At 38.1% G+C, this 288358-nt stretch overlaps 1 protein-coding gene and 1 long non-coding RNA gene across 10 annotated transcripts; both read right to left on the bottom strand.

The window, feature by feature from the left end:
* Positions 1 to 19173: 19173 nt before the first annotated feature.
* Positions 19174 to 241641, bottom strand: kirrel3b (kirre like nephrin family adhesion molecule 3b). Of its 9 annotated transcripts, none has more exons than XM_058751310.1 (17): positions 240864 to 241641; positions 108807 to 108956; positions 96627 to 96776; positions 83157 to 83314; positions 71226 to 71376; positions 56214 to 56319; positions 46307 to 46455; positions 45815 to 45942; positions 44958 to 45084; positions 35539 to 35639; positions 33905 to 34103; positions 31560 to 31667; positions 30506 to 30529; positions 30337 to 30420; positions 28998 to 29107; positions 28259 to 28345; positions 19174 to 24404 (listed from the first exon to the last, which is right to left on the bottom strand). In XM_058751310.1, the coding sequence occupies exons 1-17, from the start codon at positions 240904 to 240906 to the stop codon at positions 23937 to 23939; spliced, it is 2343 nt and encodes a 780-aa protein (XP_058607293.1). In that variant the 5' UTR covers positions 240907 to 241641; the 3' UTR covers positions 19174 to 23936. The 9 variants fall into 9 exon arrangements, with proteins under 9 accessions (XP_058607293.1, XP_058607292.1, XP_058607291.1 ...); XM_058751309.1 differs by having other exon boundaries at positions 30337 to 30417; positions 33893 to 34103; XM_058751308.1 differs by having other exon boundaries at positions 33893 to 34103.
* LOC131524307 (uncharacterized) lies at positions 89753 to 92073 on the bottom strand. The gene is made up of 5 exons (XR_009266966.1): positions 91385 to 92073; positions 91252 to 91302; positions 90877 to 90962; positions 90720 to 90775; positions 89753 to 90516 (listed from the first exon to the last, which is right to left on the bottom strand). It is a non-coding gene; the product is annotated as an uncharacterized LOC131524307 (long non-coding RNA).
* Positions 241642 to 288358: the final 46717 nt, after the last annotated feature.

The raw sequence follows: 288358 nt of genomic DNA on the forward strand, positions 1-288358 counted from the left end.
CGGGGTGAGCAGAGCTCATTAGCATTTAAAGCAACATGGACTAGAATGGCTTGATGAAAACAGAGCTGATTTTGACATGGTAAAAAGGTATTTTTTACACTACGATTGAGAAATTTTAAACAAAGTATGTTATAGACTTTTCATTAAGACCCTAAAGAATCTTATCAACCTGTGGAAAATGGGCATCTGATGACCCCTTTAAATAATAAGAAAATAAACATTAATATTTCACTGTAAAAATGTGTATTTAAGAAAATTATAATTATATAATAAAAATAATAGCCATTTTATTTTACAGTACTACTGTAACATTACAATGCTAGTATTCCCGGCTATCTTAATTTCCTCATTTTCAAACATTAAACCATCAAGATTTTAGGTTTTCAAGCTAATGCTCATATGTGACCCTGGAACAAAAAAGCAGTCTTAAGTCGCTGGGGTATATTTGTAGCAATTGCCAAATATACACTGTATGGGTCACAATTATAGATTTTTCTTTTATGCCAAAAATCATTAGTATATTAAGTAAATATCATATTCTATGAACATATTTTGTAAATTTACTACTGTAAATATATCAAAACTTCATTTTTGATTAGTAATATGTATTGCTAAGAATTCAGTTGGACAACTTTAAAGGCGATTTTCTCAATATTTTGATTTTTTTGCACCCTCAGATTCCAGATTTTCAAATAGTTGTATCTCGGCCAAATGTTGTCCGATCCTAACAAACCATACATCAATGGAAAGCTTATTTATTCAGCTTTCAGTTGATGTATAAATTTCAATTTTGAAAAATTGATACTTAAGACTGGTTTTGTGTTCCAGGGTCACATATTATTATTATTAGTAGTAGTAGTAGTAGTAGTATTAATTATTAGTATTAGTATTACTACTTTACAACAGTATTTCTTGAGCTTGCTCATGTTCTTTATTTTTAAATGTTAAATTAAAAAAAAAAAAAAAAAAAGTTAAATTAAGATTACCTTTGCTGTCATGTAAAATCTTTAAAAACAGTAAAAAAAAAAAAAGATACTCTTTTTAATGATACTTCAGTTCACTTTTAGCAAAACAATATGCAATTGTAACAATGACTGCGTTTACATGCGCACGAATATTGCGATTATTTCCAATAATCAGAGTAAGGACTTAATCGCATTTTGATGTTTACATGTCAAGAGCAAAGCTCTTACTCCCGTTTACATGCAATTTCCATTATTCGTATTATTCGCTAAGAATTGTGGTAATTTTTTTTACTGCCATTATTCACATACCCCACTGGACAGCACAAATGATGGACTCAGAAAGAGCAGTGTTACTGGTCGCTGTTTTAATCTATTTACGTCTAATGCATAATGATTTTGTATCGCTGTATTCCACGCTTTTTCGGCGCCATGATAGAAATATGATGGAATTTGTTTGCCTATACGCTGCCGTCGCGTTCTGTTCGTCCTTTCTGGATGAGGGTAAGGTACAGAGCAACCTGATCTCACAGAATTCCGTGTAATGTTCACGGACTTAACCTCCGAATCTGTGGTGGCATCACGGAATCGCCGAAAATTCCGTGATGGGCTCACAGAAGGCATCAGCCGTGGTCCATGCACGGATTCACTGGTTTCCGTGCGTGGAGCACGGCTGATGCCTGTCACTGACTTACATTGGTATCACTTCTGTGAGCCCATCACGGAATTTTCGGCGATTCCGTGATGCCACCACAGATTCGGAGGTTAATTAAATCCGTGAACATTACACGGAATTCTGTGAGATCAGGTTGCATAGAGACTGCTGGCAGCTTGTTGTGTTTTCCTCAGAATGCGATGCTTTCTTCCCCTCCATCGTTTCTAATCTCCGTATTACAGCCAGGTGCGTGTCACGTTATTCATATCACAAGCGCATGCGCACTTTGGTCAGAGCGGCAATACTGCGATTAAGGTGTTTACATGCCTGTATATTCCGATTAAAATCGGTGTACGCCACCTATGTTAATACGATTATGCTTGCTGCGATTATGAGCTTAATCGTATTATTTAGATCGAAGTATTGCGTTTACATGAGGTAAAGATTAATCGCAATATCGCCAAAATCTCATTATAATCGCATTAAGAGGGTCCATGTAAACGCACTCGTGCTTTTACTGCGTTTACATGAGGTAAAGCGTTTACATGAGGTAAAGCATAATCGCAATATCGCCAAAATCTCATTATAATCGCATTAAGAGGGTCCATGTAAGTGCGTTTACATGGACCCTCTTAATGCGATTATAATGAGATTTTGGCGATATTGCGATTATGCTTTACCTCATGTAAACGCAATACTTCGATCTAAATAATACGATTAAGCTCATAATCGCAGCAAGCATAATCGTATTAACATAGGTGGCGTACACCGATTTTAATCGGAATATACAGGCATGTAAACACCTTAATCGCATTATTGCCGCTCTGACCAAAGTGCGCATGCGCTTGTGACATATATGAATAACGTGACACGCACCTGTAATAATACGGAGATTAGAAACGATGGAGGGGAAGAAAGCATCGCATTCTGAGGAAAACACAACAAGCTGCCAGCAGTCTCTGTGCAACATGATCTCACAGAATTCCGTGTAATGTTCACGGACTTAATTAACCCCGAATCTGTGGTGGCATCACGGAATCGCCGAAAATTCCGTGATGGACTCACAGAAAAAATTCCGTGATGGGCTCACAGAAGTGATACCAATGTAAGTCAGTGACAGGCATCAGCCGTGCTCCACGCACGGAAACCAGTGAATCCGTGCATGGACCACGGCTGATGCCTTCTGTGAGCCCATCATGGAATTTTCGGCGATTCCGTGATGCCACCACAGATTCGGGGTTAATTAAGTCCGTGAACATTACACGGAATTCTGTGAGATCAGGTTGCTCTGTACCTTACCCTCATTCAGTAAGGACAAACAGAACGCGACGGCAGCGTATAGGCAAACAAATTCCATCATATTTCTATCATGGCGCCGAAAAAGCGTGGAATACAGCGATACAAAATCATTATGCATTAGACGTAAATAGATTAAAACAGCGACCAGTAATACTGCTCTTTCTGAGTCCATCATTTGTGCTGTCCAGTGGGTTATGTGAATAATGGCAGTGAAAAAATTAACCACAATTCTTAGCGAATAATAAGAATAATGGAAATTGCATGTAAACGGGAGTAAGAGCTTTGCTCTTGACATGTAAACATCAAAATGCGATTAAGTCCTTACTCTGATTATTGGAAATAATTGCAATATTCGTGCGCATGTAAACGCAGTCAATGACTATTTATTTGTTATTGCCACAACGTAAAAATAATTACTGACTTATTGTGTCCCAGTGTATTTGTATTTTTGGGTCAACATTCTGGTTTGCACTAGCATCGGCGGCAATCGTGTGACAACCAGCCCAATGCAAAAGTGAATTTGTCTTCAGCTTTTTTCACAGAGTACACAAAAAAAACAACAAAAGTAATAAAATCCCTGTGCTTATCTGCTGTAGAAAACACAAACCTGAAATAAATCCCATCCCAGTCCCTCTGGGATCAGCTGTTTGTGTCCCACAGCATTAGCATTTGATGCTGTGCTGTTGATATCTTTGTTTGAGCGTCTACACATGCTGATGGTGAGCAGGTTCACAGTTAAAGGTTATTCTGTTTGTCAGCTTTGACTCATGCATTCCGGACTCGTGCTGTCTTGTCCACTGACTCAGCCACACCTCTCCAGCCTCAATGTCGATAAGTCGATAGCATCGGGCCGTGGTGCAATTAGGACATTATTAAACTGTTCATCGGCCCCTTCTGAACTCCAAACTCACCCGCGGCCTCCCAGCGGTCTTTCCTCAGTGAAATCCCCAGTCTGTCTGTGAATGCTTGGCTGTGCTCCATGCATCTGCGACCCTCTGTAACCCTACGCGTCTCCTCTCATCAGGCTGTGCCCGTCGGGTGTGGAAGTGCCAGGGTAAGTGAATGAGGATCTGACAGCTGTAGAAGAGTAGTCATGTGGGCAGGCAGACCTCATCTGCCACCACTGAGGGGTGAAAATGTGGCCTGGTGAACCCTTGAGTTTATCTAGAGCGCTCAGCCAATCGCTCGCTCCTGAGAAAAGGGCTTTGGGCGCATGCCTAGGCTCATTACTACTGATTATGGTGATTTTAATGATCTTAAATATCACTTGCCTCTTTGTAAGGAAATGGACATTGGGCATGTGGTGTCATCTGCTATCTTTGGACAATGACCTCTCTATACATTTCTTTTTTCTATTTGTATTTTTTAATTTCAGTTTATAATCATGTTTATAAGTTATTGTTTTATCTCTTTAGATTTTATTTATTTATTTTATAGTTATTTTAGTAAATCAAGTTAAACTACATTAAAATGAGAAATACTGCTTCGGCAGCTCACTGAAATCACATATGCTTGATTTAATTTAATAATTTAATTTAATTCAATTTCATATTTATTCAAATTTCTGTTTTAGTTAACTATAATAATCCTGCTCTATCCTGCCACAAAACATTCTCATTATTTAATAACTAGGCAGACAGAACAAACTTAGGGGCTGTTGACATGTAACACATTTTCTATTCCATTTTTCCATTTTTTTGTAAACACATGCTAGATGTACATGTTTTAACCATTGCACTCCTATCTTGCGTCTTTTGCAGCATCTCACACCCATGACAGTGTTCAAAAACACTCAAGTTAAAACAAGTTCAACTTTTCTTTTTTTTTAACCAAAAAAGCATTCTTTGTGAACGACCCCTTAATCGTCATCATTCTTAATCATGCTATTCCTGAAAGCAATATGGCAGTGCAACATTACTTTTTTCAAGTAATTAATTAATAACTTATAACAGAGCACAACAAATTGTTATTTCTGTCCAGATAAACTAGTTGTTCTGAAAAGTTCATGTTGGCAGATAAAACTGTCAACCACTTAAAAACGGGGATCCTTTTCACCAATTCTGATCTGAGCCACTGATCCAAGTTTTTAAGCTCTTCAAATGAGACAATATAAACCCTGATGATCTTTTTTTTTCTTAATTCAAAGTTGTGACATATATGTTTTTGTTTTTAATAAAAAAAAAAAAAAAGGTTTCTCTTTATTTTGATGGTCCCTTTAACACATTCTATTGACTATAAGTAATGCTGCACCTACATTTCTACTGACTCTCATTAGAGTGTTAGTAGTGTATTAGTTGACTGGTAGGGTTAGGGTTAGATTAAGTTGACACGTTCTTGCAAAGTTACTTATAATCAGTAGAATATCTGTTGGGAGACCAACACAATAAGAAGTTAGTAGATATGAAGCAGACAGTCTACTAATACTCTTATGAGAGTTTGTTGACATGTAGTTGCAACATTACTTAGAATGTTCAAAAGGGACCATCAAAATAAAGTGTTACATTTGGGTATGTGTTACATTGTTTATTTCCCTACCTGATCTCATGACGAAAACATACTTGTGGGAACTTTTTACAAGATGTGAAATATTGGTACGCAAAGTACCAATAAGTACGTATCACTGCAGTTTCCAACAGAAATTAACACTAGAGGCAGTAAAACAGCGAGCACTTGTAAACGTCTTCGTACATAGTTATGATTTTATGATTTCTCCTTTTTTTTTTTTTTTCGGATGTAACAAGCTTTCTCGGTAGCTCAGCCAGCATGGAATTAGACTTAGGGTGCGGAATCCTGTTGGACAAATATGACCCACGATGAAAAAGCTGAAAGACCAGAGATCGAAAAACAAGCTAAAACGGTATGCTTGCAATTGAATTTTTATGTCCCATTCGCTTTTGTTAATACTATCGGTTAGGTTTAGGTGTAGTGCGGATAGTATGTTTTTTTTAAAACGTCACAGAGCATTAGACTTATAACACCACTCAATGGACATTTCAAGTCGGGACGTGGTGACCTACAAAACCAGCATCACATAAACATACCATATATACATTCATCTGTTCCGGGGAAAAACTGAACACACTTTTAGTATGTGAAAGTATACACGTATTTCGCATCTTGCGAAAAAGTTCCCACAGGTACATTTTCGTCATGAGATCTGGTTGTTATTTCCACTAAAAAGTGATGATGTAATGTAAGCAGTTAGTTTTGTAGTCAGTGCCTATACTCAAAAAACATTTGGCAATACAAAAGCAAAACAAATATGAGATATGAATTGAAACAGTGTGTAAATCACTCATTTGTTCTGACTCACGGGAAAAAAAAAATGTTTCAGGGGAGGCAGTGTCTTTTGCTGCCTTTGAGCTCATTGCATTTTCATGGTTTTGGTCACGTCCGAATCGAAATGAACAGCAATTTTATGAGCGAGCCATTTTTATGGATGGATTATAGTCACAACTAAGTGTTAGTTGTGTTCCACATAAGCTGGAAACCATGCAAACGTCAAATGAAACTGCGTTATGAGTTTACATTGGACTTTGAAAAAAAAAAAAAAAAACATGGCACTGTTTTCTCTGTATCTGTGCACATTCTTACTTATTTACTCATACGCTCACAGAAAAACTCTTCCAGCAACCAATATAAACTTCAATCAAGGCACCATGGAGCTGTTGTGTGAATGTCATGCTGTGATAAACACATCTACGCTACAATAACTTTTTATTTGTTTTCTTGCAGCATCTCAGACAAGAGACTTTCAATCATGGTGGTGTTCAGAGAAGGTGATTATGATAAAGGGAGGTAGGATTTCTTCCACATCACAAAGGTACTAAAAGGAGGGGTAATTTAAGAGTAATTTAGCCTTTGTCTTAGATGTGATGTGTTCAAAAACATCAGAAGACTTTACAGCTCGGATCCAAAACTATGTTATTATTGATTTCACTCAGAACTTGTTGATTCCCACTTCGGTGTTGAAGTTGAGAGAATCTAAAGGCCTGTTTTGATCACCTCTGATGTGACAATTCCATCCTGCTGGTCTTATCATCAGTATTTTCTTTGTTGTTTGTCATAATCATTGAGCCAAAGCATTCCTGAAGCATGTCACTTCTAGACTTACACAAATCACGGCGTTCATGAAAGGATCCCCTGCCTCTGAAATTTAATTTCACTCTTCAAGTAAAAAAAAAGCAATTTAGAGAAGCCAACCTTTTGAAAGAAGCTTTCTTAGTTGAAGTGCAAACGCAACCTTAATTAGCAAATGGTAATTGTATGCGGCACACTTTCTTTTGCAATCTGAGGCACGGCGCTGGAACTCTTCCTCATGGAAATTGCAAACGTCCTCCTCAACCCACTCGCCACCGACATTTACAAAATGTCAATACATTCACAAACGCCAAATTACAAGCAAGTCCAGTTGAAGAGCTGCTTGTTACGTCAATAGTTGCAGTTCATTAACAGGACAATATTTCTGTGTCCAGAGTGCTCTTAATGTACTGTGCCTCAATAATAATGTTAAAATCTCCTCCTTTATAAGGTTTCACGTATGTGGACCTACTTTTTCTCAAAACCATCACATTTCTATTCTCTGTCTCCCTCTTTTGCTTCAGTTGCAACCTCTGTACTTTTCTAGTTTGCTTTTAAATTGGTATTGCTTTGCTGTGAATTTAGTTGACTCTTGATGAATTGCTTGTGATGTTTCTCATCTAAGTCAGTTGGGATAAAATTGCCTGCCAAATGATTGCATGTAAATACTTATGAAAACATTTAAAAATCAAGAAATATTAAAGTCATCTTTCATATTTTTATGATGCCAGCAATGTTATACAGGCTGCACTGCAAAAATGATTTTGATTATTGGAGTATGTTTTCCAAGAAAGCACTATTTTAGTCTTTCTACTTCAAAATTGCTCTTGTATTTCAATGTAATTCATTTGAGAAATTTATAAGCAATTTTAGTTTGTTTTAGTTGGATTTGTTCTAATATTTCCTGTCACACATCAACTGCATCACAATTTTATTGATTTATTTTTAATGTATTTTAAATTATTGTAATCATATTACATTCAGTCCTATTATAAGTTATTAACAATAATGTTCTCTCAATTCACTCTTAATCATATCTAGCATTAATAAATAAAGTAATTGTTAAGAGACATTTATTTTTAAATATTTGACAGTACAGTTGTTTTATTTGTTTGAAGATGTTACAGATGTCTAGCAGTTATAGAGGAATAAACAAAGAACATATTTAACCAGTTAATCCAAAATAATTAATTTGTGCAGAAATTCTTAGTTATTCAGTTCTTCACACGATTGAAAATTTATTTTTTCTGCGCTAAAAATGGCTTTTTGTTTACCTTCAAAAAAAGTATTGATTTAATTTAGAGTTCTAATTTCAGATGTCAAGGACAATGTTTTATTATGTTCTTTGAAAATGTCTCGTGAATCAATTTGGCAATGAATCACTGGCAGAATGGGATCAGCTCAATACGGTCCCCTCCAAACTCAGCAAAACAATTACGATCATGATGTTTCATAACATCATAATGCTTGTCTGTGTTTCCAGGGCCAGTGGAGGATTATTGCAGAAGGACTTGAGGTTCACGAGAGTTTGCATCGCTCTTTTCCTGCGTCACCTGTCTAAATTAGACAAGCATGGGCAGGTTATTAACAGTCTAATGTTGGAAGCTAATGTTTGATCAATCACACTGTCTATAGTGTGAGTTGAGTCAACATTACCGAAGCAAACAAGAGAAAACCTTAAACTAAGGAAAGGTCATCAGATCAATAATCCATTTAAGATGCTCTGTTGGATTCCGACGGCCGACCGCTAGCAATCAAGAGGGAGGGATTTATCTGTGCCCAACATTTAATCCTCAGTCCTGAGGACGCTAGCGACTAAGACATTCGATTTTCACTGCCCCCTTAAAACCAAGACCCATTGTGGAAAGAAAAGTGATTTAGAAATCATGTTCCGTTTCATACCATGCTGTTGCCTGTTTTAACTCTGAACTGGATGGAGTTGCGATGGAAGACAACCGTCGCATTTTTAAATGCTGGAAAAACTGCTGATTCTTTTCCAAGCGGCTGACAATGGAGACACTAAATTACCTCTATTGTGTGCAGTTTTTCAGGAGGAGTCCTAATCTAAAATTCACATATTACCAAGACAGATGTTTAGCATCTTCAAGCTTTTGCTGGAACAGCTGTGTTTGAATAAATGACAGTGAATGAGAGTGTTTAATGGCTGTTTGTTTCAGAAACATGATCTTAGTGAAACATCGTTAAAGATGGTGCACATCTTGTTTTCTTTCACTTCTTTCAGCTTAATGTGAATAGACAACTAAAATGTTTATTGGTTGATATAATGTGGCCCTATAGTGGTATTATGCAACACTGACTCAAACATTAGTGTGAGTTTGGGGCAGGACTTTCTTTTTTACCAACCAATGGTAGACCGACAATTTGGGAAACCTGTTTGAAAACAGTACTTTTCCAGTTCCATTTGTGGTGCCAGTTCACTGAAAAGTAAAATACTTAACTTCAAACACTGATTTTTCATTGCTTGTGGAATTTCAGACCAGGTTCTGTAGTTTTATTGTGACTGAAAAATGTTAACGAACAAAGACAGCTTTGGCAGAAATTCAAATCAGTAAAAAAAATGCACTAGTTTATTATTAGCCAAGAAAAAGTGATAAAACGTGTAACCCTGTATAATTTAGAAAATGAATTATAAAAAGAAAATAGTTAAAGAGTCTGTTAAAACAGTAAACTAACCAGAAATTAGTAAAATAATATAAGAAAAATGGTATAATTAAGTGAAAAGCATTTCAGTGTAATGATTGACATTTTAATGATTGTCCAATTACATGAAGTCTAAATTGAAGTCCCGCCCCACCACGCTAGTCGCTGGATGGGAGTAGCCATTTTCTTTTCTCTTCGAGGCTTGTGAGAGACAAGCAGCAGCGTAACTTTGGAAAAGTTAAAATAACGTCAGAGGATTAAAACAGAGGTCTTCATATGTTTTATTTTCTTTGGATTTGGTGAGTACGCATTTTGCAATGTGTAAATTGCTATAAATGTGATAAAATATGTACGGATGTATTCAATTGAGAGAGAGTGAAAACGTATATTTCTTTGTTGGAGTGAAAAACTGATGAGTTCTGATATTTTACAATACAAAAGGGATGTAATGGTTAAAAATGATTGTATGTAGGAGTTTCTAATGAGATATTTTGTTGATGATAACGAATGAACATTTTTTTTGTGTGTGTTTAAATAGTATGACGTTATATAAACCAAGTACAACGGAAATATAACTGCTAAATTTTAAAAAGGGAAATACGTGTTAGTATGTATTGATGTGTAACTGAAAACTGAATTTAATCTGTGTTGTGAACTAAAAACTGCCTGTTACATATGCAGGTCAGGTTTTTTTGTCCTACGTTGGAACTACGTTTAATTCAGCTTGATGTAAGATGGCGAGCCTTCCCAGCGAGATGAACACTGATTGTTGTGAGAGTTAAGTTCCAAGCATCACCCGAGGAAACGAGTAGGAAAGTTCTGATTGCCTACTAGGTTTCATAAACCGAACTGAGCTGTGTTTTGAGAGACTTTTCAAGAGCATTTTCGTTTCTGCTCTGACGGATCTGTTTTTGTTGTTTGGAGCGATTGAGTGGAGTCATTTCTCCACGATTCTATCAATTCTATTATTTTTTGGACTCCTGAACTGAATCTTTTGGATCAAATCTTTTGAGTCTAATCTTTTTGAACTGAACTTTTCAACAAACTTATTGAACTGAATCTTTTTGAACTGAACTTTCCAAACAAATCTTTTGGACTGAGTTTGAGCTGTTTTCTTCTGAACTGTTGTTTGGCCTTGTGTTTCACATCAAGGAGTTATTTTTTTATTATTATTTTATTTTGAGTGAACTGTCAAAAAATTATTAATTGTGAATATTGTAAGTGTTTATGGTGATCTCAGAAGTGCTGTATTCTAGGAAATTTGCATAGCCTAGAGGGTGCACCCTACTGAACAAATAGAAGACCAGAGAGTCAGGTGAAATTGCTCAATTAATTTCATTGCAGTTGAAAATTCATGCAATTGTGATCTTATATTGAACAAAGAAAATTGTGACAATTGTTGATTATCATTTTATTTTATTTTCCTTTTAAACAAAAACCACAGTAATCAGTACAACAGTTGTTTTCAATACAAAGATTTATTTTGACTCAATTGTTGTTGTTTCATTTACATCTCCATAGTCGAACCTACTGGCCTAAGGTTAATATTAGTATCAAGTGCATATTATTTGACACGTGTGCTACACATGCAGCAACTTCTTATATTTTGATGTGAACATGAACAAACCTCTCATATTCTGGGCCTTGAGGGAAACGGCCTGCAGATAATTCTCCAATAGTGTGTTATAGAGACAGACTTCTGCAGCTAATGTGTGCCTTTTGTCAAATTAAATTTGAAATCCAATTATGAGGAAACACAATTTTCAATAGAGCTGTGGAAGAAAGAAACAAAGGCATCCTCTTGTATTTGCTCATTTGGATAACTGAAGGATTTCACACTTCAGTCCTCTTTAAAAAAAAAAAAAAAATATATATATATATATATATATATATAAAGAAGACAATGAAAAGTGAAACATAGTCTATTTTTTATAAAAGTGTGCTCAGATTTCATTTTTATCAATTTTAGTCTAGTAGTTTTAGTATTAGTAACAATGTCACAGTCCACATTCATTCCATTGTTTCTTGGTACTTGGACTATTGCAATACGGTGTATGTATTTGTTTGTTTAGAAATGATAAATACTGTTTAATGAATATAATTCATATAATATAAATGTTTATTTTAAATGTATCTATAAACTGAATTTAAGAAAATTTAGTAAGTTAAACGTAACGCTGTGAGTCTGACTCCTTTTAAAACCATTTTTCAGATTGAGTAGTTTCTAGTGTCAATTCCAATTACTGCATTTTGCCTTTGCAGACAAGTTTTATCAGTGTCTGATTTTTATTTTAAAGCCTTAGCTGGCAACTTCTGAATGTGGTTTCTGTGATCTTATCACAATGCATCTTGGGTGCATTTACACATGGCTTTTAATGTAGTCATCTGCTATCTGATTGTGAGGTGTAAAGAGATCCTGCATGTTTATATGTTGTTTTTTCCAAACACAAGAACAGAAAATAAATTGAATACATCTATAAAAAACATAGATATGTGGGTTACATTTGTACTAGGAAACCAATATCTAAGATTAAGTTCTCTTGGTGTTTCCAAAATTACTTATTTTACATCATGTCTATGCTTCAAAGGAAGGTATATCGGCTTACTAAAGGGCTCATGCACTTTCAGGCTCACATAAATGCAAACAGAGGTATTTGTAAATGTATTACAAGCAAAAGTCAGAATAAATCAGTAACTGTAATCTGATTACAAGAATTTCAGAACATTCACAATCATTAACTGTAACATCTCCATCCCCGAAATCTTATCAGGTCAAATAACTGTTTTCTGGAAAGAAATGAATAAATAAATGGCTCTAAATCAAAACCATTTCATATGAAATCATTAAGATCTACTTCAAGTACTTTTCTCATCTGTATTATGCTAATGAACTGTCTTCTGAAAGCATTTTAAACCCATAACCGCTGGTTGCATTACTCGGCCAAGCCCGTATTAACCATCACCCCAGTCAACAGGATCAGCAGAGAGTAAAACTACAGCAGATTAATGTGTCCATCTGTCCAAATACTAACCAGGCTACACAACAAAATCAGAATCACTGCCAAAATCTGGACATTGATGTTGACAGTGATGCAGAGAGATTTTGGAAGCATTGCAGTGCATGAACCATTTAAAAGAATAGTTCATAAAAAACAAAAAAATAAATAATAAAAAAAGACAATTGACTGAGAATTCACTCTCAGTCCATCTGAGATGTAAATTATTTTATTTCTTCATGGGAAGGGATTTGGAGAAAGGTTGCATTTAATGGGTGCCATCAAAGTGAAAGTCCAAACAGCTGATAAAAACAAGTAATCCACACCACTCCCATCCAACAATTAATGTCTTGTGAAGTGAAAAGATGTGCGTTTGTAAGAAACAAATAAATATTAAGGCGTGTTTAGCGCAACACTGTTGCTTCTGGCTAAACTACTAAAAGTCATATATTATTTGTCCAGCGAAAAATGTCATCTCATCTGAATCAGGAGAGAAATCTGCACAGATCAAGCAAGCCAAAAAAGTCCAAAACAGTTCAAAACAAATATATTATTGTATTTTGATGTAAGAGGACAGCAGCTGATGGACTTTCTCACTGTTGGAAGCGTTATTACCATAGATTACACTTAAAATTAAAAAGGCTTACTTATGAATTTGTTTCTTACAAACTACGTAACTTTTTACTTCACAAGACATTAATTAATGGACTGGAGTGGTGTGGATAACTTGTGGACTATTGAATGTTCATCAGCTGTTTGGACTCTCATTCTGACGGCACCCATTCACTGCAGAGGATCCATTGCTGAGTAAATGATGGAATGCTACACTCTGGGTTATTTTTTAACCCAAAATGCTGGGTTCAGGCTGTTGGGTCATTTTATTGGGTTGTTTGTAAAATGTTATTTTTACCCAGGTGCTGGGTAGTTTTTCTGTAACTACAATTCCGAATTCCGGAAATGTTTTTTTTTTTTATTTGAATAAAATGAAAACTAAAAGACTTTCAAATCACATGAGCCAATATTTTATTCACAATAGAACATAACGCATGTTTAAACTGAGAAATATTACACTTGTATCCACTAAATGAGCTCATTTCAAATTTGATGCCAGCTACAGGTCTCAAAAAAGTTTGCACGGGGACAACAAAGGGCTGAAAAAACAAGATATTTTGAAAATATTAAACTGGGAGAACATCTAGCAACTAATTAAGTTAATTGACATCAGGTCTATAACATGATTAGCTATAAAAGGGATGTCTTAGAGAGGCAGAGTCTCTCAGAAATAAAGATGGGCAGAGGCTCTCCAATCTGTGAAAGAGTGTGTAAAAAGTTTGTGGAATTCTTTAAAAACAACGTTCCTCAACTTCAAATTGCAAAGGCTTTGCCAATCTCATCATCTACAGTGCATAACATCATCAAAAGATTCAGAGAAACTGGAGAAATCTCTGTGCGTAAGGGACAAGTCTGAATACCTCTGTTGGATGCCAGTGGTCTTCTGGCCCTCAGATGACACTGCATCACTCATCAGCATGATTCTGCCATTGACATTACTAAATGGGCCCAGGAATACTTCCAGAAACCACTGTCGGTAAAAACAATCTGCCGTGCCATCATGCAAAAAGGAAGCCATGTGAACATGATCCAGAAGCACCGTTGTGTCCTGTGGGCCAAGGCTCATTTAACCCCCTGGGGTCGAAGCCCACACCAGTACGGTCTGTCTAAAAATATTCCATGAGTTTTGATCATACACATGACCGTAAGAATAAGATATAGTTTGAAACTGCAAAGGGTCTACTTTTATTTGTGTATAGTCATAATAACAACAAAACAATGTGCTTTTAAAAAATAAAGAAAATAAACAGGGTGCGTTCTCTGTCTCTGTCACCTCTCTTCACAGACACGTACTCGCCTCAAATACATGAGAAATGTATGTATAGAAATCTTGAAATGTCTACTTTTAAATGAAGTAAGTCACGTGAAAAACAAATATTCTCTGTTAAAGTAATCCATATGAAGCCAACACGATGTCCAGTTTTCCCGTCTCAAATCATTATATCTAATGCGGTCACGGGCCGATCAAGCTTTTCAAATTCAAACATCCACGTTAGACGGGCGTGAATGTAAATGCCCACATCGCCTCCACGTAAACAAACAAGTTCATCCCAGCTACTTTCTGTTTTTGGAAGAAGATCTGCTGAGAGAAATAACCCAGAATTTCCAAATAAATGTGTGTATATATATATATATATATATATATATATATATATATATATATATATATATATATATATATATATTTTATTTTTTTTTTTTTTTTATTTCCTTCAGAGCATATAAACAATATACACTATGGAAACGCCAGGTATGTGATGTTCATTTCTATATTTAAACATGACACACTACCAGTCAAAAGTTTTTGAACAGTAATATTTTTTATGTTTTTGTAAATAATTCTCTTCTGCTTACCAAGCCTGCATTTATTTGATCCAAAATATATAAAGTTGTATTTGCTAAAGCAGTAATATTGTGAAATATTTTTACTATTTAAAATAACTGCTTTCTATTTGAATATACTTTATTCCTGTGATCAAAGCTAAATTTGCAGCATCATTACTCTGGTCTTACTCCAAGTGTAACAATATACACTATACCATCCAAAAGCTTGGATTCAGTATATATAGAAATTAAAACTTTTATTCAGCACACAAGTGATGATAAAGACATTTATCATGTTACAAACAATGCTGTTCTTCTGAACTTTCTATTCATAAAAAAAAAACAAAAAAAAAACAAACAAAACAAAGCTCTCAGCTCTTTTCAACATACTACTACTACTACTACTACTACTACTACTAATAATAATAATGTTTTCTGAAGGATCATGTGACTGGAGTAAAAGTCAGCTTTGATTGTTCCTAATAAACAAAATAAATATATTCTAAATAAACTACAAACGAAAAAATATATACATTTATTTTGTCCTCACATTATTTCTTGTAACTCTTCTCTCTTAGTCACATGGCTCATTATGCATCTCATTATGTGGGCCTTTGTCTTCTCAGGTGTGAATCAAAGCATTATCCAGGATAGTTCACGCCCTCTTGCATTGACCCTTTCTACTCAAAAAGTGACTTAGACAATTTAAATCAATATATTGTTTTCTGTGAGCAAGTAAACAAGATGATTTTTACGTAATTTTGAAGCAAAAACTCTAGACTACAAGGTACAGTTCTCAAAAGTATTGTTAACAAATGTTCTGTATGTTTTTTATGGCCTTATTTCAGTGACTTCAAAATTTTAGTTTTTCATTAACCACACATAAACATTGCTTTCTCAAAAACACAATCATGTACATAAATGCTGCTAACACATTATTGTAGCCCAGTTTGTGCTGATTACAGTGTTATTAGACTTTAGCCATTTATATGTTTATAAGCAACTGAAAAAAGCACAAATGTCAAAACTTCCCCAAGCCCCCAAAACACCCTCAGACCCCAGAGGGTTAAAATGTACTGTTTCAAAGTGGAAAAGTGTTCTATGGTTAGATGAGTCCAAATTTGACATTCCTGTTGGAAATCACGGACGCCGTGTCCTCCAGGCTAAAGAGGAGGGAGACCTTCCAGCGTGTTATCAGCATTCAGTTCAAAAGCCAGCATCTCTGATGGTATGGGGGTGCATAAGTGCATACAGTATGGGCAGCTTGCATGTTTTGGAAGGCACTATGAATGCTGAAAGGTATATAAAGGTTTTAGAGCAACATATGCTCCCCTCCAGATGACATCTATTTCAGGGAAGGCCTTGTGTATTTCAGCAGGACAATGCAAAACCACATACTGCAGCTATTACAGCAGCATGGCTTTCATAGTCATTCATAGTCCGGGTGCTGAATTGGCCTGCCTGCAGTCCAGATCTTTCACCTAAAGAGAACATTTGGCGCATCATTAAACAAAAAATACGTCAAAGAAGAACATGAACTCTTCAGCAGCTGGAAACCTATATCAGGCAAGAATGGGACCAAATTCCAACTCCAGAAACTCATAAGCTCGATGCCCAGACGTCTTCAAACTGTTTTGAAAAGAAGAGGAGATGCTACACCATAGTAAACCCCCGTCCCAACTATTTTGAGACCTGTAGCAAGCATCAAATTTGAAATGAGCTCATTTTGTGCATAAAATTGTAAAATTTCTCAGTTTAAACATTTGTTATGTTCTCTATGTGCTATTGTGAATGAAACATTGGCTCCTGTGATTTGAAATTCTTTTAGTTTTCACTTTATTCAAATTTAAAAAACGTCCCAACATTTCCGGAATTCGGGTTGTAAGCTGCTGGGTCATTTTTAATGCTGGGTTATTTTTGTCTACCCAACCGCTGGGTTGAGCTTGGCTCCGATGAAACAGCCCAGCTGCTGAGTTACAGTCAGATCACAGCTTTTTGAGTCCTCTACAGGAGAGTGGTTCTCAGAGCCGCCGATGTGGTGCACTTCTTCAGTGAAATAAAGGTTTGTATACATTTTATTTCATTAATAAAGACTTTACTGTGCTGTAAATTTTATTATTTTACACAGCACAACATAAGGAAGAGATGTCAGTCAGCTGCGCCTTTTGCCATACATAACATAATAAATGCCTTTTGCCTTGCATAACATAAATGGATTGTATTCATTATAATACTGAGTTTAATTAAATTTTACGTTAAAATATGTTCTCTAATCTCAGTACTATTAGGTTATGGGCAGGTTTTGCAGTCAGTCACATCTTTCAGCTACGAGTAAAACGCGAGGCTGCGGTCTGAAGTTCGCAGTTCCCCTGCGAACAGCAGGCCTTCACTGTCTCAGAATTTGGCGACACAGCATCACGCGAATTAGCACTATTTTGGTAAAAAGCAATTACAGAGAACAGTTGAATACACTTAAATTAAAATGCTTCTTTTAAATGTAAAATTTTTTATGTCAAAAATGTTAAACGAGTTAAAATGTATGTAATACTGTAAACTACACTCTAAAAAAATGCTGGGTCCAGTCCGTTGGTTCATTTTATTGGGTTATTTTTAATATTTTTAAAATAGAGTTACAGTCAGAGCACAGACTTTTTGGCGTCCTACAGGAGAGAGCGGTTCTCAGCACCGCTGCCGCCGATTTGAGATGGTCCTCACTGCAGAACACAAGATCCAGGGGGTGGAGTTGGATCTAGATCCAACTCCTCCCACCTTACATAGACCTAAACCTACCCGTCTCCACCCCCTGATCCATAAACCCACCCATCCCCACCCCTAAACCTACCCATCTCCACCCCTAAACCTACCAGTCTCCACCCCCTGGATGTGGATCCAACTCCGCCCCCTGGATCTTTTGTTCTGCATTGAGGGGCTACTGGCCAATTTGGTGCACTCTTTCCGGGAAACAAAGGTTTGTATACATTTTATTTCATTTATTAAGTCTTTACTGTGGTGTAAATTATATTATTTTATGCAACACAAAATAAGGACGAGATGTCAGCAGTGGTCGTTTCGCACAATGGAAACACCTTTTGCCTTGCATAACATAAATTAATTTTATTCGTTATAATACAGAATTGAATTTAATTTGATGTTAAAATATGTTCTCTAATCTCAGTCCTCCACGAACAGCAACCATTCACCGGCTCAGATTTCAGCGATACACCGGCACAAGAATTAGCACTATTTCGGTAAAAATGTTATTACAGAGAATGGTTGAATACACTTAAATTAAAATGCTACTTTTAAATGTGCTTTTTTTTTTTTTTTTTTTAAACATGTTTAAATGTATGCAACATTGTAAACTATGCTGTATTCACCCAAACAAATAAAAGCTGTCTTGTATTTTGTCCATGAGTGTTCTTCCTTAATAATAAATGTTAATCTTTTGATTATTGCTGTTGTAATTCTGTGTGTATTTTTTTTAATTTATTTCCAGCCCATTTTATGCCAGCAGTATACTATTTTTTTTAAACCATAGATGACTTAAATAAAACAACCCAGCATGGTGGCTAAAAATATTTAACCTAACCATCTGGGTTGCCAAATAAGTTGGGTTGTTTTTAACCCAGCGTTTTTTAGAGTGTACTGTATTCTCCCAAATTAATTCAATTTGTCATGTATTTTGCCCATGTGTTCTTGCTTAATAATGAATGTTCATCTTTTGATTGTTGTTGCTTCTAGTAATTCTGTGTGGGATTTTTAAATTCCGGCCCATTTTAAGGCAGCAATATGACATTGTTTAAACAATAGTTAATCCAGCTGGGTCAAAATAACCCAGCATGTGTTCTGTCCAATATTTACCCAGCCCTGGGTTGCCAAATAACCCAAGTTAGGTTGTTTTTAACCCAGCATTTTTAGAGTGTACAATTCTCCAAATCTGTTCTGATGAAGAAACAAACTCATCTACACCATGGTTGGCCTGACGGAGAGTACATTTAATTTCTGAGTTCACAGTTCCTTTAGGAAGATATAAAATATATCCCTTTAAAATAAACTCAAAATAACTTGTGTGACATAATTTCCAGCAATGAAATGCACTTAGAAACTAAAATGGCATGGAAAGTTTTACTTGTTAAATATAGATTTGCTTTTTCATTTATATAGACGTTATGAGGTATTTTGATAGCCTCACATGCACACGCACACACAAACACATTGGTTTAAATAAAGACATCAAGCAAAACTCTTTTTGCAATGATTTTCAATTTTCTTTCAGAAATATACAGAGCCAAAGCATCATAAGATCACGGACCATTACAGGTAAAGTACATCTTTTTAATGCTTTTACTGATAGAGAGAGTCACTGCAAGAAAATAGTGGTTAACCTTCTTCCATAACCCCAGTACATTACAGTATAATAACTTCAGAACTGCTGGATTGATTTTCACGACCTCTGTGCACACACCATTTTTGTTACGGCAGTAGCATGTCACTTGAAAACTAACAAGATATTGTCTTGTGGAAACAAATTATAAATAAAAATCTGTTGAAGAAAGTGTTCGGGACAGTTAGAAAAGACACAATTGACACAAACCATTCAGAAAGAGCTGCCCATCATTGTACATAATGATATATTCCAATCTCTTATGTTCTGAACGTTTTACAGAGCACAAATCACCAATGCAATGCATACAGAAATGATGTACAATAATATGCCTATGCAGCCTCGAATGTAACCATCCTCAAACAAAACTTGCTCAGGGATCATCATAATGGAGAGGCCTATATAAAACAGCATCGCCGAGAGAGGGGAATTCATAACATTTCATCAGCCAGTAGCCCGCCTGGCTGTGCTGAAATGTCAGGGGAGAAATGTAAAAGCCATAAATGTGGTCTGCTGTCTGCGGCTGGCAGTGACCCTGTCCTATCATCCAGAGTGGTATTTGTTCATCTGTTTGGTTTGGTTGTAAGTGCATGACCATCCGGTGCCTGAAGCGGGCAAGACTTGCGGTCCAGTGGGAGAAAGGATTGAAACTCACCAGGGCCGGGCGATAAGAAAAGTACACAGGCTACAAAAGAGTACGGAGAGCTACTCAAACAGAACAACAGCCCTAATCCAATATTTGCTTACAGACGCCATGTTCATTCTAGCACATAGCGGCTTCTGTACATGAATGGTGAACTGTTTTTGGGGATTTTTCAGCCTTTTTCCATTTTTTAAGACTGTATCGACAAGTCCATATGGTATAGTTTATCGCATATGTTCATGTCAAATAAAAAAATATCCATATGGCTGTATTAGCATTGTAAAGTAGAAGTTAATGCAGCGGCAGAGGGAATGGTACAGTAGCTGCCCTTGATTCGAATTATGTCAGGAGTAATGGGTAAATATTTTTCATCATTTTCCAGCAATAATTCATTTAAAATGATTAACATTAAATGCAATTTAAAGCTGAAGTGTGTAATTTCCGTGCAACCAGCATCAGAATTGCAAAAATGATGACTCTTTTCAAACAGGTTTTCTTCTTTCGCCGTCCTCTATTATTATGCAAACTAATGCCATTGTTTGAGCCACTGTTGCTATGTGTGGCTGGCCAGGATTCTCAAACAAAAAGAGAAATGTTTTTTTTTTTTTTTTTTACACTGTTTACAAATGGCTTACTTAGAGTTGTCTCTGCTTATTAAACTGCAGTACAGGATAAAGCATTGGAGAAATTCATACTTCGGCTCCTGCATTTAAAACTGATAATACTATGAATTGAGAATTATGTTTTGGCATTTTCCATATTTACAGTGCACCCACAAATATCTTCAGTATTGAGCCTATTTCTTGTTATGCTCAGCTTTAAGGTATTTCATCTCCCTCGCAAACAGCCATTTCTGGTCAATCTCAATAAAATGATTTCTCCAGTAATCACAAAATGGTCAAAAGGTGTAGAAACCCTGGATCTAAATTCAGTGCACGCTGCGAGCTGGACTGTTGTGTGTTGGAAGATTTCTATAGGTCTGTATATTTTCATTTCACCTTGCAGGAAACGGTTATCAATACAGAAAGACAGACCAAGGTAAGTAACATATGGACATTTAATTTGAAACACTTCTCTGCCTATGGCTATAGCATTGGCTTTGCTGAGAGAGAGGAAAAATAATAAATAAAAAGTGATCGTTTGTACAATATCAATGGTGTGATTTGCTTTCTGCACTTTATGAATCAAATTGACTAAAGAACAAAGCAAAATAACTGCAAATTTACACACAGAGAGCATGAGGGATTTATATACAGTATAGTGAGGACTGAGCTGCATTATCAGCACTGAAACAGGCCTTTTCGTGTTTAAGCCCCACAATGGGCACCAATCCATTTGTAAAATTAGACTCATCCAACAGCACTCATGTATGAAACCCATTGAAATGCCACAAATATAATCATACGTAAAGTGCTTACAGTGCCGACTGACTCCGCGGCGTCACGCCTTGCAGTGTTTCTTGTATTCGGGTTGAAGGGAGGGATTGTCAGGTCGGTACAAATCACAACTCTTCCTCTGGGCCAAAACCAAGATCTTTGCAGTTCAAGTGCGAGACGCCACAGTTCCTCCTCCTTGTTTATATGAGGGATCGCCTCTGGTCATATTTATCTTTATGAGCGAGGAGGAATGGGAGATAACTTGAAGAGGAGATAAAAGAGGAGTGAAGTGTTGGAAGCTTCGATAAGTAAAACACACTGATAGCTTTCACGCCCAATCTGTTTGCGCAGTCACAGGGCAGGACTGGAGGGGTTAGTCAACTAAATGATTCAGAGCGGCATATAACCCGGGAAAACTTTGGCAGTGAAAAAGGTGTCGGTATCACCGGATGTAAGCACAGTTGGTATTCATACTGGGATGAGCCTGAACCTTGTTATAGGAGGTCAGTGGCAATTTCATACAATTATGCCACTTAATGTAACACCACATAGATAATGGCTGTACTCTAGTCTAGCACTAGAAACATGCTGCCATAATTTTGACTTTTTTTGGCAGTCTGAATATTTCTCCCCAGGATAGCAATAACCAAAGCGCAGAATGAATTGGGAAATAGAGCAGATGATCTAATCAATCAAATGCACCCATTTCTTTTGGCAAAGCAAGTGGGTCAGCATCATTGGAACTGTGGCTTAAGCTAAAGTCTCTTGCGAAGAGCCCTGGAAGAGTTATACTTTCAGAACAGCTGGAAATATGTCTGTCTGGAGCTACTCTTGCCAAGGATTTTGTCACTATAATTGGCCTATGTCTCTAGTTTCTAGCTTTTCATATACGACGGCATTGGCTTTTGGGTAGTTTGTCTTTCTGCACGTCATACGTATCTTGCTGTTAGCTTGATTTCAGTACGCTGATTCGGGTCGAAGAGTGGTTCTACTTTACAAGTGTCGAGTATAGAAGTGCTTGAGTTATCAGTAGTGCCGTAAGTTGCAATTTCAGTTCTGTAGACTAAAACATTGGATGAAAGAAAAATAAAACAACATATATTTACATTAAGTATGAATGCCCACACTCCATTCAAAAAACGTACACAAATTGCTCACTTATAACAGTGAGAGTACTCAATGCAGTACAGTCCAATGGCAGCCACATGAACAGTAGACAGGTTCAATCCGGAGCAAAAAGTGAACTAATCAGATCTCTCTTTACTGTGTTTTCAATGTAAACTAAATTTATGTTCCGCAAGAAACAAGCAGTTTGCAAAGATATCTAGCACATGTGTAACAAGCTCAGGTGATTTTTTATGAATCGAAAGGAAGATTTTAAGCGTCATAATTCGACTTCACACAACAGGACGAGTGTCTTTTTAAAATCCAAACATCATTGTTCCCACCATCGGTGCATTATTCACACAAACCCAAATCAACCCTTTTTGGAAATAAGAATATTTAAAAAAAGTGAAAAACCCTCTTCTTATAACCACAAATGTCGACACACCTTAAATAGTCTTACTCAAAGCAAGCAGACGAGATTACATCATCCTCCTAGTTCCCAGTGCGAGTCCAATTAATTTTTTAAAACCATGTTGTTAAAACACTGAAAATAAAGAATTTTCAGAAAGAAAGAACAACAAAGTACACAAATATATCTTATCTCCGCATGGTAAACCGACAGCTCAGAGCCACATCTCACATTTGTATGTCAGACAAACCTTTGTCAGAAGGGCCAGAATCCAAAGATTCTGACAGACATTAGTTGTTAATTCAGTTTGCACATTTTTTGTCCATATAATCAATCATTTGTTTAGCTAGCTGTGGTAGAGGCATTGAGAAGTCTTACATACAACTTTGACAGTTGTGCTTTAATGTACAGGAGCAACAGAGCATTGTTCTCTAGTGGTGCAGAGTAGTGAATGGACTACAGAGGTATGAAGTGTAGCCTTCATCAACTGTCTTCAAAGAGCTCATTTGAGCAACGTTGCTATGCTTTCTTCGAAGAGGTCATTCCGAGCTGTTTCCAAGTAACTACAGCAAGGGCACTAGTTCTGTTCAGGGTTTTTATGTCTTTCTACGTTGGCAAGTAACGTCACTGTGGCACACTTTTGTTTAGAGGAGGTTTTTGGCCCAGACATTTGAGGGCATTCGGAAGGGCCAAGACAAGGTTCTGAAACCAGTAAGGCTTTTTAGAGCTGTGAATAAGATCTGGACAAATGAGGAAATCCACATATATCAAAGAAACATTCAAAGTAAAAGAAGTGGAGGATAAAATGAAACTGGCGTGCTAGATGTGCTTGAACTGGTTCCTTATTCTCATCTGGGGGGGGGGGGATTCAATCCCCATTGGCCAATCCCAGCGCTGGATTCCTCTGTCTTCTGTCCATCTCCTGCAGTCAGACGTGGGTCTGCATGCGTTTCTGCAGTGGCCGCGTGAGGTCTGAGTTCTGGGAAGATGACTGAGAGTAATGGGACGAGGAGGAGGCCGAGGCCTTGCTGTCCTTGTCGAACTGCACGTAGCCATCCTGCTTGCTGTAACTGCTGACGCTGCTGTCGCACTGTGTGTCCAGGAAAGAGCTGGAATCGCTCAACGATCCTCGCTGGAATTCTCGCTCGCAAAGCTCGATGGAACTGCTGCCCATGCCCAGCACGAACCGCTGGCTGTAGTCGTACAGGCGGTTAGGTCCGGCACCCAAGGTAGAGTAGATGTTGGTGAAAGACATTCCAGTGGGAACCCGCTGCTTGCCGGTGGTGGCTGTAGCAGGGTCTCTGCGAAGCTCTGTGGTCTGGTTTCCGGCCAGCGTGGTTGGGGTGCCATGATGCTCCTTAAAGGTGTTCACGCTGTAGTATCCATTAGTGGGGTCCTTTGAGAAACAATGCATTAACAAACAATGGCAATGAGCGTAAAGAGTTCAACAACATAACACTAATATCATGACAAAAAATGGTGGTAAAAGGGCTTTCACGTTGACAGCGAAGCAATTGATACCAGGATGCAGTTGCATAAACTTAGCCTTCGTGTTAAAACCGTGCCTTAAGAACTAGTTTGACTACTTAACAGTTAACCAAATGGTAATCAGTCTTACTTAATGTCAAGTTCTGTCATGAAACTCTAGATGGCACAGGCTGGTGGGTCGTTATGGTTGAATACGTGGTCAATGAGCTTTCTGCTTTACATTTAAATTGTTGATTAGCATTCACTAAAGCTTTTTGCCGTGCACTTTCAGAGTTACTCTGAAACCTTACACCTTCCCCAGCTCCACCTGTATAGATCTGCTGTGGGTTATTATATATGCTATTTGTGTAATTGGCCACTGAAGCAATTAATTTGAAAGAGTTACCAATATCTGAACCATTGGCCATGAGCTCAACGTTAGGCAAATAAGCATCAAAGCAACACAGCGCCTTCCAATTGGAGTAAATGGATCTGCTGCCATGCAGTTGAATGGGAATGACTACTAAAAAACAAATGCACAAAGAGTTGGTAACCTCCAGCAATTCAATCACTGTCAGTGTGAATTCCCCTTTAGTCTGTTATTATGCATTTTGAAGCTTTTAAACTCAAACACGCATCATCTGAAACTTTTGAAGACTCCACAGTACGTCAGCTTTTGGAAATTCAATCTCAATCGTACTTGTTTTGTTGTCAAACAATAAAAGTCTTAATACAATTACACTCTGCCCTACTAAGACAGGACTAGATGACCATGAGGAGGTTAGCTTAATTTGTATTTCAAAGACATATTTTGTGATTTTATTTAATTCTAATTGAATACTTCTGTGTTATTCACATGCAACCTTGGCTAAAACTATTGCAAATGATCTGTTATTTTTGACTAACTATCTGATGTCCTTTGAAAAATGTAAACCTGTATAGATAGTAATGTTTTGATTGCAGTATTATTATTTCAATTTTTTCCCCTTCCTAATTTATTTTGACCTTCATATAACACAATGAACTACAGCTCTTTTTTTGAGAAAAGCTTATGCATTGTAATCTATTCCTTTTCTTTTGCCATCACTTCTGTTTTGAAGCATTAATAAAGGCAAGAAACATGCAAACGCAAAACAGAGGTAAGAAAAGGAGTCAAAGACGATCTTTAGCAGTAACCTCAAAATATCATTATAGGATAATTAAGCAGAACCTTGATACACAATCTGGTTGTTAGTCTGTACTTTTCAGCTTTAATTGGACTTCAGAATCAAGGCTTTTTAAATCTGTCACAGAAAGAAATAATCAAAGCGAAGGAACTCGATACCATGGCTGCTGTTGTTGTTGTGGGGCTATATCAGCACGGTTGCTAAGAAGCAAAAAAGGTGACACAATGTGGACGTGGATGCCATTTTGAGCGGGTGCGCAGGCCATATCCCGTGGGGGAGAGACGATAATCACCATTAGGTGACTTCTCTATGACAACGCGAGAAAGGCGTTGTCAGGCACGGTTTTATCAGGCGACAGGGATTGTGTGCACTCCGTATCTGTACGGAGCTGTCTCTGTTCACACTGCTCATTTTACACACTCATCTACATGTAGGGAGGGAAACAGTCCCGCAGGGAGCAGGTAGAGCAGGCCGTGAAACAGCCTTTAAGAACACACTGAGATAAACACAAAAGAGAGAATAAAAGCTATGCTGCTTCTGTTAAGAACTGCAACTGCTGTCTGATTAACCATGGGATCATAGGTTAATCGAACTATAATTACGATAGTTATTCTTTAAGCTCACACTAAAATTTGCTAAATTAGTATCTGCACATTAAAAATACTCAATGATCAGTGCAAATGCGTAAAGGCTAATTCTAATTACTAATAAGGCTTTAATTAATTTTGTTAAAATAAAAAGGATTTGGCTGGACAAAAAATTAAATATCCATCTTCTAAGCAACTTCCTGCCATAAGCTACAAACACTCATTATAAAATCTTAACGGAACATGTATTCGCTAATGCATAAGTGCTGGAAATTAAAACAAATGCTATTTCAATTTAAAAACCTTATTTTTGTAAATTCCTTATTACACTGTAGTTAAAGAAAAATGCGAATGCACATTGCATGGACAAGCCAGTTCATTCCAATATATTTCATCTGTCATAATCAATTAGGTATGTGTAATAGTGTTGTTTAACACTTAGCACATTCCTTCAGTTTCACATTAAAACTGCTTAATTTTGTGACATGTGATTTTTAAAGTGTTAGTGTCTCTGCAAAGGCAGCAGTTCACACACACACATATCAGACCCCTAACAGAGCTCTTGTTTGAATAAATGACTGAGAAACACTTTTTTTTAATTTATAAGTCAATCCCAGATTGGGTGTTTAACAAAGGTAAAATATAATCAGCAAATGTGTCGATAAATTTAATTATCATTGCAGCTCTACGGGTATGAAATATTAATTATGAGAGACGAATGCTATTTGCACATGAGCAAGATCATCTGATTTATTTGATCTATCTATTTATACACATAAATTATTACTGTAGCTAAAAATAAAAGTTCAAAGAACTAGTGAACAATTCTTAAAAGAACCATTTTTTCTTAGTGTGAAGAATGTTTTGAGAATCTGAAGAACCACTATTAAGAACTTTTTGTGTAACGGAAAGGTTCCAATGGATGTTAAAGTGTTCATCCATACCTCATGATTTAATAACCCTCAAGCCATCCTAGGTGTATATGACTTTCTTCTTTCAGACAATACAATAGGAGTTATATATATAAAAAATTTTTTTTTTAAAAGTCCTGGCACTTCCAAGATTTATAATGGCAGTGCATGGGGGTTAAGATTTTGAAGTCAAATAAAGTTCATCCAGCCATCATTAAAAATGCTCCACATGTCTTCGGGAGGTTAATAATGGCCTTCTGAAGCGAATCAATGTGTATGTTTAGGAAAAAATATCCATATTTAAAACTTACCTGACTAAAACTGTAATACGCTGGTTCAGGAGAGAGTGGCGTTCCAGCAGATGACATAGGCGTAGCGTACGCTCTGGTGAGAATATGCTAGTCTCGCAAGAACCAAGTTTTGTTTACAGCAAGTCTCCTCTTGGCTTGTATCGAAACCCTCTGACATTTTTCTTTACAAATCCTCCTTTTGTACTTCTAATTTGTGAATTTTAATTTTGTTTTTCTCTCTCCTCTGCACTTACGCATTCGTCACTTCTCACGGGAGCTTACGCTACGCTTACGTCCTAGATCATCAGCTGGAACGCCACTCTCTCATGAACACGAGTACAACAGTTAGCGGAAGCAAGAGATTACGGTTTATAGCGTTTTAAATATGGATATTTGTCTTACACAAACGCATTGATTTGCTTCAGAAGGCCTTTATTAACCCCCAGAGCCATGTGGAGTACCTTTTATGATGGATGGATGCACTTTATTTTGCTTTAAAATCTCGACCACCGTTCACTGCCATTACAAAGCTTGGAAGAGCCAGGGCATTTTTTAATATAACTCTGATTGTATTCGCCTGAAAGAAGAAAGTCATATACACCTAGGGTGGCTTGAGGGTGAGTACATAATGGGGTGATTTTCATTTTTGAAACTATCCTTTTAATTTGACATGTACTTATATCAGTTAAAAATGACACAAATCACTATTAGATTTAATTGATTGACAGCTCTATAAAAATATAAATTGAAGATGTTTTAGTGGGGTGTCAAATATCAAACAACCTCTCTCTTTCTTATATCACTTCCTTCAAATCCCATGGAGACATACCTTGATGTGCTGATACTCTTTCTCCTCTTCCTGAAGTACCTCAAGTTGCTTCAGAACGGACTCCTGCTGAAACTCTCCCCGTTCGATCTGTGGCAAACAACAGACCCATTCACACATTAGAATCTGGGTTACTCTCACTGTGTGAGTTTTGGTGCTCCGAAACGCTTAAAGATATTCCAGAAGGAAAGCTACTTCAACTGGGGCAATCTCCTGTGAATATTCTTCACATCATTAGCAAAAAATTTGCAATGCAATGACATCTTCATGAGGTGTCCTCTCATTTTTTTTCAAGTCTTGTTATACATCTTGAGCCCAAACAGAACTCTGATTCTAGGCCCCGGAGGCTTGTGTGACAATGAGTGAAATTTCCAGAGACGGTGGCAGCATGTGTTTTGACAGAAGTTCACAGAGGGCTCCAGGAGAAAAGGACCACTTGATCACTGGCATCACTATGGTTACATCTATGCCCATGTCCTCCCAGGAAATACAGGCTGGGGGCTAAATATAGGCATGCAGGCCAGCAGGGTTCTCACACTTATGCTGCATTATTCATGGGTTTGACGTTAGAAGTGGCGAGGGAGATGGGCACTATTAGCGTTGGGGTGGGGATGATTAGCATTCATTAGCTACGGATGTGACAGGGACTAGCATAATGAGCTAGCTTGTTGATTTGGGGGTGCTGATGGGGTAATGGCGAGCGGGATGTTTACTGTTTTCTTCCTTCAGAAACGTGACTCACCATGAGCTGTTTCATGCCGGAGTGATCCTCGTTTTCTCGGGCTGCGTTGTGATCTTTGTGTACGATTTCCACTCGAATGTCGTTCTTGGCTGATACCACGCCTTTGAGGTCTGAGGGGAAAGTGACAAGTGTTACTCCAGTGTCATTAGATGTAATGTACTTGATGTGAAATATAAAAAAAAAAATGCTATTTACTCCATGCCACTTCACATTGATTTAATCCATGAAAAAGAATACTGCCTTCAAGTCATGTTGAAATTAGCGTATTTATGAGATCAGCACACATGAATGAGTCCCAACTTTTCTGTCAGTAACAGTATATAATGATCCATACATTTATAATTGTAAGAATTAGGCTATAATATCCCTACTGCACTTTATAAGGTCTCTAAGTTATCAACAAGTTCAAAACTTAATTTACCTTTTGCCCTCTGATTGATATTTTTGCTGTAAAATATTTAATAATAATAACTGTTACATAATTAGTAATATTTCAAGATGAACGGATGGACGGATGCACATTAGGTTTACTGTATTACCCATACATGTTTTTTTTTTTTTTGTTAGATTTTTTCTTTAGAAAAGTCATGCTAATATGTGACTATCAAATATTATCCATCAAGTTTTTGAGGAATGTTAATTTGGTCATCTCATTTAAATATCATCTTACTGAGATGTTATCGGGAGACATAGAGTGACAATTGATATTTATATGTATTATATACAAGTAATCTGTTATACTGCTATAAAGATCTCATTGGTTTCCTTTTCAAGCTATCAGAATTGTATCTTACTTTTTAGCCATATACTGTAAATATCAGCATCTGCAGCAAAATGCATATTTTTAGAAAGTTTGGGCTTGTGAATAAAATTGAGGTGTTTTCTTCCTCTCAAGTATGAACTCCATATACTCACTATATCATAATGTATGAACCATAAAAACACATATGAAAAAAAAATAAAAATAATAATAATAATAATCACACACACACACACACTGTATATATATATATATATATATATATATATATATATATATATACATACAACTTTTTTTTCAAAAATAGCTTCCTAACTTTGTCAGAAAGTAAATTAAATAGAGAGATATATGAAATTGTCCATTTTATTCCAACTAAAATCATGTTCTGTTGTAATTACAACATCCAAACATCCACAACTTTGAGTAGGAACTTCCTATGAGGACTTGAAGGCAGCATAACACCACAGAACTAAGATAAGAGGAACCCTAGAGGAACCACAGAGAATCACACAGCTCATGTTGACGCATTAAAGAACAATGTTTACAGATAATTGGTGACGGTCAGGTAACAGGTCTTACTTTCTGTCTTAATTTTGGTTGCAAGTTCTCTCTGCTGAGCACAGATGGAGGTGGGCAGTGTAGGCATAACCAGGTGAGCGTCTTCTGTGGCATACAACAACAACATGCTCAACCCAATGCCACCAACAATCGGAAACTGCAAGCTCATTGTTCACTGTCTGACGCTAACCTGTACATGGATGAGCTGTTTTCTCTTTTGATCATGACAGAGGATGGTCGCGGTAAAAGGAAAACAAATAAGAAACACAGAGATAAGGGTTGGCGGCATGACAAAAGCTTTATATCATAGTAGCATTAGTAAAACAAATGTATTGTTTTTAAAGCACACAAGTTAAAAAAAGAATCAGAATTTTACTGGGAAAAAAAAGAGAATAAAAACCAAACAATTCATGAATGTATTGGTAATGTTTAAAGAATAAAGTCAAACTTATGAGAATAGTCATGTAAAATTTTTAATGTTTCATTCATGCAATATTATGCCTCCTAATTAGTTTTTTTGTTTTTTAGGTAGTACTAAATGCACTAAAATGCAGCTGTAAATAACAAAAGACTCAGAACAGTTATACATATAAAGTACAACTGAATATGCTAAGCTATTTTAAAATAGCTGTTCAGTTAATTACTGCAATTAGTGAAACAATTTGCAACATTTCTACTGTAGATTACTGTAAACAATTAGCTTAGGGTGACCATGCCTAAATTGCCTGAAATGTCTGGGTTTTTGCTTTGTTTTCCTTTTGACTTTCTCATACATCATATGTACTTGCATACTTGCACATTATGTACAATGCCTACACGCTATTGGTCAAGTTACTTTTCAGTCATTACCTTCAGCAAGTATGAAAGCAATAGGAAAACAAAGCCAAAACCTAGACATTTTAGGCAATTTAGAAATCCCAGTCATAACTAGTCTGAGAAAAAGAGGATGTATGGTCATCCTAAATTAGCTTAGTTATAAATACACAGCACACCAAAGCAAATGGAAAACAGCTAGAGTTTCCACTGTAGGATTTTCAGCAGCATTGCAGACAGATGATGCATTTCTGCTCTAAACCATCATGCCGCCCAACCCTACACAAACACTCAATGAAAAGGAAGATATAGAAATAAAGGCTCGGTTTCTGTGAAGTGACATGAACACCCTGCTCTTTGTCTGACTGAGGAGCACTTAGCATTTTCTGGTGATGGACATGCAGGATCGCGATGGGCTGAGAGGTACATACTTCTCTGAGAGCGCGTACAGCAGAACGCGCCGATGGTTCCCATGAGGACGATGAAAGCAACGAAAGCGCCAACTGCCACGCCGATGATCACGGCAACAGGGAGGGATTCTGTTGGAAAACAAAGCAGAGCCTTCTACAATAACACAGCATGGATAGGACGGGTAAATCCAGTAAATAAGCACTCAAACACAGACACCGCCGTTCACTCCCGAACATATTTCCAGACTCGCACTTGTATGGAACAAATGAGAATGTCAAATGCCGTGTCAAGGAGACATTCTCACCTTCAAGGCGTCTACTCAAAAGAACCTTTGATTAGCACAGTCAATTAACACCACCACGTTCTAGCAAAAACTCAGGTACCTTCACTTTAATCTGACAATCTGCAGCTATGCCAATTATCACATATACGTTTTAGCACATGACACGCACATAACATGCATCGGCTGTTATCGTTCACCTCGATCATTTAGGGACTCTGATAGGACGTGGGTGTAATGTGGATTCCAACAATCCCAGGAATGTTTCGAGAAGCTGTGGCTTTAGGTTAATTAGAGCCAACTCAACTGTTTTATTTGTGCTCTTGTTGGTATATTTAAACCAAAAGATGGAGGCCAGATTTTACGGCCAAATGATAATGAGAGGCTGAGTCAGACAATAAGCTGTACCTATACACAAAGTTAATTACTGGCTCCCAATACAAACTAAGCATTGTGACCTCTGCGTACTCACAGTTTATGCCTGTTTAATGTCTGAATTATTGTATGCAGTTCTTATAAACCCAGAAATATATATTGTTTTAATTAAAGGAATAGTTTTCCCAAAAATGTTTGTCACACAAAGACATTGTGCGTCTATAGAAGTCTTCAGAAAAGTCTAGGGTAACCATATGGCCTTTTTTTTTTTCCCAGCTGGGATTTCTAAATTTGGCGAAAATGTACAGATTTTGGCTTTGTTTTATTATTGATGTGCTCTTTACAGTACTTGTACATTATATGTACAGTACTTGCGTATTTACGTTGCTTTGACCATTCTCTGTAGATCCCGCCTTTTTACATGCCACGATTGCTCGATTATGTACAAAGCTTGAATGCTATTGGTCAAACTACTTTTCAGTCTTTTCCTAAGCAAGACAATTTAGGAAAACAAAGCCAAAACTCTTATATTTTAAGCAATTTAGAAATCAGCCAGGACATGTCAGGGGAAAAAGGGGTGTAGAGTCACACTAGAAGAGTTGTATTTATAATATACAGTATATTTGTGCATTTGCATCTTTTTTTTTTTTTAAATCTTAAACACTTTAGTAATTCATTGTAATTTCATGGAACAGAACGACCAGCACACTCTGTAAAGTTTCTAATCATTAGGGTTTGAAATGAGTAAAAATTATGAAAAACATTAAATTTTTGGGGAAGCTAATCCATTAAAGTCACTCAAAACAGGACTAAAAGGTATTGCATGTAAACAAATACAAACTATGAAAGCACTGGGGAGATAGATTGTAAAAAATGCACAAGAGAGGAATTAATCACTGTAACAAGGCTGCAAATTAAATTGTGCTAAGTGTCGTTAATACATTTATTTGATTTATTGAAGTTGCAGTTAAATGTGCAATTGCTATTGATGTTGCTCTGAAATAATCATTTGGCTAGAGCTGAAATTTGTAATCTAAAATTGGTATAAATACATTAAAAGACATTAATATGATTTAAATGTGACTTGCTAATCTTATGTAAAGTGATTCATAATGTACTGTATAAAGTAATAAATGGAAAGTAATGAAGAAACTATTATTTCCCCCCTCAGATTCTGCTTTATTCCAGTGCTTTCAAAAACCACGGTTATGAAACACCGCAGTGCTACTCTATCACAGGCATGCATTAAAGAAAAGAAGATGAAAGCTGATTATTTCCAGTGAACCTGATGAATTGGTTCACAAACCTCACTGAGTGTTTCATCAGTGAATCAGACTGCTCTTAAGTCAACAACTCACTGATTCAATGATTCACTTAAAATCTGCCACGCCTCATGGTGTGAAAATATACTAATGCAGAAGTTTATAACTGATTATTATAAATGAAAGTCATATTTACAGTAGGTCGTGACTGTCAGTTATTTCATTTGTGAATTAAATCTGGTATAAAAAATTAAAAGATATTAATATGATTCAGATGTGACTTGGTAATGTGATAAATGGAATGTAATGGAGAGAAAAAAGAAAAAAAAAAGATTCTAAACTATTCCAGTGTTTTCAGAAACCATGGTTATAAAACACTGCACCACTACTCTACCACAGTCATGTTTTAAAGAAAAGAAGGTGAAACCTGGCGAACCTTGGCTCCCACCTTGTTCCTTGAGGCGAATGATCTCTGTATCGGAGCCAAAGCTGTTCCAGGCGGTGCAATTGTAGATGGTCTGGAAGTCGGCGGGTACGATGTTACTCATGGTGAGGGTGGACAGCACTCCGTCCTCTGTGCTTACTGTCTCCACCGTATAGCGACCTGATGTCCCCGACTCCAGGACGGTCTCCTTCCAGGACCAGGCCTGATGAAGAACAAAAGAAATCACACTGAAAATAGCAGCATGTGTTGTTTTGATGCTGGTCTGTTGCATCACTGCAAAAATTATTTTCTTTTTTTTTGGCCAGGGTTATTATAGTTAACTAAAATTAAAACAAAAAACAAATGCATAAAAAAAAAAAAAAAACAGTTTACTTGAAATTAAATAGACTTGTTAAATGTTAATTGTTAATGTAAAAAAAAAAAAAAAATATATATATACAATTATTATTATTTTTATTAGAGCTAATAGCCAAGGCTCATTGTCATTCAGTTTTATTTGGTGATAAAAACTAAAACCAAACCAGATAGATAGATAGATACATACATACATAAAAAGTAAAAAAAAATAAAAATAACTAGATAGCTAAAATTAAAATGAGAACAGAAAGTATTAAAAGCGAATAAAATAGTAATACAAAACTATAATATATTTAAAATGTACTTCCTGTAAAGCTGCTTTACAACAATTTGTATCGTAAAATGCGCTATACAAATAAACTTGAATTGAACGGGGAAAAAAAAAAAAAAACTTGAATAATACCATTACAGTGTTACTAAAACAATTTGCTAGAAATCTCAACAAATTTTACATATAGGTATTTGTTTTAATATGAACAATGGGGCAGATGGGGTACACAAATTTCAAAGGCATTTTCTATAAAAATAAATGAATAAAAACTTAATAAAAGTACTTTTTAACACCAGGCTGGTTTAACCAGCAAAACCTCCTTTCCAGCTTTACAACCAGCAATTTTTGCTGTTAAACAGCATGTCTCTACCATTCTAGAGCAATACTAACCAACATAAACTATTCTGAATCAGCTTGCTGGTGCAAGCTGGTCTTTTCAGAAGGTAAGAGAGACCTGTGTTTGTTTTCACCTGCTTTACGGGCGTTATTACACTTCTAAAGTTATTACTGGTTGTTCCGGACCACAGGAGCAGTCTTTCCCATTCAACTGACATTTAGAAATAGCACGGCAATAAAAGCAAAGCCACACGGGTAAACATCGCACAGAGATTACCTATGCACTTCCATGCGCACAGCCACAAACACACACATACACGCACAGTGTGAGTAATGAATCAAAAATTGGCCCGGAGAGGAGACAGTTCATCTAAGAGTGGTAAATCCTAATTGGATCTGTGGTAACAGGGCATAAGCATGCATTAAATGAGAAATTAGGTCTGTAAGCCTGCCATGTCTAATACCCGTTCACTCATATAGAGGAAACAAATGATTTGAGATGCAATTTCATTTATTAAACAGATCGTAACTCATGAGTGCGTTATGCATTATTGGACTGTGTTTACTGAGTCTAATGGAGTCACACGAGCCATGTGACAACAGCAACCACCCACTCAACAGCTGCAATCCTGTCTGAGCTGAGTCACTGGAAGGAGAGAGCTGAGTAACTCACAATGCGGTCTGGGGGTGGTGTGCTGCGGATGAAACATTTGATCTGTCCCTTCTCCCCATGTGGAGCCTGATGGGTCTGTGTGCTGGAGATGGTTGGAGGTCCTGAGGAGAGAACAGATGCACACAGTCACTCGTCACATACGCAAAACTGTGAATTGACACTGTGTCTTCCCTGTTTGCCAGAGAGAGTCATAGGAATCTCTTCGAAACTAGAAAAGATCAAGTATTGCTTTGTTACAATAGGCAGTTTAGCCAGTATTAACATCAGAATGTTTACTAATATTTTATGGCAGTGTTCTATTCCATCTAATGATTCATATCACATATCCATTTATAATCTCTTCATTGCCCTGCAGTTCCTGAAGTACAAACATAGCACTGTAGAGGTAGAGACATGAGACTTTTGTGAAGTTGCACTGAATGGAACTGACCCTCTAACAGCATTGTTTATTTGCAGAATAAATTATGCAAATTTGCATATATGCATTTGACAGACTTACATTGCATTCAAAGTACATATGTTTATCACTTCACAAATTCCCTGGGATTTGAACCCACAACCTTGCCGTTGCTAATGCCATGCTCTACTGCTTGGAACACTATGGGCCTGTTCCAATACCCACATTCGGTCTTGGCCACTTGAGAGACTATGTACAAGACAGGAATAAGTGCGCAACACTGTCCCAGATTTAATAAATGCCAAAGCTCAGTGCCCTTAACACACACAATAATGTCAGAGTGGTATTTCAGAGTTTGTTTATGTGACAATGATATACTAAAAATGGAAAAGTTTGCGTTTAAAAAAAAAAAAACATTTGCACACAGATCTGTGAAAACGACTAAAAACACTGCATTATACATGCCAGGCCAGTAGGTGGCGATGTCACTATGTAAAGAAATGCTATGCGTCTGCGCACATACCTATAGTGTGAACACATAATACACATGATGTTACAGCTTTCACAAATTTGTGTTTTTGTAGTTTAAACAGGATAATAACAGTACTGTCTTCAAAAACTTGCGCTTTGAAACCTGTTTTCAAAAGTTTGAATTTTCAGCCCCAAAACACCTTTGTCACATAAATTACACAACAGACAATATGCAGGAAAAGTTTTCCATTTTTAGTTGAAAACGGTGTAAACACTCTATGAGGCTAAGCGTTCATCATGCTCAGGAACGTGAATGCCCCATAATCATGAGATTTTTAAGAAACTTTCTAGTGCAAGTTAAAGTAATTAGATATTATAAGGCAGTAAAGCATAAAGTGTTGCACATTTATTGGTGCAGAGATGAATATGTATGCAATTCCCAATCTTTGGTCTTTGTTGTGGAAGATTTGGCAGACTACAGCAATCCGGTATGTTTTAGTGAGACTGCATCACTCCAGACACTTGAATTGGTTCTTTAAAATGCTAAACGTGCACTTGACTATACTACTAGTCTGGATGTGTGCCAGGCTATGATAAAACTCTTCTTCATCATTTGATCTTCATTCACTAGAAAATGTACACAAACATCATTTTTAAAACATCACTTACTATTTACCACCCACTTTCTGTGCACAGAAAGTCAGTTGCGTCAGGTCAAGCAGCCTTGACATTTATGAATCCGGTGCACTGTATAATGACCCTCATTTGGACAGCTGGACTGTTGGTATGTGAATAAGATGCAGAGTTTTTGTGTGACTGTTAAATTTCAACCTGTAGAGCTACAGAAGCACGTACCAAGGCTGACATACACATTACCAGTTCCAAGATCGGCAAATCCTGCTGGCCCACGCTTGAGAGTGGAGTAAAATTTTAACCGAGCAGGCTAAAGATCTCATCTGTAGGATCTGCCAATCAAGTGTGCAGTACTAAGGCCTTGCGGTGGAATGTTAGAAATTTGGCTTTAAAAGGAAAGAGCAGTATTGTATTCGCTTTGAATGGGCAGACTCTTAAAGGAGTCTCCTGTGGGCTGGTCTATTTAAGAGTTGTGTTAAGGGTGAGGGAGTGAGGGTCTGGTCTTCATTTTCAATCTTGAAAAGAACTGATTTATGGCAGGCCTCATGTCTCCCGAGGAGATAAGACTCGGCGTGCCAACTGCAAGTCTATTTCTATAGGCTGCAATCTGTAGAGTGCCAATGGCGGAGAAATGTTATTTTGAAAAGATAAGGGCCCCCGGAGCGTCTCTGAGTGTGCAATTTTAACAGTGGAGCCTTGAACTTTGACTTATGCTACGACTCACCCTATTTTTCCACAATTGCACAAAACAAGGCACTGCACTGCTGTAAAGGAAAACAACGTTTCTCTAGGATAGATTCAGAGTAACTTCCCTACTTAATGGGTTATCAACCCCAACGCTGTCAAAAGCCGCACTTAGATGCGTACACACACACACACATATTCAACCCAATCCACCAATCATGCATCTGCCAATCATATGCGGCGGTGTCTCTCGACTGATTCGTAATTGCAGTTTATTAACTGGCTCTTATTAGAATAAATTAGCATCTAGATGAGCATGAGGCAGATGGAGTGCTGTAGTGAGGAGAATTTCAGGCTGGTGGAGAGGAATGTTACACTTCGCACCCCTTCATTAGATGCTAGTGCTGCAGCGATACCTAATGTGTGCGTGTTATGTGCATGCTACCCTACGACTACAAAATCATAATCCATGCGATAGCATGTGATAAAGGCTGGAGTGTGTGTGTGTGTGTGTGTGTGTGTAGTTGCAGGCGTAAGGTAAATACATTCAGATCATTCCCCGCTGGTGGAGGTAAGGCCAGTGCTTGGTGGCTCAGAAGAATCAGCCCATGGATCAGGCTGTAAATGAGGAATATAATTAGATAGCTTATCACTTATCCTCAGAATGCTGGGTTTAAGGAACTCCGTGGGGAGTGGGAAGGCTGGAGGCTGGGTGAGAAAGAGAGAGAAAGAGAGATACAGATAGAGCGCACAGCAGGGCACAGGTTTGTGACAATAGGGGGCGTACAAGAGTCATGATGAATGGATCAGCATGGGGCAATGTTGTGGTATCACCTCGCAGAATCCTGTCCCAAAATGATTCCATGGGCTGAGACACATTTTTATTGGTATTTTATATAGTGCATAAAATAATCATGAAAATATATAAAAAATAATGTCTTGAGTTGCAATTTGTATATCATGTTATATAGGCACTGCAGTGAAGATGTATTTTGCAGGCCAACCTGAAAGTTCGCATCACCTGTTTCCCTCAACAACAACAACAACAAAAAAAAAAAAAAAAAACAATAGGATTTTTACATTGGTGTATGGATTATTGCAGAAAATAAACTCTGTGAGCTACATGTTTTGATCATGATAATCTTCACAAATGAATGCAATGTTTATGCATATAGAAGCTGATCAGAATAATGTTTAATGTCCCCAACAAACTTTGTAGTCCCATTTAGCCACTTGTTATCAATAGCTTTTTCAAGACAAGTAAAAGCTTTAAAAAATTAAAAGGGGTAACTGATGTGTTTTTATTGGTGAAAAATAAAACATGAAAATATCTAGAGATTGTGCTAACCGCAGACATTATTTCAGGCATTTAACCAACAACCCGTTCAAAAAAACAATTGACTTTGGGAAGTGCTAAAATCCGAACTCATTTCCAGCATTTTATTACTGAAGCTAAAATGAATAAATTAAACATTTGTCTTCTTTTTATTTCCAGATGGCCTGCAGTTTAGCCTACTAGCTTAGCATATCACATCTGGCAGTTCATGTTGCAATAATTATTTTAAATATTCACAAACTGCCTAGCACAACATGCTAAGCATCTCCACTAAAAATATTCAAGTTAATGCAAACATATCCAAGCAAAGCTACAGTAATATATATATATATATATATATATATATATATATATATATATATATATAATAACCCTGCAGAGGGAGGGACACACACACACACACACACACACACAGAGAATAGAAAGCATCACATCATTTCTAATGGTTTCATTTCTAATGGCATTACAACTGTTAATCATTCCAGTTTAAATATTGCCAAATTTGTGGTTTTCCTGTGAAACTGGGCTTCTTCTAAACTATTGCCGCAGACTGATTTTTTTTTTTTTTTTCCTCTCATGGTTTAAAGCTTTGACATATTGCATGAATTGAAATGGTCTGAAATGCGTGTCTTGAAATATTTTACATTCCACCAATGATAAAACTATGCTAAATTATACGTTTTATGAGTGAGGAAGGGCCTTTGAGCTGCTTTATGAACACAGACTATTTATGATTTCTGCTGGTGATTTTCAAGTTGAAATAGTAACTGTAAAGTATGTATGTTATGTTATGAGAGTGAAATATGTTGAGTTTTGATATTTTGATAGAAAACTATTATGAAGAAAAGCTTGATTTAGTGTGTTGCGTTCATATTCTGGCCTTATCTTTCCTGTATATGCATCATTAATATGGTGTGTACTGAATTTGATCTTTTAACATCTTTAGTACATTAGGGCACGTTAAGTGTTTTTCACTTTAAGCGTCTAAAAATGTCCTGCCATTTTTAATGATTTAAATACTGCAGCAGGTGCTGTATATGGATTGCAAGCGCCCAAAACTTGCAGTTTGTTCACATTTCTTTGTTTTTGTTCTTACGAGATGTGATTTAAATATTTGTGGCTTGAAAGAGATGGGAAATCGACAGGCCTGTGGGCTGTTCTATGGATGTTTTGCCTGCAGGTCTCCATGTTAGTCACATGACTGATGAATAAGATGAGGCACTGAAATTACCTGATTGGCTGTTTTAACTGAAAGGTGCTACTTTAATTTCCGTATTGAGTGTTTTCATACTTTCACCATCTGCGCTTTATTCAGAAGTAGTGAGCAACCTAATCCGATCTGATGCACATTCCTTTATTAACCATTTAGCCATTCACTATTTATGACAACCTGATCTCACAGAATTCGTGTAATGTTCACGGACTTAATTAACCCCGAATCTGTGGTGGCATCACGGAATCGCCGAAAATTCCGTGATGGGCTCACAGAAGGCATCAGCCGTGGTCCATGCACGAATTCACTGGTTCAACACCAGCGCTGCATCGGACCACGTAAAAAGAGTGACTCCGATGCAGTTATACTTTCACTGGAGTACCTGACCCCACCCCTACCCTAAACCTACCCAGTTCTGAACAATAATGATGACGATAAATTCCCCAGTATCGCGTCGGCATATTGATGCTAAGGGTTTCTGTGCGTGGAGCACGGCTGATGCCTGTCACTGACTTACATTGGTATCACTTCTGTGAGCCCATCACGGAATTTTTTCTGTGAGCCCATCACGGAATTTTCGGCGATTCCGTGATGCCACCACAGATTCGGAGGTTAATTAAGTCCGTGAACATTACACAGAATTCTGTGAGATCATGTTGATTTATGAAGAAAATTCAGCTCATGACAAAAAAAGTTTACACCATTGCACTGTGTGATTAAGCTTTACTCTGAAAATACGGTTTTAGCATACTTACATTATTAACCTTGCGCTAAGCACCACAAATTTCTCTCTGCACCACTGTCACCATTTATTTCACTAGCTTTCATTTGCCAAATCATTAATCTGTAGCGATTTCTCTCTTCTCCTCTATATCTGCAAGTTTGCATGAAAGTGGAATACTAATTTTCTTGGGGTATGAATGTCTAGAGGAAAAAAAAGAAGTAAAAAAAAAAAAAAAATGTAAAAACTATATTCAAACGGAGGGACACTAAAATGGGCCCTATTTCAGTAGGAGCTTTCATTTTCTCAGTTTTATTTAATTTAATTTTTTTTAGCTTTTATACAAACATTTTTCTCAGTGTGTTAAAATATGGTTGACAAATGTGCACCAGTGCAGTCATGCACACAAACCAAAAGTAGCAACCTTCCACAGAGATGCATATGTCCCATTTCTATGCTGGGTTAATGTACTTTTTTTCCCAGAGATATAGTGTACTCTTCCTGACATACATACATGAACGCTTTCATGCACAAATATGTTCCATTAACCCAATAATGCGTTCACATGGCATTGAAAATGACACACGTAAACAATGTGATTGAGAAACATCATCCCAGCAATTATCGGATTGCATTAAACCGCAACTGCATGCTGAAGCAGTGAGAGGCGATCCGCAGATTGTAGCATGTGAAAGGTTGAGCCTGGTTTGTTTTTCCTCATTTCCGCTACCATATATTTCCATTACAGCACTCCAAGAGGATAGAACCCAGTTCCATGAATAGCGCATGCTCCGTATGTCCTCTTGCCCGCAGATCCTGCAATTAAATGCAGGCCATGGACTCCTTCTACCTGCACACTTACCTTGGGCACACTACGCCCTATTTTTAAACGTCTTCCCTGAACTCTCAGCAGTGCCTAGAAATGACTTCCTCCTTATTCCTTCCAACCCCATTTTTGTGATAGCATAGAATGTTCCCCTCGGCAATTCACCTCCACTCCATTGTGTCTTCATCCCTATTGCAAAGTGCAAATTTTCAACCATCCATCTATTAAGCAGCTTTCAAGCTGACAGTGATTTGCAGCAACGAGCAACCGAACATGGTTCATATTCAATGGGAGTAGGTGACACGATATGAGTAAATCAGTGGAGCCAAAATGGAGGAAAAGTTAATGCTATTGTGAGGGATCTCACTCTGCTATATGATTTGTATCTGCTCACATACAGCAATATGATTAAAAAACGGGGAGGGGAAACTGTCAGGAATGTTGTATGAGTGAGTGTGATTCATGCATTAATACTGCTGCAGTTTACAAACATTTTAACCTACAAGATGATAACTTAAAGTAGATGTCTTGTCAAATCAAAAACAAATGTCGGTCACACTTTATATTAGGTGGCCTTAACTAATATGTACTTACATAAAAAAAATATAAGTACAATGTACTTATTGTGTTCATACTGTATTGCAAAACACTATTGCTGCTATTGAGGTGGGATATGGGTAAGGTTAGGGAAAGGTTTGGTGGTATGGGTAGGTTTAAGGGTGGGTTAAGGTGTAAAGGATGGGTCGACAGCATAATTATAAATGTAATTACAGAAATTAATTACAGATGTAATTACATATAGGTATTTAAAAAAAAATATATATATATATAAGTACAATGTAAACACATCTATGTACACAATAAGTGCATTGTACCAAATGAGTAATTTAAATGTAAGTACATAGTAGTTAAGGCCACCTAATATAAAGTGGGACCCGAATGTCTTATTCTTACTTGAATCACATTTCCTGTGGTAGCAAAGCTGAATTTTCAGCAGAACAGCATATAACAAAACAAACAAATTGAATTCACATGCCACAACACAAATAAATGAACATAAGGACACATTTAGATATTAAATCCCATTAAGGCTCAAAATACTCATGGAGAAATGAGATCCCTGTCTGAGGAACTAGGGAACAAAAAGCAGAAAGCAATGTGTATCCATTAGCGTATTTTCGGCAAACGGTGTCCCCTGCTAGCTATTTGATTATAATTAAATTACATTGGGCCTGAGAGAACGTTGGGACTCTCTTGTCTATATTCTGAATCTCAGTAGGAGATCTGGGTTCTAGTGACATGCAACTGGGAGGAAACAGATATTGACAAATTCCAAACGCGTGCATTTAATTGTTAGCATAAATTAGTTTTATATGACTCAGTGAGGATCAGCGAACATAGGTGAATTATCGATTCTTTTTTTGAGCTCTAGTTCATCCTTCTCACTCGCTTTCACTCTTTTCCTCTTACTGATCAAGCCTTTGAAACACATAGCTCTGGTCATCAGTCATTCTTCACGTCAATGCTTGTGAATTTCAGTCGCTCGTCAGGAGCGCACGTTGATGAGCAAGATGTGAAATGATCGGCTTCATCTCCCAAATGCACCAGAACTTGAAACAATCAGCCCCGTGCTACAAGAGAGCCTGCACCACATGTTGCCACATCAAAGGCTACGCTAGGTGCTTGAATCTAACACGCCGCACTCTTGTGTTCACTTCCAGAAATGAGTTAGAACACAGCTTGCTGTCCTCTTGTGGCTTTTAGAGCAAAAGGGCTCACTTATTGAAAAGAATCAAAAGAGTCTTACTCTTTGATACCTAAAAGACAGATTCAGGTCAAGCAGTTTTAAAAGGATACAATAACAATAAACTATGTACAGGAATAATTTAGATGCTCAGAATACACTGTTAATAAACCCAATGTGTAACCCCATTTGCAACTATTGTAATGTGATGTGATGTGAGAAAACAAGGGGAATTATTTTGATTGTAAAAAGTGACATTATATGCTAGAATGGTGCCAGATTTAGGGTGTGAATTTTCAAGTTCACCTGTTTTTGCTACATTTATAGGTTTCTTATATCCTTTTCACAGTAAACACCCAGAACTGTGTGAATTAAACACTATAATGAGACATATTATCCAGTATATCATCACAAACTCTGCCAAAGGTTTTCTACTTATGTACCTGTTGTTTTAGGACACTATAGTTACCCAGAACATATTTACAGATGGTAAAACCATAGCAGAGCCTTCGACAACTTTAGTTGCCTGTGGCCTTAAAGGGGTTAATACTGAGAGACATGATGGTCCACTGTTGGATCTTTTCATAAACTCTACTTCTACTACCAGAAAACAAACAACAAGACTGTATTTATTCGGGATTCCAGGCAATCCTGGACTCTCCATGAGTCAAAAATGAATGCAAAGCAGAGATACGCTTTACTGTCCTCGTTTAGAACAGAATGTACTTGATGAAAGTGGTTGTCATCTGTAATTTCTGTAATTCCTGAGTTCTCTCTAAACCTCGAATGAATGTCTGGCTTTGCATATTAATGCTATCAGTCATAACAGTTCTTTATTGATTTTCTTTCATTTCCCAGCACCAAACAGCATTAGTGAATCTAAACTTGCAGAGGAATCATTCAATGCAAACACAATTGTCACTTTGGCTGAACTTCTCTTATTTTCCACTCACGTCAAAGCCGTGGCCCATGGCAAATAGCTTCGGAGAGAAAGGAGCTTTTAAAAGACGTGTTGGATTTTGCGAATGAAAGCTGTCGTGTGGCTAATGCATGCCGCCTGAATATCAAGCGGCCATAATGAAGTCATTTATCTGAGAGTAGCCAGTCTCCCGCTATTCTCCTGTGTTCATTAGCCTGTCACAGCCTAAGAAACAGCTCCTCGTGCAATTCTTACTGAATATAATCAGCATTAGCCCAGAGAAATAGCAGAATGAAGAGTAAACATCAAACTTCTGTCTCAGAGTCAACATGAATGCCAAAATAGGTCTAATTCTGTCACCTGGATTTCCAATTACATTCACCTTTTTTATTTACACATGTTCCAAACGAGCATGTTTGCACTCGTCAAACACACCTCTTTAGCCATGAACCTTGTACAAAAGCATCAAACGTACCATTTACGGTGAGAGAGACTTCCTTCTCGGCCGCTCCAACACGAGGCACCACCGCACGGCACACATACTTCCCAGCATCCTCTTGCCTGACAGATTTCAGAGTCAAGATGTTTTCATTGCTTAGCACCTGTAGCCAGAGGTCAAAGATCAAAACATTAAAAAGGAGTGCAAAGGGAGCTGGTCAGAGTCAAAACGAATCAGGACTCATGGATGGGCAGCTAAGCTTGGAAAAGGACCTTCTTCTCAATTATTAAAATCCAATTTGGGTCAGATGAGGAGGACCGTGTGAACATTGGAGATGGTAGGTGACAGTCAACCGGGAGAGAAATGAGACCGGTTGGTTTCAGTGGGGCACAATTTCCCCCATTTCTGTGCCAGAATACAGACATACCCCAAACTGAGCCACTATCCATCTGCGTGTAATAGAATCGCATGGAATCTGAAAAACCCTGATGTTTGCCATCGGGGCACAGCACTGAATATAATACTATGTGCCATCCTGTCCTTGAAATAAGAATATGGCTTTTTAGAAATGTTCTGATTCTGTTTCCGAGCTGTTCAGAAATAGAAGGCAATGTATTAATAGATCAAAGGTTTTATACAGAGAATATTATATTGAAGTTTAAAATGAATGGATGAAAAGCCAAAATCAAATGAAATGGATTTTTTATTTTTTTTCCCCATGTTTGCTTGATCTCTTCTTTACAAAGACAAGATGTCTGAACATCAATGCACTATTAATGTAGCTAGAATGAAAAATGGGATGATAGGTGAAAGAGAACTATGGGTTTACTTCAAAGATTAAACGTGGAGCAGGGTTATATGGCAATGTGCAATAACCATGTCTGGCAACTTACCACCCCAGAGCCCCTTTTCATCCATACAATAGTTAAAGAGGGGTTTCCGGTCCAGGCGCAGTTAAACACAGCATCGGATCCTAGGTCAACTTGTAAAGACTGGGGCTCTGCAGCCATCCGAGGTCCAACTGGAGAAAATAAACCAGGTTATAAGATCTATTCAGAGAGGTCACGTTTTAAACATAATTCTTGTAAGTTTGTTTTAATGTGAAACTGGTGGCAGCTGATTTTTATGTCTCTCTCCTGACATTTGTGGAGATACCTTCAAAAATTATGAACCAGAGGTGTCCAATTCTTCTCACAGTGGGTCATATTCTTGCAGAGCTTTGCTCGACTATAATTTAACACACCTGAACCAGCTAATCAAGGTCTTTAGGACTGCTAGAAGTGTGCAGGTGTTTTGAAGCAGGTTGAAGCTCTGTAGGAACATGGTACCCCATGAAGTTTTGGACAACTCTGATGTGGAAAAAAAAAAACCCTGAAAGAACTCACAGTAGACGTCCACGTTCCGACTGATGTTGGTGCTCCCAAGCGGGTTGGTGACCTCACAGGAAACTGGCTCTGTGAAGAACGAGTGATCCACTATGACCTCATAAGTGTCTCCAGACACTTCCTTTATCACACTTCCTCCTTTCGCCCACCTATAAACAGTAGATAGAGATGATATAGAGTTTTGAAGCCCACTCCAAGCAGTTTAAGACCATACGTTACTGAACAATTATTACTACTAAACACAAGTCAGTGACAAACCACACAAAAGCCAGCAAACTTCATATCCCTGTTGGAAAAAACAACAACAAAAAACAGCATATGCTGGTTAGGTATGTTTTGAAGCATGGCAGCAGGTTTGAGATGGTTTAAGCTGGTCCTGAGCTGATTATAAACTGGTTATGAGCTGGTTTAAGCTGGTGATGTGCTGATCCTCAGCTGGTCCTAAGCAACTAGCTCTTGCTCAGGACCAGCTTAAACCAGCTCATGACCAACTAAGAACTAGCTTAAACCATCTCAATCCAGCTGTCATGCTTCAAAACATACCTAACCAGCATATGCTGTTTTTTTCCAACATGGATAACATTGACAAAACATATTGCAGGATGTTATAATTCCTGTACAATCTCAAAAACATGCAACAATTGTATCTTTAGGGGTACGTCAAGTTGTCACTTGGGAAGTACCCTCAAATTTGTGTCTTATGTACCCCTAAAAGGTTCAAAGTAGTACCTTAAAGGGAACAAATTACTACTAAAATGCACTTTTTATAGTTAGAAAAGGTACAAAGTTGTCCTTTTAAGAGGACTCTGCCAGTGGCAAGCTGTTACACATAAAAAGGTACCGTCTTTGCACATTTTTCTGACAGTGTAGGTAGTTAGGAAGTAATTGGTAAGTGTTCTTTGGTGAACATCCTTATTCAAGAGTGTCCAATCCTGCAGAGTTTAGCTCCAGTCCTACATAAAAAAAACACCTGAACCAGGCAATCAAGCTCTCAGGATGACTAGAATCTTCTAGGCAAGTGTTTTGGGGCAGGTTGCAGATAAACTCTGTAGGAAAGTGGACCTCCAGGAGCACTTCAGTCCTTGTTGGTCCTGGAACAAATACTTCCTGTGAACTAGTCAGATTTAATGATTAAGTTTAGAGTTGGGAAATTGGGATTGGTGCAACATCCTTATCAATCTTTAATTTCCCCGCAGTCATATAGGTAGTTACAGGTTAAGAGTGGAATGCACTTTTGCCCCAATTTTCCCCCACAATCAGAGCCAGTCTACAGATTTGAGTTGGCAGATTTTGTTTAAAAAAGTTGCATAGTGTATAATCACAGACTCAGATTTTTAGCTTCAGACCATCCATTCCATCCAGTTGGAGGATATCAAACACTTTTGATATTTTAAGCCGATTTTAGAACGCACATTGTTTTCAATTGTTACATGTTTCTGCATGAGTTTGTTGTGATCGGAACAACTTTAAAATATGGTAGTGTATGGTTCTCAGTCGTTTAGTGAATGATGGATTTGACTATTACAACAAGGGTAAGTGTATGATGCCTACTGTTTTAAAATCTGTTCAGAAATCAGTTGTGTAGTGTATTCCAGCCAGGTTAGGACTGTTTATCAGAACGTTGGTCTAGGACCAGCAAAATATATTTACCTTTGAATAAAAGTCACAACATCAGACTTCCCTGTCTTAACTTCCCTTAGACTTCATAAATTCAAAGCCTTGCTATCAGTCTAAGATCTAGTTTTCACCTTGAGCGGGTCACATCAGTACTCTCTAAGATAATGTGATACATATCCTTAAGCTCATTTGTAAAAGTGGTATCAGATCCACAAGTCGAGAAATACATTAACCCTTTTTAAGTCTAACTTTTTCAGTAATGGAACAAAAAGCCATCATTATGAGTCCCTGCCAGACGTATGCTATCACAGGAAAGTGGAACCCAATTTAGAGGTTACCATGGCAATTAGAGGAAGACCTGGTGTCTAATCCATCTGCTTCTATCATAGTCATCAATGAGGAATGATAGCTGCCTGTCTGTAGGTGGTTAGAGACCCAACGAAAGAAAGACAGCCATCTTCTAAGGGAGCCAGTGTCTTCAAGGCCGCGTTGTTTGAGGAAATTACAACACTGTTATAGGACAAATCAGTGAAGTGAGATATCTCTGCTTGCTTCAGCATGTTTCTTGCCTGGATACCAAGTTAACAACCCTGAATGGAGCCAGACTGGTAAAACAGATTCTGAATTGACAAATAGGCACCAGCTCCTTTCCACATGGCCAAATAACACAAACCCCATATTTAATACTGTACCAAAGACATTAGATGTTAATAAATTGTCAGCACTTCCCACAAGGAACCATTCATTTCTGTAAGAAGAAGGCACCCCCTCAATACTGACAATGTAATGCATCTATGTCACTTTCTTGGTCTACTTGGTTCTCGGTTGGCGTCTATGACGGGACACATTTGTACAAGCTAAAGCCAATGGAGAACGGGTGTCACAGCCTGACACTGGGGTAAATATTTCAATAAACGAATATATTCAATGCCAGTTAACTGCTCGCTGTCAAGAAGCATAGTTTTGCACTCAAAGCAGCCGGCACTGGTAAAACGCTGCCAAAACTTCACTATTCACCTGCTCTGTGGGAGTGAGTGCACAATTCATTACCTCTGCAACTAACTCATACCATCTGCGGGTCCCGATAGAGAGTCATTTAAACGATAACAGTCTCCCTCTTGACTAAATTAAAATAAGGAGGGAGAGCAGTTGTAATTGGCCTAGCTAGTGTGCTTGAGAAGCACTGTTTCATGTTGTTAACATAAGCAGCTTAGAACGCAGTCTGCTAAATCTGCGCAGGCACACCTGTGCTTCCAAAAATATTCAAATCAGGGCAGACGGCTGCGCGTGTCGCCTCCGTCCTCGACATAATTGCTCTGAGGGAAGTGAATATGCGGTGCTTTGAAACTTTATATTTATGGGCAATTACTGCAGCAGTCGCATGCTATACGTCTACCCGAGTTTTCCTTTCTTGTGTTAACATAAATTACACATAGAGCTTTTGAAGCAGCTGCTTTGTAATCAGATCACAAGATTGACTACGCCATAATTTCATTCTGCCTTAAATAACCTGTTTATTACAAGAGCCTAGGAGGATGATTATCTTGTTCTTTTAAGTAACTAGCGTATATTTGTAGGTTAGCTATGTGCGTATTTCATTATAAACTTGTATTCATACATTTTGTGTTATGATCAATCTCGGCTGTGGTCCCTTATGACAAGCATCACATCTTTGCTATTAATTTGAATCCCATTTCCTCAAGTCAATACAGGGGAAAGTAACTACTACGACACAATATTTATGGAGCTCCAACCTTACAAGCCTCTTAAATCTTCCTCAGGCTTTACCAGAGATTTACATTCAAGCTTGTGTGTGTAATGTTTTTGACTGGCTGTCACGTTAGTTAATGATTCATTTTACAAACAAGCCAGTAAACAAACAAATCAATCAATCAATACACAAATAAATAAAATAATTTCTAATTCTAATAATTTCTATAATTGAAACATTTCAAGCTTAAAGTATCATTTCCATGTTTTTGTAACTCTCAGGCTAGAACAGAATGATAATAAAAACGATATTTAAATAAAAGTGGATAATATATAAAATATTATCGAAATAAAAGGCTAATTAAGTGAACTCAAAGAGAAAACACTTTCAGGTTTTCATAACACAATTTTAACACTTTTAAAAGGTTCACTTAGTAATAATGTTGAATTAAACATTTTACTTTAAAGCACATTTTAAATCATTATATATTAATCATCTTCATGCTTTAACACAATTATTTTGATGTGTTGACTAACTTACTATAAAGCACATGTATAATTTTCATTGTAGTGTTATTTGATGTTACATTTAAAGTTGATATAATTTAAATGTACGAAATTAAACACTTTTACCATATTTCAAGTATAGCATATACTTAAATCCTTCTTGGGTGTTTCAAAAACTCACTCCTAATTAAACACATTTTGTGCATACATTTAAACTATAATACATTTTTAAATTTAATTGTAAATAGTATGAAATTAAGTGTTTTCCGAAACATTTAGTTTGCACTTAAGTATAGTTCTTTTAAAGTATATTATTTCTGTAAAAGCATACTAAAGTGTGTGTTTTGTAAAATAGCTAGACCCAGAGTAAATTCTAAAGCTAGTTTTTGTAATATGTATTCAAAGATTTATCCCTCTTCCCCAATAATGTAATGTCTTTAAATCACCCGGGAGCTTTTTCTGAAATTACAGATATATTCAATTTAATGTGATTAATAAAATTTGCAATAAACAGTGTATCATTTTTATCAACCGAGAGCTCTACTTCTAATTCCAACTAGTATTCTGACAGCACAAAACTATGGCAATACAGAGCAAAGCAGGACTGTGTGTTGGTTTTAAGCCCATGGGGTGGCAGACTGGGAGGTTTGGCCGGCAGGAAAGACCCAAATGGTGGGTTAGCTTTGCCAGAGCTGAAGGATTCAGCACTGCACATCCAAAGAGCCAAAACATCCGTGAGCACAGTGGCTCCGCTGGGCTTCAGCCAGGGTCTTCTAAACAGAACAAACATGACCCCTCAACGAAACCCAGCAGAGTGTCTGTGTAAACTTTTGTGAACTTTTGGACTGCTTTATTATTCTGGAGTAGAAGGGTACAGTATCAGGAGGAATTGAATGTTTGGCTTTTCTGTAAGGCAATGCACAGGCAAAGCTTTGGGTCTAGTCGTAGTTTTTTTTTTTTGCTCTTCTTTCTTTCTTTTTTCCCCCCCAATAACAATAACAACAACAACAAAACAATGATTTAGGTACTTCTTTAAAAAGAAGTATTTTAAATAAAACAGTTTAATTATATATTATTTTTAGCATGCTAACTGATATTAAATTAAAATGCATTATAGTTCACATTTATATTAAATCCTTAAATAAATTAATTAATAGTGCTAAATGCAATTTAATAGTGCTTAATTTAGATTAAAGAGCTAAAGATTTAAATTAGGAGCGAAAACCTTCTTTATATGTAATTTCATCAATACTTATGTTGTCTTTGAAATATACCAAATGTACTGATAATCATTTATGGTTAACTAGAATATACTTTAATGTCATTCTATTGAATCGTGTAATATATTTAAAAATGCATGTACTGTATGTGTAATGATGAAGTTGTAATTTATTATATTTAAAATATATTAATTTTAAATGTAATATCAAATAACACAATACCGTTCAAATACTTTACATGTGATTTAGTATGTTAGTCAACGTATCAAAATAAGTGTAAATCAATAAAGCATGACATAAGATTCTAAACACATTATTTAAAATGTTGTTTAGACTTGATTTAACATTATTTCAAAGTCCACTTTTTAAAGTACTTGAGCAGTGTCTCTCTTTAAGTGCACTAACACGACTTTTATTTCATTAATATTGTATAATCTGCAATATATATATATGTAAAACAGCTTTTTTTTTTTTTTTTTTTTTACACACAGTGTACCTGCCTGATCAGCAGCAACAAAGACTGGATTTTGATAGATTTATTATTTCAGTTTTTGCAGCAGGGCAGATGACATTTTAATATTCATCTGGATGTCGTGGGACATGTGTTGGAGATGATGAGGCCGTCTTCTCCATCCGTCTCTCCCAGTCTGGGATGATGCCACACACACTTTCTAGGTTACAATAAAGCTGCTGTTCGCTCCATTATAATAGCATCACAATATAGACTGATATTGGCCAATCTAGCAGCCAGCAGGACAGATGCCCGGAGTTTAATTTTCTGTTTTGAGATATCGGCTACATCTGTTGCTGTTGGTTAGTTTTCCATGTGCTGTTCCCTGGTTGATGAATCATGTCTGGCTGCTTCTCAGAGTCGCTGGGGAACGCGGTCATGGAAAACAAACAGCGGCAGCGCCCGTATCTGTGTGTGCACATCAAACGCTTGATGAGCGAAGCGAGCAGCCCACCATGAAAACCTCTTCATCAGCTGTGTCAAAGACATCACTGCAGAGACGCACAACACGGCTTAACTATCCCCAAAACAGCCACAACTAACAAGCACAACGCCTCAAACATAATTGTTATTGTGATAATTTGGGAGTAAATCTGCTTGTTTGTTAGATGAATCAAAGGATTCTTGTTTTTGATTTTTTTTTTTTCCTCAAACATATTGCATACAAGGAATAGTAAAGTAAAATCTAAAAAAAAATAATAAATAAATGTCTTTGCACACACACACACACACACACACTTGTATTTGTGTACAGTATGTACTGTATAAGCACAAATACAACTGAAAATTAAATAAATAATTTATTTAAATAAATAAATACTAAAAATAAATACATGAAATCAATAAAAAAATAAAAGAAAAAGAAAAAAAAAGAAAGAAAAAGTATTACATTTCAAAAAAGGTTGATGAAAAAATGCAATGCAAATTAATTAAATAAATTATAAATAAAAATAATATGAATCAGACCAGTAATAATCAGGCAGGGATTTGTCTCAATATCTCTGATTGATTGATTGATTGATGAAATGTAAAAATTATATTATTAAATATGAAACTATAATAATAATAATAATAACAAAACATTAATATTACAAAAATAACATGAAGTAACAATATAAGCCATTATATATTTCCACATGGTTTTAGTATATTATAGAAGTAGCATATTCCCCTAGCACGTCCACTCTTAAGACACTATTTTGGGAGCAATTGAAGTCCACATCTTTCCTGACTCCCATTTCATAAAACGAACCGACCGGTAATAATCTGTCTAAATGCACATGAATCTGGTTACTTACCACTCCTCGACACATCACATTACGCCGACACCACAATAATCGAATTTCTACTTTTTAGTCCCTCAATCAATGGGTGACAAAATTACCCCATGTTAATGTCAGGGACATTTCAATGGTCCATGAATCCTCTTTGGAAGGCTATCATTAATTCAAACTCTGCTCTGATATTTTTATTGCTCTCCCATGGAGAAAGTCATCAAGGCAAGTGTCAATCAACACATTTATTAAATTCACAAGAGAGATGCCACTGATTTCCCTCAGATCAATGGCAGCGGTTGCTAAAGGGACCTTAGATATGGAAGAGAAAGAGGAACTCAGTGCACTGTCCTGAGACAGATAGCATTTAGGAATGCATATTCTTTCTAATAACATTTCACAAATTCTGATTGCTAATAGTCTAATGCGGTGAATTCATGGGCCGTTAACGTGTTATGCTCTTGACGGAGTGAGAGAAAACACTGACGCTTCAGGCAAAAACATGCAACTTCATTCATCTCTCTGCTCTCACACTATTTATTGCAAATACTGCACATATGAAGAATATTTACATGCACTGTCAGTGATGTTTCAGCATCTGATTCACTAAATTGTGCAAATTCAGTAAAATGTATTTCCTGTAAAAAAAAAAAAAATCTGTGCTAATCGTACTTTGCACAATGCAGCGACCCAGCTTGCCGGCCAGTTCTAACAGCAATATATTTAAATACATGACATATAAGTTTTAATAGACATAGTACATTTTAGTTGATCATTAATGCATGCTAGTGCATTCAGCTGTAACTTTAACCATATATAAGTAATTATGGAATTATAATATGTACTCAAGCCCTGGTTAAGTGGGTCAAAAAACACTCTTATATTCAACTAATTGCATTTAGTATTTATTTAAACTATAAACAGTATAATTTTCACATTCATCCACTGTCATTTAACTGTAAATGACATGTAATTAAGTGCCTGAAAACATATTCAATTTGCACATATATATTATTTTCGGATAGAGCGGAATCAGAACCAATCTTCAACTTCATCACTCTGCACAGCTCACACACTCTAAATATCTGAAAATATTACACATATGAAGAATATTTTCTTGCACTTTCATGTTGTTTCAGTACCCAATTAACTAATTTAATTGTTCAAAATTGATGCAATTTGCATTATGCAGCATCCTAGCTCGCTGGCCAGTTCTGAATGCTAGGTTATGGAAGATGCAGAAGACTATTTCAAACCAGCATTGTTTGGTTTCACTTAATTTCAAGGTGTCATTGTTATGGTGTAATTACACATTTAGGTACTGAGTAATATTAAGTATTTACTATATGGTTAGGGTTAGGATAAGGGTTTGGCTTAGGGTTACTTGCATGTAATTATGAATATTTATTATTATTATTATAGTAAGTACATGTAACTTATGTAACAAGGACACCTTCAAATAAAGTGATGGAAGTTTGTTTCCACAACTGGAACAGAGAAGAATAAAAAAAAAAAAAAATAAAAAAAACTTTTTGACTAACAATTCAGAATTTTTCCCTCACAATTCTGAGTTTCTATCTCACATTTTGGAGAAGACATGTGATATAAAAGTCTCCTTTTTATTATTTTCTTTTATTCTTTCTAAGTAAGTGAATAATTAATGAATGAATTAATTGACCGATCGATCGATCGTTCGATTGATTGAATAAATAAATGGATGGGTGGATAGACAGACAGACAGATAAGTAAAGTATCTAAATAAAATAACGTTCTCCGCCTGATGGGGTTTTTACAGCTCCGCGGCTGATCTCCTTCCCGCTCTCCCTCACACGCTCACTTCTTTTGTTTCTTCTAGCTGAAGTCAGGATGAATATTACTTCTACAAATATTGCATAGCAACATTCAATGCCACATACCTCACAGGAATAAAGGAACAAAAAAATCTGATAAAGGACATAGTTTCAAAAAATACAAAATGTCCACGGACAACTGCATAACGAGAAATAGTTGCACACTGACTACTAAAGCGAGCTATAATAGGTTCTGGAAAACATTTTAAGTACTTGAAAAAGCAGAGAACAATAAAGTGTATAATAAATAAAGTACAGCTACAGCTTAAGTGCATATTATTGGTCCTGTCCATCACAATAAAGAGACTCTGGATCAGTAAGTCCTGTTGCATATCCTTTAAGAGACAATAATGTGTAGGTGGAAAGAACAAGACACCGTGGCAAGGTAACTTGACGTCTTGAAGTCAACACAGTCTGTAACTATTTCTTGCTTGCCTGTATTGTTAAACTCGTCTTGCTAGTTAATTAACTAGTCACCTCACTCTTCATATCTGATGCTCAGGTGTAAAAAACTGACAAATAGAAAAAAAACAAAAAACAAAAAAACAATGTTTCTTCATTCAGCTAAGGTCTGATGGCAATCAAACACAGGCTTATCTGATTCTGGTATCTGCCATTTCAAAAGCTAGAAACAACTCGGTTTGCCCACCTACAACTGTATCACGGATCCGTTCCATTCCTCAGTACATCAAGATCCACCGCTGTGCAATTCCCTTCACTATTGATTTTACTGCTTTTATTTTTCACCTAGTTTTAAAACCCACACCGAAAAGCATGTTCTAACAAATCGCCTCACTATTGGCCCTCTGCAAGGCCGAGGCTACATCTCACAGAAATAAATAACTTGTATTTCAACCTCATTCTCATCTGTTTGGAGAGGACGGGAAACATTATTCTTGGATATTGGATCAGTGTGTCAGATAGTCACATCCCTGCTTTGATTTGAATGCCCGATGTGGCACCCCAATCCTAGTCTTGGCTTAGATATAGCAAACCGATGCCAGCCAGGATAGTGGATTTCAGCTTTGAGACGGCTCTAAAAATATTTGCAACTAAATTCCAGAGCGTTTCTGCAACACAGTGATGTGCCAGTCAGATGAACAGCGTGAATTAGAGTTAGTTCCATCTAATCATCCTCAGAAAGGATGCAGCATTATAAAAAGACCTCTAGTATTGGATCACTGGGCATTTTTCTTTCGGTTGTGTTTGGTGTCTTACTTGTATTGGGTGACTGGTGGATTAGCTTTGGCTGAGCAATGAAACTTCACCAGGTTTCCCTCCAGGACTGGCTGAGGCTCCACCGAGAGATTCACCAACGGCAAGTCTGCAAGAAGACAAAAGAAACTAATAAGAAAACATTCCCTTTTTTAGCATAAATGCACAGTAATTGCAACATATAGGCGGAAATTTGCTATCATCTTAGGATTTGTTCAGGCAGGAAATAATTGTGAACGTATTAACTCTGCATCATCAAAGGATGTTAATTTGTGAAAAGCACTAACTAAAGAACTGTATGTCAACTAACGCGAGGTATACCTTTTTATCTTTGCAAATGAGAACTTATTAGAACAACGGTTTAATCACAAAACATTCTATTACAATTAAAACCAAAAAAGAACACAATATAATGGCATTTAAACTGAGAAAATAAGAGGAAACACACAAATTATGCAACCAACACCATAATACCCTTTTATTTTAATTAACTCATTGTCTACTTCAAATGTTCTTTTACTAAAGTACATCATATTAATGTGTAAAAGTCAAATAATACCGCTTAGAGACAAAATGATTCATATCACTCTTTAAAATAATTCTACAAAACTTCATCTAGGTATTATAGAGTAATTAAAACTGATGTGAAGTTTTGGATTTCCATGACTTAAATAAGTCTGCAGCTATAAATTATTTTATAAGAAAGTAAACACAAATTAATAAATGACAAAACATTCAAGCAGGCTAAATCATTTGCACTGCAGAGCTGGTAGCATTTTAGATTAGGGAACATATTCACTATCAACTAGTTGCTTATTAGCATGCATATTACTAGCATATTGGCTGTTTATTAGCACGTATAAAGCACATATTAATGCATTGTTCTGCATGACCAGTGTTGGGAAGGTTACTTTGGAAATGTAATGGGTTAAATATTACAAATTACCCTATTTATTAGTGTTTCAATTACTTTAACGTAATGTAAACATTTGATTACTTTTCTAAATGTCTATATATATATATATATATATTTTTTTTTTTTTTCTAAATGTTTCTAAACTGTTAATCATTTGCAAACATTTAAAGCAGATGGGGTTAACTTTACAGTTGTACTCAACACTGGTTACTGTCAGACTTTCAAAATCCTTCATCACTTAATTTAATATTATAATAATTGAATTCTAAAGCACAGCAACCACAAATTCAGATTTACTTTAAGATCATTCTCAGGTTAAATACAGATTTAAGATCATAACATGAAATAGTTGAATAACTATTATACAGTTTTTGAAATCAAATCTTTGCTATGACAGGAAACACTGGCATCTAACAATGCCTTGGACAAAAAAAAAAAAAAAAAAGTTATTTTAAAGCATATGCACAATCCCAAATAGGAAATACAACTGTTATCAAATAAGCATTTATGTCTTATTCTGCGTCCTAAACTCCTCAAACATCGGTGTCTCATATTTTAGAGCAGTCAGTGCAATTTTGGAAAGAAATCAATCAAATCTGTATGTGGGTGTCTGTGAAAATATTCAGATGTGACCCCCTTTGTAATCGTTTACATTTTCATATATAACTGTAATCTAATTACAGTAACAGATTAGTTACATTTATTATATGTTATTCTGTTACATGTAACTAATTACTTCCAAACACTGTGCATGACCATATTCTAGATCCCTTAACCCTGCCCCATACCAATACATAACCATTTACTCACTATCAGTATGCAGCAAATTAAGAAAACACTTGGTTAATAATAAATGTGTTCCCTAATCTAAAGTGTTACTGAAAATTTTTGTTTAGCATATTTAAATGTGGAATAGTATTTTTAGATGTAGTAGATGTCCCTCATATGCCTCTCATGCCAGGCCTAATTTTGCATTGCCCAGAGAGAACAACGACAATGTACAACAAAAACAGCTTTACGGGTCTCTGGGGAGGCTAAAAAAAGGAAAAGAGACCTAATTGTTGTGCTTTTACCAAGACCGGACAGCGGCAAGCGCAGAAGCTATGCAGCACACATCAGCAATTCCCCGTCCACAGGGAGCAGATAAAGAGATAGAAAGAAAAAGCCAGTGCCAGTCATGCGTTTGAGAGCCAGCTATTCTACATACAGTGAGGAAAATAAGTATTTGAACACCCTGCTATTTTGCAAGTTCTCCCACTTAGAAATCATGGAGGGGTCTGAAATTGTCATCGTAGGTGCATGTCCACTGTGAGAGACATAATCTAAAAAAAAATCCAGAAATCACAATGTATGATTTTTAACTATTTATTTGTATGATACAGCTGCAAATAAGTATTTGAACACCTGTCTATCAGCTAGAATTCTGACCCTCAAAGACCTGTTAGTCTGCTTTTAAAATGTCCATCTCCACTACATTTATTATCCTAAATTAGATGCACCTGTTTGAGGTCGTTAGCTGCATAAAGACACCTGTCCACCCCATACAATCAGTAAGAATCCAACTACTAACATGGCCAAGACCAAAGAGCTGTCCAAAGACACTAGAGACAAAATTGTACACCTCCACAAGGCTGGAAAGGGCTACGGGAAATTGCCAAGCAGCTTGGTGAAAAAGGTCCACTGTTGGAGCAATCATTAGAAAATGGAAGAAGCTAAACATGACTGTCAATCTCCCTCGGACTGGGGCTCCATGCAAGATCTCACCTTGTGGGGTCTCAATGATCCTAAGAAAGGTGAGAAATCAGCCCAGAACTACACGGGAGGAGCTGGTCAATGACCTGAAAAGAGCTGGGACCACCGTTTCCAAGATTACTGTTGGTAATACACTAAGACGTCATGGTTTGAAATCATGCATGGCACGGAAGGTTCCCCTGCTTAAACCAGCACATGTCCAGGCCCGACTTAAGTTTGCCAATGACCATTTGGATGATCCAGAGGAGTCATGGGAGAAAGTCATGTGGTCAGATGAGACCAAAATAGAACTGTTTGGTCATAATTCCACTAAACGTGTTTGGAGGAAGAAGAATGATGAGTACCATCCCAAGAACACCATCCCTACTGTGAAGCATGGGGGTGGTAGCATCATGCTTTGGGGGTGTTTTTCTGCACATGGGACAGGGCGACTGCACTGTATTAAGGAGAGGATGACCGGGGCCATGTATTGCGAGATTTTGGGGAACAACCTCCTTCCCTCAGTTAGAGCATTGAAGATGGGTCGAGGCTGGGTCTTCCAACATGACAATGACCAAGCACACAGCCAGGATAACCAAGGAGTGGCTCTGTAAGAAGCATATCAAGGTTCTGGTGTGGCCTAGCCAGTCTCCAGACCTAAACCCAATAGAGAATCTTTGAGGGAGCTCAAACTCCGTGTTTCTCAGCGACAGGCCAGAAACCTGACTGATCTAGAGAAGATCTGTGTGGAGGTGGGCCAAAATCCCTCCTGCAGTGTATGCAAACCTGGTGAAAAACTACAGGAAACGTTTGACCTCTGTAATTGCAAACAAAGGCTACTGTACCAAATATTAACATTGATTTTCTCAGGTGTTCAAATACTTATTTGCAGCTGTATCATACAAATAAATAGTTAAAAAATCATACATTGTGATTTCTGGATTACTAGATTATGTCTCTCACAGTGGACATGCACCTACGATGACAATTTCAGACCCCTCCATGATTTCTAAGTGGGAGATCTTGCAAAATAGCAGGGTGTTCAAATACTTATTTTCCTCACTGTATATGTTTCTATGTCCTACTAAACTCAAGTAACACTAATTTAGTCTGTGCTGGTGTGGCTGTATTCAACAGCACAGATCAGCGGACCAGAAGAACACAGGCCTGACTCAGCTGGAGTGTCACCGGGGCGCTGCTGTTGTGTGTGGGCGCACGTCTGCTCTGAAGTGCAGTATGTGGCCCGCAGGAGCACAGCTGGGCAGAGCGGCATCCCAGCGGTGGGTGCAGGTGCTGCCCTTTCCCCCATCTGCCTTTTCGACCACACACACCTGTGCCAGGTTGTTCTCTGGCTGAACAACACCAGCCGTCATTCCTGAGCCCGCGGGACACACCGGCACAACCACGGACACACTGATTAGTGCTGTGTGCCGCCCGGTTACCAGCAGGATACGTGTAAAGCATTTACTCTGGCTAATTGGGCATGCAGGTAGGAGGATATCAGGTGGGTTTATTGTCTGATGCATCTTATAAAACAGATAGTTAACCGCAGATTGCATATTGTAAACGTCTAGTTGAGATGAACAGCCTACAGCTGGGTTAATGGTCTATACTGGCAGAAACATCATATATTAAGATATCGGCAATCAATATTAACCCCACTGCATTATCAACATGATCAAAACTAAGTTTTTTTTTGCTGCTTATTAATTGTTAGTAAGATAGTTGTCAAGTTTAGGTATTGGGTCAGGTTAAGGGATCTAGAACATGGTCATGCACGATAACTCTTTAACATGTGCTTAATAAACAGCCAACATGCTAGAAACATGCATTTTAATAAACAAATAGTGAGAATTGGACATTAATATATATATATATATATATATATATATATATATATATATATATATATATATATATATATATTAGAAATATTTTGAGATGAAATTCTACTGGACTGAAGCAACTGACAGTAAGTGTATACATCATTTGTTTTAGAAAAATCACATGATCACAAATCTAGTATCAGATATGATCATCAGGCTTTTGAGGACAGTTTATTTGTTAATCTCTCATTCATCATTGCATTACATTGCATTATATGTTTAACACACTAAACATTACAAGGCTTTGATCTAAGACATTATTGGATGATACAGAGTGACTGATATTCATGTCACTTTATATAAGAAGTCTGTTATAAATATCTCATTGAGTGACATTATGAATATCATATATTTACATTATCAGACTTTAATCTTACGTTTTAGCCATATAAATATAAGCAATTTCACCAAACTCTTTTTTGGGCCTCTCCTTAAATAAGAGCTTCATTGTGTACTTTATCGTAAGAAAAATAGGTGGTTTCCAAACTGTTGTTGGCAGCCACTCATTTCCATGATATGGAGGGGGAAGAATCCTTTGGAAATCAATGGCGACATCAACTGTTTGGTTACTAATATTCTTCAAAATATCTTCTTTTGTGTTCAATAGGTTTGAAACAACTTGTATGAGTAACTTTTTGGGTGAGCTGTCCCTTTAAAACACTGAATGATGTTAACATTCATTTTGGCCTTAGCTGTTTTGAAGCACATCATGATTGCCTTTGATGTCAGTTCAAGTCTTTCGAGAGTGACCCTTGAGGGACAGGAAAGCCATCAAAAGTGTCGTCTACTTATGACAAAACCGAAGAGTGACATCAACTTTCTGTCTTAAATAATGAAATAAGCGTTTTAGATGGACGTTTGGCCCTAGAGGATTGACTAGCGCATCTCAAAGGCCCGGGCTCCAGAGGCAGGCTTGCAGAAGCTTGCCAAGACCCCCCGTGACCCCCAAATCTATGGACAGACAGTGTCTTAATAAAGAAGTCTGTTTGTCACTTTGATGTATAAATGCATGAGTCTCTTCGGCCTGAGCAGCATGCGACAGGCCATCAATATGCAGCTCCGCTAATTCCTCCGCTTCATCAGCAGGGAGATCACGAAGGTCTGAAACATGGCGGCAACAATGACAGCCCCCAAAACAATGGGATCGGGGGAGAGGAGCGATCTAAAAAAATAATTATATAAAATAAAAGGGTTGGGGGGGACAGTGGTGAGATGACAGCTTTTGATCGGAAGTTCAAAGCGAAGAGCAGATGGCGGTTTTGAACAATCGGCCAACTTCCCCAGAGTTACGAGGAAGGTGCCAAAGAAAATGGCTTCTCTGTCTTTCTTAAAGCTTGATTTCCATTCTCCCCGGGTCACAGTGGCCAGCTGTTCTCGGTGAGAAAGAGAGAGCTGATGGCCCCGTATCAGCAGGAGGAGGGCGATTTAATCTCTTTATAACTCGACTGAATCTGTGCCACAGTACGGGTTTCACTGACACTAAGATCTCACATCAACTCTTGCGCTGTCTGCGAACACAGTTCATGCGTCTATATTAATGCCCTTTGCAGTGAGTTTATTTGGCGACAAAGTAAGTAACGGTTCCTGGTAGGTATTTTCAATATGATTAATGTATAAAGTTATAAGCAATGTAGAAAGTCACACACACACACACACACAATATGACTTAATCCTCTTTATGTATTACTAATTTACTCTATGCCATTAAAATCCCCCTGCAGTCACTAATTTTATGCCTTAAAACTCATCTTTTATAATCAGAGAATTACATATTCAAAGTTTCTGCCTATTAAAATACTGTCTTAATGTCTTAAAATGGCTTGAATATAACTCTATACTCTTGCCTCATTAAGTATACTGGGAATGATGAATATGCAAATTAGTCCCCGCCTCCATTAAATCACACCAGCTCAGACTACCTGCTCCACTTTCACTCAGTTAACTTTTTTAAATGCTACACAATAGCAAGTGGCAATATTAGATTAATTTATCCATATGTGTTAGAACCAGAAACTGATTCCAAAGAAGCGAATTATACATTGTTCTCTACAAGTTCATGTATCAGAATCGTAACACATTTTATGTATCGCTCACTACAACGTCAGACACATAACATAACAAATATCATTATTCTCTGGCTTGACTACATTATAAAATAGCTAATAATATATTGATAATGTTATACAAACTATGTTCTTTTTCAATATCTCAGACAGCTAAGAACCCACGGTGACGCGGGTGTCACAAACACTGGTGATTATCTGGAAAGGTCTTTTTAAAGCATTATCCCTCACTTTTAACTCAGGAAGTCCCTAAGTGACATGATTAATGAACACCCAGGTTCAGTCATGTGACAATGTGTGCATTTTTGTTGCCATGGTAACATTTCCAAAATGGTGTCCTGTCTGGTTAGCACATGCCACAGTGTCAGCAATTTTTAAAAATGCTTGTTTTTGTTACAAAAGGTATGTTTCAACCCATGCAACAGTTCTAATGTTTTAATAACATATCCTAGATTACTCTTAACCTGATTTTAATATGTTTCTTGAGCAAATTGATATAAAACAAGTTACAAAGATATTGTGGTGACATACAGTATGTGTCACATCGGGCTATTGACCTTATAAAAGTAGGTGGAATTTTGATGTGACGTATTTGTCACATTAAGAAAAATGGTAAAAATGGTAATGAGCTGCTCAATTAATTTAGCTGATTCAATTATTTTAGTGTTATATATATTCTGCTGTTCATTTCAAAGCATATTTTTTACAAATCTACGTGCATGTTTAACATGTTGACCTCCGGTGGGAGGTAGTTATTTATTTTTATTCAGTTTGCACATTTTGCACAAAAAAAAAAAAAAATCAAAAAATCAAAAAAATTTATTTCCGGTTAAACCATATACCTGAAAAGGTAGAATTCTGATATGTTACAAAAGAGTTGTTGTAAAATTTAATGGTCACAGTTATGTGGTTTTGAAATATGTTGTGGCAAAGCAAATAAAATGCAAAAACTATATTACTTCTGAAAAAAAGGTTTTTGTTTTATCTTCCCAGAAAAGTAATCATTTTGATATATGTTGTGGAAAAGCAAATAAACAGAAAAAAACTTATTTAGCAAAAAAAAAAAAATTATAAAATGTATTTTTTTCCAAATTGAGAAATAAACGCCCAATGTAACATATACAGGTGCTGGTCATATAATTAGAATATCATCAAAAAGTTGATTTATTTCACTAATTCCATTCAAAAAGTGAAACTTGTATATTATATTCATTCATTACACACAGACTGATATATTTCAAATGTTTATTTCTTTTAATTGTGATGATTAGAGCTTACAGCTCATGAAAGTCAAAAATCAGTATCTCAAAATATTAGAATATTTACATTTGAGTTTGAATAAATGACCATCCCTACAGTATAAATTCTGGGTATCTCTTGTTCTTTGAAACCACAATAATGGGGAAGACTGCTGACATGGCAATGATCCAGAAGACGAACATTGACACCCTCCACGAATAGGGTAAGTCACAGAAGGTCATTACTGAAAGGTGTGGCTGTTTACAGAGTGCTGTATCAAAGCATATTAAATGCAAAGTTGACTGGAAGGAAGAATTTGGGTAGGAAAAGGTGCACATGCAACAGGGATGACTGCAAGCTTGAGAATACAGTCAAGCAAAGCCGATTCAAACACTTGTGAGAGCTTCACAAGGAGAGAACTGAAGCTGGAGTCAGTGCATCAAGAGTCACCACGCTCAGACGTCTTCAGGAAAAGGGCTACCAAGCCACTTCTGAACCAGAGACAACGTCAGAAGCATCTTAACTGGGCTGTGGAGAAAAAGAACTGGACTGTTGCTCAGTGGTCCAAAGTCCTCTTTTCAGATGAAAGTAAATTTTACATTTCATTTGGAAATCAAGGTCCCAGAGTCTGAAGGAAGAGTGGAGAGGCACAGAATCCATGTTGCTTGAAGTCCAGTGTGAAGTTTCCACAGTCAGTGATGATTTGGGCTGCCATGTCATCTGCTGGTGTTGGTCCACTGTGTTTTCTGATGTCCACAGTCAACGCAGCCATCTACCAGGAAATTTTAGAGCACTTCATGCTTCCTTCTGTTGACAAGCTTTATGGAGATGCTGATTTCATTTTCCAGCAGGACTTGGCACCTGCCCACACTGCCAAAGGTACCAAAAGCTGGTTCAATGGCCATAGTGTTACTGTGCTTGATTGGCCAGCAAACTCGCCTGACCTGAACCCCATAGAGAATCTGTGGGGTATTGTCAAGAGGAAGATGAGAGACACCAGACCCAACAATGCAGAAGAGCTGAAGGACACTATCAGAGCAACCTGGGCTCTCATAACACCTGAGCAGTGCCACAGACTGATCGACTCCATGCCACGCCGCATTGCTGCAGTAATTCAGGCAAAAGGAGCCCCAACTAAGTACTGAGTGATGTACATGCTCATACTTTTCATGTTCATACTTTTCAGTTGGCCAAGATTTCTAAAAATCCTTTCTTTGTATTGGTCTTAAGTAATATTCTAATATTTTGAGATACTGATTTTTGACTTTCATGAGCTGTAAGCTCTAATCATCAAAATTAAAAGAAATAAACATTTGAAATATATCAGTCTGTGTGTAATGAATGAATATAATATACAAGTTTCACTTTTTGAATGGAATTAGTGAAATAAATCAACTTTTTGATGATATTCTAATTATATGACCAGCACCTGTATGTCACATGAAAAATGTATCATAAACGCCCAATGTCATATATATGTCACATTACAGATCTTTCACAAGTAGGGGTTGTATTTGAAAAACAACTGCAGAAACATGCTATAAGTGCTCTATTTGGTCTGTTTTATATGCCCCATAATTTTCCTATAAGGAGAAATCGGTCTGGGTTCTTATAGGTTAAAAAAAAAAAAAAATCAACATCCTTAGGTTCTCTAATGATATGAAAAGCCCCGCCCCACAAGATGAGGTTTATATACATTAAAAACAGGACAAACACAATAAACACTATACACAAGAATAACCAGACAATTAGTGAACTGTATAGTCCGGATTGAAAATATACATATTTTTGACCCAATAGTAGAGTAAAAATGACATACCAACCATAACTGTCCCACAAGATCAACCCGCATCAAACTGCTTCTCGAGTACCACAGAACCCAAATCCAAATTCCAGGACCCCAAATGGAACAAGTACAAGAACTGAGTACACTATGCAGTACACTATAGATTAGCTTTCGTCTCACATCATAAGGGATACACTGATGCAGTGCTTTTGATCTAGCACTTTAATTCTGTGCAATGAATTTAAACAGTGCAGTTTTTGCCCTGTGGAGTTGTCTGTCAAACTCTCCAAATGAATAATGTATCGCTAAAGCATATATTCCTTTACACATAATGTGTTATTCCTTTCACTAATCTAATTATAGCCAATCTGTGCATCTAATTCCATTCAAGGTATAAAGTTAAAATAATATCAAGTGGAAAAACTCTGAAACAGTGAAGTACAGGGGTTAGGTTATACACTATCTATCTATCTGTCTATCTATCTATCTATCATGTGTGTCTGAGCATTTTCTATCCTGGCTCCTTTGCATGTGAAATAAGATACATGAATTTGCGAGAGCAGCTGGTTTTGCTGTCGAGTGATGTGACCCCACTAAGGCCAATGCCATATGAAGTTTGGGTTTTTCTTCAGCTGTAGGATCTTAAAGAAATGCCCACTTTAATTTCCCAGTAAATTTCATATTTAGATGCTAATTCGCTTAACCCTGGGTCATAAATCCTAGCGGGGTTTATGTTTAGCAAAATTTCTGAAGTCAATCTAATTCCAGCGTTTAAATGATTACTGGAAAATAAAGGCAGGGAAATGCATTGAACTGGACAAGTTTAAGCAGTGAAGTAATGCGGTGGATAATGTTTGGACTCTTCTCATTTAGGCCTCATTTTGACTGAAAGCGAGCGGCTGTCTCAGAGGTCTGCGCTGATCAGAATGAGAATTATCTGAGCTGAGGAAAAATCCAGAAAGCCTTTAATTACTTTTGTTGCCGATGACATTATCACATTGAACCAAGTGGTCAATTAGTGGACTCTGAATGAGGACTGACAATAGCTAGAGTGGGCATATTAGAGGATGGACGTGATGAAACGTGCACATACTTGTTTTTTTTTTTGTTTTTTTTCACCCAGTGGAGCTGTCAGTCTTAGTAAGTGCCTTTCATTTGGCTAAAGTAATTTATCAAAGTCTCTGTCCGATATTCTAATCTTTTCCTTCTTTCCTCCTTCCTTTAAGGTTCTCATCTTAACCTTTTGTCACTCCCTTAAACAGGCAGACGGGAAGAATATCTGTCATTCACCTGGGGTCAGCCATCGATTCTCTGTCTGTACTGTGTCTCAGCTTGTGTAGGGTACATGGCAACATGTTCACCGCACTGCACTCACAACATCAATCCTGCTACACACGCACGCACACCACATACACAAAGAGAAAAAAGTAAAATAAAGCCTATTGATTTTTCTTTTTCATTCTCATTACTCTTGCTAAGGCCGAGTCTGGGCACTGCTCTGCTGTCCTCGCCTACACGTTGTTTATTGTGTTTTTCAGGGAGTATGGCAAATACGTTCTTTATCTATAACTGTTTATTTTCCTAGAAGAGCCATAAGAACTATTAGAGGGGACCTGATTCATTCCATTGACTTAAATCATTTGATTCAGTTCACTAAAAACATTCATTATCTGATACACTCAGTTGCTCTTTCTGTTGGTGGCGATGAGTGATTATGTTTTTGAGCATTAAGCGATTCTTTTAATTCCTGTGTTCAACTATTCCTACTTTTATTTGCCAAATAGTACATGAATAGTATGTCTGAATTTATAGTATTCATGGATTACATGGATGACTTCAAGTACTCACTTCATGGACTTCATGTTCTTCAGATTTTGAAGTGCACATCTCAGGCCTATATTGAGGCCATGGGACAGGAAATGTTAATGACAGTGAAGTGACTATGACAGCATGATGATTGTATTATATACAGATTACATTAATACTACTTTTGTGAAATGAAAAAGTATTTAGTATAAGATGTCTAGATCAAAACACGGCAAAAAAGAAGCAGAAACAAGCAATCACATATGGAAGCAGATGCATATGTAAAATAACACATCATCAAACATTAAAAAGCACATAAATGAAAACTGCCTAATGTAACTGAATGAAACCCGTGAAGTGGTTTAGGACTTTAAAGCTTTGGAGGTGTTGATGGAACCATCTGTTTAGAATCGATCCAGCTTTTAGTTTTTTTTTTTTGTTTAGTTTTTTTGGACATATTGCATGTTCAGATATTCACACAACAAACTATTCTGGTGGCCGTGAAAATTTTGTGAAAATTATACAAAAAATGTTGGTGAAAAAAAAAAAAAGAAGCTGGTGAGGAAAGAGTAAAAAACAAACAAACAAAAAACTGCTGGTGAGGAAAGAGGTAAGCTATCTTTAATTTAATTCCATCAACATTATATTTGTATTTTGAAAGTCATAAAATAAATTTATTTTATTTTAAAATTCAATTTATTTTGCACTGTTTATTATAAAGTGTGCTTTTTCTCCATTTTTGAGAACTGACATCACTGAAAACATATCTGGAATTAATTCACATATATACATTTGGAAATCTGTGTCATTTCCCAAACATCTGGCACTACTTTTTGGACTATACAGCCCAACAACTGTAATATACATACACAATATGTGATATTAAGTGAAATGTAAACCTACAACCAACTATGACTACCTCTAAACCCGATTCTAACACATTTAACATATAGTAACTGACCAAATCTGTATAATATTTTACAAATACAAAGTTCCGTCATGAATCTCTAGATGGCACAGGTTCTAACGCAATCTGATATATCATCACATCATTATTCACATGGCACAGCTGATTTCTGATCAGCAGCCAATGAGCTGCTGCTCAACATTCAAATACTCAGCTAGAGTTTGCTGTAGCAGTTGCAGAGTGCTACAGAAATCCTCCACCTTCCCCAGCTCCACCTGTATAGATCTGCTATGCGGCGATTTCATACTGTATACGGGGGGGTTATTTCATGCATATCTGCAGCAGCAGTATTCTCTACATGCTCACAGCAGCATGTCTGAGGATGTATTGACAGTATCAAGACTCTGTGCTTGCTCTGCCGCAGCAGCAGCAGCGTAGCATAGCAGATCTATTCCGCCAAAACACATTAACTTTGCCATGCACATTACCATGCTAAACTCTCTGAGAGTTGTCATTCCAAAACTAGTGGTTTGTGTTCACTTCACCCTTAAACATACTCATTATTGAACAGTTGAGGGAATGCTTGTGAGATCGCACTTTTCTATGTAATTATGCATCAGCTTCATTTATTCATATTAAACACTTGGATCAGTTCCACTGGAATGATCTCGGTGAGTTTAACGGTTGTGTGCTGCAGTGGTGTGCGAGGTGCGCAGTTCTCTTTACCCTGAATCATCTGTTCTGTGCGTCGGCAGACAGCTGTCCTTCATCAATATTAACTGATTTGCATGGCTACACAGCCCCCCCTGTGGCCTGGAGGATGCGCCAGTGGAAACACTCGTACCCTTCCGCATCAGGTTCGCATCCTTAGCTTCGTCCCACCTGCCGATACCGCCATAACTTATTCATTAAACACCTGCTAGTGTTTGATCCTCAGAGGGGGAGCTTACCGTCATCGCTTCCCATTCACCGACTCTATTTGTTCCCTTCTTCTAAGTTAATGTCTCATGCTTTGCAGAGCTCCAGCTCAGGAGGGTGATGTAAATGTATCCCACTCAGACGGGTATTCATTTTGTCATTCAAAAGCGGACTGGGCCTCTGACTGCATGTAATTCTGAAAACCTCATTATCCTCTCCCGTTCCACATTCACCTGCCTCTCTCCCAGGGATGTTCCTTTCAGCCGCACAGAATTTTGCAACACGACGGCTCGTCTCTGTGATACATCTGAAATATTTCCATCTTTCCGTGGAGAGGTGGTGAGAGTGGGGTAATGAAATTAGAGAGCACAGAGACTTGGCAAATTTGTCTGCTCTGTGGCTGAGTTCAATTACAGTAGGTCTGATTTCTCACGTGGTTTAATTAAAACACAGACGGTGGAATGGGGAGTGGATCTGGACAGCAGTGGAGTGTACAGCGTCTCTGCGTGTCTAAAGAGCATTTGGAGTAGAGCGAGTGGGAGACATAGAAATGAGGGGAGGGAATGTAATAAATTTATACAACAGTTAGACCTAACATTTCTTACAATTGGACGTTTCGCTGTGTTTTGTATCTCTCCGCCTATCTGTGTTCACACTCTGTTGCTTGATGATAATACAATATAGTCTTCAATATGAAACAGAGAAGATAATGTGAAAAGTACATCCTAAAAATAGGCTTCATTATCATTAAACGTCTATTTATCTATCTCTCTGTCTATACCTATCTATCTGTAAATGTTATTTTTGCATATCTTTGTTGTTTTGAATCGCAGTCTATATTTGTGAAGCATTCTGGACTGTACATATATAAATAAATAAATAAATACAATTATTTACAAAAATATAACTTAAAAAAACAAAACAAAACAAACAAAAAAAAAAACAATGTCTTAAATGCAGGTATTATTTTTTTTTATGCAAAATACTACTACTACTACTACTACTATGCCCTATCTGCTGTCTGCTGCTTTGCATAAACGCATTCGAACAAACATTTAAGCTAGTTCAACACTAAAAAATGTAAATCATCTTTAATAATATCTGCTCTGCTCCACAGCACCTCACCCTGCACCCGAATCCTTTTTGTGCTGCAAAGTGCTTCTTATGTCATGCATATAGTTGCACAATGGAGCTGTCACTAGTAATGTGTCTCTAAATAGCATGTTCTGCTTTATTAGTCATAGTTAACATTATTGATGAGGGTTCGAGGCTTCGAGCAATGCAAGTATAACGGTCTTGTTCTCTGAAACTTCTAGAGAAGAGTGGGTGAGATATGAAAGCAAATGTGATTTTTTTAATATTTATTTTTTAAAGGAGAAACAAAACAACAACAACAACAAAAACATGATTTTGATCAATTTGAAACTGATTAGAGTTTAAATTTCAAGGGTTACCAGATGCAACACTGTGGTGACTTTTTGTGCTTCATAATTTTGAATTGTGAGCATTACCAGAACATTTTTATTCATCACAAGATTTGAAAATTTGTCAAATTTTCACATGAAAATGATGAAACAACCAATCTACACTGATTATGAGAATCCAGCAGACAATTATCCCATTAATACTGAAAATATACTGTAAGTGTTCTTAGATTAGTATGACAGTGCATTTAGTAGTTTTAATCCAGTAGAAAGCAAGCATGATCCAATTAGATAGAGAGAGACAAAAAAAAAAAAAAAAAAAAGAGTGGTATCACTTACGTTGAATGTCAATAGTGACACTGGTCTCTTTCCCATTGGGCACAGCCTTGTTGGATGCCCGACAGATGATATTCTGCCCAGTTTCAATGTTGGAGGCTGAAATGTAGAGGGTGCTTACAGTGCTCTCCCTTCGCCCATCTCGAAGAAGAGTCTAGAGGAAGAGAATAAAGTAGGGTTATGGACAGTTAAATTGTGCATTTAATTTAATAATTTAATTTAATTTAATTTAATTTAATTTAATTTAATTTAATTTAATTTAATTTAATTTAATTTCTTAATTTATTTTTGTATATGTAAATATTTACATATACATAAAAATGCATTAATAATAATAATAATAATAATAATAATAATAATAAATCAAATGTTTTATTTAAATATAAAATAAATAAATAAATAAATGAAAACCATGGTCATGGATGTTACTCTATGGAAAGTAAAGGAAAAGTTAAACTGGTGATTTTTCAATTGCAGTCATGGGTGTTGAGGGTGAAAGACAGCACAAAACAACATCATTCAAAATCAATCCCAAGGTTGGCATTCAGAAAAAGCCCTTTTTCCCCCAGCTGCCCACAGGAAATGGAGACAAACAATCCGTTCTGTGCTCATGGTCTCTCTGCACATGGACCGATTGTTTTTGGGAGAAAACAGCATGTTTTGGGGCTCCTTTGTGCAGTTTGAGAGTGAAGCTTTGGTGCGTGGCATGTCGTACACCATAGAGGAAATCAATCTTCTTTTCCAGTGGTCATAGTCTGCGCTAGGCCTTGCCTGCCCGGCGTAGAGCTCCATCTGGAAGCGCTCGACAGAATCCACACTCTCTGCCACACAGCAATGACTCACAGTGAGGCGGAGAGAAAGAGAGATGCTAACCAGCATGGCCAACACAACAGTCACCCACCAGAATAAATTGGCCTTCCCAGCAGGCACTCTTCCTGGCTTGTGTTTCAGAATGGTGGGAGAGATGCACCATGATACTCACTACTTCATCTCTCACTTTGCCTCTCTCTTTAATTCTCTTTTTCATCAACTTCTGGTTCCAAGGTCAGAGTTTGGCTGGTTAGCATCTTGCACTTGTAGTGTGACCTCATACAGCAAAATAAAAAAAGTGTATTAATAAAAAAAAAATCAAAAATCAAAAAATCAAATCTGTCCAAAATGTATGGATATTATTATATTCTAAATGCATGTTATAAAACTTGTGAAACATATATTTATATATTTTAACATCTGTATTAGCAAATATTGTATATTTTGTGCATTTGTAAGTGTATTTAAACATGTTTATATATTTAAAAATCCCTCTCTAGTCTTTTTGGAGAGGAACGCTAACAGATAGCTTTGATTTCTCTAGTTATTCTAAATATATTTGATGTGTTCAGAATATTTTGGGTAACACCATTTGCTTTTTGAAAACAATATATATATATATATATATATATATATATATATATATACAGTATTGTTCAAAATAATAGCAGTACAATGTGACTAACCAGAATAATCAAAGTTTTTAGTATATTTTTTTATTGCTACGTGGCAAACAAGTTACCAGTAGGTGCAGTAGATTCTCAGAAAACAAACAAGACCCAGCATTCATGATATGGACCCTCTTAAGGCTGTGCAATTGATAATTAGTTGAATTAGTTGAAAGGGGTGTGTTCAAAAAAATAGCAGTGTGGCATTCTATCACTGAGGTCATCAATTTTGTGAAGAAACAGGTGTGAATCAGGTGGCCCCTATTTAACCCTTGTGCGTTCTTCGGGGTCTTTTTGACCCGCAAATGAAGTTTGCTAAATTTAAAAAAAATGTTCTCTTTTTCCAAATGGCATGAGACTTTGTACGGTCATCAACACTTTCTAGATCTACAAATAAAAAATAAAATTGGAATGATTTCTTGATTTTATGTTAGTGTGAAAAAAAAAGTTACACTTATGGTCTTTGGGGACTATAAAAATATATATTTTTTTAAAACAAATGTAATTTTACTCTGTTTATTAATGTTTTTACTCCACATTTGTGTAGTTTTTGGAAGACTTATGATATATTTTAAATGTATATAAATAAATTAAAAGACATTTTATATAGGTTTTATACAAAAACAGCTTTTATGTAAAATTCACTTCATAAAAGACCCACATTTCTAACTTTCATTCATGGGGATAACATGGATCATTTCACATGGTTTAGTTTAAAATTTTTGCCCATATTTTGGAAATTACAGTTTCAAAAGTAAAAAATTATCATTTTTACCACTAGATGGCTGCAGAGCTCCACTATTTACTATTTGCTATTTGACCAACTGAAAGATATCTTTTCACAAGTTTTTTTCAGTTGGATTCATATCTACATATTGTGAAATCACAATTATAACAATAAAAATGATTTTTGTCAAAGTTTTGCATTTTTAGAACTGAAAAAAATAAAATTTTCAATAATGTTACATTATGATTTGAATCAAACCTGAACAAGATGTTACAAAGAGAAAGGTTGGAGTCTTTAGAGTTTATCATTTATTTCAATCATCTGTTTTTCATATCATTTTAAGTGTGTGTGTGTGTGTGTGTGTGTGTGTGTGTGTGCGTTCGTGTGCATTGTTGATGTGTCAGTGTCACCAATTTATTTTTGTGGTGGTTCTGCATTTTGGATTATTTTATTTGACAAATTATAAGAAAGCAGTTTTTATGGTCTCACAAATTTATTTGTGTGTGTGTGTGTGCACGCGCATTGTCGATGTGTCAGTGTCACCAATTTATTTTTGTGGTGGTTTTGCATTTTGGATTATTTTATTTGAAGAGACCCCGCATAGAAAATGGACAAAATTCATCCTCAAAATCAGAAACAACACAGAATACACATGGACAGAAATGTCATACAATGTGTCACACTTCCAATATTGCAAAATGATCATGCTGTGAACACACATACAGTCACACACACACACAAACACAGAGGAATAAATTTGTGAGACTAAAAAAAACTGCTCTTTTATAATTTGTCAAATAAAATAATCCGAAATGCAGAGCCACCACAAAAATAAATTGGTGATACTGACACATCGACAATGCACAAACACACAATCACCCCCCCCCCCCCGCCCCACACACACACACACTTTGAAAATTATATGAAACACAGATGATTGAAATAAATGATGAACTCTAAAGACTCCAACCTTTCTCTTTGTAACATCTTGTTCAGGTTTGATTCGAATCATAATGTAACATTATTGAAAATTTGATTTTTTTTCAGTTCTAAAAATGCAAAACTTGGACAAAAATCATTTTTATTGTTATAATTGTGATTTCACAATATGTAGATATGAATCCAACTGAAAAAAAAACTTGTGAAAAGATATCTTTCAGTTGGTCAAATAGCAAATAGTAAATAGTGGAGCTCTGCAGCCATCTAGTGGTAAAAATGATAATTTTTACTTTTGAAACTGCAATTTCCAAAATATGGACAAAAATTTTACACTAAACCATGTCAAATGATCCATGTTATCCCCATGAATGAAAGTTAGAAATGTGGGTCTTTATTAAGTGAAATTTACATAAAAGCTGTTTTTGTATAAAACCTATATAAAAATATTTTTAATTTATTTATATAAATTTAAAAAAATATCATAAATCCTCCAAAAACTACACAAATGTGGAGTAAAAACATTAATAAACAGAGTAAAATTACATTGGTTTAAAAAAAAAAAAAAAACTATTTTGCTACAAAATTACATTTTGTTGCCTGGGGTCTCCAGAGACCCCAAAGACCATAAGTGCACAACCCAAAATGAAGACCGCACAAGGGTTAAGGATGAAGCCAGCACTTGCTAAACATGCATTTGAAAGCCTGAGGAAAATGGGTCGTTCAAGACATTGTTCAGAAGAACAGCGTACTTTGATTAAAAAGTTGATTGAAGAGGGGAAAACCTATAAAGAGGTGCAAAAACTTATAGGCTGTTCAGCTAAAATGATCTCCAATGCCTTAAAATGGAGAGCAAAACCAGAGAAACGTGGAAGAAAACGGAAGACAACCATCAAAATGGATCGAAGAATAACCAGAATGGCAAAGGCTCAGCCAATGATCACCTCCAGGATGATCAAAGACAGTCTGGAGTTACCTGTAAGTACTGTGACAGTTAGAAGATGTCTGTGTGAAGCTAATCTATTTTCAAGAATCCCCATAAAGTCCCTCTGTTAAAAAAAAGGCATGTGCAGAAGAGGTTACGATTTGCCAAAGAACACATCAACTGGCCTAAAGAGAAATGGAGGAACATTTTGTGGACTGATGAGAGTAAAATTGTTATTTTTGGGTCCAAGGGCCACAGGCAGTTTGTGAGACGACCCCCAAACTCTGAATTCAAGCCACAGTACACCGTGAAGACAGTGAAGCATGGTGGTGCAAGCATCATGATATGGGCATGTTTCTCCTACTATGGTGTTGGGCCTATTTATCGCATACCAGGGATCATGGATCAGTTTGCATATGTTAAAATACTTGAAGAGGTCATGTTGCCCTATGCTGAAGAGGACATGCCCTTGAAATGGTTGTTTCAACAAGACAATGACCCCAAACACACTAGTAAACGAGCAAAGTCGGTTCCAAACCAACAAAATTAATGTTATAGAGTGGCCAGCCCAATCTCCGGACCTTAATCCAATCGAGAACTTGTGGGGTGATATCAAAAAAGCTGTTTCTGAAGCAAAACCAAGAAATGTGAATGAATTGTGGAATGTTGTTAAAGAATCATGGAGTGGAATAACAGCTGAGAAGGTGCCACAAGTTGGTTGACTCCATGCCACACAGATGTGAAGCAGTTTTAAAAAACTGTGGTCATACAACTAAATATTAGTTTAGTGATTCACAGGATTGCTAAATCCTAGAAACAAAAAATTTTGTACAAAATAGTTTTGAGTTTGTACAGTCAAAGGCAGACACTGCTATTTTTTTGAACACACCCCTTTCAACTAATTGCCCTATTGCACAGCCTTAAGAGCGTGCATATCATGAATGCTGGGTCTTGTTTGTTTTCTGAGAATCTACTGCACCTACTGGTAACTTGTTTGCCACGTAGCAATAAAAAATATACTAAAAACCTTGATTATTCTGGTTAGTCACATTGTACTGCTATTATTTTGAACAATACTGTATATATATATATATATGCTAAGTTTTTACCACTGAAATCTATCTATGTACATTGTTCAATTTCCGGCATGTGAAAGTGTTCCAGTAAAATGTCCCTTCAGCCAAACCCCCACAGCAGCCCGTGGCCTTTTAATGCCAGAAGCAATGACTTGCGTGGGTGGCCAGTCAAGACCCCATCTGTGTCTCTATAAGACCATATATTAATGTCGTCAGCTCTCTCAAAGAATCTAGAAGAATAATGTACTTTTGAGTCATAATAGTCACTCGCTAATAATTAGTCACGTCATTGCACAGGCCAGTGATAGGGAGCTCGCTAATTGTAGTAATTACTTGCTCATTTTTTTCTTATTTTTTGCCACCGATCTGAAATATAGTAATGAAACCTCACACTCACCATCCCACCAAAAGAGAGGAAAAATAAAAGGAAAGTAAAAGAGTGTGAGACAGAAGAGAGGAGGAGAAAAAGAGAGAGGCATATATTTAAAATACACTGAGAATGTGTTATTATGGGTGCTACAAAGTCCTTGATAAAAAAAAAAAAAAAAAATCCCTTCCAGCAAAGCCACATATCTCACCTTTCTCACAACTTAAAAAGAGGCTTTTCAGGTAGTCAAATAATCTTTAGTAAAACTACAAACATTGTTTTGTGTCCTGTCTGCATAAACATAATAATAAATAGAATAAAACTTACTAAATCGTCTTAAATCATTTTAATTGTCCGTTATACTGCTGTGGCTGTTTCTGTTACACCAAATTTTTCAAATAACAGTCATTTTGAAAACAGAAAGTGAGGCTCAGGTGGAAAATCAGTAAAAGTAAACAATGTTTCACGTGGCAGCCATTTTGAATTTGAAGGTGGGGCTCAGGTAGGAAAGCATGGATCACCAAAATGGAGCTGCTACCATGATTTACTTGCATCACACAGCAGCACTGTTCTTCAAAGGATACATCAATTTTATATGAGATACATCAGCATCAATAGAGGTAAGATTGTTTAATAGCTTAACATTATATCAAGCAAGCCATCTACTGTGCATCCCATTGAAATGCATTTGTTCATGCTATAGGGATATTTTTATGTGTATGTGCCATTGGTATCATTGGTATAGGATTGTTTAAACATTTTAATAGCTTTAATTGACTTATTAGTCTCCCTGAGCATGTTTGCTATTTGTGAGCATCAAGTATGTTATTATTGTGAGGTTTACAAAAAAGGAAGTGTTTTCCTGTGTCAATCTGTTTTTTTTTTTTTTTTTTTGTGAGTCACATGCAAGTTTATGATGATGATCGAAGGTCTTGCCCTGTTTGATGCTATCTAAATATAGGAAACCGATTTAGCTTGTGTTGTCTGCTTTGTCTTTTTGTTGGCTATTAAAGTGGGCTTTACTGTTTGTTTTGTTTGTTATTTGAACTTGTGTCTTAGTAAACTTATATTAAGTAGCCACTTTTACTTAAGGGTCTGCAATATATGTTGTATATGCAATAAATATTAATATTAATACTTATTAGTTTCAATATTGGTCTTACTATATTACTATTTCCCCCCTCATTTAATAAATAAAGCTCTAAATTATTAATTAAGTAACATGATCAGGCTCATTGGACAAAATGTGCCTGTGGCAAGATTTATGCACATTTTGCAACATTTTCAAAATGAAATGTCCAGTGAGTGGCACTAATAGCAGATTCAGTTTTAAATTGATGTTAATCTTTTTATTATTTTGGTTATATTATGTATGTATCGTGGTGCTTAAATCATGTTTGAAAATAACGTACCACCAACACTAAATCTAAACAATAGTGTTATCAAAAGCAAACGTGAAAAATAAATAAATAAATAAAATATTTTCTGGAGCAAGCATGCCATGTTAGTCTTTGAGCTATTTTATCATTACTTGTGTTTCACAGGTCTCGTACCTGAGTGCTTCATATCACAAGTGCTATGCTGTACCGGGTGCACTACCGAGCAAGTTTACTATGTCTGAAAAGCCAGACTTATAGAGCTGGTAATCTGATGCAACCGTCAAAATGTATTAGTTCACAAATCATGCACTAGTGTTTTAAAGTGAAAGATACCTCAAAACAATACGCCCTTATTAATCAAGAATCTGCCCCTGTAATCAGCCTGTAACTTGTGTGGAAAGGAATAAAAAATGCTGTCGTTTTACTTCGTCAGCTGGAAACTGCAGTGAATTTTGAGTTTGGAGTTTTGCAAAAATGTAGGCAGAGGCATGTTTTTTTATTTTTTATTTATGAGCATATGTTTGCATTAATACTTTTGTTAGAATATGTATATACTGTATATTAAAAAAACAACAACGGTAGACTGAATACATTGCATTGTCACAGCAATTCTACTGAAAGGGTTTCACCAAATGTAGGCCATTCCATACTGTACTGCATATTGTGTTTGTCAGAGAGTGGAGCAGCGAGCGTGACGGCTGCTGCTCCGCAGACTAGGTGCTCACCTCACCAGCTGAAAGACACAAGCTGTCAGCCGCAGGATGTGTCAATGTAATATCCTGCCTGACACAGTCCGGATTGTTTCCCTCATTGCTCAGGGCCTGTCTGAAGTCATTAATCTTGAATGGGGCCTGAAACAGCCAAGGACTCAACACTTAACCAGGACCGGGCCGAAAATAGCTCCAAATTACAAATAGATAATTTCTGGTGGTGCAGCCTGGAGCGTGTCAGCTCTCTCTACAGGAAGTGAAGGCTGGAAATCAGGAGTGAAGAATACAGCTTAAGAATGAGGCCTGAGACAGAATTAGAAATGTCAAAACTAGACGTGTGTTTTAAGGCACAATGCCTCAGCTGTATGTGCATGTCAAATGGCCCTGTCCCTTGTCAAATGTCAGAATCTGAAAATAAAGTGTCTGCGTTGGCCTCATCTAGCCGTTTACTGGGTTTAAAGGTTAGCAAATGTCAGTAAACATCCTTTTGAAGTGTGCAGACAAAAATTGTGTGAAATTAAGGTTGACGTCTGGGGGGAAAAAAGCGGTAGTGATTTGCTGATTAGACCTCAAGGCGCACTGATACTAATAATTTAGGCAACATTAGCATGCCGTCGCAAAGTCCCTTAACGCATTTTTAAACGCGGGCCGTCGCTGGAAGGTGTTTCAAATCAGCTGTAATAATTGAGGACCGGCACGGCCACACGTTTCGCCGCCTATTACCACGTATTAATTTCACTATAAGAGAGATAAGCGTTCTGCGGCTTTGTTTTTCCATCTCCCTCAAAAGGAGTGTAAAGTTCTGTCTCTGTTCCTGGGGTTAAAAGCCATTCTTTGATTAACTAATTTAATCCTGCACCTCCAGTTCTGATTAATTTCCACCATTTTACGGTGCAATTAATTAGATGCCTTTTTACTTCTCTCCTCTCCCACTTTTAATTTCAGTGGCAAAACCGCAAGAAGGTTAATTAAGAGGGGGATGCTGAGGGGAGGGGATAGAAGTGAAGGGGTGGAGGCAGACTGATTTTTCAAGCATTAACGGAAGAGGCTAAATTTGGCAAAGAGAAAGCGTGAAGGCGACAGTCAAGCTCTTGTGTCTGCGGAGCTGCGCCTCATGCTACCTGCTTCAGCAGCATGAAACAATTTGCCACTTTCACTTTGATACTAAAGTTAATTAGAACTCTATCTGAAATATTGAAATATTCTCTCACGGTGGGCATTACTATTTAAAAGCCTGCACTAATTATACAGAAATTTAAGCAGGGATGAAGTCTTGGGGGTAAAATTAAATTTGAGAGACAGATGAGGAGGGAAAGGCAAAATTTTGAGAAGTTGTGGAGGAGGGAGAACAAAATAGTATAAAAAAAAAAAAAAAGTCAGTTGTTCAGGTCTGTGGCAAAAGTCAAAAGAACTGTAAAATCCTACAAAGAAAATGGAATTTGGGAGATAATGGACAGTAAGTCAACAGAGTTTATATGTCTGAACTGAACTCCCCAAAGGACATAAAAAAAAAAAAAATCCTAACACTAACATTCAAGATTAGCGCAGGAAAGGCATGGACACAGTTATTTTTGTGCCTGATCTTATATGTATGTAAAAATTATGGAAGAAGAGTATTTAAATAAATTGAGCAACATGATTTACTAAGGTTTGCGCTAGTTGGTTTACTGGTATTTGCACCATTTTTTTTTATCTATCAATCAATCAATCAATCAACATTCTTAATAAATTAAAATGTAATATTTTTGCAGTATTCTGTTCAAAGAAATGTTTCTATAAATGTTTTTTTACAGCCACTTTTGATCAATGTAATGCATGTTATCTCTCATATTAACTTTCAGTTTTGTTGACATATAACATTTTAAAATTGAAATATGAATTAATAAAATAAGTAATGAGTAATTTTATCTTTAAAATAGGTGATTGTTTTGGTTAGCTAGTGGTGACAAAATTTGGACTCTGCAAAATGAGCCACAACTCAGAATTAACTATAGAAAATCCTTTTAAAAAGATGCCCTTTTTGAAATTCGTTTAAAAATTCACACACTTGGCAAAAACCTAAAATCGCTGACCTGTTCTGAATTTCCTCCATCCCATCCATATGCTTCTTTGCCTTTGTTGTGTCTTATCGTCACATCTACAGCACCATCAGTGTTTTACGGCAGCTCATCAGGTAATGACATTCAGAGGCCAATAGAAAAAACTACACCTCAGCAATGTAAGGATGACACATTAGTCATTTGAATTGTTAAGCGTCTCCAGAAATGCCAGTCCAACAGAAAGACATATTCACTGCATACTTCATACAGACATTGGCCTTCATTTGTCCCGATTATGAGCCTGATGAAGGGGGAGTGTGAGAGAGTTTCCGCTCGTCCCATTCTCCATTATTCAGACCAAGTGATTGTGGCTTAATTGACTGCATTGCTTTTTAATAGCATGAATAGAGATATTAGAAAGCTCAACTGCCTACATCCATCACAATGCCCTGTCCCTCACACCCGTCATCACGATAACCACACACACACACACACACACACACACAAAACAAACAAAAAGAAACCTCTTCTTCCGATTAGCGGCGCTTCCTTTAGTGAGTATGCTGATGGGCAATACGGCATTCAGTTACACCAGCTAAATCAATGGTGTTTATCTGCTCTTTAGAAACAGCCAATAATCAGATCAGGTAGAGGGAGGAGTAGCGTTAGCGTTAGCTGAGATGATCTTGTAAGCACTGTTTATTTATGTGGCTGTGTTGATTACACGGCTGCTGCTTTCTACCTCAGACTGACCCCAATAGAAGATCACAATGGGAGGCCGAGATGAAATATGAGTTTTGATTGCATTAAAACATACTTATGTCACATGGATTTGGGCTGGATCACATAAAATCACATACAAACATCAGCTGTATGCAGGGGAGGGAAACCTTTTATAGGAGGAACATTCAAGGGGGGGAAAAAACAAATAATTTGGGGAAAACAATATGGCTTTGCCTTATCTTGCCATCTGTTTGTTTGTGTTGACACATTTTGCAGGGTAAGGAGGACAAACATGTCTCTGTCATTTCAGTTAGAGGCTGGATTTCCAGGGATTTTCTTCCAATCAAATGGAGCTAAGGGCTAAAGCGAATGAGTGCAGATGGTGCAAGCAATCATGACCACAGATGGCTCTCACCACGAGTGGCCATTTCATATGAAATTGAAGAAAACCTACATAAACCGTATTATTTTGCCACAAAAAAATAAATAATATTAATAATATAAATTATTAATAATATAAATAAAATTGAATTAAATTAAATAAAATAAAAATGCTGATTTAAAAGATAAAGTAAGGGACTTTGGTCTGGTCTTTGCATCTGAATATACACACACACTTGTGTGTTTACCCTCTGTAAAAGTCAAGTTCCGGGCCCCCTCTCCCTCACCGGGCCCTTGGAATCGTCCTAACCTCCTTTTGCCAAGTAAGACATGTTCCTGTAGCAACCTCTTTTGTTGATCATGGAATAACATTCCTATCTGAAAACATAGTCCCTACCCTAACCCTAACCATAATTTATACCTAATTTCAGATCATTAGGATCGGGTCAGTTAGAAATACCAAGGGTTCACAAAAAAAAAAAAAAAAAAAAAGGGGAGTCCGCTTTTAGCTATTATGCCACCCACAGTTGGAATCAGCTTCCAGATATACTAAAACATTAGCCACATTTAAATCTAGACTCAAAACTCATCTGTTAAGCTGTGCATTTATTGAATGAGCACTGTGCTACGTCCGAACTGACTGCACTGTATTTTATGTATAATAATTTTCTATTTGTAACCGTTTTAAATTAATTTTAAATACATTTCTAAATCATTTTTTAAAAATTGTGATTTTTTTTTTTTTTTGTTGTCTTCCTTTTATGTAAAGCACTTTGAATTACCATTGTGTATGAAATGCACTATATACATAAAATTGCCTTGCCTTGCCTTGCCTAAAATCAGAGAGAAGTGATAACTGAATAGCAAGGGTGTAGAAACACCTAACCCTGGTTGTCAGCCTAAAACAGACATTTCCTGTAAATGTATTCCTCAATTTTGATTGATTGATTAGAATGTTGTTCCACAATCAACAAATATATTGAACCAAGAACATGTTGGTGAAATCACATTCACCGTAAAGGATATTAGCCCCTATAATAATGGGTGTGTATAATATAATAACTGCATATACTGTATGCTCACACATTTTAAGGGCATATATATATATATATATATATACAGTATATATAATATAATATTGAAGTGGCTAGTGAGACACTAATAAATAGTAATTTCAATTCCTCAAACCTTACCTTTGAGTACGTGGCTCCATTCAGCACCTCTCCATTTCGGATCCAGATGATTGAGGCGCCGGGTTTGGCATTGTCTGCGTGACACGTCAGATTGAGAGGGTCGCCCGCTCTCAGGCTCACCACAGGCCCTCCGATGATAACAGGGTCATCAGGTGGAACTACACAAGACGGAAAAGGAAAATAAAGTTGGGAGATCTGCCAAGATGCCAAAATCTGTCCTCAAAACTCAAATTCATTCTTTGCCACAAGGTGCCCTTTTGGAGCGGTAAAAATAGCGGTTTCCCTGGTAACGCTGTACACAAAGCAGCACTATGCTCACAAATGCTGCTTCATCAGGCATTACAGGCGAGATGAAATGAAAATGAGACCAATCGGCCCAAACACCGCAGATTAGCATCAGTTAAAGGAGGGATTCATTTGAAGGGGGAAAATGAATCGCTGAGCGAATCATTTGGGAGTCGTAGAGCAAGTAAGGTGAAAAAATAAATGCATATTATAAGACTATGAAAGTGTTTTTTTTTTTTCATGCATATCAGCCTGTTGTTGTGGACTCCCAAAACCAAAATATGAACCTTTCATTACCCATACTAGGGGCACTTCAATTTAGATCATCTTCGTGAAGAGAGAAATATTGCAACTGGAAAACAACTTTCTAGCATGTGACGGTATTCTGAACTGAATGGTGTGGGTCGAGCATTAAGGAATGAGGCTTGATCATAGTAGAGAGGTTTAATTTTATCTGCATTTAAAGTGAGCAGGTGTGATTTGTATCTATGTGGAGGCCATCATTGCAGTGTGACTCAGAGCGAGGAGCAGTCGAATGTGCACGTGAAATGGGCGTAATAATGTGAGTGAGGACTGAGGAGGCGTAGAGGCAATCTAAGAGAAGCAAGGAGACATTGTGTGAGGGCCGTTAAGCCCAGCAGAAAAAACAAGTTCATGAATGGCACTGATTGCTCTCTCTGTTTAACACACACCCAAACCCGATCATCCTGCGTTTTATTCAAACTCCAGTGAATTATTGATCGCCCTGCATGTTCATTACCGAACAGATCTGGGGCAAGAGAAAATCAAAGTTAGTAAGCAGCCGGCGGAGAGAAGTTGAGAGCGAAAGAAAGAGAAAAGGGCACAATAAGGGGAGGTCACGGCAAAGAGAAAGATAATTAGAGTCAAGGGGTTGTTCAGAATTGCATGTCGCTGAGGTCTTTAATTAGCCTGAAAAAAGGAAAGCTATTCATTCTTTGCTTACACTGTTAAAAAGTATTCAATGAGTACATTCAGCTGTGCACACAAACAATATAAATTATTCCCACAGATGAAATTTTAAAGATCTGGAATTAAAGAACAAGTCTGGGAAGGCAAAAAAGTCACGTGTATGCTGTTCAGTTTTGTGCGATCGTTGAGGGTCAGGTTGTATGGCGTGACTTCAGTGCAATCCTGGTAAAACTGTAAAACATCAACTGTTTATGATATTCATCTTAGCTAAGACTTTGGTCATGACTGACAGTGTTGACTAGGAATTTTAGGTTACAGTTGGTTCCTGAGCAAATCTCAGTTCTCTGATAAATCAATGGGTGTGTTGGGTACAAGGTTAGGGTCTTCTAGGTCTGGCACCACTGAACCACAAAAGCAAGGTTTCTATTCAACTTACAGGCATCATTTAGGCAAAAAATGGGAATATTGTATATCAAACATACTACAAAACTCTCCATCCCATGTGCTAAAAATAACAAAATCATCCCTTATGAGAAAATCGGTGCAAACCAGAAATTGTAGTGACTGGGGAAGCTGTAGTCTCGCGTAGCCAGACCTTCAGACTGACGGCTGAAGGTCTGGAATCTATGGTAGCTTTCATTGGCCAAGGCCTGCCCATGAGGCCATTCGACCGACATGTCAAACAACCAATCAAAGTTCGTTTCGTCCAGCGTCAAGTTTTGGGGCTTGGAAATGTCGCCACAATAACAGACTGGTGTGTAAAACTCTCGGACGTATTTTAAAGATTTATTTTTTTATCCAGTATCACAAAAATCAATTACAATATGTAATGTTGCTGAGAGATCTAGTTGCATTAATAAAACATGTCGGTGACCATCCACCACCCCCTTATATCTTCCTCAAAAACCAAACAAACATAAAATGAGGACTGATGACAGTGATTCATCTTCCCTTTAAAGTTTTACATAATTGGTTTCTTCCTTGAGCATCTATTTGGCCTATGAGACCAGTAAATGGCAGTTTTCAGGTAATGTTAGGGTGAGCCTTTAGTTATAATGACAATAAAACGAAATGAAATGCATTCATTTTTGCATCTCGCAAACTGCAGATCTAACAGATATATTTATGTCAAGGAAAACTATTAGATTTGGAGATGTGTAGTGTGACTGCTACAACTATGATTTATTATTATTTGTTTGCCAGCTGCAGGTCTGACTTTTTGGTTGCAGCCTTGTAAATATATAGTAGATCTCTAAATGGATATGAATGCACAGTAAGTTTGCTCCACTTCAGACTTTTTACAGGTAGTCGTGACTCTTTCTTGACCCGTGTGGATGGTTATTAATTTTCCCATGATAGGCCATTTTAAATGCAGCCAGTTTTACTTGCAGCAAAATGAATGGAATTTCTGAGGTAGATGTCCTTGGTAGGGCATATTTTTATTTTATTATTTATTTATTAATGTATATAAGGGCATTCAGATTAAGTGACTTTTTTTTGTTAGTAACTTTCTCAATGTGGCTGTTCATAGCAGAGCAAAGATGAAGTTTTTTTTTTTTTTTTGTTTGTTTTTTTTCAAATTATATCAGCTAAATCGCAGCTCCAGTTCACTGATTTGGTAGCAAAAATGATAGGGGATATCGAAGGATTATTTTCTGGTAGGTTTTGTATTGGATTTAATCACTCCCCAATTACAAAAAAACCACAAAAAACTGTCCATTCTAAAAAGGGGTTATTTGAGCTCCTAATATGAAACCAAAACAATTACACAACTAAAAGACCGCTCTGGGATCCAACACGAGTCGATGAGCCTGTATTTCTCTTCCCAGACCTCAGCATCCCACAGCTGTACGCTGTTCGTCTGCCACAGGCCTGTCACTACTGATGGCTGAGCCCATGCACTACAAATGGCACTGATCATTAAAGGAAGGAGCTGTTATTTCGGGCTGTGGTGTTGAGGTTTTGTCAGACATTCCCTATCTAATTTCAGCTCTCCCAGACACTCTTAGTCTGACAGCCGTACAAAGGGCAACCCTGTAGCCATGCAAGCCATCATCATTACCGGCCTGTTTGCAAACTCTGCATCCCCTAATGGCTCCAAATTAGCGCTTTACCACAGTCACTCAATAGATTTCTCATGAGTCGGTCAGCAGCTCGGATTGATCGCTCCTTTTTAATTACTGGCCAATGGGCTGCAATTCTTCCACCTTCCACTTGGCTGGGAAAAACCGTAATCCATAATTCTGTCTTTATATCCTGCATGTCCTCATATATTGTCTTTTATTGCTCTCTCAGTTGCTTTTGAAGTTTGAATGAATTCTACTTCATTTACTCACCATCATTCAGGTGCAAAATTGACAAAGCAAAGTGAAAATACCGTAAAACCTGTACGTATGATGTGCTTGGTCTTCTGAAGCCTTACAGTATGAGAAACGAACACATATTCTGTCAAATTGTTCATGTGGCATATGCACTGGAAGAGATTTTCAGCAAACAATGATCTAAATGTTGGGCTTTCCATCTCACAAAGGTGTTCCGCGAGAAACATGAGTATGTTATGAAAGTGATTTTTGGAGTTAACCGCATTTTTGCTTCCATTTACAGTCATTGAATGGGAAATACAATGTTGTTTGCTGCATGGAAGAAAGAGCACTTTGAGTTCGGAAAACGTTTGTATACGGTTTATACAGAATGCTTTCTGTACAGATTTTTATTTAATTTTTTTCACAGTGTCATGACGTGATGTCAGCGTTCATTAAAGAGCTAAAATATCACTGAACAGGGGAGCAATTTCACAGTGAAAGTATTTGTACAATATCTAAGGTCTGCTGGGTCTGGCGTATTTTCAAAAAGCTTTATTGAATAATAAAAAATCTGTAGCCAGAGACAAGGCCAGATCTTGCAAGACCTGGCTCAAGGTGACAAGACTCTTAACTTGTAGCATGTGACTGAAGAAAACAATAAATTACATGCAGGCAAATGGATTTGCAATTAACCAAATGGACTGAAATATTGGCTCAATCAACTGGGGACCTTGAATTCCAGCAACAAGCTTTTTAAATCAACTGGATGGGCGGTGTTCAGTTCCAGGAGCTAAAAGGAAGGATGCGAGAGAGATGTATTTTATTCTCCGGAGTGGGTTTGATGCTACAGTAATTGCAGGGGTGGAAATCTCACTTCATTTACAGTGGGCTTCTATGGCAGTTGCTTCACAGTTTGAGTTCTTGACATCACAAACAAGATTGTGGAAGAGTGAGTTGATGTGGCCTGTAATCCAGCGCACGGCTAGAAGAGCAGGGGCTTCTGGGACGGGGGAAAAGCAATCTGTTGGGAACTGAATGAGTGAGGTGGAGTTTTGCCTCCACTGACGTGTCTGGCACACCAATGAGGCCCGTCTGTTTCAGCAACGGCTCCCGTCACCTGCTCACGCGGCTGCTACGGGCTGTGATAGATAGATCAGCAACAAAAAAAGAAGGAAGAGGAAGTGCAATCGAAAACATGCCAGGAATGCAGACAAGTGACATACGTGGCTCACTGGCCCAAATCAAAGCTCCCTTCACAGTGCTGTCACTAATGTGTTGCTTTGCAGGAGGCAGAATTCGGCGGTAAACACAAACTGATCCATATTCGCTCTCCATTTCTTTCGCTTCTCTCCATTTGGCAGGGGCTGTACGTGTACATTTTCAACGGCTCGATGCATGAGTGATGCCCAGCCAGATTGCACGATTTATAGCAGAATGGAGTCAGGGGTTGGGAAACCAAAGGTGATAGAAAGAAAATAAGATTTACCTTTGAATAAGCATCAAAGTGTGCAGGAAATAGAGGTGCTGGGGCACTGGCGGCGAGCGTGGGCTGGGTTTTGGCGTGACCACTACAAGCAGACTCATTTTGTTTTCTGAGAGGATTGTCATGCCTTCTGACTACGCAGTAGGTTGGAAAAGAGAGGAAGTTATGAGATACGGTTGGGTTCCTCTAGCTGAAGAGGCATGGTGGGGTCAGATCGTGAATAGGTGGTGGTTGGAAGCTGGTGAAGTGTTTATGATGGTGTGGAGATAACAATGAAGCAGTAAAAACACCCACCAACATAAGGATCACTTTGGAATAGGCTGATGTGGTTCCTTCAAGGATAGTCAAAAATTAGAAAAAAAAATCTGCAGTGTTAATCTCCATTTATTTAAAAAATAAAGTAGCAACGTTTTGGTCAAAGACCTTCGTCAGGCAAACGCCTGCTACTTAAATTGTTTTTTTTTTTTTAATAAAGGGAGATTAACAGTGCGCATTTTTTTTTTTTCTATTTTTTGATGATACTCTTTGATATTGCACCTGGCCAAGACATTTTTGGATGTGCGTACCTTGATCCTTATTTTATATGGAACTCCTTCAAGGATAGTAACAATTTGTTTGGTCAACAAGCATCACTAGGAAAACCATTACAGGTCAGTGAACTTCACCATAAGGCAGAGAAGCATATGGATCAATGATGCATAAGAGTGTCCATGATGAAGAAAAGAAAAAAAAAAACAACTTATAAATATAAATATAAATTATATGTCAATTTTATAATATTAGTATCTTAAAAGTTACATGTTTATAGGTTTTTAAAAATATATTTTTCAGGTTATGACTATGTATTATGAATATATATTATGATTTCATAGATTATTCATAAATATTTGAGCTTGCCTTTTACTAAAATCATTAAATTATCTGATATTTGAGATAATTGATGGGCATGATGGTCTGCAGGGGTTATCAATATCACTTCTTGTTTTGTTTGTTTGTTTACTTTATTCAGTTTTTTTTTTTTTTTTTTTAATCACACCACATGATTTTGATTTGGCTGAATAATTTTATATATATATATATATAAGTAAAGCTGCCTTTTTTTCCTGCTTTTATTCTAAACTACTTAATATTTTCTTTCCAACAGATTAATTCCTTTTTTATGTATTTATTATTATTTTTTTAATGTTATCAGTACAGTTGTGTCCTAATATTGACTGTATGTGTTCCAAAAAATATTATAATGAATTTTAAGAGGATGTCCTTACTCCCCAGATGAAAAATAAATATATTTAAATTGTGCTTTTTCATACACACTTAATATATTTATATTATACTATACTAAGTGCATATTAAATGTATTATTTTGAAACAACTTTAAGTATATTTAGTGCAATTTGAGTGTATTTATTAAAATACATTTAAAATGTACATTTAATACTTCATGAACTATAGTTAGAGTATATTTGAAGCATCGTTTTAATGTGCTTCAAGTACATTTCAATTGTATTTCAGCTCATTAGAAATGCATTAGCATTACACTACTAGTATATTATACTTTTCAGTATATACACACATACACTTTGATGTCTAGAAAACTTTAATGTATTATATATTGTGTACATTTCAAATATTCATAAAGTACATTTAAAAAGTACAGCAGCATATATACTTTGGTGAAAAACAAAAACTATTACATATACTATTAAAAACATACTCAAGTACATTTTAAAACATTATACAAAAAACATAATAAATGAAAAAAAGACTGAAATGCTATGGAAGAGCCATCTTATCCATTTGTAGAACATTTCAGTTATACCTGTATTACTGAAAAGTAAAGAATTTTACATCAGTGAATAAATACAAATTACAATGCAATTTTCTAAAGAAAAAAAAACAAAGATTTACTGAAAAACAAAGTGCAGAAGTGAATAGATGTGTGTGCAAAGACTGAAGATGATAAAGTTCAAGCAACAGAATAGGGAGGGATGGAGGGGTTTTGGAGGTGGACGAGGAGATGATGTAGGGATGGTGAGAGGCAAAGGTGCGGAATGATGGCAGGATGTGGTGAAGGGATGGTGATGGGAGGATGACGATGATGCCCTGGCGGCTTAGATAGTGTTTGGCACATGGCACAGACCCAGAGCATCCCAGTGCTGATAACACACGGCAGAGTCGAGGGAGCGAGGATCCAAGATGTAGATGGTGTGGCTGCCGACATCTGGGGGCCGACCAATGGAGAGAGAGCTGGTGGATCTGAAGGCACAGATGGAGGGCCGATGGAGCTGAGTGTCGTTGCAGGTTCCGGAGACCGGGGCACAGACTAGTCGTTCAGGCATACAATATTTTGCACAAGTGCCTTTAGAAAAAAACAAAACGGAAACAAAATTAGATAACAGATTTTTACATGAATGACTGAAAGGAAGCATAAATTAGCCACCTGGAATGGACACATTGCTAACATTTTTCTTCCAAGATGAATGCCTGAACCGAATCACCCTCCTTTAGGACTGATTCAAAAATCTCTATAACAGAAGTGATACGATATTAAAATATACTTACTATTCCTTTGCTTGTCTCTGCACTCAGATTTCAGTTTGTCTTCTATAGCAGCTGATCTGAAAAACAACAAATGTTAATATTTCTCACACGCACAAAAAAAAAAGGCAAATGATGATTGATGATTTGTTTTCTATTTAAGAATGACAGAACAATGTACCTGGTCGGAAATATAGTCAAAAACCTTCCCAGCCTCAGCAGTTTCAGATGTACTGTATGCTCTTACAATTTAATCTTTGTTCTTATCTGTAATGAGAAATATATATTAGAAAATAAAGTCGATAAGTTTGTCAAGCTTGAACAAATATAAACACCAATCAACCAACAATACCACAGTTGGGTGGTTTTCAAAGATCATTAACCTCATTACAATGAAGCCAAATTGTTCAGGAAATCAGAAATAAATACACGTCAAAGAATGTTAATGTTGTACACGTTATAATGACTAATTTTTATTTTATTTATTTTTTCTGCCAATGCATGTCAAAAACACGACTGGTACAGACAAATAACGTTAATTAAATACAAATCTTACCTGAAGTCAGAGTGAGGTTCCGAAGCCAGACGCCATACACGCTCGCATAAGCTGGTAAAAATAAGAATACCGCTATATTTTCTAATTAATTTCATAGTTCCCCCAAAACAATTTGAATTCTGTCATCACTCACCCTTAAGATGCTCCAAACCATATAAGACTTTCGTTCATCTTCGAAAGAAAAGCGGAGATATTTTAATGAAATCTGAGAGATTTATGTTCCTCCGATGAATAGATTCATCAACGATGTTCACGTTTCAAAAAGTTAATCGCAAAAAAATATCGCCAAAGTAATCCATATGAATTGCGTGGTTTCCTCCAAGCGCCCTAAAGAGACACGATCGCTCTATAATACTGTTTACATTTAGACTTATATTCACATTCAAGGGACATCTGCACGCACATCATATCTGATTTACGAAGCTCTCTGCTGCTAGCTCATTATCACATGAACCAATCAGAGCCGTTCAATGGCTCTGGAACCAATCAGGTTTAGTCTGTGTTGTTTGAATTTAAACACAAATAAACGTTTTTTTTTTTTTTTTTTTTTATTAATTATTTATTTACTTTAATTCAGATATAATGTTGAAATCCTTGTGGGAATTCAGAAATATATATTAGAAAATAAAGGCGTCAAGCTTGAACAAATTTATAAACACCTATTACAATTAATGTATCATGTAATGAACAACAACCTAATCAACCAAGGTAGCATAACCCATATTAAACAACATATTTTAAATATTGCAATGGTTAATACTATTTGACAAAGGTTTGTACATTGTAAATGTTAAACATGTTTTTCAAAATATTGTACTTTTCCAAATATTAAAATTATAAATACAAATATTTAAAATATAACCATGTGTAGGCCTACTGCAATATAAAGTACATTAAAAACCTACTAAAAGTGTAATCATTTTGTTATGTTCTTACACAAAGTACACACAAATATATATTTTAACTAAGAGTAACATAAGTGTGTTTTTTGTAAATACTAAGAATATATTTATTAACATAGTATTTCTACTATACTTTTTAGAAATATAGTAATAGTGTGCTTGTGTTTAGCATATTCCTTAAAAGTGTAATTAATCATATATTTAATACAAAAGTACTTCTAGTATACTTTTTAGAAATATGTTAAAATGCAATTCAATATATTTTTAATGCACTTGAAATAAGCATGTTGGGAATACAAATGTATTTTAAACATACTACTTGAATTTCAAGTATATTTTTAATACATTTAATACTCCGTCTTTTTCACCTGGGTCAACATGTCAAAGAGAATTACATCAGATACGCAGTGACAGCTTGACGTTTGTAAGTAACAGAACATCTGTACAGACTCTTGTCTGTCATTCAGGTCACAGGAGTGTGTTTGCAGATGTGTCTGAGGTCACAGCCCAGCAGCGTGGATCTCCCAGCAAAGCTAATTGTCCGTTTAAATAACATCTGCTTGATTTTTGTGCACAGTTGCATGTGCAATAGTTCAAACATAATGGTACATAAACCGGCTATTTAATCAATTTAGTCTCTATTATTTGATTTAGTAAGAATCATCTTTCAACAAACATGTGCACAAACACAGACTCTGGGTTTATGGGATTTGGAAAGCTCTGAATGTTTTCCAATAACCGTTGGTCCAAAAGAGTTGTGCAAAGTCTCATTGGTTTTCAACAAGGGGGCTTTATTGTTGTTAAAATGTTTCTTAACTTACTTTTAATTGCAATTCAGGTCAAAGTTTCCAAGTCAAAGTTTATAAGAATGGCTTGTTGTTCTCCCGAGAGTGAACAAATGTACTTCTAGGTTTGACGTTTGTTTGCATTTGACTCACATTTAGAAAATTTTAAAAACATCCTCTCTTGTGGAAAAAGAGATTAAATTAAGTTTGATGGTGTTCAGGGTATCACACTTGTGTGGAAATCTGGATCCGAATTGATGACCTTTGTTTATCTTCATAAGACTATAAGCAGGACGTTTTGAAAAGATGTCGAGCGGTTGCATCTCATGATTTGCAATTAAAAGTTAATAATCTCCATGCCTTGAAGCTGTTTATCAAATCATAGGCTAAGACGCTGATATTTTCAAATGCAAAGTAATACAGATTCCAAGTTCTTCACCTATTTATTTTTCCCTCAAGGACATTTGATCTTCCATTAGTTATGAAATCATAATTATTAATTTGTGCAAAAGGGAATGAGAAATGAGTGGGGTAGATTTAACTCTCGCGTCTTCCAAGGATTTAATCCTTTGAAAAGCAAATATTTCCTAATGGGCAATTTCAGCACTTATAAGATAACAGACTATAAGATCATCTGAATGCTTTGCTATTACTTTACATATTGACTTTTTACTTGTAGGGAACGAGCAGTGAGAACCATTAACAAGACAATTAGAAAGAGCAAAATTGAGTTTAAGGGTGGCGATGGAGAGTTGGGGTGAAAAAGTAAATTGCTAGAAGGACAAATGTATAAGAGCTTTGTAGAGTGGTAAAAATTGATAATGGCTTCACAAAAACACTCAAAGCTAGAAGTTCTGAAACCCCAGGTGAGAAATAAATGCATTCAAATTCCTCAGAAGTATGGCAGCGCTAAGTAACCTTTCGCTAGTTTCATAAGGCCAGATGCAAGCTCTCTCCTTCCATTTCTCTGCAGTCCATTTTCTCCCAGGCTGAGATTAATGTTGAGGGGACACGTGAGAAGACAAGGATGGCTATCTTCTAGAGGGGTATATAATTAGCCCACAGGGCAACTGCTAAAAGAATTGCTTTTTTCTTCATAACTAATTCAGAAAAGGTGACCTCCGGAGGTCAACCACAATCCCAAAACTCACATGAGTTCTGCAAAGGTAGCGTTCAAAATTCAGATTTTACTATCTCGTGTCACTGCAGACATGATGCAGGTTTCTCTTTGATGATGGAAATTATTATTTTTTTCCTTTTCCCCAAGAGCTTTTCCCAAGATTTTCAGGCAAGCGACCATAAGTGGTTCAGAAATGTTGTATTCAGGATAATTCACAGAGTTGGGATCCAGTTTTCCCCACTTTCAAGTGCTTGATCAGATATCAAAGCCTTTAGCGTGATTGGCTGATACAGACTGTGCTGAGCTCTGTAGAGAGTACACCTGCCCTAACCTCAGCCTTCAGTCCGTATATGAGGGAAGGCTTAGTCATGAAGCGAGGGGCTCAGGGACCACTTCAGCTGTCAGGTAAGAAATACTGGGGAGACGGGGAGTCACACTATGGCTCAGACCAGGCTTCTTGACATTGTAAAAGACAGCCCAGAGATCACTCTGCTACAGAGCTCGCATATATTACAAGCACGGATAACAAGATCTGGTCACCCATTCTCTCCAAAAGCTTGAGGCTTAAGTAGATAACTTTTTTTTTTTTTTTTGGTTGTTTTATTGTTTCTTTTGTACCAACAACAGGCATAATCAGTTCTTTATGAATATCTCCTTGTAATTTTAGATGCTCATTTTTAACGTTTGGGTCCATCAGAAGGATCTGCAGAGCCGCATTTGCTACACAACAATCTTATATTTAGTGTTTTAATAATAAAAGTATTACCTCAACTTCAGATTTTTTTTTTTCCTTACCCTCACTGAGATGGGCATTATTGAAATTGAAACGTTGTTGTTCATGTGCTCACATATGTGACCCTGGACCACAAAACCAGTCTTAAGTCGCTGGGGTATATTTGTAGCAATAGCCAAAAATACAGTGTATGGGTCAAAATCATCAATTTTTCTTTTGTCAAAAATCATTAGGATATTAAGTAAAGATCATGTTCCATGAAGATATTTTGTAAATTTCTTAACGTAAATTAATTTTATGTTGCAGAGGTTAATTTTTGATTAGTAATATGTATTGCTAAGAACTTCATTTGGACAACTTTAAAGGCGATTTTCTCAATATTCTGACTTTTTTGCAAATATTTTTTCAAATAGTTGTATCTCAGCCAAATATTGTCCTATCCTAACAAACCATACATCAATGGAAAGCATATTTATTCAGCTTCCAAAATTATGTATAAATCTAAATTTTGAAAAATTGACACTTAAGACTGGTTTTGTGGTCCAGGGTCACATATGTTCCTTTGACTGACATCTAAAAGTTTTGGAAGATTAGAATGAGTTGTTTTTGCAGATTAATTTCTTTTTCACTGGGGAGGGAATTTTTGTTTTGTCTTTATCTCAAAAGCTAAAGAGAATATGATATAGCATGATATGATCCTTGTCTAGCCCTATGGAATTAACCAATGAAAAGCCACAAACATCACAAAGCCACTAGCCCCTTGGTGACCAACTTGACAGGAAATTAAACTAAGCGGGGATGAACTTGAGGTTCTTGGTTTAGAGTTTGTGGCGGATAATTAACGTTATCAGCGCCCATTGAGGCAGTTCTAAAGCAGTACTAATTAAGGCCCAATTAATAATGACCACAGCAGGAGAGAAACATGATAAACAAAACAGCCTGTGCATCATCGCTTCCAATTCATTTCCACCAGTTATTTTACCAATCTCACATATTAGGAAGCTGCTAGTATTGAATGATGTTCTGGTCATGAGGTGCTTCTTGATACTGGTAGTAGAAGGACTTGGGTGACTGTTTGGTGCTTGTAATTAGCAAATAAGTAATTTGTAAGGGAGAGCAACCTCAGACCATAATTTGTCTTCTTTCTTCCTCTAATTTTCCTCACTACATCCTCCCATGCAGGTCATTATTTTCACTTTTCATTAGTGGAGATCAATAAAGCAAATCACATTCCAGTTGGTGAGCACATGTGCTTAGTCGCTTACCCTACCACTTCCATAACACCACCCCAGTCCTGACCCCAGTTGTGCTCACTCATGCAAAGAAGAGCTAAAATTTGCTGGGTGTGGGTGGTCGGTCTGTAGAGCAGATAAACCTACCAGGTGGTTGATTACAACCTCGGCACAGATAACACTGTTGCTGCCCGATATCGCAGAAACAGCAACGCTGAATAATAACCCAATAAAACTTAATTAAGATTCAATGACCTCTCTGGTTTAATAATGAAGACAGTGGGATTTGCAGCAGGAAATTAAAACTGAGAACTTATGGCACTGCAGGGGAGTTTGGTCAGTGAAAAATCTATTTTTAATACTGTACATTATTCTTCGCTGATCTCATATTCAAGGATAGTTTGAGATCACTGTAATCAGTCTTTATTCTGATTTTAATCTGTGGATGCTATTTGGAAGCTAATTGGAAATTTAAAAAAAAAAAAGTTTGTCTTTAAAAAGGGACTTTTGAGAACACAAAACGCTTTTGCTGAATGCAAAATGCAAATGCTATCGGCAGGACTTCTTTGCCGGTCTTCATGTATACGTGCAGTTGTGACTAACCTAGCACAGTAAGTCGAGCAGGACGAGACCTCATGGCGGCCTGGATGGCCTGGCACTCGAACACGGCATCGTCCATCAGCTCTACCCTCTGGATGCGAAGGTGGTGCTCGCCAGATCCGTGATCCCCGACCACAGCATAGCGAGGGTAACCTGGAAAACAGGGATGTTGTTGGGTTAATGCCGCGAGACCATCAGTGACTGCTTTAAAAATGTGTTTTTTATGCTTCTGGGTAGATCAAATCCAGGGAAATTGTACCTTGTCGGTTTCAGAGCAGTACTAACTTAGCACCTGAATTAAAGTGGCTTTTTAGTCACTTCATGACAGTGTAAGGTAATCCTCGAATGCCACAGGGAGTGAGTGTTGGCGGCTGATGCAACGCTGGCTGTTTGTTAGCAACCGCTGGAATATCAAAGGACATCAGTTGGATTTATTGTATATTATTTGTATATGAGATCTCTAGAAGGGATAATTAAGTTGAAGATTTTGTTCGCTTTCATGGATGTGTGAAAAACAATGAAAATAACCATTTCTTTTCTAATTCATTTCTTCTTATGTCCTCCATAATCCAAAGTCTTTTCCCCCTTCTTCTGCAAAGTAAAAAGATTGATGACTTGTGTCCCTCAGGACAGTGAAAAAAAAAAAAAACCTAATGTGAGGCAAGAATCAGTGCAAGAACATATCTATGACCTTTCTAAAATAAATGAAAGATGAACAGATGTGTGAGGCTTTCTAATGGTTGGAGTGAGACATTCTGCCAGTTGGAGTGAGACTTTGTGCCTGTTGGAGTGAGACTTACTGATGATTGAGGTGAGACGGTTGTTGATTGAGGTGAGGCAGTCTGCTGGTTTTGCTATAATATGTTCAGCTGGTCCTCGGGCGTGCTGCTCTAGGTGTAGCACTTAGTAAGCAGCACACAGAGCCAAGAAGATTGAGATGTGTTCCACCGATGCAGAGGAATGGTGATTTGCTGTTTAATAATACACTCTGCGGGATGTATTTCAGGGAAAACTGACTGTTTTACAACAGCAAGCAAATCCGAGGGCCTTTAAAACACATCAGCAGACTATTAGCCAGGAATTTGCATACGATACGGAGCGAATGCAGAAGCTTGGTTCATCACTATAGAAAATGAAAAGCAGGGGAGGAGACATGTGATTGTGGTGTACTTTACGGTACATTTCCGCAACCTCTCCATATGAATGTCTTTAACGGATCTCAGGAGGCAAAATACTCCTAATTATGAGAGATTTGCAATTTACTGTGAGACCCATAAAAAGCGCTGTCATTGCTGTTAGTGCAGTTTCTCTGTCCAAGTCAAGACAGTAATTGATGGCTGATGGGCGATACGGATTTAAAGGCGTCAGAAGCTGATCTCAGCGTATTTCTCTACAGAAGCAAGCGCTATGCGTTTATCCCTCGATTTATTTCAATATAGGTTTTTATGTGGCTAAATTTACACCTTCAGAAGTGATCTCGCTTCCAGTTCCTGCTTCCAGTCTCCACGGAGCAGCCATTTGAATCTTTGCCAGTGAATGACCTGTGGCAGCATATTGATTTTTACAGCATCCATCGATATGATTCATGTTCGCTCCAGAGAATTCTCTGTGACATAATCGTCATGCACCCTCGTGCTCTCGGGGCACTCAACGCCAGCAAGTCCGTTTTCTATTTAAAGTGTTGTTGGCTTCGAAACGCATATCTGCTTTTCGAACCGAAAGGTTTAAAACAGCATGTGTGTTTGTGGTTGATTGGGTTTATATAACCGACTCCACTTGTTTAGAGATGTATCACCCGTTGTCAAATTGAAAGGGCATTCTGATATCACCTATATCTCTTCGAGTACTGTGTGGTACGAAGTCCAACCTATTTCTGAGCTCTACCACGGGGCTATTACTGCAGCCATCACTGTAATCTACAGCAATGAGGCTTGAAAGAGGGATGTGCTTTAACATATTGCTGTAGAAAGGAGTGAAAAATAGACTGGACTGGACTAATGGCTTTTAAGTCCTTGAGCCTGGCTGTTGAAATCACTGTGCCAGAAAATGCCAATTATTGCCTGTTGCCTCATTGGATCCCATTCACTTTTAATAGACCATGAAGTGTCTCTCATTTTCCCTATTGAGGAGAGAGCAGCAGACGATTATGGTGCAATGTGTTTTATCTGCCCACATACAGCTTTTAATTTCTCTAAGTGAGTGGGAGACAGAAAAGAGGCAGGATAACCCAAAAAACAAACATTTAATAAGCCATCAAAACAGACTGTGCCCACATCATTTAGTGGACTACTTTGGAAAGTTGTTTTGAAGGTCTTTCAAAAATATGGCAATATTCAATTAATTAAGAAGAAAGGCTGTTATATAAAAGGAAAATCTTATGTTGACACTGGCCAATTATTTACCTATATTTGACCTCACTTTGAGAAGGTCAAATTTTTGTTCCTCGTTCTGTATCCTTGCAGCTCAAGAATAAACAAACAGAAAAGACAATCCAAAATTATCAATTTAATATTTCACTTGTTTATTCTAGATGTCAGAAAGATTAAATGGAGAGATTTTCACTTACAGTAAGTCTCATGTTCATGGCCGTAGCCAGGCTTTGAAAATTAGTGAGGTCCGGATGGGGGGATGGTTGGGGGGAGATTGGATGCTATAATAACCTCTTATTATAGAATTGTGCTATAATAACCACTATATATATACAACTCATTATACACTATTAACACTTTAAAATAGACAGAATTTTTTGTGAAAGAAAGGCGTTTTCTCTGTTTTGGAGGGATTTTAATTTTTAAATCATACCCTATTTATTGCATCAAAATTTGTTAATACATTTCTATAGTTATGGGGGTGGATAATTTTATCAGTTGTTTATTATACATGCAACAATACTGTTATAGTTTTTATTTATAACCATTGCGGTGTAGCTGATAACTTTGTCTAGTGCTCTTATAAATGTTTATAGCATGACTTGTGAAAATTTAACTACTATGAATGACTTGGCATATACTTCTTCATAGTGTTTGCATATTTCATTTTATTCTGTAACCTACTTTTTCTAAAGATCTCTGCACTAGTGTTAAATGCTACTGTTTTTGACAGCGTTGATAACGTTTCTGACAGATAATATGAATTTTTTTTTATTTAATTTTTATGCTTCCTTATCGAATGTCCTAGGGTAGGCTATGTCAGAAATGGGCTTTTTTGATTACTGGTGATTACGGCGATGCAGTGTTGCCAGATATTGCTATTAAGATGAGCAAAATCCCATCAGTAAATAAAAATAAACTGAATATATTACAAATCTTTTGCAAATAAGATAAGATAAAGATATCGCTGACCCTAAACCGCAAGGTCCTACATTATTAACTTTCTAAAGTGTCAAATTAAGTGGGAAAGACAAGTCAAAAACGTGCATATTAGCTGGATTTGGCAACACGGAGACTGCGCTCGCGTCCTCACTTGCAACTCTCTCAAGCCTCGTTCACTCCGCCAGCGTCCCGCAGCGATCATTTTCATACCACGGACGCTAAACATTCTTGCAAACTGTCTAAACTGAATTATACATACAGACATATGAGGAGTTTAATAGCAAATTGGTCATTCAGAGAACAAATTTTATTTTTGAACATGAAAAATTTACCGAGGTTCGGACCTCGGTGACCTCATAGCTGGCTACGGGCCTGCTCATGTTTTTATAAGTGATCTCAAAGTAATCTCATATGCCTACTTGAGAGTTTCAGAACATCTCAAACTGTGATTTCAAAGTCTGCATTCAGAGTTTCAATATGAACTTGAGCGCTAATTCCAAATATAAATATCCTAGTTATCCTATCCACGATAATTGTACTCTGCAAGTCAGTATGTTACAATTGTCTTATTTGTGTCAGTCTGAGAAATAAGAAGTTCAAACTTGGAAGTTGAAACCTAACTGAAAACTCCAATACGTCTTTGAGCAATATAATTAACCTTGGCAACTGCCAGGTTACAATTTAAGGTCTGTAATGTGAACATATAGCCAAATCAAGTGCTGTTTATTGTGGCAGCCAATCAAAGCAAGGGAAGCAGACTGAGTCATTTTAATGGCCATTGACTTGGTTCAATACTGTGTTTATTCCTGATGAGAGATTGATGGGTTTGCTGCAGGCGGCATCTATTGCCACTTAATGCCTAGCTACAAATCTTGAGGTCTTATTTCTCAGATGGATGCAGAATATATGCAATGGCTTCTAATGACATTACTAATTTATCAAGCACTATTAATTCATAGTAATGTGCAAAATCAACTTCTTCAATATGGCTTAGCATTGACTTACTAATGGAACCGCAAGACACGCGTCCTGCCAGAATGCACTACTGACCCATATAAATATACACAATATACAAATACTAAATTATATATAATGATAAATTATAGAAATTATTTGTGTAAGCTATATTAGAATACATTTATTTGTTTGCTTATTTACTCGCTCGCTTGCTGAGTGGGCCAGTCTCTCCACTGCTAACAGGGCAGTTACAAGTTACAAAAAAAAAAAAAAAAAACTCAATCAAAATTTACTAATGACATTTTAGACTTGCTAGAATGCTTGAAGTAGAGATTTACTACTTGCAGTGATCCTGTATTAAAATGGAGTAATCCTAGCTATTCTTTGTGCAAGCCGACACCAGTCAAATAACAAACAATGATTAACTGTGATCTAGAGATTACATCCACCCACCTGTATCATTATCTGAGACGGGCCCTTGTATACAAATGCACTGCCTTATAAACCCAAATATTAGTGATGTTCGGGATGATACACATTTCATCTCTTCTCTGGACACCTCTTAGATTAATATATCATTATATAAATCATGCATGCTTCACCCAAGAAATGCACAGCAGAGGATGTCAGAGAGAAAAATGAAGTAATTCTGTCATTGATCACAATGAATCCCTAAGACAACCCACGTCAAGCAAAGCAAACAATATAAAATAGCCCCATTAGAGTTAATGAATCCATCAGGACAGGAAAGGATTAGTCTTTATGTTGGATCGATGGAAGGGGGAAAGGGCCATGAATGGAGACGTGACGCTGTGATTAATGGTCGGGGGAGTGAGCGAGTGTATCTGGCTGACGGCTCGAACAGAGGAAATGATTGAAGAAAAATGTGTTAATTACATACACAACTGTAATTTTCTTCCATTTGGGTTGTTTCTGAAGATTCTGTGTACCAAGATTTGGATGTATTTTGCAGAAAGCAGAGATGATAAAGTACTTAAGTTCCAAGTCAATACTAATCAATACAATTTTAAAAAGATTTAGGGTGGTATTCCATAAAGCAAGGATAACTTACCGTCACACTCTCATTTGATTTACCTAAACCTTGCTTACTTGAGGTATGTTGTTTCCAAAAACGCATCCAGGAGTAAGTTCAGCCAACTCCGAATATGTTTAAAGAGGACATCGGATGCCCATTTTCCACAAGTTGGTATGATTCTCTTTAGGGTCTTCATTAAATGTTAGTAACATATTTTGGTTAAAATTCCTCAGTGGTTGTGTAAGACAACACCCTTTTTACCTTGTCAAAAAACAGCTCTGTTAACCCTTTTAAACCGGCTGTGTCGGCGCCACACATCAAACCAAGCTGTATTCATGTTACCATAACTCTTCAACCATTTGTACTATCAAAATAATTCAATCAAAATTGCTCCTGACAGCAGACAACATGCGCTTTACGGCAATATATGGCTTATTACGGTAATTTCTTGTGCTCAATTGACTAATGACTGCAGATTTCCAGGAGAGCGGGAAGGGAGAATTTGAATGGCGAGATAGGGAGTATGGAGTTTTGGATTGCATAAAATAATAAACGAAACAAACAAAAACATGGTGAAGGAAGAGTAATCAGCACAAGAGTCAATTGGGATGATTTTTGATAAGACTTTGGGAGCAGGCTGAGTGAGACTTTTTCACATGTGGTGTGTGCATCGCTATATGTCCGTGCGTGTAAATGTATGGGTGTACGCATGTGCATGCATGTGTGAATGTGTGTGCGTTTATGAACAAAAAAGCATCCTGAATGAAAACTGTGCAACCCAGTGTCCCAAAAATACTTGTATATATGGCAGCTAGCCATTTAGGTGCATGTCTCTTTAAAGTGAAAGTGACAAAAAGAAAGTGATGTGACATGTGGCCAAGTATGGTTACCCATACTCGGAATTTGTGCTCTGCATTTAACGCATCCTAAGTGTGCACACACACAGCAGTGAACACGCATATACCGTGAACACACACTCGGAGCCATTTATGCTGCGGCACCCGGGGAGCATGGGGGTTCGGTGCCTTGCTCAAGGGCACCTCAGTCGTGGTATTGAGAGTGGAGAGAGTGCCCTCACCCATAATATCATAATATTAATTATAATATCCATGCCCACTGGAGTCTTGTCAATAGGTCATGCATGTGTTGATGGCTCTGAAGTAAACTAACCCTGGAACAGAACTTGCTCTGGAACAGGTTACATTCAGAGAATAAGTTGCTATGGTTACTTGTGTACCCTGAAAGTTACCTCTGTTTTTGGAACTGAATGTTGAGTTTATTTGCTTACTTACCCTTAAAAACATACCCGGGTATTTCACATGCTGCTCTCTGGAATACTCCCCAGATCTTCTAAGTTTTAGTGGTAGTGTTTTGGTACCCAAATGGTCTCTGATTGATGAACAGCTACTTTCAAATATTTGCATATATATATCACACACTGTATACAGAGCTGGGTAGATTACTTTACATTACAATTCCAAATTACATGACAAAAATTGTAGTCAGTAATCCATTACATTACACATTTTAGATAATATAATCAGACAACTTTTAGTTTACTTTTAGATTACTTTTGACCTCGTTTATAACATTGATTTGACCATAATGATGTAAAAATACAAAGAGTGAGAAAATATATTCCCTTTTATTGTAATTAACAACATTAAATCCATTAAACATTATATTACATCAAGGTTTCCCAAACTGGGGTTCGTAAAGGAACTGCAGGGGGTTTATGAGTGTAATGAAAGGCAAACATGTAATTAAATCATAAAAACGTCAAATTAAAATAAATAATTTTAAAATAACAATCAAAATAATTAACTTACTAAAAAGAATCAATATTTTATGTTTACCTGCATGCCATATGACCATTAACCAATGTCAGAGAACTGTGAACACGCAAATGTGATAATTAATTATTAAAATATGTATTTTAAAATCTCAGGGGTACTTAAAGGGGTCATTGATTATGATTATTGATTATTTTTTTACTTTAGTTAGTGTGTAATGTTGTTGTTTGAGCATAAACAACATCTGCAAAGTTACGATGCTCAGAGTTCAATCTAAAGAGAGACATTGTCTTTTACAGAATTACTGATTTGTAAATCCATTGGTCAAATGCTATGTCGCCACCTGACTAATGACTAGTCTATTGTGTGAAAGTCCACAAAACTGTGGAATATAAACCTGTGTATATAAGCGGTAGATAAAAGATAAAAAAAGAAGAATTAGAGAGAATAATGTATTGCTATTGTGTGAATAATATGTAATCATGTAAACAACAAAAAAGTAACTGTAGTCTGATTACGAATATTTTAAAATGTAATTTACTCTAATTGCAAGTACTTAATTTTTGGAATCTGATTACGTAATCCAGATTACATGTAATCAGTTCCTACCCAGCTCTGTATGTATGTAGTAAATGTTACCTATTGAAGTAGAGACAGTGCCTTTATTTTATTTAGCACTTATAACTAATCTTTTTAACACTGTTATTTGGCTATATGAATTATTATTAGTAACCTTTCATGAAACACAAACACTTTTTACTAACATTTTACTTTACTAACAGTTTTTCATTGCATCAAAACTGGTACTGAGAATTGTGAAACTTCCTGGCATTGACATCAACTACTGAAAATTTGATGTTGTGAAAATCCTCGTAGCAATGGACATTTGACATTGCTCTGTGACTTCCTATAGCTTCCTATAGTTTTGTTTTTTTCTTTCTTTCTTTTTTCTTTTTGCTCTCCCACAAAACGCACAAATCCGAAAGCTACTGTTTGGATTACTGATGTGCCAAGAGTGTAAATAAAACAATGCGTCAAAATCGGAATCAGCATGCTGCTCGGCTCTTTACGTCCAAGCATGCTTGCGCCGTCTCCCTCTCTGGTTCTGTTTGCGTATTCACGTTTACACCAGCAATGCACACAATGCATATTCATGACTTTTATTTGTGTGTTTGTGGCAGCCTTGAGCTGATGTCTTTAATTAGAACCAGGAGCAAAAGGACCTCCACGAAGAATGTGGGGACCGATACGAATCAGCCTCTTTTGTCTGCTGATTTATTAAACATATTGTTTGCGATTTCTCATTTTAATCAATGTTCTCCCGAATTGAAACCGCACTGGATGAGACAAGCGTCTTCCATGAATAGCTGAGTAGGCTGATATTGAAATGTGCAGGGTTTGCATGAGCTGTTGTACTCGCCTCTTTTTTTTTTTTTTTTTTTTTTTAATGTGTGCAGCTGCTAGCTTGGAGTACGTAGTCGTAGATGTGTCAATTTTCTTTATTGGACGCAGTGTTACTTGTTGACGCAGGCAAGACTGATAAAAGGAGCAGCTGTGCAGTTTTTTTTTTTTTCTTCTGTGAAGTGTCATTCATGTCAAAGCAGTGCACCTCCGCCCTTGTACCCGAAGCTTGCTTTTAAAGTACTCTTTTGTCTAAAGCACGGGCTCTTGGCAACTCGAAAAAAAAAAAAATTACATGCCATAAAAAAGAGAGAGCGCAGAACTTCATTGAAATTCTTCATGGCCCTCTGAGCGCTGGCCCACCATTGATCCGCATAAAGAGCTAGATGGGGCTGGCTCGCCTCGGATTGGGTCGGCCCTCGGCTCCCGGCCGTGACTGTTAAACTGCAGCTGATGTGCCGTTAAGTGCCGCTCTCTGTCTCTCTTCTCATAATCGCGAGTCCCGCAAGCGCAGAACCTCTTCTCACCTCCCAACCCCCACCCCCGGCTTCAATTCACCCTCTCTTCCTCTTTGACCACTTTTAAAGCTCTTCTCCCAGTGTTTACACTGCCATGGCCTGGCTCCCAGGAGCCTGATAATGACAAACTTGGGAGCGGAATGGATTTATCAGGGCTCAGTTGCCTATTGGGGTCTAATTAAAGGCCACTATCAGTGCCAAAATGGCACAGAGCAGCAGCCACTGAAGGTCAGAGGCAAATAGACCTGTGATCGCCAGTGAAATACATATTTAATTTTAAGGATAAGCCCAGCAACTGTTTTTAAAGAGGCCAACTGGGCTTTACGTCATGCTTTGCACTGCAAATATCCCAGGATGCGAAGCAGAGCTACATATGTGATAGGAAAATGGAGTAAAACGTTGGTTTACCCTTTATGCTGCTCATCGACTCTAGGGAATCGTGCTATAGCTTCGAGGCTTTTGTTAATCTACACTTTTCAAAATGATGCTTACACCTGCTCTTTTCCCACAAGGATTGCATGCGCTGTAATCCAGGAAATCCAATGTAAATGTCATAAAGGGGGACCAACTGCTTCCGACCAACCAGAATATGAATATGAAGTTTGTGATGTTCAAAGTTTGTAGGCGGATGGAATGGGAATCCAATGGTTGTTAGCACGAATTAAGCAATCAACATAGCCAAGCAAGCAGCACTTTGCAAGTGGGGAAGAGCCACACACTTCACAAGCTATTAACTGTTAAAAGTACTTAAGAGGTTATATTTTAGTTGCCCTTGTCCTTCTATGCCTGACACCAATTGGACAGTTTTTAAAAAGCAATCACACCCTCCAGCTTAAACTTGTGTACCAAAGTCAGATTTAATTACCAAAAGCCTTGTTTAAAACCAATTTGGTTATTTGAGAGGCAGATGAAGAATAGCTGCTAGTTGAAGTGCAAAATTCAATTCTGTGGACACTTTTGCCTTTAGTCATTAGATTAAATTGTTTACATTTTTAATCTAATATGCCGATTTCTTTGGAGAAATGACCAGTTTAGACCAGTATGAATGTCCATGCCCGTTTTGGTTGGTTTATGCAGGTTAGTGTTAGTCTAGGAGTTGATGCTTCGCTGTTTTGGTTGGCTCTCTTGTGAAGACGGTGAAGCATGGTTAGGATTCTCAGTCAGCATTGTCTATCTTGTTAAGCTAATTAAGTTGGTCGACTAGCATGGTCTTTCTTTTAAAGTTGTTTATGCTAGTCAACAAGCACGTTTTTTCCTCTGATTATGGTTCAGCTACCAGCATGGTTGTTCTCGTGAAGCTTGTTAAGTTGGTTTAGCAGCATGCTTTTTCTTGTGGAGATTGTGAAGACTGTTTTTGTACAGTTGAACAATGGCGTCTTTCTTGTGAAGCTAGTTAAGATGATTGACTAGTACAGCCTCTTTTGTAATATTGTAAAGCTAGATGACCAGGATGATCTTTTTGTGAAAATGGTTAAGTTAGTCAACCAGCATGGTCTGAAGATGTGAAGATGACTAGCTAGTTGACCAGCATAGTTTGTCTAGAGACGAAGTTATTTTGTTAAGCTAGTTAAGTTGGATGAATAGCATATACTTGCTTGTAAAGTTGGTTAGCATAGATGGACAGCATGGCAAGAAAGTTTAGACCAATCTTTACTGTGAAGTTGCCTACTCTGTTTGCAAATACCTGCTCAAACATGTTTATAATAAGCTTAACAATAATAATTTAGTTTCTCAGTTATAAAATGTTGTTTTTGTATTGTATGATAATTCAAATAAAATCATGTGGGCAATATTGGTGATTGCTAATGTAATATAGTTGCTCCTGATAAGCCTATCGACATGCTCACTTATTTATTAATTTTAGTGGGGGGTGGGGGGTGCTTTATTTATTTTGAATAGTAACAATATGTAGGCCTACATATTATAATAAATATAATGTACTGTTTTTGCTGTACTTTGGATCAAATAAATGCAGGCTTGGTGAGCTGAAGACACTTCTTATTAAAAAAAAAAAACATTACAACTCTTACTGTTTAAATAATTTGACTGGTAGTGTATGTATTGTCACCATGTTTGCTTTGTCTTTGTCCGTTCATTGTGTTGCTCACGTCTGTTTTGTGTTTTCTCATGCAGTTTCTGCTGACTCCTGTTTTCCTGGGTTCCAGTTTCCTGCCACTGTTTTGGATATGTTGGATATTTCACCCATGATGTCTTGACTCTTCTGTTGTTTATTTGTTTGTTTGTTCCTAATAAACTGTTTAACTGCACTTGCAAGTGAATCTCAAGTTATTTTATGTGATAGTTATATGTATACACATTTCTTTTTTCCTCACATTCTTTCTTGTAACTCTTCCCTCTCAGTCACACACCTGACTGAATGGCTCATTATGGAGCTCATTATGCGGGCCTTTGTCTTCTCAGGTGTGAGTCACAGCATTATCCAGGATAGTTCACGCCCTCTCGCATAGACCCTTTCCACTCAAAAAGCGACTTAGAAAATTTAAATCAATATATTGTTTTCTCTGAATGAGTGAGTTAGATTATTTTCAGATCATTTTGAAGCAAATATTCTAGGCTACAAGATCCAGTTCTAAAAAGTCTTGTGAACAAATGTTCTGTATGTGTTTTATGGCCTTATTTCAGTTACTTTAAAATTTTAGTTTTTTTCAAACCACGCATAAACGTTGTTTTCTCAAAAACACAATCACGTACGTACATGCTGCTCACATATTATTGTAGCCCAGTTTGTGCTGAATGCAGTGTTTTTAGACTTTAGCCATTGAAATGTTATAAGCAACTGAAAAAAGCACAAATGTCAGGGCATGTCAAAACTTCTCCGGGGCCCCAAACACCCCCAAACACCCTCAGACCCCAGAGGGTTAAGATGGTTGACTGCTGCAGTCTGTCTTGCAATGTTGCAAAGCTAGATGACCAGCATGTTCTTTTTTTGTGAATATAGTTAAGATAGTCAACCAACATGATCTTACAAGTGAAGATGACTTCTAGTTGTCTAGCATAGTTTGTCTAGCTAAAATGGTTAAGCAAATCTAGCAGGATGTCCTTTTCAATCTTGTCGAGATTAAGCTAGTTAAAAAGCTTTATTGGGAAACCAGCATCAAAATCAAAACCTAAACTGGTGATGTTTTCATGGTTTATGACATTGTTACCTATAAGTTCTCTTCCAACGCCCAAAGCGAGGCCATCTTTTATCCACAGCACAACACCGTGGTAACCAGGGATGGAGCAGGGAAGTGTGACAGGCTGACCAGCCACAACTACCAAGTCTTGAGGCTGCTGCGCGAACATGGCATTCACTCCTGAAACAAAAGAGACAGAAACACAGACTTAAACTTTAATGTTTTAACTAACATTCCACTTTAGAGCTCCACAGACATCCATTAAGAAGTGGTTTAATGTTACATGATCTAATTTAAAGAATTTATTCAATGAACAACTCTCAAGTACTCAAGTGTGATTAGCACGCAATGTTGAAGTGCACCAAGGGCCTCTCTTCAGCTTGTCAACACTGCATCTTTCACACAGAAAAATACCTAAAACAAATGAAGTTGAACTCCATTAGAGATGAGTGGCCAGAGAAGGCTGTCAGCAATAACCCCTTGAGACCCTCTTAAAGAAAGGTGTCACAGATATGGTGTGGGGGGGTAGAGTGCATAGAGTGCAAAGACAACAGCCTTCAGAATCGGCAGTATTCCTGTCTCTATCCACAGGTGGGCACGAAGATACCAGCACAAAGATACATGTCACTCGGGGGGTCCAGGTTTGACTGTTTAGCATTGACAGCTGGCCCCAAGGATTTCTGTCTCCAAAGGGAATCTAGTTAGAAGACAAATGTCTTGTATTTCAAACTCCAGTGGTACATATTGCATGTAAAGTCACAAACATGCACGCTCAAAAATACAATGGTTGACATCAGCTATCAATATTGCAATGAGCTGTCTCAGTGGAGAGATGACGAGTTTCTTGCTGGCAGTACTGTATAATGGGAGTCACACTGGCAGTCATGCTGAACTCTGCAGCTGTCCCTGATGTGTGCCTATCTAGAATTGGAGAAGATGGCTCATATTGCTCATTCCACTCTAAATCTCGGTGTACTGTTTAATCAATACTCATTTCTGTGGAACACTTACCACCCTCTCAGTTTCTTGATGCACTGTATGTGTGCGTGTTTCTAACTTAGTTATACTTTTCTAAAAATGTTCGCAAAAATAAGCAAAATTTGACAAAACAGACTTTGGGAGATGTGTTTGGCTTGTACTGTAATTACCATATTCAAAAGATATTTGAAAAAGTACTATGCTAATGCCAAAAAAACAAGGCTAAAAACAGTATTTAAAATTATAAAAATTATTCAGTTTTTTGGGCCCCCCCCCCCCCACCAGAGTGTAATAGAGGTGAGGTTAGAGTTTAGTGGATATGTGAGGTATATTTTTGTACTCTGTTTCTTTAACTTTTCTTTTTTTTATTTTTTTCCTTTGAAGCACTGCTTTTGTTACCAATTCTCAGTCTTTAGCAATGAATTCAAAGAAAAATAGTCCTGAATTTTCTTTGCCCAATCAATAGGTCAATAGGTTAAAGGTTATTATATTTAACCAATTCATTTATTGCACATATGTCAATTATCATATTTATGTACAGCATATGGACATATCTAGCTGTTTTTATTTAGTGCCTCAATGCATGATAGCAGTCAAATAATAATAATAAAAAATAAATAAATAAATAAAAATCTTTTAAAATCACGTCTTGACAACATTTTCTGTTCCACTCTGTCAAGCAGTTTATGAACACAAGAACATGCCACATGTGAATGCACCCCAAGAAACATGAAGCAAATTCAATATAATTATACAGGTTTGAGGCTGATTCATTCAGATGACCCACCGACAAGTCAATTCTGAAAATATGTAATCTTGCACATTCCTGTTGGAGTTAGGGTCAGTCTGTAGTAATTACCTTTATTTGAAAACCTTTAGTTGGACTCTATGCTAATTCTCTGTATAGTCAGCTATGGACACGTCTCTGCATGAGTATGTACTAATACCTATAAAATATGACATTTTCTAGATTGATGCAAAATTAAACACACGGGCAGAAAATAATTAATTGCCAGAATCCAGCAGGATGTCTTTAATGCTGCAAATTCCATGGATTAGTAAACAAATCAGTCATACCTCTGTCCTGCCTCCAGTAAAATGTGATGAATGGCTTGTTAAAAGCTAAACACGAGTCCACAGATTGATTTATACAAATTCTCCCTGGCAAAATCCAGCGTCTGTTGCTCCAACAAGCTATTATTAAATCAACAACCGCAAAGATGCACTATGAATTCTTATAAATATATTGGGCTGTTCATCTTTGAAGGCTAGCAGGCTTGCCTGGACACTGCAGCGTTTCTCATTCTGTCGTTTCCTGCGCTGTGAGCTGGTTTATTTGTATGAGCGTGTTTGCTGTGAAGGTCCTCTGTAGATGACTCAGGTAAGCTTGCAGAGACTGTAGACGGAGGAGTTTATCTCGCAGAATCGCAGCAGACCCGTTTCCAGGCTGCCGAGGGACTTCAGATTTCCGCTTGCCTTGTCGCGTTATAGGAATACAGAGCATAGATGAAATCTTGCTTGTACTTTTTTGTTCTTAGCTCTTCTACTACGAGTTGTGTCTTTTATTGTCTCGTTCATTCGGTGCAGTAATTGATTGACTCCTCCGGTGTTATTGCACTCAGTGCCCATGTCAGCTGCACCCCGACCAACATCACAAATAAGTTTGATTAGGAGAAGATTGACCCTCTTTGGACTTGGATTCCAACACATTTCTAATTATGATGATGAATGTTAATTATTTTTAAAATGGCTAAAGGCTAATTAGAATAACAGAGTAGAAATGGAGATATTGTTTTTCATGAATCCCATGACCTCTGAACTTTGCTGTAAGTTTTTAGTTTTGGTCTTTATTCCACAATCACAAACATGTTCCTATTTTAGCAGCGCCACAGAGATGGAAAATAGTGGTTTTCTACTGGATGACACATTGACAAGGTGTTTCCTCACCAAAACCGTATATATCACAGTGACCATTAGGGTTTGTAAAGATTCAATTAATAAAAATAGGAAAGCACACAGTTCTAGCATAGTTTCAGCCTTTTAATAGTTAGCTACAGTAGCAACTCTCGCAGTTAGTGCAATTAATTATTGTATATTAACAGTAGTACCATAGCCGCTGTTTGGCTTAAAATGGCTCTTTTAGCTGAGACAGAGCAATATTTGCTCAGAATTCTACAATAACAGGTAATTTTGGAGTGTTATGCGACATGCTATTAATTTGTTGATGTTGCTGTTTATTATACTATGTGGTAATATTCAAAGTGGATGGCAGTATGGTACTGCACAATTAATTTTAGAAACCTTGCACTCATCTGCCATTAACTATTTAATGAGCAATTAATTGTATTCCCCAACAGCAACCCTGTAGCAGTCTGTGTTCAATTCCTTTAAACATTATTATTTATTATTTTGTCTTTTTCTTCATTATTATTATTATTTTATTTAATATTAATTATCTTTCTACCTCAAGGAATAATAATTATAAAAGTCTACTTCCTAGTGTTAATTTTGTTATTTAGAAACTGTGACGAAAATTTTTTTTTTTTTTTTTTTTAGCAAAATATTTGTGATGATCAGTTTAACCATCATGCAGCATGACTAAAATGTGTCCAAGTTTTAACTGACAAAAACTAGACACAAATTCCCAGGCTTTTAGTCAACTAAAACATGTCTAACAAAAAAACAGGACATGTTTACTAGCTATGTTAAAAGTTAAAAAGGGACAACTGACAAAATGAACTCTACTACTACTTCTACCACCACTATCAGTGTGGTCACTAATGGGAAGTAGAGGTCTGGTCAGGGAGGTTAATGTATCCTTCCCTGTGATCTATTTGCAGCACTGCACCACCTGGTGCGTCCACTCGGAGAGCAAAACACCGGCCTGTTTTATTTCCTCCAAACCACCTCAAGCGGCAGGAAAACATATGTAGGCCAGTCAAGAGGGGGATGTAGAAAAATGGGTAAAGAATAGCTAGGGTTGAACTGGGGGCTTAAGTTTGCCCACTCCGGTGGAGGCATTTGCACACGTTTCGAGCTCGGCGGCGCTTCGGTCACATCTGGCAGCGTTCCGCTTGGATGCTCAGGCAGCCGGCCTCGGAGCAGACCCTTCCTTCTTCTCCCCCTCATCTTCTCTGCGTTGGAGACCGCCAGCTGCACAGGCAGCCATGCGTAGAGACCAGTGAAGTGGAGGCAACAGATTCCTGCTCTTTCCCTCATACGACACTGCTGCTTTATAATACCCCATGATCAAGAAAGCAAAGCTGGGTGAGGGAAAGACAATCGAACAATAACAAGCCGCGTTCGGTCAGGGTGAATGCAAACATCTTGCTGATTATGAATGATTAATGCTAATGTAGCAGTGTGGGCAGAAGTGACACTTACCCTCTTTATAAATGCTTTATTTAGTGTGAACACAAACTATAGAGAGCTCTATTACTATTACTCATTAGTATAATATTAAAGGTTACAATTAACAACAGAGTACAAACCAGTAAATTCAATTAAATAAAAAAATATATATATCTATATATTTTTTTTAGATATGATGACCAACAGTCAAAAAATTAAAATTTCACCTAATGCAGACCATTAGACCATGCTAATGTAAAAGGGATACTCCACCCCAAAATGAAAATGTTGTAATTATTCACTTAACCCCATGTCATTCCAAACCCGTAAAAGCTTTGTTCGTTTTCAGAACACAATTTAAGATATTTTAGATGAAACTCGGGAGGCTTGTGACTGTCCCATTGACTGCCAAGTAAATTACACTGTCAAGGTCTAGAAAAGTATGAAAAACATCGCCAGAATACTCCATCTGCCATCAGTCATCACAAAAATAACGACTTTATTCAACAATTCGGCACCGTAGCGCCATTCAGAGGAGTATCGCTGCACACAAAATGCGTAAACTCTTCTGAGTCAGCCATAGGGATGCACTGTTTGCGTTCAAATCAAAGCGTAAATCCACATAGAAAACGTATCCTTGTGTCGCAGCTGACACAGAAGAGCGTACGCATTTTGTGTGCAGCAATATTCTTCAAAATGGCGCTACGGTGACGTTACGGTGCCGAATTGTTGAATAAAGTCGCTATTTTTGTTTTATTTCCATACAAAAAGTATTCTCATCACTTCATAACATTACGGTTGAACCACTGATGGCATATGGAGTATTCTGACAAGTATTCTGAGTATTCATACTTTTCTGGACCTTGACAGTGTAATTTACTTAGCAGTCAATGGGACAGTCACAAGCCTCCCGGGTTTCATCTAAAATATCTTAAATTTTGTCGAAGACGAACGAAGCTTTTACGGGCTTGGAATGACAGTGAATAATGACAAATGACAATCATTTTGGGGAGGAGTATCCCTTTAAGTGTTTATGCTAAACAGCCTGTGCCCATCCCTCCACACTAATGGTTCAGCCCACAGAGCAAATTGCAAGAACAAAAGGGAGAAAAAAAGAAAATCGTTTAGATTTTACTTATTCAAATGATTGTTTCTGAAGTCACAATTTAGCAAATGTAAAACTGAAGAAAGGAGAGAAAATGACATTCTGTTTTGATGAAGTAAAAGTGGACAAAGGAGACCGATTAAAACACCAGGCGTAAATGGGAATGTGTCTCCTTTGTCAACTTGTGATCCAGTCGACCAAAATGCCAGGTTTAACTTTTAAACAGGTTGACTTCAGTTTTCAAGCCTCTGTCGTAAGTAGGGTTGTTCCGATTCCAATACAAGTATCGGAAATTCCACCGATACAAAAAAAAATTCTGGCATCGGTATCGGCGAGTACTTGAACCCATGTACCGATCCGATACCATTTTCTTAAACAAGACCTATAGTTATGCGCGCTAGCTTTGCTTAACGCTGCAAATAGGAAATCAATTATTCTTCGCTGCTCAGAATGCAAACACAGGTAGCTGTGCTGTGTTGCCACAATAGCCACTATTTAGAGCAGTGAAGAAGTACAAACGTGCTAGCACATTGCCAGTAAATCACTTGCATATGCGACTAAATCTTCACCCTGGGCGACTAAATGATGTCTAATATTAGCCACTGGCTGATAAATAATCAGATTTTACTCGCCAGTGTGTGAGTTGGAGGCTATGTATAAGTTTAGCACAGATATATTGTCACTCGCCGAACACTCTGATTGAGCGCTTCAGAGTTTCACTCTCCGTCAAGCTATCTATTTTTCAGATCATCTGAATGAATGCGCAGCGCACCTGTATTTGACGCACCGTAAGCTCTAGTGTGAAGCGGACAACTCTCCGTCGCTTTGCTTTTTTTCTCACACGCAGAGAGAGAGAGTCTTTTACATATAGCGTGTCAATTCCAAATGGTATGTAAACTATATTCTTTGTTGCATTTTTCTGTCAAAATAACGTAGTTCCTTTGGAATTCTTCAGCTTAACTGCCGGGTTCTCTGGTAGTAGGCGGAGCTAATGCGCAAACGACAATCTCATTGGCTGGCGCTCACCTATTAACGTCCCTGTTTTGATTTCAGCAAATCAGTTTGAGCCAATGCAGACAACGTGATTAATATTCATGAATCCAGCAGCTCGTTAATCCTTAGTGCGTTTATATTGTTCTTAGTAGAATTCATAGTATGATTATTATTATCTTATCAGTATTATTGATAGTTTTTTCCCCATTTTTACAGAAACACTGAATGACCAAAAAAGCACCACCACCAGTCCTAAATTCAGTTAAAATGACTAATATGCATTCATACATGGTTACCAAGTTTTAATTCTAATTGCTAAAGTTCTATCATTAAATAATACTTGATTATCATAATATATTTATAATGCTTGACTGACTGATGTTAAGAGTGTACTTTTTTCCAAACATTATATATTATATTTTTTTGTTTACTCGCCAGACTATCTATGATGAAGCACACCATAAAATAATTGTATCAGTTCATACAGGGCTAGTAAGTATAGCTGTATAACCAGATACACAGTATCGGATCAGTACTCGGTATCGGCCGATACCCTGAGCCTAGGTATCGGAATCGGTATCGGAACATCTCTAGTCGTAAGCTGCTGCATGAAGAGGACATTTCAAGACTAACACCTATGAATAAACACGGCTGTTAGTCCTTAACACTGACATAGTCATAATGCCGATGGGATGCAATCTTTTGAAATGAAGTAAGATGGTCAGGTGTAGCATGTTGATATTCTAGGCATGTGTCCAGGATCTGTTACTCCTGCAGGCAGTGCCTTGAGGGTCTCTCCTCCCTCCAGCTGCGTACAGACGACCGTACCGTGTTCAAGCTGAATGCTCTTAAACCTGAATCCCTTCACTTTCAGGTACAACTACACCATTCAGGTTAACAGGTTCTGAGTGAATGGGGTGCCTGGATGGGAGTGCCCTATTTCTTTCACAAATTGCTTCAAATTTCGTCCTTGCCCTCCCAGGCTACATCTGAGTCAGACTATGTGTGGTTGGGTTGGGAATGTCTTCAAGTTCTGAATAGAGGTCACTTCGGTTTGAATGGTAGTAGTCTTAGTAGTAGCAGCAAATAGTAGTAGCAAATCATAGTAAAGCAGTCGACTGAGTGTCACAAATGTGTCAGTGAATGGACTGTAGGTGGTCTGAGATATAAATGATACATTATAGTTTTTCATGCAATAAAGGAAACTTTGATTGTGATTACTGTAAATAGATAATTAACAAATCATCTGTCACGCATTTATGATATACAATGTTATATTGAGCTATTTGTAATGAAAATATGGTGATACAACTATTTAATGTTGAATTAATGTGTGCATATCATTACTTTCTTGAATGTAAAGTAAGTGCTACGAAATGATGCAATAGCTTGAAAAGGCTGTTTAGTTGGCTTACCAGGAGTTTTTTTTTTTTTTGGGGGTAAGAATAAGTCTGCCCAGAATCCAATTAAATCAGAAGTTGTTTTGTCCTTGTAAAGCATATATTGCTTCTTTACTGACAACATTTATGGGGTATTTTTAACAAGTTTGTTGAGGAAAAATTAGTTAGTCATATATTTTAGGTTATCAAACCTGACAGTTTGATATTGATGAACTTGGAAAATTTATAACAATAGCATTTAACCTAGCACTACTTTTTAATATCACACTTGTGAATGGATTGCCACCCATTTACATCATATGGCCATAAAGAGTGCTATCCCTTTAAGAAAATAGTGGCAAGGTCGATTATGTTATTCCCCAGCAGGGAGTTAATTAGCATTCCTTCCTCCTGTAATATTGGTGATATGCGTTAAGAGTGTAAAAAAATTAATATCCAACTGTCAAAACCCCTTAACCACCAAAACAACATTATCTGAGTGTCAATGTATCAAGATTGAGTTGATTTAGTGTTGGCTGTTATAATGATGATGTAGAACAGATGGCATGGAAAGAGATGAGGCCACAGCAGGGGTGTTATTACCTCACAGGTTAGTTTAGCTACAAAAATGTTGTTTGAACAAATATTTATACAATTAAATATCTATGTTAATTGGATAATTGCGAAAGGTATTTAATATAATTGTATATATTATATTAAATTATATTATATTGTATTGTATATAATATGTATATATAATATAGTTATCTATCTATCTATCTATCTATCTATCTATCTACCTACCTACCTACCGTAAATAAGACATTTACTTAAGTTACAGTTAGAATATATATTGTTCAATATAATAGCTTTATAGTGATGTCTGTTGCCATTTTTTTAACATGATGCATGATATAATATGTGATTTTACTAATACATTTGCAAAAGTAAATTTATCGTCATTTTCTTTTTATTACTGTTTATTGTATTTTGCTAAATGTATTGATCGGCCAGTGTATGTACTGCATGTATGTACAATATATGTGTATGTATTTATTTGCTTTTTTTTTTTTTTTTTTTACTTATTGCAGTATTAAGTAAAAATGTACAAGTGTATTTTATGTCTTGAATAAGACATTGCATCACACAAGCAAGTTTCAGACATGAAAACAAACATCTCATCAATCTAAACATCATATTCATAGCTTATAGATCTGACCTCTTATACGCTACAGATCCAGAGCCTCTCTATTTTTCATTACTCTCAAACTGTATGCACATCATCCTGTCATGTATTTTCATTTACTGCCACTTCTTTATTCATGTCTCTTAAATCACTGTCCCGATCTTTATTTCTTTATCTATTTATCAGAAATGCTATACTTCAGCTTTATAAAAACATTCAGTTCTAATACCTGAGGCCGAGTATTCATATATACAAATCGATATTTAAAAAATCTAAACAGCTCAATCAGAATAAAACCCCCAGATGACATCTGTTATCCAATGCGTGTTTTCTCAGACCATAAAATGTGTTTAGCCAATCCCAGCAGCCTCCTCCCTCATTCTCTCCCTCCATGTTCTGTTTGCACTTGTTCTTCACACCTTGACAAGGTTCAGCAGTCCCTTTAGACAGATTGGATTATGGGTATGCTTGTTTAAGTGAGGGGAATAGACAGACTCAAACTGATGAGCCAGGGATCATTATGGTCTCTGTAATGTTTTCATCTCACTCTGTGGTAATTTGTTTACCCTCCAACAGCGCTGGCAGTCCACAAACCCCTGCTCTATTTCATCTGGCAATAACAGAGATGTGACGGCCCGACGCTCTCAAAACTCACCCTCTGTGAATCATGACAAAAATTACTCTCAGGGCAGTATGGCATAGCCACTCGAAGAGACTAATCAGTGGCTCTACAACACCTCGGCTGGGAACTCACACACACACATGCGCTCCTAATCAGAGAATATTACCTCTCTCCATCCATTCCCATATTCCCATTTCCGTCTAACCAGGAAGTGTGTGTGCGTTTAGAGGATGTGTCAGTGGAGTACTGAATCGGCAGTGTTGGGCACATTACTTTAAAAAAGTAATTAGTTATAGTTACTAGTTACTTCTCACAAATAGTAACTGCGTTAGTAACTGAGTTACATCATTATAAAAGTAACTAATTACCAGGGAAAGTAACTATTGCGTTACTTTTAAAAAAAATTTCAAATGTCAAATAACTTTGGATGCCCCCAATATTAAATGTTAAATTAATGAAATGGACACTAAAAATAATAAATTATTATTATAAAACATTGTACATTAATCTATACTATTTATCTACTGACACAGTATCAGTCAGTCAAGCATTATAATATAATATTATGATAATTTAATATTATATGATGATGAGTATAGTAATTAGTAATTAGAATAACCAAGTATGAATGCATATTTGTCAATATAAAATGCACTGAGGATTAATAAACTGCTGGGTTCATGAATATTTATCATGTAGTCTGCGTTTGCTCGAATTGATTTGCTGAAATTAAAACAGGGACGATAATAGGTGAGCGCCAGCCAATGAGATTTTCGTTTGCGCATTAGTTCCACATTTTATTGTCAGTAACGGTAACGGTGTTGTAACGGGGGAAACAGTAATTCGTTTGATTACTCGTTACTGAAAAAAATAATGCCGTTAGTAACGGCGTTTATTTATAACGCCGTTATTCCCATCACTGTGAATCGGTCAGTGTCTTAGGCTAGTATTGCAATCACAGATGTTTGTCTCCATTTAAGAAAGTCTAATGAGGGATAGGAATTCAATGATTCCCATTCCCAAACTGTTTCATTAACGATTATAATGAATAAACATTTGGCAACAAATGCATAAAATTATTTTGCAATAAATTTGAGAAAGTTCTTGCAAAAGGTCTTTACACAGACTTTTTAATGAATTTTTACAGTAATTTTTGACATAAATACAATCCAATAACTGGCCTTAACTATATAGGCTACGCATAATAAATAATACCAAACAAACAGCTTATTTAATTGACAAAATATATAACGCGTATCTTTATCTCACTGTTATTCGTAAGATGCATCTGTTTGTTTCAGTAAAACAAACTGGCTTATAAGATTAATTTAATCAGCAATTGGTTGCACATTGCTAGCTGTCCAGTATGTCTTTGATTCACTTAAAATAGCTGGTTCATTGAAAGTAATTCATTCAGACTACACTGGTTGCGTAGTATGTTTTCGACTGACTAAAAATTATATGTTGCTATAAAAGTCAATAGTTCAGGAATCAGATTGCAGTGGTAACAATGTATGTTCGTGATTTCCTAAAAAGAACTAGTCATTAATTCTGGTACTGAATTACAGTGATAGCGTTGTTCATTTTTTGATTCACTATAAAAAACACAAAAGAAATGACTAATTGAAGTGATTAGTTCAGGAATCTGACTACACTGGTTGCTCTGTATGTTGCTGATTCACTAAAATGAACTGGCTCATTGATCAATGCTTGCATATGTATTTCTATCATGGCAACTCACAGAAGATTTTAGCATGGTAGTGGATATAACAATATTAATGTATTTGATCTTGGTGGAATAGATATGCTACGCTGCTGCTACTGTTGGTTATTGCTGTAGTTGTAGATTATTGCTGCTGCAAGCAAGTGCTGTACAGGACCTTGCTACTGCCAATGCATACAGCGATACAGTGCGGTGAGTATTTAAGACATACCGTTGCTGCACAAATAGCATATACAATAACCCATAGCAGATCTATACAGGTGTAGCTGGGGAAAGTGAAGGGTTTCATAGAAACTCTGCAAAATGCACAAGTGGATGCTAACCAGCCATTTAAAGGTAAAGCAGCAAGCTCATTTGCTGCATATACAACACGAGCCAATCAGCTTGTGCCAAGTCGTTTAATACGGTGAATATTATCAATTATGTTAAGAGCCAACCAGCCTGCGCCATCTAGAATTCCATGAAAGAACTAGGCATTTTTAAACATAACTAATTGTAAATAAGATGAGTGGCAGTCACTAGGTATTTTTGCCTGTGTAAAGGTGTAGTTATGGGGTCCACCAGCAGGGGCTGACTGCCCAACACTGGCCCCACGCTCTCTGCCACTGATATGGATGCATAATTAAGCTCTCTCCTCTATCCATCAGTGCCCACGGGCACATGTTGAACTGCAAGCCTTCATTTAGCCAGTGGCACGAGAAGACCGTTTCCTAATCCTTGCTGTTTACTACGGGGACAATATGCCGTATTGCCCCTAGACTAATTAGAGAAGGCTAGAAATGAATAAATCTCACCATTATTGTGTTTTCTCTCTATGCTGTCACATTAAACCTGGCTGAAAGTCGAAATTGCCATACACACTGCATTTGTCGGCTTTGTGTCCTTTGGCTCAGAGATGAAAAGCCCATCACGAAAGACAGATAGACAAATTAGACCAGCAGCAGACACGGTTTCAGTATGTACCTGCTGGCTCAGACTCAGTGTTATTTGAAGGCATAATAACAGGGACAGCCCTGCTGGAGCTCGGCTAATCCAGACCTGGGGACCCAGGCGAATGCAAACACAAATGGTGTCTGAGCCAAATGATGCTTAATTGAATTCTGCCTATTGGGCCGGAGCTGATGGCCAGATCAATCAGCGCCCTGCATCTCCCTCGCTGTAGCCGCTGAATCCTGCATTTATCCGAGCATCATCCTGCCTGCATCGCTAAAACCAATCACTTAAAGCTTAAACAGCCTCGTGGATGAGTTAATGGCTTTGACCTGTGAAACCACTTCTAGTGACCAGTCCCTCAGTTGCTAAATGTAAATAAACCTCTCACCTCAGGCATTATAAGAAAATACTACTTTTCATTATGATTGCTGGCCTGAAAGGAATGAATATATGCAACCGACAGTGCTATTACTAATTATAGTACCGTGGTATCAGATGGTACCGTAGTCACATATCATGACATTTAATGGCAATTTAAGGTATTTAAAAGACTATAATGACAATAAATGGGGTTATTAACTAAGACTAAAACTTAACAATTTTTTTTTTTTTAAATATATGTTGACTAAAATAAAATATTAAAATGACTTTTTATTTATGATTTATTATTATTGTTGCTAGTTGCCAATGTAACATTGGCAAAATACACATTCAATGAAGTTACAGTTAGCAAAATTTATTAAAATGGTAATATGTATTCATTCTTTAACATAGCTACTCCAGAGATGTATGCTTTAAAAGAAGGGGACAAATAAAATAAAATATTATTAAATAACATGGTTTTGATTATACATTTTGTAAAAAAATAAATAAATAAGGAAATAAAGGTATTCTTTTCTTTTCACCAGATTCATTCATTCATTCATGCATTTATTTGTACAGTGAAAATGTAAACGTGTTTTATTCCTTGAATAAAACAATACATCACAAGAAAGTTTCAGACACGGAGGAAAACGTCTCATCAATCTAAACATCATATTCGTAGCTTATTGACTTAACCCCTCATAGTCTACAGATCCAAAAGCTTCTTTTTTTTTATTAATCTCAAACCGTATGCACATCATCCTGTCATGTATTTTTATTTACTGCCACCCAGCACTTCTTTATTCATCTATCTTAAATTACTCTCCCAACCTTGACCTGGATGTGTTTGCGAGGAAGAGCTTTATGTGATTGACAGGGAAGATTTATGCCCGCGTCCTTCCCCGTGGGGGACGGAGTTGTGCTTCTGGCCTTAGACACTTCCCGCCAATCACTCATGGCCCTCGCTAATCTGCGCACGGCATTCAGCTCCAAGGTGCAGGGCCTGATTGACGCTCTTAATTATCTGCTGTGCAATCACTAATTGGACAATGCAGCAGAAGTGTGGAGAGGATCAACAATTAATCAGTAGAACTGTGCTTTGAAAGCTTGAGCTATTATTGCTCACAGTCAGGATATATTATTGTTATTTTTTTAAAGAAAAAAAAAATAAAAATCAGTATGGTCCTATGGTTTGAGCTGTTTGAGGTTGTTTTTGCAATCTGAAAACAGTCATGTGATTACATTTTCTGTCAAAGTACAATCGTACTTTTGTAAAAGTGTAAAACTGATAAATGCTGTAAGCTGTTTGTGTTTCTGAGCTGAACTGAATAATTCTGTCATTACTTACTCATGTTGTTTCTAAGCCTTTTTGACTTACTCTTTTGTGGAATAGAAAACAAAAACATCATTTTGAAGAATCTTCATGCTGGTCATCTCTATACGATGAGTTCATGGATTATTAACTCTATAAATGTGGCCCATACAGCTTGTGCACTATAGTACAAGTCTTCTGAAGTTATGCGATAGCTTTGTTGAATCATTATTCAACAATAATTAATGTAATAACTGCTGTGACCGGATCATTGAGTCAGTGAGTTGAACTCTGATTCATAAAGTCCTGAACAAATGGCTTGATCCAACTTCTGAACCAGATTTAAACAAATTATTTTATTTAATGATTTGGTTCTTGAGTTCTTTTGAGTTAACTCGTTTGATCTGGTCATTGCAGTTCTTTGTTAGTAATGTGTTCAGTTTTGGGCTGATCTTTACAAGAGGTTATATGATGACTAAATACAACTTCAAACATTCTACTCTAATAGTATGGATTTCTTTTGGGGTGCTTTTTTTTTTTACCTTAACATACACTGATTCTTGAAAAAAAGCATGAAATGGATTTGAAATGACATGAAGGTAAGTAAATTAAATAATTTATTTTTAAATGAATCGTGCAATGACGCACACAGTTGTCATCTTCGCTAAATGTCTTATATGCTCATTGTAGCACCTAGCGTTGGTGTTCTTATTCAATACTCCTTATAAGTGCTCCACATGCACACCTTGAAAATCTGCCAGAGATCTTTCCAGATTGATGAATGCATAATTCATACTGAATTTGGGGTCTGTGCTAAATGAATTGGTCTATAAGAGCTCATTCATTTTGGAGAAGTTGAGGGTTTATAGCTGGGTCACTGACACCAAGACAGATAAGATTCTATTGAAATGCTTATTCTGTGATTAGCCAAGATAGTTTTTACTGTGTGCATGTGTGGAAAGATGGCATTTCAAGATGCAAGCAGACAAATGTTTGTATGGACAAGCGGAAAGTATGAGGAGGAGGACTCTTGCCATTTTCATGAGGTCAAAAAAGGTAGAATTACATAAAAGAAATTAAAAAAAAAACATCAAAAACTTGTTTTTCCTTTGTGCTTATGTGGAAAGATGACATTTCAAGATGCAAGTGCATGAGAACGGACAATATGTGCTGTCTAGCCATTTTCATGATGCCAGATGGTTACACTTCATTTCAATAGTTTACTTTAGATAACTATAAGTAACTACATGTCAACTAACTCTGTTGACAGTGTTAGTAGACTGTTAGGCTAGGTTTAGTAAAATAAGTTGACATACTTGAAAAGTTACTTAAAGTCAATTGAATGTCTGTTGAGGACTATGAAAATAGTAGAAAGTCACGAATACTCTAATGACTGCAAGTTGACATGTAGTTGCAAAGTTACTTCTAGTTCGTAGAATGTTTAAAGTTCGAAATAAAGTGTTACCGATCAAATACATATGGAATTAGATTAAAAGCTCATTAAAAGCTTGTGCCTTGACTCTTGCAGTTTAAACTAGAAATCAGATGAGATGGACACAAGACTAAAATGTGTTTAATTCGCCAAACTTTTTAAAATAAAGTCCTACTGCACCTGGAGGCGCAGCACCTGAACATGATGGAAGCGAGCTGCTTAAAAATCCAAATGGTGCTGACATCAAAAAGCAGATGGTAATTGCTTTCATCTCTATCCATCCGCTGACGTTTCTGGAACGTGCAAATTACATTTGATAGCGCAGAAGCGTTTTTGAAAAGGATGCCCATTAGGGGCCTTTACATGATGGTAAAAACCAGGAGAAATCATTACGGCAAAATTTGTTAAGTGTGAAACAACCTGGTTGAAAGCGTGGACTTCAATAGTCCGACTGCACAGGCTTTGAATGTCGTGCAGATTTCGTCTCTTTGAATTGCAGAGGGGTGGGTGTAGTCTATAAGAGGGCTGAAAGGGCCCCGATGAGCCCCTTGTCCTCCTGCGAATCATTAGATGGATCGTGGAGACAAAATTTCAAGCTCTGGACACGTAAGTCTCCCTCGTAATAACTAGGCACGCTTTATCACCATGTACACACAAGATCCTTCAGGCTCAGCTGGCTACCGCAGATTAATAGTCAAATAAACATTGCATGCTGACAGTGGATAATGTAAGATGAGGCTTCGGTGTGTGTGTGTGTGTGTGTGTACACGGGTTTGTATCTGTTTGTGTCGACGGGGATTGTGCTCATCTTTCCCCCAAATCTGAATGTACAAACTCATTTCCTGTCATGCATTCTCGAGTAAAAACAAATAATCCAACACATGATGGGGCCGGTCTGGCTACGGCGCGATGGCTCCCGTTCTAATGAAGATTTGTCTCCTCTGCCGCAAACACACAGAGCAGTCAGAATAAACATCAGCAATGAAGCCAGCATATTTATACCCCAGTTGCACAAGGCATTAGACACAACAGGACAGCTGCGGGGCGAAATAAAGATGGATTGCATGTGATGATGGGCTCTAAAAATTATAAATGGCAGATAGAAGAGGCCTGGGGGTGTTGTGCTTTTCCCATAAGCCACTCGGAAAGAGACACGGGGGCATTCGCGGTGGCATCGACTGTCATAAGCCTTTATTGAATCTTTTTTCTTTCTTTCTTTTTGGTCTGTCTTTCCTCCTGATCTCATCAAATCTTTCCAAAGACTGCTTCTAGGCTTCATAACCAGAGAATGGCATAGTGTCATATGGCATCCGCACTTTTATTAATCCTGGTTTGTTTGCTCTTGATTGTAAAGCTTCGGAGATTCGCTCTGAATTTGGTGTTTCTGGCAACAATGCAGCTGGCCTTTAGTTTTGGCTTCTGGTGGGTCACTTTCATTTCATCACAATAAATAAAGTTCTGTATGAGAGAAAAGTATCAAGTGACCTAAAAATAAACTGTTTAGTTTGTTGTTTCAGTTGTACAAGTGATAATACCAGATCCACTAGGAAAACAAATACAATGAACGATAATGGAATGATGTCAGCATACTAAAAACCCATTTGTTGTAAAATGCTGCAATGTAAAACAGGAGTTCATAATTCAAATGTAACCTGCTCTCAAATGACCCCGGCGCTGATACTTTATTCACTCCCAGTTAACAAGATAAAAGAGCACTTTTGATGTTCATAGAATTGAACTTTGAACAATGTATTCCCATTGCTTTGACGGAGATTAAATATAAAGATAGATCAAAGCTGCATGAAATAAAAACCCTAAAGGGTAGTTCATGTGGTAGGGGAAGTGAATACATGGATGAAAAATACATATTTTTAATCTGTTAAAATGTAACCATGCCTTATTCAATCATATCGGCGGATTCATTTGTTTTTATTAACAGTTATGTGACTTTGAGGGATGGAATCTGTGTAAAACTACAGACACATTTACAAGGCACTGTCTCCAGGTCCCTTACCACTCCCCATCAAAATAATAATAATAATAATAATTATTATTATTATTATTATTATATTTGTCATGCAATTGAATGCTAAATAATAATTTAATTTCACTGGGCGGGAGGCAAAAAAACAAACAAACAAAAAAGCCATATGAATAGAAACAATATTTCTGAGTGTTAAACAAATACAATTTGACATACAAACTATAATTAGGTATCGTATTACAAACAACAGCCAGCGAGCCAACAAGAAGCATTCTTATTTCATTATTTCAATGAAAAACAACAGGAAAAGCAGGATTTTAAGGATCTTAAATGTCTTTGTTTGTTTAGCGATATCAGTTTGGCTGCAGTCTGGATGCTAGATGTTAATTTGCTTTCACAGGAAGCCTGACAGCTGTGCTACATACAGAAAGCTGACATGAACACTGAAGACAGGAATCAATGCAATGGAAATGATGGATCTTTTCGTCTAGTCGCATTGGTGTAAAATTGCAGGTTTTATACCCTGTTTACACCGGACGTGAGCGGCACAGCCTCCATTTGAGATTTTATTTACTAGGTTCATTAATAAAAAAAAAGTAGTTAAAAAAAACAAAACAAAACAAAAAACCCATCAAAAACCCTTTGTTCCATTTACTTGCATGTATATCTGCAATAAAGGAAGATGGGAAACATAAGCTCATGCAAAGATGTTTTGCAATTTGCTGTGTTCTAATGTTCAAATTTGATAAACCTTGACTGCAGCTTTAGAATCCTGCAAACCATATAGTTTCAGTTTGTCTTGTTGTGAATCTCTGGTGTGAACTCACCCTAAACAAATGCCCAAGAAAACCTCAGCATCCCATTTACAATACTGCTTTCATTGGCCCACATTTTCTTTTAATTTAATTTATGGTAATTAATTTTTTTCACATGGAAAAAAAAAAAAATTAAAATGGTGGGTAGAATGTGCTGTTCACAACAAATGAGTCGGCTCAACAGGGCTGACCAAATTTAACAATGTGAATGGGCAATTTCAGTGGTTTAGACAAACATTAAAAAAAAAAAAAACAAACAAAAAAAATAACAGTATATTTATCGCAGTATATTTATATTGTCTGAGTTCTTATTCAAAGATACAAATAATTGACAGTTCTACAAATGCCGCTTCTAGGTACACCTATTTTCATTAGTCACAATGGCGTGTTATTTCAGTGAGGTGTGAAACATCAAAAAAGAGGTTGTTTCAATATTCCCTGCACCATTACAAAGAGAAATTAAGATATGGTGTGTAAACTGTTCCTCACGGATCCCGTCACTCTGAGCAGAGAAGTGTAATCTTTTTTTTTTTTTTTTGCCTTCATTTAATTGTTACAGTAGAGAAGAAAAACTGCACAGGGAAATCGACAAGATGAATTGTGTCAGCAATTAAGTGTAAGTGTTGATGATGGCTCTTCAGTTGCCGCTCAACAAAGCCGTGCTAATGCAGTCCACCATGCCGTCTTGTTTTTACACCAGGGAGGCCATTTTATATTCAAAATTAATAAGTTTAAAACATTGTTATTAGAAAGTGTCTGTGGTAGAGCAACCAGATATTCAAACTCCCAAAACATCTGCTGGGGAAAGAAGGTACGGCCCACAGGTGTGTTGTTTGATTTATAACTGAGTTGCGTGGCATGAATGAATGGGGGCCTGCTTTGGTTGCTCATATATTGAGAATGCTGGAAGATGACAATCCATCTCTCAGCAGGGAAGATGAATGAGAAAATGGGAAAAGAAAAGTGAGACATTCTCACAAAAAACAATTGGTGGCATTGACAGACAGTGATATGAAGACTGTAAATATGTTTACAATTCTGTCCAAATGTGTCCAAAACTGTATACAATTCTGTGAACTAAGTTGCCATTACACCTATTTATTTTTTTATTATTATTTTTTTTTAAATAGACTGACTAATACGAACAATCTGGGGTGATTTCATGCACTTCTTATTCACTAAGAAAAGGTTTTTTTTTTTCTTATTCACAAAGAAAAGGAAAATATATTTAAAAAATATGTGACCTTGGACCACAAAACCAGTCATATGTAGCACAGGTATATTTGTAGCAATAACCATAAATTGTATGGGTAAATTGTAACATTGTATGGGTCAAAATGTTCTTTTATGCCAAAAATCATTAGGATATTAAGTAAAGATCATGTTGCATGAATATATTTTGTAAATATTCTACCATAAATATTTCAAAACGTAATTTTTGATTAGTAATATGCATTGCTAAGAACTTCATTTGGACAACTTTAAAGGTGATTTTCTCAATATTTATAATTTTTTTGCACCCTCACATTCCAAATTTTCAAATAGTTGCATCTTGGCCAAATATTGTCTTATCCTAACAAGCCATACATCAATGGAAATAGTATTTATTCATCTTTCAGATGATGTATAAACCACGATTTCCAATAAATTGTCCCTTAAGGTTTTGTGGTCCAGGGTCACACATAGTTTAAACGTGCCATGTCCTGAAATGTACTCTTTGCAATCATGTTGGATTCATAATTGAATAATTGGTTAAATAATTTAGAATCCTTTTGTACTTTTTTTTAAATGAAATGTTTAAGTTCAAGTAAAAGTTATTAAAGTAAAAAAAAAATTAATAAAATAAAAAAAGTGAAACTAAAACAACACATTTTTATAGGAGTTACAGAAGTTTATTGTTATGAAAAAATTACATTTTATACAATTTGATATGAAATATGTATTATCAACATACTGTATGTATTACTCTAAAACTGCATTAAAGACATCAATCTAAACAAGTTGTGATCCGAATTTGATGTTGATATCTCAAAAAAAAATCTGTAAAATTTAGTTTGGACACAGTACCAAATATTTCCACTAGATGAAATTTGCTTCGCATTCATTTCCAATAAAGTAATTTCTGACCACAAACAGTACAAAAAGTGTTTTTCAGGACCATTTAGCCTTTTTGAATCATTTCCATGATATATCCCTCCACATTTCATGTGCTAAAACCTTTACCAAGTTTCGTACAATTTAGGGATGCACTGGTATCGGGCCCAGAATGGAGGCAGCAGAATGAAGTTATTAGAGATTAAGGATGTCTACGAAGCAGATGTATGCAATGAGTAATGTTAAACATTCAGTATTAATGCCTTTGTAGCTGATGTGCGCGAGCTGAAAAGCAAAGCGCTGAGTGGATTGAGCGCACACCGGCGCAGATGCGCGAGCTTGTCGAGTTAATATCCCTTTCTCACAGACATCACTGGAAAGTTTGTAGTTCTTTCGGATATGTCAAAAACAAGTAAACAAAACAATGCACAAGTTACATAATGGTAGGGAGGGAGAGAGAGAGAGAGATAGAGCGCACAATTCTGTTGTGTGATCTTTACTGATGTTCGCTCACATAGCACACATCATTTGGATTAAAACTAAATCGTAAATATAAGACAATTTATAGGGGCATTCACTATTAACATCATTTATTTTCAACCTTAAGCATACACTACTTTCTATGTGCTATAGGCTGTAGTACTGTAGGCTACTTGTCCCTCTCATTCTGCACCAGTACAAATATGTACTCGTGTTGCGCGTTTTGCTTGCTTCATGAGAGTTTCTGCATTATATGAGTGGCTTTGGAATATAAATCGCAGCATGTTTCAGATGAAAATAAAAACGCGACGTCTATTTCTGAAAATATCAGAGTTAGGAGTGGTTCCCTGCATTATTACAGCAAAACGCGTGATTACAGTACTAAGTCACTGCAATGGAGCAGCTCTAATGCTAGTAAATTAAAGATGATGTACCACCAAAGCAAAATTTATTCAGAGACCAAATATAATTTTTTATATTTTTTACTAGTGGGTGCAGGACACTATAGTTAATTTATGTAAGTGAGGATAGCAAAATAAAGTAAACTGTGACATTTTATATGCAAAAATTATTCATACAGTGGACTACCAATAAAATTGATACAAATTTGGAATCAAAAATTATTCAGACCGAGTCTGAAAAAAAAAAAAAAAAAGGTTCAGGTTTGCATAAACCTGGTTGACGGCATGCCCAGAAGACTACAGGCTGTCATTAAGGCTAAGGGTTGCCCGACAAAGTATTGATAGTTGTGTAAATATTGTCATACTAACAGCTATCTGAATAATTTTGGTTGATTGTAATCCATCACATACCTTTCTATCAAAGTTATCTGACATTATCAAGCTGAATTGTTCTGACACAGTTTAACTCTGAGTTCTTGTCATATTTTATTACCATAAACTATAGCGAAATAAACTGTGATAATGTGAGAAATGTTGAAGGTGTCTGAATATATTTTGGTTTTGATTGTATCTTTTGATAAATGAAGTTAACCAATTATCATTATACATACTCTTTTGGTTTCTGTACCCAATATTTAAAAAAATTACAAATGCAATGAAAATATCAGTATCGGTACTCAGTATCGGCAAGTACCAAAAAAAAAAGTGTCTGTATTGGGCAAGTACTGGAAAAAGTGGTATCGGTGCATCCCTAGTACAATTCCAATGGGGAAAAAAAAAGTAAAAAAAAAAAAGCAGAAACACCAGAGGGTTAAAAGACTTAAGTCAAGTCACTTTGAGGGTCGTCAAGTGTTATAACATGGAAACCGAATAATTCCTTCAGTGAATCTGGTGCCGAAACAAAGCATGTGCATATTTACTTTTGCTTTAGCACTTGTCTTCCAGCGTTTGAGTTGTTTCTGCACAGCGGTGAGGACAACTCTTCAGCGGGGCAGAGAGGAAAAACCTGAGGGTGAGATGGAGGCTAAGCCACTTTGATATCAGAGCGATTCTCTCAGAGAGAACTAAAAAGACACTAAAAGAGAGCCCAAGGCAGACATCCAGAAGAAAATAAAAAGAAGGAGAAAAGAGTGGAGGATAGAAGACGACAGCAACAAACTGCTAAAGATGGCCCTTGAAAAAGTCCATGAAACATTACAAATCAAAATATATTTCACTCTTTGAGATACCTCTTCATAGGAACAAAGCTTACCGGAGAAGACCCGAGTCAATCCATCTGTACGGTGCTACAGAGTGCCTCAGGACCGCGTCCATTAGAAGCCATGTGAGGAATGGTAATAAGCGCTTGTGTGGCCGGCTCTGTGGCGTCTGACTCCTGTGACTGATTGGCTGGGATTGAAAGTGTGCGAACTCTCTGCTTCTAATGTCAGCCTAGTGAAATAAAACGACTAATACGGGCAGCGGTGGAAGTAATAGGATTCCAATCCCAGCGTCTTCATTTGATCAAACGACAGTAAGATGGAATAATCGACAGCTCATTCCAGAAAGAGAAGATGGGAAATGAAAAGAAAGCCACCAATCTGAGGGCGAACACAAATTCCTCATTATAGAATACCCACTTGGTGTGTACCGAGTGATGACTCTTGTATTGTCAATAACTTTGTTGGCACTGCATTAAATGCAAATAATAATAGGACTTTCTTCCACATTTTCTGAGCAGATTTTCAGGGAGTGTGTCATCTGGATTTAAACATAATAAAAAGTGGTAGCTGAAAGTATTGTGTTGTTATGGGCAGCTGGAAGATAATCAAATTTGTATCTTTTGTTAAAACTACTGGTCAAACATGCACATTTTTGTTTTCCCACCCTCAGACAGTCGGATCGATTGAAGGGTGGAGCCAAAATCAAAAGTGTATTATGGGTGTTAAAGTTTTTGGCAAAAAGGGAAGGCCATGATTGCACTGATTTAAACTTTTCCACAGCATTTCTACTGAATAGACAAGCAACTTTTATAAAAGTCGATAATTTCAGTGGTGAATTACCACTTTTACATGGATTTGGTCACCTAATGAAGGCAGTCATTTTAAAATCACACAACCAATGAAATGCTACTTGCTTCATCACACTGTTATTGAATGCTTTCGTTTGCAGGATAAATTAATCATCACTTCCTGCAAATAATGCATTTCTATAAAGCCACCAGTAACTGAAAACTCCTGATTTTGCATGATTCTGAATGGCAAAAGTCAAAGACGAACGTCTTTCCCTTAAGTGCAGCATAACGCAGTAACATAAAAAGAGCTGAATGCACCTTTAATAATGGGTATTTGTTTTAATTTTTGAATTACAACGAGTTTGGTGGCTGCAGATTCTTTGCGCACTTGAGTCTAAAAAGCTTGCATTGTTCACACTTGTATTTTCGAGTGTTTATCTTTTCTGCTGTACACTAAAAAATAACCGTACGTGCATGGAGAGGCGCCTATTACAACAATCTCTCAACTTTCCCCAGCTCTAGACGAAACCTCTTCAAATCACTCAGACACACATCTGTCTGCTCCTCCCAGCATCGGCTGTTTCTGCCGGGATGGGCATGTCTCATTTTAAACTGCCAGTCTGGTGACATTGAGAAGGACCTCTAATCAAAACATTTGTCTCTCTTTCAGAAGCATTCAGATCAGTAAATGGGACCTGACACCGGAGGGAGAAAAGGATTTGTCCCAATCAGTCTTCACCGACGTGACGGGAAGAAGACGCGTGTGGTCCCGGCTGGTCTCTGATGAATCCTCCACTTAGCCTTGATTTCTGAGGAGCGTGTGCGTCAACCGGAGCACCAGGTTAAATCACAGCTCTGCCTACAGAAAATGCTGTGGTATTAATACAATCAGGGCAGGATTACAACCAGCAGTCCTGGGTAGATTACTTACAAACTGTGGCACGCTACTGATGACATATTACATAATGAAATCTGTAGTTATTAAGGTAATCTAGGTTACTCATTTTAGGTATTATGAGCATTTTAAAATGTAAAAAACTTAAAAAAAAAGTGCTTAATTTTTGGAATCTGATGTAATCAGTTACTACCCAGCATCGCCAACCAAGCATGTAGTGCAAAGATGGTCTTATCAGTACCAGCCACAGGTTATTAACGTCACCTATCCACAAGATACAAATCCAGCGACGGTCCAAATAATGCTTAACCCTACCCTCCAATTTAGACATTCTACTAAGTAACTTTGTAATTACAAGTCGGCTAACTCTCATTAATTTGCAACTATATGTCTACATGTCTGTTGGGGGACCATCAAAACAAAGCGTTAGCAGGTATTCACAGTTGCAAAGTTACTTTTAGTTAGTAGAACGTCTAAAGTGGACAAACACACACAAATGGTTTGGGGGAGGTCCTGTGATGCTTTTTGGTCCTTTGATCCGGCCCTGAATGTAATGACTCCACACACAAAAAAATGATAATTTCAAAAAGCAATTGTATTTTTGTCCAAATAATCCTTATTTTACGTCTTCACAGTCTTGTAAATGCAAATTTAATTTTGTCCAATTATTTCTTGCTCTCCCTTTGCGCTTTGTGACAATAACTGCTCTTGGATTGCCTCCTTCAGAGGGCCTCATTGTTGTCAGAAGGATAATGTTCTTTAGCATAACATTAAGATAAGAGCCGTGTTTATACGCAAGCTCTCCTGGTGCATCGGACAAAGAGACGCATTACAAGGTGTCATGATTAAAAATGGCAGCGTGTTACTGACGTCTGCTATGTCAGCAGCCGCACAGAGGAGCTGAGAAATGCAAATGCTTTCCAGTCCTTACTGTATTCACCTCTTAAAGCCGGTGTCGATCTCGAATAATGGGTAAGACTTTCATGCAATCATAGGTATCCAATGGATGGGGTTAGAGTTCAGTCCCGTCTCTTTCATGCTGCTCTAATGGGTCTGGCAGAGACGGCCATTAGCAGACAGTGATAGAGAGTCCCACTTCCAACATGTGCTGATGCAGTATCTGAGTTTAATGAAGCACTGCCCTGAACATGCACCCTTCTACACAACACCTCCTAAAAAAGCCTAGCTGCGAGGACGACTCGCTCTCGCAAGAGCGGGGCCGTCAGTGGCACCCTGCCACAGAGCATGATGCTATTACTCAGCCACAGAACAGAAGAGACTCTGTCAGAGAGGTGTGGGTGATCGAGAACATGAAATTGCTGTACTAAAGGCAGAAAGGTGTTACGGCACACTTCCAGGGCGAGGTGTCTGTTAAGACAGATGTGAAGTGAATCCTTCTTACGTGACTGAGGAGGTCATTACTTTTACTCTGCACTTTCTAAAAAGCATATGAAGAGGTGATGGGTTACAATACTGAATAGTGAATGCAAATGTAGTGGTGTGGACAGTGTAAGGGTTAAACTGGGCCAGAACATTTCCGTAACGTCAGTTTATCCCTTGTGCATGCATGTATACATATTCAGTATACAACTATATATTATCACTTATCTATATGCACTTTAATCTGGGTTTATGCTCCAATCCAGATTTTCTCTGATCCAGTACGCACTTTTCGTCTCATTTAGCAAGTGTTTCCTCTCAAAAGGAAGTGCAAGTGAAATTATTAGTTCCCTAAAAAAACTCAGGATCAATTGTCTAAAATAATTACCAGCAACCCATTGTAAAAACCAAGCAGGCTCACAGTAAAATTGCCTTGATTCAAACTGCCACAATCGCCAAGTTAACAGCAACGTATCATTACACAAGTTTCCCAAATGCCACTTGATCAAACGCACATTTGCATTTCAAAGTGCCGCATTTTTTTGTGCTTCGTAAAAAACATAAAATCACATCTGCCTTCTGATAAATAAATGCCAGTATAAAAGCACAGGAGGAATGAGATAGAAGAGAGACTGCAAGAGAACGAGCGGGCTGAAAATGCAGCTATTCATATTTTATATCCTTTACAGTGCATTACCAAACACTTTAAACAGTGCACAGCTGTGCAGTATTGTAAACACTGCAGTTTTAGAGTTTAAACTTTGAAATTTAGTGAGAGAGAGTAAAAGCTGCATATAGCACACTGCACAACATAGGCAATATAGGCTTCCAGTGTTCCAAAAAATACAGAAATTAAATTTTGGTTACCAGACTTCTGAAATGAAAACAATCTTAGACAATTCTGAAGTTATTATACTATATATGATGTGACTACCCTAAAAGTTCTCCGGATCCTATTGGGCAGAGTGTGGCAGTTTTTGATTGGTCTTCCCCATGTTAATTGTTAACGAGTTGTAGTATATATGAAAGCGTTATGTGTTAAATGGGATTTGGTTTCTCAGGAGTGGCTCTGGTTCAATATGTAAGATTGTGTTGACTCTCTAACATTTGTTTCTCCTTTGCATTTTCTTATATCATGTAGTTAAAGTTTCATTGTGATTATAATTATTTCCTTGATTTCTTTATTAACCCTAGACTTGTGATAGTATTATTAATGTTTAGTATTATTACTGATTGTTGTTGTATTAGTTTAATTAGCACCAATCTGCATTGATCATATTATGTTGTTTGATTCCTTTCTTATGTTGCGGCTTTAAAATAGCGAGTCGTAACAATGAAGTAAATGTCATAACAATCAAATATATATATATATATATATATATATATATATATATATATATATATATATATATATATATACATATATACATATACATATATACATATATTAGGCCAGCTCCAGCCACAAAAATAAAAGGACTATCCCTGGAAAACAGAGGCGTCTGGTCACTCTAATTTAGCTACTGATGTAATATATTAAAAACTGGCTAACTTTCAAAGAAATAGACAAACTGATTTTACCTACTTCTGTTCTCTGTACTCTTGACCCTACCACTGTTTTAAAAGTTTCAAATATGTCATTAACATTTTATTTTAAAAGGAAGATAAAAAATACCCAGTGGAGAAGTGTGAAAATGAATAAATCAACCTGATTATTCCACAGTAGGAATCGGGAAACTTGTCAAAATGTGTCCTTGTAAAGGCTCTTCACTCCTCTTAAAAACAGTGTGAAACACATACGCGAAGGATTTTATAAACAAAATGATGTAAGTGAATGACTGTAAAGTAAGAAAGAAAAGAAGAAAAACACACTGTGTTTTGATTGGGAGGACCCAGATGATTTTAAAAATGCTCAGCTTCCCTCGATCTTTACTCTGCTCTGTTAGACAGGGAGCAGCAGAGCTCCATGATGTCCATTGCACTGTAGGTCTAAGCTTCAGGAAACTTCTCTCTTTTGGACTTTTTCCCCAACCCATTTTCTTTCAGGCTCTTGAACTTTTTGTTGCCACAAGCGACGCTAGCGGCTATAGTTCCGCTTCAAAAAATAGTTGCGCTTTGAACACCGTCTACTGTCTTTGCCTCGTGGCGCTCTGCTGTGCTATTAACCACCACTGTCCATAGAATTATTAACAGTCACTCTCAATAGCCAAACTTCATGCATGTGCACAAACTGGAATGGTTGACTTCGCCACCTCTCTTGGTTTAAACAAATTAAGACTCTGAGGAACTATGGTGAGGTAGTAAGCTCTTAAGTCCGTGACGCACCAAACTGACATCAAATAACTAGCGGCGATGAAAGCTAACTGTGTTTTGCCTCATCTTGCATGTGTCTAGGCTAAAAAGTTGTGCTTGAAGACACTGTGACAACTATAGCCAGCGGCCAACTAGCAGGTATGTTCTGTACTTGCAGGAAATAACTGTCTCCATCAATGGGTATCAATAGTCTCATCATTCAGAGAGGGAAACCAAAACTAAGGGCCCTATTTTAATTATCTATGCGCATGTTCTAAAGTGCACGGCGCAGGTGCTCTTTTAATGAGTAATGGGTGTGTTTTGGGCATAACATGCAATAAACAAATTTTCCATTCCCTTTAAGAACCTGTTGCTATTTACATGGTGGAATCTGCAAATGCAAAGACTGAACACGTCTCCAAAGAGGTAACGGAGCTGCTCGTGCATGAGGAAATAGGTAGCCTAATTCTGATACATGCAATGACTGTCCATTATGACATGTAGGCATTTTTATTTTTATGTAGCCTGCCTTTATCCTTTTTTTTTATTTGGCATGTTTGTGTGCTGCTGCGCATCCTTGTGTGTGTAATAAGCAGAGTGTACACATGTTGTAGACCCGCCTACAGGCGCATATTACTAACGTGCTCTTTAAATGAGAAAAAAAAAATACTGCGCCATTGACCAACTAAAACCTGGTCTAAAGTCAATGGCGCAGTCTATTTCAGTTGCCTCAAAATAGCAATGCACCAACAATGCGCCTGAACACACCTCGTTTTCAGACCAGCATGCCCATGGGTACGCAAATTTTCTATTTAAACAACGTGATGCTGGACGTGAAAATGATAACTGCGTCAGGCTGAAACTAGCAAAAAACACTTGTGTCGCGCCTGGCGCGGCATTGCACCAGGTATATGATAAGGCCCTAAGACTTCACATATGCAAACTATAAAGAATGCAAAGCTTGCTTCAAATTGCCCCAGTAGTATATAACAGTCCTGATATTTTAATATTGTTTTGAAGCAGTTTTGAGCACCACCACCATCCCTTAAATTCAGGTACATTCATCATCTGCCTCATTATAGGGATCTGAAACTTTTAATCTCAAAACATTTTCATTTTCATCATCTACAAAATCAATATTTTGTTTGCCTACCGCTTTGTCATCAGATCCATCATTAAATGATGCTAATATTTGATTACAAACTTGCTCTGAAGTAAATCACTGAGCTTTGTCAAGATGTGTTGGTTATACTTGAGTAGTCTATCTTGAGAGTTTTATACCTGCTGTAATTTTTATGAGCAAAGTATTATGTCATCATTGTTTATTACATCTCACCACCTTGAGAAATAAAGGTTATCAGATATTCAAAATTGTTGCAAATTTTTTTCTCACACCATTGCATACCTCACGTCGCTCATGGCCATATAGATTTCTTACAAAACAAACATTCTTTTATTTTTTTTTTCTTAATTGTCATATTGTTCATAATTAATAAATTAAGGAAGAAGGTGGAAGTCAAAAACTGAACTTCGAAAATTAACAAGAGAGAGGCTAGTGGATGATGTCTTGGGTCACTAAAGACCCGAGGTATGTGTTTAAGGTTCAAAAACCAGGTTTTCACAGTGATCCCATAAAATAACCATTTTGGGTTGCAATAAACAGTTTTTTTGTCTTAGTGTAAACATTTTAATTATCCAAAATAACCATTTTCCACTATATTTCCACCACTTTTTATCTGATGGAAAAGATCCATGGATGTTAAATGTTCCAAATAAAACTATAGATAAATAAGTAATAAATAGCTCTTTTATATTTACAAGTGCATTCTGGGTTGGAGATCAGGTTCTGCCTTGCTGAGACGGAACCCTTTCCACATACCTCTGCAGGCCACAGGGGTTCAGCAGCCGTCTCCCTCAGCCGCAACTAGCGATAATTAAAGTCTGAACAACAGCGAGAAACCTGCGCAACAAAGAACGGCTCCGCTGCTCCAATCTCATTACCAGCAGTCCCTGCCCGTGACCCCCACGGCATCGACGCTGATTTGAAGAGTGCGGGGGAAGCGTGGGGAGCTGCCATTAGAGTGGGAAGCCATGTTTGCAGAATGGCAGGGCTTTAATAAGAGCGTGTTGGGAATACCGGGATGCCAAGAAGCGAAATTAGGTGAGTTGCTTGGTGGAAAACAGATGAAACAATACACCATCAGATTTCCTCTCCGGAGGGCTCTCGTACTTCATTATAACAGCGAAGGCTTGGGTTCAAACCACATTACATGAGTACTGAAACCTCTTCCAAGTGCTGTGGTTTTGGCTCGGTTTGCCTACTTTTATCTAGATTCTGGGAATCTCTACTATCGAGGAGTTTAATCCACACAATGCCTTCGCATATTGCCTGATCTTCTTGGTGCGACAAGGCGTATCTTGTCCCTGTGAGAGTAGACTGAGGTGAGTAGTGATATTCTCTCTCGTATTAATGTTCTGCATTCAGGCTAACGTTATTTTGTAAAGGTCAGCGGAAGCCGCATTAGGACACGGGGACAATTGTGACGGTGTGACCTTTTTAGAGGCACATCCCTGCAGCCGTACTCACACCGTCTCAGCCCCCTCGGTCCCCCAGCACCCACGTCTACAGTTCTCCTGACAGTTGACCAGACTGAGCCAGGCCTGGGTGTGAAAGCGAGTTAGCCTGAGGAGGGAAGGACTATACCTGTGACCACACTGTCACAATGATTTAAGAGAAGGGGACAGGGAACTCTAGTTACTCCTCTGAGTTACATACCTCACCATTTGCCTGCAGGGTTTGTTTAACCTTGCCACACATATGCAATCCTTCTGCCTGCTGATGTTGCTCTTCGGCGCCTGTGTGAGTAAACGTAGCAACTCTGACCTTAAATTTAACATGTAAATTTTAAAGTCGACATGAAATCAAATTTGACCCCTTTAGCTTTACCATGTCCTGAGTCTTAATGTGCATGATTTATTGATGCACATTATTTGAAAGGAATGCAAATATAAGAACTGCATTGCTCATTGTAAAAGTCAGTTTCATAATCCAAACAGTTTGTGACAAAAAAACAACAACAAAAAAATCTTCCTGCTGTACATTATCTTGTTCAATGTGTAATGGTTAAAGGAATATCACGGGTTTAATATAAGTCAGGCTCAATCAGCAGTATTTGTGAATGTAGATCTATTTGTTGTTCTATTTTTCTCCCTTATGCAAGTAAAAAATAAATAAAACATAATAAATAATTATAATAAAACATATGCAGTTTATTTATTTATTTTTTAGTAAGAAAGTAAATAAATACCCTATTCTTCTTCTAAATTCTCAAAGAATTGGTAAGAATTACTTCCATTATAAGTTGTTCATGGTAAAACAAAGGATGATTGTTTTTTTTTTTGTTTTGTTTTTTTTGTTTTTTTGGTAGTTAGCAGTAAGCCACAAATGCAGTCGAACTGTGAGTTTTCTGTGAGGCAGGTTTTTAGTTATGGGGGGCTTTGCATCTTGTGTTGGGTATTGTATTATTTCATAATTATTGTGGAAACTGGGGGAGAATGAGATTTTTGCAGAGAAAGGTTGCATGCAAGTCTCAACCTGCATCGCACATGAGCACCGCAACTTATAATTTAAGAAACACATACGGTAACCTATAAAGCCATGGCTCTGACAGCTCTGATATGGTTAGCTGATTTTACAGTTTGCTGAATTCAAGAATAATTAAAAACGTTTCACTGTTAAAACTCTATATGCCAGCTTGACCTTTGGGTTGACAGTATAGAATGTATCACAATCCTTTTAAGGGCTGTAAATACAGCTCAGATTTTACAAAAATGCCTTTTTAAATGTGATTTTATGTCCAGTGTTTGAAAATACAGAGAAAAAAAAAAAAATCTGGGTAACACTTTATTTTGATAGTCCACTTTAGACATTCCACTAACAGTAAGTAACTTTGCAACTACATGTCAACTAGTAGTCATTAGAGTATTAGTATAATGTCTGCTTAATGTCTTCTAACACTTTATTTTGATGGATCCACAACATACAGCAAACTGACTATAAGAAACTTTGCAAGTAAATGTCAACTTATTCTACTAACCCTAAACATAACCTAACAGTCTACTCTGAGAGTTAGTAGACATGTAGTAGCAAATTAATGAGAATTAATTGGCATGTAGTTGCAAAGTTACTTATAGTTAGTAGAATGTCTAAAGTGGCCTATCAAAATAAAGTATAACCAGAATCTGGACTTCAGCAATGTACTCCTACCAGATTCTCTCTTACACACCTGACACCATTGGACACCACTGGACTAGCTTTTCTCTGGTAATTAAAATGTCACAACTTCAGCCGACCTGTCCCCACCTTTGCTAGTGACCCAACCAGCCCTTGCCAGTCTGACAGGAGGTGCCATAACCACACCGCTCAGCCTCCAATTAACACAGCTTACACTGAGCCAACAAGAGCCTGCCGCACAGGGACAGAAGTGTAAAATTAAGCTGTCTACCCACTGCAACTCATTGTAAAAGCCACCTTGGCCTTGTGAAGGGTATGTGTTTTTATGTCTTTTAGAGAACAGAGAAAGAGAGACAGTTGGTAGAGTCAGAGACAGAGAGAGGGAGTCTGTGTGTGCATGTGGGATCTTATATTCTGTTCTCACACTCAAATATTGTCATGTCACTCCCAGTAAGAAGGGATTTAATGACTGTGTATTCATTTTAAAGTGGAAACCAAATATTACATGTCTCTGTGTCAATGTAAAACTATTCACACAGAGGTTTTAGGTGCTCTCAGCTCAGAAAGGCTGGGAGACCAGCTTGAACCAGTTAAGACCTGAAAACCAGCCTAAGATTTGTCATGCACATGCAAATACCATGCACACCTTCAGTGTTGCTGTGGACATTTATAAATTAGTTTAACCTTGAAACATTCTAATAACAATGGATCTAGGATTCTCTGAACCTCAAAATGAGAAAGAAAAACATGCGCTTTATATTATACAGCTATTCATGGATAAAATGTTTGCTTTTAATTGCTGAGGTCTGTCTGCCTAAAAGGGATGCTCTGTGAATAAAACAGATAGTTATAGGCTCTATTCTCGATGCTAGCTGGTTGTCGATAAGACAGCGGAAGTTCTTGGAGTGGCCAGATCTTCTAGAGATTTTAATTACAGATGAGGAATGATTAATTGGAGAGAAATGGGGCTTTCATTTCTAAACCGCTGCTCTGATGTGCCTTTTGAATTCCTGTGGGTTATTTCTCTCCTGTTCAGCTGAATGCTGCCCTCCTTTCTCTTTTTAGGTTGTTGGTACAAAAATCCATAACAGTTTAGTAAACAAGTGCTGTATGCTATACTTCTTCTTTGTGTTTAAATACCACACATAAATGTAATTATTACCAGCTGACAGACATCACTGAAATAGTTGACCTGAGAAATCACTTTTCGTTGACAGCAAAAAAGTCAGAAGAGCGGCCTGCACCTTTCAAGCCAATCAGAAAACTAGACAAACACTATCTGACATCACATTGGTTTATGTCTTGGACGGCAGGGTTTGATGAGAAGGCATGCTGTGGTTGGAAGTTAAGAACACCATTAAGAAGTTGGAGTTGCATGTTTTGTTCCGGTCATTTTGACCTGTAGATTTTCTTTCCCCCAAAAAATTCTAGTTAATAATTATATTATTTTGTATTATTTTTCATCATCTTGTGGTGTTCCTTCTCAAAAATGACCAGCCTACAAAAATGCATTTAAATCTCTTGTTATGCTATAAAAATGACCAAACATTGTATACAATCTTTTCATCAGCTCGTTTTCTTTCAGTTAGCACAGGTTTTTTATTTCTTTTTGTAGCTGATTGATAAGAGTTTATGCACGTCAGTTTTTGAGCGAACATTGCCAAAATTATCCACCAATGTTTTTTTGTTTTTTCTCACTCAAGGTGTGCAAGCTTAGATCAATAAGGCTTATGACCAATCAATTCCAAAAATAAATACAAGACCTGTGCTAATTGAAGGAAAATAATTTGACAAAACGATGTGGTGATAGTACAGCAGATTTCCAAGCAATTTTAGCCAATTAGGATTTTTACCATAGCGCAAGGGTCAAATGTTTCGAAATGAACATTTACTCACCTATTGCGTTCAGAAGATGACCATTGGATAAGCATGAAAGAAAAAAGAGAGGAAAATTGTGGTTAGTTTAAAGTCATTTAAAGTTGGCAGATCCAACATGCAAAACTTGAAAATGAGCATGCCATAGACGCAAAACAATCTCATTCGCACTTTACCCACAAACACATTTATATTTCCAAAAATGCAAACATCTCTATCCCAGCAGTGTCTCGAAGAAACAGCAGTGATTTAAACCTCTCTCTTTTCCAGGCTATTGAGTTGGAGGCTATAGCCTGCTGTGTAAAGAGTGTGGAAATGAGGATCTCACATCCTGTTCCCTGTGCATCAGGCCTTGTTTGTTTGTGCAGAACCACAGAGCATTGAATCCTCACAGAGGGGGAAAGGAAGAAAAAGTGAGATCTTGCGGAGAAGCCGCTATCGTGAGTGGGAGCGCACCAACAGCTGGAAACAGCGTGGGCCTCGATAGAATCACATTAACATGGTCAGACCAGATTGGGAGTCAGAGGAAGCACGCTATGGTTGTTCAGAGCCGTGGCACAACGCTGCACTCCTAACTCAATCAGTCATACATGGAATATGTGTAGAGCAGATACATTGGCCTGCGGGTGGGATGTTGTGCCGTCCCCTGTCAGCGTGCACAGACGTGGCCCCGCAGAGGCTGATGGGAAGGCGAGTGTGTGGTAGATTAATTTGACTGAAGGTTAATGGAGTGACACGCGCTATTGCTGATGGCTGTTTGACACCGGGCGCAAAGGGCATCGTATCCCAGCATGCACGCTTGTGAGGAACACACACAATATAAACGAGACTCCGCGGAGCATCGATCATGAAATCGCCACATGTATTACATTGCGACTGTTCGTCATATACAGCGGTCGCATGTCGGATGCATATTCTTCTGTTTGTTCCTTCTTTTGCTCTAGCCTCGTCACCTTTTCCCTGCCGAAAATGTAATTTAACACACTTCCATTTTCCCATTACACCTTCATGGGCAATGCATCAATGCGTTGTGAGATGTCATGGAATACGGTGCATTTGTCAGTGAGAAAGATTGTTTTGTCGGTCGATGTTGTTTGTTTGCTGGGTCTGAGATTCAGTGCACTCAATGGTCAAACTGAACTAGATCTGTGACCTCCAATGAAATCATCTCGTGTTCCAACACTTCCAGAACAAAAACCTGTGTAAATTAGCCTTCGGCTTGAAAGGAAACAAAGCAGCAAGAGTCAGATAGTGAACCAAATGGATAGTGAGAGTGCAAAGAAAAAAAATGAAATCCATTATGCAGCGATAACTTGTAAGCCAATTTTCACACACGATATTTCAAAAGAAAGCTGAAGGTTGTTGAAATGCCAATTAAATTATAAAAAAGACAAGACACCGATGTTTCTTCTCTACACATTGTCGCTCTTTAAAGGATTTACAATCACTGGGGTGAAAATCTTCTGTTACATGTTTAGAGATTGCAAAACATGGGCTAATCAGGTGAGAAATCCTGCTCGCTCACACAGAGACTTCACATGCTGGGCCTGGTGGATTTAACCAAAATAAATGATTAGATCAAATGTCACATCTGCATGAACTGTTGTTTTTTTAGCTTCTAAAGGATATCTTCAGCATGCTGTGGGAAAAGGGGAACAGAACATTCTAATACAGCTGTCATAGACCTTTGAAGCTTGAAAAGCTTTGCCGGGTCTGAGATAAGCAGCATTTTATTTATTTATTTTTTAAATAAGCAGCATTTTCACTGTCACGATTTCCTCTTATTGCATCTCATTTAGTCACTATGCATGCATTTGTGCAATTTTTTATTAGAAAGTGACTAAGTGGCTATATTATAGGTCTTATGGACGTAATAAATAGGTTCTGCATAAAAATACATCTGATTATGTGTAGATCTAGGTCTATAAAAGGTGTTTATTGTGTTTCAGAATCAAATGCAAAGGTCTTGCTGTACATTCTCTCAGGGGCTCATATAGGTGCATTACAGTATGTTTTCAGAGAGTTACATATAGTATATACCTGCACAGGAGAGGATGTATGGACAGCACTTATATGGGGACTGTTTGGGTGTGTATTATGCTAATTACTAATTGCAGGCACGTGCACTTTCAAGCAGCTTAATCCAGATATATCAATTTCAACATATAGTTTCTCTATTATTGTTATTAATATTATTATTATTATTATTATTATGGGTAAAAAAAAAAAGCTCAGTTAAAAATGCTTCCCTATTTTCATTTAAATAATTTAATTTACAAACTAAGAAAATGATTTTTTGCAGTGCACGTCCAGTGTTTGATTGTAAATATTATATATCCTGATATAAAGGGGCAGTACATCACCATTTTTAATTATCTCCTAATGGACTCTTTGGAAATGGAGACCGCATAGATGCTTCATCCTAGGAGTGATTGTCAGCCTTTCTTCTGAAACTCCTACCTCCCTAATGCTGTTAATGCCACTCAGATCTCATTTACTGCCTAATGACATCTTAAAGAACACAGAATTCTCTTTGGAGTCCATTAAAAACCCGACAGACTGGTCTTTGCAGAACAAAGAAGGGAACTGGCAAAGGGAAGGTTCAGCACGGGTTTGATTCCTGAGGAGAATGGGCTGACAGTGAAGTTTACGTTATCAAAGGCTTGCTTCTGGAGCGTGTGTTAGCACAGACAAACTCAACACAGCAAACTCACTTTAGTCATTAGGGGAAAGACATGCGTGCATCAGGCTATGTGTCTAAGACGGACGAGGAAGAGAGATAGAAAGAGAGCTTGAGAGGAAGAAATGGAGTGCTCCTGGGGAATGCGAGTGCCTCGTGCCCGTCTTCCTTCAGTGAGGGGCTTAATTAGAGCCTGAGCTTTTCATTATGGAAACCATTAATGTCAAGTCTGGTTAACCTTCACCCTGCGTGCTGATGGCACAACGCAGAGATGCATCAATATACATACACACAGAAACACACACACACAGTTTTCCACACTGGCCCACTAGCGAGTCTGACAAGTCTGGGATACAGTTGTCTCGCCGTAATTAAGAAATGCTTGCTGACTTTCTCTGTTTATGCATGAGTGTGTGTGTGCTCGAGTGGGGTGAAGAGGGATATCCTTCATGATGGCCTTAATGCGATGTGTGGCAGGCATGAGGAAATGGATTTTATAGAGAATTCGAGCTGGCGATTAAAGAAATAGTTCACCCAAAACTCACCCATTTACTCACGTTCATGTTGTTCCAAACCTTTATGACTTTCTTTCTTGATTTTTATGTTTTATTACTATTTATTAGAAAGTAATATAAGAAAAAAAGGGAAAGAAAAAAAAATCACACAACTGTTTCCCTGATTATAAATATTTGAAAAACTTGTCTGCCAAGAAAAGTCATATGGACTATTTTTGGAAAAATGATGTGGGCACTCATGTATTTAAGGTGTAAACAAATATGCTATTACTTTTTACTTATTGTTACATGACATTACATTTTAAAATAAAATAATAATTTTAATTTAGTTTAACTTGTTTAACTTTAGTTTAACTTTAACTTACTAATAGAATTTTAAGTAAAATTTAACACTATAAAAAAAAAAATAAAAAAAATCATATAAAAACAGAAAATATATAAATAAAACCTGATTCAAAATGTTAATAAAAACTATATAAGTATCTCACTGATACTAAAATTACACTGACCAGCATATTCTGAATTTCTTCTTTCGTGTTATGGATATAAATTAAAGTCATAAAGGGTTTGGAAGCACATAAGGGTGATAGATAATGAGATAAATTTCATTTCTGGCTGAACTATTCTATTAAGACTCTTCTTACTATAGAAAGTATGGCAGCATACATCAAAACACATGTGTTTTTGTCCTATAAGTCTCTTGCCCTGTGTTCTAAAGTTGGAAACTAATATTTATCCTCTCAGAAGTTTCACCAAGCAACACAAATTCAATAACGCACACTCACTTCCTTCCACTAGCTAATTGCATTGTATTGAATTGCACCACATTTGCGTCTGTGTTTATCAACGAGCAGAAATCTCAGCCACGATCCGGGATGCGCTTAATAGGAAATTTGAATTTATACCCACAATCTCTAGCCCTCAGCCTGCAGCAAACTACAGCAAATTGACACAATTCATTTGTTCATGTCTGTCTCATTTGCAATCAATGGTTTCAATTTGTTAAGTTTACATTGATGCATAATTTCCCAGCGTTATTCCCGGAGTATTGTGAAAGACACAACGTTTAGACGCTTGCCCGCCAGGCTGTGTTATGTTATTTCCAAGTAAATGGCTTCTAAAAGGTTTCGTGCAGCAGTGCTGGCAGAGCGTTTGAGTGACATGGAGTCGAGACAGGAGACAGAGCAACACAGACGCGTCAGCACTACTAAAGTGACAATTTGCTCGGGCATCATGCCAGCAATGAAAAGTCTCCATAAATAAAGCATGCTGGAAAAAAAAAAAAAAGACAATAACAGACTAAGAGACCAAAGCAGAATGAGAGCGATGCAGTGAGACTTTTAAAAGAGTAAGGACTAAAAGAACTTTAAAGGTATAGTTTACTGCAAAATTAAAATGCTTTCATCTTTTACAGACCCTCGTGTCATTCCAAACCTCCTTCTTCTACATGCAAATGAAGATATTTGGATTATGTATTTATTTATTTACTTCTGTCAGGACCACTATCGTCAAAAGATAGATACTTAGCATAAAGTTTTGATTTGGCGATATGGTTATGTTCTGTGCAAAAACTCCCTGCCCATCCATGCAGCCTGTCATGAATGAGCAGGGAGAGCAACAATAATAACCCCCCTAGGGTAAACAGAACAGAACAAAGCAGATATCATTAATGTACTTAATGATATTTAAGTGTATTTAGTGTATTTAAGTCTGATTCAGCAGGAATATCAGAAAGACAAGTCCTGACTGCGAAAGGAGGAGTTGGGGATGGAGGAGGGTGATTTGCTTCTGAGCAAGCGGAAAAAGCTGCTGATTGATACGGAATAGAGCTTATATAGGAATGTCGCGATAGGTGTTGTATTCCTATAGGTAGATACGATCAGCTGAGAATCAGCTGATGCAAGCTTGACTCACGTGACCTGCCAGAACTAACGCTAACGCTTAATTTATTGTTTGGTTTGTTTGTTTATTGAACTCCACTGACTTTCATTGTATGGACAAAAACTGCTGTATCTTCTGCAGAAGAAAATAAAAAAAGTCAAGGTTTGGAATGACAGTAAGGTGAGTAAATGATGACATTTTTAATTTTTAAGTGAACTACAGTATAAGAGCCATATTCATACAGACTACAAAAAGATAAAAATTCAACAAGTCAAAAAGATCACTGCTCACACAGACCTGCGAAAACAACTAAAAATGCTGTATTTTGCATGCCAGGCCAGTAGTTGGCAATGTTACTTTGACTTCAATGTTTTCACAAATTCACATTTTTGTAATTTACACAGACACAATAATAGTATTGTTTTCAAAAACTTTCACTTTGAAGGCCATTTTAAAAAGTTGGTATTTTCAGGCCCCCAAAACTCAAAACATAAAATGTTTTCTGCTTAAAGTTGAAAATGATATTGTTTAAATGACACTTTAAATGACAATTTTCCACACAGGTTCTTTAATCTTAGAATTAAACATGCTCTTTTTGCTTTGTTTTGTACTTTTAAAACTTTAATATGTAAATGACTTCTGTTATGATTAGCTAACTTCCTTCAGAGTTGTTTACGTTGAGTGATGCACTATTTTCAAATAGTGCAGAAAAGCGCAGCTGGAAGTGAAGAAACCTGGGGCACACTTTCACATTACTACATAGTCTATATAGATCCTCAGAAACCATTAGTGGCAGTGTAATTCAGTAATTAGAAATACAAATGATGAAATGTCAGTCATGACCCAGGGCATTACAGGCGGCCAGGCCTCATCAAGACCGATTTCCATTTGCTTAACTCCTCAGCCCAACACAAGACACAGTCAGATCTATAAAACTGACAATTATCTGAAATAAGCCAGAAGTCTTGGGGGAAAAAAAACACTGCATGAAAACACAGGTCACCTCTGGTGAACTTTAACTCAGTGCTTCTCAGAAGAATGCGTTTGGTTTAGATGACAAAAATAAAAAAGTTGAATGCTCTTTTGTTCTTCATTGATGTGATTATGCAGGCAGGCAACCAAACACACTATGCAGCCAACCTGAAAACAGCACAGAGCCCTTTCCACACTCTTTGGGCCAGGCAGTGGAGCAAAGAACTCTTTCTTTTGTCTATTTTTCACTGTATGTCTTGAAGACGTACACACAAAAGGGCAACTACTAAACCAGATCGCACTGATGCAAGTCTATAACCTTCTGGGATTGCTGGAGCGAGTGGAAGCTGGAGAGAAAGCATTTCAACCCTGTAGGGAAGTGCTGACTCCAACACAAGTACACAGGAGCCAAAGGCAGGGTCCCGCCTCGCCGTGTCTTGCTATTATGGCGGCAAAGCAGAGCGAGAATGAGGAGAATCCAGCCTACCCGTGACACACCATTTAACACACAGCACACAGCCCCGAAGGAGATCTGCCCCGTACGGGCCTGAAGCACATCAATCTGTAGTAAACTACACCTACAGATCATCCCTTATGCAGAGCAGTGGAAGAGCTGAAAACATAGATAGATTGGATGGACTAACAAAGAAAAGGCTATACAGAAGGACACCGGCACTCTCATTATGTCAGGTTGTGCGCTCTTGCCCACACAAAACTGGCTAAAGTGACCCGTCTTGACCAATTACTGGGTGAGAGGTCACAGATGTGTATGAGACGGGCTCTGTTTCCCTCAGGAGAAGGACGCTTTTTCAGGTCAGCTTGCTGATTTACGGCGAAGCTGCTTTAGCATGCAGCGAGGCTGAGAGTCGCAAAGAGCTAATGAAGCCTGACTTATGGGAAACAAATTAAATTTCCTTCTTGAAACATTCCACAGGCCTCTCATTGACACTTCAGATATGACTCTGCCTCTTTAACCTCTAGACGGAGTCTGTGGATGTGTGTGAATGAGGTAGCAATGTCTGATTTGACTTTTGAATCAGATTTTTGCAATGAATCTGTTGAACTGGTTTAAAACCCTGAATGAATCATTCATTCATTGGTCTGAATTGTTCTCACATCAACAACTGTGAGTTTATGACATGTCTTACCTGAGCTGAATTGAATGCTATTATAATTAGTAGTTATAATTAACACCCATATGAAACAGTTTTGGTTTAATTTAATAATTTTGTGTGTTATTTTTTTAAAACATGCTGAAATCCATTTCAGTCAAGTGACTGTAATTTTGTATATTTGCTGTAAATACGAATTATGTTGTTAACACTTGGGCATCATTTTAATTTATTACTTATAATATTTTTGGTTGTTTCTCCATCTTTGTTCAGTGATGTTAATTTAAACTACTGTATACAGCTAAACAATGGGAAAAATATACCCGTATATCTGTAGCATTTATATATCCAGGTTAAAATAGTGCTCAATGTTAATTCAAAATACCTAAAGTAAATGTAACCTCATTGTAAAACTTTTCTGATATATTTAAATTCAAAATGCTTTCATGAAATCAATTTATTTGTTATTCATTAATTCATTTATTTATTAGTTTATTCCTTTAGTTATTCTGATTCATTAAAACACTTTGAAAAAGAGCCAATTAGTGAAAATGAGCCTGACTTACCATCACTGGAATGAAGACAGAAAAACGTTTTGTAAATAGAAACTTTCTCTCCCTCTTTTTTTCTTCTCATCATCTATGATTGAGTTCTGTTCCCCTCCTCCAGATGCTTCTTAATTTATTCACCTTGATTTTAAAGAAGCTCATTTTTCATTTTTCCACCTTCAGATTTCTAGTGCATCTCTCTCTCTCTCTCTCTCTCTCTCTCTCTCTGTCCTCTTCCTCATTTATATGTATACTTGGCTGCGAATCAGTCAATGTGTGTGAAAAGGATCTGTGTGACACATACAAAAAACAAACTCAAAGCCTCCTGCAGTGGCATCATCTGCTCGCCTCGCAGCTAAAACCAAGATCTCTCCTGCTACGGGACCCTCCTTCATCACCTTTCTCTCTTAAACTCACACAAACACACTCACACACATACTGTATGCATATACACACTGGCCAGAACCGGTCCACAGAATGCTTCAGCATGCTAATGAAATGCCTGAGATAAGCTTGAAAAAGACTAGGCTTCAAATGAGCTAGTCCGCTGTATTCAAGAATAAAAATAATGGCTTAATGTTCTGTAGTGTGTTTTCATAACCCGGGTTATAGCTTAGGGGCCTGCGAGACGGAGCTCCATTCGTAGTTATTGATGTCTGTTTTATGATAGCATGCCCAGAAACTGACAAGGATGCTAATGTCTGCCCCTCGGCATCCTGGGAGGAGGCATACAAGCAAATGTTCGTCTATTTGCATAAGAGAGCCAAAGTGAGCAAAGTCGAAAATCGCATACTTTAATAACAGCAAAATCCAATTTTTCTGTCAGCTATGAAGGTATGACAGCATGCATCAGGAATACAAATGGCACCAGGTAAACATTTTACCCATGACATGCATGTGCTTACTTCACAGACGCAAGTTTTATAGATCTTAGAGTGTGAATGTGGGTAGTTGTTGAGAATGACAAATTGTCCTCTTCAAAACGTTCAGCTGATTTCCCTTTCTCTGTTCCATCCAACCTTTGCCACTGCAGTGGTCTGGCCTGATTATGGTCTGGGGAAGCAAATGAACATGCCAGTATGTTATGGCACAGAGACTACGATGGGCACAGACGATTTGCTGCCCCTCTGGCATCATTTTACCTCCATATGCTGGAAACAGCAGGACCAGAGAGGCCCAGCTTGGGACATTCCTCTGAGAGGTGTTAAAATAATCCCTGGGCCTTGAGAGGAAAGCTGTTTGCTCATCCATTTCCATGCTCGAAGGTTCCCAAGCCCTCTGGAAGGTGCATACAGGCTCTGATTTTATGTTGTCTGCACCTTAAACGGTTGCCCTTCTCCTTCCCCAAGTAGACCATTGAGACAAGCCCTATCTCTGCTACTTTCGAACATGCACACACAAAATAACACAGCAGTCAGACAGTGTTTACAGTGCGTAGGCAGGCGACGCTTAACGCCCAAAAAGGTCCAAAAGAAGTCTCCTGCAAAGTTCAGCTTTTATGTTCCCACCCTTTGCCACTTTGTGTGAGTAATACCCATTTGTAAAGCTCTCCAGCTTCTTTTAGTCGACTGTGGTGGGTGGGCCTGTCTCTTTCTCTCTGCTATTTCATGGATGCTGAAGTCGAAAAGCAGCACAACTGTGACAGATTGCTCAACCGCTAGGTCAAAAAGTCCTAATTGGTAGCGGGAAGCAGCAGTGGAACCGTAATGCATCCAATCGCCTGTTTTACAACCTACAGCCAGTAATGGGGTTACTGAGGTTAGCGTGCTGCCATTGTAAAACAATATAGCTGTACACCCTCGTTGTCGTGGTGCCTGGTGGATTCTTAATATTCATTGTCACAGGTTGTAACAGACGGCTGGAACAGGTCATTTACCAGCTCATCGTCCTTAATGTGACCATCTCTGGAAGAGAACGGGGAGCTGGAGACGGTCTGGAGGACAAGGGTAGGCAGGGGTCAGCTGTATCTAAATGACGGACTGTGTGTCCCGTCCATGTTCGTACCTATGTCTGGAGTCGCAAGACTGCTGTGTACCCCTTGATGATAAAGGATTTGCTGTAATTAATGGGAGAGGACATGATGACTCTTGAAGTACAGGACAGGCTAATTGTATCTGAGATAGAGTGTCACAGGGACATGTAGAGATGGAAGGACAACTGACCGAAACGTCCCTGACTAAGTGAAAGTGACCCCGGCATCTGAGCCTGACAGATACGAGGTGAGTGTGATGAAGACGAGACGTCTTGTGTCCTTCATGGCGCCTCGCAGACCTTGGGTGAGTCATTGAATGTTATCACAACCTCGAACAGACACCATCCATCCAATTCAACTGTCCTCTTCAGACCCGCTCGAGCTCACTGAAAATTAACATTGCGTTTTCGCTGAGAGATGAAGAAAAAGACTGTCCTCAGCCTTTCCCTGTAGGGAGCTCTTTCAAAAAATTGCTTACAGAGTATGCCCAATAATTTGCAGGTATACCTAATTTGACACCTGTCTCATCATTTACAATTAGGCATTATGAGGTCTAATTGGCCATCTGCTGGTGCCATCTTATGCTCTTGGAGTGCGGCCACATTGGCGTCCAACTGTTCTGCTAGGCCACACGCAACAATTGAACACATTGGGATGTTCCGCCGTAATAACAGTCAAAGTCATCCCAAAAATAAGAAATTTCAAAGACATTAACGTTTCTAGTTAGCAGGGTTGTGAACTGAGGATATTTTAATTCCATTGTTTACATACAACAAAGGATTTTCATTACGCATGGTTCTGTAAACAGTTCTCAAATGTGCATTCGTACAGAACATCAAAAAACTCGTATTATTATTTCACTATTATTTCACTATTAGTTCCTGCAACATCACCACTGAATCTACAGAGTGACCACTGTAGATTCCAGAAAAAAATTACTATGATTAGCTTTTTAGCAAATCTAAAACAATTATGAATCAGTTGTAGGGGTTACTGAATTAATCTGGCTTGTTGAACCGTTGATTTCATCATGTTCAATTTAAAATGAACCAAACTGTTACTGTGTTATGCTTCACTATATGCTTATGATAATTAATTCAATGCTGTTACAGTGGTTAAACATGCACTTTGAGTTCTGTTGTAATCAATGGTATTTTATCATGCATGAAATATGTCACCACATTTTTTGTTCAGTAGTTAAATAGATCCATTTAAAAAGACGCATTCCACTTATGTCACCTCTAAAAAGTTGGTGAAAAGTAATTTAAAAGTCTATGTTAACATCTTTTGTAAAAGTATTATTTTGTTGGTATCTAAACAAAATATCTAATTATTTGGCTATGGATTACAGTAAATGCCATAGCCGTTGCATTTCTAATTTCTTCTTCAGAAGATTCCTTAAATGAACCATTAAAGTACCGGGATCATGAAGAAGAATCAGAAACCAGAGTCATTAAACGCCTTACAATTCCCATTCCCACTAGACAATCCAAGAAAAATTGTCATGGGTGTTTCAGACTGTCACAGACTGCATTGAACACCATGTAATCACAGGGCAAATAAACTCCGCCTACCTCAGAGACCAACAAAGAGAAGAACTATCAGGACTGTTCTTGACAAGGATTAAAGCTGAAGTTGAGGTGATTGAGATTTGCCAAGAAAAAGAGACAAACAAACCAATAACATTGCATTTACTGCCTCCATCCTGCCCCCATAATTGTCATTCTTCAACAGGTAATTGTTCTCTCCACTCTGTCAATCAGCTATCGACTCGTCACCGCTAAAGCCGCATTTGCTGTTAGCAGAGATTCCCTGAGAGAGGGTCACCACACTCTTAATGAAAGAAGATGAGTCTTCAGCTGACGTTCTCTCTCTATCTCTATATTTATGAATACAGATTCTAACCTACAGTGAGCTGACAAAAGAGGAGACCCCTCATACATAAGTTCATGTATTTATGCATAGCTACAACCTTGTTATTTCCCTCACTTTCTTTAGACTTTGAGGTAAATCAAGCCTGAGGGGAAAAAAAATAAAAAATCACCCTTGTGTGCTTTGTTTCTGCAGAAATGAGAAGCACCAGGGTGGGCGCCATTAAAAGTTAAGTCAAAACCAGTCGTATGTTTATCTCGACAATTAAAAACTCCCCACTGACTACTTGCCACAGACTCGAAGCGAAAAACGCTGTTTTTGCACTCCCGCTGTTTAGAAGAACTGGCGAACGGTTAGTCCACCCCAGCCCAGTATGCTAAGCCTGTCTCCCAAGGGGCGGCAACACTTACCCCTTAGCATGAGTCACTATTGATCTATTGTTGTGTTTCTCTCAAATGTAGGTCCTCCCCTCAGGTTCTAAGATGGAAAATGTTTTTTTATTGCACACACACACTCACAAAAAATAAAAAAATAAAAAAAAACAATTTGCTTTTGTTTTCTTTTCAGGTCTTTCTTAAAATGTTTTTTCATCACATAGACTTTTCTTTATAGCCACTTATTACTAAAGTGCTCTGAACGAACATAACACAGAAATACACCGTATTATTTCTCCTTTAGTACATTGTGATTTCATACAAAAATGAAACAATATGTTTTGGAGACTAATACAATGTAATACCAAGACTCTCGGCACAAGCAAAATCATTACATGTTGTGTTTCTTCACATCTGTGTGCAGTACAAGGCAATAAACATTATGTATCATAGTTTTCTTTCTTCAGTAAGTTTACTGTTCACTGGGAAAATACATGACCCAACATAAAGTTCTGCTTAAATCTTTGATGTCTAAACACAAAGTTTGTCTCTGTAAGGATTGCGTGTGTAAACAGAACGCTAGAACAACACAAACGAAGCCCTGGGCTCAAATCTACATACAATATTTCAAGTCCAAATGGGTTCAGAAGGTGCAAATGTATTGGCTTCTACCTGAACCCCCTTTTTTATTTCTTGATATCTGTGCTGTTTTTGCCTATGGTTGTTTACAGCGCATACACACGGTTTAATTTATCTAAGAAATCGTGTTCTAGAGATGAGAACAACGGCTATTTGATTTCAACCGTATCAACAAAAACAAACTAAAGCATAAATAAACTCTTTTGGGTTTTCTTTATTGGGGCTTCAGGCTGCAATGGATTCAGGTTCGATAGCTTCTTGTGACTTTGGCCAAGTTGTTTTTGCAGAAATCGTTTTTATTTCAGGGAAAAATTGATCAGGTAGTATTGATCATACAAAACAAATATACTTCACAGAAGGTAAATTGCTTTTACAATGGTAGATATTTATGGGCTCCTGAATTGTAAGCAACAGCAAAATGGACCTTATTTGCAGATGGCTTAGTATACTGCATATGATAGCAGTGCAGGCCCCATGTATGGCATACAGGTGTGTGTGTGTGTGTGTGTGTGTGGATGTGTGTGGCCTTCTGTGAAGAACAGGAAAAGGAGGCTGGCAGGTTGTGGTGTCAGGATGATGGGATGTGATGGATGTGTTTGGACAGGGGAGTGCCAACTCTGCCCTGTTGCATTACCATCATCCCGTCAGCCAGTTACACTCACAAACACACACTGGGGTATTCCCATTAACTCATTACACATCCGAAACCAATCAGGGATGAACCGCTGCTTTAATTACCTTTCTTTCTGCATTCTGTGCACTGCTTCTCGTCTTCAGTCCTTTCAAATTCTACACTGTCTGAAACAGTGCCTACAGAACAACAGCTTGTCACTGGGGCGATATCCTCCAGAGCTACTTGTATGTACCATTTGGGTAATATTATGCACACTTAAAGTACTAATATTCACTCCTAAGGGGTTTTTCCAGCATTTTCCAGCATTTCTTTGCACAACCATTCATTGAGATGGCTTTTTAATTATTTATTATTTTAAGGTAGTCTGTTATTGTGGTATCTGTTATGAATGTCTGTTATGAATGACAACCAAATACATACATACAGTGCATACACTACTGTATGCAATACTGCCATATATACTTGGAGTACTTTTTGTAGGGAGTTATAGAATAGATAAAATTGACATAGGCCACGCACAGCTGAAACCTATGCAAATGTTCCATGGATAATGACATAATGTTAATTAACTATGTGTTTAATTAGAGTGAGAGCATGTCATTACTTTAAATGCCATTGTTCTTTAATTGCTCCATGGCTTGTTATTTATCGTTAATGCTCTGAATCCACAGTGCTGATTGTCAGATCAGTTGAGGGATGTGAGTTTAACAGATTGCTGTGCATTAATTTGGCAGTCAGGCTCCATTTGACAGTATTTCCTGTCTGCCTGTTTCCTCCTGTTCAACCAGATTCAAGGAAAATGAATCTGCATGAGAGGCAGGGTATCTCCAGATTTCCACAGATTTCATGTTTAAGAATCTAACAGATTTTAAGCTTGCACAAAAAAATCTGGAAAAAATCCAGGATTCTATCTGGATATGGTTTGTAACATTCACAAAAAAAAAAAAAACATCCTGTAGACACGGCAGGTGATGAATTATGGATGTGCGGAGAAGCGTTTCAGGGTCTCTCATCCTGACGCTTCCTTAAATGAATCTCTCAATTCCCATTTTACTGTCCGAAGCTGTGTGCTACTGCACACGCAGGAAACGCAGTCTTCTGTCCCCATTACCGGATCAGCTACCGATCCCCAGAGCCCAACGTGTGCGATGAAACCGCAGCAATTAGTCGAGTAACTGCCTTAACAGCAAAAACCACAAGCAGATGAGAGGCAGATAGAACAGGAATGAAAAAAAAGAGGCAGAGAAAAGTGCAGCAGCCAAGAAGACAGGGCATGGATATAACCTTGGGAAATGGGTTCCTGATTATCATAGAATTAATGTGCACATTTATTACATAATAATCTCATAGATGTTTATTGGAGCTAGGGGAAACCTTTGCTCTTTGCTGAAAGGAATATGATTACATGTGACTTAATTATCATATGTGAATTAATATAGCTACTCGCACTTTTACCCTGCTACCTTTTAACATGCACAGTAAAACCAAGCATCATCTTGGAACGCAATGGTATGGAAGTGTAGATGTTTATATTTCCTTTCGCTGCTGTTGTCATCCAATTATTGTGTTTTTGAGTGTCATGTATCAGATATAGAGTGACTCTGTGTCAGATGCTGTGGAGTCCTGCTTCTCCCCCAAGTCAAAGTTCTCAGAACAAACAGAAACACTCTGGACATCTAATTAATTCATTCTAGGATGAAAAGACCCAGCAGCAAAGTGTTGCTTGTACTCTGACAGAGACCGATGACACAGTCAGATACACAAACACAGCATTGCTGACAAAAGCAGAGACTATCTATCTATCTATCTATCTATCTATCTATCTGTCTGTCAATCTAACTAACTCATGAGAAAGTTTGAGCCAATCATCTGAGCTCTAAATATGACTAATAACTCCAGACCTGCAGGAGAATGACATCATGCCAGCACTGATTGGCCGATGGCACCACAATAACAAGCACGGTCCCAAACCCTTAACAAGGGACTGTCTGTGTCCTGAGCTGTGACGTCAAAGACAGAAATATAAAAATAGCGTGACATCTACAAATAACTTAGCGTCCAAATTCTTTCTCAGACTGATAAAAAATTATCTGAACAGGTCCATTTGGAGAAGAGCAGCATTATCTGTTTTATGACTAAGAGGCCCGGATGTCTGCCTATCTCAATAAACACAGACCCCAGACACGACTGGACAAATAAGCCTGTGAAAATTGGCACATGTTCTTTGCTCTACCTATCTATCTCTATTTGCTAAGGTGAGAAGTGCTGAGTACAATAAGGAGAGTGTATTTACCTGTCAAACACAGCTCTTCAACTGCTGGGACTGAGAGACTGTGAATTCGACATTGCAGCACATTAACCACTCCTGCCCAAAACAAATTGCAGATGCGTGTGCTAATAAGGCAACGAGAGCGTTAAAAATGTGAGGAATGTCTAAGTAAAACATTTAGAAAAACGCAGAGACTAATTATATATATTGCCTGCGGTTCCCATGAGGGGGAAAAAATATAAAAAATAGTCAATTATGTTCATCTGAAAGTGTAACAATGCAAACAGGTTTTCTGTAAGGGGTAGGGTTAGGGGATAGATAATATCTTTTGGTCAGTATAAAAGTAATAGAAGTCTATGGAAAGTCCCGACAATTCACAGAAACAAACATGTGTGTGTGTGTTCACTCATGTTACACCAACAGAACCACTCGGAGAAGGTTTTTGGTGAAAGATTATGAAAGCATCTAAGCATTTTCTTAGAATAAAATGCATTCATGAATCTAGTGACATTAAAGGTGCCATAGAATGGAAAACTGTATTTACCTTGGCATAGATAAATAATAAGAGTTCTGTACATGACATACCGTGAGCCTCAAACACCATTGTTTCCTCCTCCTTATGTAAATCTCGTGAAGACCACTGAAAAAATAGGCAAATCAGAACATAACACAGACTGTGACGTAACAGTTGGGATCACTAATAGTTATGCCCCCAACATTTGCATAAACCCGCCCATGTTCTAGGCCAGCCGCCAGCCGAACCATCAGAAGTTCTGCAGGTATTGTGAAGAAACAAGCGAGGACAACAGTGAAAATGGCAGATCATGGAAATAAATGTTATGTTCCAGGCTGTGCAGTTGGTGTCTGTATTCAGAAAGGCACGGAAAGCAAATAACGCGTTCTAATAAAATAATGCGAGTCACTAAAGGGACATGGATAGCTCCTTGCTAGCGGTAGCCTGTTACATTGCAGTACATAAGATTTCACTTACCACATAAACAGAGTAAGGAGAGATGACTGAGGATGATGGCAAGATTTACAGATCCTGAGCACCACTGACAAGCATCTGATCTTGTGAAATGTGTGGCAAGTACTGCCGCTCCATAGTATAAACAGAGTACATGCGATCGCAAATCTCGAAAGTAAAAGTGAAAGCAGTTTCAGTGCCCCACATATTAATAGCGGCTCCCTGATGCCCGCATTTTATATACAGTATAATTACCCAACGATATAACTGCAAGAGAAAGTATTGAAATATATATTTTCCTCCCTGTGTTTCCTTCCTCAACATTGAGCCGCACTGTGAAACAGCCAATCAGAGCAGAGCTCAACATTATTATTCATGACCCTTCCAAATATGTCAATAACAGACCAGGAGAAATCCTAGGGTTGTAAATGTACATGTAAAACCGTTTCTGGAGATTTTTTGCCCTTACTTAAGCCACATACCTTCTATGTTGATATCAGAGAACAGTTTAAAATATTGTATCAATGCATTCTATGGCACCTTTAACTAAGTAAATAGGGTCCATTTTAATTTTATGTTGTCTTGAAAGGTTTGTAAATAATGTGAGTCATATTTTGATGTTATTGTCTTTATAACATCCCTGCAATTCTCCTCGGCTTTCTGTGTCAAGTAGTGTGAACAGTCCTATATTATTAAAACGATAATAGCAGTAATAATTTGGTGAATTTCATTGTTTTTTATTGAAAGAAGCTTTAAGGGGAGATAAAGCCTGCAGCTGTAGACATCCTCCCTCTGGCTTTCCTCTGCTGTGCTGGAATCTTGCCCAGAGTGGTGAAATTAAAAAGCAGCCATGTCGATTTCCATTATTAGGCATCAGGTGCTGTGGCTGGACTGGACCCATGCTCCATTGCTCCTACCCTCCTGCACTGCGCCTTTTAACCCTAATTGACAGTCTTACGTCCTCCCTCTGCCTGCTGCCCAGAGCATTTGCCAGGCAGAGACAGAGAGGCGAGGGGGGTGGGGGGAATACGCACATATGTCTGTTGTCTGTGCTGGCGCGTGTGCCTGCTGCGTTTGATATCTCTGAAGGCTACATCGGATGAGAGTTAGAAAGAGTCAGCACCTCTGCAGCTGTGCTAGCTCTTCTTCTCTAATAGACAGAAAAACACGCTGCTTTTTGAGACTGCTAACGTTAATGATACACGGCACTTAAAAGAAATAGCTGGAATGCAGAGTCTGCTTCATCTGACCAATCAGACGCACTCAGCAAATCCAAACGGGTGTATCCAGAACCCCAAAGAACGCTGTTAGAACCGTACTGCAATTCAGTGCATGTCCCAGTCCTACCATCTGCTGTTCTCAGGTTAGTTAAGTGTGATGTAAGCACTTTTTTTTTTGAATATCAGGCATAAAAGCCCTTACTATTTGACAGATATCACTGAAATAGGTGTCTCGAGAAATTACACCTGTGTTTTTGACAACCCTGGGCTTAATAACAGCAAATATGAGTCAGGGGAGTGGGCTGCACCTTCAGACCAATCTAACTAATCAGAAAGCATTCAGATAGAAACACAAGCAGCTATCTTGAGCTCTGATGTCAAAGGCTGCAAACAGGGAGAAATGTCCATTCCACGCTTTTACGAGCCATCCAAAAAGTTGGTCATTGGTATGGTAAAACTAGAAGCATAACGTAATAAAATATTCACAATTTAGCAAAAAAAAGTTGTTTCATCAGAATACTTGGCAACTGTCTGTCAACAGAGTGTATTTTTGTAGGCCAACCCGCAAGTTTGCAGCATTCTGATTTCCTCAACAAAAACTCAATGATATATTTATTTTTTTCATTGGCTTCTAGATTGCAGAAAATAAGCTCTGTGCCAAACAAAAGGTTATGATTTTTAGTACGTTTTGGCTATAAATACAAAAAAAAGGCTGTAAAAGGGACTAGTGAGTTGATAAGTTTATCTGCCTGTAGTTCCATTTAGATACTTGTTAGCAACCACCTTTTTGGACAAGTAAATTCACAATAAAAAAATCACAATAGTGTTTTACTGATATATTTCATGTCATAGAATAAAACGTGAACATATCTTGAGCTTGTGTTCACCACAAATCTTATTTAAGGCATTAAAAAAGACTTTAGGATGATGGTACCAGAAGTGAAAAAAAAAAAAAAACATACTTCTGTCATGACAGCTCTCAGAGGGATTGGCATGGTAATGTACATGACAATGTTAATGTATTTGGTCTTGGCGGAATAGATCTGCTACGCTTCTGCTGCTGCTACTGTGGCAGAGCTAGAACGGAACTTGCTACATCCACAACATGCTGCTGTGAGCATGAAAGAAATACTGCTGCTGCAAATATAACATACATGAATAACCCCCTATAGCATGCATGAATCGCCTCGTAGCAGATCTATACAGGTGGAGCTGGGCAAGGTGGAGGGTTTCTGAAGCATACAACAAGCACTAGTCATATATTTGAATGTTGAGCAGAGAGCTCATGGCTACCGATACAGGAGAGAACCAATCAGCTGTGTCATGTGATAATGATGTCATTAGGTCATATTGCGTTAGACCTATTGGTATGCGCCATCTAGAGTTTCATGGCAGAAATCTTTATTTTTAACAAAAATATATCATCCCTTTCAATGGAGAAGCATAATTTTTGTTTCTAGATAGTATAGCTCCTACATATAACAGCAGACGCCAACTGGACCATGCAACCAGCCATGCCTTGGCTTGAACCTTTCAGTAGTGTTGGGCAGAGTGAGGCTTCGTGAAACACTGAAACAGTTGAAGCAAATGTGTCAAGGCTTCGAAACATTTCGACACCCGTCTCTACTGTGACACCTAGTGGTCATTTTCAAGTATTGCTCTGAAACAGCTTCGACAAATAAACAGTTAAACGAATTGACAAATTGTAACGCATGTTGTGTTAGTCAATCCACCAAGTAATTTTGGGGAGTGGTTAGTGTGCATGACTGGAATGCTGTCTCCTTGGGTTCGAATCCTGGGTGAAGCACTCATCTTCACATAATTATAATAAACATTTAAAATTTGTGTTTTTATTGTTCTGTTCTTGTAATGTGTTGAAACATCGGTCTGACATCTGAATGAACTCTTTGTGAATAAATATGTGTTATTTTGGTCATGAAAAATGCCACAATGTCTTATTTATTTTTTTTATATATATATAAAGATTTTTATTTAAAAATATGAATTGTTCTGCTGTTGATGGACTTAGCCTACTTCTTTTTTTACATAGAATTTCTCTAGCCTTTGAAAAAATCCTCTCACAAAAACCCACAAAGTGAAGATGCGTTAACTCCAATTTTACACTTTGTGGGAGTTAGGTTGAGACAGATGTGCGATTGAGTGATTTGCTCCCGAGCCTGTCAATCAAACGCAGATTCGGCAGCGTCTCAAAACACTTGTGACACGCCCTGATGCTTTGAATCACCTTAGTCACATGACATGGGTGTTTCGAATCACGCTTCAGAGCAGTGTTTCGAAACATCTGCACTTCGGGATCTCGACACCGTGTTGAAATGTCAGCTACGCGTCAGCCATCCCTACCTTTCAGCAAAACAGCTAAATTTGCTAACAGCACCTTCCAAGGTAAGCTTTACTCTTGCAGTCAAAAGCTTCATAATTACAGAAGGAACATTTTTAGACAGAAGTCAAACCGAGACGCTACACTAATGTGTGAGCACAGCTGAGTAAAAGCCTCACTTATCCAGACTGGAATTATGGGGGAGAACGCATTAAGAAGATTCAACTCATTAGCGGAGCTTTAAAGTGACGCCCCTCCCGGACTAATCCTTGTGCTGTGGCACCCTGGGTAATAATGCTACAGCCATGAGCACAAAACCACACGCTATCCTCTGCTTTTCTCACAAGCTGCCATTGCTGAAGGAGGGAGGGGGTGTTGGGGAGAAAGCAGGAGCACATTTTTCTGTACGATGCCACAACACAGATGCGTTCGCAAACATTCCTCATCTATTTTGAAACAGACAAAAGGAGCAAACATGAAATAACCTTTATTTAGGCAGTGCTGCTCAGACAGTCTACTTCATTTGTATGTACATTGTACAAAGTCTCGATTCACCGGCCTCTGTTCATGGATTTTTCACTTGCTAAAGGAAATCCAAGTGTTCAGAAGGCAAGAATGTATAAACATCTTTGAAGAATATTTTTGTTTTTCTCTCTCATTCCTCTTTAGTGTTTTCAGGTAGACTCAAGGACCCTTCATCTCTGGGACAAATGCAGTCCTCTCTGTCTCTGTCTTAACGTACTCTCTCATTCTGTTTTAGATGAGGCAAAAACACAATTCAAAAGCGACAGACAGTGTTTCATCCTTTTTCTCGAGCAGGTGTGACATGCTCAATGACTTGAAGTGACGCTTTATGTCTCTCTGAGTTTTGATTAAGATGCAGTTTATAATAATTTGACCAAAGAACATATTAGACCCAGGATTTGTTAGGTTTTGACACATTAATTTTACTAGTCGACTAGTCAGTGGCATGTAGCATTAGTGGGGTTTGCTGTTCAAAGAAAGAATCTCCATGCACCTGAGATATGAGAACTCCATTGACACATTCATGCTGATTTCAGTCTCATAAACGGTGCGAATACAGTCGTTAGTAGTTTCAATCAGGCGATGGATAATACTTGGTTGGTTTCAGGGATGTTTGTATGAATTATGGCTTGTACGTGAATGCTTCATTTTCACTGATAATCCTCTTCGTGAACTCTTTTGCAATTCTATGTATATTTGCATGCAAATACAGTGTCACATAGAGAAATTTCCCTCATGTTGTTATGAAGTGACGAGCTGACAAATTCAATGCATCAACTAATATTGGTGGAACTAATTGACTTTGTGGCACAAACCGTAATTCCAAGCATGCTGAAGTATCCCAGTCTCCTATCACAGAGATCAGCGTTTATGGATTGAGTTGATCTTTGATTGTCCCGGTCCCATAATGCCCTGAGGTGTTGAGGAGAATGTTCTGAGGCCTTTATGATTTACTCTGTTTGGGCATTTCTGTCGCAGGTTCCATTCCAGTGTCACAACCTCAATATACACAAGTGTATTTTCGCTGCACAGACCCTTTTCTTCCCCTCTGGGTAAATGAAAGTGACTCACAAAGAATGGGTCTGTTTCCTGATACCATTTTCAATTACCATACGAACAACTAGGGCAGCACCACTCCATAAAACATGGATACTTACGCAATCTGCTCTTCACACAACATCACTCTTATCAGAAAATCCCTCTCTGTGTGTTGAAAGCGATCAGTCCGGGGCCACTGAAGCCCTCTGGGCCCCAGTTAATGGCTCTCATCAACTATATTTATAAAATGCCCCTTGGCCCCACAACAGAAAAGAGGCATGTTATGAGAGAAATGTGGCCAAGCTCTCGAAACTCTATTTTTTAATTTTTTCAGTCTGATTTGTCATTATGCTGTGTACTAATCTAGCGTTTGTCGTTTTGATGGATAAGTGGGTAAAGAGAGAGGGCGCCCGGTCTACGGTCTGTACTTTTAAAACCCTTCATGCACTTACAGATGTAAGCAACCCACTCTGTAGATGTAATCAGAACGATATTTCCTCATCAGCCAGTTGGGGTTTGTTTATTTCCTGCCACAATTTGTCTTTATAGGCACGCTCGCTTCACAAGTGGAAATGTAGGCAGTCATCATCACACCGGCAGTTATTAACCCCTCAGGGCTGCTGTGGAGGTGGAGTTACTTCAGGAGCGATGCATGTCTGGGGTCTGTGGGGGCTGATGGGGGGTTGTCAGAGCGGGTTATTACAGCTTTCAAAATTCCACTAGATTTTATTTTGTTTTGTATTTGGATAGATAGTGCAAAAATGGTTTTATTTCGCCATCAAAATTTGCAAAGTTCATAGCACTGAATAATATGTTGAATATAATCAAGAGTTTAGTTTAAGGACCAGCTTGACTGTAACTTAATTTGTGTAGCAGTTTTTTCACGTTTTACAGAGACATTTGCTATTTTACTTGATGGAACTACTTGCTTCATGCTGGCTTATTACAGTGATGCCTTGTTTTTTTTTTTGTTTTTTTTTTAGATTTACCTGCTCCTGAATGTTATATTTTTGTGGCTGTTGTACATGTTGATCATATGCCCCCTTTTGGTCTAATTGGGCATTTTTTTTTTTTAAACAATGATAGTGAGAAGTCAGGCTTTGAAGAAGAATTAAACCAGGCTACCAAACACTCATTAGGAATATAAGAGCTAAAGGGTTTTATCTGCAAAATGTTTTTGTTCATACTTTGTTTAGTTTCTGTTCTTTCACAAACTTGCTTGCTTTGTCTTAGTCATAGGTTGTGTTACCAATAATACCATGTCTTGCAGTAGTCGAAGTAGTGTAGAACTTGCTGTCTACACATTTACATTTCAGCTCAGCGTGCCCGCAGGTAAGCACAACATCCTGTCAGAAATGGCATCTAAAAGTGATGATTGGTGACTCAATGCTGATCTCTATGTGATGAGGAAACTTTCCCTATAGTTGAAGGCACAATTTGCTCCTTGTGTCACTCAACTCCATTCAGTCAATAAAACTTGCATAAAAAAGAAACAGAAAATTCAGAATAGGCGACAAAGGAGATTGATGTGGACGCAGTTGTGGAAGTTATTTGAAGGCTGCGGACACGGCACTGACAGTGCTGCACAATGAAATGTGTTAAACCTTTTTTCAGTCCACTAATTGGAAATTTCAGCTTGAATAAAAACACGAAACACATGCTTTGTTCATCATTGTACTTTCATTGTTTTGTGTGCATTTGATGAATTGCATGTGCAAGTAAATTCATGGGGGAAAAATTAAAAAATATATATATAAGACACAAGCATGCATGACATACACCATGATTATGAAATCTATGTATTAAAGTTATAGTGTTATATGCTGAGCTCAATTTATTCAAAGGATACTCATTTACAAATCAACCTCTTATATCTGCTCACCCCAGTACCTGAGCTCAGTTATTCTGCCTGTCAAAAAATAATTAGTTGAATGATGTTAACATGGTTTCTGTGTATGGTACATTATTCCAGGGCTGTTTTGTTCCCTACCTATTTTTTATTTTATTTTTGCAAAGCCTTTCTGCAAAAAAAAAAAAAACTTTTCTTTTTCTTTTTTTCCTCTCAGAACCTATTCTCCGGTTACCCTTGGGAGCCTTCAGCTTAACTGCAGTGTTCTGAGGAGATTTGCCGACTATGTCTTACATTCAGAATACAACCCCTACATTTATTCAGTGTAGCGTTTCAAAATAAGAGACATTGTATGCTCCAACATTTAGCATATTTACTGGTTCTTAGGGCTAGGTAGTTGTAAGGGAGTACTAAACTTGGCATAACTTATTCGGCACCCTTTTCAACTGCAGTGATGTAACCGGGAATGTCAACTCCAAATTGGTCTATATAATGACACTGAAGGAGGGACCTCAACAGATCGAGGAACCACAGTATCAAAGAGACTTACAAGCCAGTAAGCAAAAACTACACATTACTGTATTTAAAACAACCAAAACATCCTAGAAACTACTTTGCAGTGCCCTGGTAAACACCCATGACTCCTTAGCTGTCATAGTGGTGTGATTTGCATGAGCAAGCACACATGTTAGCTACAGAAAATGTAAAAAGAAACAAAAAACAAATATTTTAGTGTTTTCTCTCTTTGCTTTTCATGTCCCTCATTGTGCCTCACACTCCTGAATAGGTCAGTGTTGTGGGCAGTGATAAGAAGCAGGTTATCTCTTGCATGCTTTCTGTTTGTGGTGCACTAATGAGCCAAAGGTATGCTGGGAGTGCAACATCTGTCACACAGACTGCCTGATGCAGTCTCTGCACGCATAAATTACCAGTTGTGCTGGCTTCAAAGCACATGCCATCACCTTTCTTTTATTTTTTGTCAAGCTCTACCTTTTGCTCATATAATTAACAACAATTTATATTCTGCAAATTGAACAATAATACTGATGAAACAAAAATACCAAACAACAGCAAGAAACAGCTCAGTATCAATCTATAAACATTTACTGGTACAATAACCCTTATTATAAAACAGATAGCTCTAACTCTAAATTCTGATTGCGTAAGCCGCATGTAAACGCTGATAAATGCACGCTTGGCAGCCACAAACAACCTACACTCCTCATCATATTTTTGCTGCCTTTTGTAGTTTCTGTTTGTGTTAGAAGGTGTGCTGTTTTCATAGAAAATACAAGCAGTGCTCCAAGAGGTCAATGATTTTACCACAATATTTATCACCGTAACATGCTTTATGGAAGCAGGGTGCCTGCCAACACACACACACACACACACACACACAGATACACATACAACTGTCCTGTGTTCACACATCTATCACAATGAAAGGCTGCCAGGTTTCATTTGCAAGCAAGGCTTTCTTGACAAACGAGCTACCACAAGGCTGAGAGAGGGAGGGAGGGAGAAATGGGTACGCAGGCAAATAGCAACAGATTGGACAGTCACTCGTTTTAAGGACAAAACACCCGTACGCTATGATAGGCCTCTGTCTCTGACCTATCAAAAGCAGACGGCTTGTTGTGACCACCTGTGCTTGTTGCTTAGGTTTAAAAGTGTGACGGGCCTTTCAGCTTCAGTTAGGCTCACTTCACAGCCAGGGTTGTGGGAAGACTAATGGCTTCTCCCTTCACTTTTGAAGGGCCTGCCGCTGTGTAGCGGAGGCCCGGCTCTTTTCACCTTGTCAGATGCTTGTCTGCGAAACCCTTTGCCCGCAGGGCCCTTAATGAGCAGGCCGCAAGGAGCAGCGGGCTAAAATGGAACCTGTCTGCTATTCCTAGCCTTTTGTGTTTTTCCTTCTCTAATGGGCTTTCAAGCAGTCTGCCTTTGTGTGTTCTCTCTTTCTTACTCACACTTTCTTTCACTTCCTCTATCTCTATTCCACGTTGCTTAAAAACATTCCCCCCTGAGCGTCGTTCTGTGGGAAGCAGTGAGCAGTGCGGCGGATTGTCTTTAATATGTCTCTGGACACAGTGTGCTTGTACATATGTTTGTGTGAGAGTGTGTCCGTGCGTAGGCGTGAACGTTGAGGTAAGCATGTGAGAGAGCTGCTGATGGCGTCGGATGTGCCGGCATGTTTGTGCAGTCCCAGAGTGGATTGTTATCGCTTTTCATCAATACTGGTTTTCCATCATTACTGAGAGACCAAAGAAAGAGAGCGAAACACCAAGCGGGACAAAAGATAGTGTAGCATTGCTGTTATCGCTGATTTTCTGTACCTGACAGCTAGAGAGCTCCCCCCATCTGAATATGGGAACTTCTGTGAAGCGTAGTATGAAAAGGCAATACGTATTAATATAGTGGATGAACAAATCGGATGTATTGTATTCCTGTGTTGTTGGAGAACCCTCTTGTTTCTCGAGTTTTCCCTACAATCCAAAGAATCCAACATAGGTGAATTAGAGACAGTAAATAGACATTTAGACTCTCACTCACACCTTTGGCCAATGTCTGTGTTTATTAGTCTTGTAATGGATTGGAGATCCATCCAGGTTGTTTCCCTGAGACACCAAGCAGGACAAAATATTGGGATAGGCTCTAGCATCACCATAACTCTACAAAGGGTTAGAATCAGAAGCTATGCAATTTAATTAGCAAATATGTCCTTGTTTTAGTATGCTGAGCCATTCATAATGAGCAATGGGAAGACTAACAGGTTGTTTTCTCCAAGTATTACAAACCTCTGTTTTCTTCAGAATTACGGTAAAACTTTAGTATAGGGACCAGTTCTCACTATTAACTAGTTGCTTATTGACATGCCTATTATTAACATATTGGCTGTTTATTGGAACTTGTAAAGCACATATTCTGTATGACCATATTCTACATCCCTAATCCTCCTCCTCCTCAAAAAAAAGGACGCGACGTGACGCAGAGATGGAAACTCGAGTCGCACTTAAGCAGAGTTGGATAGTTTTGCCACAAATGGCGGACAACCTCCTTTTGTCCTGTGCGCCATGCACTAAATGGCCAAGGGAAATTGTCTGTAGAAGTGAAAATGTGAAGAGGGTAGTAAGAATTTGTGATCGCCACTTTGCCACTCTCATTCCTGAGACCCCTGGACAGCAGTGTAGTGCCTAGTGACAATCTTGAAATCCTCATCAAGTCAGTCTAAGGTCTCAAGAAGCTGATTGGAAGACAGAGGTAAAGTCAATCACACCTCTCGTTTTGGTCTAGTCTCAGGTCTATATTGTGAAACTGCGGTGCAGGTGATATAAGTCTGGTCTCAGGGGGTCTTAGAAGCTCAGATGGAAAGATGATATGGTATGATGAGGGCTTTAGGAGAGGAACACTGATCTATAGACATGCGCCAGGGACAAATTATTTTGAGGATAGGGCTACCACTTGCATTGCTAAGAGGTGGAAATGTAGAATACCTCAGATTCATTATTCTGTTTATGCCCGTTTTACAGGAACTACTCTACCAACACATAACAAACCTGCTTTTATTGCATTTCATTGTACAGTTCAGAAGCTCAGTGAGCTGTGGCAAAACAACATCCTACGGATCAGATTAATGCACTGCATTCCCACAGTGTCCACCTACTGTAAAAATATGTTCTTGATCGCTCTCTTTCTTCTAGTGTCAGAAAGACTTTAGAAAAGCAATTTTCGGCTCAATATTAGATAGTGATCTTAAAGAGAACACTGTTAGAAAAGTCATGATTCTTTTATATGGCTGTCTCAAGTGTACACTGCTGGAAGATGACAAGCTGCCAAAATGCAGCTCTGCAGTCTGCACATTTAAAGCACACATGCAGAGTACATGTACAGATCTGTGAGGACATGATGAATGAAACTCATATGAAAGAATCATTAAAATCATATATTACACATGACACCTGGAGCCGTACGACCACAGAGGGTTGCCTTTGCTACAATGTACTAGTAATCAATCTTCACTTATCTCATGTCGATGATGCTGGTCAGAGGAGCACCACCTTTCCTGTTTGTTGCCTTGGCAGTGACACTGACTTCCTCCTGCAGTTTGACCTATCTCCTCCTCTCTCTCTCTGTCGCAGAGTTTCAGGAAGAGCTTACTAAAGGTTAGCTAATCAGCTGCATCTGACATCTTTATCAAAAGCACCACATTCAGCCACATGCACACACACACACACACACACACACACACACACACACAAACACACACCTGTCAGATTCTCATCCATCAGAACAGATCAACAAGATTAGGTCTCCTTTCTCCACAACGTAACACACTACGGTGGTGTATATATGTGCATGTATGTGTGTAGTCAGTGAAAGCATGTGCGACTGAAAGTGGCCCATACCACATAACCAGAGACTCTTTCTCCTTTCCAGTCACTTTCCACAGTGATTACTGTGTCCGATAGTGGGGTAACGTGAAATTACTTATTGACTAGAGGTGAAAAAGTTATTTACGAGGTCGATGGCTAATTCCCCCTTGGCTACTTCACAGGGCTGAGGTGTTTATGCACTGCAGGAGGAGGGACAACACAATAAAACACATCATATGTCACCAGGCTCCTGCTGCCTATCCTGCTGATTTTGTAGGTTGTGTTTTTGTGAGAAAAAGCATGCAGGGGAAACCTTGAGTGCCTTCTATAGTGAAATGAACAAGTATCATTAGCAGTAAAAGCTACTGAGTAATTCTCTTACAAATATGAAATCTCTGAAGGTTATTTTTGTGTCCATGATTCCTCAATAAATATGTGCATAATACAGGAATTGACACAAGACTGCTATCATTACCGAACAAGAACATAGCAGTTGACCTCAAGGCCTGCTAAAGATCACTTCTCTTTAGTGTGGCCTTTTATTTGAAAATGTTAAGTGTTCCCTAAGCCATGCATTAACCAATGAAAGTGCTAGTGACAGAGAACAGTGATGCCTGGGCCCTGGTGGCAATAGGATTCACACACACCTTTGCACCTGCCATAGCGACATTAGCATAACGCATACCTCATTAATCCGATCCAGGGCACAGCCCGTTATAGATTAGCTCTCAAGTACTCAGCCAAGACAAACGAGGCGAATGATCTGAACAGAAAACGATACGCTTAGATTGTGAAGATGTCCAGAAAATAAGGGAGGGGTAAACAGCCAGACCAATTACAGGGATGCACTGTACAAATCAGAGCGGTGTTTTTGAGGAATAAATCAAATCGATTGATTGTACCATAGATAAAATCTAATCTGGCCCTAGGTATATTGATAAAAATAAATAAATAAATAAATAAAAATAACAGGTTTCAGGTCACCTCACGGAGTGGTTTGTATAAGCACAGGGACCATCTAAAGGAGGTCTGCTCTTGAAGCTTTTGAGCTTACATGAGTAGCTCCTTGTGAGAGCTCCTTGCTAAGCACCCTCCACCACCAACAAGACTGACTTTTCACTATCCAGTATCCAAATAATAGTCAAGTTTTTTCATAGTCATACTGGTATGTCTTTAATGACTTGTTACTTTAACGTTCAGAGCGGTTTTAGTGCTGGGATTGGCAATGTGGTGATCTTTAATAATGGCATCCCCCGAATTTAAATCTAGCTATATTGTATTTATTTTGTGTAATAAATATATCTGTGCCACACATTTTTTGGCAAACAGAATTCGAGTGTAATTAAAGTTTTGATGGAATGGAAGTAGTAGAAGTACAGTATGTTTCATTTGAAGAATGAGTTATGACATTTCTGTTAAACTTTACAAGTGTTTTTAAATAAGCATAGACATGGATGAATCATTCACAATAGCATCTATAACATGCATAAAAAAAAGAAAAAAAAAGAAAAAGATTAGTCGGTTTTGTTCTAGCTGAATATAATCGGTTTTCAAAAAGTCTGATGTGAGTTTAACATTTTTCATTTAATCCGCAGTCATTTAACAGTACCCTGTGTTTAAGTAGAAATATGATACAGTTTCAGTTACAATTAGTAACCTCTTCTTACAGAGACCAGAAAAATGCCTACTTCTATGGAATTTGAGAGCTGCTAGAAAGTCATTTCATAATGCTTATAATTTTTAAATACCGTGGTGAAGTCTTTTTGATTTCGGGGTGACTTGTGATCTGTGCGTGTTTACTTAAAATAAACTGTGATGCTTTCCAGGTGATGCACACTCAGTAATGTATATTTGCTCACTTGGTCTGGAGGGAACATTCGACGGCAGTTGCCGTATTGTAACCTCCACAACACAAGCTCTTGATTTAGCGCAGTACTCAGTCCTAACTGCTTTGGCAGAGCCAGGCCACTGTTACACAGCTGGGTATCTGCCTGAGAGCAGCTGCTCAGCGCCTGAAGCGAGCGACATTTTAGTCAGTCTGCTACCCGCTCTCCCTCGTCCCAGTTTCTTTTTCTGCTGTTCCCTCAGTGACTCACATCATACCCCCCTCACACCGCACACACGGGGGCTCTCCTCTTGAGTCAGCCCGAACTCTGCCACCAACAATGAACCTAGCATTTACTTCAGCTTCTGGGTTCATGAATGGCTGCAATTATAACCATTAGCATGCTTAATTAACAGATTCACTGGCAGCCAGCACAGAGCATGGCACCTTCTTTTAGTCCGTGGCCAAGCACCTGCCCTCGGAGCGACACACTCCCACGTCAGCTCAGCAAGGTGTGTAATTTGAAAGAATGTGATACAATTGCTATTTCTTCCCTGCTCCCGTCTACTGTTCACAACATATTTCTTTACTTCATGTGTCTTTTGATTCATCCACTTTCTTTCTTCTTGCACCTCTCATTTCTCACTCCATCTTCACTCTCTGTTCCGTTGCATGATGGTGACCTGGGATGATGTTAATGATAATATTTTCATACACCATTCTGTGGTGATGACAACATTGCCAAAAATTAGCTGGTAAACAAACGTAATCGGAAGGAAACACAATGAGTTTTCCTTACAGGGCCACTGAGGAGCAATTGGCAGGAGCAGGCACTGGCTCCAGCCCCACTGCCAACAATTGGCACTGCCAATCCCCTTTTTTCTTCACCCTGTTCTGAAATGCTACATCACGCAACTCGTAATATTTCTTTGCTTGTCCGTCTCTCTTCAGTAGAGTCAGCGACTGTCTCATCACAGGTAAACACTATTGTATTGGTGTCCCCGACGTGATTCCATGGACGTTGCTCCCCTATCAGACACAGGGCTAATCACTTTTTAATGAACTCCAGATTACTTCTTCATATGAAAACCATTAGTGCAAGAGCAATGGGGAGTGTTTTGTGTAAACTAGATATTTTCAGTTACAGAGCCCTCCGTCAGTAAGGCTGTCTGATCCTTGATGCCTTGTGCAGTAGTTTTCTTATTATATACCTTTCTCTGTACTTCAGATCTAAGTTTTTGAATTCTCCAGTCTCTTGATTCATCTTATTCACTCCACTCTTTTTTTTCTGTATTTGATTGGATTTTTTCATGGGTTAGATTACCCTGTGTATGCACAGCAAAGATATGAGCCCATTAGAGGAGGCAGTATGCATTCGCTTCTTCAGAAAGTGAAATTGGTTTGGTTTTCTTACGAGAAGGTAAATGATAATATGGTTTCTGTGGGTTTTAGAGTAGCTGAAATAACCTTACCTTACCTGCCCTCTTGTAAGAGGTTCAAGGAGTCATTTAGGAGGAGACGGTAATTAGACGTAGATGAATTGATTGCGTGTGCGGAGTGTATAGCTCTGACTGACCTACCTCTTCTGGAGTGGATAGCTATGTTCTAGAGCAATAGCCTCATTAAGACGTGTTTGTAGTAGCAGAATTGTTTTTTTATTTTTATTTTTTTTCCTCTCCGCAAAATATCCTGATAACTTATTCTCCCTCCTACTCTCTGACTGTTTTTTTTCCCCCTACTACACTTGCTTTCTTCCTCTCTGCGTGCTTACTCTGTCGCTCTTTAGCTGTCGATGGCTCTTTAGTGCCTGTCAGGAGCTGCACTGAGCGCATCCCAAACATATTGTGCTTTTTCACATAATTAGGCAGGAGGGATTTCATTAACAACACTAGAGTGTAGGCTTCCATTCTTTCACCAGTGAGTTTGGGCCGTCTCAAAAGGGTTTTTAGCTGTCTCTTTCTCTCTCCTGGTCTTTTAAACATTTTTAAATACTCAAAGACAATAGAGAACCAAAGGTCTTATTCAAAAAGTAAATATTGCAAATCAGTATTTTTTGTGTTGTTAGTGTTGTTTTAAGCATTTCAGTGTACTGCACACACACACACACACACATACACACACACACACACATATATATATATATGGTACACTGAAAGAATGTTCATCCATGTTTAATTCTAAGACTGTCGAGATCTGTGGGGCAAGATATAAACCAGTTCACATGATGATGCAATAAGACTATTTATTGAAAATTGCCAACAATGTGTGTTTAAAATAATTCAATAGTAGGGTTTTGTGTTCAGTGATGCAAACTAATTATTGTGGGTTGATATATAGGTTTTTAGCACGCATACATAGACACACAACCACACACCCCTGCTCTGTGGGCCAAGTGACAGCTGTGTTTGGTGCAAGTGGAAGAGCAGCTAATGAACCAAACACAAGGCTTGACAATTCACATCTGCTGCTACTCTCCTGCCTCTGCCAGACCCAGCAACACCCACCCAGTCTCACAGGGCGGCAACAGCAGTCGGCGTCTCACCTGGGACGCACAAGCTCCCATAAACACTTAAATACACACACCAACATTCACATAGACACGAACACATGGTCACGCTCACATCATCCATACTAAACCAGACATATGTGTGCCTACTCCAATGACTTGCACAGATGCTAAGCATGCATGCAAAAATAAACAAAACTCAAACCTGGCTATCAATGGTGGACTTAGCCGGTGTAACAGCTAGCAACCCTTGCTTACATCCTTTCTGAAAATTAAACCTTTTCTTTTAGCACAGTTTTAGGGTTGTCGAGAGCTGTTTCTAGCAGCTTTTTTCTTAGCTTTTTTAAGGGGCTTCGGGGAGAAACACGTGGAGCGGTTGGCCGACTCCTTGCTGTGTCTTCCTGTTCCTCTCACCTTTAAAGTTTTCTCCACCATTACAGTCTGACTACTCTTTGTAACTGCACAGCAGGGTAATAGTTAGAGAGAATAGAAAGTTCTAGAGAGTTTTAGCAATGGTCATAAGCCTATGGCTGGCTGAGCACCAGGCCTTCCTTCCTACTCAGCCATCTGCTAATGGAGGAACGACTGCCCCACGTGAGTGTGCGTGTTTATGGGGGTATGTGTGAAATTTGCTAATGCTATCTGCATAAAACTAGGACTTGCATGAGCATTACTTTGTACTAGTCAACTACTCGTCCAGAAATAGTTAGCAAAGTTTATGTTTCGCATATGTAATTGTCTCTTCACATAGCGTATAGCAGCAGCGATCTGGCAACCCTTTCTCAGACAGTGGAAAAGATGCAGGTGTGAAACAAAAGCTTGCATATCTCCACTGGTGCAGCTTGTGTTGACGTCAATGCTGCAATATTTATTTATTTTTTATAATTCTCAATTTGGCCATTATTGTCACAATATAAAAATACATTTTAATATGCTGGAATTTTCTTCTTTCCATTGCTATTTTACTTAAAAACATCTTCCATTGGTTGAAGTTAATGCCAAGTCAACCTGCATTCACAGGCTGGTGGATTGTAGATTGTTTGCTTTGTTCCAAAACAGAGACTTAAATTGATACAATGCTGTTTTTTTTTTTTTTTTTTCCTGCTTAGTTTCAGAAGAAGAAAGCTATGAGAAGAGGTGTTCTTTATAATGTGATAAATAATGTGCTGACCTACAAAATCAAATACTTTTTATGTGTATTTTTACATAACACATTCCCCATTATGAATTATGATACAGCTTGCTTTGTTGGTTCACAGGTTGGATTGATTTCTTAGCACAAGCAAACCTATCGAGGGTTCATTTTCATTTGGGCCGATACCGCCTCGTTTAGGTGATCTTGGACTGATTATTTTGGTGCAGATCTGAGCATGATTGCCTTGGACATATATGCCAAAAAGAAACAAATTATGAGAGAAAATGTGAGAAACAGTGAAAAAGTACTATATACTTTACTGTATAAACTGTATTAACAGTTTATATTATGCCATCCACTCTAAGCTCTCCACAGGTGTGTATGCACACATTCACACATACGCTATTTTCAGAGCTAGCCTGGGGTACTTTGTCTCAGAAAAACCTGCCTGTCTTCCTCTAATTGCGTTTGATAACAATTTTGTCAAGCCTCCTCTGGCAGCGTCCACACCACGCTCCCATCAGCAGCTGCTGCTAATTAGCTGCTATCGCTAGCTCTTCTGGCACACTCCTGCTGATCCCTCTGGCCCCCTAGATCCTAAGTATAAATCATCAGATTGCTGAGAAAAACAGCGCAGAGGTAGGAAGTTGATGAAGGTTGGATGATATAATGCTACGTAAGAATATTAAACTCATTTTGCTTCCATAATGTTTTTTTCTTCTTCTTTTGAATGAAACTTGATATTGTGTAAGTAAAACAAAACAAACAAAAAAGGATGGCTTTTATACAATGGGAATTGACTGGATTATGAAAGGTCGGAGTTGCATTACTAGACATCATTTTGTTTTTCTGTTGTCACCTTTAGAACCAGTGTGAAATACAATAATTGATCATCTAGTCAGTACGCTGTAAAATTTCCAATTCCATTTTGAAGTTTGATTGCACAATGGTCAGCTTTCAGGTCATTTAGTATGAGCAACTTACAATATTAAACAGCAAGACCTTGCAATGTCAAGTTTGGTGGTGAGGGTTCAACAGACTAGTGATGCCCTTTTTGGTTTTCATTCAAAACATTGGGACTTATGATGTCATAAGTATGTGTTTATGTATTGTTGTAAATGTTTAAAATCTCCATTAGAGTGATGGTTCTGTTCGGTGAATTTTCTTCCATGTCAATGAGTATAAAAAAAAAAAAAAAATATATATATATATATATATATATATAAACTGAGTATAATCAAAGTCTTGAAGCTGGTTGCCTCAAGTTTTTGAGTTTTCTCAACTTTCTCAACATTTTTTTAGTGTGCAACTCTGATGCAAGTGTTTCCCTCTATCATTGACCATTTTTTATTTTATTTTTTTTCCCACTTTGAAAACTGATTAGACAGAGAAAACTGCCCATTCCATACCAGACTGGAGACAGGTGATTGTAGGAAACTGAAACCCATTGAATCAAACACAATAAGACAAGCCATGTGCATTAAGAAAATAGACAGGTTCCACTGTGATTTCATGTCAAATTTGAGCAACTAGATTTCAGTGATACACTCTTTTGTTCCATTTCAGCTAATGTTTCATGCGATGGTAACCTTGGTGTCCTTTTATAGCTTTTTGGCCCTGATTGCCTGGAGGCAAACTTGGTACAAAACCAGGGGAGCCCATTCACCCACACTGGTAATGATGAAGTTATGGTTCCTCTAATGGCATACAGAAGTTGAAGGCAAGAGGTCAACGAAATAGGGAAAGTCGAATATGTACCTGAGTAAGTGTGTGTGTGTGTGATAGAGGGGGCAGGAGAGAGAGAGGGAGGTTGGGAGTATTGGAGGGAGGACAGGTGGTGAATTACCTGGATGAAAAATTGCACCAGATTAGACACATAGAGAGGAAAGAAAAAAAAAAAAAGGAAGAGGAAGTGAGAACAAGAGAGCAAGCCTCTTTTCAAGGACAACGTGTGTGATACCTCCTGATTAATAAGTGTTATTTTGATCAGCGCTCCCATGTCACAGTGCGGCCCTGTGCTAATGGAACACTCAGCTGGATCTCGCTGCAAAGCCTCATGGGAGTATCGAGAAGAGCATGTAAACAATCTGACCCTTCCAACCCACAGAGCCATTCTCACCTGTCTCGAGCGCTTCTCATCTCTCAGTCTGTTCCGCAACAGTTACACACACTCTCATCCCAGAGCAATCAACCTAACATCACTTTCAACATTAAACATTATGGGGGCTTTCAGTACTGAAAGAAGTGCCATCATCACATGCTATTGTCAGTTACCATCCCCGATGCTGAAGGTGTTGGCATTGGCTGCAAAACTGCTCCAGTAATGGCTTAACGGGGCATGCGCCGGCTGACACAGAACACATGTTTCTGGACAAATGGTTCCAGACAGGTTTGGAGCCCAGCATCAAGGGAACGCCACATTTGCCTGGAAAACACTCGGCTGCCTCCTGTTAATTAAATAACTGCCTGTGAGTAAATACCAAGTCAGTGAGGGGTAAAGGGAAACCGTATCAAGCCAAAATGAAATAGCATCAGGTTTCACGAGATGTATTTTTCATGCTGAAAATGCTAAAATGCCTGTTAGTCGAGATTCACGCAGCCAGTACTTTTTAGAACAACTCTCTGAGGCATAAAAAGCAAGGTACTTCTCAATTCTCATGAACGCAAATCATATTCGTGGTAGAGCAATTTAGAGATATCAGAGTAAATAAGAAAACCACTTGAAGTGGTCACCCTTCTTTCACTACTCAAATCAGTAGGATTAGTCTGACTCACTCTTAACTGGCCCTCTAGTGGACATTGGTGATACTACAAACAGAAATGCTTGGTACAGATGCATTGTAATCCAGTCTGATTCACTATTATGTCCTGAAGGTCAGTTCACAGGAACACTTTATTTTCATAGTCCACTTTAGACATGCTACTTGTCAAGTTGATTTGGGTTTTGTTTGTGTTCATGTCTTTTATTTTGTAAATCATACTCCCAGTTCTGCTTCCTGTTTGTCATGTGCTACCTTGCTCCTCATGTTATTCTGCCACGTGCTCCCATTGTAGTAGGTGTGTTCAACTTGAAGCGGCACTGCACAGATCGATTGTGTATGACGTCAAAGTATAGGAGCCATCTTCCCTATATATCTCTCGCAGTACTTTGATGTCATACAACAATCAGTCTGCGCAGTGCCGCTTCAAGTCGAACACACCTATTGCGTCATGTTCTGATGTCATGTTTTCTAGTCAAGTGTCCTGTATTCTCATTGGTTCATTGTTTGATTGTGCATAGGTGCTTCTTGTTAGTCATTAGTCTTGGTGTATAAATAACCCTCATGTTTCCTTTGTCTCTACTAGAAAATGTATCTGTATCTAAGTTCATTATTCGCTTACTCTTGACAGAGAGATGGTTTGGATGAATCTGAAAATGACACCCTTGCATTTCATCTCCACTTTTAGTGTATCTTTGTGGCAGAATTACAGTGCCGCACACTTGTCTGGCATGTGTACTACATTGTTTTGAGTCAGTTTCAGTGATTTCGTGTGTACGTAGATATTTCTTGAGATGAAGCCATGTTTACAGAAGAACGAGGGGAAAAAAATGGTATTGCTTTATTTTACAGTACGTGTACTTCCCTGGTACATACATGGTAAATATATTGGACCTACAGGCAAATGAGTGGTAACACAAGGTACTTACCTGAGGTGTATGCACATGGTAACAAATAAGAAACACGGCTGTACTTAACAGTCGTACATGAATGGTAATTAGTTTGTACATACAGACAAGTGTGGGTAAGAACGGTCAATTACAGGTAGCGCCTGTACATGGTAACTAATTAGATAATTTACTGTACTTACTAATGTGTATACATGGTAAATATGTAGTACTTACAGACAAGTGGGTACAAACAGGCACGTCCTTACAGTATCCATATATGGTAACTAATAAGACACATTACTGTACATACTAATGATATGTACATGGTAAATGTGTAGCACCTACGGAAAAATGTACTATTATGTGGTAACAAACAAGACACACACTGTACTTGGTATACACGTGGTAAATACAGTATGTAGTACTTACAAACAAGTGTGTGTTAATGTTAAATTGCTCTCCACAACAGTGCTTACAAAGTTTGAAGAACTGGTAATTCCTGTGTAATGTTTATGTAAAACGGTTCACTTTATTTTACAGTCCTAACTTACTATGTAAGTACTGGTGTATGTACCTATTAGTTAATGTACAGAATAAGTTATGCGGTACTCAAGTTGGGGGTATAAACATGGACCAAGGTACTTATTGAGTAATTGATGGTAGATGGTACATAGTAAGGTGGTACATTTCTTATTTTTTACCATGTACATACACCTCAGGTAAGTACTTTGTGTTACCACACATTTGCCTGTAGGTACAAGATATTTACCATGTATGTGGGGAAGTACATGTACTGTAAAATAAAGTGTAAAAATTAAAAAAAAAAAAAATATATATATATACATATATATATATATATATATATTGGATAAGGAAAGCTCTGGCTTTGTGTGGATGAGCCCTTATTCTACTAACCCTAACCTAACAGTCTATGGATACTCTAATAACAGTTAGTTGACATGTAGTGGCAAAGTTTCTGTACTTGTAGTTAGTAGAATGTCTAAAGTGGACCATCAAAATAAAGTGTAACCCAGTTCACAATTGACCATGACAAAGAGCAAAGAAAATAATCAATGAAAGCTAAGAGCAGAACTGACAGCTGATGCTTAAAGCTACTGTAGCTGTTAGCTCATGGCCTTAACATAAGTCTGCATTGCCTTTATATTTAATTGTACTATTCTTGGAAATGCTGAAATAAGCATATTTTTGTTGCATTCAGGTGATCCTGAGCATGTTCTTGTCCTATATTCTGCATTAATACTGCCCTGATCAGTGAAGCATTTCACTTGGACCTGATCCATCCGAAACGGCAGTAAATCTGACAGGATAAAGCTCAAAGAGCAAACAGGTGCGTTACTCTGCTGTGAAAGGCTCCCAGCTCAGAGAAGGATGCCTGCTGAGGGTGTCGGAGGGTCGCGGAGAAGTGAGAGAGATGGCAATAAAAAACAAAAAAAAACCCAAGATGGATGATTTGAATGTGTGAGGCTGTAGCATCTGTTGGCACCTCTTCCAGACACCCACGCTTACACCCTTCTGCGCTGCCAGCCAGTGTGTGTGTGTATGTGTGCAGTGGTTCACCTGGGGCTTGACAGGAGGAGAAATGCATAAAAATTGGACGCATCACTCACTGCAGTTCCTGAGAACATTTGCATTCGCATTGAGTTTGCATTTGAGTGTCGGAGATTTAAATATACTTGCTGAAGCCCTCAGCACACAGAAACAGGGAAAACAGAGAGGATTGTTGTCTTGGTTGATCTTGTCAGAATTAGAATTGCTCAATTTGCTAATTTAAGTAGACATCGGAGTTGTTAATTGTCACATTAATGTGTTCAAGTGGGGAAACACTAATAGCCTATTATTTATAGATTATGTTAAAGGTCTCATTTATCCCTCCAGCAGAACAAATATTTGTATAATTTGTTCATGAAATCTCACAATTGCAACTTTATTTCTTATAATTAACTATCTAAACTGTGTTTGATTAATGTAATTTTATAAATTTTAAATAATTCACATTTGTGTCACAACTGCATATTGTTAAGGTTGAAATTTACACAAAATGTACATAGATCTGCAATTTACATATATATTTGTTCTGTTCATTTTTTGTGAATGTGGTGTAGTTAATGCAGTTTTACAAAATATCAAACAATATTGAAGTACTATTCATTCATTCTGGCACAAAACACTTCAAGTTTCAAGGTATTAACATATATATTGTTCAATCATCTAGATAACAATTGATTAAAAGTCATAGCAAAACTGACTAGAAAAATAAAATGAGTTCTTAAAGCACAGGTGACACTTGGTTTGATATTTTGCCTCCAATGACATTCAGGCATTTTGGGAGCATTTTGTAAAAACACACACACAAAAAAAAAAAAGTAATTGAATTGACGATAGTATTGTATAAATGCATTTAATTTCAATTTATGTGCAAAATTTGTGAACATGTTTTCCAGTGAGAAGGCAGATGGCCTCAGGAAAGAAGCGGTCACTGTGACGGGATGTTTTGGTGCTGAGTGGTGACGTCCAGGGAGGGTCGAGTCAGAGGCAATCTCACCAGCTCTGCTCAAGGCACTGAGTTCATAAAGCTCCTAGATGGATGGTAGGTGACAGCTGACCGGATCACTCGATTCTACCTGGATTTGTAGTGAGAAGATGCTGGAAAAAGCAAAACTGTAATGGAGGAAATGCTTTCGAAGGCTGGTGTATGATGGGAGAGACAGCCATCCTGGGGTCCTCTCTAGCTCCCAGTGCATGATTATTGTCTGTCTTTAATCCGTCTTTCTCTATTTCCATTTGTCGCTCAACATTCTTTCTGTCAGTTCTGCTTCTAGTGCTGATCCGGACGGTGTAGATTGTGATCGTCGGACGCCTGTGAATGACAAACTGCCCCTTCTGTGAGGCTCTCTATAAATCACCCAAACAATGGCCACGGCCCTGCTCCCCCACTGACGGACAGGTGATGGATTGTCTGCACAGCGGGGGAAAACAAAATGACGCACCCTATTAGCTCACAGGTTGGCTTATTCAAATCGATAAGACCCTCTCCCACACAACGCCCTTCTCTTCGCATCTTTTCACGTCTTTCCGTCTTTTTAAAACTCTCTCTCAATCTTTCTGGACCAGACACAGGCGCATAAACAATGCCTGCCACATTTTAATAGTTGATGTTTTCAAATGCCACTCAGCCCTGCCCAAGCACCTAAAACAACTCGCATGTGATGAGATTTACTGAACCTATAAATCACAGGCAGCCTTGCTCACTTGTGAGACACTAGTTTCACACACACTGTGGTTTTTGTCACTATACATTGGCATAGCAGATACGGTCCATCTATTGACTGGTTCATTCGGACAGTTCATGTGAGTCTTTAAAAACAAAGCAAAATAAAACAAAGCACTTGTGTTTATTTTCTCAAAAGTAACAGGTCGGTGAAATCAATCAATCAATAATGGGGATAAAATTAATAAATAAAATATCCTTTATATATTGTTATTTTAGTTTGTTTGGTCTAGAGTAATTATAGTTGACAGCTAAAAGTATGTGTGTGTATATATGTGTGTATATATATATATATATATATATATATATGTATATATACACACACACACACACACACATACATACTTGAAACAACAACAACAATAATAATAGTAATAATAATAGGGATAAAATAATATGAATAAACAAATAAAATGTCCTGTATATAGTGCTATTTTATTCAGCTGGTTTGTTTTGACCAGGGTTATTATAGTTGGCTAAAACTATTTTCAAATAAGTAAATACATACATACATAAATAAATAATACAAGTATTTACTTTATTAATAATAATAATAATTTAAAAAAAGGGTTATTCAGCTAGCTGTCAAGGCAATGTTTCTAATTTTAAATTATCTTTTATGTACTAAAATAACTAATACAAAAAAATGGAAAACACTTTTTTTTTTTTTTTTTTTTTTTTTACAAATTCAAAATATAAATAGAAATTATAATAGTATCTCTGTGCTACTAAAATATTGCTGGTTTAGATAATTAATGTATTGGTTCAAAAACCAAATCCCCTATTTTAATTAGTTAAAAAAAAAAAAGATTCACTTAAACTTCTGTGCAGCATTGTAGATCTTCATTTTTATATAATAAATACATGATTACATTTCTAATTTAATTAATAATGATTTCTTATCCTTATATTTGCAGCTATAATTGTAAATCTAAATAGAAGCTTTTGCTTGACTTTGCTCGACTGCAACACTAAAATGTTTCCAAATTAGGCGTAATAGCTGATGATGAATGGCACCTTTGCTTTCATGCTGAGAAACAAATGACTATTGCATTGCAGAAAATGTACTCCAGTTCGATATCACTGCTTTTTGATTACACAAAAACACCAACATAAGATATTTTGGAGAAAAGAACACCATGGAGGAAAGGTTCATGTCCAAGAGGCAGGTCATAGCTGAACAATAAATCAGTATGCTGTGCTAACATCTCTGTATCCCGTCCTCTCGCATTCAGAGGAAGGCGGCCTTAATCCCGCGTGACAGAGGAAGACGAGGGGTAGTTGGGAAGGTCCGACCCTCAGGCAGGCCACACTGCTGCTGCCTCAACCATTCCTGAAATCTGCCGCTGTGTCAAGTGTCATCAGCCTCAAATCCATAACACCGACGCCTGCCATCCCAACTACACAACATCAGCTAACACGTCTCAAACCGCCCGGTTAAACGTCCTCCTCTCTCAGGCTCACTGTTATTAGCTCCATGCTATTATTCACGTGACTGCGCAGAACCACGGCATAAGAGTGAGGGCTTCGATAATTCACATGACCCAAGTGCAGAGCGAGGTATAACTACTCTAAAAGTAAAGCTACTTTAGATCTAGATACTCTAGAACTTTACATCTTTTAGTTGCTTGAGAACAAACAGTTCAGCGGTAGTGTAACTTTTCCAATATTGAGATAACGTTTCCAAAAAAGTGTTAAAAGGGATTCACTTTTCATTTTGAATTGCTTAAGAACAACAACAAAACTATTTTGAATTCATTCAAACAAAAATATTTCCTTGTGCATCATTTTAGGTCTTCATTTTCATGTAATACTGTACATAATATTCCTATATTTCAACCAATCAGTAAATGAATCAAACAATCTGACGTGATTGTATTATTTGTGAATGTATTTTCTTGGATTGAAATAAATATAGGAAAAATATATGTAAATATCTTATACATAAGACAATTTATGAGATTAATAGTACACTTTTACTCAGAACTCACTTCAAACAACCATCGAGTGTTTGTAATAACTTTCTTTTGCGATCACATGTGGAATTTGGTTGTTTACTGTTGTTAAAATATGCTATTTATAGCCTTTTATGTCGCTGCACAAATTAGCATTTTAGATGCACACATTCATCTCAAGGAAATCACATACAGACCATATCCTATCGTAATCGTGTGTTTATTATCTAATATAATCTATAGTGGCTGTTGTCATGTTTATTTTTGCTGCTCTGGCTGAAACTCAGGTTGTTTGTGATGTTACAACCGCCTCTCCGTTCTTAAGTTGCCAGGTATACATTCCAAGTATAATACACGTTAGTAAAAGGATCTTTTTTTTTAAATGATTTGTCTATATACACTTTGGGCGGCCGCAGTACATTAAAAAAGTAGCCTAAAAAACCGCAACCCACGGCTCTGTAATTTTTCCCACGACTGTATTTTCAAAATAGCCCACTTGTGCCATTACCCTGGCAACACTGGTTCGCCGTACCCTCGTCACACAATGATAGATAACCTTCCATGCAGCGATGACAGGAAGAAGTCCTGCAAGTACATAGTAGTTAAGGCCACCTAATATAAAGTGGGACCCAAGTTTCAATAGAAATTACATTCAAGTATATTTTAATTTACCATCAATGCTTGTCAGTACATCCAGCAGTACATTTTACCATATTTTAAAGACAATAGAAGTAATTATGACATTATTATATAAGTACAAATTAAGTGTATCATCAAAAATGACTCTAAGGTTCAAGTAACTACATTTAATATAAAGGTATGAAACATGAAGTGTTTTTTTTTTTTTGTTTTCTTTTTTTTTTTATTTCCTTCACACATGAAAAGTGTATTTTTTAACGTGTATTATATTGAAAATTTGGACAAAAAATTGCAAAGGATCCACTAAACATTAGGACACTGGTGGCTCTTTTACCTGCTTCATGATCACACCCATAGCTGGCGTTAATCAGCAATGCAGAATGACTAAGGCTGGATTCTAATCTTCAGTGTTGAAAAATACATTTTGAAATACAGTTTATTTATGGATTTCTAGTCCTGTGTTGCTGACGACACATGTTGACATGCAGCACAAAGGTGAATAAAGTGAGTAGCTGATGTGCACTGTGCATTCTGGGAATTTATAGGGTGCAAACATTTGTGTGCTGACTTCCTTAGCAGTGTAGTTACTGCTGAAGAAGGTAACAGATTTGCACACACCGTTAGCAAAAACTAAATCTTTTAGCCACTTGTAAGCATTTAACACCAAAAAAGCAAGTAAACTGCACCAGATGCATTTCAGTAGAACAGGGAATTCGCTGGGTTACTTGTGATAGAGTCTCAAGGTTGGTCTTGCAAGAGACAGATGCTTCTTGACGGCTTGACGTCCCATTCTCAGCCAACATAACCAACATATTTGTGAGAATAATGGAGTTCAGAAGAGAGGATGAGAAGAGAGGTGGAAGATGCATGGCAGACAGAGAGTAAAGAATAGGCCACAGCGTCAAAGATCTTTTATCAAGCACCACCTCATCTGAGGTCTGAAGGGGGCGGCATGAGAGAATAATGAATTAATTAAAAAAGAGAATAGATAGGGATTGGAGAGGCGCACCTTGCTCTCCATGTCCAGGGAAAAAAAGCCAATCAATGCGCAGTGAGGTGTGAGTACCATCCATTATGTGGCGACTGACAAGTTAGCAGCAGTCAGAGAAAGAGCTGCACTTAATAAATCAAATCTGACACCTCCTCCCCAGCACCCTTCTCAACTACCGTTCCTGCTTCTTCTTCTTCTTCTTCTTCCTCCTCTTCTTCATGTCTGTCATCCCTCCGTCCTCCTACCCAAAAAGCTTCAAGATGCATTCACACCTCAACCCTCGGCTCTACTCACCACAAATGTTTTAACAAGCCCTCAGTAACAAAAAGCCCCCTGCGATTGTGCAGTTGTTCATGGATTTTGCTGTTCAGAAATAGCACTAATGCCATTAATCAGAATGTCGCAATCTATGGGCCAATTACTTGCATTCTGCAGCTTAATGGGAAAAGATTTCCTTGATACCTCCATTTTAATTAAAAGACGGGTTTGCACATCTGATGACGAAGCGTTTTTTATCAAGTACAAGGAGAAAAAAATGTTCCACCATGTGCACAATTAGCACCTATTAGAGAGGCATAAATACACACAAATAACGTATAAACATAATTGTGGAGAATTTAGAGTGCTTTTTCACACACTTAGCACAGTAAATAAAGCACACCGTAAAGCTGTGTCTCGCAGTTTTAATCAATTACTTTTATTATTTCCCCCTCTCCTTTTTTTCTCAGGTAGGCTGTGTTTGGTCAGATAACAAGTAAAATACATCAAACAATTCCCAGGAACAGATGTTCGTTTGACTTGATGGCCAAATGAGCTGTAACTTGCTAATGCTGCTAACATTAATTGTAGGACGAGCGTACTCATAGTTCAAAAGTTAAAGGTAATATCATGTCAACAACTGATTACAATTTGTTGAGCCAATTTAAATTTGATAGATTTACTGACTAATTAACAAATTACATGTAAGCAACACAAGAAATACACTATGTATGTATGTGTGAATGTGTAAGATAGCATGTGCAAAAGTTGTACTCAAAATTCTTACAGACTTTATGTAGCACTGCGCATTTTCAGCTCTTGTGTCTTCCATTTGTATTTCCACAGCGTAGAGGTAAGGTTGCATGAATGAAACGCTTGTTTTAAAATCTTCCTCTTCTACTGACATTTGTTATGACATCCTCTTCGAACATTACAGTGCACATGATAACTTTTATTAACAATAAGTAATAAACCCGCTATAAACCCACTTCACACGCTAATTACTCTTCAACAGTGATGCTATAGCAAAAATTACAAAAATCTAAATATGTTTGCACACTTGTTATATGGTCTATAACAGCAACTGCTTATTTCATTCATGCTGCAGTGCATGCCAGCATATGCCAAATCAACAAGTCAGCATATGAGATTGTTGGAAAAACATACATACTGTAGCACTAGTTGGGGCTATTATTGGTTGAATGCATTTTTATGTAGATTCAAACTAATTAGCATTTCTTCTGTGACTCAAAAGGCCCTGTATGCTGGATAAAAAGTAATTAGTTTTTGTACAGTCTTTTGAGTGTGTGTGTAAGAGAGTGTGTGTGTGAGGGACAATTCTGCTGGCCTACCGCTAAACAAATCTGCCTTGAAACGTGATCAGAAACCTAATCAGCTTCTTCGTTTGATGTCCTGATTAAAAATGGATATCAAGGCGATGGTCAAAATAAGCGGAGGCATCTTTGAACTTCTAAAGGTCGAGGAACGGCCAATTTTCCCATCTTCCATCGCAAGTAGCTCACAACCTGGAGACCCTGTGAAACTGATTCGATCCTGTGCACCCTATTTCTAGAGAATGATAGAGGGCGACTTCCAAAGGACACACACGCACAAACATACGTACAGTATACACGTGTACACACACTCACACCGCAATGCACAAAATCCTGTTTTTCAGCCTCACGGCTCCAAATTCACATGAGATCTTCTCCCTCTAATCATAATGTATCCCCTACGGCATTCACACTCCGAGCCATCTTATATTTCATCTGCCAAAGCTATTTCAAGAAGTATGTGACAGAGAAAACTCCCTCCATATCTCATGCCACTGTGCGCTACCTCCCACTGTACCATTGACACATTTCGCGATGTCACCTTTTAAAACGCAAGCAAATATATAAACAGATATTAATAAATAAACCCGCTACTGCTGTTCTCTCCGGAGCTTCGTATAATTTCGACCTTTCCTCGGTAGGTTTTTTTTGAGTTAGGTAATTGGGTTGCGTGTCCCAGGGCCTGAGAGTGGGGAGGGTTATGGGAAGTTGGATGCAGCATGGTAATGGCGTAGTGCCAGCAGGTAGGCCTCTCCCAGAGCTGACTTGATGAGGTCCCGTGAGCACTCTGCATCTGTTTGCCCTGATAAGCCGACCCGAGGCTCAGGCTAGGGAGGGAAGCGTTCCCTCATTCTACAAGTCCCCCCCTTAGAGTCGTTGAGGAATGGAAAAAAGTTCTACCGGACTAATACATGGAAATCTAGCGGCGGTTCTGCCTAACCCTGCCCAATCCCTAGCCGCACTGCACCAACCAGGAGAAGTCTGGTTAAGGCTAGAGGAAAGAAATGAGAGCGGACGCCTTAATCCCACTCTCTCTTTCCTCTTCACAGAGTTTCAGGGATTTCCTTCCTCTGTACGGAGAGCTGCGCGCTCAGGCCCAGCTCAGGCGGAGGCCATGAAAATCGAAATCCGGAGAAAAAAAAAAAAAAAAGAAAAAAAAAATGTTTTGCGCAAGCACGAACCGATATGAATACAAGTTTAAATCCCTTTAGAAATAGGAAAGTTACAAGGCGTAGGATCTGTGTGCCTACATCTCAAAGAAATCTTTCAAGTCTCAGTGTTTTTTGTGTACCATATGTTAAATGAATGACGACGAGGCATGGGACCCATCTCTTTGATGTAAGTGGGCAATATACACCTCACGACGCCCCCTTTTTCCTCAGCCCCCTTTTTTTTTTTAAACTTATTTAACCAAGTCTCTCCTGTGGTATCTCAATCTATGAATTTATATGAGAACCACGGCAGTTCAGAGCAGTTCATAGTCCCCTTGTGGGCTTTTGTGCATGCGTATGCATGCAAATGTGTGTTGTGGAGTGCATTTATGTGATGTCTATGGAAAGACACCCTTTAGAGATATAGGTACTGGGTATAGACTTTGCAATCTGCCCATGCATTACTAACTTCTAAATATACTAATGCGGAAAGTATACTTAGTTTTTGTATGGATACACATATGCAGGCGGTCGTCACATGCACTCTAGAAAGCTTCATCTTTGTCCAGTGTCTGTTATTTTTCTCCAGAAGGTGACTGATAAAAATGTATTTGTAAACCAAAGTTGCATGCTATGTCTGTTATGTTGTTGTTATTGTTCCATCTCTTTAGTTTTGTTTTGTACTATAAAACAACGGCCCGGGCCAGTGTTGCCACCTTGTGGAAAAACTGGTTAGTGCAAAACAAATTCAAATGAACAAAATCAGGTGGAGCACTACTATTCTGGTGACGAAATTTACATCATGCACTGTACACAGACCCTCTCGTATGCGTTAAAACCGAAGTATACTTTAGGCTTAAGTATGTGGACACCTGTACACATATGTGGTTGTTGAACACATTAATTTCAAATCCATCTGCATAAATCTGTACTTTTGCTTCCTAACAATTTTTTTTTTACTAAATATTGGAACCTGGATGCAGGGTTTTCTTAGGTGTTGACATGTGGAAAATAAGGTCTTGCTCACAGGTTGTGTAGTACACCAAGGACATTGTCATGCTAGAACAAGTAATTATCTAGAGTGTCCTTACATGCTGTAATATTAACATTCCTCATTGAAGTTATTGGAATAGCCAAACCTGTTATTTAGACGAGGGTGTCCACGTACTTTTGCTCTCTTTTACAGTGCATGCACGTTCACGCTCACTCACTTTCAGCCAATATCTCCAAGCAAGTAAAGCTGAGAGATTAGTCCATTTAATATCTTCAGCATACATATCCAGGCATACAGCTCCTTCAGTGCTAGTCTTGTTTTTTCCTCTCTCTTGCAGTCTTTCTCTCCTTTGAGGCACCATCTCCTTTTTAGCCTCAGGGTTAACATAATGCTGATTATTTTCTTCTCGTCTGGACATCGTGAGAGTTATGATCAATGGACACTAAAGAGGAGAGTAATATGATGGGCCCTTTAGCATCGTGCTAATGGGAAACTCTGTGGGGGCAACACTAATGATGGCTATGGTCTGACGTGAGGTCTTCCTCATATTAACCTCACACGCACCCACAAGGATGTAAGCTTGCGTGAAGGATCAGACAAAAGCCCACACACTTGAAACGTGTCTATACACTTTAAAACCCATCTGAAAACACTTGCTTATTTGGTCAATACTAGTAAGTGCTGGTTTGGTGTGGGTCTAGCTGTTTTGGCAACGTCGCTACAAGGTTGCTAGTAAAGCTAAGCATAGTCTCTATGGTAAAGCTGGCTGATTGAGGTAATCTTGAAGCCTGGTGGAAACATCCGGAGCAGGGAATGCAGTGACTTGCCTGTTTGTACAGTTGTCAGTCATTATTGACACACTTTGACAACATGTAACTTCTCCAAATGGATTCAGTAATCACTCCCAAAACATTGTTGTTTGTACATGGCCTAGTAGAACAATTGTTAGTTTGTATGGATCTTGTGTTGGCGCTTTATTATACTTGGATTAACTTTGCTCATAAACAGGCCATTGCGGACTATAAAGTAGGCCGGCTTGTCACTTTTAATTGGGCTCATTCTTTAAAAGTTATATTGAGGATTTTAAAGCCATAGCTTGTATCTTGGGCTGCAGTCATAACAGTACAATTCATTTGGTCATGCAGGAAGATAGGGTTGCGGGTGTGAAAATAAATAAACCTTCATTATCAGACCAGATGCTACTTCCTTAATAATGAAGCTGCGTATGAAACTATTCATTCCACATGGAGTGTCAATGTGCTGCATTTGAGATATGGCACAAACTGAAAAAATGGAGGGAGAGAAAGCAAGAGAGAGGGAATGACTTTCACCATAGAACCAGAGACTTCATTTCACCTTTTGGACTTTGTGAGACTGTGTGCACACAAACTCAGTCTTGTACCCTCTTTGGCAGTGTGAGTATGGATCTGTTTGGCACGATTGTGGTTAAAAGTGGTCGAAGAGAGACAATCATTACACCCAAGGTCAACCACTACAAGAGCAGTACATCAGCCATCTGTAATCGACAACATATTAGCTTCTCAGCCTGAATGCAACAACAGCCGAAATACCGAAATCTTGTTCTTACTGAGTGGATTACTTCAGGTTGTCCGCTAATTGAATACACGAGCAAAGCTGCCCTTAAGCTGAACTCTCCGCTTCTTGAAAGTTATTAAAAAGTTATTTTCAGTTTGCTTCCTAATAGTGAGCTATGAGTGCTGACCTATTACACTGAGACATTTGCTTCAGTAAAAACATGAAATACATGATATATGGACAATTTTAAGCATTATTTTGATTGTTTAAGCACAGTAAGCCATTGAACAACACTCTATGTTGTGGTTTTGCTGTAACATTTTAAAGAAACTGAAAATACAATCCAAGAAAACCTTGAGCACTTTTAAAGCAAACAACAAAGCTTTTACTCTGTAAATCACAGATATTTCATTTTCGCCACAGTAGTTTCCATTCATGAGTATGCATGCTTGTATTTGGTATAACAATACCGTACCCCCATCCTTTTCTCTCCTTTCCTGACCCCTCCATCACAGAAATGTCAAGGCTTTGAGTGACAGCAGCAGTGGATCCTCTAACCTGCTTTAATCAGCCTGTCAGACCGCATCACCCTAAAAAACACAAACAGCCTGCCGCAGGTAAACTATCTGCATGCGCCTGTGAAGGTGGACGTGGTCTCCTTGAGAATCCAGGCAGATTCATCACTGTGATGGAGTGAGAGAGAGCACAGACTTAAGAAAAGGGGGTAAAAAAGAGGGAGAGATGCTAACTATAGACACAAGGAGAAAAACAAGCCCCACTAACCTTTTGTCAGCTACTTTGAAACTGCAAACTGTAAAGCTACAAGCTACTCATAATATATAGTTAACTACAGTCAAGCTGCTCTATTTGGAAAACTAGTTAGCTACATTAATCTTAAATCACTCAAAATAGCTTGACTATTGACTTTTTTTAATTTATGAGTAGCTTGTAGGTATGCAAGCTGCAGTTTCAAAATGTCTTTTAAAATATATAACAGATTTTCTCATTAAAAAGTAAATTATTTCTGTAATATTTAGCAATATTTTCTCATTAAAAATAATAATTTTTTGATGAATTGAGTCTCAGTTGAGGTGAGGGCATTACATTTGAACAGATAAATGTAAATATACAACTGAAAAATAAAATGATACTAAAGCAGCTTGTTTTAAAAATCAAAGACATGAAAATGCTGCACAGAGACAACCATTTGCCAACTTTTTTGGGGGGGTGGGGGGTATATTACTAAGATTGAGAGGGTTTTGTAATTTCATCTGTTTGTAAAATTGCGACAACACGTTGTCATGCTACATTGGTACCTGTTGAGAAAAAAATAGCTTAACTGCCATCATACAAATGTAAGATTGTAGCTAAGGTGCTAGCATTACTACATTTATGTAGTTACTCCCCAACACTACATTCTGTGCACTGCAGTAGTTTGTTGCTAAACAGATAAAAAAAATGCAGTACATGTTAGTATTTGTGTGTAAAACCTTGAATCTGAGAGGCTTGTGTTTAAGGAGAGACCAATCAATAGTGTGGTGAAGAAATGTGTGTATAGACGATAGAAACTGAATCTCTGTGCTCTGCTCAGCGCGGCTGTTATCAATGTATCGATGAGTTCTTTGGCTACATCATTCCAAAAGCAGAGTGTGCCATCAGCAAAATCAATAACGGACAAATGCTCTATCATGTATACATCAGTTAACCGGCAAAAATATCGAAAATCTTGCTTACCAGAGACATGTGGAGACCAATAATGCAGGAACAACTGGGCAATCAACCTTCAAAGATTATTGTAATGACGTTTAAACATTGATTACACTTTGCCATGTGTTAATTAAGCCACGAGGGGCGGGAGGTAATTATTTCATATATGCACTAAGACATTCATGGCTCTACTATATGTGAATATAGGTGTTATATTAAATATTAGTAAATAAATAACGGCATTCATAAATTTCCTTTAATTGATATACTGTGAATGTATGCAGAACTAAAAGGCTCTGTAAGGCACAATGCCCTGCCTTGAGGGTTTTAGTGTTTTTTGTTTTTTTACATATTACATTGTTTTATTAATACATTTATTATATCTACAATTCACTGTATATAGACAGTTAAAAAAAAAAAATTACTTTTAACTTTTTCTTTTTTTTTTTTTTTAATGGGTGGTGCACACTGTTGTTTTGCATCATAATTGTTTATAATTTGTTTATTATGGCATGACTGAATCAGCATGCAGGACTGGAAGTATCCATTTTGTAAAACTTGTAAATGTGAGGGTGCAAAGTGCTAGATGTTCTAGTCATTGTCTGTACCTGCTACATTGTGTGGCAACAGCAAAGAAAAAGTAGTCGAATCGAAAATGGATGAGAGATAGTCTAGTTTTATGGTGTGTGTGTGTGTGTGTGTGTGTGTGTGTCTGTCTGTGTGAAGCCGAGGATTCGTAATGTAGACGGCTGCTCTTTCGATTTCTGCCCTGTGATCCAGAAAAATAAGAATAGAAACTGAAGATGGCTTGGCTTTTACAGAGCCCTCTGCCAAAACATGCATCTGAATGAGTCATTCTCTGACAACATACACACACACATGCACCTCCCTCATGAAAGTGATTTGCAGCAATTAGGGTGAAATCTGTCCCTCAGTGCATTAAAATTGCTCAGGGTTGAAAGACAGTGTCTCGCTTAAAAAGCTTTGGGCTCAGAGGGGAGCGCATTGTCTTTCATCTGAGGTCAGTTTTTCATCATTCGACGGACAACAACATGGAAAGAGGGATGCTGTGTCTTTTCCTCATCCCTCACTTGCTGCCTTCTACCACTTAAGCTCATCAAGAGGGACTTGACATTAAGTAAAAAAACATTTTGTCTCGCATGCTCAATCTCTCTTTCTCCCCCTCTGCCTTTTATTAAAAATGAAATAGCATATTCTTGAACTGGCAGAATGAATTAGGCTTTTATTGTGTGCTTGCGTACAGTCTAGAAATGATGAGAGCTTACAGACTGAAAAGGATAAAAGTAAACGTTCCAGCCAATACAAAACACAAGCAGAGACGCTACCAGACATCTTCAAGCAGAGTAAATCTATAATACCTGGAGAAAACTGTCTGTTAGCATTCCCATTCATCTCAAAGGCATTTTCTCTGCTGGTACGAGACTCCCTGAAAAGTATTTGGTTTAAAGGTAACACTTTATTTCGGTAATCCACTTTAGACATTCTACTAACAGTAAGTAAGTTTGCAACTACATGTCAACTAGCAGTCATTAGAGTATTAGCAGACTGTCTGCTTAATATCTTCTAGCACTTTATTTTGATGGGTCCACAACATACAACATACTGATTATGAGAAACTTTGCAAGTATATGCCAACTTATTCTACTAACCCTAAACCTAACCCATCAGTATACTCTGAGAGTGAGTAGACATGTAGTAGCAAATTAATGAGAATTAGTAGTTACAAAGTTACTTATAGTTAGTAGAATGTCTAAAGCCCGGTACACACCAAGCCGACGGTTGGCCGTCGGGCAGTTTTTTTTTCGTCGGCCGACTAAGTTTTCTCAGTGTGTTCTGTGCCGTCGGCTTAAGTTGGTCCTCGTCGGCTTTTTTTCGGCCGATTCGACATGTTGAATCGGCGTCGGAGCTCGTCGGTCAGTCGGGCCATTTGATTATTCTGATTGGCTGTTCAGCTGGCGAACCAGTGCGCGAGAAAGGCGCAGAACGGACGTGCTACTTGGCCGTCGGTTGTCGAGCGTCGGCTTGGTGTGTCAGGGCAACTTTGGACCCAGACGCTCCCGACGTGAGCCGACCCCGCAGTCTGCTTTCGTCGCCACTAGTTTGTCGGCGTCGGCTTGGTGTGTACCGGGCTTAAAGTGGACTATTGAAATAAAGAGTAGGCCTAACTGGTTTAAATTCTGCCCTTTTTTTTTTTGGCTGTGATGTCAAAGGCAGCAAGGGAAAACTATATACTCACTTACACACACACACGAAAATATCCACAGGCAAAACATCTACTATGTTATATTGATAACTTTTCAGATTGTTTTATGTTGCGCCGCCTTTTGTTATTTGGAGCTAGACAGCATTGACTTATGTTATGTAAAAGTGCAGCTTGGACATTCTGCCGAACATTTTCTTTTGTGCTGCACAGAATAAAGTCTTATGGGGTTTGAAGATAACGATGACAGACTTTTAATTTTTGAACAAATTAATCCTTTCAATTTCAAGGACGCGCTCTCCTCATACTTCCCGAGAATATTTTCCTTGGTGAGGATACCCAAGTGTGAGCTAATCATTAAAGTGGAAACATTTGCAGGACCTCTGGCTCGCCAGCGTTCACCTTTCACTCTGATAATCTAGCTGGGCACTAATTGATTACCTGCTGCGGCTAAAAGGCCCAGAAAGGTCAGAATTCGGCACCTCCGAAAGGACACGCGGCGTGGACGCCTCGGAAAGGTCACCGGCCTACCAGAGAGAAAATGGGAGATGAAGAGTGGGCAGAGATGGAGCCCAGGGGAGGCCTGGCATGGGCAATTTTGGGGCAGACAGACAAAGGAGCGGTCTATATATAAGCACACAGGCACAGCCTATTGGCAGACGGAGCTGGCCTATCTCTCTGCCAGCTCAGTAATCCAGGTCAGAGTCCAGCAGGAGAGGTGCTCAAGAACACAGCCGGGTTTGGCTCAGGGAAACCTCATATCCCCTTGCCAAAGTTGCTGAGTCTATTTTTTCAGGCATCTTTTGGTGTTTAGATTAGGAATGCTTCTCTTATAAACAATATTCTGTGGACGATAAACTAATAAAAGACTGTAGATATAAGTGTTCCAAGTTTTTAATTGCCCTCAGGGGCTTTATCTTCACACACAAATGCCCACACACACTCTTTGAATCTGATTCAAAATGGCGATTATCTCTCAACACCGCTGCTCCTCCTAGAGGTGCTTGTACTCGCGGGACCGCCGTGATTCAAAGGCTACGAATCAATTACTAGCTATTAAACACCGAAATGCATTTCTAAGGGATTCAGCCTCTTTTGGGGACAGTTCCTGCTGATTAATTACCTCTGGCTTGGTTTTAGCTTGTGCCAGCATGTATCCTATCTGTCTCGCTCTCCCGCTCTTTTTAAGCTCCATCTCTTTCTTTCTCCGGCTCTATCTCTCTCTCTCTCTCTCTCTAATTAAATCAGCTTGAGCTTCATTTTGTCAATTACCAGTCCCTCCAAACACCATCATCATCTCCCACAGCACTCATCAACAAACAGCGGACAGTCTCTCTTCTTTCCTTCCCTTCCTCTGCTTTTACTGCCCAAAGAGCGAGACTGTGAAGAAAGCACACACACGGGGCACATCATCGGCTGCTTTTAGCTGACACACAACGAGCTCTCGTGGTCTGAATCCTGCCGGTTTTAAAAAGCAAAAGCAGGTTGACAGCTCGGCCTTGTGTTTTGAGTATTTAAAGAGACAAGACCATTTCTGTAGGCCAGGAAAAAGAGCAAGACTAACGTGTTTCCGAAGGCCACAGGACGATTAAATAATTGAACACTTGTTCCAGAAGAAAGGTGCTAAAAGTGACTGGGGTATCGAAAAGTGTTTTGCTCAGCAAGCGTCAGATGTGACAGCCCTTTTTGTGGCAAGAAAACACAGGCTGCATTCTGACGGACTCAGTGAGTAGATAGTGTTGACCGCCTTTGATTTACACACGACGGACACCTTGAACGACTGAACGGTTGCCTTTGTGGAGAGCAGTTCACCGTGAGCGATCCCTCAGGACAGCGCACCGCCTGTCAGGCAGATGAAGGAGCTGGAGGTAAAGAATGGAATACACCCGGAAAGGTGGATGGATGAAGAAAGAGATTTCGGAGGACCGTTGGGATACGAGCAAGAAGGAAGAGAGCTGACTCTCAGCAGAAATGACAAACACACGGAAACACAAACAGTGCCGGTCAGTCACCTCTCCTCTGAGGTTTAATATTGTTCCATTTCACTGCATTGTACTCTTTTCCGATTTTTTTAAACCGTAAGCTGACTCCTCCTGCTTTGCTTGCAACTTTTTCTTCTTTCTCTTTGTTAGCTTCATTCTCTCAGCAGGGCCGTAAGATACAGGTAGTCTTGCTGACGCCAGGATATTTGCCACATCATTGATGCTAATGGAGAGCGATATGGAGCTGTTGTCTCGCGTCTGCTCTTGCATACAGATGCACAAGCCACTAAAGCAAGATGCTGAGCGGAGTTTTTACGTGGCCATTTGAGTCAGTCACCTTTTTGATGGATGCTAGGTCATTCGTTCTCTGCTAAACTCGTCAGAAAGTACAAAACCATAAAAAAGGAAACTTGAGAATGAGAATACTTTTCCAGTCGTTAGAAGCATAGTACACCCAAAATAAATGAATTAATGAATTAATTAATTAATAAATATTGTCATAATTTACCTCAATGTCATTCATTCTTCTTTGCGATACCAAATAAATAAATAAACAAACAAACAAACAAACAAAAATGAAGAATGGTGAGGCCCAAAAAGCATGGATTCAAACATTCTTCAAAATATTGTCTGTAATGTTCTTAAAAGTCAGACACATTTGCAACAACATGAGGGTGAGAAATTGACTTTCAATTCCCTTTAAGAGGAATTGTGTGTGTGTGTGTTATGAAACTCTGACTTCCGAATGATTAGTGTTTTTCATTAGAATTTTATTTTTTTTTTCAATTTATTCATTCATCAAGATGCGTCTCAGTTCAACAGCTGACATTAAGAATGCTTCTGTTCTGAAAAGATGCAACGCAAATGATTCTCATAGTCTCCAAACTTCATTAACTTATTCAGTCCATTATCACCAATGGTAAATGATATCAGTGCCAGGAATAGAAATTGAATTTTAGCTGCACGGGCTTCAGTGGCTCCTTTAAACTCCATTCTGAGCGCATTGAGATTACCTTTATGAAGCCTCTGAGAATCCATTTACCCAAGGTCCCAGCACATTGGTTCATTCTCACTATCTCGGTGGTATTTCCTGGTTTTGAATACGCTTTTATTTCCTTCTCCTCTGCGCATCGCTACATTTTATATCTCCGGCTCTGTGCGCTTTCAAAACCACTCTTTCTCTTTGAAAAGCAAAACAGTGGGCTGAGTTTACGGTCTCCACTGAAATAGAACCATGCTAACGTGCATTCAGCAAGCCAGGGAAAGGGTGCTCACTTTATTAAAGTTATCAGTCATACTAAGGCAGCGTTAGAGTCTTTTAAATAATGTACAAATTGATCTCATAGAGTTATTATCAGCCGCTTTTGTACAAATGCCATCACACTTGCAGGCAGGCAGACATGCTTAACCGCATAAATCCATATGGAAGGAAAAAAAGTGCAAATGCTCAGCCTCTTGGCTCAGAGAATGAGAAACGTGGGGCTGATATAAAACGGCAACAAAAAAAAAAAAGTTCACGCATGCATAGAAATCCACCCCAAACACAGACATACGCTCATATTCTTACCGCTTTGAGACAGCAGAATGATGGTGTGTAATTATTTTTTCAATGGTGGACCATGTGTTTATCGGAATGTTAATGTTCGCATAATAACAGGCTCCGCCGCACGGCTGAGAATGTCAAGCCTGTCCGGCTGTCAATCACTGCTCAAAATAGCAGGGCAAATAAGCATGTGCTGCTGTCACGGCAACTGACAGACAGAATCCGCGGCAGCCTTTAAGCTGACAAATATCAGGGCCGTGCACGGGAGGAATTATTCTATCAAGGAAAAAACAGAAAGAGTGTGGCCATTCTATTCCTAGTGAGAGAATGAGAGACCGTAGGACCTTCAGATACAACTCGCAAGTTAGACTAGATAGTGAAAGGCTGTGAGAGGGAGAAAGAAAAGAAAGTGTGACAGCGTGATGAAAAAGTGAGACTGTGAGATAGCTCACAATGAAGTTTTACATAACACACTTCTGATTGGTCTTCCCTTTGCCATAAATAACAAGTGAAAGTTGCCTGGGAGGAAACAGCCCGCTTCGTTTCTAGCGTATCATCTGAATGTTCTCTGAGTGTCTCACTGAAGCTGGAATGGAGTTGGAAGAGCGGTCAGGCAGATTGCTAGTAATGGTGTGGGAAGGGAGAGCGTGTGAGGTTTGTGTGGAGCTGGTTTCCTGCTCTAGCATGCAAATTGATGGAGATTATGTCCTAAATGTGGGCTTAAACCAGCCTATGGTCATTTGCATGTCATAGTTGGTGTAAGCTAGTCAGTCAACTGGTCTCCCAGCATGACCAGTCAAACAAACCAAACTCAAACCACAGCCCCACCGAACACAACTGCAGAGCTGTAAAGCTTCATTTTGTCTGTCTAACTAAATACTGAACAGCATAGTATTATAACCTGACCAGATGTGACATGATGCAACTAAACCTCTCTTCTATGATTTTGTTTTTGCTAGTCAATCCTGTGATGTGCAACAGAACATTTTGTTAATAATTTGGAATCTATTTGCACAGTAGCCCCGTCCATTGTGAAATTATTGGTCTAAAGCCCTAAACACACTGCACGATTTTTCGGCTGTCCCAGATGAATGATTGGCATCGTGAATCAGTCGTGGCTATTTCTGTGATTGTAGCTCCTAATCGGTGGTCTTGTGTCATACAGTGAGAGAGGTTCAAAGACGGCGTTGTCACTTTCTTGCGACCAAAGATAGCCTACGATACAGCATGACCATCGCACAGTGTGTTTGCTGCTACGATCCACGTTTACTGACCAGCCAATAAAAATGTGACATTAAATCAACGCGACATGGCACTAAAACATAAAACTGCTTACCTCAGGCTCTTATCCCTTCCTCTTTTGCCGCTTCCACTTTTTCAGCAAACAAAAAAATACAACTGCTAAAGTGTGATTTATCATGCTCTTTTTGTTTACCACTAGCACATGCTGATGACGTTTTCTTCTATAGAAACGTGCGTCGTAGCATACGAGTCGATAGGTGTCATAATCGCACAGTCTACACACGTGTTGTAAGCCAAGTTTATTAGATCCATGTCGCACAGTGTAACATGGAGTGATCTAAAGCTGGCTGCACACTAGACGATTTTCAAATCTTAACTGATTTTAAAACCATGGGAGACCACAGACATGAAGACAGTTCAACCGATTTTTAGCCTTATAATCCTCTGAATGCACACACTAGATGACGACCAGACCGCACACTTGAAGATTTTAGGAACAATTTCACAGTGACACGTGATCTCACGGAGACCAAACGTGACTAGAGAACAAAAACCAATAGAGGACAATCAACGTTGTCAGCTGGCTCTCCTGGCATGCGTTCTGTTTCACTGTGAAAAACAAAGTATAGAAAAGAATATAGGTGATGTTCTCTGCTTTCATGGCATGTTTGTGGCTGCCAGGTTTCAGCTATAGAAGCACACAACATCCGGTGAGTGACACTTGCTCGCTCTCATTGGCTATCGTGGGTATCACATCAGAGACAGCCCGATCAAGAGTTCGGCAACGCTCCGTCTCGATCGGGAGCAGAAAAATAATTGTAATGACACCACACAATAGAGGATTTTTGGACAAAAAAATCATTTGCGACAAGCCGTGAATCGAGCCACACCCCCCGATCATTTGGGGGTGCAAATCGGCCTTAAAACCGGGCTTAAAATCCTCTAGTGTGCGGCCAGCCTTATAGGATTGCTAAAATCGTGCAGTGTGTTTTGGGCTTAAAACAGGGGTGCCTAATTCTCTACCTGGAGATATACCTAACTGCAGACTTCAGTTGCAGCCCTGCTCCAACACAGCTGTCTGTAATCATCAAGTTCTCCTGAAGATCTTAATTAGCTGGTTCAGGTGTGTTTGATCAAAGTTGAAGCTGAACTTCGCAGAACAGTAGATCTCCAGGAACAGGATTGGGCACCCCTGGTCAAAAAGAGTGGTGTCCAGACGTGTTCTTGGAGGGCGACTGTCCTGCAACCTTAATTAAACACACCCCTGAACCACGGTCTTCAGACTCACTAGAAACTTCCAGGCAAGTGTCTTGGAGCTGGTGGAGCTAAACTCTGCAGGATATTGACCCTTAGGAGCAAAGTTGGACACCCTTGTTCTAAAATCTAGTTGATATAGTACTGTACATCTAAATATGTTCTGATTGTCAAAAGTTGTGTATTTCTGTGCAGTACACTTATGTTCATTGCAGAAAGACTTTTCGTTTGATGTTAAAACTACTTGCATCTTGCATGGTTAAGACACAGAAGAGAAACAATGTAACTGAAGCAACTGGGGTAACGCCTTCAAGAGCACAATGGTGACAGCTTAACAATCCCCTCTTGTGCCTATATTGAAGTTCTTCCATTTAACCAGTCTGTATAATTAAACTTTTTTTTTCCCAACAATTTTTTTTATAGCATAAACATAGAACAACACCATATTAAGGATGTATTCACACCAGGAAAGTCTACTAGTTCACTTGCTTTGTTCCGGACAAATACAATGATTTTTTTTTTTTTTTTTTTGTGTGGTTCACTTTCACACTGCCCTTTTTGCAAGTGAACCAGAAACTATAAACAAAACCACACATGTGTTTAATGTCATTCATTCATTGGTTCATCCATTCAACTGTACCAGAGTTCGTTTGGAAGCGGACCAAAAGCTGGGTCTTGGTACGGTTGTTTGGTGCACACCCGAGTGCGATTGCTGTATTCACACCTGCCCAAAAGAGCTACACCAATGGGGGAAACGAACTTGAGTTTGATTCAATCGAACCAAACAAGACAGGTGTGAATACACCCTAAGTTACCAGGCCAATCCCCCTCATGCAATATGGTGTGAAGATTCTTGGCCAAGGGCACAATGATGATCTTTACCCTAGGTTAAACCACTGTGGTGTGGCATAATCAAGAGTAGAAAAACATGAAAGAGTTAACAAAGAAATGTGAAGGTATATTTCCGCTTGCCAGCACCTCACAGTATGTGCTCTTCACTAAACCTCACACCCCCACCCCACACACTGTCTGCCGCCTCTTGTCTGTAATCAGATGCAACCCCTCGGTTGTTATCTGCTTTTCTTTAATAAAGGCCGTAAGCTGATTATCACCACCCCAAATGCTGGGTTCGCTTTGCTGAACAGTTTTGGCTTTTTACTTTTTCTGGTCTCTTCCAGGATCTGTATTTCACCATTTATCTCCCTAGATTCCTGGCTGGATCAGGTTCAAGGTGCTTGAGAAACACACACACGGGCTGCACTCCTTTACATGCTATACATTAGAGCGCTTCTTTTCCAGAGAGGGATGAAATTCCTTTTTCAAGAGGCTTGTCCACACCAAACCTCCCTGAAATCCATTCCATTCTCTCTTTTCTTTATTCGTTACAGCTTTTTCCTTCCTCCCTCAGGGTCATTTCAAAGACGCCACTTATTGCAAAGTATATTGGCTTTGTGCCACACAATGTTGTGTCTGAAGTCCTAGCAATTGCTTTGAAGTTGGAAATAGCTTGACGTGTTAAGAGCATTCGCTGGCCTGCTACATTAGAAATGGTAAAACTGGCAGATACAGGTTGAGGTATCACATACACCACTTACATCCTGAACCAAGATGCGTCTTTAACACTTATTTGATTGTGACAGAGAAACTGAGAATTAGAGCTTGCATGCTGTTACCGCCTTCAGTAGATTACAGCGACGCCTAAGATGGCTTTTTCATACAGCTTTTCCACACTTTGTTAACAATGATTAGGGGAACAGCATCCAGATTAAGTAACCTGCATGCTGTGAGACTGTAGCAGTGCGCACTGGTATTTGTCTGAACTTTAACTAGGGAAAATGTATTGCTAAGAGGTTACTCATTCATAGCACAGGAGACTAAATGGAAATTGCTCAGAGAAATAAAAATAGAAACATATAATTCCTTGAACACACATATTGCTCAAATTTATTTCTCAACTGCACTGTAAGGAGGCATTCAATAACTGCTAGAAGCAGCACAGTGGAATGGTCTTGAAAGTAAAGGAAAGTACGAGTTTTTTCGTATTCGTTATCCTAAAAATTTGTCACGCACAGAAACCTGGCACACTGAGTCCGATGCATATTAATTAATCCGTTGTGAAAAAATTGACAAAACAATGCTAAATGGAGTCTTCAAGCACTGAGGATGATTTTGTTGTCCTGTCGCTTCTTAAAAAAAGAAAAATAAAGTAAATATTGGGTCCATCCAGTTTCCCCTCCTTATTAAGGAGCAGCGGGTTTATCACAGGCGATTCAAAGTTTACTTCAGGATGTCAGTGGCTCAGTTTGATGCTTTTCTAGCGATACTAGAGCCACATATTAAAATGAAGACGACCAATTTCTGTGAACTCAGTGTGCAAGGATCTATATACAGTGCTTTGTGTTGCGAGACGAAGTGGATCACCTTGACAATCGCCATTCTGGATTTTGGCGTTCGCTTGTACGGTGGCTCTGAACTGATTTTGAAATTTTCGCATGTTATAAAATAAATACGACCTCACGTTATGTCAATCACATTTACGTACTGCCTCAGAAATTTTTAAATGTGAAAAAAAAAAAATTTGGATCAGGTTAGATTTTCTGCGTTTTCGCATCCGTAGCATCCATTTTGATAGGAAAGGATGAGGAATACGAAAAAATGGAAAAACGCATGCAAACATTTCGGACTCAGTGTTCGACTCAATGACCTTAAATGAACTTAAATGAAAAAAAAATGAACTTGAACCTGAAAATTTGAATTAGTTTTTTGCTTGACGTGACATATTAACAATTAGGTTCTTGTGATTAAAAAAAATGTCACAAATGTCAAAGACATAAAGTTTTGCATGTTCAGGTGCTCCTTAGTTGCATTGGATGCAACTATCTATTTTCTGTAACAATGGGGCTATAAAATTAGTGTGGACATCTCAGATTGTTTGCTCTTTTCAAAATTATGAGAAGTAATAGTTAATAGACTATATGTTTGCATTTGTATTGAAATATCTGCAAATCTAAGCTAATCTTTGTGATAAACAGTTTGTAAAATCACTTCTGAAATTCTAGCGGAAACACGTGAGATTGCTTTTTCGAAGACTTCATCAAAAATGTTCTCCATTTAATCTGATTGCCATATAAACTGTAGGACAGAGCTTTTCAGTTCTCTTCCTGGTGGGCCATGACCCGCAGTTCTAACCCTAATCAAACAGACCTGCTTGTGATAATCAAGTAAGAAGACCTTGATTAGCTGGTACTGATGTGTTTAATTAGTGTTGGAACTAAACTCTCTGGATTGTGACCCTTTCTAGAACGTAACTGAACAGCTCTTGCTCTATGACAAGGGTGTCCAAGACAATTCCAATTATTTCTTCAAAAGCAAAGGTGTCCAGTCCAGCTCCTGGAGGACCACCTTTCTTCAGAGTTTAGTTCTAGCCCTAATTAAACATACCTGCACCTCTCCTGTTGGAGCATATCAAAGCTGAACTCTACAGGATGGTTTTCCTCCAGGAGCAGGTTGGGACATCGTTGCTCTAGGAGAAAGAATTGGAATTAAAGAGATCTCATTTGTGATTTCTTTTTCCTATGACGATCCAGTCAGGGGCATTGGAGATTCTCCCGTTGTCTTCTATCATTTTTATCTGAGCTCACAGTCACTTAGGGGCAGAGAGAGAACAGATACCCTTAATGTTGATTTAAAAAGGAGAGCAATTTCACCTCTGTCAGTTCTTGAGCTTGCAACGTCTTTGGGGTCTCCGGTACGATCACAGTAAATCTTTAAACAGAGGTGTCACCTGCACAGATTTAAAGGAATTAATGGGTAACCTGGGGTGCTGTGTTTGCGCCCTAAAACACTTACACACACACACAATGTTTAAGGAGGTTAACCAAGCACATAGGACTTGCAATAATCGATTCCTAATTTCATGCTGAGTGCCTCAGTTTAATCTGTGTAGAAAAGAGAGAGAGAGAGAGAGAGAGAGAGAGAGAGACCTTTTTCATCAGCTGTCTGGCAGATTGGGAAGGTGGAGAGAGCTGTCTGAAAGGAACAGAGAAAAACTGAATCTATACCTCCTAATGTTTAATATTGAGTAATGTATAGCTATGGCGCTAATTTATGATATTCTGTTTGAATGTTTAGCAGGTGAAGCAGAACGATATCCCATTAGGCAGCACAAGACTGTTCATTACAGTCCAATTACTGTTCACCTGCCAAACCGTCAGAATAACAAACTCAGGGCCGATGAGGTGAGGCTGTTCATGCATTTTGTAGACTGAAGGTTCAACAGGGTTTCCTGTTTGACAGAGAGAGGTTAGACAGAGCAGATCTCATGTGGGAAAAAAAAATGTAGGAATGCATCCATTTGTCCATCCTCTAGTACTATCTTTGATATACACACTCTGCTTTTAGGAAATAATTCTCTCTCTCTCTCTCTCTCTCTCTCTCTCTGAAGTTGTGTGAGTTAGAAGGAATCAAAGAGTTCACAGCATGCTGGCCCACAGACTGACTTTACCTGTACAAAGCACAAAAACACGGCACGGCTCCTCATGAAACAATTCATGTGCATGTGTCTAAATATGTGGGTTTCAGTCAGCTGCCAATTGCCCTTTTCCACTGAAGCGGTGCTGCTCTCGTGCCTTAACTCAACTGGAGCTTGGATCGGCAAGCGCTCTCAGAAATGGACAGAATGTTTACTAAATTGAGAGCCAAGCAATGGTGTACAAGTAATTTACTTTGAGAGTATAAAAGCAGCTTTCAAATAAATAGCAAATCATGGTCTTAGCCTTACAAAGACTTGATGTAGAAGTACTTTGAATTAGTATCTTTGTGCAATATTGGGCTACCTTTGATGTGACATTCGGAAGTTATAATGAAATAGCAATCAATTTACGCATACAGTCTTTTTGGTGTACTTCTGACATAATGCTTCCTTGTTCAAGACCAAAACCTGGTGTGAAACCAGTATTACCCTGACCAAAAACTGCCTTTTCTACTCTCCAGATTGGGCTCCGGTTCTCAGAGCCGACAATCTGTTCTGTGAACCTGAATCACGATTCGTCTGCACCGGTACGCATTTTAGGGTGACTTGAAAGCTACTTGTAAGAGCCGAGGCACTGACCCAGATAAATAATGGCTTCAAAGATACTCTGTGATAGCAGAGTGTGTGTGCATGCTTTCTGAAGGTATAAGATTAGAAAGAAGCACATTAGAGTGTCCTCTGACATGACCTCCATTAGCTTCCTGTTTCAAACTAGCCCCCCACCACACACACACACACACACACGCCGCCTTCCTTTCCTTCACCGATAGGCTGACTAATCATGCGCCTCAATCCAGTGAAAACAATCGGTGTCTTAATTGAGAGCAGCAGTTACGCAGGAGAGCAGGGGAGAGTATCCCCTGAAAGCCAATCTGCTGGATGTCTTTGTTATTTACCAAGTCATTCCTCTCATCATTAGGAATTTGTAAACAGATATCAGGGCAAATGTAATCTCCTGTGCTGTTTAATCTTCGCTGGCGAGCAAACGTAGTAGAGACTAGTGAGGCACATGCTACCAGGATCTACTGATGCTAACGATGTTAACTAGAAGTAGCAACACTTTTTACGCGTATGTGAGGGACATCCTACAGTGTGCTTGATGCAAATTGCGTCATCAGAACAGTATGTGCACCACCCAATTTTTGTAACCACACGTACTGTTTTTGACTTTGTACGCTCAGGTCGCACATGCGCACTGAAGTTATTTTGCAGTAATCAGTTTTTCCACATGGTGGCAACACTGTCCTGGGCCGTTGTTTGACAGTAGAAAACAAAATTAAAGAGATGGACAACGACAACAAAATAGCGAAGACTGCAACAACAGACACTCACATCGACAAGCGCTTGTGAGCGAGAGGCTATGAGACAGCTCAGCGTTGGTTTAAAAGAGTTAAAATATATTTTTTATCAGTCATGACTTAAAGGGGAAAAATAGAGCAGACACTGAACATGGATGAAGCCTTCTAGAGTGCATGTGTCGACCGCCCGTGTTCGCACACAACTTAAAATATACTTTGAAAGGCTACATGTACAACTGTACGCATACGCTAGCGTACGCATACAAAAACAAAGTATACTTGATATACCAGTATACCTGAATTCTATATTTGCAAACATATTTTACCATGGCCAAGTGTACAATTTCTGCACCCTATAGTGACACCTAACATAATTCCCAAAAATAATGATGGTTGTTTTCACAAAAAGTTTCAAACAGTTTCTCCTGTCTGGCATTGGTTTGACTAATCAAATAATCCAAGCTCACAGCATTAGCTCAGCCAATGGTGTCTTGCCCCATTCAAACAAACACACTGGAATTCCTTTGGGAGCCACTAGTTTTATTTTCCCTGAAAATGCTAGCTAATGTTATCACATTTAACTTACTGACTTTCCTTACACAACCTATTGTTTTTTTTTTTGTAACTGATTGATCATAAGCTTCATTGTTCTTTTTGAGTGAATATTGCCTAAATTATCCACAAATAATGCTCAAAGGTTCAAAATGAAAGGATTTTCAGTACAGCACAGAGGTTAAGTAGCTAAACATCATTTGTAATTTGTAGTGTAGCTTAATTTTTAAGTGGGTAACTTGACTCTTTAGTAGCCTGCCAAACTACCGTTTCCTGAACACTGCCTGTCAGACCACTCGACTACTCCAATGAAGATGTGGACAGGCGCTGTATGAGATGTCTTTACCAACTGTACCGGCTTTCTGTGTACCTGTGCTGTGGTTTTTACAACAGCTTGGAGCGCAGACGCTTCCTGTTGTGGTTGTGATGAGCACCTTAAAATACAATTCCCTGAGAGGCTGATGAGCAGGTTATAAAGCCTGTTGACCTTGTTTAATTTAATGATAATTAACTGTAATGAGTAATCAAAGGGTCCACCCACTCACTAATGAGGCACATGCAATGTGCAAGGAGGCTAGATTATACATCTCGCCAACGCACACCTCTCTGATGAGGCTGACGCTGCCTCTAATGGTGGTCCCAGCCCCCCAGAAAGAGACAAAGCAGAGAGCAGAGTAGTAATTAGTGAACCCTAATGCAAATGATTTCTGAAATGACAAGCCACAGAACAGTAACAACATGTCTAGAGAAGATGAAACAACAATGCATTTCTTCAGGGTAGTTCACTAAAAAATTGGGTTTCATTTATTCACCCTTAATTCCACAGACAACATAAGCAATGTCAAGCAGAAGTGAATGATTAATTTGAATTTTGTTCTTCACACAAAGCTGTCAAACAGATCCAGAAGATTTGGAAAACTGTGCACAGATTAGTACATTAGTATTTAATTAATTAATTTATTTTTTTCAGTTTGAAAGATGCTGGTTACCATTCACTTTTATTTTATGGAAAAGGGCATCATGAACATTGTTCAAAACATCTCTTTTTGTGTTCCATGGACTACTTTTATGCTACTTTTTTGTACCTTTTTATACTGTACCTTTGTGTGTGTGTTTTTTTTTTTTTTTTCTGATTTTTTTGAGCTTGAAAGATGTTTATTACATTCACATTTATTGTATGGAAAAGGCCAGCATGAACATTCTTCAAAACATCTCCTTTTTGCCGCATGGAATATGAACATGGACTGCTTTTTCTGGTACATTTGTACTAATGTTTGTCATTTTTGAAGCTTGAAAGATGCTGGTTACCATTCACTTTTATTTTATGGAAAAGGGCAGCGTGAACATTCTTCAAAACATCTCCTTGTGTGTTCCATGGAAGAACAATGAAGTCATATTAGTTTAGAACAACATAAGGGTGAGTATAGTATAATGATATAGTTTTCATTTTTGGATTCATTATTTTTTAAAATGTTATTTTAGATCTTCATTTTTAATGACAGTCACCAAAAAAGAAGAAAAGACTTAGAAATGAAACAATTTGGGAAACTGTGTCTCCTACAAGTGCTAGCTGCTAGGCAGAGACACCAACAAGGATGACTTTAATTGCCATTTTAAAGTATAAGTATATTATTTAACCACCATGAATTACAAAACCATCTGAAACAAGGAATGAGTTTGTGTGAGGAATATTTCTTTATTGTTGTTATTATTATTATTATTATTATTATTTTATTTGTATTTTTTTTAATCCCTGCTGGACAAACCTCACCGAAGCTTTTAAAAATGATAAGATCTGTCTTGGTGTTTCGCCTCTGTGTGTGTTAGAGATGATAAGATGAAGGGAAATTGTAGATCAGCGGCGGACATTTGGAGAGTTTATCAGTCTGTCTGAGGAGCGAGAGTTAGCTGATAGCTCTTAGGTCTCAAATGACCATTAGCATTGAGAGTAGTGTTGGGTCAGTGATGATTTGTTACATAAAACTACAGTGCTCTTCCAATCACACACACCCAACACAAAACACACGCACAAACACACACTCCAAATCTGCACTCAAATCTTTGAAAATGACTCCTTTTCACATAATACTCAGATAAGTATGCTGTCTCGCTCCAGTATCTGTCAAGTGTTATTACTATCCCTGCAATCCCATTTCCGACTGTGGATTCATTCGTTCTCCTCACTCAGCGATGACAGTCACTTAAACAGATGCCACTTCTTTCCTCCTACATCACACGGACATATCTGTTGAGCGATGCAGCCTGCCCTGTCATCTCAGGATGGTACCTGGGGGGGTATCTGCGGTGTAATCTCATCCGCAATGTTCCTTTGATGGTCTTTTCAGGGATCTAGCACAATATCAGAGTATTAATTTCCACATAATCTCTGATGTACGATTACAGACAAGCCCCCCCAGAAAATGACGGAAGATTATTTTTCCAAGATTGTTTGAAATCCCATCTTTTTCAAAAGCAAAACAACCGTCGTGATCTGCATCGGTATTAAATATTTCAAGATCTTTGGATCAACGTAGGGAAACTGTCCAACAAAAGTGAATTAAAGATAGAAGGCAAGTTTTAGCTAATTGCAGTATATGAGATGATTTGCACAAGAGCATTTTGGGTCCTACTGACGCAAGCCATCACTTTTAGTGTCCATTAAGCTGCCCCGAAGAAAGAGCCGTAAACCCTCCCTCTCTCGCTTGTATACGTTTATTGGCAGAATTAGAGTTTGCCACCATCAGCTCGCTTCTAAAGTGCTGCTTCAGTCATATTTCCTTTGATACGCATTAGAAGGAAGGTCTGCCATATAAATTTGGTCGAAAATCTCCCTACTTAAGGATTCATGCAGATTTAGCCATCTTTACCCTGCCTTCAAGACTCCTCTCCTGCAATGTTGTGTCCTCTGAAGATGCATGTCTGCTATCTGATTAGTGAAAGATTGAAAGCTGCCGGTTCCAGCCCTGCGCTCCATTCACACTCAAAGCCTCTCATTCTCTCCAGCAGGGCTTACTAAAAAGCATTATAGCCTCTGCATTAGCTGGAGGCAGTTGAAAATAAAATAATGCATTTATCAGAGGGACGTTAGCACTTACGTTCATCCTCTCTTCCCATTTGTGGAGCCCAAGCTGCTTATCATAAAAAAAAGCCACACATAATCATGCGGCTGGCTATAACTACACCAGTAAATCCAGGCCAAAAATGCAGGCTGGGGCTCTGCCATCTTTTACATATAGCAGTTAAGTGGGTCTGATCCTTTCATCCAGCTCAGAGCGGTGGATGGGTTTAAGAGGGGGGGCAGCATCTGGTCACATCAAACCCTGGACGGGAGATGACAAATAACAACTCGTTCTTGTTGATCTGTTTTTCAGATCGGTGTCAAAGAGCCTCGCTGTTTATGGTCATTTGGACCTTTAGTTGAGTATCGCGGTGTCTGTTTAGTGTTTAATCTCGTATTGTTATATGAAGGTCGTTTTGGTGTCATTTGTTGTTTATCGGCGCTCAGCGTTTAATTTCACAGCTCCCATCTGGGAACTCAAGATGTACTGCGTGTTTTATTAGCATTACCGTAAACTAAAAAGAAACGTAAAATAAACAATTTCCAAAATGAAATAAAAATGAGAACTAGCAACAAATATGATTGCGAAGTGAAATAATGTTGAAAGTTAATTTTAGTTTTAACATTTTGTGACGGGAGGAGCCAACGACAGACACAGTGGGTGTGGCGTCAGGCCTCGGAGAGGCTTTTATTAAACAAAAACAATAAAATAAAGTGTCCAAGGGGAAAAAGTGTCCAAAAGAAACAGGAGGTCTGGTGTCCTGGTCGTGCTGCGGGGCTTGTGAAGGAGGGCAGTGTTCTGGAAGGGAGGGTCCAGGTAAGGGGCGGAGTCCGGCGGCCGCACGCGCTCCTGCTCGGGTCCGGGGCGCGAGGGGCGGCGGCTTCATTCTAGCGGCGGCTCTTCCTCTTCTTCCGCGGAGTCCGGCGGGACTTGTACGGCCCGGCATCCTGGCCCGACGACCGTCCACGGGTGCGGGTGCGGGTGCGGGTTCGGGTTCGGGTTCGGGTTCGGGTTCGGCGGCTCACGTCTCCGGTGGCGCGGAAGTCCCTCTACGCTCCCTTCCTGGACCCACGAGGACACCAGCGTGCATGCACGGGGGAAGAGACCGGTCTCTCGAGGAGAGGCGCGCTTGGCATTTAAACAGCGGCGGTGATGAGGCTTCATTCAGTTCAGCTGTGCCTCATCACACGCCGCCAGCCCTCGCTGTTTCCACGCCCCTCCTCTCTCACACCCGCTCCCGTCGGGAGCCTGGTGAAGGGCGGCGAATAGTGGTGATGACAATAAGGGGGAGGGCAACCGACTCATCATCATTTGCTATGTTATATTATAAAGCTATGGCTATTGTAATTAAAACCTAAAATAACATAAATAAATAACTACTTGAAATTAACTAAAATATAGTATCAACATAAGTTACATAATAAATTGCACTTTTATTTTATTTATTTATTTATTTTACTGTCAAATAAACCTTTCTCTTTTCCATTGTTGACTTGATGTACTAAAATAATGAAAATGGAAATGGAAATGAAAATTTATAAAATGTATATAGACAATAAGCATATAATAGTATATCAGTAATATGAACTAACACTGTATAAAACTTTACAACCTGTCTGCATTAAACATAAAAAATGCTGCTATATTGCAATAACATTAGATTATGCTGATAAATGTACTGTTGTTAATATGTTTTAAAATAAACCAGTTAGTGTATTAGTCCTTAATTGGGCTGCCAAACATATATAAATTGGGTTTTAAAGCAAAGCAAGCCATGTTCCAGATCTGTCTAAAATGGTTGTGTTTCCCTACGGCCCCCAGCGTGGATTTGAATTCAACTCTTGGAACTTCAGTATGAAGGTGCGCAAAGTGAGGAATTAAGCATTATGTCAAAACATAAATGAATGTCCTTAGATGAGCTTCTATAGGAGCAGTATTGCATTTTCTCTCCAAGACAAACGCTCTAAGGATGAAAAGGAGAATCGGGACATCCGTAAACAAATACGGCTGTGCTCTCGCGCATTCCGTTAATCCCACTTAAATTCAAACCTCTTGGACTACTTCTGGTTTTTAAACCTTTTTAAAAACATAGGCTCCAGTCTCTTTTATTCTTCCGTCAAACATGAGGTGGATGAAAGAAATGGAGGCTTGATTGTTTCGCTCGCCGCTGCTTTGTCAGGCAAGGACGAGTTCTTTATAAGAGTTTTATAAGACGTCATCTTCAACTTTGTTTTGACCGAAATGAGGAGGAGGCATTGTGATTCCATTTTTTTTTTTTTCACAGCCTTAAAACCTCCTGAGAACAATTACCCAGAATGCATAGATTTATTCTGCCCAACAGTCCATACTGAGAAGAAATGATGAACAGCATTCCTTTAGTATATTATGAGTCAAGGACAGACCAAGATTACTTCAGTGAGAAAATCCTTTGCTCAGAAAAAGCTTTTGCATCTGTCCCCGAGTCAACCTTCTTTCAACCAACTCAATTAATGAGCTTTAGAGTCCTTGATGAGCATTCTGCTGGGTATACATTAAACTATTATGTTTCTACTGTCAAACTGACGTCATGAATAATATATGTCATATGAATCAAAGATGACATTAAACAAACATGTTCAAAGTAAACTAGGACACTCATGATGCAACATGCCCTTTTTTCATGCAGGAAAGGCAAAGAAAATCAATACTTTTACATCAGTCAGGTGTTAAAAGCTTGAACAAAGTATGTTCCCTTAGACCCAGCTGGTTAAAAGAAGCCAGCATTAAACAAAGGCCCTGACTTACTGAGTTCCCAAATAAAGGGTAATAATTTGCTTGTTTAATCTAATGCATTGCATGTGTGCTTTATGGCTTTGTTGTGCATGATTTACTAAGAATAATTGTGCAAATAGTCCCACATGAAAATAGGTTGGGTACACCCATTTTAAAGGAGAAATACAAGGTAATTGTGCCATGTTAGCCAGGTCGTTCAATTTTGACTCACTATATGAGTGTGTATTACAAATTTATAATGCATGCATTTGTGATTTATAGATATTTATAGATATTACAAATATTTATATTTATAGATATTATATATGTAAATGTTATGCTGTATATACTGTATATTAACATTTGCATTTTGTAATATTTTGAATTATATCCTGCTATCACTTGCAAGATGTATTGTTTTTGCATTTGAAATGTGAATTCTTCTAGACTAGCTGAGGAATTTTATTTGATGTATTTTATATTTCTTTCCTTATTTTTCGTGCATGCTATTAAGTTTGCATGTTTTTAAACACGCAAACCTTTAATAAATCTGTGTCAGACAGCTTAAATAATGACCATTGTACTGAACTGTTCTTTGCTAGATTGAATGAATTGCAGAGGAAAAAAAAAAAAACAAATAGTTATATTTTGCAACAAACTGTCAAAATGGATCCAACTGCTTCAGTGAACAAATTAATCTATGTAAACAAGAGCAGTCAATGAAAAGGGCTTCTGGTGGAGAAAATGAAGGATCGGGTGTACAAAGCATTCCCTAAGAGCCTCTCACACATGCAAAACTCCAGAGTCTTGGCCTAGAGCTGCCCACCAGGCCATCAAACTGCCTCCAGGTCCCTGGAGAAACAACGAAGACATCCAACTGTGAAGAGATTTGGCTTGAGAGTGTTTTTAGCGAGAAGAAAGTCTCACTTAAAAAATGGCATTTTGGAAGGGTAGGGTCTGATGCTATTCAGCTGACGGCAAGTACGTCAAAGTCTTGCATTGCGTGGCTGTGACAAAAAGACAAACAAAGAAACAAGAAAGAAACAACAGTGAATTCTGATGCTAAGATACCAGAGGACCAGGCAAAGGTGAAGGCAAAATTGTTTTGTTGTCCTTGAAATCATTCTCCAAGCTTCTGCCTCAAACCTCTCTGCTGGTGCAGAGCCAAAGAAAATTGCTTTTTCTCTTCCATTTTCTCAGGTTTTAGAGGTTTATTTTGTAAGCTGGGTGGAGGGGAGAAGGTTGGTCATTGACCTTACCCTCGGTCACAACAGCCCACAATAGGCTCTGGTTAATAATGAGATGGTGGTCTTGTTCGCTGATTGGATTCATCAGTCTGGTGTCCTGAAGCATTTCTCTTATTCTGATCTCCCATCCGATCCGAAGCAACAGCACCAGCACCAGCACCAGCACCAGCAGAAAGAATCCCTGAGAGAATCCCTTCCGTGACTGAATTAGATCTTACATGTTTCATTTAAAAGGAATGCCTTCCACAGTCATTTAGGGAGTCTGACAGGGAATCAAACTAAATTGAATTCTTGAGATGCCATTTGAAATCGAACTGAATTGAACTCCTCAGTTTCAAGTTGAAATGGACCTGTTGAATTGATTGGGATGAATTGATTGCTTACTGTGTGACTCACTAAATCAAACTATAAATGCACTAAAAACCTGCATGATACCATGCCAGAGACACTGGTGGTATTTATATAGGATTTGTTGACTAATGAGGCAAAAAGAAGGTCTCTCCTAAAAATAGCTGTATTTTTCTTAAGGTTGCTGCAACTTATGGCTTGCTTGTTTAAAATTGTATTCTTTCTTTCTTTCATTGTTTCTTTGTTGGTTTGTAAATAATAGGGTACAACAGGGCTAAAGGCCCACCTTAAGAAAAAAAAATATTTGCAGCGCCTAAAATGTATAATTGTAGAAGAAAATATATACGTTGTATTGAACATTAATGGAATAACAGATTTTGAGTGAAAATAAATAATTCAAGTTGTTTATTTTGTTTAAAAATCTTATAAACGTATGAGGGGGCAAGGGGGGCCTTTTACCCCACACACAGGGTAAAAGGCCCACCAGCATGGGGTAAAAGGCCCATGGTATTAATACAAATACTTCAGCTAAAATAATGTTTTTTTTTTTTTTTTAAATAATGTCTAAGTTAATACTTGTTCAAAACAATCACTTTAGCAAAGTTTGTACTATTTTCTGCTTATTTTGAAAAACAAAAGAATTCATTTTTGTTCAATAAATATAGTCATCAAAATATGTTAATATAAAAAATATATTTTAAAATACTGAAACAAAATAATTTTGTTGAAAATCGCTTTGAAGGAGATCCAATAATAATTGAATATATATTTACAGTAGTAACAACAAATTATATTTTATTATATGAAATGATTAATATCATATTTTTAAATATGATGGTTTCGTTCTAAACATGGTGATTATCTCTAATATGGACAACATAATATATGATATTTACCATCTGAATCTAACCATGTCATGTCAACAAATTGAAAAGTCAGCCATCTATTAAAAAAAAAAACATAAAATATTAGATCAAGTAAGCACAGAATCAACTTTGCACTGCTGCGCGCGATCGTGTCAAGGATCAGACAGATATACACGTGCATCTTGAAAAGCGGATGTTTTGGAAAGTGCTAAGCCATGTTTTTGTGCCATCTAGTGGTTTAGATGAAAATAATATCAAAGGCGTTTTTAGCCCTGTTGTACCCTACAAATAAATATTTATTTATTTATTTATTGATAAATGTAAATGTTTATAATTTACAGTCTATTATAAATAATACTATTAAACATACATATTTATTTATTTATTTGTTGTTTGCTTGCTTGTTTGTTTGTTTGTAAATGGAAATAATACTTTAACATATATAGTCAGGGGCGTCATGCACTCATTATTTTTGAGGGGGCACGAGTGGGGGGCGGGGGTCGTCATGTGACACACATCAGCCAAAATAATTCTTGTTTGTTTGTTTATTTATTTATTTAATTATTTATTTTTCCTTTTTATTCAAAACATTCCCAAACACATTAACTATATCATGAAATATGAATATCTTGATTCTCACACTGTAAAAAGTGATAAGTTGACTTAACTTATTTAAGGGTTTCCTCAGTTTTTTTAAGTTAAGTCAACTTATCACTTTTTATAGTGCACCTTTATAGATTATGTTAGTTGATCTATAATGGGCGATGGTCAAAGTAGCCTAATAATGTAGTCTATTAACTATGCATAAAAACTTGTCTGTTCACTTAAGTAACAGGGTGTCATGCCATAACACAGTTTTAATACGACTGACTTTATATTTAATGTGAATTTAACATTGAAAGTTAATGTGAATAAAAACATTGTAAGTTAGGCTACTTATCAAAACACTTTCATTGTACAGAAAGAGAGCTAAGAACATTTACATTAACACTGACAGTCTAGAGTTCAAGCACTCTCAGAATCTCCCATTAAAATCACTGAAGCTGTTTACACTGTGAAATGTATATCTTACTTACAAACACATCTGCACTTTGTTGTTTCTAACTAGAGAATTCGAGCTCAGTCAGCGAGCGAGTGAAGAAAACACCAGCATTTTAGCGGTGACTCATCTGAACACCTCTGATTGGTCATTGCATTCATAAGCTCAACAGCATCGTGTGTGATTGGTTTAATGCGCAATGATGTGAAAATGTGTCTGTCTCTGGCTCAGCGCCAGCCAGGGAACACAGATTTGAACTTAGCAGCTGATGATATGATGCGCTGAATGTTCTAATTACGCCGGTGTGATTGTATCAAATATAGAAAATATTATTCGGCTATTTTTTTTGTCTTTTGGAAGCTGCCTTCAAAATCCACTTGGCTCAAAAATCTGAGGGGGCATGAATGGGCAGGACGCCTCTGTATATAGTATATTATAATTGATACCATAAATCATAAATATTGATGTATTTATTTATTAATTCATTCATGTATGCATGTTATATATGTATGTGTGTAGAATACACTATTTCAGGCTTTGACTTTCTACTTCAAGATGTCACATTTGATTCAATATGTTACTTGCCAGTTTTTATGTAATTATTTGTGAAATTTACTAGTAATTGCTGAGTGATTTTTTTCCTTTTATTATTGTTTATACCCCCCCCCCCACCACCACCACCACAGCGTACCAGTTAGTATTCAGCAGTGACACTCATCTTACTGATTGTTGGTAATGGTTATCATAATTCACCCTACAATGCTAGTTCAATATCCTATTTACAACAGATTACAAATCATCAACTAACAACATGCCTGAAGGGGTTTGTGATCCCACATGCAATCTAATCAACATGGGACGACCTGCGTCAGACTCAGGCTGCATCGAGGGGTGTCGAAGGTAATGCGATAACAGTCTTTGAGGTTCTGGTGGGCTGGATGAGTGGGATTTGGGTTAAGTGCTGGAGTACGTGGTGGAGGTGTTGTGGGGGTGCTCTTCAGTAATGGTTGGTCTATGGATTATGACGGCCTGCCACAGATTGTGGGGATTATGGGATTGACGGTTGTCTTGCGCGTGGATGGCACGGGAGATTGAGAGCAGATGGCTGTGATTTGAGCGTGATTATCCCGCTGCAGTGTCACTGATCTTCGTCATCCTGTTTCATTTCCCCAGGATGGCTTCTTCATCTCGGACACAGAATCAAACCCCAATCCCCCCGCAACGCAGCTGGCTGATGGGAACCATTGCGCTTGGCCATCTCTTTTTGTCTCTTTCTGTCTGTCACACATTTTCTACCCTCTCTGGTGTCCGCAAATTCCTCGCCTGTAATAGTTATGTCCCGTATTTTATTCTTCATTAGGCTTACGTTAAGTCCTTGTCGTATTATCCAAAGGTCATGTCCTTTAATACTTGCCAGTCTCACTTCACTCAAATAATGGGAACAATTTGGGATAAATACAGGACACCTAGATGCTTTTCTGGTCTGGTCAAGAGCTAATGAATGGGTCTGTCACACACAATATTGCACCCCAAAACAAGGTCACACAATGCCTGCAAACTGATACTGGAGCAGCAGTTATTGACTGCTTTTTCTCTGCGTTGCGTGAAACACCTAATACATTTGTATTTAACTGCATGCACACATTTTCTCAGCCTACACGCCATAGCTGGTAAATACATTTGTTCGCAGGAAAACCTTTGATTTAGAAATTACATTACAGAGAATTATGTATGTTTAATGTTATGTATAGTGTTGCAGTCTGTTTACTGTGCATACAGGTAGGGTTGTGCACTTCTCTCACGGGCGGCTGCAGAAACAAAGAAAAAAAAAAAAGTGTTATCATGGGTCTATATCACAGCAGCTGTTTTCTTCCTTCCTTCCTTTTTCTTTCAATCTATATTTTATTGTATTTTCTTCTATCTGTTCTAATTAAAATTCAGTCATTGTAATCTGTGAAGAGTTTCATTACTTTTTCCATGTCTTGCCTAAAAACTGCATGCCAACAATTTCAAATTTCTGCAATGCATACCAAAACATATGTGCTTTTTCCTATTCCAGGTCTTTAAAAGTTCCAATGAAAACTCAAAACATTGAACATCCAGCCAGAATTCTATGTTTCCCCAATTTTGTCAAGTTTGTATTTTTATTATTTGTAATTATTATTATTTTATTTTTTTTACATTTAGTTTGTAGCTTAATTCCATTATTTCTGCATGGGATATTTTCCAGTGTACTACCAGTCGAAAGTTTGAAAAAAAAAAAAAATTGTAGGATTTACTTTGAAACAATATACATATTATTACAAAGAAACAGCAAGTAGAAAGAAAGAAAAAATGAAATAGCATTTTCTTGTAATTTTTTTTTTTGTTTGTTTCCAATTTATTGCAATTGCAGTTTATTTATATTTTATAATTTACAAGTATGCATTACATTGATCAAAAGTGACACTAAAACATATACTGTACCCCCGGTTTCACAGACAAGGCTTAAGTTAGTCCCAGACTAAAATGCATGTTTGAGCTGTCTCAACTGAAAATATCTTGCTCTCACATCTTAAAATATGTTACTGTCATTGTTCTGTGTCAAGATGCACACCTTAATATTTTCTTCTAAGGCATTTTTGTAAAAGTTTTTTGTAAAAGGCCTAGTCCTGGCTTAAGCTAAGCCCTGTTTGTGAAACCGGGCCCCTATGTCAGAGAATCCTGGAAAATATTAAGCAGCACCACTGTTTTCAACATAATAATAATAATAATAATAATAATAATAATAAATGTTTCTTGAGCAGCAAATAAGCATTTCAGAATGATTTTTGAAGGATCATGTAAAACTAAAGATTAGAGTAATGATGCTGAAAATTCAGCTTTGCATGACAGGGCTCAATTATATTTTTAAATATATTAAAATAGAAAACAGTTATTTTGATTTGTAATAATATATACACACACATATATATATATATATATATATATATATATTTTATTATTTTTTTTTTTTTTTTACATTTTACTATATTTTTGAGCATAACTGACATCTTTCAAAAACATTAAACAACATTAATTATTTAAAAATGTATCTTTAACATCCAAAAAGTATGCAAGCTATCTTTCCGTGATCTAGAAATGGCGTATATTATGAAACACTGGCTATGTTTGGGTACACAGTGTGCCTATTGACTCCTCCCACAGTTAAAACAAGGCTAATCTGCTCTCTGTCCTTGCTATATATGGCTTCTGTTAATCTCTTTTTAAAAGCTATGTGAGGTTAACTAGAAAGCTACAGGGTAGACACCTCGAAAATGAAGTGTTAAAACCGACAGAAATCCATAGAATTTCTTTCAGCTTGTAAACTCGCAGCAGATGGCTAATGGACAAGTACAGGTCAGCGGGTGCCATCAACAGCATCTCAAAACTCATCAGTGAACGCTGTTTACTTAATGATCACCAGAAACGATCCCTAATGATCGCTAGAAAGCAGTGTCGGAGGCTGCATTTGAACATTAACACCAAATATAACGGGAAATGTTAATCGCATCTTATAAACACATCTTACAAGCTGATGCTCATGAAATCGTGCTTATTTAAACTGGTTAATTAACAGACAATATGAGTGAGCCGATATTTTATCCCTACTGACAGGAAACATTGATTTCATGTAGTGTGTGACGAATACCACATAAACTCAAACTGACATGTTGGACACATTGTTTACCGACACGCTATACAGTCCCTCAGTTTGAAAACCATGACAGGTGGAAAGTAAATAGATTTTTCCAGTGTCTGACACAGAATGACAGACCACAAACAAGCTCAACTTCGCTCCATACTCAGCCCCGGCTCTGCTTGGCTCCTCTGATCTAGAGATTCAAGCGCAGGACAGAGCTGCAGTGACACTGTGTGATTGATGCGTGGACCATCGTCTTGACAGGCAGCTCCGTACAGGCCAGCGTTCACTGTAGTGTGTGCTTGTATGAGTTTGTCTGTGTGCTCGTGATAAAATGGGATTATAACCTGTCTCTGACAGGCTGGAGGGACGTGCGTGGGCTCTTGTGATAAATCTATGGAGCTGAATGATTTGACATATCAGTAATAACAGGTCAGAAAGAGGATGTTGTGTTGTGATTGGAGGATAGAGCAACAGTGTGTTGCTAGTTTGCAGTTTGTTGCAGTTTTGTTTTCTTTTGTAAAATTGTAAAGTCGCTTATTTTGATGTCTTGACTAACACTAACTTATATAAAATGTATTGCACTTAACATAATTTTAAACTAATATACATTTTTATTTAATTATAAATAGAATGCAATTAAGTGTTTGGAAATATTACATTCAGTTCGCACTCAAGTTTATAAAGTGCATTTTTTTAAATAATTAGTTCTCTTTCTAAAGTGTGTTAAAGTGTACTTCTATTTCACAAGGGCTATGCTTGATTTATTTGATTATTAATACTTTTCTGCTACTACCTCTTTGACTGTCTTTGCCATTGTGTGTTCCTGGCATGACAAGGCTACATACCATTTAGAGCAAAACACAATTTTACTGTTCCTTTATGAAGGCTGCGACATTTTTTCACCTCTTACACCTCATACCAAATCAGGCCTGGTTATAGACTGACTATGTAAAAAAAAAATACTCTGAATTATTCTCGAGAAAGTTGTGCTTTCATCTATTTAAACGAAAGCTGAAGTTTCCAGTCAGGCATCTGAGTAAGCTGTATGATCCGAAGGACAGTATTAAACAAAGATGAGCATTAGTCATCGGACATATGACGTGTAAAATGACTTATTGTGAGTGCACACAGATACATGATTTTTTCTTTTTTTCTTTTTTCTTTACATTTATTCAGCACTCTGAGTACAAAAGAAGATATATATATATATATATATATATAATGTATATAGTCCTCTGCCGTGTCTGTCATGTGTTCCCGCCTCTTGTTTCCATATTTGGTCATGTTCCTGTCCTTGTTAAGTGTGATTATTAGTTAAGTCTTGTCCAGCCGTGTTTCGTCTAATGATCAGTAATTGTCATGTGTATTTAGTTCCTGCCTGTTTAGTTAGTTTTCGTCTGGTCTACTCGTTATTCCCCGGTGTTCCTGTCTGTCTTAGCCTTGCCTTGTCTTGCCCTGTCCTGATATCACCATTAAAGACTATTATTTTGAAGTATCTCCTCGTCTGCGTGTTCCTCGTTCCTCCCTGCTGTGTGCACCGTGACATATGTTATAAATTAATTTTTTAATGTATTATGCATTTTTTTTATAATTCACATTGTCCATTATGATGCATTGCTTCATTGTGGTTGTGCATGTTTTGAGTCCCCTATAAGTGAAATGCTGTAAATAGACAATTTAAAGCAGTCAAAGCCTCATAATTGGTCTCATGTTGGTCAATTTACAGCAGTAGAGTTCAGTGTTTATTCACAGTGCAACCTGTAATAAGCTCAAATATCACAGAGGTGGTGTCTCCTCAGCGTCTTGTGTCCACCAGTGACCCTGCTGTTGACTGCTGGCTCCCTCTTCAACACCAACAACACAAACAATCACATTTAGATGTCACTGACCTTGTTTCAACTTCTCAGCATCATCTCTGGTCACTGTGACACAGATACCCAGCCTCGAGGTATTTTCTCTGACCCTGGCTACGGGATTGCACTTGATGCTCACTGCTAGTTACAAGCCATCGGAAGCATTTTGTTCAAGGGTTATAAGGAAGTTGTCACAGAAGGCCTTTAGAGAGAATAAGACAGAAAGTGGTGATATCTGTCCCCCTGAAGACTAAACTTTTACCTAAAGAGTTTACCAATCATTTCTTGGTTTGTAGGTGCTTCCGCAGAGTATGTGTGCATGTCAGATCAAATATAAAATATACATAGAAATCCCATATTGATTTCCGAGCTCCCACTCATTCTCTCTGCCAGCAGATTTGTCCAATGGGTCATTACTTATCATGTCAAGTACACCAGAATGCTGAACCTGTGTAAAAATAGCATTATTTTCAAAGCAACCCAAAGGGAACTTTTATTTATCATGCTTGTCTTTCACAGCGCTGAAGATTGGGATTTTTTTAGTATTATTTAAAAAAAACAAACAAAAAAAAAAAACAGATGTGGTTGCCATCATAGAAGACACTTTGATCGAAGACTTTGGTATCTGAGCAAAGTTCGAGACGTAGTTGAGATCTCATCAGAAACATATGAGATACATGATATTATTAGGGTCTTTTTCTTCAGGTGAAAAATCTGAGAAGCAGAAAATGTCTCCATTTGGTCTTCATTTAATCTCATTACAGATTTTGAGAAACCAACATCTAATTTTAAACAAAAATTCAGGAGACATATTTGTACAAGAAATTTGGTAGAATTTTGGTAGTATTCTCCAGAATGACTCCATTTGGCCTCAATTTAATCTCATTGCTGGTTAGGAGAAATAACTGAGACATTAAACCATCTAATCTGAGATATTTTTTTTATATGGAAAGTTTTGTTTTGTTCAACAAGATGACACAAAATAAATGTCTCTCTGGTAACTAGAAAAAAAAAAAAAAAAAACCTGAGCGCAGTTTGAGGCAAAGACGAGACATTCTCTAAAATATTTAAGGAGACAACGTGATAATTTGTCTCTTATAAGAGAAATCTGAAAAGCAGCAGAATCTGTTTACTCTTGATGCAATCTCACTGCTGTCTGAGAAAAAAACAATTGAGACATTAAATAGATCTGATTTGAGATGTGTTTCTCCTATGGGAAGCTTTGTCATTCTATATATTTCATCCAATAAAGAGACAAGAACTAAACATGTCTCTACAGAGGAGAACAACTGATGAGTTATACATTTCTTTCTTTTTTTATTTGTTTGTGTGTGTGTGCAGCTCTTTTATTAAATATTCATCCATTATTGCCTCTTGTCTCACACAAAGAATCCCGTATAAAGACAAAAGACACGTCTGTTCTGATCTAAATGTATCGTGTTAACGTCAAAAGCCTGAGGAAATATTCACTATCAAAGTCGCACGAGTTCAACTTAAAACAGCTCAATTTGAATGCTTGCTGTGTGTGTCTGCCTCAAAGAATCTATCAAAGTGCTACTGTTCTTCAGAAAGGCTCAATGTTCGACAACAACAGTCCCTATGTAATCGGTGACATTACCTGAAGCGATCACAAAGCATTGCTGCTCGGCTTCGTGAGTCCAAGATTTGAAAGAGAAGTATTTTGATCTGTGCTCGAGGCCATTAGCACCATCACAAGCCTTGTTTCCAGCTTAATAACATCACACTTACACTCACACTCATGACTAGTTGACTAGAGCTGGGTTTTTCATACTAGTGTCTGCTGAAAAAAAACAAAAACCTTAATAAATAAGTTCAATAAAGTTTCACACACAAAAACACATTGATTTTGACAAGAAAATACGGAATCGACAGAATGAAATAGTATTTTCTTATAAAACATGCTCCAATAAACTTTTGTATTTTATTATTATTATTTTTATTTTTTAACAATGACATTGGCTTGCATGAAAAATACAAACATGTAAAACTGCTTTAGAAAAGGAAATGTATTTATTTATTTCATTCATTCATTCAATGCTTTATTCAAAACTATAATAGGTTAAAAAAAAAAAAAAAAAAAAAAAAGAATGGAAATAAAATCCACTATAAACTTAATACAACATACTTTTTTGGTAGATGTTATTTTAATCATTTGTTTTTGCATTAATGTGGTAAAGTCAATTGCTTAATTTCGGAAACATTCTCTTTATAATATAGCATTTTATTATTTTATTTTATTTATTTTTCTCACACAGCATAAATAGCTCTCTATGCAGTACAATTTTAAAATTTGTAATTAAAAATATAAACATTTAAAAATAAAAAAAAGTAAATTAAAAACTTCAAAAATATATATATTTATTGTTATTATTATTATAATTTATTTATTTTAACAGTTACCTTATGATGCATGTCCCTTCACAACTTGTGCTAGAATTTAGTTTTACCCATCCTTCCATTTCTGGGAAGTGGCACACAGATGATTTTTTTTTTCAGTCTTTTAATGTTTTCGGAAGTTTTGAAAGTGTCAGACGGCCGGCTGACAGCTGAAGGTGATAGTCTGGGTTGGGCAAGACAGACAAGACAGAAACAGACCGCCGAGGCCTCAGCAAGACCTCCTAGGACAGAAAGAAGCCCATATCTGTGTACTGACTCTGTGGTGTTGGTTTCATCCTTTTATCTCCCTTTCCGCGGTTGTTTTTTCCGTGTTTCGCCACATGCGTTCTGCGGTGTTGCACTGATTTGATTTCCCAGCTCTCCTTTTCTGCTCTGCGTGACTTAATCAGAATGACAGTGTCTCAGAGCCCCGGGAAAATCTCTCCCTCTCTTTTCTTCTCTCCCTCACTCCGCAAGTTTACGCTGTCCGTGACAAACTCACAGTGGCACCTTTCCTCGTGTTGTGTTTCCGCAGAGAGCCTTGTCATACACACTTCAGCGTGTACAAAGCCCGTTTCTGCTCCTTCCCATCAGTTCCTCCACTCCCTCTCAATTTAACTTAGTATTTACGGGAACATAAAAACTGTTTCAGTTCAGAGGTGATTTTATTGGGACTAACTTCCACCATCAATACTAACATACAGATCTTGGGGTTCTTTTGAGAGTAAAAAGGCTCTTAGCACTAGAGGAGAGCAAACTGGTTGTTTTTTCAGCCTGGTATACCTGATGTTATGCTGTCTCAGTTCTTCAAGTAATTTCAATTCAAAAAGAGTGTTGTGAGACAGAAAACGTTCGCAAACCTACGTTCAGCGAGTCCTGCTTTTCTTTCTGTATGAAAGCACTCGCCTGAAGCTCAAATCCATGTTTTCGCTGTTTACTGTGTACACTTCTCGCTTTCTTTCTACCAAGTGACGCTTTCTGCACTTTTCATGTCGAGGTCAGCACTCGTGACGCTTATGTCGAGCGCAACCATGACGCAAGTCATGCGAAAGGCTCAACACAGCAGTCTACATCTAAAGTGCAGTCACATGACACATTATTGCCTTTTTTCAGTCTATAACACTGCTAAAATCACAAATAAGATTTCACTTGTTTGTTCCAGACAAAAGAGGTCTTTTGCATTCGTAGATGTTTCTCCTGAGGACAAAAAGTACCCATTAATTTTACATGAATCACTGCTATAGTTTCAGAAGTCTTCGTCTCAAACTGTGCTCAGATTTGCTAAGACACCATCTGCAGTTAAATGTCAGTGGTCTCAATATGAACTCCAATACTTTTCGTCAAATTCTAGGTAAACATATATGTCTGCACTGTAAAACATGTCCATCTAATTCAACTTAAAAAGATGATGCCTTCATTTTTTTTTTTTTTTTATATAACCAAATGTCATTTCAACTTAATATAATTCTTATAACTTGAAAGAATTAATTTGAAATTGGTTTAATTATTTTGATGAGTTGAAATAATGGAAAAAGATATGTTGCCATTGCTTATTAATCACATACATGGATATATACACATATATGGATCGCAAATCATGTGTGGATAGACAGATAGACAGATAGATAGATAGATAGATAGATAGATAGATAGATAGATAGATAGATTCTCTTATATTCTCTATAAACCTTTTCTGTTTTTATATTCCTTATAAGGAATTTTAGGAGAAGCATCTGAGAAGAACAGCTACATTTAGAAAACTTCAATAAGCACTCAAGTCTTTCTCGTTGTACATCTTATCCCTTTGGATCCATGATCTGTTGTTTCCAAATAGTATGAGTTCAATTACACACAGCTGCGCCGAAGTAAATGAAAGGTCATTAAATATTAAATCAGACCCCTGGAGACCCTTCAGTCATTCCATTTAGGTGGACAATTATTTGCGCCTAATTGTCCGGCGTTCACAGCTAAAGCACTTGACCCTTCAATACTCTGGCAGCGAGCGACACGTCTGGCAGCCGCATCTCTGACCCGTCTCACCCGCAGCCCCTCTCTCGTTCAATTAGAGACAACAATACTCACACCTGTCAGCCAGACAGCACGTTGGCCACCTCTCTTCCTGTCCTCCCCTATTCTATCCATCTTTCTCTCACATCTCTGGAGAAGCACGGGTTGCACATGTGGGGGTCCCTCTCCTCTTCTGACCTGTAAATACTGCAGGAGGTCTGGAGACTGATTCTGTCTGACAGCCCCTCTCCGACGTAATGTCTTCTGCCCTCCCTTTCACTGCCATCTCCCCTGCTCTCTTCCACTTGTCTAAGCATTTTAATGACATATGCTCGCAGGCTTTCTCCAGCCGCAGTCATACTAGTGGAGCGTGCCTTCCTCTGAGCGAGGGATGTTTGCGGAGGAAAGGAGAGGATGAGTTATGTGGACTGATTTTTGCTCCGTTTTCATTATAAGCAATGTCGGGAACGAAAACGCATTTTCCTTGCACAAAGTGGGTAATTTGCCTCGGTGATAGCAGAGTCGCTAACACTGGATCTTTTTATCCCTCGCTTCCCCGTTCTGCTTCTTGTGCTATATTTCTCTTATCTCTTTCCCACTCTCTTTGTCTTTTTCATCATGTTCATTCCTTTGCCGCCTGATCATTTCAGCTTTATCTTGCCATTGTCTGTCTCACTGCGGTCTGTTGTACTAATTTATGAGGACCTTTTTTTTTTTTTTTTTTTGACGGAACACTCTGCTTCTGTTGCAAAACCTAGAACGCTGCCTACCTAGACTGCATTTTAAGATGCCATAGGTATGTATCAGATGCGAAGATAGATATAGAAGAATAGTCTTCTTTCCTCCCAATTCTGAGATTGTATCATATGTATCATGAATGCCAGAAAGCATTGTTCTCGGTAAAAATAATAATAATATTGATTTAAAAAAATGGTGATGAAAGACAGTTCACTTGTGTTTTTGTATATGGGAGAAACTGCAATGCGTAATATGGCGGCTCTAGTGAAGGAAGTCCCACCTTCTAAATAAAAGAGCCAATCGTCAGTTGGTCATTATCACAGCTACTGTTAGATAGAAACTCACTTATAGGACTGCATATGTGCATTGGCCAGACCAACTTGAAATATAGTAATCAACATTTGAAGTGGATCAAAACCTTTCATCAAAGTTGTCCTAAAACCAAAATATGTTTTTGTCTTCGTACAACTTTAATTAACTTTTTTGATCCACTTCAAATTTGAGACACTGCATATGACAATTTGTTGCAGGTTGCTGTGCTATTTGCTGTAAATGTGAGGTTTTAATTTAATTAATTTATTATTATTATTTTATTTTTTTCAGGTAGATAGGAGTTGGTCTTGCATGTCTGAGATAGCCACCAAGTTCCTTCAAATGGACTTTGATAAGACCAATTATTACAGTATGAAGCTTTAGCATGCTAACAGAACTATCAACTGTAAGTCAAACCTCCTGTGCAAAATGCTATTTATGCCATGAGCCTATCTAGAATAAATCACTTTTAAAGATCTATTTTAGCTAGGATGCTGCATATATAGACAGCAGACAACAGAGCAATGCACTAGGCTTTAGAATAGAGCCGGCTACCCAAACATGCACACTTTCTTCTGTCCCCATCCATGTCCTACATAATTTTGGAGCAAGGGAGCACTAGAGCAAGTGTGGTGATGAAAAGGGTCCCGGCGGTCCTGCTCAGGGCTAGTTTATGATGCTGTGGCCCGTTCCGCTGTCGTGCTGAGTGGCTCCCACCTCCAGGGACCTCAGGTTGAAATCTGGTTCAGGTCTCCACTGGGCCTGGCTCTTCTGTTGCGACATCATTTATTCAACTCAGAGAATTCCACCAGCCATAGATACTGGTCCGTCACTCTCCCTGTTTCCCTCTACTTCACTTGTTTTTCTCTTGCCTATTTCTATCTCTTTGTTGCCTCATCCCTCTGCAAACCTCCGTCTTTCCATAGCTAAATCTAAAACTCTTGTTCTTCCTTGTTTATTTTGATCTCTCCGTGCTCTGGTTCAAGCATTTGAGTCTGTGGATTGAAATCTATGTCACGAGTAACACGAATATGGTGACGTTTGTGACGTCGAAAGATGTTCAAATAAATACCCTGACTAAGTGTCCTAACCTGGTGGTATACAATTTTTCAAATGATTGGTTTGAAAATGAAACATTTCTGCTTAATTTAACGCAGTCTCAGCCAATAAAAACACATAATATTTTGAATACACCATTAAATGGAGCAGGATTTCAAACCAGTTTTGTTTTGGACTATCAAAATAAATTGTTGCGTCTCACAAAAGACAGATAAAACACCTATTTTCTAACTTTTTACTGACTTGTACTACAGAGGGAGGAAAGGAAATGATGCAAGCTGGACTCAAACTAACGCCACCCACATTGCAATAACAGCTAGATCACGACTCCATCAGCCAGACATCAAATTACAAGAAAGATGATGTCGTTACATCGTTCAAACTTTTAGTGCTTTGCTTTCTCGTGGAGAGAATCGGGGCTCGGTTTGCTCATATTTCCTATTCATCATCCTCTCTCATTAGCGCCGAGGAACATCAGGGTGCCGCCCCTGTCCTGCACATGGCCGTTGCGCGTGCCCTCTTAATTGCACCCGAGCCCTTTGATAGAGTCCGTTTTTCCATTTTCACCTCAGCGGAGCCAGAATGAAGTAGATGCCATTTTCATTGAGGACACCATAAAGGGCTCGGGCATGAAAAAAGACCCCTTAATTCTGTCTGTCTCTCTCTTTCGTTTTCCTTCTCTTTTCCCCTCTCATCCCAAACCCAGGACACTAGAATTTCTCTGCCTTTGTTGGCCTTGTCTGCTGGTTTACAAGATGAAAGTCACTTGTTTGGCAACCTTCAAACGCAAGAGGCAGAAGGCCTGGAAGTCGCTTTTGTCTCTGACACTTCAATGCACTTTCTAGCACTTGGAGAGTGTGTGTCTTTATCTGTGTATGTATAGTGTACTCATAACTGAGAGGCAGAAATGTCTGATTCGCTTAACACAACATAATGGAGAAGCATATATTTGTGTTTTTCGATGCGTCTTAGATATGTTTTTTTGTATGCCATTTATGTGGTTGTAACTGATAATGAAGTTATATATTAAAGCATATTGCTTTATTTTATTATAATTGCTTTTTTTCAGATTCAGGTAGCATTTAAAAAAGACCTGATGCAGTGGTTTTTCTATGCATGGGTCAGAGTGGAAAGAGATGTTGCATCACAGACCGTTAACATTTGTTTCCTCCATTGTGAAACCAGAGATGTTATTGAGCCAATCCAGATCATCCTATATACTCCAGCCAGACAGTCCATCAAAACACTAGAGCTAGACAAGCTTTGTGTTATGAAAGTACTTTTCGCTGATATAAAGGCTTTAAGAATTCTCAATGTCGACACTAAGAGAACCTGAAATGTCACTTGGAGAACTTGGGGTTGTCGGTTAGTGACACCAGATAACTTCTGTGTAACACTGTGATTTAGGTGAATCACCTGCTATATTTTTTTAAATAACTTCCATGATCATGTCGAAAGGCCTCGGTGACACGTAGTGTCTGCTAATACCATCAGACTTACCAAACTGCAAAGCCATATCTCTGCTTCTAAGATAAATAAAGTAAATTTGCCTTGTGTAACAATATTTGTGACATTTTATTGAGATACTGGTAAAATACTGGTAAAGAAAATGATCTAGCTGCAAGCTTTTTAGTGCATGGTTTGTAAAACATAATCATTCCAAGTTTATCATAGATACATTACTTTGTGAGAATAAAAATAAAGTATATTTATATCTCAGGCTGTTGTTGTATAAGGATTATATGTGGGGATAAAATATAAAAAATTTGCTAATACAATTATCATATGACAAACTGGCACGCACACTGATGAATGTCAGCACACAAACAGACAGGCATGTCGGTGGCAAGGATTACCTTGACAGTTTTCAGTTACCTTTCATTTGTGACAACAATTCTATTCCCTTTGTGCATTTCCAGCTTTCTGAGGGGATAACTTTGTTTACCTCTGGAGCTATTGTTGATGTTCCTAATCAGACAACAATTAGATAACACAGCCCGTGAGTGAAAAAAAAAAAAATCCCCCTGAGTCTTGCTGGAAAACAGGAACGCTTGGCTTTCCTAAACATCTCAAAACATCACTTTCTCCGTTCTTTTTAATTCAAAGCTTTTTACTGCAATTTCGTTTTCTTTCTTTACCTCCATCTCCTTCCCTCTCGTCCTTCCTTCTCAGACGGATGCTTACAAATGGAAAGTAGTCAGCCAAATGCATTCACGTCTGCATATTATCTACAGTATTCATACTCATCCAAAAAAGGGCAAGATAAAATGGTCTAATGATTATCAAATTTCAGAAAAAAATCAAATAAAATAATATATATATATCTATTCATTAAGGTGACATTTTTTTTTCCAATAAAATGTGAGTAAAACAAGTAGAAACAATCAATCCAATGGATAATTCAAATACTATTGTGACAGTAGTACTATCATAGCACATTTCTAAAAATAGCAGAGTAGCACAACATTAGAGCATATTTGAAGAAGTTGGTTTGTCGAGTGCTTCCAGCACAGGTGTTTTCGAGCATTGCAATGGGTCCCAGAATTTAGGTGAAGGTTGGGAGTTTATTTTATCACCAAGGAACAAAAAATGTCCTTGTAAACACACTGGGCAGGGAATAGAAGACAACGTAAATCTGATGGGAAGGGTCTAGATAAGATGCTTCTCTAAGCTAGCAGTAGTGCCTTAAATTTAATGCTGGCGGTATGACATGGCTCCTCTTTCACTCTCGTTCGAGGAAATGTGATTTAAACTGAAGGCTTGGCCATTGATGGGTAGCTTCCTTTGACCCTACATCCTTTCACTCTCAACGTCCTAATAAAAACACCCTAACCCAGGAGTTTGCCGGGCTTGGGTGCGTAATGTGTGGACCACACACACTTACGCAGGCTATCATCTCGCTCTCTGCCTCAGCCTCAGCCCCAGCCCCATATCTTTTATATGGCTGCAGTCCACTTTGCTGCTATTATACTGCTCTTCGTGGTAACATTATCACTTAAGATAAGGCTTCAATAAACTGCACTCTCTTTTAGGGGGCACTCTGCTCTTAATCCAATCTCTGAACGTTAGCACCTTTATCACTGGCCTTCCTGGAGACCCTCACCTCACCTCCAACCCCCATTTCCAATAAGAGCTAGGCCATTCCGCGCCCCAATGTTAACCCCTTTCTGTTCAGCCAAACTCCAAAAGAGCCATCGAGGAGTTGATTAAATCTGTTCTAAGTGGCGATTCATATATATGTAGAGGTGGTTGCTTTGACGGGCGGGCAAGGGCAGGGCCGTGGAGAGCTGGGTCGTGGCCAAGCGATGGCACAGCACGCCAGCGCCTCCTGGCCGACTCTCTGATTCGCACTAATGTCCTCAGGAGACCGAGCAGAGACCACTGTCAACTGGCCCGGGAGGCCGGCCAGATTGAAACCCCTGCCAGCACGTTTGAAAGGATAGCAAATCATTTAGCCACCCTGATGGCACATTAGCATTTTTTCAGTCGACGCACTGGCATGGAATAACTCCACACTATTAAACTCCCTTTGAAGTTGAAGCTCGCAGGATAGAACTGTAAAATACGTATAAATAAATAGGAGAGCCATCTGAAAGAAGCTCAACGGGAACCAAATCATAATGCACACAAAAAAAGCTTTGGCTAATTACAGCGTGCCTACAATTGTTTGCCCTCTCTCACAGATAAGCATTCTGACTCTGAAAGCACAACGCCGAATCTGAGGTGAATGTTTTTCAGCACAATGCTGAGAATACAGAGGCTGAAACTGGGAAATAAAAGAACGAAGGACACGCAGGTGTGTGGAGAGCAAGTCCGTCGCTCGCCGAATTCAATGCAGGAAAAACCTCTTTTGCTCTGCGGGTGCAATCAATGACACCAGATAGTTCAATAGATCATTTATTGACTCACGGGGTGTTTGAGGTGAACGCATGTTTTTGCCCTAAATCCTGGCTGAATGCCTTCGGTGAGATGGACGCAATTTGATAGTAGATTCATTTGTTATTGAGTATATAAATAAGATGATTTCATGATCTCTAATTTAGAAGCTCAGGTATAAGTGTCAGTTTCCAAATGTTATGACAGAATGTTTTACAGACTGTGATAATGAATTTCCAAAGTTGTTAACATTGTAAATCTAGCAAAGCTTTATATATATATATATATATATATATATATATATATATATATATATATATTATTATTATTATTATTATTATTATTTTATTTTTATGACATATTTCCTCTGACATTATCACTCTGTCAATATTTTTATTTTCTCTTTTGTAAAGTTGTATAAATCGTATCATGGATTGCAAATGGGAATGCAAAAATGTAATTTGTTGTACAGTAGTTTACATTCACCACTAAAGACATTTACTCAATTATGATGGACTGCTTCTGATAACCTCAAAAATGTGAAAAAGGTCCATTAAACATTTCCCTCCTGAAAAAAAAAAAAAAAAACCTTAAACCACCTGATGTGGTTTGCTGGTCTTAACTGATTCAAGCTGGTCTAGTTGAACTCCCTTTGACAAGTACTCAAAAGCAGGAAAACATACCAGCTAAGCTAAGGCTAGCTTGGAAATCAGCTAACCACCTAAGAAGTTAATTTTGTAACTAATTTGGTTGGCTTTAATTTGGTTCACTTCTAACTAATATTCAGTCATTTGATGTTGAACTGAGGTGTTTTGCTCCACAGCTCCTCCTGTAGGATGTAACCATAATGCTGCAAAGCCACCAGAAATGTCAGAGAACATCTATTTCTGTTTTAGGTATTCATGTCGTGCTCGAAACAGAAGGATTCATCTGACACAAACATCAAACATTCCTCCATTTCCATTGACCAACATTCTAATTAGCCTGCCAGAAATATGAAATATTGCCCATATAGACAGATGCAAAGTGAGGAAATAGTCATAAAGAATGAACGAGAGAACATGAAAAAAGAGGCATAGTCTGTGTCTCTGCTGCTGTCTGTGTTGTAATCCCTCCTTTAGCACGCTAATTAGCAGCATTAGCATGGCTGAGAGCTGAAAACTTGTTTGAGTTCTGTTTGGAGAAACTAGACGTAAGATAGAAGCTATTAGTATTCCTGCAAACAGACCCTCAAAAGTGTCGAAAGCTTTCAGAAACTTACTTTAACTTTTAAAGTCTGCACTGAAGCCTGCACATTTTCACTTTTAATGCCGTTTTGTGAATAGAACATTTGTCTGGAACAGATCAGAAAGACTTTGATTGGCTAAACCACAGTACAATGGCCATCAATAAATTATACTATGCCACGTCGGTCACATGCGTGCTAGTGGTTTCTGAATATCTGTAGCATCTCCCCGGTACTAGTAGCTTATTTTATTTATTTTTTGCTTTTTTCTTTAAGATAGTTCTGTTCAGTAATCATAATATCAGGTATACACATTCCCTTGTCTTTCTCTGATTCCCAGAATACAAGTTTAAAGACTGATTAGCATTTATATTGCCATGCTAAGGCTCACTACTGTAATTGATGTTGCACAGCAACCAGCCACCACTATCACACAAATTTACTCACATATATACACACAAAAAAGCTGGCACGTCACTCTACTGTCCATGTAACACACTGAAGTGAAACCGCCAGACTGGCAGGGCTGAAGAGTGAGGGAGACAAAGACTGAGTCCGTCAGGTTCATTCAGGTGTAATATTGCGCCGTCCCAGAAACTTCCAGCAAAGCGATCACAAGTCATTGTCAGACTGGCAACCCAATTCCTCCAGAGCCTCACATACATCCATGCTACATACATCTGTGAGCTTCTACACCGACACAACACTCATGTCAGCCATTTACAGTACTCTTTTATTTACCACCAAGCCAGCAGAGGATACACTATAGAAAAAAGGATTTATAGCCTCCAAAAATATCGTAAAAACTGGACGGTTTTCTTCCTTTCCAACCAAAGAGGTCTATAACAGAGGTTATAGACATTTATCTCAAAGGTAGTTGCTTGGCTAGTCAGGTTAACCAGCAAAACCTTCCCTTGTAAAAAAGAAGTGTGCTTAATTTAATGTGCACTTGTAGTGCACTTTGTAAAAATGTCAAATTAAAAGTTTTACTTTAAAGTATTAGATGTGCTTTAAAGGAGTTACACCTAATTTGATGTGTTGATCAACATACTGAAGCACATGTAAAGTTTTTATATTTAAACTGTAGTGTCTTATTTGATATACATTCTGAATGTACTACAGTGTATTGTATCTTCATCATTATAAATGTATAATTATAGATTTAAATACATGACATCTATCTATCTATCTATTTACACTTTACATAAAATAAAATAAAATAACAAACTGCATTCAATAGAAATAATAATAAAAAATAAAATAAACATTCATTTAATTGCAAATAACATGTAATTAAATGTCTGAAAGCATTCAAATCACACTTAAGTGTATTATTTTAATATATAATTACTCTTTTTAAAAGTATGCTAAAGTGTACTTTGTTTGACCAACTGACAGAACAACAAGTTTAGTTTACCTTTTACAATATAACATGTGACATTTATTCATTTATTTAAGTGTTAGCAGTCTCAGTTCAGAATATATCCATCTGAAACTGGCACAACGTCTCTCCTGCTGTTGATTCCATGTATTAGGTCGCAATTTAGATGGCATTAATCTCTGCCATAATCTGTGGCAAAATCCTTGTAGTGTTCCTGGGAGGCTGCCCCTCCGTTCCCTTCTGAATCTCTCTCTGCCCGACAGGTTCATCGAGAGAGACGTTTCCCTCCCTCTTGGCCCCTCCAGCTCTCTGCCCATCCTTAGGGAATAAACAACGAGCGTTGAGCGGAATCTCCGCAGGTGACCTCATGATCGCCGCAGCATCTGGTTGAATTACTTAACATCACGCTTAGCAGACATGTAATCCCACATAATGCCCATTTCTCAAAAAGTGCACCAATTTGGATAAATCCAGCAATTCAGCTCTATGGCCGTGAGATTTCCACAGGGACAGCTTCATAAGCACGGAGGGCAAGGTTGGGCACAGGTCAGGGGAGTGGGAGAGGATGAGAGAGATGAAGGGTGGGGGATTGCTTTCTGTTACTGTGGTTAAGAGCACTGATTTCATTGGCGCAGCTTAATAAAGTCCTGTAAACACATTTTGTTTATGCACAGAGATTCTCAGCAAAGCTGCTCTCACTGGATTTCAGGAATCAAGGCCAAATTAATGGCCATCTTCTCTTGACCTGAATCTGAGGAGGTACAAACAACTCAAACGAAGAGAGAAAAATCCTTCTCGATATCTAATGAATTCTGTTTTAAAGAGGCAAATCTAAACAAAAACACAGAAACACATTCCATATTGCTTATATTGCTACATAACTTTATTTTATTGATTTTTTTTGTGGCTTTTATGAACTTTGTTAATTGTTTATTAAAAGACTAGATTTATTACATTTTGATGTATTAATGTATTGCTTGTTTGTTTTATATATATATATATATATATATATATATATATATAATATTATTATTATTATTTATTTATTTATTTATTTTTAATTGTTTGCAACTTTCCCATGGTTTTGCATGATTGTTATGATCACTTATATTCACTTATATTTCCTTGGCTGATTCCATATTTGCTGATCACAAATTTCCTGGCAATACTATATTACAATTATTATATTGAATATATATGGAATATAAAAAAAAATGTATTTCATCTCTGTACAGAAATTCTATTACTTCTCAAAAATGGCATCCTTCTCTCTGAGAAATTCAGTTGTCAGGGTTGAGTGTGGGAGTAGCCTAAAATGGGCAGGGATGGTATTAGAGGGGTCATAGCCTTATGTGGTCCACATTAAGGGGGTCAGACTTCACACCAGGTACAGACAAAAAAAATAAATAAATAAAACGCAGGTGGTCACAACTCAGCAACTCACATATGTATCCTAACACAGAGCCGGTGTCAGCTCTTTTGCTTTGGCTGTCGATAAAGAATGATAGCAAGAAGGACCGAGGAATACTGATACGTGTTTACTGTCCATGATGACTATGCATTTACGTCGTTTAGAAATGAGAAACCATCACTGGCATACAAAACAGCTTAATCCAAAGATAAAAAATGGCACGGCCAGAGAAGAAATCGGAATGTCATGCAGAAATATGAATTTAATTTGCCCTGAAATATGACTGAGATGTAAAAATCCATTACATTTGATCGGCTTTGGTCCCCGTCCATGTTGAAAAAGGATTTGCGATGTTACAAAGAATGATTTGCTAAGTCTGACCAGGGAAAAACTGTTCCACATTCTACAATGATACACACTAAGATGTTTGATTCCCTTTATACTTGGATAAGGCGGCCGAGATTTGGCCTGAAAACAGCCAAAAGTGACATTTTAATTACCAGCCTGCTGAGGTGCAGCTTAGTGAATGAGAGAGAGAGAGAGACAGCGGACACACTAAGACCTGCTTTCGAGGGTTAAGACACAGCTTACGCCCTTGGCTGCGTGGGGACTTAACACCAGACGCTCCTGAAGAGCATTTGCCTCATCTATCAGAACAAGACGGCAGCGGTTAGGAGAGGATGACAGGGGGAGGGAGAGAGTGATGGAGGACAAGAGGAATATGGATAGACGAAGACAGATCCAGAATGAGTCTTTAGATCTATGCCACACTGCCCCCAGTGGACTTCAGCGCGAGAGAGGAAAGCCGAATAATGTGTAATGAGACACTCTATAATGTCGAGACCTGCAACAGAGTATTGGAAGTGTATATTAAAAGAGCTTTTTTTTATGATGTTTTGCCGAAATGCCATGAAAAACACTGATTTCCCTTCTGACACGGGCAGTGACAGGAAACAAATATTTTCATCAGAGGGACAGATGGAACAAAAGCAGACAAATTCAAGAAAACAGTATTTTTGTCTCGTTTTTCAAAATACCCAAACATCCTTCGAACAATTTAAAAGCTTGGCGAAGTATAATTTCATGAGATAATAAAACTTATTTTCAGAAAAGATATCTAGAATTAAGTTTAATTACTTTTCTTATCCAACTGGCAAACAGTTTTTTTCTTGTTTTAAGCATGAATGTAATAACATGTAATGAGGTTTATGATTTAAACAAGAAAAAATGTGGGTTGAGATAAATAAACCTAATTCTCCCAAAACAAGTCATATCGTCTCAAGCAATTTTGATTTTCAAATCATTTAAAGTTGTTCTAAGGATTTTTTGCATATTTTTAATGAGAAATAAGACAAAAATGCTCATTTCTTTTTTTTTTTTTAAAGAAAATAAAAGTGATTTCCCTTCTGACAGTGGCAGTGACAGGAAACAGATACAGCGAGAAGCAACATTTTTATCCGAGGGATGCATGAGAAAAGGAGAAATAGAACAAAAGCGGACAGATTGAAAAAGATAGAGAAAGTGCTGCCCTTCAGAAAAATGAACAAACTATGACTAAGAGAGTGAAAAAAGGTCCAAAAAAGAAAGAAAGAGAAGGAAAGGGAGACAAGCTCTTGGACAGAAGGTTTGCCTGTGCGACAGCTTTCTGTGCCACACAAGGGTGAGCTTCTGTTCGAATGTGTGCCATCAGTTAGGGGTTGTCACCAGGTGTGTGTGTGTGTGTGTGAGTGTGAGTGTGAGTGAGAGTGCCCTACATATACCCTCAACTCTTGACAAAAACTCAATACAGTCTTTCTAAGTTCCCAGCGCAGCTATTGGACTTTTTGTCAACCTCTCTCTCTCTCACACACACAAGCTTCTCCTCATCCTTCTTTTTTTTCCCCCTCTATATAAAAGACTTGTTTTTCTCCAGGACTTTTTCTTATATATTTATTTCCGCTGACACTGGTTGGCTCCATAAACAGCAATAATGTGTAAAACACAATTTAGCTTTGGGGAACCTGCCATCCCCAGGGGCAAAGCGGGGCGACAGAACGCCTGTTGTTATCTCATGTTTACCTGCCTGTTCTGCTTTCATTTTTTATTACCACAACACCTAGCTCAGCTCAACTGCACAGCAAAGCAAAGCAAAACAAGGCGACTTTTCCTGGTGCGTGATGCTTTCTGTGCGCTGAGAGCTTTAAAGAGTTAGATGGGAAGAAGATGAGACAGACTGTCTGACTGCATTTCTGTTGGCAACAACTGTATAATGTTAGCATGTTGTATGAACATCTCCATAATTATGATCTTCAATCTATGATTTCAAAGGCTAATGAGCTCTTAATTTATAATTCTTTCAGTTCATCGTAATATAAGATAGTAAATACATTTGATGCATGGACAGTTTATGTTAACTTTTTTAGAATACCATATATGAAAATCTTCAGTGTTTTCGTGAACAATATCATCAAATTATCTTATTTAAAAAAAAAAAAATCAGTTCATAAATAAATAAACCATCCACAGTGGACCAAAAAAAAAAAACCTGTTTGCTGGACACATGGCTAATACTGCTATAAAACTAGATCATAAAGCTGACAGCCTCCTGAGGCATGATCTACTAAACAAGAAACAGAGCGCCCCATGCTTTACTCCCACTGTCACCGTCAAAGTAGTTTCACACTCTCTCCCCGAGAGCGTTCGTCTGGGTTTATGTGTGTGAAGTTATATATTAGCGCTGTGGGTTATGTGAACATGCTGCTCTTGCCATCAGATCGTGAGTGAGGGGTACAGTATTTGCAACAGTTTAATGAGATTCGGAGTGAGGAAACAAGTTGAGTGATAAGCAGGTCATTAAGTTTGCTCTGCCAACTCTGCGCGGCTTTGATTTGCGTACGCTGTGTGATAACCGTGAAGGGGGAAAAAGAGACTTTGAGAGAAGGAAAAGACAGCTTAGGAAGTGCAGAGCGAGCTGTACTTCGTGAGCTGAAGCTCTGTAGCGTAAGATGATTCAATTAAAGTCTGAGGACTTTGTTTTTGATGAACTCAAACAAAGCAGCCAGCGCCGGTGGTTTCCGACACGAGGAGCTTCAAATAAAGTCCCGAGGCTTTCGGATTTATTTGAACTTCCCTTTTTGGGTCACCGGTCGCTGCAGAGGAGGACAATCAACTCAATCTATTTAGCTCTGTCGAGTCGCTGCCTCCCTTTCGGCTGCTCGCGGAGGGAGCGTGCGAGCGAGCGAGCCGGCGACCCCTCTGAGGGTCTCCGCGGCAGCCTCCGATTCAATCCAATTGTTTTTCAAAGACAACCACCTGGCGGCAAGCAGCGGAAACATCCGTCAGCCGACACTAAGCCCGACTGTTTACGGACTCAGAGGCTGTCTAAGAATAACTGCGTGTTGTGTTCGCTCGCCGGTGCGCGAGATGAGCATCCATTGATTCGGTCAAGAGCCTGACCTCGCCAAGCTTCCTTTTCAAGTTCAAGATCTTGGGGTTCGGTGAAACTCGTAGGACAGACAAATAAGATGCCATGCAACTACTTCAAACTGTTTGACACAAACTCAAGGCTTCACAGCCGAAACCTCAGAGACTCCCTCGCAGCCTCGGAGTTCAACTCCCAGAGATTCCCTGCTCGCACACACTGACACAGGACACAACACAGCGGAGACGAGGAGACCAGGCAGCTTACCGTGACCTGTCAGCCACAAGATCAGAAAGACCTCTGGGATCATCTCGGCACTTTGCAGGGGTGATGACCTCTTGGGCACCAAGGAGAAGAAGCGAGGCTGAGAAAGTTCACGCACACACTGACCTACGACTCTTCTGGTTGGCTGCTATTGTCAGTCCCCCGATGTGCCCTCTTAATAAAGAGAGGCTCTCTGTCAATCTCTTTCTTCTAGTGTCCTCCTCTCAGTGTGCTGTGATAGCAATCTGCTGTGTTGTCCTACCGTAACTGAAGTGACTCTGTTCTGATGATGCGTGTGCAGGCGCTCTCATAAACTCAGAGTACTCATGCTCTCTCTCTCTTTCTTTCTCTCTCTCTCTCTCTCTCTCTCTCACACACACTGCTATTCCATTTTCCGGCTCACAGAGTCAGTCTGCCTCTCTCTCTTTCTCACTCCTCCCCACCCCTCCCTCCTCTTCTTTCGCTCTTTCTCTCAGTGGAGGAGCAGGGGAAGGCGGGGGCCGGCTGCTCTCAAGGCCCGCCCACCTGATCAAGCGTAGCAGCGCTGTTGTAACAAGAGGCTGGGAATTAGACCTAATCTTTGGGAACTGGGACTGAAAGAAAGAAAGGCATAGACATACCACATACAAAAACGAAATAATAAAAATTGCAAACCTCATAAACTCAAAAACTCTCTGATCTGATTGGGTGGGTTGAGTGGGTTTAGGTTCTGGGATTTACTTTTTTTTTTTTTTTTTTACTCTGTCTGAATGGATAGAAACTTTGATTTGATTATGTGTCTTCTCACATTTATGTTTATTTCAACTGTCTTTTTTTGTACAGCATCGCATACACTGTTGTGTGTGTGTGTGTGTGTATATATATATATATATATATATATATGTGTTATTATTATTATTATTATTTATAATTTTTCCCCACACTGATCTATTTTTTTGTGGTATCAGAATGAACCCGCTTCTACATGGAATAACAAATATACTAGATAAAATAAGTTTGTCAAGACAGAGTTTGAAGGTGGCTTACAAAGATAAAAGTTTGAAGTAGTTTTAAAATCTGGAAGTTTGAAGGTTTTTAAGTCTATGCAGTCTTAGCAGACTTAGTTGGTATGTGGTTGCTAGGGTGTTTTGGGTGGTTTCTAGATATCATAGATGGTTGAGTGTTGCTAGGTAGTTGATATGGTATCAATACACTGTGTCAATAAAGGCCGACACTATATAATGTTCTGTTACTGAGATATGGCTTATTCAAGCTGCCATATGGCTGCTATATGGTACTCTGGTTGATTGCTAGAGTGGGCATAGTAGTTATCAGGGTAATACTAATAACATGTTGACTGCCCAAATCAAAAGATCTGACCTTTTATGTATCTACAATGTACTGAGATTTGGCTTGTATTTTTCGCTATACAGTTGCTAATGTGTTTTAAGTGTTTGTTAGGGTATTGCAATACAGTTACCAGGGTAATTATTACCTACTGGTTGTCTGCTTGAATAAAAATAGCTGCTTCCAAACATCGATGATGTTTTTGTGGCAAGATATTGCTTATTCATGTTACTCTAGGTTGCTAGGGTCCTCTAAATGGTTGCTAGGGTGTGCCGAGGTAGTTCCCACAGTTAGATCTGTCAACAGCTTAAGGGAACTACGCATACAGTATGTCTAATTATAAAGTGAGCAGTGATTGGTTGCTTTGCATGTCAGGACAATCTCTTCTTCCCAAAGTGGGCGGTTCTTGGCCAGAAAAAGATGCAAGGTGGATCCAAACTTGCCGAGTCAAAAGTCCGTCTCGGCCAGACTACAAGAACCCAGAGCTGGAACCTCATTAGCTCCTCTTTTCCAAATGAGTAAAGCAGAGTTCAGACTCATCATTTATTGCCCCCTAATGTAGAAGTTGTTAATCTCACTAATGCATGGCTCGCTAACAAGACTGTTTCACACACTAAATATTGCATGATGCATTTCCCTCCTACTTCCTCTGTTCTCTTCCTTAGAAAACAAGGCCTGATGCTTTTATTCAGTTAAACAATACAGGAAAATAACAAGATGGTCAGAGAATTGCCTACATCGTTTGTGTAAATTATTTAGAGGTTATAATCTTAGTTTGTGGTAGCCACACTGAAAAATAAATGTGTGTGTTTTGTTTAGCCAATTATAAAAGGAGTTTTAATCCTTTAAACAAACTTGTTTTACAACAGAATACAATATCTTTTTGTTTTGCTCATTAAAATATCACGAACAACCTGGTAGTTGCAGTAAACAGATGTGCTGTTTAAGTCAAATTGAAAGTTTATTTGTAAGGTTTACTGCAATTTTGAAGCCTTGATCTTGTTAGCTTTAGCAATCAATGTTTTTATTTGAGCAGGTTTTAAACCAGAAGATGCTCATGGATTGCTCCATCTGACTGAAGCACAAAAGCCAAGGATCAATATCTCATGAGACTACTTTTTATCACCTGATTTCTCATTGATAATTCCTCTCTTTTGGAGTCTTTCAGTGGTATTTTAAATTAACTAAACTAAAATGATGAGAGTGGTTCCTTGTGTCTAACTTGTTTAGAAACAGCCCAGGGCTCATGTGTGCACATGGAGGATGTCTTCTCATTCATATATAACTGCATGTTTTACAAGCTATATAAAAAAAAACGTATTTATTGGTCAGTGACCTTTGGTCATTGGTTCAATCTAACAGCATGCAATATATACACAGAGAAGCAAGCCTTTACAAACTGCTGAACAGATATCAAGCGAAACATGGACATCATTGACAAACTGATATTAACATCTGCCTCTGGTTATCCAATTACAAGTGGACACTACTAAATAGAGATGTTATCCAATCACTCAAACCACACTCAGGGGTAGTAAAAAATGCATGGGAATGAGTTGCATTTGAAGTGCAAATGCTAATGCATTCTGATGTGTCCCGGGCAACATCTCAGGACCGCCTACTCACCTGTCAATCATCCATTTAGTTGACAAGGGATTAAACTACATTCAGATCTAAAAGAATAATCGTGAAACAAACATGTTCATATGAATCCATGTTCCTTGGTAATTCATAAAATGTAAGTCAGTGGGTGCTGTCACTTTAAGAGTTCAAAAAGCAGGTACAGAAAACAGAAAATTAGTACCAATGGCTGCTGGCGATATATATATATATATATATATTGGTCTTATGAAGTGAATCGATTGTCAGTGCAAGAACTTGAATGTTATTGACAACATTAGCACCTGTGATCATAGCCGGGGCAAAACTGGTTATTTTAATCAATAGTTCTCCCCAAATTTAAATGAGCTCAGGGTTTTTGTCGCATGATGACGGGTGAGTAAATTAACAGCACTTTTAAATTTGGGGAGGACTATTGATTAAAATAACAATAAGAATACTGCTCGAAACATTACATTTTTTGGTCAGATTAAGTATATTTAGAGCTGTGATCGGCTTGTTCAATCAATATTCATTCAATTATTTTAATTTAATAACTGAGTCTTTAATCCGTGGCCTAGTTGTTACAAAATTTGTGATCCATTTGAGATGCAGAGCAATCAAATCTATGTATTTTTTAAACAGATGGTTTTGCAAAGAACACTGAAAGTGCTGTTTTGAAGAGTTTCTTTTCACATTCAAATTCCAACTCCAACGGTCACATAAATGTGCCAAAAGGAAATATACAAGCTCTAAACGGGGAGTTCCTTAAACCGAAAGCTCTGCGCAAAGCCGCGAGAGATTGATCTCAATGTTAGCTGAAGTGTTTTCACATGGGGAAGGAAAGGCAATCAATCATTTATGCTGAACTTTCTCACGCCTTCATCTCAACACTTACATTGTTCCCTCTCTCTACACTCACTGACTTAATGACTGAGAGCTGCAATGTGACCTTTTTTGAAACCTACACCCTTAAAAATTACCTGGAACAAAGCAAGCATCAACCTATAAGGAAGAAACGAAATGGCGAAGAAAGGAAAGTGAGAGTCAGAACTGTAATTTTGAGCAGATGATGTGGACTACCCAGAGGTGTCAATCAGATAGTCTCAAAGAAATAATATAAATGTTGAACTTGTTTATTGAAGGTGACGCAGACTAATAAATACGGATTTCAGATCTTCCACAGAGCATGGAAACCATGAAGAATACATGAAATAGATTGAATCAAGAGGTTGGGAAGTGCCATCTGAGCCTTGGGCTTGTGGCTCCTGTACCTGACGGTCCAAATGGTAATGCTGTCTTTCTATTAGACGTTAAATGAAGTGAAGCCTGTTGTGGAATCTTCCACACCAGAAGGAAAGATTTAAATATGACTGACAGGCCAGTCACACATTGAGGCAAATAAAAAGTGACATGTCTGTTTATGTGCCTTGAGCCTACATATCTGCAATGTACCGCAGTGTGCTTCGAGTTTAAACCACTGGGCTGTATTTGTGTGTGTGTGTGTGTGTGCACGTGCGTTTTTGTGACATATGAGGACACACATTTGTATAATGACATGGGTATGACATAGGTATTACAAGGAGAAGCTGACTTATAAGGACATTACCCCATGTCCCCATATTTCAAAAGGCTTATAAATCATACAGAATGAGTTTTTTTGAGAAAGTAAAAATGCACAGTCTCCTGTAAGGGGTAGGTTTAGGTGTAGGGCAATAGAAAATACGGTTTGTACAGTATAAAAACCGTTACGCCTATGAAATGTCCCCACAATTCACAAAAACAAACGTGTGTGCGCGCGTCTGTGTGTGTTTGTGTGTGTGAGTGTGATTTCCATTTGTGCCTGAATTCTGGTTACCATTTAATGTTCATTTAGTTAACATTGGTTAATGCATTATGTATCATAAGGCCTTTTTTTATATATGGGTTAATGCTAATGCATAAATATAGAATTGTTTGTTATTATTGTGTGTTCGTTTCTGAATGTTCTGTGAATGTTCAAAATGTACAGTTTTTAAATTCTTAAAAAAGTGAAATTTTTACATTATAGAAAAGTTACTTTTGAATAGTCTCTGAACACTCTGAAACAATAGTTACATTTGGTAGATGAATGTCCAACTAAAACATTTTAGAAAATAAATAAATAAAATAAAATAAATACATACATACATGCATAGTATTGTTATCTATTGCTTTCATTAATTGTCGAGTCAATCTCATTGGTAATACTTCACAATAACTTCTCATGTGTTAACCTTAGGTAATGCATTATCTAACATGACCTGAAGATAACTGAATGTTTTCTGAAATGTTTGTAATCCTAAATTTACAAGCATTTTTGGCTATTTCAACTATAATTATCCAAGTAAACATCCAATAACCCTAAGTGAGTCTTAAAATACAGCTGCAGGTGTACTTTAACTAAGTTTGTTGGTATTTAGCTTAATTTGACTAACATTTCCATTCGGCCATGGGGACAAATGGAGACAAAATAGGACCTGAGCATGCAAAGGATGTATAGATTTGCCTTTCCCTGATCTGCCTATAAGCAAACTAATGACACTGTCAGCAGAATGCAACTGGACAAAGCTTGACACGGGTCAAACGGATTATTATTATTATTATTATTATTATTATTATTTACTTACTTACTTATTTATTCATTTATTTTATTCTCCAACATGTTAAGACTAGGACAAGTTCTTCACTGCTAGTTCAAACTACATGTCTATCAAATGCCATGTTTTGCTTGCAAATGCCAATGATTGTGACTCATGATAGACTTCATTGCAGCTCATTTATTCTCCTCAACAGACACTCTTCCAGCAGAACTGAATCATGGGATTGTCTAAAACCTGCATGACTGACCAACTTGCACAAACCGCACACAGACCAGGTAGGAAGTAACTCCCCACAGGTAGAGCAATGTATTAAACGCATGCTTGGTTCCTAGCGAGCCATATCCTGGTAGAGGTGCTGCTAATTTGATTTTGCAGTGAGATGTGATTACTGTGTCTTAAAGTTTCTCTGGTTAATGGTGTGCAAAAGATAAGATAATCTTGTTGAAGTGGGGAAATGAGAGGTATTTTTTTTTTCTTTTTTTTTTCTTCTTCTTCATGGGATATGACCATAAGGTGTTTGGCAGGTGTAAATGAAGGCTGCTTATTGCCTGAAAAATAACAGAAATATTCCCAAAATGAGTGGGATGATTGTGCTTATTGGTCCAATAACATCTAAATAGTATTTCTAGAAAGTACAAACAAATGCACAAATGCAAATGCAAATGCAAATGCAAAAAAAAAAAAAAAACTGTCAAGAAGTTTTTTACATTTCTAATGAGGTTAAAACTGTTGCAGCTTTAAAAAAAAATAAAAAAAAAACGTCAGTCTGTGTTATGTGTAGGTTATACTCTTAGTGGATATGAATCCTGAAAAAAAAAAAAAAATGCTGATGTTTGCACGGTATGCCATCAAAGCAAAACATAGTAAAATTTGATGATTCAGCCTGATATTAACATACATTAATATTCACTTCAGAAGTGTTTTGCCATCGGTCCCAATTGAAAATGCAAAGAGAGCAGTCTGTATGCTAGATTTGTGAACCCCACTGCACCTTGAGCCCTGAATCCCACTCATGCCCTCTCATGGTGAATATAGTTGTAAATACATGCACAAAATGTTCTAATCGTTAAATAGATGCATGGAAATTTTAGAAGCACAGATGCACAGAATGGAACAACGACACATGTTTATCTTGAACATTTTATGTTGAAACTAAACAGTAGCAGTACAAGCTTTGAATAACTTTCTATGTTGAGTAAATAGTAAATGCATTATCTTGGAGTGTGCTGAACAAAATGCACATTAATACATCAAACAACTCCCCTTAGCTGCAGATTTTCTACCATTTTGCCTACAAATTGACACCTTCTTTAAAATTGAGCCATATGTAATACAGGGGCATTGTCTTAATAGTGAAACATCATTGTGTTCCAGTAAAACAGATTGATAAATCATTGTCTGGATTACCATACCTAACTGATTTTTTTTTTCCCGTATACTATTTCAGCAATGATCTTGTGTTTGTCTTCTATTTGCATTTTGAATCATGACTAATTATGCAAGATTTGCAAATAGATCTCACATGTTTCAAAAATATCTTAATTTGTTCACAATTCAGTTTGATTCATTCAGACAGTTAACTCACACACTCCTCGTGATTTATTTTTATACACTTTTTAGTGTTTTCTTGCTACAAAATAGTTATGGGATACTGTATAAGACAGAAAAGAAAAGGATATTTACCTAAAATCAATTCGGATTTTAATCTATTAATAGTAAAACCTGCATTTTTTTTTTTTAATCATTTTTTAGCAAAAAGAAGGTCTGTACTGCAAAGCCAATTTATATAAATATATCCATTACAGCACAAACAAATAAGCAAGAAAATACATAAATAAATATTGGGACACTTATTTTACAATTCAAAAATCAAAATATTAGGGCACTTTTACACAGTACTGATTAAAGGCTAGAAACATCTCTGATGTAATATAATTATATATAACTGTGTCCATTTAAATTGAAGCCTTTCCTTAGAATGTTGGCATTTTTAAAAAAAGTTTTTTTACCAACAATATGGGCTTAAAAAAAAAAAAAAAATCTGCTTGCATATGGCTAAACATGATGCGTATTTTATATTATTGTGTGTGCATCTGTATCTGTACACGTGTACAATTAGACTATTTTCTGAAGTGATCAAATAATAATCCTTGCTGCTGGATGGATAATGCGTTCTGTGTGCTAAGCACATAACGCTCTAACGCATTTAATTGTGTCCCTTTTTACATCGGCATCAAAGCATTTACTTGAAGTACACTTTTTAAAGCAATTTCTCTCCCTGTCTTTAGCTTGCTTGACTAAAATCACACTAAAACTTGCAGTCAGCTATTGACTAATTGCAGCTTGTTATTTGTTGCTATCATGGCAATGCCTATGTAATATTTATTTTAGTAGAGTGTTATACAGACTCACTGCCCTATATACCACAACAATGAGGGCAGCCCATTAGATTTACCAGACATGGCCCTTTACATTTTGGGGTCAACAGCATACATAACTAGCCTTTTTATGATTCCTCCTATTTGAATCTCAACATAATATCTTTTGTTTTAAATATGTCACTCAGACAATGGAATGTGTGTCATCTCACATGCGGTTATAAACTGACATTCTATTTAATGTTTTCTCTTTATTTAACATTTAATTTGCATTTTATAGCAGACAGAGACAGAAAGAAGCCCAAACAGTCATTTACTGAAGTGAAAAAGAAACTTTCAGAAGCAAAAATGTGATATATGCGATATCACTTTTCATTAAAATTGCTTGCATTCAGACACTGGAGGGTGTTTGTGTGTTGCTGCGAAAATGGATCTATATAATGAGCCACCAAAATCACTTCAGTATTTGTTTCAGGCATGAGTGAAGTTGCAGATTTCAGTGGACGCATAATAATAACCCAGACAGTTAAATTTAAGGAGACAGTGTTTGATATAGAGGACAACAAATACTGTGATTTTAATATCTGCCTGGACAGCTAGAAAATCATAAATGTAAGCATTTCATGCTACTAATCAAAAGTTTGGAGGCAGTAAGCCTTCACTTTCCCCCCCCTTTTTAAATGTATTTATTCAGCAAGAACACATAAAAAATGAGAGTAAAGAAGTTTACATGGTTAATAAAAAATATATATTTCGCATAAATTCTGTTCTTTTGAACTTTCTATGCATTAAAGAATCTTGAAAATAGTATCATGGTTTCCACAAAAATGTGAAGCAGCACGGCCGTTTTCAACATTGATGATGAAAATAATAATAATAATAATAATGTTTCTTCACTGTAAAAAAAAAAAAAGTCGAGCCAACTTAAATTAAGGCAACCAGCTTCAGCACATTTTTGAGTTTGCTCAACTTATTTTTGAAGGAGATTCTCAAATTTTTGTTGTATGAACGACAAGTTGAGAAAACTCAAAAATCTGCTGAAGCTGGTTGCCTTAAAATTTTAAGTTGGCTCAACTTTTTTTTTTTTTTTTACAGTGTTGAGTAGCAAATCAGCATATTAGAATACGGAGTCACTAAGTACAAATAGCCTGCCTTGTTGGCAAAGGCTATTTACACTAACTCCACCCACCAATGTGTGATTGGGATAGTCAACACTGCAAAAATACGCTTGTTGTTCAACAGTTTTAGTGGTATAGATGATAAAGCATGTGCTTTTTGAGACGCGATCGACCTGAGTTCGAACCTACCTTTTGCCAAACTTTTTTTTTCTCCCTTTTAAATCTCATATCGCATCGGAAAGGCATTTATTTTCAATAAAAATGAAGGAAATAATCAAAGTTGAAAATAAAGTATCGGGTAGGGTTAGGGTAGATGTAGGGAGGGCTTTGTTGTCCCAATAAGGTGGCATCTATTTAATAGCCTAATTTGAATTAAAACTAGAATTTACATTCAACACGTTATTATTACGTACTGTTTTATAATGTACTACAATACTGAGGTGCAAATAATTGCCACTATTTGCAATACGTAGTATAAATAGCAGAAAATCTTGCTATTTCAACATAGCGTAAATAGAATCTATAGCTATTTGCACTTAGTGTAAATAGCATATCATAAAAAAAAATACTTTCACTTAGTGTAAATAGAATCCATTGCTATTTGCACTTAGTGCAAAGAGCCGCTGCCAGTAGAATATGTATGTGGTGAAACATATGAAATTGAAAATTCAACTTTGGGCACAGGAATCAATTACATGTTACATTATATTAAAATATAATCTATTAGTAATAATATATCGCAATATTGTGTTTTTTCTTTGTTGTTGTTGTTTTTTTTTTTGTTACTGTATTTCAGAAATACAAATACAAATAAATGCAGCCTTGGGAAGAAGAGACTTCAAAAATATCTCACTGACCCCAAATGTTGAATATTATATAGTTTTGAATGATATTTAAAAGATGAAATGTTTCTACATGATTTGTATTCACTCATGTGTTTGTGTAATAATAATAATAATAATAATAATAATAATAATAATATTATTATTATTATTATTATTCATGGAAAACTGTGTGAGTCATGGGTGATTTTCTAAATCAATTCATGCATTATGCTCATGCATGCTCACATTCCCCATAATTTTCAGATTTACTGTCAGTACATATCATTTGTAAACAGAAGCCAAATACAGATCTCACTATTAACATTATGACATCCAGCAGCAGAAACATCTACAAGCGACCCCAGCTACAGTTTCACAGTCAGTGTGAATAGGGCTTTGTACTTTGTTACTTTATAATATAATGCCATTTGTTTCTGTGAGGCACCAATAAATGTATTATTTTAAAATAAACAAGAATTTCTCCTTGAGCCACCTCGCACCAGAAATAATAACAACATTTTTACATTTGTAATAAAGAAATGTCCTGGGTCTCTTCCAGATTAGGCTGGAGAGGACAGAGTCTGCTCAATTTATGAAAGATATTATGCAGTTGGTGGCATCGTGCATCTTGACAGTTTATTATTTCCCCCCGTTTTCACAGTTGTTTATTTTGGAACGTATACACAGGAAAATAATATTACTCCCTTCCTGCATGTGCCCTTATTGTGTGGATTACGCCTTTGTTGTTTCGCCTGGCTATGTTAATCACATTTTCAGAGAAGAAACCTTTCTTCTTGTCTGAAGGACACCATTGCCTTTGCAGGCAGGTGTGAACAATCGCATTAAGATGCTGGGAAAGAGCTCCATCTTAGCATTCCCAATATGAAGTTCATAAACTTATGACAGGAACCGCACAATGAGTGTCATTGCTCAAGGAGAAGCAAACGACCTTCATTTTGTTGGGTCTCTTTGCTAATGCAAGTTATTAAAATACGCTAGACATGTTTGTATTTGATCATTTAAGCTCTGTGATAAAAGCCTGAGTTTCTGCCTTGAAATTTGGCCCGAAATTTGCAAGAAGTGATCAGCTTCAAAGCGTTTAATCGACCATAAGAGGGTTCACTTCAAGTTGATGCTTTTCAACACTTGGGCCTCAAGCATTAATTTATATTTACCCACGACGCTGAGAACTTATCATGCATTGCCTCAGTTCATTAATGCCTAAAATGTGTTATGTGCTTAAATAATGAAACAGAACGATGTCTGTAAGGCTTTCTTCTGTCCAGCTCATTGTAAGTGTCTGGTACGGTGATAGTTGACCAGTACATCAGAAGATTACAATGAGTTCTGAAGGATCACATGACACTGAAGACTGGAGTAATGATGCTGACATTTCAGCTTTGATCACAGGAATAAATTAGGTATTTTAAATTGTGATAATATTTCACAATATTACTGTATTTTTTGATCAAATAAATGCAGCTTCGGTGAGCAGAAGAGACATACATCTTACCAACCCCAAACTTTCAAACATATTTAAATTCTTGTTTCTTGCTTTGAAAATTTTAACTCTTTCTTTTCATTCAACTTTTGATTACATTACTCATTTATATTATATTATATTATATTATATTATATTATATTATATTATATTATATTATATTATATTATATTATATTACACTCTCAGAAATAAAGGTACAGAAGCTGTCACTGGGGCAGCACCTTTTCAAAAGGAACATGTTTGTACCTAAAGGGTCCATTTTGGTACCTTAAAGGTACATATTAGTACTTAGTGTACATATTTTAACCTAATAGGTACAAAAGTGTACCTTTTGAAAAGGTACCGCCCCAGTGACAGCTTTTGTACCTTTATTTCTGAGAGTGTATATTATATTATATTATATTACTCCCCTGGTTTATTTTGAAGACAGTATGCTAATAATAAGCCAGAATTCCATATTTCACAGATCAGACTATTGTGGTTTCTAATCCTTCTGTTTTGCTTCTGTCTGTGACGTGTGTGTGTGTGTGTGTGTGTGTATGTTTGTCGTCTTTCTGTGTCTCAGCTCACATCTGAGTGTGTATGTGTGTGTGTGTATGTGTGTAATACTCCACCACGGTGTCTCAGTATTCATCTCCATCCATTTATTCTCCTTCCTCCTGGAGAAAATGACCTTAATGTAAGTGGCTTTCTGTTTGCAAATATATCGGTTACTTTCAGCTGACTGTAATCCTGAGGGATTACAGGGGGCTCTTCTGGATCAATGAGAGCTTTATTTGGGTCAGCGCCATGCGGTGGTGAGACAGACCCAAGGTGCAGCGCGTGCCTTTGTCTCTGGACTGATTAATGGCCCCAAAGACCCCTCTGCCCTCCAATGGAAGTCTTCATTTGCTCTGTCTGCAGAGCCACATATAGCCAACAAATATTCTTGGCTCGTTTGTGATTTTGCATGTTGTTTTGGTCTTATCTCCCTTCTAAGGCAGTTCTGTGAAAGAAATAAATGCCACCAAATGAGTGAAGCCTAGTTTACTCTCACTGAGCACTGAGCATGAGTTTATTTACTATAGTTAATTTATAATTCCTTTAGTATTTTCAAATTATGTGAAGTACACAAAATTGCATTTTTCCTCTAGAAAGAAACAATATGCCATACAATAATTTCCCCCCATAAAAAAAAATAAAAAAATAAAAAATAAAAGAGAAAATATGTCAACTAAATTATACATGGACTAACATTTTTATTTATTTATTTTTTAAACCCTAAATGAAATGACTATTTATATTATACTCATGTTATGGTTCATTAAGTTATATATACTGTATATATGCACTTAAAATAAATGACATAGTCATTTCACTTTTTACAGTGTACATAACTCTACATATTTATGCTTTATACCAATTTTTTAATTAGCAGCTTCCTTTAATTATAGTCTTCATCTGCACATAGTTCGGCTTCTTCACCCAAAAGACTTTGTGACATTGTGCGGAGGAGTTCCTCTGATCACTGCTGAGGAACATTGCTAATTCATTTCTATTCATAATCTGAGAAATGATGTCTCCTCCATGCTGTGCTTTCTGAGGTTAAGACTCCCTGCTGTAAGTAATCAGAGACCATCTCACCAGAGCCAGAGGAGTACGTATTCAAACAGATGATTCTGCTTTGGCCAACGGTGTGAGAGAGACACTGGTCCACTGAGTGACACTTCAATTAGCCTCCAATATGCAGTGGTGCCAATAATTAGATTTGAGCTGATACTGGGAACAATTTATAAAGTTTGTAGAACATCTTCCGAACTCATGAAATGTACTGAGAGTAAATGAGTTTTACCATCTGCCTTCGCCGTTCAAAAGTGAACTTCTAGATTACTATTTATGCATAATTATTAAGGAATTTACTTTTAAAGAACATTACATTTGAACTGAACATAATGTTTTTGGACAATTAATTGCATGTTATTTACAAATAAAGGAAAATGTATTATACATTTATTAAATGCAATTAGTTGAAATGTCAGTTCTAATGAAACTTGTATATCATGTTTATTTTTAAATATATTTGTCAATAAAAATTTGTAATTATGAAGTTGCAATGTAGTACATTTAAAATATATTAACTTTAAATGTGGTAAATAAATAACAAGCTACAAAACAAATAACACACTAGTTAAAATTCTGATCAAGTACATGTGTTTTAGTATGTTAGTCAACACAACAAAATAAGTGTACTTTTTAACGTATAACTAAAGAATATTAAAATGTACTTTAAAGCTGAAGTTTAAATTTGACATTATTGTGAGATGAGAAGCATAGTTAGGAGTGTTCACTTACAGTTTTTTTTTGTTCAACTACTTACACACAAATCCAAGAATTGCACACCCAAAATGCAAAATGGCTCACATCTCTTGCAAAATGAAGCACTGAATTCAAAACATCACAGACATCTTAAAAGCAAACATTTGCAAACACCTTTGACATAATATTAATTTGTGTTTGATTTATGTTTGTTACATAGAGAATTGTGTGTTATGTTTTGCAAAAAGTGTTTCATGAAATTGAAAACTGAGTCAAAGGCCGAAAGTTAGTGTATGGTTTTGCAGATTTGGTGTGTGCTTCTGCTGTTTGAGTGTCAGGTTTCCAAAATTGTGTGACAAATAAAGATTTTGTGTGTAAGCAGTTTAAAACAAACAAACAAACAAACAAAAACTGTAAGTGGCCTTTTTTTTAATTAATATTATATAATCTGCACATTTTAAATAAACCTTTAAAGGGGTCATATGATGTGATTTCTTGTTTTCCTTTTCTTTAGTGTGTTATGTAGCCGTTTGTGCATGTATACGATCTGCAGAGTTACAAAGCTCAAAGTCTCCCACAAAAGGATTTATTCTATCTAAAAGATAGGCTGATCCAGACCGGGCTAAAACGCCTCATTAAAACACCCCCCCACATGTCTACGTCACGATGTGGAAATATGTACGTAATGCCGCCCAAATGTTCACGCAAAGAAAGAAGGTGTGGTTTCAGTAACCGCAGTAGGTTGATGCAGCTGTCAGGGAGCTGCCTTACGGAAAGAAAATATATTTTATTATATATGAACAGCCAATATATTAAACAATTTTCAGTATATTGGTAATTATATAGAATAATACATTGTGGTAATATATTACAATATACTGAATAATACATAAGGAATTGCCCCTTTCCGTATATTGGGGAATATATGTCAACATATATGGTACTCATGTAGTCACATTTATATGGGAATATGTATTAGCAATATATGAACACAATTCAAGATATTAACATATATGCAGTATAATGTCACATATACAGTGGGTACGGAAAGTATTCAGACCCCCTTAAATTTTTCACTCTTTGTTATATTGCAGCCATTTGCTAAAATAATTTGTTCATTTTGTTTCCTCATTAATGTACACACAGCACCCCATATTGACAGAAAAACACAGAATTGTTGACATTTTTGCAGATTTATTAAAAAAGAAAAACTGAAATATCACATGGTCCTAAGTATTCAGACCCTTTGCTGTGACACTCATATATTTAACTCAGGTGCTGTCCATTTCTTCTGATCATCCTTAAGATGGTTCTACACCTTCATTTGAGTCCAGCTGTGTTTGATTATACTGATTGGACTTGATTAGGAAAGCCACACACCTGTCTATATAAGACCTTACAGCTCACAGTGCATGTCAGAGCAAATGAGAATCATGAGGTCAAAGGAACTGCCTGAAGAGCTCAGAGACAGAATTGTGGCAAGGCACAGATCTGGCCAAGGTTACAAAAAAAATTCTGCTGCACTTAAGGTTCCTAAGAGCACAGTGGCCTCCATAATCCTTAAATGGAAGACGTTTGGGACGATTAGAACCCTTCCTAGAGCTGGCCGTCCGGCCAAACTGAGCCTTGGTGTGAGAGGTAAAGAAGAACCCAAAGATCACTGTGGCTGAGCTCCAGAGATGCAGTCGGGAGATGGGAGAAAGTTGTAGAAAGTCAACCATCACTGCAGCCCTCCACCAGTCGGGGCTTTATGGCAGAGTGGCCCGACGGAAGCCTCTCCTCAGTGCAAGACACATGAAAGCCCGCATGGAGTTTGCTAAAAAACACCTGTATAAGATTCTCTGGTCTGATGAGACCAAGATAGAACTTTTTGGCCTTAATTCTAAGCGGTATGTGTGGAGAAAACCAGGCACTGCTCATCACCTGTCCAATACAGTCCCAACAGTGAAGCATGGTGGTGGCAGCATCATGCTGTGGGGGTGTTTTTCAGCTGCAGGGACAGGACGACTGGTTGCAATCGAGGGAAAGATGAATGCGGCCAAGTACAGGGATATCCTGGACAAAAACCTTCTCCAGAGTGCTCAGGACCTCAGACTGGGCCGAAGGTTTACCTTCCAACAAGACAATGACCCTAAGCACACAGCTAAAATAACGAAGGAGTGGCTTCACAACAACTCCGTGACTGTTCTTGAATGGCCCAGCCAGAGCCCTGACTTAAACCCAATTGAGCATCTCTGGAGAGACCTAAAAATGGCTGTCCACCAACGTTTACCATCCAACCTGACAGAACTGGAGAGGATCTGCAAGGAGGAATGGCAGAGGATCCACAAATCCAGGTGTGAAAAACTTGTTGCATCTTTCCCAAAAAGACTCATGGCTGTATTAGATCAAAAGGGTGCTTCTACTAAATACTGAGCAAAGGGTCTGAATACTAAGGACCATGTGATATTTCAGTTTTTCTTTTTTAATAAATCTGCAAAAATGTCAACAATTCTGTGTTTTTCTGTCAATATGGGGTGCTGTGTGTACATTAATGAGGAAAAAAATGAACTTAAATGATTTTAGCAAATGGCTGCAATATAACAAAGAGTGAAAAAATTTAAGGGGGTCTGAATACTGTCCGTACCCACTGTATATGTGAACATGTATGCAAAATATGTGTATCCAAATATGAGCAAATTTATTGTCATGTATGTGTGAATATATATATATGTATATGTATATGTGTGTGTGTGTGATGTATTTTCACATGTAGCTACTATATATTAGGGGTGTGCCATATCATACCGTCCACGATAATACCGGTATAAATTTTTACATGATAATAAAAAAAATAAATTAAATTAAATTAAAAAAAACTTGTCACATCGCAATATCAATGATATAGCGACTTGATGGTTAGCCAGGGTTCAAAGTCCAAACCGCGAGGGAAATCTGCGCTGAAACTGTTACTAGTCAGTTGCTCATTAACACTTTTATGATTTTTTACAAGGCATGTGGCAATGTGATAAGTGCATCTTCCCAAATTAGTAATGAGAATAATTTATAAATCTGCTGCTGTCAACAAAAAGAAGCACTGAGGACTTCCCGCGGGTTTCCGTCAAAATAAAAGCTCCATCAACATTCATAAATGTTAATATTGTAATTTTACTGTTGTTCTGTAAAATAAAATTAAAAAGTAAGACAATAATAATGATAATAATTACAAAAGCTCTATTAATATATTTATTATAACGTTCACACATAGTGTTCAAATTGGGATCTGTAATATTTTCTAATATTTTAAAAGAATTCCCTTCTGCTCAGCAAGGCTGCATTTATTTGCAAGCCTGATTCAAGAAGGGGGTCTCAAAAATGGCCACAAAATATTATTTTACTAACTTATTAATTTTAAGTTAAATTGTGCTTTGTGGGTATAATGTCTGCTAGAATGTTAAAAAAGATCAGTGTTAAATAAGTATTTTTAAACTGTTGTCTGTATGAGTGTACAATGTTTAAAAATAATAATTTATTCCATATAGTGTCTATTTCATTCATTTAACATTTAATATTGGAGGCATCCAAGTTATTTAATATATTTGAACATTTCTTTTAAAAAATGTAATGCAATAGTTACTTTCCCTGGTAATTGGCTACTTTTATAATGATTTAACTCAGTTACTAACTCAGTTACTATTTGTGAGAAGTAACTAGTAACTATAACTAATTACTTTTTTTTTTTTTTTTAAGTAACTTGCCCAACACTGGTCACTACTATTGCACTATAATGCTGCCTCTATCACCTTATGCCGATACATTTACACTTTGAATTAGGTAGTCTGTCATCAATGACAGTAGCTCATTGGAAAAGGATGGAAAATGCCCTAATTGTGTTTGCACTAATAAAAGCTGCTGCCTGCCAGCTGCAATCACCAATAAAATGTTATTCCATATTTTTGTTCCATATCGTCATAAACATCAATATCGCAAATATTCTTGAAATATCATGATATAACTTTGAGGCTATATCGCCCACCCCTACTATATATTAACATTTATATGGGAACATGTATGTTACATATAACCAAATATGACAAATATATTTTGCAATATACATCCATATATGTGTGTATGTATCCCGCAATGTATGACTACTGTATATACTGTATATATATTAATATATAGTAAATCTAATATTATTAATATCTACTAAATGTATGTGAAAATACATTTGTACTACATATATATATATATATATATACAAATGTGCTATGTGTACTGCGTTAGGCTAACCGAGACTTGTCACAGCACTTACATATTATTGCTCTTTTGTTGGTTTGATCATCCTCATTTATGTCACTTTGGATAAAATTGTCTGCTGAATGATTAAATGTGGACGTTAATTTGCCTGAATCTGTATAGAATTGGGGACCTTTGTAGGCATATTGGGAATGTATTTTTGAGACATTTGATTTTGTATGTAAACCCATGTGTTAATAAAAAGGAATGAGTGTTTCAATAAAGCTATGTAGTTCTGTATTGTTTCTGTCTTATTGCTAATTATATATTTTATATGTATCAATATATTGCTATACATGGTTCATGCATATATTGCATAATATTGAAAAAATATAAGCATTAGAGTCCCATATATCAAAATATATTATTTCATATATCACATTTTATCTTCCTATATGTTCACATATATTTTTGTTTCGTAAGGGAGAAGCTGTGTGTTTCTATGCGAAAGCAAAAGCACTTTATTTGGCCTTGCGAAAGTAGATGCAATTAGGAATCATTGGTTAAGATTTGTTTACAACAGAACAGCACGACCCAAATGTCTGAATTTGTGCAACACATGTTATGGACAACAGTTTTGTGAACCTAGGAGAGTACAAGGCTGGCTGTGCACAAAGGCTATTTCTAAAAAAAAAAAAAAAAAAAAAAAGTGATCAATTCTGACTTTGCTATGACAATCTGGCGCTTCTGAATCAGTGACTGTAAGAATGTTTCGTTATTAGTTTAAGTATTTGCAATTGACTGTTCAAATGCGGAGTTTTGCACAGTGTAGAGTAACGCGTTGTGTGTGTGTAGCAGGAACAGGGTCACATCACAGCAGAGTGAACAGCATGTCAGAAATCGTAGCACGTCGGCTGTCTTAACCGCAGCTTGTGTACTGCATCATCACTGTGTCTGTCACATGACTCTGTTGCACTTTCGGGCTTGAACTGATGGTAAAACTAACAACATTATTAACTGTCTTTATATTTACTTTGAAAGCTGAAGCTCGTGAAGCTCGTGATTATGGTAAGGGGCGTTACATTTCCGACACGTGCTTGTGGTGTTCGGCCAATCACAATGCACTGGGTCAGCTGGCCAATCAGACTGCGCTTGTCGGAAGGAGGGACTTTGTTGAAAATGACGCATTTGAGATAGGCGGGGCATAGAGGACCTACAATAATGTGCAGTATTTGAAAAATAATGTGTTTTTTGAACATTAAAGCATGTCAACATATTCTGTTACTCCAAATTCACAAAATAATGATCTTTAAAATAGCATCATGTGACCCCTTTAAGATTTAAGCACACAAAAATTGCACATTTGCTTTCATTTATTTTTATTTTTTTCCCAAAGGTGATACAGTATATTGTTATAAACCTTATTGATTGATTGATTGATTGATTGTGTGTGTGTGTGTGTGTGTGTGTGTGTGTATTTCATTTCAAAGAAAAATGTTAAAATATACCACTCTATCCTGCATTTTGTATTTCTGATTTTGAGCCAAGTGTTCAATTTGTAACTTTATATCGTTTACTGGTCAAACATCTATCAGATATGTGAATTTGCAGGTCAAATTTCATCAGACTTTAATTTAATATGCAACAAAGCATGACACTTTTTATTTATTAATTTAATTATTTTTTATTGTTTGCTATATTCTGTTGGAATGTTTTCTTTGATTTAATATAGCAAAAAACCAGTGTGCATCATCTTTATATGTGAGATAGCTGATTTGTTTGCCTCATGGAGTTTTTACCTGTTTTGGTATGATTAGTTTTGTGATTTGGTATGATTTTTTTAATGGTTTGTTTCTCTGTCTTTAGGGTCTGGTGATTAGTTATTTCTCTTTAAAGAAAAATCTTCTCTATGGCTCTGTGTTTGAAATGTTCGGGAGCTCAGCTTGACAGATCACATAGATCAGACACCTCTGACCTAATCAAAACACAGTCAGCAGATACCATTAAGTCTTTAACCCTCTATTATACCTCTCTTTCTCTCTTTCTCTCTCTCTCTCTCTCTCTCTCTCACTCTCTCACACACACACACACACACACACATTTTCAGAAATATAACTGATCATTTAGTATAGTAATGTATCTTAGGATAAAATAAATCTACAAATTTAATCTCTGACAACAAAATCATTGCAGAAATCATACAATTTACACTTGGCGTAAGCTTCTTCAACAAGCTACCTTTATCTGCCTCTGTTTAAACATTACTGTATAGAAATAAGAGCTCACTCTCTGTCGCTTCTTTATATAACTCACCCTTTCTTTGTGATGCCTCTCTGGCTTCCCTTCATTTTAAAGGATCCTCTCAAAGTTTGTGGCCCATCACATTTTTCTCCTCGGCCATAAGTAGCACAGTATTTTAATAATTGAAAAAAGACCCTGATTTACATTTAAATTGAAAATCAGTTTCCTCCTAATAATAATGTACTATAATCCACCTTGAACCATCATTTTAGGAGGTTAAATTCTGAAATGTTACATGCACAGGCTGGAAGATTCTTTGCTTTGTCGGTCTCCCAAGAGCTTGACCAAAGGACCCCAAATTTGACCATTTCCCCCGCTATTTTGAAGGAAGAGCGAACAAGAGAAGAGACTGTGAGAAAGTTGTGGAAGATGAAGAGCCAAGGATTTAAAGTGTTGCTTTTAAGCAACTGCGTTTTGAAGACTCCTGATGTTTGCAGAGACTGGTGCTTTTATCTGTTTTACCTGAAAGGATTTGGAAAGCATTTTAATCTTGGAAGATGGTCACCCTAGCTGGTATTTTTTTTCCACTAAAATGAGTCAATTTACTGCCATCTTCCAAAATATTTTTTGGCCATCTGTTAAAGGGGGATAGTTGACCCAAAAATGAAAATTCTGTCATTATTTATTTACCTTTAAGTTGTCCCAAACCTGTATGGGTTTCTTTATTTTCATAGTGTGGAATGAATGAATCACCAAAATAACTTTTGTGTTCAACAGAAATTCATAAAAGGCTGGAAGAAATTGAGGGTGAGTAAATGAATGACTATTTGTGGCGGATTTCCAATGGCTTTGGTAACAGAAAACTTTGTTTCATGATTTTACATCCACACCACTAGGTGTCAGCATCCAAGATGACTGTCAGCATGAACCTAACATAAACCAAAAATAACTGAGTGCAACATTTAAAGTGAAGTTTGTCATTTCTGTGCCACCATCCAAAAGTTGGATCCTCCATTGTCCGGACAAATGTGCAGTTCCCAAACTTGTGCTACTGGTTGAGCCACACAAGAACAGAAAAAAAAAACATTCATTTGTATAGTGAGTCAACTTATGAATGGCTTTCTTATAGCTTTGTCTGTACATTCACATACTGTAGTACTTCAGTAAAAAGGTCATTTACAGACAAGAGACAAAAGACAGGATGTCTTGGTGCTTTTTACAAGTATTACCACAAAATTACATTATAATTTCACTACAGTATCTGATCTCACACATGGCTCACTTTAAGGGCACTCATTTTTTAGTAAATGTAATTTTGAGCCCATCACGTGAGAGTTTTGAGAAGAAAAACCTTTTAAAGGAAAGGTAGCTACTTTGGTAATACACTTTTAGTAAGTATCTTTCTCCATTCATTACATGGTAAGCCTGACTGGGGCGTATTCGCCTCAACGTCCTAGAGAACCCAAGGGTATTTATTTCATCCTTTGGCGCTTCTATATCTGTTGTCATCCTGTAGTGTGGGAAGTTATTTACAGTGCAAAGCCTCCAGACTGCTCTTTACTTTTCCCCGAAGCACAGAAGGTGAGAAAGGCCACTCTCTGGGAATGAAGTGAGGTAAGAGATGCCCTCTGCCTACTCCTTATGTAAGAAGGTCACTGCAGTGGCTAATTTTCTCCAAAACCTTTCTGCTCCACCCCTATTTTCAAGGTGTGGGCTTAAGTCTTACAAAACTTCTCTCTTTTTTCCCCTTTTCTACAATTTGCAGGTCAGATTGGTTTGCTCAGGGCAGTGGTGCTTCGTGCAAAGTCTCGGGTTAATTTACAAATTGCTCTGAAAAAAAACAAAAACAAGTTGTCAGCAACGAACGGCAATAGAGAAGACATTGAATAGCAACAATATTGAATTTAGTATACTGGCCTTTTGAAGGCATCAATATAATCCATGTTATTTCCATTTAAAGCTGACGTGTGTCATATCTGCACCGTTAGGGTCATTACACAGAACTGCAAAATTCAAGCAGGTTTCCCAAACTCTCCAAATGTCATTGGTCAAAAACATGACATTTGGTTGAGTAAATGTTTTCTGAGTCAGACTGGTCAAGACTTATGGCCCTGTTAACCCATACAAGTAGTTTATGTTGTCATACAAGATCTCAATGCAACATCCTACTAACTTTAAGTCAGAACTCTATTCTGTGCCTGATAATAATTAATGGAACATCATGTTACAATCTTCAAACTACACTCTTTAGCTTTAAAGGATTGGTTTTGTGAAATAGAAAAAAAGAAGAACAACAAGGATCCACCGCAGTACCCAAAATTAACCAAATGTTTAGGTCAATATGGATTACAGTTTTCACCAAATGTATATTAATGTTTATATTAGTATTTTCTCTGCAAGATTTTAAAATGTCTGAAGTAAAAGTCTCTAAGTTGTTTAATTCTCCTCGATGCCCTTTTTGTCTTTTATTCGGTGTGCATACAAATCATGGCTATACAGATTTCCTTGTTTTCTGCTTGATCAGACCACCGTCAATTGACCGAAGATTCTTCTGAGATGCAGGTACGCCGAGCTCATTTCATAGTCATTAGGTTGCTAGGTAGCTTTATAGTGCACTATGCTGAGGCAGGCAAAATACAAGAGAGAGTGAAAGAGTGCTTGCCACTGAAACCACATATCACAGTTTATTTAGGAGACTAAAATGGAAGAAGAGAGTAGCTACAATTACAACCAAGCAAACAGTCACAGCTTAAAAGGAATATGCTGGGTTTAGTACAAAGTAAGCTTAATGGAAATGAACGGGGCCAATCAGTAAATGTTAAAATACTCTATGTTTCTAAAGTGTAGCCACAAGATGTAAGCAATGAGTGCTAACATGAGCTTATCAACCTTTTTGTGTAACGTTAAATCGAATTTCACAACTCTGTTGTCATGACAAGAGAGCAAATGTACAGATTGTTTCATTGACACAGACCCTCAGGGTTGGCAAGTCAAATTTACTGCAGAATTGGGCTACATTTACATACATTTCTGCTTTTCAATCCTCCAAAAGCTTGCCCCATTCATTTCCATTGTAAGAGCCTTTGTCATAACCTTGATTTCTGCTTTTTTTTAGAAAACAAGAAATGAGTTGAATTATGCCCCACATGCTGTTGACTCAGCTTTGAACCTGAAATATTAATTTAAAGTTTGCCAGTTGCAAAATATGTACGTCAGAGGAGTTATATTTTAAGAACGCACAAAGCGTTAATCTACTAAAGTAGAGTGGAAGACTAATTTAAAAAACACTTTGACGCTGTTCAATACTCTGTAATGATGTGCTATATTGTGAGCGCTTCATTGGAAACCGGCTGACTGAAAAATCCATTCTTGCCAAGTTATGAATTATCAAAGGCCTTCTCACTAATTGGGCTCTGCTAAATCAATGACTGGAAGACACAGAGGATGCAGGGCAAGCGATGCACTCACCGATATTTCCAAACACAAGTGCAGCCTCTAATTAACTGTAATTTTAAAATTGAACAAAAAATGTACACTTCACTGCATGCAAACATCACTTGAGCTGTCTCCTTCAATATTCGCATGCCAGCCTCGAACCTCCCATTCCGCCAGCAAATGAAGATGCACGTATTTAACTCTGTTAGGCCCCACAGTGAATGGAGTCTCAGACATATTTGATCAAAGGTTGCAAAATAGGCCAAAGAGTCTATTTGTTAATGGTAGATTACCCCATTTCCAAGCAGCGGCCTCTTTAGTGTAAAGTTACTTTGCTATTGATGTTCCGGTCAGGAGAACTTTACCCATTTTGTTTCAGAGTACAAAAACGAATTAAGTAACCACTGGTCAACGTATCCTTTTTTTTTTTTTTTTTTGGTTATTTGCATTCCTTGTTGACTTTGTCAATGTTTTCTGGTAATATATGCATAAGCTAACCATGAATTATTCATGAATGACTCTCATAACTCATCAAGTTGTCAAAATGTGAATATGATTTACAGCCTTTTGGAATTGTATAATTGTACAAAGTTCTGTACATCATGTAATGGAAAGACAAGTCAAGGTTCTCTGGAACAGCTGATAAAACAGAGGTTATTTTAGTGTTCAAACAGGGTTCAATTAGGGGTCACAGGAAAAATGTTTCCCAGATTCTCTAAAACGTTCTGTGCTAAATCTCCTGTCTTCCACCCATGGTGTACCAACAAAGGACTGAAGTTTTCTCTCACCCCCAGTGTGTGCTATGTTTCAAAGAGTGAAAAAGTAAAAGGCTAAACCACACTAATTGGGTCAACAACAAAGCACAAAGCCACCGCCTCTGAGTTCACACATAGTTTCTCAAACCCAAAGGGCTTTCATTTGTGAGACCTGCAGGTCACAGACCACAATGTAATAAGATTACTAACTCTTTACCCATTATACAGCATACAACATGGATAATTATAATATATCTTTGTTAATGATAGATAAATTGAGTAGATTGACTCCTCATGTACAAAGGCTTTGAACAGGGCAACCAACAACCAATTGGACACAAAATTCAGACTTTGATAGTTTATTTATTTACTCCCTGTAAATTGCATGCAAGAGAATTATGTACACTACTGTTAAAAAGTTTGGCAAGGTTTTTTTTTTTTTCCTGCTCAAGTTTCTTCTGCTCAGGCTGCATTTATTTGATCAAAATACAGCAAAAACAATAATATTTTTAAATATTATTTATTTTTTTCTTAAAGGGATCCCTGGGTATTAAGACTTGTATGGCTTAATATAACGTAAATTATGTCTCTTACTGAAATATGTAGTAGAAAACCCATTAAAGATGTGTGTTATTTTTTTAAAAATCACATCGTTTTATACATTTTGAACTATGGGGGGCACCATTTTTCTGATGACGTAAAATGGTTGCACTCGGTGAGCTACTAGCGCTATCTGTTGCTATTTTTACCACAACACAACTCGGAATAGACAACTCGGAAAATAAAATACTGATACGGTGACCACAGCTACTGAAAGAGCTTACAGGTGGCGATGGATATAAGTATAGATTTAAACCAAATGCTGTACCTTCGATTTTTTCCCACAAGGAGTCTAAACGCCCTGGATATCGAGGGACAGCCGCGCCGAGGAACTCCTCTAGCGGCCCCGCGTCGGCATGTTTACATCCTAACAGATGGCATCTAGCGTTTCTTGTTTCAGCCGTTTGTAAGCTCTTTCAGTAGCTGTGGTCTACTAAAAGACTCAAAGGCATCAGGGCGAAAGTGGAGAGAACAAAGAAGCTGGTCTTTAGGAAGTTTTATTCGTCCACAGGCATCTTCCCATTTTTTCTCCTTTTCTTATCGCCAGGAAAGCAGTGAAGTCTTACGTTACATCGCTTCTTTTGTTGCCCTTTGACTGAAAATTACAACCAAAAGCCTCACAATGTGGTATCGTATCAGTATTTTATTTTCTGAGTTGTGTTGCGGTAAAAAGCGCCAGTAGCTCACTGAGTGCAACCATTTGACGTCATCAACGCAGAATGTACTGTGCACATAAAATAATGGTCGATTTTTTTTCAAATAACATACATTTTCATGGGTTTTTTACTACATAGTTAAATAAGATACATCATTTACACTATATTAAGCTATACATGTCTTAATACCCGGGGATCCCTTTAAATTTAAATTAAATAAATTACATTTATTCTTGTGACGCAAAGCTGAATTTTCAGCATCATTACTTCAGTCTTCAGTCACATAATGCTTCTGATATGCTGATTTGATGCTTAATAAAAATGTCTTATTATTATCAATGTTGAAAACAGTTGAGCTGCTTCATATTTTTTGTGGAAACCATGATACCTTTTCAGGATTTTATTTATTTATTTATTTATTCATTCATTCATTCATTCATTGTGATGAATAGAAAATTCAAATGCATTTATTTGAAATATAAATTTTGTAACATTATAAATTATTTTACTGTCAGTTTTGATCATTTTAATGCATACGCTGAATAAAAGTTTTAATGAAATTAAATTTAGTCTAAAGCTTTCGAGTTAACTAGTTCCCGCTGACAACCATGTGATACTTCTGTGTTTAAGATCTAAGATCCCAAAGTGAACATTATAGTGTTGTGCCTCACTATGACAAACACACACAACATGTATTAGGAAAGTGTCAAATTCTGATTGAAGAACAATATTGAGGTGAAAAATAAGACTTCAAGAGCTGAAACACAAACCTTACAAAATTATAAAAGTTCTGTATCTTATCTGTCATAGCTTGTAAATCATAGCTCATGAATCATTTACTGTGTGTCTAAGTGGATACCTTCGGAAGTGTTTGTTTTTTGCATGAAGGAAAGTTCGGTGTTATGTCTGCTGGTCATGCTTAAGTACACATTATACAGGGGTGATTATCTCACGGAGAGGCCGGTATAAGAAAGAGTGTGATTAATTGGCATTGTAATGAGGTGTTTCATATAACGTTCATTAATTCTCACACTGATAAGCTCATTATCTCATCATTAAAACCTGAGGCGTCAAACTGAGTTGTTCTAAATCAGAAGGTACGCTGTGGTAAAAGTTTACCGTTGTGTATAATTGATTAAATGTTTAGAGTATTTTTATGTTCTTATATATTGATTATACAACTGAATCCACAAAGATTTAAAGTTGTTTTCCAGTTGAATCTCTTGAAAATATATGTATGTTATTGGTCTTATTGCATCAGGTGCCTCTGTCACCAAGTTATCAGTTTTAAGGGGAAAATAGTCATGAAAAAAAGAAGCTAAAACCAATACAAAACTAATATTTGCCTTTTGATACACAAGAATGAGAAGATGTTTCAATATATTTTCTGATCTAGCAGCCAGCTGTTGTATACAGTATAAAACCGTATGAAAATTATTATTTATTTTATTTTTTTGCAATCCATGTCTGTTAGCTTTGAGGCTAAGCTATATGCTAGTGAACTCCTAAATTTGACAAAATAAACCTATATACACATTTAACACATACATTTTTTTTTTCTATCAGTGATTCATCTTGACCTTGTGCAAATCCAAATTGTTGTCCAGTACTTCTGACTGACAATAGCAAGTAGTGAATGCTTATTCATGGCTGTGATGTGAACTACCAGCTGTTTTTATTTCCAAAAGGAGTCCTCCGATATGTCCAGCCCCAATGTCATCTTTCAATAGAAAATTCATCCACATCTTCATACAGTCCATGGAGCTTTTAGCCCATCTCATGTCATCAACATAAAACCAAAATTCCGATATTACTTGCAGCAATTATCAAATTGCAAAGGCTGAGTAAAGCCTGGCACTGTGTTCTTTTACACTTGAGGAACTGATGATCCTGTGTTTTCAGCGTCTCATAGCGATTCTGTTACGAGGCGAACGAGACGTGAGACGTGCAGATCTATTTGCTAGCTTTATTCAAAGACATGGTCACAAAGGGCAAGAGTCAAACAATAGCAAACAAGTATAACACAGGCAAGACAAAGAGTAATCCTAGGGCTAGTGTGGGTCTATGATCGAGGAGGAGGATCAACCCAATAACACGAGCAATAGTCCAGGTGAGATGTAAATAGGGTCCGAAACAGCAGGCAAAGAGTTAATCCAAGATACACAGGCAGTATCTACTGTTCATCTACAGTTCCTTCGACCATGACATGATGGGCTGAAAGTGCATTGCTGGGCACCACCACCACGCAAGGAGCTGAAGCGAGCACCGCCACTTCAGGAGGTTCTGCAGCATGCGCCACCACCTCTGGAGAAAGTGCAGTGGACACCATCGCTTCGGGGAACACAGCAGTGTGCACCACTACCTCAGGAGGTACTGCAGCGTCAGCCGCCACCTCTGGAGACATCATAGTGGACGTCGCCGCCGCCTCTGGGAGTTCTGTGGTGGTGTATGCAGCCCAAACACACCAAAAAGCGATCCCCATCATGGGAAGCACTTCAGACGGGAATCAATTCAGGAACAGGAGGGCTAGAGTGAGTGGGTTTGAAGATACCAGCTGCATGTGCAGACACCAGCAGTTCATCCCTCATGCTGGATACCAGACTGGGATACCGAAGGACTGACCTTGAAAATCTGGGTGTGACAGACAGGACGTGACAAGACTCTGGATGATCAGTTGTGACGTGACGTGACTCTGGATGATCAACTGTGACGTGACGTGACTCTGGATGATCAGCTGTGACGTGACGTGACTCCGGATGATCAGCTGTGACGTGACGTGACTCCGGATGATCAGCTGTGACGTGACGTGACTCTGGATGATCAGCTGTGACGTGACGTGACTCTGGATGATCAGCTGTGACGTGACGTGACTCCGGATGATCAGCTGTGACGTGACGTGACTCTGGATGATCAGCTGTGACGTGACGTGACTCTGGATGATCAGCTGAGACGTGACTCTGGATGATCAGCTGAGAGGTGACGAGACTCTGGAAGGTCAGCTGAGACGTGACGAGTCTCTGGAAGATCAACTGTGACTTGACTTGGCTCATGAAGATCAGTTGTGACTTGACTTGATTCATGAGTATCAACTGTGACTTGACTTGACTCATGAAGATCAACCGTGACTTGACTAGACTCATGAAGATCAACTGTGACTTGATTCATGAAGATCAGCGGTGTCTTGGCTTGACTCAGGATTGGCAGCTGTGACATAACGGGGCACTGTTGTGTCCACCCCACCATTTTGCGATCAGGTGCCGCTGTCGCCGCCATTTTGTGAGTGTGCTCTAGAGTGTCCGCCATTGCACGAGTGAGTGCAGTGTCGCATTCCTCCGTGACACCCACAGTGAACGCTGAACCAACAGTCCACAAAACATAATCCAAAAAACTACTCAGTGACGAACGAGGGCCCTTTTGAACCACTCTTGACTTTAAAGGCTGGTTAAGACCATTACAGAAAAAGTCTATTAACATACAGTCAGGTAATTCTGAGCCATTTGCCAAAGTCAAATATTCCACAATGTAAACCTCGAGTGATTGTGTGCCATGCTTGAGCGCTAGAAGCAGAATTTTGATGTTCATACCTGGCCGATGTTCCTTGGTGAAGCCGCTGGATCCTTGTTTGGCCGAGTATTCTGTTATGACGCAAACGAGACGTGAGACGTGCAGATCCATTTGCAAGCTTTATTCGAAGACGTGGTCACAAAAGGCAAGAGTCAAACAATGGCAAACAGGTATAACACAGGCAAGACAATGAGTAATCCTAGGGCTAGCGTGGGTCTACGATCAGCGAACAATATCCAGAGGGCTTGACATGAGGGGCAATCCAATAACACGAGCAATAGTCCAGGCGAGGTGTAAACAGAGTCTGAAACAGCAGGCAAAGGGTTAATCCAAGATACACAAGCAGAAGATCAGGAAGCAGACAACAAGGCAACACGGAATTACTAGACTAGACTAGAACTGGGACTGGAAACTAGGACTGGCTCCATAGTGTAGCTATCGCTAGAAGAGAGATATACACTAAACAATACTAGGCAGTGAGAGAGAGGAAGTCCATGACTTATGTAGGGTGTGTGATTGGTTACAGCTGTGGGTGAAATCAGTGCAATGGATGATGGGAAATGTAGTCCAGGGTATAGTGAAACAGTATGTGCAGTGCGAGAGTCAAAATTATGGAAGGGGGACCTCTGGTGGTAATCAGACGGAAGGTCACGGACCGGATTCGTGACCGATTCACTGCTGCTCCACATGAACTCCATCTCTGCATCTTCTCTGAGTTTGAGTTGCTTTAATGTGCATTTGGAAATGCAATGTGCCAGTCATCTTCACCGAGTTGTAATAAGAATCAATGGCTATAATAATAATAATAATAACAATAATAATATGCATGTAAATGTGGAAATATATATATATATATATATATTTCCACATTTGTGTATGTGTGTATGTATACGTACATACATTATATATATATATATATATATACATGGGTGACATTTGACCTCACCACACTCTCACCCATCACAGCAGAACGTGATGGAGGGTTCATTACTGGCTGCACATCCATCTCTGCCTCAGGAATTCCTTCTGCTCCCTAGGCTTCACCAGACCCCTGAGGGACAAACGGGGCAATGCCCCAAGGTGCTTGCCTACTACTAACCTGTGGGGTTTTTGGCACCAAGACAAACAAGTCCACCTCATCTAACTCCTCTTCCTGAGGCTGCACAGGTTCCACTAATGGAATGTCCTGCAAGATGGTGGAGGTGTTCCTACCAATCTGAGGTTTCAGCAAGGATCGGTGCACATGCTTTAGCTTACCAAGATATGTGGTGGGGGCAATAGTATACACCACACCCCCTTCCTTTGGTGCCTTTAAGATCTGGTACACCACTGAGCTCCACAGGTCATGGATTTTATGTCGACCTCTCACGCTATAGTCGTGGAGATATACCAACTGACCCTCCTTCAGTGGTGATTCTCGTACCTCCAGATCATGCTTAGCCTTTCGGCGACCTGCCACGGCCCTCAATCGCTCACGAGCGCCCTCAAAAGCCACCTGCAACCGATCTTGATGCTCTAAGACCCATCTATGAACACTACCTGCCAGTGGCTCTTCGACTCTACCAAGCAGGAAGTCAACTGGAAGTCTGGGCTCCTGCCCAAACATAAAAACATATGGGCATTCCCCCGTAGCTTGGTGGAGAGTAGTGTTATAGGCAAAAAGTACCTGGGGGACACAAGATGGCCATTCCCCCTTCTTTGACACAGGCAAGGTGTGCAAAAGAATGTGCAAAGTTCGGCTGAAACGTTCGGACTGGCCTTTTCCAGCAGGATGATACGGGGTAATGCACGACTTTTCAACTCCATATAAACAACACAGCTGCTGAATGAGAGCTGACTCAAAGTTACGGCCTTTGTCCGAATGGATACGACCAGGCACCCCAAATTTACAAAACCATTCAACCACCAGAACCTGGGCTACCGTCTCAGCTCGTTGGTCTCTATTGGGTACAGCCAGGGTGTATTTGGTGAAAATGTCAGTTATGACCAACACATTCTCCAGACCAGAACTCTAGGGCTCCAACACAGTGAAATCCAAGGCCACAATCTCATTTGGCCGTGCAGTCAACAGATGTCCCATGAAGCTAACAGGGGCGGGCTGAACACCCTTAGCACACTGACAACTCTCACATTCCCGGCACCAGTGGGCAATTTCCGAGGACATTCCCGGCCAATAACACCACAGCCACACCAGCTGGGTGGTGCACTCTACCCCGTGTGTCCATGCTGTTGGTGCAGTTGCGTCAATACCTCCGACTTCATGACCGCCGGCAATAGCACTTGGAGGACCTCTTCTCCACCTTCCGGGCGAAACACCCGATGATACAAGATGGCGGCGCGGTCAGAAGCAGTGGCTTCTCCGGGTCCAAAAGACGGTGCTTTTATGTCTTTTAATGTCGTCTGTTCGTCTCCAAACAATGTCAATTTACTGCTAATTCATCGGGAGATCACTCCGGGATGCATCTATGATCGCCAAAGACTTTTGGATAGCGACAACACATACAAACACAAACTCTCGCCGGCGGCTACTTAGAAGCTGCGAGGCCTTTGTTTACTGCTGGAGCCGGACCTTGAGACCACGGCCTCGCCTACTGACGCTACCCGCACAAGGCGGCGTCGCAAGCGGTGTGAGAGAGGACAGAAGCGCGGTAAGCGCGGAGGTATACGAGCTAGGCTAAGGGTTAACCCCACAAGACCGGCTCTTCCAACACTCATGCTCTCAAACGTTCGCTCTCTGGAAAACAAACTGGACTTAATTCAACTCAGTCGGTCTACACAGCATGAGGCAAGGGATTGTTGTGTGTCTGTTTTCACTGAAACATTGCTAAACGACAACATCCTGGACTCTGCCATTCAGCTGCACGGGCTAACCTGCTACCGAGCGGACAGCGATTCATCACTGTCTGGTAAGACTCGCGGGGGTGGCTTGTGTGTGTATATCAACAAAAAATGGTGTAACAATGCTGTGGTAGTGACAAAACACTGTTCATCGCTGGTGGAGTTTATGGTTGTGAAGTGTCGACCGTTCTATCTGCTGCAGGAGTTCACGGCCATTGTTATTGTCGCGGTCTACATTCCCCCGTGTGCAAATGCTAAGGACGCGTTCGTGAACTGTACAGCGCCATCAGCGAACAACAAACAAATAACCTCGACGGCTTTTTCATCATAGCCGGTGACTTCAACCACGCAAACTTAAAGACAGTTTTGCCAAAATTCTACCAACATGTGAACTTTGCAACAAGGGGAAATAACACACTGGACTTTGTTTACACAACAGAAAAGAACGCATACAAAGCCGAACCCTGCCCCCACCTCGGGTACTCGGACCAGATCTCTGTTATGCTAATCCCAGCATACAGACCACTTCTCAAACTTGCCAAACCGGTTCTAAAGCAGATCACGGTATGGCCAGAAAATGGTACCTCAGCACTGCAGGACTGCTTCCAGGACACAGACTGGAACATGTTCAAAGATGCGGCCACCTACAACAACCACACAGACCTGCAGGAGTACACTGAAACTGTGACTGCTTACATCCAAAAGTGCACTGATGATGTGACAGTCACCAAGACCATCACCACACGTGCCAACCAGAAGCCATGGATGACAGCAGAGATTCGTGGGCTGCTAAAGACCAGATATGAAGTTTTCAGATCAGGAGATAAAGCAGCCCTCAAAACAGCAAGAGCCAATCTGTCCTGCAGCATCAAAAATGCAAAACGGTCATATGCTCAAAAAAATCAACAATCACTTCACAGACAGCAGAGACACACGGAGTCTGTGGCAAGCCATTCAGACCATCACAGACTACAAGCCCCTGCCACATGCCTGTGATGATGACACATCCCTCCCAGATACACTCAACCACTTTTATTCACGGTTTGAAATGCAGAATGCCACACCTGTACAAAAACTGCCCACACCTCCCAACGACCAGGCGCTCTGTCTGTCTCCAGCCGACGTAAGGAAGACCCTATCTAGGATCAACCCACGCAAGGCTGCGGGTCCTGACAACATACCTGGCCGTGTACTGAAAGACTGTGCTGTACAGCTGACAGATGTCCTAACAGATATCTTCAACACCTCGCTGAGCCAGGCAGTTGTCTCCACATGTCTCAAATCCACAACAATCATACCGGTACCAAAGAAATCACCTGTGTCCTGTCTAAATGACTACCGTCCCATAGCACTGACTCCAATCATGATGAAGTGCTTTGAGAGGTTAGTCATGCACAACATCAAAACCAGCCTCCCCAACACACTCGATCTGCTCCAATTTGCATACCGTCCAAACCGCTCTACGGATGATGCAATTTTCTCCACCCTCCACCTGGCTCTTACCCACCTAGAAAACAAAGACTCTTATGTTAGAATGCTGTTCATTGACTTCAGCTTAGCATTCAACACAATGATCCCACAACAGCTCATAAATAAACTACACCTGCTGGGCCTTAACACCTCCCTCTGTAATTGGATTCTGGACTTTCTAACCGGAAGACCTCAGTCAGTCCGTGTCGGCCACAACACCTCAAGCACTACCACACTGAGCACAGGTGCCCCACAAGGCTGTGTGCTCAGCCCGCTGCTCTTCACTCTGCTGACCCACGACTGCACTGCCAAGTCCAGCTCCAACCACATCATCAAGTTTGCTGATGACACAACTGTGGTAGGTCTCATCAGCAACAACGATGAAATGCACTACAGAGAGGAAGTGGCACAGCTGGCGGAATGGTGTTGGCACTAACAACCTGTCCCTCAATGTGAGTAAGACAAAGGAGGTTGTGATGGACTTCAGAAGAAACTCCGGTGATCACCCCCCACTGACCATCGACAACTCGCCTGTGGAGAGAGTCAGCAGCACTAAATTCCTGGGGGTGCACATCACAGAGGATCTCACCTGGACCACCAACACCACGTCACTCTCCAAGAAGGCACAACAGCGCCTACACTTTCTCCGCCGGCTGAAAAGAGCAAGTCTCCCTCCACCCATCCTCACCACTTTCTACAGGGGCACCATTGAGAGTGTGCTGACCAGCTGCATCACTGTCTGGTACGGGAACTGTACTGCAGCAGACCGCAAGACCCTTCAGCGGACTGTGAACACAGCTGCAAGGATCATCGGTGCCCCTCTCCCCTCCATCCTGGACATTTTCCTCACACGATGCTCCAGCAAAGCCAACAGTATCGTGAAGGACTCCACACACCCCTCCCACAGTCTATTCCAGCTCCTACCATCAGGAAGACTGTACCGGAGCATCAGAGCCCGCTCTGCCAGACTGCTCAACAGCTTCTTCCCCCAGGCTGTGAGAGCCCTGAACTAAAATCACCCCGCCCCTCTCTGAAAACCCATACAAACCCCCTACCTCCTGAAACATGGACCATCTGAAATTTGTGGAACTTTTTCTTTTTTGTGCAATCGAAGTGTGCTACACACAGGTGAGTGGGCCTGTACAAACCACCTGTAGTAGCACACTCTCCTCCACTTTTCACACACTGCTGTGAGTATACAAATCCCACAAAAACACTCAGTAATATATGTATGTTTACATGTTCATGCACTACAAATCATCCTGCACTGTTCCACAGCCAGCTGCTGACTCACAATGTTTCTCTTCACACATGTACAGTATTTATCTGAAGCATTCGTATAGTTTGTATTTTGTAGTTTATGTATAGGTAAAATTTTTATTATATATATAGTATATTTATAGTCAAAATGTATCAGTAGGATAGTTTTAGTAGGTTTATATTGTTTTACTTCATTGTTGTATGCTTGTATTTATGTAGCACCATGGTCCTGTGAGGCACGACATTTCATTCCACTGTATGCTCCCGCATGAAGCGGAATGACAATAAAGCTCAACTTGACTTGACTTGACTTGATAAAGCACCCCCTCGTTCTCCACCAGGCGATCCCACTGCCGAAACAAAATTACAGCAGACCTGGAAAGTTTCTTACGCTCCTCAGAGCTGGGCAGCGATTTCCACCTCCAAAACACCGATAGCGCACCGATAACTGAATCAGCCTGCTGCCGAGCACACATATCGCTAGTGGAATAACAAGGAAATTATACAATTTGGTTTACCTGAGTCACCAATCCACCTTGGCTGACTTGACGCAACGCAACTGGAACAGCCGCACCTGGGCACAAATCCTGAACTTCTACCACAGGGAGGTTTTGGCGTGACAAGGCATCAGCATTGCGGTTACTCTTCCCTGATCTATATTTAAGCTCAAAGGCTGCCAACTGGGCAGCCCAGTGCTGTTCCATGGCACCTAACTTGGTTGAGGTCAGGTAGCTAAGAGGGTTGTTATCGGTAAAAACTACACACTTATGCCCAGCAGGTACTCCCGGAAGTTATCAGTTATGGCCCACTTGAGCGCAAGAAACTCAAGTTTTTATGGAAATGTAGTTAGATGTATTGCGCTCAGTGGGCCTAAGACCTCGGCTCCCATAAGCTATGGGACACACCTTACCTTGTTGCTCTTGTGAGAGGACCGCCCCTAGCCCAATGACTGGCGTCCACCTCTAAGATAAAGGGAAGTGAAAAGTCGGCATAGCTGTGGTTAGTCTACCCTTTAGCTCTTCAAAGCTACTCTGACACTCAGTAGACCAAGTTTGCGCAAACTCCTTGGACCCATACTTTAATCGCTTCGGGGTCGCTATCTCCGCCACCAGCCTGTGCAGGGGGGCAGCTAACCTCGCAAACCCCTCCACAAAGCGTCAGTAGTAGCTAGCAAACCCCAAAAATGACAGCAACCCTGCAACACTGGTTGGCCGAGGCCACTGTGAAACTGCCTCAATCTTACCTGGGTCTGTAGAGACCCCTTCCGATGAGATCACATGACCCAAGTGCTGCACTTCATGTTTGAAGTCGGCACACTTGAACAACTTGGCCTTCAAACCTTCCCTGAGTAACCAGCTTAAGACAACCTCCATCCGAGCTAAGTGTTGGTCAACTGAAGAGGAAAACACAACAATGTCATCCAGGTACAAGAGAAGAGACTGGCACTGTTGGTCCCCAAACAACCGTTCCATTAATCGTTGGAAGGTGCCGGGGGCGTTGCAAAGCCCGAACGGCATCCTAGTCCATTCAAAGAGCCCGAAAGGAGAACAAAAAGCAGTCTTGGATCTATCGGCCTCGCTAACAGGGACCTGATTGTACCCGCTGGCAAGGTCCATGGTAGAAAACCAACGTGCCCCTGCCAGCGAGTCCAATGTCTCCTCAATACAGAGTAGAGGGAAGGCATCCTTTCTGGTCTTAGAATTTAAGTGACGGTAGTCTACACATATGTGCAGGCTATCGTCATTCTTCTTGACCAGGACGATAGGCGAAGCATAAGGACTGCAGCTCTCTCTAATTACCTGGGCCTCAAGCAGTTGGTTAATGTGTGCCTTCACTACCTCCTACTCGGAAAGAGGAATATGCCTATACCGCTGCTGCACAGGGACTTCATCTATCAAGGGGTTATCATGGGCAATGAGATTAGTGCATCCCAAATCCCCATTGTGTATGGAAAACACAGGCGAATACTTGTCCAGTAGCGCCCTCACTTTACCTTGTTCTTCCCATGACAATACAGACAAATCAATCGCCCTGATATGTTCTTGTACAGACGGAGAAGCCTGCACCACTTGTGTACTCACCCTAGCTGAAACCAACTGTTCTGGGCAAACTCCATGCACTCGTCCATGCAGCCATGCCTGGACATAGCGGGGAGAGCAGCAAATCAAACCCCCCTGGGGTAACAGTACAGATCCAGTAATCATGCATCCATAAAAATAATTCACAGTTTAACATGAGTTGTAGAAAACCTCCAGATATATAGAGGATGATTGCTATGTACTCAAACACCTCAACAGATATAGATTTAAATAAATAAATCTCGGCTAGAAGGAGTTGGGGATGGAGGAGGGAGTTAGAAGTGGCGTGCAGCCAAGCAATAGAAGAGAAGCTGAATGAATAGGATTTAAATAGACCGCTGTTATACGCGTTGAAACCGGATTGGTACACGTCAGGAACAGCTGATCGTCAGCTGATGCGAGCTTGACTGAGGTGGCCTGCCTGAACTAACGCAATGCTCAATTTATAAAGTATATATATATATATATACAGTGGTGTGAAAAAGTATTGGCCCCCTTCCTGATTTTTTTGCATGTTTGTCACACTTTAATGTTTCAGATCATCAAACAAATTTAAATATTAATCAAAGATAACACAAGTAAACACAATGCAGTTTTTAAATTAAGTTTTTTATTATGAAGGGAAAACAAAATCCAAACCCACATGGCCCTGTGTGAAAAAATGCTTGCCCCCTACATCTAATAACTGGTTGTGCCACCCTTTGCAGCAACAACTACAATCAAGTGTTTGCGATAACTGGCAATGAGTCTTTGACATGGCTGTGGAGGAATTTTGGCCCACTCTTCTTTGCAGAATTGTTTTAATTCAGCCACATTGGAGGGTTTTCGAGCATGAATGGACTGTTTAAGGTCATGCCACAGCATTTCAATTGGATTTAAGTCCAGACTTTGATTTGGCCACTCCAAAACCTTAATTTTGTTTTTCTTGAGACATTCAGAGGTGGACTTCCTGCTGTGTTTGGTATCATTGTCCTGCTGCATAACCCAAGTGCACTTGAGCTTGAGATCACAAACTGATGGCCGGACATTCTCCTTCAGGATTTTCTGATAGAGTGCAAAATTCATGGTTCCATCAATTATGGCAAGTCATCCAGGTTCTGAAGCTGCAAAGAAGCCTCAGACCATCACACTACCACCACCATGTGTGACTGTTGGTATGATGTTCTTTTTATGAAATACTGTGTTGGTTTTACGCCAGATGTAACGGGACACACACCTTCCAAAAAGTTCAACTTTTGTCGCATCAGTCTACATAATATTTGCCCAAAAGTCTTGGGGATAATCAAGATATTTTTTGGCAAATGTGAGACGAGCCTTTGTGTTCTTTTTGGTCAGCAATGGCTTTTGCGTTGGAACTCTCCCATGGATGCTGTTTTTGCCCAGTCTCTTTCTTATTATTGAATCATGAACCCTGACCTTAAAGGAACACTCCACTTTTTTTGGAAATAGGCTCATTCTCCAACTCCCCCAGAGTTAATAAGTTGAGTTTTACCGTTTTGGAATCCATTCAGCCGATCTCTGGGTCTGGCGATAGCACTTTTAGCATAGCTTAGCATAGATCATTGAATCGATTAGACCAGTAGCATCGCGTTCAAAATGACCAAGAGTTTCGATATTTGTCCTATTTAAAACTTGACCCTTCTGTAGTTATAGCGTGTAGTAAGACAGGCGGAAAATGAAAAGTTGCGATTTTCTAGGCCGATTTGGCTAGGAACTATACTCTCATTCCGGTAATAATCAAGGAACTTTGCTGCCGTACCATGGCGCAGCAGGCACAGTGATACGCGGCGCCTGAAAGCAGTCCCCAGCCATATTATAAGTAGTTACCCAGCTGGGGACTACTTTCAGGCGCCACGTATCACTGCGCCTGCTGCGCCATGGTACGGCAGCAAAGTTCCTTGATTATTACGCCGGAATGAGAGTATAGTTCCTAATCATATTAGCCTAGAAAATTGCAACTTTTCATTTTCCGCCGGTCTTAGTACACGATATAACTACAGAAGAGTCAAGTTTTAAATACGACAAATATCGAAACTCTTTGGTCATTTTTGAACGCGATGCTACTGGTCTAATCGGATTCAATGATCTATCCTAAGCTATGCTAAAAGTGCTATCGCCAGACCCGGAGATCGGCTGAATGGATTCAAAAACGGTAAAACTCAATTTATTAACTCTGGGGGAGTTGGAGAATGAGCCTATTTCCCAAAAAAGTGGAGTGTTCCTTTAATTGAGGCAAGTGAGGCCTGCAGTTCTTTAGATGTTGTTCTGGGTTCTTTTATTACCTCCTGGATGAGTCGTCTTTGTGCTCTTGGAGTAATTTTGGTAGGCCAGCCACTCCTGGGAAGGTTCACCACTGTTCCAAGTTTTCTCCATTTGTGGATAATGGCTCTGACCATGGTTTGCTGGAGTCCCAAAGCCTTAGAAATGGCTTTATAACCTTTCCAGAATTATACATGTAAATTATTTTGTTTCTCATCTGTTTATGAATTTCTTAAGATCGCGGAATGATGTGTTGCTCTTTAAACATGCTTCACTTTGTCAGAAAGGTTTTATTTAAGTGATTTCTTCAGTCAACATGTCTGGCAGTAATAAGGCCTGAGTCTGGCTAGTGAAATTTAACTCAGCTTTCTAAAATAATATGGTTAATCACAGTTCTTTCATGATTTAATAGGAGGGGGCAAGCACTTTTTCACACAGGGCCATGTGGGTTTGGATTTTGTTTTCCCTTCATAATAAAAAACTTCATTTAAAAACTGTGTATAGTGTTTACTTGTGTTGTCTTTGATTAATATTTACATTTGTTTGATGATCTGAAACATTAAAGTGTGACATACATGCAAAAAATTAAAAAAATCAGGAAGGGGGCCAACACTTTTTCACACCACTGTATATATGTATGCATATATATATATATATATATATATATATATGTATGTGTGTGTGTGTGTGTGTGTGCTGGTCATATAATTAGAATATCATCAAAAAGTTGATTTATTTCACTAATTCCATTCAAAAAGTGAAACTTGTATATTATATTCATTCATTACACACAGACTGATATATTTCAAATGTTTATTTCTTTTAATTTTGATGATTATAACTGACAACTAAGGAAAATCCCAAATTCATTATCTCAGAAAATTTGAGTATTACTTAAGACAAATACAAAGAAAGGATTTTTAGAAATCTTGGCCAACTGAAAAGTATGAACATGAAAAGTATGAGCATGTACAGCACTCAATACTTAGTTGGGGTTCCTTTTGCCTGAATTACTGCAGCAATGCGGCGTGGCATGGAGTCGATCAGTCTGTGGCACTGCTCAGGTGTTATGAGAGCCCAGGTTGCTCTGATAGTGGCCTTCAGCTCTTCTGCATTGTTGGGTCTGGCATATCGCATCTTCCTCTTCTCAATACCCCATAGATTTTCTATGGGGTTAAGGTCAGGCAAGTTTGCTGGCCAATTAAGAACAGGGATACCATGGTCCTTAAACCAGATACTGGTTGCTTTGGCACTGTGTGCAGGTGCCAAGTCATGTTGGAAAATTAAATCTGCATCTCCATAAAGTTGGTCAGCAGCAGGAAGCATGAAGTGCTCTAAAACTTCCTGGTATACAGCTGCGTTGACCTTGGACCTCAGAAAACACAGTGGACCAACACCAGCAGATGACATGGCACCCCAAACCATCACTTACTGTGGAAACTTTACACTGGACCTCAAGCAACGTGGATTGTGTGCCTCTCCTCTCTTCCTCCAGACTCTGGGACCCTGATTTCCAAAGGAAATGCAAAATTTACTTTCACCAGAGAACATAACTTTGGACCACTCAGCAGCAGTCCAGTCCTTTTTGTCTTTAGCCCAGGCGAGACGCTTCTGACGCTGTCTGTTGTTCAAGAATGGCTTGACACAAGGAATGCAACAGCTGAAACCCATGTCTTGCATACGTCTGTGCATAGTGGTTCTTGATGCACTGACTCCAGCTGCAGTCCACTCTTTGTGAATCTCCCCCACATTATTGAATGGCTTTTGTTTCACAATCCTCTCCAGGGTGCGGTTATCCCTATTGCTTGTACACTTTTTTCTATCACATATTTTCCTTCCCTTTGCCTCTCTATTAATGTGCTTGGACACAGAGCTCTGTGAACAGCCAGCCTCTTTTGCAATGACCTTTTGTGTCTTGCCCTCCTTGTGCAATGTGTCAATGGTCGTCTTTTGGACAACTGTCAAGTCAGCAGTCTTCCCCATGATTGTGTAGCCTACAGAACTAGACTGAGAGACCATTTAAAGGCCTTTGCAGGTGTTTTGAGTTAATTAGCTGATTAGAGTGTGGCACCAGGTGTCTTCAATATTGAACCTTTTCACAATATTCTAATTTTCTGAGATACTGAATTTGAGATTTTCCTTAGTTGGCAGTTATAATCATCAAAATTAAAATAAATAAACATTTGAAATATATCAGTCTGTGTGTAATGAATGAATATAATATACAAGTTTCACTTTTTGAATGGAATTAGTGAAATAAATCAACTTTTGATGATATTCTAATTATATGACCAGCACCTGTATATATATATATATATATATATATATATATATATATATATATATATATATATATATGTGTGTGTGTGTGTGTGTGTGTATGTGTATATGTTTATGTGTCACGGTGTGTCATGCTGGAAGCACAACGGAGTATATAAATATATCAGTCTTTAATGACGAAACACAGGGATAATCAAACATAAAACAGGTAGTAAACTCACGAACATAACTAGTAGACCCTACACTGGAACACATAGCAAACAAAAACTAAATACACAGGATAATTAACAAACACAGGTGCAAAGAATCGTAATTTAAATAAACGAGGAATAATCAATTACATTAACAAGAAAAGGAACATGACCAAATAAGGAAACAGGAACAGAAATGGTGCAAAACAAGTCAAAACAAATCAAAAACCTTGACATTAACCCCCCCTCCCCTCCCCAGAAGGCCCTGCCCTGGAGGCTGGAACCTGACGGAGACACAGGAAGCCTCCAGAGAGGATCCAGGAGCTCAGGGGACCATGGCGCGAAAGGCAGTCCAAGGAGCCATGGTGGATCAGGGAGCACAGAGGGCCATGGCGGGGCAGACAATTCAGAGAGCCATGGCAGATCAGGGAGCTCGGGTAGCCATGGCAGTCCTGAGAGCCATGGCGGAAAAAGGAGCTTGGGGAGCCATGGTGGGCCCCTCTGGCCAGAGCTGTATAGCCCCCCAAAAAAAATACTTGGGGAGAATCTCGAGTCTAGAGGCCCTCTCTGGGCTGGATTCAGGGACTGGAGCCCTCTCAGAGCTGGATGCAGGGACTGGAGCCCTCTGTGGGCCGGATGCGGGGACTGGAGCCCTATCTAGGCTTAACTGGGGATCAAGAGCCCTCCCTGGGCTTAGCGCAGGAACAGGATGGCGCTCTGGAGGAGCGGACACTTGAGGGCGCTCCGGGGCTGGAGCCGACACTGGAGCGAGCTCTGGGGCTAGAGCTGACACGGGAGCGAAGCTGAGTTGAGACGCGACGAGACACTGGACGAACAGCTGAGACGTGACGTGACTCTGGACGAACAGCCGAGATGCGATGTGACTCTGGACGAACAGCTGAGACCTGACGTGACTCTGGACGAACAGCTGAGACATGACGTGACTCTGGACAATCAACTGCGACTTGACTTGATTCACGAATGGCCGGCAGACTAGAGTTAGCAGCGGCTGACGGGCTTGAATGAGCCATGGCCAGAGGGCTTGAATGATGAACGGCCGGCAGGCTTGAGCGAGCGGTGGCCCGCGAACTTGAGTGAGCCGCGGCCGGCTGGCTTGACATTGCAGCGGCTAGTGGGCTTGACTGCAGAGTGGAGGAAAAACCAGGAAAACAAAAAACTTTCAAAAATGGAAAAACAGAAACAAGGAGAAAGGGTGCCGCTTACTTTTGTGGTCGGATCTTCTATCACGGTGAGTCATGTTGGAAGCATGAGGGAGAATGCATGATTCGAGAAGTATATAAATATATCAGTTTTTAATGACGAAACACAGGGATAATCCAACATAGAACAGGTAGTAAACTCACGAACATAACTAGTAGACCCGATACTGGAACACATAGCAAACAAGAACTAAATACACAGGATAATTAACAAACACAGGTGCAAAGAATCGTAATTAAACTAAACGAGGAATAATCAATTACATTAACAAGAAAAGAAACATGACCAAATAAGGAAACATGAACAGAAATAGGGGCAAAACAAGACAAAACGGGTCCAAAACCCTGACAATATATACAGTGCCCTCCAAAAGTATTGGAACAGTGAAGACAAAATTATTCTGTTGGCTGTGGAGTCAAGACATTTGCAAATATGATACAAAACTACAGAATGTCACATTTTATTATTAGCCGTTTCAACACATACATGTTTTACCAAATAAAAAGAACAGTAATTTTAGAGTTCATCCCACTCATTGATGTGAGCATAAGTATTGGGACAGTTGACCATAAGGCAGATATAAAAGATTAAAAGCTATTATTTAGTTGCAGATCCCTTGCGCACTATCACAGCAGTGAGTCTGTGACCCATAGGCATCACCAGACTCTTGGTCTCATCCTTTGAAATACTTTTCCCAGCCTTTAATACAGCCAATTCCAATTGTTTATTGTTTTGGGGAGTTTTTGCCTTTACTCTCCTCTTCAGCTGGTGAAATTCATGTTCAATCGGATTTAAATCTGGAGATTGACTTGGGCAATCTGAGACTTTCCATTTCTTTGCCCTTATAAATTCCTTGACTGAACTGGCAGGGTGTTTTGGGTCATTGTCCTGATGCAATATGAATCACTTCCCAATGAATCTGGTGGCATTTTCTTGAATATTGGTAGGCAAGATGGTTTTGTACCCTTCCAAATTCATTCTGCTACTGTCATCATACATTAAGTCATCAGTAAAGTTGAGAGGGCCTGTTCCAGAGACAGCCATGCATGCCCATGCCATGACACCACCTCCACCATGCTTTACAGAGGAGGCTGTATGCTTGGGATCATTGCAGTTCCCTTTTTTTTCTCCACATTTTTGCTTTCCCATCACTTCGATAAAGGTTCACCTTGTCTCATCGGTCCATAAACACAGTTCCAAAACTCTTCTGGCTCACCTTTGTGCTTTTTTGCAAACTCTAATCTTGCCTTTCTATTTTTGGAGCTGGTCAGAGATTTGTATCTTGCTGTGTAGCATCTGTAATTCTGTGTCAAAGTCTCCTGAGGACAGTGGATTGTCAGAGCATCACCCCAGCTTTCTGGAAGTTGTTGGTGATTTTACAGACAAATATTTTAGGGTTCATTTTCACAGCTTTTATGATTTGTCTGTCATCAACTACTGTTGTTTTCTCAGCCGATCAGGTAGTTGTTGGTTGCTGGTGTCGCTGGTGGTGTCCAGACTCTTGATTTATCCATGCCATTTGTTTTTGCTATAGCTCTAATTGACTTCCTCTTTTCTTTTAGCATCCAAATTGCTTGCTTTTCTCTCAAAGTCAGCTCCCTCATCTTCATCCTGGTTTGTATGTGTCATCACTGAATGCAAGATTCAGAATGCAGAAGCTGGATATAACAGTTATATAGAATGGGTATAACTGATACGACACATTCCCTGCTTTTAATGTCTGAAGAAATAATGCAATAGGACACAGCTGATCACTTACAAAGACCTGTGAGACAACTGTTCCAATACTTATGCTCACATCAGATAGGGGGATGAAACTCTAAAAGTGCTGAACTTCTTAGCTGGTAAAACATCTATGTGTTGAATCACCCAGTAAAAAAATGTGACATTCTGTAATTTTGTCTCATATTCATCTTTTAATCATATTCGTAAATGTCTTGACTACACAGCCAACAGAGCAATTTTGTCTTTACTGTTCCAATACTTTTGGAGGGCATTGTTTATATATATATATATATATATTGTGTAGCCCTACAAACCCGGAATTTTCTTTTAAAATTTTCTTAAATATACCACAAATAATGATCTTTTTTCTTTTTATTTTTTTTCTCTCTCTCCCTGAATCATGCATCCCTAGGAAAGCAGTCCTAGTCAATATATCACTGAAACATATGCTAAAACAACTTTTAGCATTTTCATGTGAAAGCCAGAAGGCAATACAATGAAAGGGATGAGAGTTAAAGACATAGGGTGACAAATCAGCTTGAATTAAGAACCAATCAGTTGAGAAATGGTGGAAGCAGACACGCACACACACACACACACACCTGCAGCATTGCTCTCCTTTCCTCCGCTCGATACACTCGGATGGTAGCTGGAGAGTGCTAATGAATTTAGCCCATGCTCCTTTCACCACCTCCTGACCTGTTAATGGACTCCCACGGGCCGGTCCATCACTGTGAACTCTTGCTTCAGACATCCCATCTGAAAATAGAGGAAAAGAGTCACTTCTAAACGCCACTACAGTTCTTGGCAACCTGAGGAAAAAAAAAACACACACACACACACAGCATCTGTCCCCCTCCTTCATTCCCGGTCAGCTAAACACTGCAAGCGCTTTAATTAATAAGAAGCCAATAACTGTGGAACAAAGCCTACTGTCTCTGGTGCTTTGGAAACAATGCAAGCTTGTCAGTGAACAGGGATGGCGGCTGTTTATTGGAAATTTTTGTGATGACCAGGCATTGACTCCTGAAATGTTAATTACTTACACCGTCTAAGTTTTTTTATTTCCTTAATTAAGGACCAAGACATCCTTGTTCTGGCTATTAATATTAGTGGCAGCACATTAAAAATGGCTGTTTCACATAGTCAGTATCCTGATCTATACTGAACTGCATAACACTAGTTTTGTCTTGACTAGTTATCCAGCTGACCACCAGATTGGACAGATAGGAGACTAGTTAGATTCACAAAATCACGTCTTCTCTCTCTCTCTCTCTCTCTCTCTCTCTCTCTCTCTCTCTGAGACAATATATGCTGTATTTTTAAGTTTTGGAGTTTTGTCATTATTAAACATATTGTTATGTCATTGTGCAATCATTATTTGTATTTGATTGATTTGCAAATTGTTTCTTGTAAATAAACTTCTTGGAAACAATTATTTTTTTGTTTTTTTCAAAGCAGAGCTTGGTTTGTTTCACAGGAAAAATGTCAATTGTTGCCCTCTTACTGTCACATGTCGGCCTATCTGAGTTCCTGTTTTCCTTATATGGTTTGGTTCCGTTTCTCATTTGTTAATTATCATTCATTGTCCCCACCTGATTTGAATTATGTTGTTTGATCTTTTGTTCCCATTCATATATAAGTCCTCAGTTCTCCCCTTGTATTTTGTCCAATCTTAAGTTATTAAATGAGTTGACGCTGTTTCGTTCTCCTGTCCTTCATTTATATTTGTTCTACAACCACGCACCCGTGACACTTACAGAAAACATTTGGACTTTCACATAAATCTGAATATATAGTTATAATTCTGAATATATAAATGTAAATCTGAATATAGTTATAAGTCTGAATATGTAGAAGTAAATCTGAATATATACTTAGAAATCTGAATATATAAATGTAAATCTGAATATATAGAAGTAAATCAGAATATATAGTTATAATTCAGAATATATAGAAAGAAATCTTAATATATAGTTATAATTCTGAATATATAAATAAATTGTTAATATATAGAAGTAAATCTGAATATATAGTTATAGTTATAATTTTGAATATATAAATATCAATCAAATCAAATCAAATCTGAAAATCAGTGTCAATATCAAGCCCTATTAATTTTTCATACAAATGTAGAGTGATTGTTATAAACTGTACAAAACTGTCTCATAGGTTGTTTATATACAGGAAAATAGTAAGAATCTATTTCCTAGATTAGAAAATTGAATATGCTATTGTTTTCATTTCTAATCAAGATTTTCCTCATTTGCTTGTAGATTAAATCTAATTTCGCTTGTAAGGACTCTAGCTGTTGTACATACTATTGAAACAATCAATAACTCTAGCTTCCTTCCAGGTGTGCATTCTGGGCTACTACATCTGTGACACTTGCTCTAATGTATCAAAGGCCATTCAGAGCACTGAGCAGCTTATCTAACTTCTATATATTCAGAATTATAACTATATATTCAGATTTACATTTATATATTCAGAATTATAACTATATATTCAGACTTACTTCTATATATTCAGATTTACTTCTATATATTCAGACTTATAACTATACATTCAGATTTACTTCTATATGTTCACAATTTACATTTATATATTCACACTTATAACTATATATTCAGATTTACTTTTATATATTCAGACTTATAAGTATATATTCAGATTTACTTATATTCAGATGTATATATTCAGATTTCTACGTATATATTCAGATTTAATTATATATATTCAGACATAATATATTCAGACTTAAGTATATATTAACAATTTACATTTATATATTCAGATTTACATCTATATATTCAGATTTTTATATAATTATTTATTTTAAATGCAATTGTTCTTCTTATTTTTTGTTGTATAACAGTTGAGAAAGCCATTGCAAATTTTGTTTTAACCCTTTCTTATGCGCCTCTAGTTTTGGCAAGCGGATGGTCAAATAGCAAGGCTGAAGTCTTAAATCTTTCTAATGACACACACAGTTTGTCAAGATTAAATAAGAATGCCATGGCAATAACATGCAGTGAATGTA

The sequence above is a fragment of the Onychostoma macrolepis genome, chromosome 18 (genome assembly GCF_012432095.1).
Source record: "Onychostoma macrolepis isolate SWU-2019 chromosome 18, ASM1243209v1, whole genome shotgun sequence".
Classification (NCBI taxonomy): Eukaryota; Metazoa; Chordata; class Actinopteri; order Cypriniformes; family Cyprinidae; genus Onychostoma; species Onychostoma macrolepis.

What these genes read in the sequence shown, in the direction of transcription:
- kirrel3b (XM_058751308.1), bottom strand. Translation starts at nt 240,906, where the DNA reads ATGATCCCAGAGGTCTTTCTGATCTTGTGGCTGACAGGTCACG. An exon ending in CACCACCCCCAGACCGCATT is followed by an intron (nt 34,104 to 35,538) that starts GTGAGTTACTCA and finishes GTTCTTCATCAG; the next exon opens with GCCTGGTCCTGGAAGGAGAC. An exon ending in CTGTACGCGCTCTCAGAGAA is followed by an intron (nt 30,530 to 31,559) that starts GTATGTACCTCT and finishes CATGATCAAAAG; the next exon opens with AGAAAACAGCTCATCCATGT.